The sequence below is a fragment of the Hemiscyllium ocellatum genome, chromosome 4 (assembly GCF_020745735.1).
Source record: "Hemiscyllium ocellatum isolate sHemOce1 chromosome 4, sHemOce1.pat.X.cur, whole genome shotgun sequence".
Taxonomy (NCBI): domain Eukaryota; kingdom Metazoa; phylum Chordata; class Chondrichthyes; order Orectolobiformes; family Hemiscylliidae; genus Hemiscyllium; species Hemiscyllium ocellatum.
The window spans coordinates 54,391,832-54,680,189 of record NC_083404.1 but is presented as its reverse complement, the minus strand read 5'-3'; the positions used below and the strand labels follow the sequence as shown (position 1 = coordinate 54,680,189).

The 288,358-nt window shown below is 43.0% G+C and overlaps 1 protein-coding gene and 1 long non-coding RNA gene across 3 annotated transcripts; both read right to left on the bottom strand.

The window, feature by feature from the left end:
• Window positions 1–98,265: 98,265 nt before the first annotated feature.
• On the bottom strand, window positions 98,266–279,017 carry LOC132815378 (uncharacterized). Of its 2 annotated transcripts, none has more exons than XR_009644640.1 (6): window positions 278,914–279,017; window positions 198,952–199,034; window positions 161,670–161,814; window positions 118,253–118,402; window positions 117,672–117,744; window positions 98,266–99,626 (listed from the first exon to the last, which is right to left on the bottom strand). It is a non-coding gene; the product is annotated as an uncharacterized LOC132815378 (long non-coding RNA). The 2 variants fall into 2 exon arrangements; XR_009644641.1 differs by lacking the exon at window positions 278,914–279,017 and adding an exon at window positions 264,619–265,105.
• A 2,108-nt stretch (window positions 279,018–281,125) lies between these two features.
• On the bottom strand, window positions 281,126–284,607 carry LOC132813597 (transcriptional regulator Myc-like). The gene is made up of 3 exons (XM_060823207.1): window positions 284,292–284,607; window positions 282,981–283,764; window positions 281,126–282,238 (listed from the first exon to the last, which is right to left on the bottom strand). Exons 2-3 carry the CDS (start codon window positions 283,735–283,737, stop codon window positions 281,637–281,639), a joined length of 1,359 nt encoding a protein of 452 aa, XP_060679190.1. The 5' UTR covers window positions 283,738–283,764; window positions 284,292–284,607; the 3' UTR covers window positions 281,126–281,636.
• Window positions 284,608–288,358: the final 3,751 nt, after the last annotated feature.

Here is a 288,358-nt window from a genome sequence, read left to right as displayed (position 1 = left end):
ATAGTTCTTGGGGACTCGATAGTGAGGGGGACAGACAGACGGTTTTGTGGGGGCGACAGGGACTCACGTTTGGTATGTTGCCTCCCAGGTGCAAGGGTACGTGATGTCGCTGATCGTGTTTTCCGGGTCCTTAAGGGGGAGGGGGAGCAGCCCCAGATCGTGGTCCACATTGGCACCAACGATATAGGTAGGAAGAAGGGTGAGGATGTCAGACAGGCTTTCAGGGAGCTAGGTTGGAAGCTCAGAGTTAGGACAAACAGAGTTGTAGTCTCTGGTTTGTTACCCGTGCCACGTGATAGAGAGTCGAGGAATAGGGAGAGAGAGCAGTTAAATGCGTGGCTACAGGGATGGTGCAGGAGGGAGGGATTCCGGTTTTTGGACAACTGGGGTCCTTTCTGGGGAAGGTGGGACCTCTATAAAAAGGATGGGCTACACCTGAACCTGAGGGGCACCAGTGTCCTTGGGGGGAGGTTTGCTAGTGCTCTTTGGGAGGGTTTAAACTAACTCCGCGGGGGCATGGGAACCAGGACTGTAGCTTTAGGGTACAGGACCTTGAGTGTAGGGAGGTTAGGAATAATGCAGCGATCTCTAAGGAGGGTGCCTGTAACCAGAAAGGTGGATTGAAGTGTGTATACTTCAATGCCAGAAGTATAAGGAATAAGGTAGGTGAACTTGCAGCGTGGGTTGGTACCTGGGACTTCGATGTTGTGGCCATTACAGAGACATGGGTAGAACAGGGACAAGAATGGCTGTTGCACGTTCCAGGGTTCAAATGTTTTAGTAGGATCAGACATGGGGGTAAAAAAGGGGGAGGCGTGGCATTACTTGTCAAAGACAGTATCACAGCAGTGGAATGGACGATGGAAGAGGACTTGCCATCTGAGGTAGTTTGGGCTGAGGTTAGAAATAGGAAAGGTGAGGTCACCCTGTTAGGCGTTTTCTACAGGCCTCCTAATAGTCCTAGAGAAGTAGAGGATAATATTGCAAGGATGATTCAGGAAAAGAGTGAAGGTAGCAGGGTGGTTGTTATGGGGGACTTTAACTTCCCAGATATTGACTGGGAAAGCTATAGCTCGAGTTCATTAGATGGGTCGGTGTTTGTACAATGTGTGCAGGAGGGTTTCCTGACACAATATGTCGACAGGCCAACAAGAGGGGAGGCTATATTGGATTTGGTTCTAGGTAATGAACCAGGCCAGGTGTTAGACTTGGAGGTAGGTGAGCACTTCGGGGACAGTGACCACAACTCGGTGACTTTTATTTTAGTGATGGAGAGGGATAATCGTGCGCCGCAGGGCAAGAGCTATAGCTGGGGGCAGGGAAATTATGATGCAGTGAGGCATGACTTAGGTTGTGTGGATTGGAAAAACAGGCTTCAAGAGAAGAACACTAGTGAGATGTGGGGATTGTTCAAGGAGCAGCTACTGCGTGTCCTCGATAGGTATGTACCAGTCAGGCATGGTGTAAAGGGCCTTGTGAGGCAGCCGTGGTTTAGTAAGGAATTGGAGTCCCTTGTGAAAGGGAAGAAGGCGGCATATGTAAAGATGAGGCGTGAAGGTTCAGTAGGGGCGATTGAGAGTTATAAGGTAGCCAGGAAGGAGCTAAAGAGGGAGCTAAGAGAAGCGAGAAGGGGACATGAAAAGTCTTTAGCTGGTAGGATTAGGGAAAACCCAAAGGCTTTCTATAGGTATGTCAAGAATAAAAGGATGACTAGGGTAGGTATCGGTCCAGTCAAGGATAGTAGTGGGAAGTTGTGTGTGGAGGCGGAGGAGATTGGAGAGACATTAAATCAGTACTTTTCATCAGTATTCACTCAGGAACAGGACACTGTTGCTGATGTGAATATGGAATCACAAATAATTAGAATGGATGCCCTGGAAATATGCAGGGAAGAGGTTTTGGGAATATTGGAAAGGATGAATATAGATAAGTCTCCTGGGCCTGATGGCATTTACCCCAGGATCCTATGGGAAGCTAGGGAGGAGATAGCAGAGCCATTGGCCTGGATTTTTATGTCGTCATTGTCAACGGGAATAGTACCAGAGGACTGGAGGATAGCGAATGTGGTCCCATTGTTCAAGAAAGGGAGTAGGGATAGCCCTAGTAACTATAGGCCAGTGAGTCTGACTTCAGTGGTGGGCAAAGTCTTAGAGAGAATGGTAAGGGATAAGATTTATGAACATCTGGGTAGGAATAACGTGATCAGGGATAGCCAGCATGGTTTTGTGAAGGGCAGGTCGTGCCTCACAAACCTTGTTGAGTTCTTTGAGAAGGTGACTAAGGAAGTGGATGAGGGTAAAGCAGTAGATGTTGTGTATATGGATTTTAGTAAGGCGTTCGATAAGGTTCCCCATGGTAGGCTAATGCTAAAACTTCGGAGGTATGGCATTGAGGATACATTAGAGGTTTGGATTAGGAATTGGCTGGCTGGAAGGAGACAGAGGGTAGTAGTTGATGGATTATGTTCATCTTGGAGCGCAGTTACTAGCGGTGTACCACAAGGATCTGTTTTGGGACCATTGCTTTTTGTTATCTTTATAAATGATCTAGAGGAAGGACTTGAAAGCTGGGTAAGCAAGTTTGCGGATGACACGAAAGTCGGTGGAGTTGTGGATAGTGAGGAAGGAAGTGGTAGGTTACAGCGGGATATAGATAAGTTGCAGAGCTGGGCGGAAATGTGGCAAATGGAATTCAATGTAGCTAAGTGCGAAGTCGTTCACTTTGGTAGGAATAACAAGATGATGGATTACTGGGCTAATGGTAGGCTACTTGGTAGTGTGGATGAGCAGAGGGATCTTGGTGTCTATGTACACAGATCTCTGAAAGTTGCCACCCAGGTAAATAGTGCTGTGAGGAAGGCATATGGTGTACTGGGCTTTATTGGCAGAGGAATTGAGTTCCGGAGTCCTGAGGTCATGTTGCAGTTGTATAAGACTCTGGTGAGGCCTCATCTGGAGTATTGTGTGCAGTTTTGGTCGCCATACTATAGGAAGGATGTGGAAGCTTTAGAACGAGTGCAGAGGAGGTTTACCAGGATGTTGCCTGGAATGGTAGAAAAATCTTATGAGGAAAGGCTGAGGCACTTGGGGCTGTTCTCATTGGAGAAGAGAAGGTTTAGGGGAGATCTGATAGAAGTGTATAAGATGATTAGGGGTTTAGATAGGGTAGATACTAAGAACCTTTTACCGATGATGGAGTCAGGTGTTACTAGGGGACATAGCTTTAAATTAAGGGGTGGTAGGTATAGGACAGATGTTAGGGGTAGATTCTTCACACAGCGGGTTGTGAGTTCATGGAATGCCCTGCCCGTATCAGTGGTGAACTCTCCTTCTTTATGTTCATTTAAGCGGGCATTGGATAGGCATTTGGAAGTTATTGGGCTAGTATAGGTTAGGTAGGACTCGGTCGGCGCAACATCGAGGGCCGAAGGGCCTGTACTGCGCTGTATCCTTCTATGTTCTATGTTCTATGTTCTATGTAAGTGGAGTTGAAATGCCTATCAGCCACGATTGAATGGCGGAGTGGACTCAATGGGCTGAATGGCCTTACTTCCACTCCTATATCTTATGGTCTTATGGTCTTATGGGAGTACCACCACCTATGAACTCCCCTCCAAGACACTCACCATCCTGACTTAGAAATATATCATCATTCCTTCAGCGTGGTCAAAATCCTGGAACTGTAGTGAGAGACAGTCCTTTTGTTGGGTTGTTTCCGTTTGACTGGCTGTTAGCTAGCTGACTGCTAGCACTCACACTCAGAGATGATTGCCTGAAACACAAGGGTGACTAGGCAATGGTTCTTCAATTGAATTCTCCTGATGTCTTCCAAATTCTCTTTTAAAGCTCTCTCATTTGAAATGTTGAGCCTTTTGCAAAGTGAACATTTAATGAGCAAGGCAAAACCTGGTGGATTCATCATTCAAGAGAAGAGAAGCAGAAAAAGTGTCTGCTCCCCACATCCCCCCCACCTCTGATTCTAATACACCCTTCCCTCAGTATACACTGTCATGGAGAATATGGCAGGTGCTGTCCAAACTTATTAAACCTATCTCCTTTCCTAATACTTACCACATCAAAGCCACCTTGCTCGTTACGGGACTGACTTGCATCATTAATTGACAATGAGTGGCAAATCTAACAGTTCCACCCTTCAGGCTCCCCCGATTGGCTGATCAATCCACGGTGTCCTAGTTTGCCATTGATCTGCCGTACACAAGTACTGTCTGTCACAAATGATCGACTGTTGTCCAACTGATCATTTTCAGGCAAGCTGTCTCATCAATAAAATTCATATAATGATTTGTGTTCTCAAAATAAGTTATAGCAGAAGGTTTTATAGCATAGTAGCCACATATCTCATGTAATTCATACAAACTATTAAGCACACAGGACATTTTTCGGAATATGCATTTACATTTCTATTCTCCTTATTTTATGCTCAATAGAAATGAAGGAGTGTCAGAGGAGAGGCAGGGCTCTTTGAATTTCACAGAGTTGAATTACTGAAAGCAAACAACAATTCGAACAAATGAGGGTGTGTGCAATACACACAATCCTGCCTAACCCTTTAATGTTAACAAATCACTCAAAGTTAACACACAGGATTGACTCAAACATTCATGAATACAGATATAGAAAATAGCAATCCAATTCCTAGCAGAACAGGACTTGTGATTATTTTACACTGCTCCCTATGGATAAAAAAATGCCCCCACATATAATGGACATTAAATGCACACATTATTTAATGATCAGAGAAGTCCCAGGAGAAAGGCAGAGAAATGAAATTTTACATTAAATTCCATTGGCTCTGTTAATTCATATATCATAAAAGACACACAAATGTCAAACTTAAATCTACCAGGCTCCAGTTCAGAGATAATTAGACTTGCGCATCACTTTTCCTCTTACTAATTTCACAATGTTCCAGAAGGTTTGAATTCAGCTGAAACTGCTCAATTGTACATGACTGGTGCTCTGACTAGGAGCAGGCTTTATCCTGCTTGCTAGTGGCAACCTATTTGAGAACACAAAGGACCCACTCAGCAGACTTTGTGCTTCTCTAATCATTCGCAGATCACCGTGTCTGATGTTAACAGAATTTCAATTAGATTTTGTCAGTAATTCTTCTGTTGCTGTGTGCAGACCTGCTTTAAAAGAAATAGACTTTGATTCATTCTTCTCACACATTGTCAAAAACCAGAGGAAAATCATAACGCCAGAGAGCATGAAAGAAGAAAAAGTCATTCAACCAATCAATCCCACATTTTCCACAGACCAGGTACAAATTACTCTATAATTGGTTTTGTCCTCCTATTTAATCTCCTGAGGGAAGGTTTTGTTTGAACACAAGATTAAAGTGAGTTGAATGGAAAGTAAATTTGCAAGGCTCAGACAATAGTTGACAAATTAAATCATTTTGTACCTGTTTTTTACTACGGACACAACAATTCAGCACAATAATTATTGGAAGACAATCAAGAAAATAATTGTGACATTTATCCATTTCCAAAATCTGGAATAGTCAAACAATGGTGATACTTCAAACAAATTGAATTTTTCATTATCAAATCAAAGAAGTAATGCTCACATTTATGGACCATCATTCACAACCTCAAGAACACTTTACAGTCAATAAAGTATGTTAGAAGCCTAGTTACTGTTATAATATTAGAAACGTGGCTGAAGATTTGCACACAAAAAGGCATCACCAAGATAATGAGTCCTTTTCTTTAGTGATATCAACCAGGGCAGCAGGGACAGCCTCTCAACTCTTCTTGGAATTGGGATCTTTTATACCAACTGCGAGGGCAAATAGATTTAGCCGATTTAGCTTTTTAACTGAAGCACAGCACCTCTGGCACTGCATCAAGCCCCTTATTTCACTGAAGTGTCACTTTAGATATTGTCCTTAAGTCTTTGGATTGAGACTTAAATCATAATTTCTGACTCACAGACAGATGTGCTACCACTTGCTCAAGGCTGACAGAACTGACAGCACATGATACATTAACCGCACTAAATATTATTCCTGATTATCACCTGAAACGTGTTAAACATTTACAAGTTTGGCAACTAGTTAGGCAATGTTAGGGACCTGACCAAATCCTCTCAAAATATATTAATAAGATAGCCTAGACCCCAATATTATCTTATTCGTAAAGGTAAGTGTAAGGCATTGTGTTCCGAATGTAATTCGATTGTTTCAACTACCAGGCTTGAAGCAAAACACACTTTATTCTTACACTATAGTTAAAATACAAACAAAAGAAAGAAGAATTGGAATAACTTAACTCTTTAGAAAACTTACTAGAAGAATAGATTATTTAACTACTAAACAGTAACATTCCAACATAGTAACATCCCATAAACACATTCTTGGCAAAGGCAAATACAGTTAAAAGGATTGTCTCATACATAACTCTAGCAGCAGGAAGAGAACTCAAGGTTTTATGTGTAACAAATAGAAGAATAAAAACTTCCATGTCCACCTTCAAGACCCCAGCAACTGCTGGAAGTTAAACTGAAACCCTGGTTCTGTGGGAGCTTGACCCCACTCTTTCAGGCTGCTTCTATTGTTCCAACTTTAAAATAAAACACCAACACCTCATAAGCTGTTTACTTTATTAGCATGAAACAAGTAGCTAAGCAACTATACCCCCCTCCACCCCATCTCAACCTCTCTTCGTACAGAAAAAGGGACAATATGTACCTCTTAAAGACATTGTATCATCACAGACTCATGTAAACCTAGGAATTTTCAGATTCACAATAGAATTCCTTTTCTTGACAGCTCTAAATTCAAAGCAACACAAACAAAACCCACTTCAACAGTCCAATGCCATTCAACAAAAACAAAGACAAAGAACTGCGCACATTAGGAATCAGAAACAAAAACAAATTGCAAAGAAATCTCAGCATCTGCGGAGAGAAAATAGAGTTAAGATTTCAAGTCCAGTGATCCTGCTTCAGAACTGATTGTAGCTGGGAAAAGGTTGTTATATATGATGAATGGGGTGGAGGGGAGGGCAGAGGCGTAAACAATAGATGGAGATGGAACCCAGGGAGAGAGAAAAGCAGTTGGGAAGATAAAGGAATAGATAAAGGTCATCCTGGGAGAATGAATAGCTGCTAATAGGGATCATTAGTGGATGACATTGGGCTGTTTGAGGTAACAGCCAATGTGATGACAACATCTGGTGTGTGGGGGCTGGGGTGCTCAGGCCCTAAAATTATTGAACTTGATGTTGAGTCCTGAAGGCTGTAGGGCCCCCTAAGCTGAAAATGAGATGCCATTCTTTGAGCTTGTGCTGAGCTTCGCTGCCCAAGGCAACCCCAAGGCAGAGATATTGGTCAGGGAACAGGGAGGTGTGTTGAAGTGGCAGGCAACTGGAAGCTCAGAATCATTGTTATGGATAGAACATAGGTGTTCTGCAAAACAGTCACCCAATCTATGCTTTGTTTCCCCAATGCAGAGGAGACCACATTGTGAGCAGAGAATGCAGTGGACTAGATTGTGTGAAGTATAGGTAAAGTGCTGCTTTACCAGGAAGGTATAATTAGGCTCTTGGATTTTGAAGAGGGAGGAAGTAAATGGGCAGCTCTTACACCTTCTGCAGTTGAAGAGGAAAGTATTATAGGAGTGTGGGGATATGCTGGAAGTGAAAGAGGAATGGACCATGATGTCCCTGGTGGAACAATCCCTGCAGAAGGCTGACAAGGGAGGGGAGGGGAATATGTGTCTGGTAGTGGAATCCCACTGACGATGGCAGAAATGGCAACTTATGGTCTTTTGGATGTGGATGGCAGTGGGGTGGTAAGTAGGTGGTTTGGGGAGGGGGGTGGTGGTCCCTATCCTGTTGTGGAAGGGAAGGGAGGGTGCAAGGGTGAAAATGCAGGAGATGGGTTAGACTTGGCTGAGGGCCCTGTCAACCATGGTGTGGAGGTATCCTTGGTTGAGGAAGAAGGTGAACATTTTGGAGTCTCCTTTGTAGAAATCAGCATCATCAGAACAAATATAATGGAAACAGAGGAACTGGAAGAATAGAATAGTCTTTCCAGGAAGCAGGATGTGAGGATGTAGATGTCAAGGTAACTGCAGGAGTCAGTGGGGTGTAATGGATATTGAATGCCAGACTATCCCCAGAAATGGAAACGGAGATGTTGAGGAAGGGAAGGGAGGAGTCTGAGACAGACCAGGTGAAGGTGAGAGCGGGGTGGAAATTGAAAGGGGAACTGATGAACTTTCCAGTTGCATTTGAGGGAGGGAAGTAGCACTGATGATGTCATCAAGAAACTGGAGAAAGAGTTGTGGGTGTGGGCCGAAATAGGACTGGAACAAGGAATGTTCCACGTTCCCCACAAAGAGACAGGAGTAAAGGCAAGTATCCATGGCCACCCCTCTGACCTGAAGAACATGAGAGGAGTTAAAAGAGAAGTTGTTCAGGATGAGGATGAGCTTGGTCAGATGGAGGAGGGAGGGTAATGGATGGGGCAGTTCAGGCTTTTTGTTCAGGAACAAGTGAAGAGCCCAGAGACCATTCTGGTGGAGATTGACCACGTAAAGAGATTGCACGTTCATGGTAAAGAGGAGGGGCGAGCACCCATAAACTGGTGGATATAAGGGGTAAGGGACTGGACAAGGGGAGAAAAAAATTGAGTTGAGGTGGGAAGAGATGCCATTGTTAGCTAATTGAGGCTAGTGAGAAAGTTGCAGATTACAAGTATTTGGGCCACATCTCATTGATTACATTTTCCAGAGCTTAAAAATGTGTTGCTGGAAAAGCGCAGCAGCTCAGGCAGCATCAAAGGAACAGGAGAATCGACGTTTCGGGCATAAGCCCTTCTTCAGGAATGAGGAGGGTGTGCCAAGCAGGCTAAGATAAAAGGTAGGGAGGAGGGACTTGGTGAGGGGCGTTGGGAATACGATAGGTGGAAGGAGGATATGGTGAGGGTGATAGGCCGGACAGGGGGTGGGGCTGGAGAGGTCGGTAAGAAGATTGCAGGTCAAGAAGGCGGTGCTGAGTCCGAGGGTTGGGACTGAGAAAAGGTGGGGGGAGGGGAAATGAGAAAGCTGGAGAAACCTGCAACCGCAAGAAATGCAAAACTTGCGCCCACACCTCCCCCCTCACTTCCCTCCAAGGCCCCAAGGGATCCTTCCATATCTGTCACAAATTCACCTGCACCTCCACACACATCATTTACTGCATCCGCTGCACCCGATGTGGCCTCCTATACACTGGGGAGTCAGGCTGCCTACTTGCAGAACATTTCAGAGAACACCTCTGGGACATCCGCACCAACCAACCCAACCGCCCCGTGGCTGAACACTTTAACTCCCCCTCCCACTCTGCCAAGGACATGCAGGTCCTTGGCCTCCTCCAACGCCAGACCATGGCAACACGATGCCTGGAGGAAGAGCGCCACATCTTCCGCCTATGAACCCTCCAACCACAAGAGATGAATGCAGATTTCTCCAGCTTTCTCATTCCCCCCACCTCCCCTCCCACCTTTTCTCAGTCCCAACCCTCAGACTCAGCACCGCCTTCTTGACCTGAAATCTTCTTCCCGACCTCTCCAGCCCCACCCCCTGTCCGGTATATCACCCTCACCTTAACCTCCTTCCACCTATCGTATTCCCAACGCCCCTCCTCCAAGTGCCTCCTCCCTACCTTTTATCTTAGCCTGCTTGGCACACCCTCCTCATTCCTGAAGAAGGGCTTATGCCCGAAACGTCGATTCTCCTGTTCCTTTGATGTTGCCTGACCTGCTGTGCCTTTCCAGCAACATATTTTTAAGCTCTGATCTGCAGTCCTCACTTTCTCCTACATTTTCCAGAGTCAGGCATGCAACAAATTAGCAAATCAGTCCACCTCAACACTGCTCATGGAGATGGCTAAATCCAGTCAGAACAATTTTAACTTGCATTGTCACTGTGGAGCTAGTCAAATTACAAATTGACACAAATACAATTAAACCTAAACACAGATTATAAGTAATTTACAGTCATGACAGAGTACATCACTTTTACACAATATGAAATAAATTAAAAGCAGAAATACTACGACCTGACAACTGAAATATTAATGTCCAAAATTAGTGAAGATGTGCCAAATTGATAGCACATTGAATGAGTCTCCTCAGCAATTACTTTTGGTTTGATATGATAATATAATTTAAGGAACTACCTAAAACTGAGTAGTAGTGACCTATCCATATTTTCTCAAGAAACATTTGTGCTAAACACAGAAGTTGAGAATAAACTTATTAGTTTTAACTTCAAGCACATCATAGGGTGCAGTCTACATTTGGAAGAGGCAGGGGTATTTTTTTAGCACAAACTGGTAAGTCAATGGCTATTGAAATGATTTCTGTACCAGGGATTATTTAACTTCAGTGTTGGAATCATGAGGAAAATGCCAAATGGGTGAACAGTGGGGATGATAAGGAAAACCAAGAAAAAAGTGTTTTATGGTCAAATGCTTCACAATTCTGAAATCAGATTCAGTGGAGCACACAAGAGTTACAGGATCAGAGAATCATTAATGCACAGAAAGAAACCTTTTGGAATTTTATCTCCAACTTTATTTTTAACTCCATCCTGTGCCCTGAAATTGGGCCACGTTAACTATCAAGCATTAAAGTACCTAACTATGGGCACTAGCCCCATACTATTCTTAAGGTGTCTAAGGTGTTTAAGGAGGAAATTATGAACAATTATTACACTAAATAAATTGAGATGCCGCTTCACAATGAATTCTCAGAACATGACTGTCTTGACAGTGGAAGGTTTGAGAAATATGTCTGCCCTGATATTAGGTAAGCATGACTATAGAGAGGACATATTCAGTCTCAGATGAAGATTCCATTACATTGATAACCATCTAAATAGTAAACAACCTGGAATGGGTTTTGTTTGCACAAGCCCAGATTCAAAATGCAGTGGAACAATTCAACTGCTCAGTCTTCAAGAGCTCAGGATACAGAGAAGGTCCCTTCTCTGAAATCCTCCACTTTTTCATTCATGGTCACAAATATGAATAAAAGGTTTGTTTAACAGAAAATCTCTGTTTGCACATGGTTACAATGACAACCTAAATTTGAACAGGCTAAGCCCTGAGTCAATTATGCCAAATCTGGAATTTGATATGGGTGTTGAACAAGATCTTAAAACCAATTTCCACATATTTTCAGGATTCAGACATCACAGGCTAATTTAAACTCTTTCTCGTTTGTAATCAACAGTTTCTACAATCTATTCTGAAAAGGGGGGAAAGAAAACACCTTCCAGCTCAGCATGATATAAGCTAGCCTCTTAGAACCCTGTCTCCACTGGCTGCCTCTCTCATTGTTCATCATTTACTTCTTAAATACCTTAAGAGAATGTCCTAGTTTCTCACGTTTCAACAGAGTTCTCAGTTACTTTGCACACCTCATGTTTCACATACCAGGAATCCTTCTCCTAACAGAAATTTCCATGTGATATTGTCCCACTGGCATTCTTCTTCCCATTGATCTATGATATGGGTGAACAGCTCAAGCTTCACATTCTACTGATACTTTCACACTAGTGAAACACCCAACCCACTTTGGGTTTGATAGCTCACCACTAATACTTTTCAAACAATTTCACTGGCTTCCAATCTACGTGATCTAAAACCTTTTCTTTGTTTCCCAGGGTGGGAACATCAGTTGTGGAGTCTGAATCGACTTAATGGAAACCCCCTGTTATTTTCCTCTCAGTACCAATACATGTTTTACTCAACTCTAATTTTCACAGAAATAAGTCACGAAAACAAGCAATTCAGCCCAATCAAACCTGAGGAGCCCCCCTTGAGATTTCCATCAGCATAACCCTCTATTACTTTCTCCTTCCTTGGTTCACTTAACTTCCCCTTAAATATCTATTTGTCTCAACGGCTACCTACAAAGCGATTTTGACTAGTCAATGGGCGAAAAGGTTTCTCCTGAATTCTCTAATTTAATTCTCGATGACTAACTTACAGAAACAATCCCTTGTTTTGCTCTTCCTCAGGAGAGGAGACACTGGGCCCATTTTTGAACAACTGAGTAGGTTTGGAATGAAATAAAATCATACTCATTCTCTCTATGACTTTTCTATCAAAACCCTTCATGACTTTGAAAGAGTCCTATTAGATCATGCCTTTTATGAAGGATATATCTGCACAATTTTGCTCTTTATCAATTGTATTGCTCAATCTCCAGAATCATGTATGAAGCTTAAAGTGTGGCCTAATCAGGGTTTGAGACAAATTTGTCATATTTGTCTGCTTCCGAACTCTATCTCTCAATAAATAAGCCACAGTGCTTTGTTTGCTGTTTTTATAACCCAATTAACTCATTTAAAAATCACACAACACCAGGTTATAGTCCAATAGGTTTAATTGGAAGCACACTAGCTTTCGGAGCGCTGCTCCTTCATCAGGTGATTGTGGAGGGCTCGATCATAACAGAGAATTTATAGCAAACATTTGCAGTATGATGTAACTGAAATTATACATTGAAAAATTGATTGTCTGTTAAGCCTTTCATCTGTTAGAATACAGTGATAGTTCCACTTCTTTCATACTATCGACAATTAACTCATGGTTTGCACACCAATATCTGCCTCATTTAGATACATACTTTCCATGCCATCTTTTTCAGTGTTGAATTCCAAAGGGAGCTGCAAATTTAGAAAGTATGGGTGGAATCTTGTGCTCTCACAGTTAGTGAAACTAAAGGTGAGAAGGACATTTATTCATATGAGATCATTGTGCAATCCTTGTCACTTTCTTATCTACATTGGAATTCAAGACAAGGTGACAGGGCCATGGTTGATATCCCTGGCTGATTAGACAAAAGTGAGGACTGCAGATGCTGGAGATCAGAGTCAAGATTAGAGTGGTGCTGGAAAAGCACAGCAGGTCAGGATGGCTGACTGCTGATTGATACTTACAAGTATTAACATGCAGATATACTCTGACCCCAGAAAGGGAAAAAAAACGTGTGGGGCTGTTTTTTCAGCAGATGGCCGAGGGAAGGCCCGATCAAAGTTACTCAGTGTCCAGTCCAGGGACTGAATGTCAGACAAGGGTAAGTGAGGACTGCAGATGCTGGAGATTAGAGTCAAGAGTGTGGTACTGGAAAAACACAACAGGTCAGGCAGCATCCGAAGAACAGGAGAATTGACATTTCAGGCACAAGCCCTTCATCAGGAATGAGACTGGGAAAATTGGGGGTGGAGAGATAAATGGGAATGGGGTGGGGCTGGGGGGAAGGTAGCTGAGAGTGCAAGAGGTGGATGGAGGTGGGTGTAATGGTGATAGGTCAGAGGGGAGTGTAGAGCGGATAGGTGGGAAGGAAGATGCACAGGTAGGACAGGTCATGAGGGCGGTGCAGAGCTGGAAGGTTGGAACTGGAGTAAGGTGGGGTGGGGAAATGAGGAAACTGGTGAAGTCCACATTGATGCCATGGGGTTAGAGGATCCCAAGGCGGAAGATGAGGCGTTCTTCCTCCAGGCATTGGGCGGTAAGGGAGTAGTGATGGAGGAGGCCCAGGACCTGCGTGTCCCTGGCAGAGTGGGAGGGGTGTTGACATGTTCAGCCACAGGGTGCTGGGGTTGGTTGGTGGAGGTGTCCCAGAGATATTCTCTGAAGCGTCTGCAAGTAGGCATCCCATCTCCCCAGTGCAGAGGAGATCACATCAGGAGCAACGGATACAGTAACTGACATGTGTGGATGCGCAGATGAAACTTTAATGGATGTGGAAGGTTCCTTTGTGGCCTTGGATAGAGGTGAGGGGGAAGGTCTGGGCACAGGTTTTGCAATTTCTACAGTGGCGGGGAAGGTGCCAGGACGAGACAGTGTGCTGCTGGGGGGTGTGGGCCTGATGAGGGTAGTCTTGGAGGGAACAGTCTTTTACAGAAAGTAGATGGAATGGGGAGTGAGGTCCATTTGTAGGTTGTGGAAATGGCGGAGGATGATGCAATGTGTCTGGAGGTTGGTGGTGTGGAAAGTGAAGACCAGGGGTTTCTGTCCCTTTTGCGGTTGGAGGGGTGAGGTTTGAGGGGCAAGGTGTGGGAAGTGGATTAGATGCGCTCGCTGGCATCATCAACCACTTGGGAGGGGAAATTGCTATCATTAAAGAAGGAAGCCATCTGGTATGTTCTGTGGTGGAACTGGTCCTCCTGGGAGCAGTTGCAATGGAGGCAGAGGAATTGGGAATAAGGGATAGCATTTTTGCAGGAGGCAAGGTGGGAGGAGGTATAATCCAGGTAGCTGTGGTTGTTGGTGGGATTGTAGAAAATGTCAGTGTTCAGTTGGTCACAGTCGATGGAAATGGAGAGGTCCAGGAAGGGGAGGACAAAGTCTGAGATGGTCCAGGTGAATTTAAGGTTGGGGTGGAATGTGTTGGTAAAGTTAATGAACTGTTCAACCTTCTGGTGGGAGCACGAGATGGTGCCGATGCAGTCATCAATGTAGCGGAGAAAAAGGTTGGGAGTGGTGCCAGTCTAACTATGGAAGGTAGGTTGTTCTACATGGCTGACAAACAGACAGGCGTAGACGGGACCCATGCGAGTGTCCATGGCTACCCCTTTCATCTGGAGGAGGTGGGAGGATTCAAAGGAGAAATTGTTGAGGGTGAGGACCCAGTTCAGCCAAATGAATTAGAGTGTCAGTGAAAGGGAACTCGTGGGGACTTGGGAGTGGACAAAACGGAGGCCTTGGAGGCCAAGGCAAAGGGTTTCCCTGCCTTAGTCTGTGATTCCCTGCCCAGCGCGATCCGTCTCCCAGTCACTCCCAGAGGAAGGCTTCCTAGGGTTTCAGAACAGTTTGATTGGAAAAAGGCATGCGGGTCTTTCCTTAAAAGGGGCAGCGTAGGTTTCTCATAGTCTCTCCAGCCAGCCAATCAGACTCTAATACCTCCACAAAATTCTCTCATTTGTAGACACCACATTCCCCTTTCCCCTTCTCTTACCTCTTCTGGCCAACTGACGTCAAAGTAGTTGAAAGCCATTATGATTATTATTCTATACTTGTTATTCATTTCTCAAATTTGTTGTATATTTGTTCCTTCTCTCTTCCACAGAAAAGATAGTGTAAGCTACCTCTATTAGTGTCATCTATCATTTATTAACTGTTAACTCTATTCTCATAGATTCTATTTCTGGCTCACTGATTAAAGAATTATGATCAAAACACACAGTAACTAGATGCAAGTTACTTCGTGCATAGTTTGATAGTGATTTAATTAGTCATTTTTAATGATAGTGCTTGAATAAAAGGTTTCTGTTATTAATTTGACAGATATTCTATTTGCATAAAGTCTTTGACAAATATAAATGGCATTGTACATCCCTCAGGATAATTCTTCACCTATCACAGCAAAATTAACAATTTTCTAAATTTTCTTTGTTTGTCAAAGCAAGTTGCTTTTCTGACAAATCAGAGGTAGAAAATGCATTTGTCCTTTTAAATGTTGCTAAAAGCTACGTTTATACATTTTGTCTGCAATGTCCTGTAAATGCCTTCATATTTCAGCATCAGTTTTGCATTAACTTAATGTTGAATGAAATATTAAAATGCATCAGATTATCGACTAAATGCTGGGAGACAGCTGACTGAGCAGTAAGGCCAGCAGCGAGCACGGTAGAATGGGGATTACTCACTGCTTCTACCTCACAAAATCAATGTTTACTCACTTCCAATGACATACATTAGAAGTGCTCACACGAGAGCACTCAATGGAAATGCTAATGTAAAATCAAAGGCTAGACACTCCACAGCAACTGCAGCATCAGTCTTTCATTTAAAGATGATACCAGCCTACTGTTAAAAGTTGGCTGAAACAATGTTACAAACACATGGGTTTTTTTTTATTTTGAACAAATATCACAGGTGCATTTTGCTTTAATGTGTGGTACGCCTTAAATGTGCAAACTATTTCTAAAAGACAGTATGATTTAGAAATTGTTCCAATTAAATCATTTTAGCTTACATATTGCTCATCTTTTGTGGCATTGCACCATATTATTAAATTCCAGAGTATAAGCCAAAATCAGTGAGCATTCAGAATAATCAAGGGTAACCGATAGGGATTTGATCCAAACAGATGATGCTTGACCATTTTAACAGTTTTAGGAAGAACAGTTTCAACAACATATGTGAGGTATTTATTAATCTTGAAGACTTTGGATGAGGACTGTTTTACAAAATCTTGGCCAATGATATAAAAGCAGAAGTGTAGATTGAAAGCCGACTGATGTAACTCTGAACAAAGAGTTACAATAAGTAAATAGAGATAGAAATAGAAGGTGTGAACATTGAGAGGTCAATTCTGGGCTCGTTGCCTAGAGTATCAATTATTTATAAATAGAAAACAGAATATTGAAATTATTTGATGACACTAACATTAATATTGGCAAACAGCCAATGCAGCTGTAAAAGGGAGGACAGAAATAGCCAACTGAACAATTTAATATGGATACATTTTGAAAGAAGAAACAATGGACTGGATTTTAATAAAGATCAGGAACCAGATATGGGGTCTCCAGGTCTTGACTCCAGCCTTAATACATCCTTTCAGTAACTATAATTGGTTTCAATTGAAGTCTTGCCTGTTCCCAGCAAGTAGCCCATCCAACTCCAAGGAATGGGAGTATAGACACAATAGGATGCTGCTAAAGAGTATGGATGAACAGGATAGTGGAATTTTGCTGCCAGTTCATATACTTCCTGCAATGTAACTGGACCAGCACTTGAACAGTGAATAAATAAATACTATCAGATACTATCCACATCCTTTCCGTTTATTTATAGATTCATTCACGCTACTTAAATAGAAACCTGTATTTAGATTGAGTAGACCAGTAGATGCTACACCTGTTACTCTCTGATTAACCACAGAAAAGTGTACATCTACTAACAAGGTTGCTGACACGCGCTAACTATCTATTTTATCATACCTCAGCATCAAAGCCCAATTAGTTTGAGGCTTCATGCATTTCCTTTGCAGATCATTAAACCTTTTTGCTATGGACGTTAAAAAATTTAGTTGATTTGCTACTAATAAATTAAGTATGTTTATAATTCTGAGACTCCCCACCCCCCCAGAATTAATTAGTGCACATTGTAAGATGAGGAGAATTATTTTTGTTCCAATGCTGTTTCAGTTGGTTTCTGCTCAGGCTAATCTTTGAGTTACTTTTCAGCAATATTCATTAGCAAATTGTCCATGATAATAAGCTGCAGATTAGCATGGTTTGGGCTGTACAAATTCCAACCTCCTAGTGATGTATTATCACTTGATTACTAGGGTCACAGTTACACTGCTGCTTATGTCAGATACTCATCTCCATATTCATTAAAGCCTATCTCTACAAACCTAATCCAGGAACAGAATGGTTGTGTTTGGTTTTGAATTTATTGTTAGCCCTCCCAACACTGTTTGGAAAATTGCAATTTTTGAAACACTTTCTTGGATAATATGGCTTCAGAGCACCTTCGAAGCAGCTGAGCAAAACATTCTCCAAGATAGTTGAGTGTCATGGAGCATATAGGCACCCAGTGGGCTCTTGTCATTGCCCTGCCTTGATGGTATCCAATGGAATCAGCCTGTTGATTGGTGAGATCATAAAGCCATTGTCCATTCAGCCTATGCATCTCGAAAGTGATTGTTGATTGTTTTGCTGAGTGGAGACAATCTAAGTTGAAATAAAATGGACTTGCTGCATTTGAAAATAAATTTGCAAAGGTAGCTTTAAGTTTTGATTTTCTTCACTGGATCTTCCCAAACCAGCCAACATTCTCTGCGGAAGGGGAATATTGGACAGGGGATCTTGTCTCACCGTGACCCCACCGCCATTTTCACCCACCAGAGAATCATCTTAAGGTGATTTTCTTCTGGCTCTCATCTCCCACTCACTTTTCTTAATACCATTCACCAGCCTCCACCTCCACATCCCACCCACTGCTGTCACCACACATATACCATATTTGTCCCATTCTTTTGTCAACAATACCATCTCCAAAACAAAGCTGACATTCTGAGGAGTTGGCATTTATTCCAGCTAACATTCCACTACCCAATCCAGGCCTTTCACTAGCTTTACTTTAACTATGTTTTTAGAACCTAGACACAATGCTTTGTCTCTTGTGCAATCCACTAATACTATTTAGTCTAGATGCATTTCTATAGGCATGACTCCTTCATTCTTCACCTCTCCAAAAATGTCTCTAGTCTCCATAAAGTGTACTTGGAGTTATATATGGAAGCTGACTGTTTGGTCAAAGTGCCAAGAAGAATAATGGGAGCAGGAAAAAAGAAACAACATCCACCTGTAGGGTTAATGCTGCTGAGGGAAAAGCACAGCAGGTCAGGCAGCATCCGAGGAGCAGGAGAATCAACATTTCAGGTATAAGCCCTTCATCAGGAATGAGGCTTATGGGCCCAGGGGACTGAGAGATAAATAGGAGGTGGGTGGGGCTGGGGGTACAGATAGCTGGGAAAGCGATAGGTAGATGAAGGTGGGGAAGGTGGGGGAAAAAGTGCTTGGTTGGAGAGGAGGATGCAACAGATAGGTGGGAAGGTAGATAGACAGGGAGAACCATTCAAGACTGCAGTGCCAAATTGGGAAGTTGGGACTGGAATAAAGTGGAGGAAGGAGAAATGGGGATACTGGTGAAATCCACATCGATCCCATGTGGTTGGAGGGTCTTAAGGCAGGAGATGAGGCATTCTTCCTCCAGGTGTTGGGTGGTTAGAGTGTGGCGACGGAGGAGGCCAAGGACCTGCATGTCCTTGGTGGAGTAGGGGTGGTGGAGTTAAAGTGTTCAACTACAGGACGATGGGGTTGGTTAGTGCGGGCGTCCCAGGGATGTTCTCTGAAACGCAAGTTGGTTTCCTGTCTCCCCAGTTTAGAGGAAACCACATCAGGTGCAGCAGAAACATGAAATGACATATGTGGACATACAAGTAAAACTCTGATGGACGTGGAAGGATCTTTTGGGGCCTTGGATAGAGGTGAGGGGGGAGGTGTGGGCACAGATTTTACACATCTTCAGGTGGCAGGGGAAGGTGCCTGGAGGGGAGGGTGGGTTGGTGGTGGGCATGGACCTGATGAGGGAATGGAGAGGGAATGGTCTCACTGAAGCACAGATAGGGGTGGGAAGGGAAATATATCTCTGGTGGTGGGGTCTGTTTGTAGGTGGCAGAAATGATGAACAGTGCTGCAATGTATATGAGGTTGGTGGGGTGTAAGGTGAGGACCAGGACAGTTCTGTTGTTGTTGTGATTGGAGGGGTGGGGTCAAGAGCAGAGGTGCGGGAAGTGGGGGAGATGCACTGGAGGGCATCGTTGACCACGTGGGAGGGGAAATCATGGTCTTTGAAGCAGGAGGCTATCTGGGATGTTCTATGGTTGAATTGGTCATCCTGGTATCAGATGTGGCAGAAGCGGAGGAATTGGGAATAAGGGATAACATTTTTACAGGAGACAGGGTGGGAGGAGGCATAGTCCAGGTAGTGGTGGGAGTTTGTGAGTTTGTTGTAGATGTTCGTACTGAGTTGCTCCCCGAAATGGAGATGGAGACATCCAGGAAGAGGAGGGAGGTGTCTGAGATGGTCCAGGTGAACTTAAGGTCAGGGTGGAAGGTGTTTGTGAAGTTGATGAACTGTTCAACCTCCTCATTTGAGCATGAGGTGACATCGATACAGTCATCGATGCAGCAGAGGAAAAGGTGGGGAATGGTGCTGGTGTAGCTGAGGAAGGTGGACTGTTCCGCGTACTTGAGCCATGTAACCTCCCCCCAGCCCCACCCCTCTCCCATTTATTTCTCAGTCCCCGGCCCACAAGCCTCACTCCTGATGAAGGGCTTATGCTCAAAACGTCGATTCTCCTGCTCCTCGGATGCTACCTGACTGGCTGTGCTTTTCCAGCACCACACTTTTTGACTCTGATCTCCAGCATCTATAGTCCTCCCTTTCACCTAATGCCGGTGAGGCCATTTGATAGCCAAACTGCACTCCTGAGACTCTGTCTTGGCCCAGGATCGTGACAGATGGGGATTCAGTGATGGTAATACCATTGAATGTCAAGAGGTGATGGGAAGACTCTCCCTTGTGGTTGTCCCTTCATGTGTTGTCTCACACATTCACTGAACTGCTATCTCGTGCCCACTAGTGAATGAACATCGGCAGAATATCGCCAATGTCACAGCAGTGGTCAGCGAATAGGAATCATGCACAGATATTTTGACCTCCTCCCTCTAAAGTAGGGAAATTGATGCAATATTTCAGTGAATTAACGTCAGAGATCTGATTACTCTGCATGGAGCAGGGACTGATACTGGATCATTCATGTTCCAGCACGACATGGAACTATCCAGTTATTTAATGAAACATCATAAAGTCTTGCACTGGTTTATTATTTTAAGAAAAGGCTGGTGCACCCCTTCACCATCTACACCAAGTTGACTTTTTGATGTTCTCACAGTTATTTTGCTATTTCATCAGGATTGCCTAGATCCATTACAACATATGACCTTCGACACATCACATTGTGCTGGTTGAAAACCCAGTTTTTTAAGAACTGCAAATACTAGTGTCTCTATTCTTTACTTGATGAACCCAGGTAATGCCAGATAGACTAACTGGTTGCATAAAATTTCAGCACCTTCAGAATTTGAGCAGCTTACACTGGGAATTGAACATCTGAAGCAAAGCATAGTGTTACCCTGCCTTTAAAACAGAGAGCTCGAAATGTGCACCACCACAAAGGTGAACCTGACAACCCAGTTTCCAGCTGACTCCCAGCTCAGCCTTGTTCCTTTAGCATCCATTCACTGAAATAACATTTTTCAGATTTCATACAACATAAAGTTCTTGCCCTGGTCCAATCCATGTCCCGCCCCCTCCCCTAGCTGCTCATCCTTTCACTCATCTGATCTGAAACATCCCCCTCAAAGTCCTGAGTGTTTGAGTTTACTGCTATTAACCTTGCCCAACCCTTCCTCTGAAATTCTTTAAACTCCTCTGGAATGTAAATTTAAGAGAACTTCACTCAACAATGTGAGCTCTACAGCTTCACTCTGTTGCATGTAATACCAAAACGAGTGTGTCACACATACCAGATAACATGAATCAAACTGATAGCACAAAATGATTTTTTTTTAAATAAAAGCAATGTTTTGATAATCTCATTTTCTGCATCAGTTTGGTAAAATGTTTCAATGTCTGGAATGGGTAAGACTGAAACATTTATTCTGCTAGTCACTGAGTTTTAACATTATATTTTGTATGGAGCTCACAGTTGGAATTAATTGAGCTTGTCAAAATTACCCATTCCAGACATTGCCAAAAAGATCTGTCAAGTCAGTCTGAGTTATAGATTACAATTTATGGAGAGTGAGTCATTTAGCACATTAATTACAGCAAAGTTGTTTCTGATGCTGGGTGAGAAGCCCATGAGCGGCAATGACCATATAAAATAAAAGAGCAAACCTAACCATCTTCCTCTAACATACAACAGCATGCAATCACTGATTCTTCTACACTGACTTGTTACCATTGACCAAAAAATGAATGACCAGCCATATAAATACTCTGTCTACAACAGCAGGTCAGGGGATAGGAATTCTGTAGCAAAACATCCACCTCCTGACTCCCCATTTCTTGAACATGGTCCACAACGTGCAAAGTCAGGAATGTGATGAAATATTCTCCAATTGCTTGAATCAGCGCAGCTCTAGCAACACTGAAAAGGTTTCATACCCTAGCGACAAACCTGCCTTTGGTTGGCGCCTATCCCACCACCTTCAACATTCAATCCTCCAGCATTGCTCCTCTGTGGCAGCAGTGTGCACCATCCACAAGCTGCACTGCAGCAACACACCAAAGCCCTGATGACAGCACATTTCAAACCTATGACTTCTACCATCTAGAAGGACAAGGAAAGAATATACTTCCACTAGTTCCCATTTAAACCACTCAACATCCTGACTTGGAGCGAATCGCCATTCCTTCACTGTTGCTGGTTCAAATTCCTCGAAATCCTTTCCCAACAGCCTTGTGGGTGCATCTGCACCCCTAGGGACTGCGGTGGTTCAAGAAGGCAGCTCACCATCACCTTAACAAGAGCAATTAATAATGTGCAACATAATGCCTGCATCCAATGAATGAATAAAAAAAAATTGTTAAGTCTTTGAGTACTGAATGGGCTCACAAACTGTTAACATTCACCTGTACAGGTATTATTTACTTATCTATGCTATTTAACTCTGTGATCTGCCTGTATTGCTCACAAGACAAAGCTTTTCACTGTGCCTCGGTACACATGACAATAAATCCAATCCAATTCAATTAATTTGTTAGATTGATAATGTTTAGCAAGGTTTTGTATCACAGTTTGGACTGTAATTGCACTGTATATGGTAAAATTTGCAACCGATTTTGCCAATCATATGCCAGCAGGCATAGGAATACAGGTATAACTGATGACGCAAAGCATTGTCTCACTTTCCAAACAGACTATCAGGGAGTTGCTCTTGTTAAGTGAAGGAATTGAGGGTGAAAGCCATGCTAAAACAAATAGCCAGTTAATGAATGAGAAAGCCTATCTCATCCCGTCTCAAAAATGATTGCTTCATTTGTTCTGGATATTTAACAGTGTCTTAAACCCAGCTAACAATCAGGGCAGAATCTTATCAAAGTCTGACTGAAATGGCCTATGGCGAAATTTATGGCAGAATCAGCTCAGATGTCTGGTGAGGTGCATCTTGAGAATGAGATCATCTCATTCCATCTTCTACTCTCTTCACAAGTAGCGTTGGAGATCCTCACTCTCGATAGCAATTTACTAATTGACAGCAATCAATGTTTATTCAGGTTCTTATTGATGGGCGTTCTTGCCGCGTTAATATTCTGGTTGCAGTCTTAACGACCTCACCCAATAAACGAGATATTGGGAAAACACGATCTGGAAACCAAACTGGGCACTTGGCAAATTTAGTTTATTCTTTGCTTCAACAATCTTTATGTTGGATCATAGACACCAACATCTCAGGGCATATTCCTTGGGCACCAGCCACATGCACCCCATTTTCCCAGACATAGGTATCTGACAGGTGCTAACCTCTAACCATCCTCATGACACATCTCCGGCTCACTTACAGGAACATTTTCACGCTTCAGTAGGGCTGTAGTATACATAATGAGATTCAGATTTTTGTTCCAATAATATGTGATGACAAGAAGTCTCAACCAAGTCTCACTGTAAGGTATGCATTCCAAATGTTTAATTTTAACATACAAGAAATTACCTGTTGGATTGTCTTTTCAAGGTGAAGTAGTCAGTCCCAGACATTAGACATCTTTTGGTATATTTCTAGCAGTTTGGCTACTTTCAGGTCAAATGACTGGGGTGACCATTTTAAAGTGCCCAGCTCATGTCCAACTGTTTTACACTCAACACCAAAGTTGAAGGCTTTTAAGGTCAAAAATCACATGATACTATGTTATAATCTAGTTCAGTCCTTATTCCATCAACATACCACTTGCAAGCCCAACCGATTCTTCCTGATTCTTGCACAGCAACTTAGCTGGGTTAGGCAGGTCATAGGCAGCAAATAACTTCATTCTCTTTTGGTATGCTAAGTAGTTATGTTGCCTTTGGAGGGAAGAATGAGGAAGTTACTGAATTACATTTATTGGCAAAATCCAGAAAATAAACACGAAAACAACTTGGTCAATTTGAACAGGTGGGAAATGAACAACCACAGGGAAAATATTGGGTTGGAATCTAATGCTTCGTATCTGTTACGTGGCTAAAGTGAATTGGCAATTTAGGTTAAAGGATAGGTCAATAGAGATGCATTGGCAGACATTGAAGGGAATATTGCCAAATACTCAAAATGGATACATACCAACATGTAAAAAAAAATCCAAAGGGTACACAGTGATTAACTAGAAGGGTTAAATATAGTATCAAACTAAAAAAAACGCGTATAACTGTGCAAAGATAGGTACCAAGTTAGAAGAATTTAAAGTAATGTTTTTAAAAAGTAAAGAATGACTGAAAAGTAAATAAAGAGAGAGAAAAAATACCATACTAGAGAAGACCAACCGGAAATATAAAAAAGTAAAATTTTCTATAAATACCCAAAAGAGAAAAAAGTTACCAAAGTAAGTGTTAGTCTGAGAAAAAAATTAATCTGGAGAATTTAAAATGGAAAATAAAGAGATGGCAGAGGAATAAACAGGTAATTTACATCAGTTTTTACTAATTATTTAATAGAGAGCAAATAACATCACAGAATCAGTGATAAATCAGGAAGTGGAAAGGAGGGAGAAACTTAGGATGTTCCACAGAGGTGGAGTACTGAATAAATTGTTGCAGTTATGGACTGACAAATGCTTGGGTCCTGAAAGACCTCACTGTAGTGTCCTAAAAAAAAGGCTAACAACACTCCCTTCAGCTTTCTTGCTGTTGTGCAGAGATCCAACGTTCATGCAAGATAGCAGCTTCTGAATGGAGAAACTATGAACCAAGTTGGTGATTGATAAGTGCAGAGCTTCCCTGTGGCTGTGCATCCAACTCACTTTAAGGGAACATTGATGGCTAGTGAGATAGTTGATGCATTGAGTTTTAATTTTTCAAAACTTCCTATGTTTGGAAAAGGTCCAAATAGTTTGAAAATAGCAAAAGTATCTCCTTTATTCAAAGGGGAGGGAAACAGAAAGCAGAAGATTGCACACCAGTTAACTCAACATCCACCATAGGGAAAATTATTAGAAGTTATTAAATAAGTTATCGCAGGACATTGATTTTTAAGTAAACAGGCAGAGTCAAAATAGTTGTGTGAAAGGGAGATCATGCTTAACCAATCTAATGGAGTTGTTTGAGGAAGTATCACATGCTGTGGAAAGAGTAGAACCTGTGGATACTTTATATTTCAATTTCCCAAGGCATTTGAGAAAGTGCCAAATGTGTTGTAAGGTTTTTGAGAAAATATTATTATTTATTTTGAAGTTTCAATTTTAAACTAATAGCATGTTGGTTTTGGTCTGTATTTGAGGGCTCTTGATGGTTAACTTGGCAGTCTTACAGGAGCCATTGTGTGTGTTTATGTGTGTATAAGAGAGGGAGAGAGAACTGCTGGAGTGATAATGGGAATTTGTATGTTCATTGTGAAATAAAAAGGATGGCACAGTGGCTCAGTGGTTAACACTGCTGCCTCACACCACCAGGGACCTGGGTTAGATTCTAACATTGGGCAACTGTCTGTGTGACATTTCCACATTCTCTCTGTGTCTGCATGGGTTTCTGCCACAGTCCTCCCACAGTCCAAAGATGTGCAGGTTAGGTAGACTGACCTTGCTAAATTGCCCATAGTGTTCAGAGATGTGTGGGTTAAATGTGTTAACCGTGGGAAATGCAGGGTCCCAGGGATGGGAATGGGTCCAGAATGGATGCTTTTCAGAGGGTTGGTGTGGACTTGTTGGACTGAATGGCCCATTTCCATGCTCTGGGCTTTCTATGGTTATGAGAGTTTTGCAATTGGAAGAAAGCAAACATTAAAAAAACACTAGATTATATTCAGTTTTGAAAATTCAGGGGGTTTTTTTGCATAGGGGAAACTTTTGGTGGAAGTTCACATAAGTCCTAGGTGAAGTTATATGTAGGATCAGTTTCTCCTGGAGAAAGTAATTAGTTCAGAATGTTAAGAAATAGATTACTTTGGAGTAAGGGCCTCAGTGTGAATTTCCAGTCCAGAAGTGTTTGATTACTGCATTGAAAGGAACTTTTGGAGCTGAGAAAATCTAAGCTTAGTTGTATGAATGTTCAAGGAAAAGGCTATCAAGCTTTAAAGACTGGGAATTGAAAGGAACGATCAAGTCAGATCTATAGATGTGTTAGAGAAAGGAACCCATGACTGTAAAATGGTGGTAATGGGAGAGATGAGATTTTGTTTGGATTTGTTCTGAAATCCTTTGAGTTGTGCTATATGTAAGTGGTTTCATTTATTCTGTTTTGTATTTACTTGTCTACCTAAAAACTTAGTTTAATTCTTAACCTAAATCTACAGCATTAAGTGCTATGTTTCAGTGGAAGACGACTTTGTTTGTTTTTTAAAAAATATGATTAAGTCAAATTTCATTCTGTAATCTGATTTTTCCAGAAATAACATAACACATGTTAAAGTTTATAGACAACATAAGAGCTCATAGTGTAGGGCGTAGGCCATTGCCATGTATAGAAGATTTGGGGGCGGTGTGCAAACAGGAATCTGAGATTAAGAACACAATGATCTTTTTTATGTGGGCATCATACAATGCATGATGTGCCACAGGGATGGGTGCTGCTCACAATTCATCCAAATTATTTGGATGAAGAGGCAAGTGGTTATGGCTGCCAGATTTTCTGATGAAACAAAGAAATGTAATCTGTGAATGGGATATGTGAAAGCTACAAATGGATATAGGTCAGTCAAGTGAGTGGGCAAAGATCTGGCAAATGTAGCATAATGTGGGAAAATATAAAATTGTGTATCTTGGCAGGAAGAATCTAAAAGAAATGTTATAAATAGTGAGAGACTGCAGAGTTCTGGAATGCAAAGAGATATGGGCATCCCAGTGCGTGAATTGCAAAAGAGTAGAATGCTTGGGAAGCTAATAGACTATTAACATATGTTATGAAAGAAAATGAGTATAAAAGTAGGGAGGTTATACTTCAGTCAGACAGTATATTGGTGAGATCACATCTGGAGCACTTTGTACAGGATTTGTCTCTTAGTTGAGAAAGGATGGAAATGCTTTAAAAGAAGGTTTATTTGACTAATATCTGAAATGGGTGGATCATCTTATGAAAAGAAGGTTTGTATCCACTATAGTTTAAAACAGCAAGAGGTGATTTGATTTCAATATATTCTTGTTTTCAATTGATTGGCGTAAGGGTGGGTGCAGAGCAGATGTTTCCTCTAGTGAGCAAAGTTTGTACCTAGGGTCACTGTTTAAAGATAAGGTATCACCCAGTTAAATCAGAGATGAGGCAAAGTTTCTTTTTCCCAAAGACAATTGTGAGTCTTTGGAACTCACTTCTTGAAAAGGCAGTGGAATACTTTCAAAGGAGAGATTGATAGATTTTTGTGAAGCAGAATTGTGAGAAGGGTGAAGAAGTGAAAATTTATCAGTGGCAAGCTGAGATACAGAGTTGATGTTACAAGCAGAACAGCCATGAACTTATTAAAGGGCAGAACAGGCTTGAAGCACTGAATGATCTACTCCTGCTCCTTATCCATAAGTAGTTTGAATCAATTCATTCCCTACCACCCAACCCCTGGCTTCTGACATTTGGAACACAGTGGTTACAATATAATTAGATATAATGTGGGACTAGAAAAGGTAACCAAAAATTCAAACACAAGGTAATTTGACTGGGAAAACTTCCAGCAAGATCAGTAAAACAGACCTTGCTCAGATTAAATGGATGGGGAAAGAAACAGCAAATAGACCTGTAGTTCAGCAACAAAAACTGTTTTAACAGGAGGTGGAAAGGATTCCACTGAGGAAAAACGTATGTTGTATCAAAAGCATAAGTTCCATGAATAATTAGAGAAATTGGATAAAATCTGTGCAAGGTAAATATGAAGATGAAAGTCAGGATGAATATAAATAAAGGAACACAACTAAAAAGATTTAAAAGGAAATAACAAAAATAAGAGTTGGAATCATGCAAAGGATATTCATGGTGCATTAATAGTTAGATGTAGCACTGTGTATGGACTAGCCTGCATGTCAATCAAGGGAAGGATAGAAATGTTACTTTACCTGTTTTCAGAAAAGGACATCTCTCTTCAGTTCAGAAAAAAATGGCAAACGTAAATAGTGTTTGATAATAAAGTGGTGTACAGTGTAATTGCATCTAACTGGTGAGTATTCTGAATACAGACATTGAACTAGAGCACTGCCTTGCATCAGAGGTGCTGATAAAATTATGCAACTTGCGGTTTCAATTGCGGGTGCTTATTTATGGTCTGCATATGGTTAACAATAAGTTCTGAAGCTGCACTAAAAGCAAAATTTGAAGTTATTCAATTTCCCTGTGGTGAAGTTAGATTTCAGAGATTGCTGCAAGGTGATCTATAGCCCAGCCAATGAGATTAGTACAGCAAGGTAGCCATATCCTTCAAACAGTGGTTGCAGTCATACTATTACTTGTGTGACCCGAATCATTTTGCATCTTTCTAGTCACTTTCAATTTTACTTTGCCTCCTTCCCTGAAAGGAGGCCATTTAAGACATCCCATTTTGTTGGCTTATAATCTAGAGAATAGAGATGAATTAGGAATTTGCAATTATTTACTTGCCCTCTTAGTTCCCATCCCCTCCTGCTGCCTGCAATTCATATTGGTGAACAGAGTCCATTAATGCTGGTCAACCTCCAGCAGGATACTACATAGAGAAATTAACTAAGCATTGGAAATTTTTTGGTCATGAACTGGGAATGCTACATTTCCTTTAGAATACAACATTTCCTGCAATGTGAACTTGCAAGCATTTTTGACTCTTGAGCCTATTTTAACCATCACTTGTGTGTAATACAGTGATGCTTTTTGTCTGAATGATACAAAGTCCATTTGTACATAATCCATGGTGAGTAGTGCATGTCCTCTTCTGTTCCTTGTGGTGTTGCATCACCACAGTCTCTGCTAGGTTTTCTGAGTTTCTGAGTTCTCCATTTCACTGTTGGTGTTTGCCAAAACTTGCTGAACTAGAAACATCTTTTCTTCAGTGGCACCCGACACCCACAACCCCAGCGCCCAGCACCTTCCCCCCCGTCCAAACTATAGCATAAAGGCTGTCCCCTCCACACTTTACTCCAGCTCTGATGATGAGCCATCTAGACTCAAAACATTAGCTTGCTCTCTCTCCATGTATGTTGCTTGGCCAATTAAAAGGCCCCACTGTGGTCAGCTGAGCTGTTGCCATTCCCACAATCTAGACTGCGATTGTCAGCAGATTGCTGTTTTACACAGCCGATACCCACACTGAAGGCCCTTTCTCACACATGTTACCCATTGATACCATCAATCCAATCTACCCAGCATCTGCCAATTCACCATAGATCAGAGATCAAACTAATCTATTTAGTTGGCACCACATGAGGGCAGTGCATTCATTACTGGGGCCATAGATGGCAACACCTAGTTTGCAAACACAGCGTGGTGTTTCAGTGGTTAGCACTGCTGCCTCACAGCCCCAGTTCTGAGGAGAAAGTGGAAAACAGGATACTGAGTTGGATGAACAGCTGTGATTGCATTGAATGGCAAATCAGACTTGAAGGGATGAATGGCCCATGGTTGTTCCTTAGTTTTAATGTTTCCAAGTGTATTTTATATGCAATACTTCAAGACTTTGGGCCAAGAGAAGAGATTAATTTATTTAAAGCGTTAACAAAGAAATAAAGTGTTTTAAAATTGGCTAGCAAGAGTCTCAGGTAAATCCCAAATCAAGCAGTGAGGATTGGGCTGAGATATTCACTGCAGAGAGTGAGGCAGGATAACAGCTGGGCCTGAGTCCTTATAGGCTGCCCATGGGGTCACAGCAGCAACAATTTACTGCAGATGTTGGGATCTGTACTAAAGACAACAAATGCTGGATATCACAGTGGATCAGACAGCATCTATGGAGAGAGAGCAAGCTAACATTTCCAGTCTAGATGACTCTTCATCAGAGCTGAAATAAAATATGGAGGGGATAGCACTTATGCTATAGTTTGGGGGTTTGTGGATGGTAAGGCTATTGGATGCACGGTGCAGGTGAAGAGAAGATGTCAATAGTTCAGCAGATTTCGGCAAACACCTTGTCGAACACCAGCAGTGAAATGGAGAGCAACAAAGATGTACATGCTGAAAGAGACAACCTGAATTCCTGTCGGAGGGAAGGGCAAAACTTCCCGAGGGTAGACATTCCTCGAAGAGAAGTGTCAGTCGATTAAACAAAACGTCTCTGTCACCATATACATTTTCATTGTTCTCCATTTCACTGTTGGTGTTTGCCAAAACTTGCTGAACTATCAACATCTTTTCTTCAGTGGCACCCGACACCCACAACCCCAGCGCCCACCTCCTTCCCCCCTGTCCAAACTATAGCATAAAAGCTGTCCCCTCCACACTTTACTCCAGCTCTGATGAAGAGTCATCTAGACTTGAAACATTAGCTTGCTGTCTCTCCATGGATGTTGCCTGGCCAATTAAAAGGCCCCACTGGGGCCAGCTGAGCTGTTGCCGTTCCCACAATTGGCAAAATGGCCATTAACTAGAAAATATCTGGAAGTCCTTCTGCTTGACTTGTCACCCATCATTTTATGGTGGGGGTGGATGGTGTGTGTGTGGAAGGTTGGGTCGTCAAAAGAGAGGTACTGAATATGGCAGTGAGTGTGTGAAAAAATGTTTGAAAGGGAGCTGGAACTAGGTTCAACAGTAATTGGAGTCATAGAGTCACAGAGATTAGATTAGACTAGATTAGACTTACAGTGTGGAAACAGGCCCTTCGGCCCAACAAGTCCACACCGACCCGCCGAAGCGCAACCCACCCTTACCCCTACATTTACCCCTTACCTAACACTACGGGCAATTTAGCTTGGCCAATTCACCTGACCCGCACATCTTTGGACTGTGGGAGGAAACCGGAGCACCGGGAGGAAACCCACGCAGACACGGGGAGAACGTGCAAACTCCACACAGTCAGTCGCCTGAGTCGGGAATTGAACCCAGGTCCCTGGCGCTGTGAGGCAGCAGTGCTAACCACTGTGCCACCGTGATGTACAACATGGAAACAGATCCTTTGGTCCAACCTGTCCATGCCGATCAGATATCCCAACCCAATCTAATCCCTCCTGCCAGCACCCAACCCATATCCCTCCAAACCCTTCCTATTCATATATCCATCCAAATGCCTCTCAAATGTTGCAATTGTACCAGCCTCCACCACACCCTCTGGCAGCTCATTCCATACATGTACCACCCTCTGCGTGAAAACGTTGCCTGTAGGTCTCTTTTATATCTTTTCCCTCTCACTCTAAACCTATGCCCTCTAGTTCTGCACTCCCTGACCCCAGGGAAAGACTTTGTCTATTTATCCTATTCACACCCTTCATAATTTTGTAACCCTCTATAAGGTCACCCCTCAGCCTCCAACGCTCTAGGGAAAACAGCCCCAGCCTGTTCAGTATCTCCTTATAGCTCAAATTGTCCAACCCTGGCAGCATCCTTGTAAATCTTTTCTGAACCGTTTCAAGTTTCACAACATCTTTCCGATAGGAAGGAGACCAGAATTGCACGCAATATTCCAACAGTGACCTAACCAATGTCCTGTACAGCCGCAACATGACCTCCCAATTCCTGTACTTAATACTCTGACCAATAATTCTCGAAACAGAATTGATTGAAAGATTTGCCAGGCTGTGGGCAAAGAGAAGAGGAGTGGGATTAATTTGGAATGGTTCTTTCAAGAAACTGTCACAGGTATGATTGGCCAAATGACCTCATTCTGAGCTATAAAATTCTTCAATTTAAGATTCAGCCTATTGTAGGCACAGGGGACCAGCTCACTGCATTTACTTTACATAAGTAGCAGCTTTAATTGATGACAAATCAATATTTTCATGGATCAATATTTTCATGGGTTTATAATTGCTTCCTTTTCCCATGATAAATAGAGAGTGCAACCATCAGATGGGACATTCGGAGGACTAGACTTTCCCTCATGAAGTGGAAAACAAAGGTTGGGCTTAATTCTGGGTTTTGAACTCACAGAAACATCCCATCCATGAAGGGGAGAAATAGCCACTCATTAGGATTGTCCCTCAGTTGGCCTCGGGACAGGCTAGATTTTCATTTAAGGATAGTGGGACAGGGCTTCAAGCTGGAAGGCCAATCAGGGTTCAGAAAGCAAGCTATAATTGGGAATAGGGATCCTGCCTGAAACATCGGTTTTCCTGTTCCTCGAATGCTGTCCGACATGCTGTGCATTTCCAGCACCACTCTAATCTTGACTCTAATCTCCAGCATCTGCAGTCCTCAGTTTCACCCTGTGTAATTGAGAGTGACCAAGAGAGAGCTACCTTCTTTCCAAGTTTTCTAAATTTTATGTTAAAAAATGGTCTTTGTAGCCAGATGACTGTCGTGAAGGATATGTTGAGGAATGGTGGGGAGGAGACTGTGCTTGTTCCTGCACCCAGATAGTATCTATACCTCCCCAGATCATAGGCCCCTGACACCAGGAGGATGCCAATCTGCCTCCTTGATTTACTCTCAATTTGGCTCTTACTGTGCCGGATTAGTCAGCCTCTGCTGCTGAGGAGATAACCCTGCCTGCCTCTGGTTCAAATTTGGCAAAAGAAAATGGCTTAGCACTGGATGCTCAGGGGTCCCTCTGATCTGGCCCTGATCGGTGCCAAAAGTCCAACCCTGGCTCCCCGCAGTGAGCCACCATTTAGCTTTGCATAAAGGTGCATTAAAACTCACTCTAGTGCAGCAGAGATGGATACCCCTGTCTTTTAAAGAAAGTGTTGAAATCATCTGCTGCCTCAAATTGATTTAAAAGGTCCAATGGCGGTTTCAAAGAAGATTGAGGAATTATGTCTAGTGTCTGGGTCCAAATCACTCACCGCCCTAGAAAACATTGTTTGCTCATCTCATTAGTGGCTTGTGGGAGCTTGTTTGTGTGCAACTCCTGTGCTGCATTTCCTGCATTAGAACACTGTACACTTCAAAGTCAGCTGTAAGGACCTTTGGGCCTTTACCTCTCAGACTATGAATGATGCTATATATATAGTCCTTCCGACTAACAGATAAGAGCTGATTTCTATCATTAAATCTTGATGTAAATCTTCTTGTTAAACATACCAGATAGTTTGAAACAATTTCATCTGATAACCAAAGGTGTCAGCCTGAGCCTTTTTGCCTGAACCAGAGGAGAGCAAGCTTGATGTGAAATAGTCAACTGTTTAAATGAAAAAGAGAGGTTTATTTTTATATGATGCTTTCAATTTCATGAAGTACTCTTGAGGTACAATTACTGTTACAGTATAAAGCACCCAGCAGCCAACTCTGCATACTTTGCAAGTAGCCAAGTGATATTGAGCAAATCACCTGTCTTTTTCGATCCTAGCTGATCCTAAGTAGTGGTCAGGGAACCAGACAGACGGCCCCTTCTCTTTTTCAAAGTAGTCACAAGGGAACTGTTACATCGATACAAGTCTGCCAAAGGGGCTTTACTTCAATGTTTCATCAGAAAGCTAGCTTCTCTGCCAATGCGGGACTCCTGCTGTACTGCACTTTGATGTCAACTTTGATCAGTTGTCTCAACCCCTTGAGTGAAACCTGAACCCAGAACTTTGTGACACAATGGTAAGAATGCTTCCATGTAAACCATGAGCTGAACTGATCAGTTATCTGATGTTCATGTCTTAATTTCCTTGCAAACACTCCCACAAGAGAGAAGCCTGAAAAGAAACCACCACCTTGAACCGGAACTCCCAAAATCCTCGAGACACTGGAAATGAAAGTCAAATCTCCCAAAAATTCATTTCTGCATTAAATGCACCAGTTCGCTTGGTGCTGACTCAATGGGCCAAATAGCATGTTTTGATGTTGTAGGGATTCTATGATCTAAGTGGAGATAAACTTCACAAAGTGTTTCAGTACACCTCGATATCCTCATGTATGAACCACGGAAAACTTGTATACAGGTGATAAGGAAGATAAATGGAATTTTCGCTTTTATTGCCACAGGAATAGAGCATAAAAGAAGGGAAGTACAAGGCATTCGTGAGATCGCACTATTGTGTATAATTCTGGTCTCCTTACCTGAAGAGGGATGTAGTTGTATTGGAGGTAGTTCAGAGGGGGTTGACCAAATTGATTCCAGAGAGGAAGGGTTTGTCTTACGAAGAAGGATTGAGCAATTTAGGCTTATACACTCTGGAGTTTAGAAAAATGTGAGGAGATCTAATTGAGGTATATAATATGCTCAAGCAGATTGACAAAATAGATGTAGAAAGGATGTTTCCTTGTGTTGGGCAATCTGGAACAAGACCTCATAATTTTAGGGTAAGGAGTAGCATATTCAGAACAGAGACCAGGAGAAATTACTTCTCTCAAAGGGCTGTAAATCTGTGGAATTCGTTACACCAGAGTGTGGATGCTGGAATATTGAGTAAATTTAAGGAGGCAATAGACAGATTTTAAATTAGTAATGTATTGAAGGCTTATGGAGAGTGGGCAGGAAAATGGAACTGGGGCCGAGGTGACATCATATTAAATGGCAGAACAGGCTGGAGGGGCTGACTTGCTTATTCCTGCTCGTAGCTCTTATGTAATGATGGAATGACCAAAGGTAGCTATTAGCCTGCTAACTCAGGTTTAAATAGAGTAGTCTATTATTTTTCTAATTCAACAGAAGCAGTTTGAAGTTAAGTATTGTATATATCTGTAAAATAAACCAGCTTATCAATTTGGATAGTCTTCATCACAATGAATTGTTATCTGAATACCAAATGAGAGGTTAACAAAGAATGTGGAGATGTCTGGAAAAGCGGAGACTATGACCTAGTGGTTTTATTGCTGGACTGTTAATCTAGAGACCCAGGCAATGTTCTGGGGACCTGGGTTCAAATCCCACTATGGCAGATGATGGAATTTGAATACAATAAAAATCTAGAATTAAGAGTCTAATGAAGACCATGAAATCATTGTCAATTGTTGGAAAGACCCATATGGTTCACTAATGTCCTTTAGGAAATAAAATTGTCATCTTAACTGCTCTGGACTACAAGAGACTTCACACACATAGAAATGTGGTTGAATCTTAACTGCCCTCTGGGAAGGGCAATAAATGTTGGCCCTCGTCCAGTGAATGCATTTTTAAAAAAGACACAAAATTCAGTTAAAATGAGATAAAGATCTGCTACCATTTTGAAGCCAAATTATCTTAAATCATAGTTGTACTTCACAAATGCAGGATAGAGGGATTGCCTCCTGGGATGTCCAATGTCACTGAGACTCAAAAAGCGCTGGGCTCAAGACTACAAACGACAGCCCATTTATTCTCTCACACACAGCTCTTTTAACATCTTATGTGTACCTTTACCTCGCAGTCAAGCTGCAGTTTACAATTGAATATTGTGTCACAAACATATCTTCCAAACATTTCATATGTCAAAACATTCAAAGTCACTGTAAATGAAATAGCTGGGTCAACATTCAGCTTGTAAAAACTATTCTTTACATTTATGTCTCAACTACCCTCACCAACTCCTGGCCTTTTCCTGGTTGTTCGGGGTCAATGAGTTAAGAACAAAATAGATCCCATTTCTTTGATAGGGATAAATTGAATGGTTGAATATGTGCATGAGCAATCTTGATGATGAATCTCTTTCGGATTTCCCTCTTCATGAGGCGTGGATAAGATTGAGGGCTTGAACATCCCATGACTACAATGTCACATACTGCCCTCCTTGATTTTTTTAAAGTTCAGCCATGGGATGTGAGAATCACTGACAAAATCAACATTTATTTCCCAATCCAAATTGAAAAAGAACTTGAAGTGTTGTGGTCCATGTGGTTAAAGCAGTCTGACAGTGCTGAAGGGAAGGGAGCGCCAGGATTTTGACCTTAAGACAGTGAAGTATTTCCAATTCAGAACAGAGTGCGACTTGGAGGTGAACTTGGTGCTGTTCCTATGGATCAGATCCCTTGTCCTTTTAATTATAGTGATGGGTTTGGAAGTACTGTCAAAGGAGCCTTGGTGAGTTGTATATGGTAGATGATACACACTTGTTGGGGGATTGAATAAATTTTTAAGATATTATATGGGATGCTGATAAAGGCAGTGTTCTGTTTTGCATGGTGTCAAGCTTCTAGAGTATTGTTGGAGCTGCGTTCATCCAGACAAGTGAAGAGCATTCACTCAGATGCCTGATTTGTGCCTTGAAGGTGGTGGGCAGGCTTTGGGGAGTCAGGAGGTCAATTAGTGCCTGCCAGATTCCTAGCATCTAACCTGCTCTTGAAGCCATGGTATGTATAAAGCTGGTCCATTTCAGCTTGTGGTCAACAGTGATCTCTAGCATGTTTGTATTGTTAATCCCTTGATTGATGTTGACATATAGATCCCGCCTGCAAATGACCAAATGAGGAATTCTCAACACATATGGATGATCTACAGTGATTCACCATTTATCCCCCATGCATATCAAAGTATATTCCTGAATTCTTCATTATACTGACCTGCTCTTGCACATTCCATGCTGGTCAAAGTAGTCCTACATTCCAGACATTGGAGAATGTTGTGATTGCCCATTCTAAAGCTTGCTAAAAATTGCATTCCAAGTAACTATTAAACATAGAGAAGAATCGAGAATGTCTAACTCCCTGTAGCAAATGCCAATGAGTGCCAAGTCTACCAAGTGCTGCCCAGATTTTGCAGATGGTAAATATGGCTCACCTTCTTAATGTGAGGGGTTGCTTCTCAGTCAAAGGAAGCAGAAAACATCATTGTTCCTGACCGCAATGCAGTAATCCTTGCAGGAACTTGTGGCTGTTTGTTTGTGTGAAGGTTGCATGAGGACAGAATCTTGAAGTGTTTAAATGTAATGCTGTAACATACCAGCCCTGTTTTAAAATTCTCCAGCTTCAGAAGTTCAGAAACAGCATCAAAGGAAATTCCTTCAGGCAAAGTCAGCCAGGGAAACCCTTACAATTATTAGCCAGTGCTTCCAAATAAACCTGTTGGGCTATAATCTGGTGTTGTGTGATTTTTAAATTTGTCCACCCCAGTCCAACACCAGCACCTCCACATTACAGAATAAAAAGCATACCTCTTTCTGCAACAAATGAGTAATCCGGGGCCAGGATACAAACTCAACAAAGTCCTGTCAGCACCTGGATACTTTCTTCTGATAGCTCCAGTGAGCAAAATATTAATGAAGCATAGAAACTAAAGCGGAAAATGCAGAATTACACACCAAATACAGAACAGATGTGATAACCTCACTTCAACGTTCCTACGTACTGACAGATTCTTTGTGTCTTACTCAACTGTGTCCAGTTGTGAACAGGAGGAAAATTGACTTGCCACTAAGACAAATGGAGCGAGTGACTCGCCTGGACCTGATTCAGCAGCATGCTTTATTTAAATGGAAGGATGATCTGTAAGCACCAAACGAGAGAGCTCAGGCCAGCAGTGGATCTACAGATTTACTGTGGGGGCAGGGATACTCACATTTTAGTCCTGGCTCATAAAAATATTTACTTTGAGTAAAATTTTGTGGCTGCTTTCTACGTAGCCCCCTCTTTAATAACTACTGGTTAGGCTGCTGAAGGTCAGATACAATTAGTTGAGCTTGCACCATGAAAACTCCACCTTTTTAGTGCATGAGTTTTGCATCAGGTTTTGCGTGGGTGTGCATGTGTGTTTGTCTGTGTTTGTTTGTGTGCGTGTGTATGTGTTTGTCTGTGTGTGTATATGTGTTTGTGTGTGTGTGTGTGTGTGTGTGTGTGCGTGTGTTTGTGTGTCTGTGTGTGTGTGTATACGCGCGTGCGATATGGACATCTGAAATAGAATAGACTACTATTTGGCCACTCAATCCTGCTTTGTCATTCATGAAGATCTTGGCTGACCTGTTTGGGTTCCAAATTCCATCAATTCTCATCAATCCCCGATAATCCTTAATTCTCCTACCTAACACGAATATTCAATCATCCTGACTCCATCGTTTTCTGAGACAGAGTTCCAAAGTTGCACACCCTCAGAGAAAATAATTCTTTGATCTCTGTCCTAGGGCAATAGTGTCCCTAGTTCTGGACTGACCTGCAACAACAGGAAATATCATTTCCATATCCACCTTATGAAGGCCATTCAGAAACTTATACACATCAATCAAGTCATTTTTCAATTTTTCTATATTCTAGTTGAACTAGCCAGTCTGTCTAAACTATCCCCATATTCATTCCAGGCATCAATCTTATAAACCTTCTCTGAACAACCTTCAAAGTACTTACATTCTTCCCTAAATAAAAAGACCAAACTGCACACAATATTCAAGATGTGATCCTCACCATTGTCCTGTATAACTGAAACAATATGCCTTTATTTTTACGCTCAATTCCTCTTGCATTAAGGTACAGCATCCATTAGTCTTCTTGATTATATGCTGTATCTGCATATTAACCTTTTGTATCTCATGCACCAAAGCACCTAAATCCCTCTGTATCTTGGAATTCTGCAGTCATTCTCTGACACTATGCTTTTCTATTTGTCTTGCCAAAGTTAAATTCTTCACATTTTCCCACATTAGAAAAACAGATTTTTGCTCCTAACTCGAATTATCTACATCTGTCTGTAGTTTCCTCATATCTTTTCACCTACACCATGAGTTTTTACTTTTCACAATAGCTTTCAATGAGGTAACCTATCAAATGCCTTCTGGAAATCTAGGTATATAGGGGTCCTTTTACTGACAATGTGTGTTGCTCCTTCAAAGAACGTCAATAAATTAGTTAAATGTACTTTCCTTTTGACACGACAATGTTGATTCTTCCCAATTACCTTGGTTTTACTAGGTGTTCAGCTCTATTTCCTTTAATTATCAAATCTGACACCTCTCCCATGACAAATATCAATCATTTTCTATTGTTTCCTGTCACCTTCCCTTCTTGAATAGAGGGGTCACATTTCTTACTTTTCAGTCTGATGGAACCTTTCCAAATGGAGGGAATTTAAAGAAGTGTGCACCAACTGCTTCATCTGAAATCTCTTTTAATGCCCAAAGGTGAAGTCCAACTGGACCCAAAGATTTGTCAGCCCTCGGCTCTATCGTTTTGCTGAGTTCGAATTGTCTGATTTTTGTAATTTCACTAAGTTCCTCTCTCCATTCCACCTCCTGATTTATAGTTATTACTGGAATTTTTGCGATCCTTTGTATTGAAAACAAGATATATGTTCATCTCAGCTACCATTTCCTTGGAACTCTAAATTCTTGGTCTTAGAGGGCTCACATTCACTGTATGTACTCTTTTCCTTTATATAGAAACCTGTAGAAACCCTTGCTCTCCATTTTTATGAGACCTAGCAAAGTCACATGCCTCAGGTAACTAAATCACTTCCTCATTTACATGGTTTACCTGAACCTGGTATCAAGTGAGCATTAGGCATCAATGTCTTCCAGCACTTTAGATTACTTACAGTGTGGAAACAGGCCCTTCGGCCCAACAAGTCCACACCGACCCGCTGAAGCGCAACCCACCCATACATATACCCCTTACCTAACACTAAGGGCAAATTAGCATGGCCAATTCACCTGACCCGCACATCTTTGTGACTGTGGGAGGAAACCGGAGCACCCAGAGGAAACCCACGCAGACACGGGAAGAACGTGCAAACACCACACAGTCAGTCGCCTGAGGCAGGAATTGAACCCAGGTCCCTGGTGCTGTGAGGCAGCAGTGCTAACCACTGTGCCACCGTGCCACACTTGTTATTCAAATCACAAGTTGTATTAGTTGAATTTCTCCTCTGATGTCATCTGGGTTGATTTAAGAAGCTGGAGATGTTCTCCTTAAATAAGATGGCCAATAGGAGATTTATTACAGGAGTTCAAACTGATGGGGAGCCCAGGCAGAGTAGACAGATGTTTCAATCGATATAAGGGTCAGCTCTAGAGGACACCAAAAGCAGGGAAGAGGGCCATTGGTGGCATGAATAAAAGTGATTTTACACAGCAAGTGGTCAGGATTTGGAACATGCAGTTTGAAAGTGTAGTGAAGGCAGTAATACATAGCTTAGCTCTCAGAAAGGACCTATGTAAGCGCCTGAAGTGAAAAAAATATAATGAGCTATGTGGGAAAACATGACAAACTGAATTGTTCTTGCATTGGTCTGGTACAGACACAATGGGGTGAATGGCTTCCTTCGGTCTGTAACCACTCTATGATTTTAACAGCCTTCTTAGCAGAACATATCAAAAGTATTGGGTATCCTGTATATTTGAATTGCAATTTCCAAAACGAATTGCATTCAAAGCATTGATACTTCAGTGTTATAACAAAGGTGCAGAGATATAGTGCAGGGTGAAAGCCACAAAATATAAAGCACACTGTGAGATAAATTACTGCTTGCCCATGTACACCTTAGCTATGCTCACCTATGGTGCAGTACATGTTGATAAAATACAGAATATAAGTGTGTGGGTGATTTTACAACTGAACCACATTCTGACCTGCTACCTGTGTCAGATGAAGCAAGCAGTTGATTCAACCCCCAGAATAAGATATATAATAACTTTTAAAAAGGAACGAAACAGCAATGGTTTCCCTAGCAACCAATTTGCTAACCAATCAAAAGTGAATGCCACTAATCTCAAAGACAAATTCAACATCACAAGACTAAATTAGCTGGAACACAAAATGCAGCCTCTTGCTACCCAATTGTTGAATTCCCAGGAAAGATGTTGATCAGAGTTCACACAATAAATTGTTGTTGCAGGTGTCAAAGGGGAATGCAATGCATGTACTCAGTTTGTTTGTGAAAAATAAAGTGTTATTAGTCCTGGGTTTTTGAGTAGCACACATTTTGGTGATGGACAATCTTTCTCTTTCTTTGTGAACCAGAGGTTGAATGAGAGAGAGGAACGTAAAGTAATTAACATTGGAATAGATAAAGTACTGAGGAAATTAAAAGAACTCAAAACTGAGAACTCCCCTAGACTTTTAGATTACTAAAAATTAGATTAGATTACTTACAGTGTGGAAACAGGCCCTTCGGCCCAACAAGTCCACACCGACCCGCCGAAACGCAACCCACCCATACCCCTACATTTACCCCTTTCCTAACACTACGGGCAATTTAGCATGGCCCATTCACCTGACCCGCACATCTTTGTGACTGTGGGAGGAAACCAGAGCACCTTGATGGCTTACATCCTTGAATTTTAGGAGGTGGCTGCTGAGGTAGTGGATGCATTGATATGCTAGAGTTGCCTAGATTCTAGAATGACCCCTTCAGTTTAGAAGCTAGCTAACAGTATGCTGCTGTTCATGAATGAATGGAGCGAGAAAGCAGGGAGCTAGAGTTATCAATAGTAGGGAAAATGCTGGACACTATTCAGACTTAGAAAATTACAACGTGGTAAGTAGAGTCAACATGGTTTTGTGAAAAGAAAAACATGTTTAGCTTATCAGAATTTTATTTCATGCAAGTGTAACTAGCAGAGTAGATGATCAAGAGACGGTGGATGCAGAATACCTCAATCTTCAAAAGACATTTCATGATATGCCATTCAAGAGATATTGCAGAAGATAAGAATTTATGGTGTTGAATGTAATATATGAATTCAGGATTAGATTAGATTACTTACAGTGTGCAAACAGGCCCTTCAGCCCACACCGACCCACAACCCACCCATACATTTACCCCTTACCTAACACTACGGGCAATTTAGCATGGCCAATTCACCTGACCCGCACATCTTTGTGACTGTGGGAGGAAACCGGAGCAAACCCACGCAGACACGGGGAGAACGTGCAAACTCCACACAGTCAGTCGCCTGAATCGGGAATTGAACCTGGGTCTCAGGCACTGTGAGGCAGCAGTGCTAAGCACTGTGCCACCGTGCCGCCCACAATTGGGTAATGGATGAAAAAAAAGCCATTTTCTAGCTGACAGGCTGTAAGTAGTGGTGCACTACAAGGATCAGTGTTTAGGTCTCACTTATTTAAAAGCAATTTCAATGAATTCGACAAGGGCACTGAGTATAATAATATGGACCAGTTGGAATATTGTGAAAAGAGAGACATCTTGTTGAAGCTTTTAGTTTTGCACTCATCAGGCTCAAGGCCAAACTTCAAAGGATCACAACAACTTAGACCAATACAGAAATGGATGCTGATTGTTGGCAAGTCAACTCTGATGGGCCAAAGTATTGCCATGGAGAATGCAACACTGATCTATAGGCTCTCCATGCTTCCAGTAATTTTAAAAAAGGTGCCAAGTCTGAATATATTTCATTTTCTTGAACGAGAAAAGGTGCTTGTGTGTGAATACATTTTCAGCAATTGCAAATGAGCCAAGGTACAAGCTGAACTGATGATCTTAAATTGGTTGTTCATATAGCTATCACTTCCGATTGTGCAACATTTGAAGAATAATCTTGGAATGACATCTAGCCACAGCATACACCTGCAGACCTCCAGTTCGCTGCCTGTTGTGAACCTACTGATTGGATACCTTCTTAGGTAAGTGAGTGGGTGTCAACTTTTGTTTGAGCATTCCCTGGGACGTATCATACAAGGTGCTACATAAATGCTTGCTGTTAAAGAAGACCATAAGGCCAACTGATATGAGCCTCCTGAAGCCATTCTAACTGCGTGGGGCTCAGTTAAATACTATTCCATCATCTGCCACTTGTAAAGGTCAGGAGGGAGAGGTGGAGGGGGGGAGTCATTGAGCCAGAGCAGAAGCCAGAAAGTTAAATTAGTGTGGTGGTTAAGGGAGTGTGGAACATGCAGCATTAAGGAACATCATCAAAGATGTGCATCTCCCAAGATTGCTGTACAGCTATAGTCTTTTATTGACTAAATAAGCCTGCTGCAGCCTGAAGTCAACATTAATCCAAAGCTGTCAAGATTTGCAAGTTGTGATATAACATACGCTGGTTGCATTGCGTAAAATGACTGCAATAAATTTTTAAATGTATAAGTAGCATGGATGAGTGATGAGGTCCTCTCGACAGCACTGCACTTGTCTTCTGAATTTTCCAAACGTTCGGAAGACACAACATTCGTTTACTGTACGTGTACACAAAAATGTGGCCCCAAGATACAGCCCCATTCCAGGCATATTCCAGGAACAGCTCATTCTGTTTGGAGGGCTCGATATTCCATTATAGCCTGCCAAGAATAAGACACTGTGCAAATACTGCAATGGAAAAGCAAATCCACCAGTGCCAAAGCACCATCAAATTAAATGTCAAATCAGATGACCTTTATTAACGTTTGCTGTAATCCACAGGGTGAGTAACTTCACAGCTGAGAATCTCAATAACACACAAACTCAGGTAGTTTAAGAAGTAGGATTAAAGAGTGGGAAAGTAACCTAGCCCATTAACCCTACTACATGATTTAATTTTCACCTAGTTTGTTGAAGCTTATTGGACCATGCTCATATGCTACAAAAAGTAGAAGTATATGTGATACTTTTATTTTTGAAAAAATTATTCAAACAGAACTTGAAATAAAATTAATCTCTTAGTTCCATGTAACCTTTGAGTTCTAATGCATATGGCAAAACTTATTTGCAACTGTCCTATGAGAACACACGTGGCTTCAGTTTTGGGGATCACACAAGTTTGTATTTCTGATCAAAATAAAGTAATGCGGATGGAGAAAATCTGAAATAAAAACAAAGTGCTGAAGAAACTCAGCAGGTCCGGCAGCACCTGTGGAGAGAGAAACAGAGTTAATATATCAAATCTGATATGACTGTTTGGTCATGTGATATCACCTGCATCTGAAGAAGCATGATATATAACACGTAATACATATGGATATGATTGGTCTTTGTATTTATAAAGAGATGATGGAAGACAGTTTGCAATCACCTTGGATACACAGCAGAGATTCAGCTGCAAATACTGATGGCTTTTCCCTTTTCATTGCAAGATTTGTAATTTCATAATGTGTCTGTGGTGAGATCAGTTGCTGCAGGACAGAAGATGCTGAGAGTGCTAGGAAATGTGTGGTCGGCACAGGCCAAGAGCACAGCTGAGAAGGAGAAGCACGCCAATAATGTAAAAGATCCTGTAAACCACACACGCACAGGCAAGTAGCCTGTGAACTTTCATCTGGAGCAGTGTCAAATCACTGTCCTGAACTTTCATCTTCATTCATGTGCGCATATTTTTATTTACATAATCCAGTAGTTTGCAGTTCTTTTGGAAACTGGAGAGAAAATGTGGGCCCAGCTTGTATTTTAACATTGATGGGCTTTCCTTTTACTTGAATGGTCTGACTGGTTACTTTTGAAAGGCATCTACAAAACAACAATTGTATTAAAATTGACTGGATATGAGTATTAAATGGTTTCATAACTACTGAAATAAAACTTTAAAACCCATATATTAAGTAGTTGACTGCGAGCGGGGCTATTTACTTAGAATGCCTTGTTTGGTGGAACCATGTCCTCAATCCCTCACTGTGGGGTTTTATTACTGAAACACATTTCACATGCAAACGTCACACAGTCATCACTTCAAAAAGTAAAGCTGGATTTAAACCTGGATGCACCAAATTGCCTCCCAATAAGATTCATTTCTAGAATTGGACATTAGGAGGGCAGTTTTACAAAATGGATAAAACAGTATAGGATTGTAGACATTATAAAGACAGAGTACAAAACTAAGGATGTCATAATGTACTTTTATAAAACACTGGTTTGGCCTCAAATGCAGTTCTGTGTCCAATTCTGGGCAGCAGATTTCAGGAAATATGTGGAGGCTTTAAAGCGGGTGCAGAAAACATTTACAGGGAGGAAGGGGCTTCAGTGACAGAACAGTTTGGCAAAGGTTGATCTGTTCTCCTTGAAGAAGATTTGAGGGAGATTTGATAAAGATGTTCAAATCATCAGGGGTCTAGAGTGGAAAAAAAGAAACTCATCCTATTGGTAGAAGGTTCAAGAACCAGAGTGCCCTGATTTAAACTGGTTGGCAAAAAACCCAAAATCCACACAAGGAAAAACATTTTTATTGCAGTGAGTGGTTCAGGTCTGGAATGCACTGCCTGAGGATGTGGTGGAGGCAGATTCAGTTGTGGCTTGCTAAAGGGGTACGGATGAGCAGCTAAAAAGAAAATTTCTTGCACAGGGAATGGGCCAGACTGTGCGAGTAGCTGAGCTATCTTTGCGGAGAGCTAGCACGAGCTCAACAAACAGAATGGCCTCCTTCTGTGTTGTAACCGCAACAGATTCTATGTTTCTGTAAAATATTTTAGTGCCCTGTTCATGAATTGCCACAGATGTTGAACTTTGAAGGAAACTTTAGATCAAGACAAAATCGGTCTGTCTGTTCAGACTCCACTGCATTAGTCAGACAGCAACAAATTCTCCCAGTATCTGAGCCAATATTTCTGTCTCAACCATCATCTTAATGAAAAATGAACTATTCTTTCATCTCAGTTAACCTTATGGAATTCTAACATTTACAAATTAGTTGCTGTAATTAAGCATCAATAATAATTGAATTCATTTAAAATATAATTCACTGGAAGACAATGCTTTGGGGTATCCTGAGGTGCTAAATAAATTAACACCTTCAGTCACCTATATTCAGATCAGTTAGAAGGCACAGTTTGATGGACTGGACTCACTCTTCACTGTTGATACCATTATATTAAATCTGTTGGATTATAACCTGGTGATGTGTGATCTTTAACTTTGTCCACCCCAGCCCAACATCGGTGCCTCCAAGTCATTATATTAAGCAGCAGAGGTATCTGTTTCTCCATAGAGTCAGTGAAGATTTCAAAATAGAACTCTTGGCTAAAAACTCCTCTTCTGGCAATGAAAAATCTACCCTATTGCAAACATAAATAAATAAGATAAATATATTAATCCCCAAAATGAATACAGACAAGTGAAAATACACTACAGAGGCCAATATCCTGACACCAAAGCCACCCTTTATTTACACGTGGAAAGTTTTTGACACTGATGCAGCTCCCTCAGAGCCTGCTGTCAGAGTGAACACCATGTCTTTTTTTCCCATTCATCCTGTAATTGAAGCCTCTCTTTCCCCACTCTCTTTAATGCTTTCACATATTTCCTAATGTCTGGTGCCCAGGATTGGACACATATCTGCAAGTGTAACCAAGCCAATGTTTTATAAAAGTGTATTATGGCATCCTTAGTTCTGTACTCAGTCTCAATAAAATTTACAATCCTGCATACTGTTTTAAAAGCTTTCCTAATCTGTTCTCCTGTCTTTATCTGTCAGCCAGGGCTCCCTGATTGGACCAGATTAACAGTCCCAATCAAGGAACTCATATTCTATGAGGTCATTGGCTGGGCTTGTTACAATCACTACAACAAGGAAGACTATTTGTTTCAACTAAGTTTCTCACTTACCATATTGGTTTGAAATTGATTCCAGGATTTTTGCTTCATTGCTTGGGAGTCAATTCAATATGTTAATCTTTTTGAAAGATTTCTTGATATTGGTGCTCAAGTAACCTTTTCCTAGTTTAAAGTTATGGCATCTGTGCACTACTTCTTGGATTTAATTTGAATTAATTTCTGAGTTAACTTTTCATTCCACATACCATTTAGAATCCTTTATTCCTCTATCAATGTATTACTCAGAAACCTCTTTTCGAGGCTGACAATCTCTGATTTGTCTGATCTTCACCCATCAGTCGAAGCCATTAAGATTAAAAACCAGCTGTATGATTCATTTCTGCAGTGTATGTACTGCATGGTTGAGTATGTGCTTAGTCTCCCCATAGTCAGAATAGGACACAGTACTGGAGTTACAGTTTGACCATAGAGTTTAATCATAGCTTCCTTTGACTTGTAAGCTGCTGTTTCAGCTATGAGATTATCTGGTCATTAACTCATGGTTGCCGTGCTTCTTAGATTACAATTCTGACTAAGATTTGAAAGTATTTCATTGCCGTAATGTGCTTTGGGTGGCCTGAGGTTATGAATGATGCCTCACATGCAAGGCCTTTCGTTACAGTGTCGTAGCCATGCGTTTGCTCAGTCGCACTTGGAATCACAAAAGTTCAGATCAAGCCACACTCCAGATGATGAGAACAAAAATCAAGGTTAACATTCCTTGACAGATCTGAGCGGATGCTGCACTGTTGGAAGTGCTAAGAGAACAGGCATTGAAGTGAGACCTCAGCTGCCTGCGTCAACGGATGGAAAAAAGTCCCACTGTGTTGTTTCAAAGTGAAGCAGTGGAGTTATCTCTAGTTTCCTGTCCAATATGAATGAACAGATGGCCTGGTTATTATCATATTATTGTTTGTGGGAGTTTGCTGTTTGCAAATTGGCTTCCAGGCTTTTACATTATAAAACTGACTATATGTTAAAAAGTACTTCACTGGAAAATACTTGAGATGGCCAGGGGTCATGAAAAATGTTATATGTATGTAAATCTTTCTTATAACCAGTTCTTGTGTTGTTAGTTAACTCTGGTATTTTCACTTCAGGTACTGCTCCCTTTTCTTACAAATCTGTTGTTATCATCCTTCTCTCCCAAAAAATACAACTCTGGACACCATGGTCCTTGCAAACTGCTGTCCCACCTTTCCCAGACCTCAATGTTTGAATCCCTCCAATCAGGTTTCCTCCCATGTTACAAAATAGGAACAGCTCTTACCAGTCACAAATGGCAGCCCATGTGGCTGTGTCTGATGCAAGTGATCTTTTCTTATCCTTCGTGAATTATCTACAGCCTTTGATATGATTAATTACACCATCAAGTGACATTGAGGGTCTGTCCACATCAATTAGACTGCAGCAGTTCAAGAATGCAGCTCACTGCCACCTTGTCAAGGGAAACTAGGTAAAAGGAATAAATGCTGGCCCACCTGATGGTACCCACATTCTGTGAGTGGGTAGAAAAAAATCCTCCACCAGTGGCTCTCCACTGTTGGGTTGGCTGATTGGTTGGGTCTGTAAACATCAGACTTATAATCTATCCAGTTAGAGCCTGAGAGCTACCTTTGGTTTCTTCTCTGACTATTACTATACCATTGCTCTGGTATCCTTCAAGGATCTATCATAGAGTCAGAGAGATGTACATCACAGAAACAGACCCTTTGGTCCAACTCGACCATGCCGACCAGATATCCCAACCCAATTTCGTCCCATTTGTTAGTAATTGGCCCATATCCTTCTAAACCCTTCTTGTTCATATACCCATTCAGATGCCATTTAAATGCTGTAACTGTACCAGCCTCCACCATGTCCTCTGGCAGCTCATTCCATACACGTACCACCTTCTGTATGAAAAAGTTTCCCCTTAGGTCCTTTTTGTATCTTTCCCCTCTCACCTAAACCTTTGCCCTCTATTTCTGGACTTCCCCACCCCAGGGAAAAGACCTTGTCTATTTATCCTACTTTTGCCCCTCATGATTTTATAAACCTCTATAAGGTCACCTCTCAGCCTCTGACACTCCTGGGAAAACAGTCCCAGCCTATTCAGCCTCTCCCTATAGTTCAAACCCTTCAATCCTGGCAACATGCATGTAAATCTTTTCTGAGCCCTTTCAAATTTCACAACATCCTTCTGATAGGAGGGAGACCAGAATTATTGGCAATTTTCCAAAAAGTTGCCTAACCAACAATGCTCTGACCAATAAAGGGAAGCAAAACAAACACCTTCTTCACTATCCCATCTACCTGCGACTCTACTTCAAGGAGCTACGAACCTATCCTTGGCTTCCCTCATTCCTCATCTGAATGCTTACCTTCTGTGACATCAGCTCCATCCACGGACAATCTCCAGTTCTGCCTCTTTGGACTCTTCCATTGTTAATAAATTGCACGATTCATCTGACATCCAGCCCTGGATGAACAGAAATGGTAGAAGTGTTGGGTGATGGCTCATTGTCTGTGCCCACCAATGAGAAGGCTTGCTGGATCGAGCTCCAATCAGGTGGCTGTTGAAACCCTTGTCCATGTTTCTAAACCTGAGTATTTCAATGCACTCCAGGCTAGAATTTCACATCCTATCCATTGTCAATTTGGGATCATCCAAAACTCAGTGCTCACTGATCTGTTAGTTCACCATTGTCTTAGTTTTAAAATTCTCATCCTTGTTTTTAAATCCTTCCTGGCTTCACCATTCCCTATTTTAGCTCCATCACCCTCCAAGATACCTGCACTTATCTAATTCCAATCTCTTGACCACCTGTCATTTTGATTCCTCCATCTTTGCCAAGGTCTTCAGCTTAGGAGTTTCCTCCTAAGTACCACTCATATTCAACATCTCTTTCCTCATTTCAAGTGCACCTTAAAACCTACGTCTTTGGCTGAGTTTTTGTTTAACCACCTGAATGCCTCTTCGCATGGCATGATGAAGCATGTTGGGATGGTTTTAACTTAAAAATGCTAAATAAATGCAAGCTCTTGTTGGTAAACCTTATGTTCATACTTTTCCCCTACCATCCCTGGTGCAGCGCTTGAAGAAACACCCTGGAAACTGCACCAAGACCTTTAGAAAAAGCGGGGGCACAATCTGAAGGGCACAGAGCAGGCTGTGAGTGAGCTTGGATTTCCATATGACAGATTGAACTGCTGTAAAAATTAATGACAGGTTCTAACTTATTCATGAACATGCACAGTCTATTTGCGAATGCAGCCGATTAGGTGAAAGATCAATGTCTTGCATTTTTCACAATCTATATTAGTAACCCCTCATTTAAGTATTTAATGTTTGATTTAACTTATAAGCACTAAAACTCTGTGTGCCTGTCAGGGGATTGGCTCATCTGTGCAGTGGCTATTCAGATAGAAGGTGATTCAGATATTACCCCAGACTAACCATGAGATTTAGCAAGAGATTTTAAAAAAGGAAAAGACAGTGTCTGCATGTTTTACTTCTGCTTTGCTGCAATTAAAAAAACAACCATATCCTCATCCGTTACCACAACTGACAAGAGTTTGCAGCTCCTTTTACTCACCGATTCATTCATAAGTCTGTCGGGTAAGAAGTCCAATGCAAATTGGAGTTTGAAGAAGCAAATGCTGGCTTACACAAGCAATATGGGACCAAACCTTTCTCAGTAAGATGTTGACCAGAGTGACTTGTGCAATAGAATGGTCTTAAATGTTGCTGATGTAGTGTCTGCAAATCAAATGGTGTTTCAAGTTTTTAGGATTTGGTCATATACAGTTTAACTATCAGAACACGGCAGTTTCAGAATGACAGCCTATAACTGTAAAAACTGACACAAAGATGTGTGGTAGAAAGGAAACTGCATGCCACTCTATCCTAAACATGGACATACCCACTGGGCAGTATGGATACATTATTGCACTTATGCCTCCTCACTGTAACAGTAGCCAATTGGTTAAGGTCTAATATAATTTGCAACAGCTAAACCCCAGGTTTTAACTTCAACTGCCCTTTGGAAAATTTATAAGATTGGGGACAATGCTGCTTTTACATTCCGTACTACTCTGATCTTTCCTGAAGGCAATGGATAGTAATGCCAGGTGAAGTGTAAAACTGATATTCCATTAGATCTTGTGGTGTCCAGTGAGTACCAGCTAAAATTGACCCTGCTACTCCCTGGAGAAACAAATGTCAGGTCATTTCATAGAATCCCTACTGTATGGACACAGGCTATTTGGCCCAATGGGTCCACACTGAACAGCATCCCACACAGACCTTGTACGTCCTATGGCTAACCCTCCTAGCCTTCACATTCCTGGACACAATGGGCAATTTAGCATAGCCAATCCACCTCACAAGCACACCTTTGGACTGTGGGACGAAACCAGACCACCCACACAGTAACCCAAACTGGAATCAAACCTGGGTCCTGAGCACTGTGAGGCAGCAATGCTAACCACTAAGCCACTGTGCCATCCAGTTCCAAAATGATCTCATTATAAATGCTTTGCTAAGTTTCAAAACTCACTGATGGATTAATTCTTTAGAGGTCTGTTTAGACAAGTGGAATGGTGTGTCTATGCTGTTTGACTGACCACTTTTTGTGGTTACAGTACGTTAGTCTTTGATCTGTTTCTTTCATCACCTGTCTGTCTAATTGGACAAGATTTAGATGTGTGAAGTGATGCAAGGTTTCTGTTAGCAATATTGCATCACTGTCTGATTGACACTTGTATAAAGTCATAAAAAGCAGCAATTTGTTTTAAGAAGCATTTCTGAATAGGTGTTTTTTTGAAATCAGGAGTATTTCAAGAATTGCTTCTGTCTTTGTCTGGTATGTTGCTTCTACACATGGATAGCTGGACATGGAGGGTACATGAGGGGAATGGAAAGGGCATGGAAGGAGAATGAATGGCACTGAGGAGACATGGGATGGAGGTGGAGCAGGGTGGAGATTGAGAACGCCTGAAGGCATGTAATATAACTGCGATAATGTCCCAAAGAGCCTATGATGCTCTTCTCACCAGACTACCTTGGAACTCACTTACCTCTGATGTCCTTCCAGGGCAGGTGGACCCTATCCCAACTGGACCCTATCCCAACACTCTGGTGCCAGAATCATTTGCTTGGCAAGGAGGTGGGTATTAGTGCTGGTCGCATTGAGGTCATTTCTATGGAGAATTTTCTGCCGACTCAAACTTTCCACCATGGCTCGGTGAAAGTCCAGCCTTTGAGAACTTGCAAACTCTCAACCATTTGGCAAGGACATATCCTGCACTGTCATGGCTATCAAATGGGCCCTACACCCAAACCTTCAACTGTGCTCAGTTTCTAAATGATGCTTCTATTTGGCACCATGAAATGCAGAGTTTCAGTAAAAGACCAGCCCATGCCTCAATTTTGCTGTACAGCAAAGGAAATAATTGTTCATTTTATAGAGTCAAAGAGTCATATAACAACGAAACAGATCCTTTGGTCGAACCAGTCTATGCCGACCATAATCCCAGACTAAACTAGTCCCACCTGTCTGTACTCGGCCCATATCCCTCCAAACATTTCTTATTCATGTACTTATCAAAATGTTTTAAACATTGTAACTGGACCCACATCCATCACTTCCTCTGGAAATTCATTCCACATACGAACCACTCTGTGTTAAAAAGTTGCCCCTCATGTCGTTTTTAAATCTTTCTCCTTTCACCTTAAAAATAGGCCCACCATTCTAGGGAAAAGACACCTGCCATTCACCTTATCAATGCCCCTCATGAATCTATGAACTTCTATAAGGTCACCCCTCAACCTCCTATGCTCCAGTGAAGAAAATCCCAGCCTGTCCAGTCTCTCCTTAGAACTCAAATCCTCTATTCTGGACAACATCCTGGTAAATCTTTTCTGAACCTTCTCTAGCTTAATAATATCCTTTTTATATTCTTAATGTTTACACTTATGCTATTGTTCTTTGACTTGTAAAATTTATGTTTTCTGCATTCTTCCCAAAAAAAGGCTGTTGTAGTACTATGAGGAAAAAGTGAGGTCTGCAGACGCTGGAGATCAGAGCTGAAAATGTGTTGCTGGAAAAGCGCAGCAGGTCAGGCAGCATCCAAGGAACAGGAGATTCGACGTTTCGGGCATAAGCCCTTCTCCAGCAACACATTTTCAGCTCTGTTGTAGTACTACCCCATGCATTTAGGAATATATCTCTCATGCAGTAGTTCACAAGGCAATAAAGCCTGAGGCTGCATTGCACAACCCCCGCGCCCCCCCCCCCCGGTTGGCTGGGCTTCAGAAGCTGCTAATCACACTGCTTTGAATAGATCAGCACATGGACAATAATTTGGAAGAAGCAAACTCCAATTGTAGTTGAAGTTACCTCACCAGGGTGTCAACTGTGGTTAAGTGGGAGTTGCCTCCGGAAGGGGGCATTTCACATCACTCCAGGAACCTCTGCACAAATCCGGGACTGACACCCCAATGCATGACTGAGAGAGTGCAGTGCTTCTGGAGATACTATCTTTTAGATGAAGTAGTTAACCGAGGCCAAACCCACCCTAAAGATCCCATAACGCTGTTTGGAAACCGGCAGTATTTTGAGCAGGTATTTTCCTTGGTGTTCTGACCGGGAGCTAATTTTTAACCGATGTCCCTGAGTGAGAGGGGATTAAAAACTGGTTATCTGGTCATGATACCATTGTTGCTTGTGGGAGTTTAGCTGACCACAAATGTGATTACACTTCAAAGTACATTGTGGGTTGATGTACATTGAGGTTGTGAAAGGCACTATTTGAATGTAGATCTTTCTTTAAACACTGTGCTTACTGTGTTTCTTACTGCACTGTTCTTCTGACTTTTGCATACTTTTTTTTATTCATGCATCTACAGAAGAAAGGCTTTGCTGACATTCAACATATATTGCCCATCCTTAATCGCCCAGAAGACAGTTCAGAATCAATTGCTCCAGAGATGGGCTCTGCAGTCACCAGCCTAAGTAAGGGTGACAGATGTAACACCCTAAAGAACATCAGTGAAGCAGATAGGTTATAGAATGGAATAGAATAGAATAGAATGACTGACTGTGGTCATAATTAGCATACAGTTTCCAATGTAACCATTGTGACTAAGATAGGTCCTTCAAAAATTTTTTTTTCATCTCACTCTGACTCAACACTGGTTTCTAGCGGCAGCAAAACTGATAATGACCCGGTTTGACAACTGACTCCACAGAAGTGACAGGTACTCAGATCAAGAACGATCTCCAATCCATAAAACTGCTGATAAGATGGCTCAGCTTGCACAAACAAGGTCTCGAAAGTTGGGGAGTGCATTTTCCACCCAAACCCATTTCAAACTGTGACTTAACCTAAATTCTTGAGTGACCACTCAATAGCTATAAAAAGCAGTTTTGGAGAAAATTGAGAATGTGGCGTTTTTTTTAAACTCAATAACAGTGCCGCTTGTGTGTTTTATTTGATGTTAGCTATGAGAACACACTCTGGCTTAATGCCATACATGGCTGTGCTGTGAGAAAATGAAAGTCAATCTTGGGCTTCAATGGAAATAAGGAAGGCAAGGGGTGTATACTGGGCTGCGACTCAGCGTCACCCACACTATATGGTCACAGTGTTAACACCTGCCCCGAAACCTGTTCCAAAAGAACGTGAGCAATTTTCCAAGTTTGACATTATGAATTTTTGTAAATGATAACAGTCACTTTTGATGTGGTGGTTTAGGTAGATTGGCAAGTGCGTATCAGATCCACTGAGTCACCAGCAGCTAACCAACAGCAAAAGGAAACAAAAACCCATTTTATTTTAAAATAGTGTTAATGCCCTTCATGGAGATTTAGATTAGACTTACAGTGTGGAAACAGGCCCTTCGGCCCAACAAGTCCACACCGACCCGCCGAAGCGCAACCCACCCATACCCCTACATTTACCCCTTACCTAACACTACGGGCAATTTAGCTTGGCCAATTCACCTGACCTGCACATCTTTGGACTGTGGGAGGAAACCGGAGCACCCGGAGGAAACCCACGCAGACACGGGGAGAACGTGCAAACTCCACACAGTCAGTCACCTGAGTCGGGAATTGAACCCGGGTCTACAGGTGCTGTGAGGCAGCAGTGCTAACCACTGTGCCACCGTGCCGCCCACAGATCCTTTGGACTGGCAGTTCACAGTGCACTGGCAATGCAGAAACAGGCCTCATGGCCATTGAGTCCACAGCGATCCTCTGAAGTGCTTCCTTACCAGACCCATCCCTGCCTATTCCCTATAATCCTGCATTTACCATGGCTAATCCTCTCAACCCTGGACAGTATGGGTAATTTAACATGACCAGACAACCTAACCTGCACATCTTTGGACTGTGGGAGGAAACCTAAGCACTCAGAGGAAAGTCACGCAAACAAGGGGAGAATGTGCAAACTCCAGACAGTCACCGAAGCATGGAAATGAACCCAGGTCCCTAGTGCTGTGAGCCAGCAGTGTTAACCAATGCAATCATACTGCCTAGTTCATGGATAACTTTGCCATTTGTAAACCTTGCTTGAGGAAAAGAGCCTTGTATTGTGTACTGTAATTAAAGCAATGCTCAACTTGCTTGGTGTCCAAAACAGAATTGAGAATGTTGCTCGTCTACCTGCCCCTTGAGAATTAGCTGCTACTACAGCATAGGCTTTCACTTTGTCGATACAGTGGTGGGAAAGCTGGAGAATGAAATGGCTTGGAATATCCAGCTATGTCTCAATTAAATGTACAACCACTGGACTATATTATGAGTGGAGACAGGTCTATAACGAAAACTAAAGCCCAATCCAATTAGTGCAAAGCAAAATTCAGAATGAGATACCCTTGGCAGGAAAATATAATGTTTTTAAAAACACAATGGGCATCTCTGCTATCTATTACAGCTCTGAGTTGTACAAGCAGAGTGGCTTGGGTTTGATCCCTTGTCTGTGTTAGGTAATTTTAGTGTAAATGTTGCTGAAAGTGTTACATTTGAGTGAAAAATAAAATCAATCCTAGTTTCCAATCCTGACCTCTGTCCAGTGTTCCCTGCTGCCATAACATCCATGTACATATCAGGTACAGAGAAGATTAAGCATGCCCCAGACAGCTAACAGCTAACTGAGATGCATTTGTGGATGCAAACATAAGAAATGAGTCTGTCATAAATGGTGTCGAGGAGCTGTTCAAACCTTTGGATTTGCAATGGAATGAACCGCCAGTATCTTCAGAGGAGGGAAGTTTGCTAATTGTGTCAGAAGTACCCAGTGGAATGTCTACACTTCTGTGACAGTAATGCTTTTAAAAAGCCGAACACAAGTGCCAATGACGATACTTCCAAGAGAGTCGATCAGCATTTCAGTTAGCATAGGGCAAAATGGAACGAAATGACTATGAATCAAACTCTCTGCTGATTTCTCTGTAAAGCATAACCTGAACAGTTCAGTGTTAGCTGCATCTTCACTTCATTTTTGTATAATGAGGGATAAGCAAAATCTCCCCTTTCAAACAAACTCACTCATTCAGCTATGTGCACGCATATAAGTATGTCAAATTAGAACAAGGTATCGTAGTTTTATGATTTGTAACTCATTGAAGAGAGAAAAACATGCAATTCCCCAATAACCATTTAAGTCAAATTTATTCATAGCATCTCACCAACTGCTGGTACCCATTTGACTGTACATTCAAAAGTGTGAACACCTTCAGGAAGCAGTGGGCTGGCTTTAGAGGAAAGGGTTCCAACCTGCAGGAAATTCAACCAATCTTGATATAATGTTTTACAGGATTGAAACAAACTCATGTTGCCATACATAGAATGGTTCTCAAATTTTATACTTCAGAGTTCATCCCTCTCCTGCAACAAATGCATTTATCCACCATTTAAAAAATAGAGCTAAAAACAAACTTTTATTAATTTGGATTCACTTAGTTAATGTAAAATCTTTTGCTGATGCTGAACAACTGTGCTTCCAAGACATAAGTGTGTTGTATTAAAAACATATCTGTTTCATGTATGTTTTCAATGACTTTTCCTCTTTGTCATTTATTCGTTCAAGTTTTACAATGGCGTTGGTAAAGTCTTTTTGCAATTAGTAAACTATTGCTGATGGGTCAGTTTCTGCTGAAATTGGTGGTGATTACTGAGATTGATAGTCTGGTAATGAGATTGCTGTACCTAACATCGGACTGTAGCTGAAGACCACCTCCAAGGATGGTAAGGCTCTAAATAAGTTAGTTGATTCTCACTGAGGTTGGTAGAGTTACACTGAAAGTTAGTCGAACCACATTGAATTTAGTAAGTTACAGTAAAAGTTTGCCGACTGTCACTGAGGTCAGTAAGTTTCACTGAAAGTTAGTCAGTTGTCATTGAGGTTAGTAAGTTACACTCAAAGTTAATGAACTGTCACTGAAGTTAGTAAGTTACACTGAAAGTTAGTCGAATGCCACTGAGGTTGGTAAGTTTCACTGAAAGTTAGTCAATTGTCATTGAGGTTAATAGGTTACACTGAAAGTTAATTGACTATCAATGAGATTAGTAAATTTCACTGAAAGTTAGCTGATTGTCATTGAGGTTAATAAGCTACACTGAAAGTGTACTGTCAGAGGGATTAGTAAACTGTCAATGACTGACAGAGTTATACTGAAGTCCATAGGATGTTTTGTGGCATGGAGGGCAGCATCCTGTTTCTGAATCAGAAGTTCCATTTACAAGTCCCAATTCAGGACTTGATGGCCAACAAAGATGTGCACAAAACATGGTTGTATATCAACCTGCAAGTCTCTCTCACACATCCCTGTGGCAGGAATAAGAACTGGTCAAGCACATGATGGAAAGAAAGGTGGTCCCTCTGCTATCACTTTGCATAGCTTCAGAGTACATCACACATGTTGCCATAGTAGCTCAGGCTCCTTGATTGCAGCACATCACATCCACACATAGGCAGAGTAGGCCTGTAAATTGGGTGACATTGTGTTTTTCAGGCACTGTGGGCCTCCTAAGTGTCCAAAGTGATAGGCATGAAATGAATACACTTGTAATGTGAACATAGTGTGTTAATTTTAAACATACAATTGCTACATATGTCTTAAAATATTAATGCGAGCAGTTACACTACAACTATATTGAGGCCAGAAGCAATTACATAGCTTTGTATTATATATTTAGCAGCTTTATAGAAAAAGTTCCATATCACAACATGCGATTTGCTAAAAACATTCTAACGTTATATTAATTCATCATTGTCTCAGTAGATTGAAAACACAAGTTGCAAAATTCTATGTTGTTGATTTTCTGAAGACCTATGTTTACAGAAATAAACAGTACTCAGAGATGATTATATTTCTTCCTAAATAAGAACATGGTTACGCATTGTAAAAAGCACAGTTAGGTTGTTGTTTATTGTAGTGACTGTAACAAGGTCAACCAGGTGAATGCCACATAATATGAGTTCTCTGACTGGGGCTGTTAATCGGGTCCAATCAGGGAGACCTGGCTGACAGATATAAACAGGAATGACAGAGGTTCTGTTCACTCTGAGAGCTGGCTCTAAGGGAGCTGGATCAGTGTCAAGGACTCTCTACATGTCAGGTCGGACACTCATTCACAGGGAAGATGGAAAGGTAATTTATGGCTGAGAGAACCAGGCTTTGTTTCAGATGACCTAGAGCAGCGGATGAAGAACAGCAAAAGTTTTGCAATTGCTTTGTCTCTCTCTTCCATCCTCCTGAGCAGTCTGCTGTGCAGAATAGATGGGGAAAGGATATAGAACAATACAGTTTCAAAACGATCCCAGCTAGGTTGGAAAACTGTGGACCTTGCATTTCCATCAAGATGAAGATTGTGAAATTGCAGCAGCAGTAGCTTTCCGATGTGATAGTAGTATTCCACAAGTCTCCTCCTTAGACCAAATGCATCAATATAGACAGGAATAACCTTTAAAAAAATGAAAGAGACAGTTACTACAAGCAGTGATGTACATTGTAGAAAGTCTGGAAATGTACTTTACCATTTTGTGGCTCTGTTTCTAAGCATTACCAAGCATTGGCATTTGGGCTTTTAGCAGCAAGTTAAAAAGATTTGTACTGACAGAACATAATAAGGTAAACCATACTGAGGAATGAATGATGCTGAAACTGGCCTGATTTCTCCCATTTCCAAAGCTATCACAATGCACTGCCCATAATTCAGCGGTGGCTCAGAGGCAGTACTCCCATCACCAAATCAGGCAGTCTTATTGCACTCAATCCAGACTGAAGCTGCAGTGCAGTGCCTGAGGGAGTGCAGCACTGCCAGATGCAGTCTTTCCCATGAGATGTTCATCTGCCCTCTCAGGTTAGTTGATCGTCACTGAGGTTGGTAGAGTTACACTGAAAGTTAGTCGAATCGCATTGAGTTTAGTAAGTTACAGTAAAAGTTTGCTGACTGTCACTGAAGTTAGTTAGTTACACTGAAAGTTAGTTGTTCATGTGATGTGTGTGTCATAGGTTGTAAAATGCTGGCCTGGGTGATCTTTAATTGCCCTGGAGAATCTTAGAATTATAGAATCTCTCCAGTGCTTATAAAGGCCATTTGGCCTATTGAGTTAGCATTGACTCTCCAAAGACCATCTGACCCAGAGCTATCCTAGGCCCACGTTAACCATGGTTAATGCATATCCCTGGACACTGGACAATTTAGCATGACCAATCCACCTAATCTGCATATCTTTGGACTGTGGGAGGAAACTGAAGCAGCTGGCAGAAACCTGCAAAGACGCAGGATGAACGAGCATACTCTGCACAGTCCCACAAGTGTGGAGACAAACCTGGCTCTCTGGGGCTGTGAGGCTGTAGTGCTAATCACTATATCACCACAGTGAGAGATGATGGTGAGCTGCCTCCTTGAACTCTTGCTGTCCTTGGGCTTTAGAAATTGCCACAATACTGTTAGGGGCAAGGTCCAGGATTTTGACACAGCAACACTGAAGGAACGGTGATATATTTCCAAGTCAGGATGGTGAGTGGCTTGGAGCAGAACCTGCAGGTGTGGTGTTCCAATGTATTTGCTGCCCATGTCCTTCTAAATGAATACAAAAGACTCTTTGACACTTGATGAATAGCAATGGAGTCCTCCCCAGTGTCTGAGCCAAAATTTAATTGCTCAACCATTTTAATGAAAACAATTATTATTACAATGATGTTCGTGAGAGCTTGCTGAGTGCAGGTTGGGTGCTGCCAATCTCACATTATAATCTCACATCAATCACACTTTAAAAGTAGTTAATGGGCTGGAAAACACTTTCTGAAGCTTTAACATCATGAAAGATGCTGTGTAAATTTCTTTCTCATCAATTAGCCCTACACACCGATGCAGCACTTTGAAAATTACAGATGCAAATTCATGGGACCAGTAGAATAAATGATGATACACTCTTTTAATTGGTGCATATACTTTGACTTGGTCATTTCAGTCACTCAGGATTGAATCATATGCATTTAACACAATTGTAAATGATATGTGATAAACAAGATAGAAATGGCTGAATGTAATTACGTGGATATAAAAGCAACTTTAAAATTATTAACGTAATTCAATAAGAAACTCATTTAAACAATCAAAGGAGTACATAATTCCCCTACATTTATATATCATCTAGAGAATAAATAGACTATTCGATCGAAACTACACTCTATAAAAAGCACGTCATCAGATCTCCATTTGCAGTACTCAATGTCCAAGGTCATCTGAGAAAAATTGCAAGTAATTGCCTTGCACAACCTCAAGGCAACCAAACCAACTGCGCAGTTACACTCCAGGTTAGTTGGCAAGGTCCTTTACTCCAGGCCAAAGATCAGGCCTATGAATTCAATTTAGGAAAGACAAGGTGCTATGCCACTCTGCTGGAGTGTTGAGTCTCCTGTGGTGCCTGTGAAACCCCATCTCAGTCTGGCTTCCCATGCTGCAGTTCCAGGTTAGAAGTTTCCTTAGGAAAACGGCTGAGCGTTTAAGCCCCTGAATGAGAATGTAAATTGGAAAAGCAATGGCCGCTCCTGTCTGCTCTGCCATTCGATATGGTTGTGGTCAATCTCCTGCCTCAGCTCGTTGTTCCCAGCTCTCTCAACTTAATGTCCAAAAATCTGTTGGTCTCTGTCATAGAGTTATAGTCATAGAGATGTACAGAACGGATCCTTCAGTCCAACTCATCCATGCCGACCAGATATCCCAACCTAATATAGCCCCACCTGCCAGCACCTGGCCCACATCCCTCCAAATCCTTCCTATTCATATACCCATCCAGATATCTTTTAAATGTTGCAATTGTACAATGCTCCACCAGTTCCTCTGGCAGCTCATTCCATACATGTACCACTACCTGTGTGGAAAAAGCTACCCCTTAGGTCCCTTTTATAACTTGCCCCTCTCACCCTAAACCTCTGCACTCTAGTTCTGGACTCGCCCACCGCAGCGAAAATACTTTGTCTATTTATCTTATCCAAGCCCCTCATAATTTTGTAAACGTTTATAAGGTCACCCCTCAGCGGCTGACGGTCCAGAGAAAATAGCCCAGCCTGTTCAGCCTCTCCCTATAGCTCAGATCCTCCAACCCTTGCAACATCCTTGTAAATGTTTTTTGAACCCTTTCAAGACCAGAATTGCACACAATATTCCAACAGTGGCCTAACCAATATCCTGTACAGCCACAACATGACCTCCCAACTCCTGTACTCAATACTCTGACCAATAAAGGAAAGCATACCAAACGCCTTCTTCACTATCCTATCTACCTGTGACTCCACTTTCAAGGAGCTATGAACCTGCACTTCAAGGTTTCTTTGTTTAGCAACACTCCCTAAGACCTTACCATTAAGTGTATAAGTCCAGCTAAGATTTGCTTTCCCAAAATGCAGCACCTTGCATTTATCTGAATTAAACTCCATCTGCCACTTCTCAGCCCATTGACCCATCTGGTCCAGATCCTGTTGTAATCTGAGGTAACCCTCTTCGCTGTCCACTACACCTCCAATTTTGGTGTCATCTGCAAACTTACTAACTGTACCTCTTATGCTCACAGCTAAATCATTTATGTGAATGACAAAAAGTAGAGGACCAAGAACTGATCCTGGTGACACTTCACTATTCACAGGCCTCCAGTCTGAAAAGCACCCTCCACCACCACCCTTTGTCTTCAATCTTCGAGCCAGTTTTGTACCTAAATGGCTAGTTCTCCTTGTATTTCGTGAGATCTAACCTTGCTAACCAGTTTTCCATGGGGAAACCTTGTCGAATGCCTTACTGAAGTCCATATAGATCATGTCTACTGCTCTGCCCTCATCAATCTTCTTTGTGGTTGCATATCGTGTTTGAGGCAATTCTTCTGCTATTGATGTTCTCTGTCTTGAAAATAACACCAGAGCATCCACAATCCCTCTGGGGGATGAATTCCAAGGATCTGCCACCTTTTTGAGTGAAGATCTTTCTCCGTATCTCAGTCTTAAATAATCAACCTTTTATACTGAGATCTTAACCCTTAGTTCTATACTCTCCAATCAAGGTGGGATGGAAATAACATCTCAGTATTGACTCTGTCACCATCTCTACCACTGCCACTGTGTTCACATGAGGCTATGGATTTTTTAAAAGAAAATAATAATTTGACTCATGGTTTTAAGAAACAAGTCCTGCCTAGAATTTTCCGATTGTATCTCTTTGGTTTTTCACTAACCAGCGGAGAATGTCAGGGGGCCAGGGAACAAGGTTGTAAAATGTGACTTACAAATGGACATGCCCAGACAGTCACAAGGAATTACACAATCACTCAGACAGGTCATTCTGCTCTAACATGACAACTGTGTTACACTGCAACCTCATGCTATAGAAAATCACGCGATGCAGGATTGCTAATAGAAAATCACTAAACCTGTTCAGTAGGAAGTTCGCATTATCCAAACAACGTCCACAATTCGTCAAACGCGTTTTAGCCAATTCGCGCTGATGGCATTTCAGTAAGGCATTTGATAAGGATCCACACAGTAGGCCATTGCACAAAATAATGAGTTTCAAGATTGAAGGTGTGGATAACAGTTTGGATCAGAAATTGGCTCGCTGAAACAAGCCAGAGGGTGCTGGTTGATGAGAAATGTTCATCCTGGAGCTCAGTTATCAGTGGTGTGCAGCAAGGATCTGTTTTGGGTCCACCGCTGTTTGTCATTTTTATAAATGATCTGGAGGTGGCCGCAGAAGGATGGATTAGTAAATTTGCAGATGACACTAAGGTAGGCAGAGTTGTGGATAGTGCTGATGGACGTTGTGGGTTACAGAGGGACATAGATAAGATGCAGAGCTGGGCTGAGAAGCCGCAAACAGAGTTTAATGTGGATAAGTGTGAGGTAGTTCACTTCGGAAGAAGTAACAGGAATGCAGAATACTGGGCTAATGGTAAAATTCTTGGCAGTGTAGATGAATTCGGTGTCCAGGTGCATTAATCCCTGAAAGCTGCCACCCAGGTTGATAGGGTTGTTAAGAAGGCAGATGGTGTGTTGGTGTTTATTGGTAGGGGGATTGAGTTTCGGTGCCATGAGGTCATGCTTCAGCTGCACAAGGCACTGCACCTAGAGTTCTGGCCACTGTATTATAGGAAGGATGTGGAAGCTGTGGAAAGGGTTCAGAGGAGATTTACTAGGATGTTGCCTGATATGGAAGAAAGGTCTTATGAGGAAAGGCTGAGGGAACTGAGGCTGTTTTCATTGGAGAGAAGATGGTTGAGAGGTGACTTAATCGAGACATATAAGATAATCAGAGGGTTAGACAGGGTGGACAGTGATACCTTTTTCCTCAGATGGTGAAGGACATAGCTTTAAATTGAGGGGTGATAGATTTAAGACAGATATCGGGGTAGTTTCTTTACTCAGAGAATAGTAGGGGCATGGAACGTTCTGCTTGCAACAGTAGTAGACTCACCGACGTTAAGCGCATTTAAATAGGACATACATATGGATAATAATGGGACGGTGTAGGTTAGATGGGCATCAGACTAATTTTGCAGGTCGGTGCAACATCGAGGGCTGAAGGGCCGATACTGTGCTGTAACATTCGATGTTCTATGTAACATGTGTTATAGCCAAACGACCTGTACTTCAAAAAGTCACAAAACATAAAGGATCATTCAAATGTGTGCCTCATGTATGATACATGATCCCCTTCCTAGGTCTTCTGTTTTATGTAATGTTGTTTCATGAGATAATTTACTGAATACATAAACACTTGGAAACAAGTTCTCCAAGAGTATTCGGCAAGTATTAACACGGAAAGGGATACTCAGTTTACAGACCCAGTCGACAAAAACACATTGGTTTTTCTTGCATTTTGTAGTAATTACAGGCTGAGTTCATGCTCATTTCGGGGAGACCCAGCAGTGGCCAGATCGCGTTGAGGTAATGCCAACTCAGCTGTTTGTGGGACACTTGACCACATTTTACAATTCCCAGGTAAATGACTGGCTGTCATCACTTTAAAGACATTTGGAAGGCTGTTTGCACAGTAGCACCACAAGACGCAGTGGCCATATCTGGGACAGCGCCTGGATGAACAGGATGTCATGGAAGGATGCTCTGCTCACAACCAATAAAAGTAGAATCTGGGGGTGACAGGCCAATCAGGGCGGCCCCAGCAAAGATGGGATGTTTGAAGCAGGGTGGAGGTGAGGGCAATGGATGGTGAGACCTGGTGGTGGCCCATCCTGCTCCTTTTCTTTTCTCACTCCCTACCCCCACCAACTTCTTGTAACTTACTTCAGAAGTCTGAAAAAATCCAGGCCTCTCAAAACTTTATAAAGACTCACATAAATATTAGAACCTTTTCCAGAAATATCATATTTCCGCCATCATCGGCAAATTGAGAATTCCCTTGCTTTTCAGTTGAGAAACATCAATCACAAATAAACATTCCATGTCTCAACTCACATGCCAAGCCTGGGTGACTTTCATAAGACTATCTCCCCCAGACAATGGAAACCCCACCACAACAAGGTGTGACTGTTTAGTGCAAAAAATGTCAAGTGATCAGATCATCCCCATTATGAATCAAAGAAAATAACCTGCAAGTTGTCATGGCAAAAGAGGCCGATAGCAAGTTTATAATGAGCCTTGTTCCAGTGCTCTCTGTTCAGATTCTTGTAGATGTTTTGCAGAATGATTATTACAACTTTATTATTGTCAGATTTTTAAAAAAATCAATGTGAGTCCATCAGTTCCTATCCAATATTCCCTCCTTATACCACTCCTCACATATGAAGTGACTAATATTAGGTGATGGTTTTCATTAGTTTAGCAGCTCTCTGCTATCTCTTTGAAGAGACCATTCTTTGGCAGCTCATATTCAAATGAGCCTTAAAGGGTCTTTCGGCTTGCTACCAAGCTTTCTAACCTGCATGATATGCGCTGCCCATGAAAGAACTTTGGTTGAGGGGATGATCAGTTGGGAATGGCTTACATTTGTGTCCTACATCAGAAGAGGCAGGAAGGACATGGGGGCATTTTTTTGGGCATGGGCATTGCCGTACAAGCAACAACTCTTCCTTCTACACCACCTACCCAACAGAATGCAGCCACCTCTTCCTATCTCCCACTCCCCTCTCTAGGGTCCCTTCCCACACTACTTATATCTTTCTGGAGCAGCCACGATTGTTCTTGGGCCTCTTGCGGTTCTGGCAGTCTTCACTGATGTGCTCTGGTGCTGTGGGGAGTGATGGAGTTGCAAACTTTTGGGTTTTGTGGAACTAGGTAGGCTTGCACTGAGCAAGGTGGCTTCTAGCTGGCTGTTCTTTCGAGAGGGTAACTAACGTAGTTCATTTCTTCAAAAACAGCAGCAGGAATAGGCCAAGTGATTACAGACCAGTTAGTCTGATGTCAGTGGCAGGGACATTATTGCAAAAACTTCTGAAGAATAGGGTTATTCAACACTTGGAATGGCAAGGACTGATCAGGGAAAGTCAGCATGGATTTGTTTGAGAAAGAGCCTGTCTAACTAATTTAAAAGGTTACTAAATACATTGATGAAGGTAGTGCAGTTGATGTGGTTTACATGGGCTTCAGTAAGGCTTTTGAGAAGATCATATAGGGATAAGAGCTCATGGAATCCAAGGCAAGTTGGGAAAATTGGCTTACAAATAGGAGGCAAAAGGATGATGAAGGAGGCTTGTTTTTATAATTGGAAGCATTGTATCCAATGGTGTACCATGGGTTTGGTGCTGGGACCCTTGCTATTTGCTACGCACATTAATGAACTGGATATGAATGTAGCAAGTTTAATTAGTAAGTTTGCAGATGACACAAAAATTGATGGTGTTTTTGATAGTGAGGAGGATGATCTCAGGCTCCAATCTGATATTGATCAACTGATAAATTGTGTAGACCAATGGCAGATGGAATTTAATCCTGTTAAGTGTGAGGTGATGCATTTGAGAGGTCTGATAAGGGAAGAATATACACAATAAATGGTAGGTCCCTAGGAGTACTGAGGAACAAATGAACCTTGGAGTGCAAGTCCATAGATCCTTGAAGGTGTCAGGGTAGAGAGGGTAGTGAACAAGGCACTTGTCTCCATTTTCTTCAGGACTGCAGAATGTCAGAGCAAGATAGTCTTGTTACAACTTTAGAAAACATTGGTTAGGCCACGAGATAGAATATTGTGTACAGCCCTGGTCATCATACTACGGAAAGGATATGATTACACTGGAGAGGGTGTGGAGGAGATGCGTCAGGATGTCTTCTGGGATGAAAGGTCTCAGTTATGGGAAAACAGTGGATTGGCTGGGTTTATTTTCCAGAGAAAGCTGGTGGGGATCTGATTGAGGCTTATGAGAAGCATAGACAGAGTAGATCATGAGAATATCTTCCCCATGGCAGACAGAATAAGCTTAAGGTGAGGTGTAAGTAGTTTAGAGGAGATCGAAGAAAAGAAATCACCCAGAGGATGGTAGCAATATGGAATGTGGTGCCTCAGAGGGCAGCAGAGGTAGGGCATAATAGGCTATTGACCAAGTGAAGGTAAATGGGATTAGGTTAGCTTGGTGCTTGTTGGTCAACATAGACATAATGAGCCAAAGGGCCTGTTCTGATGCTGTGTGCTGTTTCAGTGCTAAAACTGTATGGGTGTGAGCAGTCCACTGCCCCCACAAAATGCAGCATCTTCATTTTGTCCACAAATACACTAATTATAACTGCACTGAAGTAGAGTTGAATACTTAACAGATATGGTAAACGTGCATTAGGGATTTTCATAACCCTCCTAATAATAGATTAAAGGTGCTTCATACCTAGCCAGTTCTTCCTTATCACCTTCTATCCTGAAGCTTGGTTGTCACTGCAATTAGTACACATCCTCCCACCCTACCCCCTGCAAAAATGCTATCCCTTATTCGCAATTCGCCCATCTCTGCCGCATCTGGACTCAATTCCACCAGAGAATGTCCTAAATGGCCTCCTTCTTCAAGGATCGCAAGTTCCCCTCCCACGTGGTCAACAACACATTCTTGAGCATCTCCCCTACTTCCCGCATCTCCGCCCTTGAACCCCACCCCTCTAGTCGCCACAAGGACAGAACCCCTCCTGATCCTCACCTTCCATTCCACCAATCTCCAGATACAATGTATCATCCTCCACTATTTCTGCCACTTACAAACGGATCCAGCCACCAGAGGTATATTTACCTCCCAGCCCTTATCTGTATTCTGGAGACACATTCCCTCTGCGATTCCCTTGTCAGGTCCATGCCTCCCATCAAACCACTCTCCATTCTCAGCACCTTCCCTTGCCACTGCATAAACTGTAAAACCTGGGCCCACACCTCTCCCCTCACCTCTGTCCAAGGCCCCAAAGGATCCTTCCGCATCCAGCAGAGATTTTCCTGCACCTCCACACACATCGACTGTGCTCATTGCTCCTGATGTGGTCTTCTCTGTAGTGGGGAGACAGGTCACCAACTTGTGGAACATTTCAGAGAACATCTCTGGGACATGTGCACTAACCAACCCCACTGCCCTGTGGCCAAAAACTTCAATCCCCGCTCCCACTCCACCAAGGACATGCAGGTCCTGGGCCTCCTCCATCATCAGATCCTAACCACCCGATGTCTGGAGGAAGAACATCTCGTTTTCCACCTTGGGATGCTCCAACCACAAAGGATCAATGTTGATTTAATCAGTTTCCCAGCTTATCCAAGATCCAACCCTCCAACTCGGAATCGCCCTCATGACCTGTCCTATCTGTCCATCTTCTTTCCCAACTGTCCACTCCACCCTCCACTCAGATCTTTCACTACCACCCACCACCTCCATCTACCAATTGCATTCCCAGCTAGCTCCCCCCACTCCAGCCCCATTTATCTCTCAGCTCCCTTGGCCCCCACCACCCCACATCCTTCTTGAAGAGCTTATGTTGGAAACGTCAACTCTCCTCCTCCTTGGATGCTGCCTTTTCCAGCGCCACACTCTTTGACTCTGATCTCCAGAATCTTCATAGAGTTGTAGAGTCATAGAGATGTAAAATACGGAAATAGACCCTTCAGTCCAACCCGTCCATGCCGACCAGATATCCCAACCCAATCTAGTACCACCTGCCAGCACCCGGCCCATATCCCTCTAAACCCTTCCTATTCATATACCCATCCAAATGCCTTTTAATTGTTGCAATTGCACCAGCCTCCACCACTTCCTATGGCAATTCATTCCAGACATGTTCAATCCTCACTGTCTCCTCCTTTTTCCAACTCTTCACAGGTAGAGCCCAGACAATAAACATTGAGCATCAAATCATTCAATATAGAAAACAATGTAGGCCTTTCAGCCCTTTGAGCTTGCTCTCCTGCCTGTCCCATCCATAACCCTCAATTCCCTTGCCAATCAACACGAGAACATCAAAATGGCAGGGCACCCAATTAAAACCAAGCTGCAGGTCTTCCCAATGATATCCACCTCAAGATGTATAAACTTTACAACAGTATATTCAGCAGTCCAATTCTTTGCTTCCTAACCGAGAATGCTTGAGGCCAATTGTGGAGTTCTTTGATGTTGAAGAAGTAGAGGCCCAACAATAAACTTAATGGTCTCAATGGGTAAATAAACAGATAAGTGAGGCATCTTGATTGAGATAAGATTTTTTTTAAAGGACTTAAATCGTAAATAAAATATAATATAAAAAAATAGCTTTCACATACTCCTTTAATCATGCCCACAGAACTTGCAAAGCACAGTCTGTATCAAAAGCTGAAATTCTTTGATATGGAAATAGCGAGGAATGGTGAATGAAAAATCTGAGAGTAATGGAGCAGAGTGTGCAAATGTTTTGTAGAAAAAAAGCACAGTGTGCAGACCAATTTTCAAATGAATAATATGTGCAATTGGATGTATTACTTTTATGTTCTTTCCTGGCTGTAGCTGTCACAGTAAATTCACAGTTTTGCAGACAGTCTGAACTGTTGTCACAAAGCCTCTTGCCCTGTGCCCCATTCTTGCCTGTTTGAATTTTCACTGTCCCTGCTAACCATTACAATTTCCTACCCAACTTCTGTTGCATGAGGATCGGCTTTAATTTACTATAAATAGCACTTTTTTCTCCCCCAATGTAATAAAACTGAAGCTCGGAATTTGCACGACAGAAATTCATTTCTTAAATCTTTCCTGAACAAAAAAAGTTAGCACTCTGCTCATAACTTAGGAAACACAAAGTTCCCTCTGGCTTTCCTGGTGTATGACTTCATTTTTCTAGTGTCTTGTCACTCTTGTCTAGTGTCTTGTGTGGGATTTTTCACATTACCCCTCACTCTACTGGGTTTGACATATAACAATAGACTGGAAAGGCTGGGGTCTTTTTTTTAATGGAGTGTGGGAGATTGAGGGGTGACCTTATCAAGGTTTATAAGATCATTCAGAGTATAGACAAGGTGAATGGCAGGGATCTTTTCCCTCGGGTGGCAAAGTTAAAAAGTAGGGGGCATATTTTTGAGGTAAGAGGGGAAAGATTTAAAACGGAGATGAGGGGCAACTTCTTTTTAATGCAGAACATGGTACATGTGTGAAATGGACTGCCAGAGGAAATGGTCGACGCAGGGACAGTTACAATGTTTAAATGACATTTGGATAAGTACATGAACAGGAAAGGCTTGGAGGGATATGTGCCAGGTACAGGAAGGTGGGACTAGTTTAGTTTGGGAATGCAGTTCACCTGGATTGATTGGACCAAAGGGTCTGTTTCTGTCCTGCATGACTCAATGGCTTTGAGATATCCTTTGAGGTGCAGAATTGGTTGGAGTCACCTTCTGCTTTATATGAGACTGTTAGTTGCTGCAGGGCTGCAGTTTAACAGTTTTTAAACATTAAAAACAGGCAAAAGCTAAGTGAAATGGTCAGAGTATAACATATTAAAAGTCTAATTTCCCCAGTTCATGTTCCTCTACTGGGTCCTCTCCCCCAATAGTAGCACATACTGAAGATTTCGGAGTGTGCTGCCCATGAGCTTCCACCTATCTATTACTCCCTGCTGGAAAGGTGGTTGATGGGTCATGTTGGAGCTGGCCTCGTGCTCTGTGCTCCCTTGGCAGTGTCAGGAGAGCTGGCAGGAAGAGCAACCAATGCAGCCAATGTGCCCATCAGTTTCCGTCCGGCACAGTCGTCACTGGAGTCCCTCACAGCAGGACCAATGAATGACCTTACCCTGCAGTGAACTGGCACACAAACTGTCTCAACTCCCCAGCCTCTTGCACTCCTTCCCAAAAACGCAGTCTGACTGCAGTTCCCTTGAGATCTCAGAAAATGGGAACGCAGAGGCTCAGCTAATCTGTTGTTCTGTCCTTTGTGCAGCGTCACTGTGAGAAAGGGTTTGAATACACCTCAGGCTGCAGTTCAAAGATAAAAGACCCCTTCAGCCCCTCACAACAGAATGCTATCGGCGTTGAAACAGGATTATGTTCCTGAAAGATAAATGGAGGTTCCAGCCAGGAACAACTGTATTTACAATGGCGGAATTAAAAAAAAGTGGTTGTTCAGATATCAGCTTTACAGGAATTACAAACCCAACAAGAAAAGGCGATACTGTATCTCCCACAAAGAGAAGCTTTCTGTGAACAAGAAGTTAAGCTTCTCAATAATTTGTTCAAAACTTCAGGGGACATCCCAGGCTCCTGAAAGTGTTAGGTCAAGCCAGGGTTCATGGATATTGAACTTCTCACCAGAACTGGTGCAACTTTCCAATGGTGTCACATATTCCAACCCTGGATTATGTGAGGGTGGTGGGATGGGGATAGGGATTTGTTTATAATCTTTGTTGGATCGAGCAAGGGATGGGGCAATTCCAGGCTCTCACAAAACTACTGTGAAGATGCGGTGTTGGAGTGAGCAGATGAAACTGGGGATAGGGAAGAAAAGAACAATAACATCTATTTCTCTGAAAATGGCAGACTTTGCCAATCCAGCTACAGTCTGTCCCATACTGACAGGAGAGTGAATGCATGCATTTGGTGTATCGTTTCTCAGAAGGCAAGGAGTGCCGCAAAACTGAGGCCGGTAGCAGCTCTCCAGAAACGGCAAAGTTGGAGAATGTCCTTCTGGCCAGGGTGGTGGTCCTGTTGGGAAGGAGTCCAAATGGGGGACGCCGTGTGTATGGGTGGCAGATGTTGATCATTGTGTTAGCCAAGCTGGTTTGTTAGGCTGCCCTGTCCCTGTCTTCATTCATCCCGGCTAAACAAGGACCCCTCCCTCTCCAGCTTTCCATCTAACTTGCAAGTGAGGTACTCTTCACCCACTTCTGCTCTGTAAAGTTTGTGGAGTGATGAGGAGTTATTTCTAGAGGCATTGTGGCGAATGGTTCAATATGATGAGGGAATTGGGTCTCATACAGGGAGGGTGGAGGCGGTCTCTGAACTATCCACAGTTATGAGGAACTGTAGTCATGAAGAGGAAATGAAGCAGAGAGAAAGGTGAGACTGTATGAAGAGGGAAGGAGGAGGGTCTTTCCCTATCCAACACTGGTTTTCAGGGAGCAAGGCTTCATACTGCTGGCTCACAATGAGATGGCCTACTGGGAAAGTGAACACAGACCCATGCCACCTTTACATCAGCATGGGCAGCCTCATAAGAGGGCAAAATCAATACAGCCAAATACTGTCAAGATCGGTATTCTCTCAGCTTCCAGCAAACCCAATTTTCCAAGTGGGAGATGGTCGGATTGCAAGCATTTCCTATTGCATTGTCCATCTGGAGGTGACAGAGACTATATGCAGCATGAGAGAAGAGCTCACTGTCTTCTCTCTAGTGAGAGAGGGAGGTAGGATGACTGGGCATGTGGAGTAGTCTGGGATATGGGATGTACAATGCTGTGGGAAGCAATCTACTGCAGCACATGGCATGTCCTTACCTCTCAAAACCACAAAGGGCTCCAAGAAACCTGCAGTTGGTGTGTGACAGTGCACAGGGTGCCATCTTGGTGAATAGCTGCTACCCTGGCAGCTGCCATGACAGCCTGTTACTCCTGCCATCTATGACCCACCAAGAAGTACCAGAAGCTGGTGGCTCCGAGACCCAGAGGCTCTGTGACTACAGTTCCCCAGGAGCCTCTCTGTGGAAAGCCAGAGTACATCTCTATTTTTGCTGTATGAGGGCAGCAAGAACCCACTCCTATCAAAACCAACCACTCAGATAGAGTCAGATGTATTAAGGACATTTCAGTGACTCCCGGATAGGCACATGCAAATTAGTACAATGAAGGCTAGTCTGACCTTAGAGTAGGATAAAAGGCTGGCACAACATCAAGGACCGAAGGGCCTGTACTGTACTGTACTGTTCTATATTCACTCACCATAACACCTCCAGAAATAACTCAATACTTGCACAGACCTTGCAATAACTTATACCAGGCTGGAGAGGGCTGCTGTGCTGATTAGGATACAGTACCTGAAAACATGACTGACTAACACCCCCCCCCCCCCCCCCCCCGCCGCCACCACCCCCCCCCACACCCCCCGACCACTGACTCCACCATTGGCAAGGACCAGAGGTGGACAAATGGAGCCATGCTACCACCAGGAACATAGTGGCTCAAACTACTGACATTCTCAAGCATTGTGCCCAATGCTTGGATCCCTGAGGTGCAGGGTTGGGGGTGGGGGGAGCAGAGCGGTAGGCCTTGGCCAGGGTGGGCACAGTCTTGAGCAGCATGCTGAGGGCCAGTGGTGGGAGCATGGACAGTGTGAGAGAAGGTGGCAGGTTTGTCCCCACGCAGAGCCTCTGCCTATCCCACGGGGCAGCTCCTAATAATACCCTGTCAGAGGGTAAATTGCTGGGCTGCTGTGGGTAATAGGGTGCCCTGTTTCAGCAATGAGAACCACACCCATGAGGGCAGCAGTTGGAATGACCCAGCAGCAAACATGAAGCTTGGGACCTCAGTTTGTGCTGCAGCACTCCAATGTTGAGGGGCAAGTGTTTATGCTGCACTGCAAATGGAGACATTGTCTATTAGATGTGGCACTAATGGTGCATCTGCAGCTCTGTAATGGAGTTGACCATCACTTCAGTACTGGAGGTCATGCTGCATAGTGACACAGTGCCTTATGGTGCCAGGAACCCAGGTTTAATTCCAGCCTTGGGCGACTGTCTCTTTGGAGTTTGCACAATGTGCCTGTGGCTGCATAGATTTCCTCCGGGTGCTCCAGTTTCCTCTCACGGTCAAAGTGCAAGTTTGGTGGGTTGGCTGAACTAAACATTACCCTGTAGTATCCAGGGATGTCCAGGTTAGGTGTGATGTGGAGGTGTTGGTGTTGGACTGGGGTGAACACAGTTAAAAATCACACAACACCAGGTTATAGTTCAACAGGTTTATTTGGAAGCAGTAGCTTTCCGAGCGCTGCTCCTTTGTCAGGTAGCTAGTGAGCCATTATTTAAAAACCCTTGCCAGATTATAGAGATGGGGTGGGACTTGGTGGGATTCTCTTCACAGGATTGGTGTAGCCCTGATGGGCCCAATAGCCTATTTTGGCACGAGAGGGATTATACAATTTTATGAAAGCGTGTATGTGGGAATTCTTAAAAAAAGGAGCTACAGCTAATCTTATAGCATTATATGTTAGTGATTCAGATTTCTTTCTTGCCATGATTAAAAACACTTTGTTTACAATATGTAATTATTGTTACTGAAAACACACTGTGTACATTTTTAACCTGACTGAGACAATTCGGTAAAATTGGTGGTTTGAGTTAATTTGTTATTTGAGTTATTTGTGACAAGTTTAGGAGTAGTGAGCTTTATGTCCGACGCACTCCCCATGCCTCCAGACTTCACTGGGACCTCATCTTCACTTAGATTATTTACAATGTGGAAACAGGCCCTTCAGCCCAACAAGTCCACACCGACCCACCGAAGTGCAACCCACCCAGACCCGTTCCCCTTCATTTACCCCTTCACCTAACACTACGGGCAATTTGGCATGGCCATTTCACCTAACCTGCATATTTTTGGACTGTGGGAGGAAACCGGAGCACCCGGAGGAAACCCACACAGACATGGAGAGAATGTGCAAACTCCACACAGTCAGTCGCCTGAGGCGGGAATTGAACCCGGGTCTCTGGCGCTATGAGGCAGCAGTGCTAACTGCTGTGCCACCGTGCCACCCAGAAGTGACCGAAGGCTGGAACTGTCCCATTGACATCCTCATGCGAGGCCTTGTTGATGATGCCATGTCTGACCTCACCCACCTGTCACCTGGCACATGAACTGCCCTATCTCCAGGTCTGGCTGCAGCCCACCTTCTGTTTTGGTGACTTACCACATGCACACCTCAGGATCTGTACCGCCTAGTGAAGTTTTCCCAACGTTGGTTATCTCAGTTGGCAGCCGTGCGTGTGATCGGGTGACTGTGTATCTTCATCGGGATCGGGATCGTGCTGTCGTGCTCGAGTTTCCTTCCGAGGCTGTGTGGCTGTGCAGGCTGCAGTTCCTTGGTGTCTGAATTAAGGCAAAAAAGGGAAGCTGCTGATAGACACTGAGAGATCGATGTGGCAGGAAGCTGACAGGAAGCGGGGTGGGGTGGAAAGCAAAAATTCCATGGTCACACCATCTGAGTGTAGACTTCGTGCCAGGTAGCAGGATTAGGTTGATTGTCACATATGCTCTTGTATGTCTAGTGAGAAGTTTACAAAGTTGCCACTTACAGTGTCATCTTGGGGACAAAGGTATAGGATCTTAGGAATAAATCAGAAACATAAAGAAGTTAAAAAGTTCAGCATTACAGTTCTTCAAGCTGACCATGCCGGGGCTGAGCCTCCAGATCGTGCTGATCTCAACCTTAGACAACACAGGCGGGGTGGCACCTTTATGGGCGGCATGCTGGCTTAGTGGTTAGCACTGCTGCCTCACATTATCAGGGACCCAGGTTCAATTCCATCCACGGGTGACTGTCCGTGTGAAGTTCATTGAAAGCTTTGCAGCATGGCTCGCAGGTCGCACTCGGCTGAACACTGTAATAAGAGGCCAGCACAAATCTTGCTCACTGTCTACCTTGAGGATGTTTCCCGTGAGGATGAAGTCTTTACTGCAGGTAGCTTGAGCCAATGAGATCTGGACTTACTTATAGACATAATGAATTGATCTGAGATGTAGTAATTAAGCACATGACCCCTGAACCCATTTACAGGAGTGGCTGAACTTTCAGCTAATACTCTCGAAATCACTAATAACGGTTTGTGAATACATGCGAGCAACCTCTTAACATAGCATCCACTAAACAGTTGTGAACGCTCCCTTCACACCTCAACTGTGTAAATAGTAGGGGGAGGAAGACAAGACTCTTTGATCAGATAGCCGTACCTGGGCTTGTCAGTTTTTAGCGGGGCTCGAGATGTGGTGGTTTCCTTCCTGCGGTAGGAGGGAGATGCCTGTGTGCCAGCCGCCCACTTTCCAGTAACACCTATTCCCTAATCAGTGATAAAATGACAAAATAAAACCCATTGAATATATAATAATAAGCAAGGGATGACCAATGCTTTATTATTTGAGATTAGTCAGATTCAAGGTAATGAAATTTGGCAGGGTAAAAACAATGACTGCAAATGCTGGAAGGGCTTTTGCCCGAAAGGTCGATTTTACTGCTCCTTCAATGCTGCCTGAACTGCTGTGCTCTTCCAGCACCACTAATCCAGAAAATCAAACGCTTCCTCTCGTTGTCACTTTTACCTTGTACATTAATTTATGTTGACCTACTCTGACATCTCCCTGCAATGATCCCATTTGGGTGACCTGCTCCCAACCACCAATGCTACTCTGTAAGTGAGCACACTGAGCTATCCAATTTCCCACAACTGAACAGTCATTGCGTTACTCCCCATCTCAGTGTAAGAAGTCCAATAGTGTGATGAATCACAAACATGAATAGGTCACCAAAAACTCCACAGGCTATACATAATAACTGCAAAAATACACTAGAGGCAAAGTGCAAGCATTAAGAAACTGTCAAAGCAAAGACAAAAATGTAAAGAAGCTTTTACGTGAACAGAGACTAGATGTTTCCCTTGAGGATGAAGTCTTTATTGCAGGTAGCTTTAGCCAATGAGATCTGGACTTACTTATAGACATAATGAATTGATCTGAGATGTAGTAATATTGGGGCCACTTCAATTGTATCAGCACAGCAGGAGAAGTAGACAGCTTTACCCCTCAAATGTCTACCACTAATGAGATCAGGTCAGCTCCACCCCATACAACCTTTGTCACACCTCTTGACCTGTGTAAGAACAGACCCTTCAGGCCAAACAGTCCACACCGATCATGTTCTCAAACTAAACTAACCCCATCTGCCTGTTCCACTAAACCTTTCCCATTCATAAACTTATCCAAATGTCTTTTAAATGTTGTAACTGTACCCACATCCATTTTCTCTAGCAGTTCAGCCTACACACGAACAACAAAAAAAACTCGCCCTCATGTCCGTTTTAAATCTTTCTCCTCTCACTTTAAAAATATGCCATCTAGTTTTGAACTCCCTCACCCTAGGGAAAAGATCCTTGTCATTAACCTTATCTATATCCCACATGATTTTATAAATCTCAATAAAGTCATCCCTCAGCCTTCTACATTGCAGTGAAAAAAATTCCAGTCTTTCCAGTCTATTTTTGTATCTCAAACCCTCCATCCCTGGCAACATCCTGGTAAATCTTTCTGAACTCCCTCCAGTTTAAAAATATCTTTCTTATGGCAGGATGACCAGAACTGCACAAAGTCTATCAATTTCTGATATGAAGTTAACAATTCCAAATTGCTTCTAACAAGGGCACGTGGAAACATATCCTAATTTCATTCATAAAAAGCCTGACTACTCTTTTCGACTTTGTCACCATGTCCTCCATTCCCCATTCCCCAATCAGTGGAAATAGGCCCTCAATACCATGCTTTCATCCTGTTCTGGAGTGCTACCCAGTGAAATGTGTATGTGAGTGTCAAGAATAAGCTGGAGAAGTATGGATGATGATGCCTATGACACCACACGCTGTCAGGGTGAACACAAACAAGTTAACCTTCACAAGACGGAATGGCAGTCAACAGAGAACAGAAATGAGAAACCATGAGTATTAAGGAAATCCATCGCATAGCAACCTTTATATTACTGTGAATTAAGATACGCTTCAGAAAAATGAAGAGCAAACGAATTTTTAAAAATGTCGAAAAGTCCCCAACTGAAGGAAGTGAGCAACAGAAATTTAAATTATGCAAATGTATAACTTTTTTTTCCAAATTTCATGACTGGTGTCCAATTCATCAATTTACAATAAAAGACACTGGGGCATTTTAAAAAAAGTTCATTCAAGAAATGTGGGCGTCATTGGCTGGGCAGTATTTACTGAGCGTCCCTCGCTGCCTTTCTGAAGGTGGTGGTGAGTTGCCTTTTTGAACCGCTGCAGTGCACATGTTGTAGGTGGATGCACAATGCAGTTAGGAAGGAAAACCCAACAACACTGAAGGAACAGTGATACATTTCCAAGTCTTGATGGCGAGTGGCTTGGGGGAGCATTTGCAGATGGTGCTGTATCTGCCGTACATATCCATGTATCTGCTGCCTTTGTTCTTCGAGATGGAAGTGGTCTTGGTTTTGAAAGATGCTGTCTAGAAAGCCTTGGTGAATTTCTGCAGTGCACCACCACCTAATGAGAATACAGCTATCTTATAGCCCAGTATGCCCCAGTGTGATGCATAATAAAATGTCCTATGTTTACCTACAGCACATGGACTTCAGCGGTACAAGAAGGCAGCTCACCATCAACTTCTCAAGGGCAACTAAGGACAGGCTGTAAACACTGGCCTAGTGAGTGACACTCACATCCCATCAGTGAATAAACATTGTTTTAGAAAAACCGACAAAATCCTAGCACCGCTGCAGTAAAGATTTGAAGAACAAGGGAAGAGTCACAGAAACTTCTAGAAAGGAAATATATTGTTCAGTCAACCAAGCTAGAACTGGGTGGCCCTGCAGCGCCAATTTGGATTGCAACTGTCAAGTTTAGCTTGATGGGATGGTCAGTTGAAGTTTCACAAGGTGAACGAGGAAAGTTGCTGATAGATGTTCTGATTGTTCATCTCAGGATGTGGCTGGTGGTGGTGGTGGTGGCAAATTTGCTCATTATTTGACATCGTTTGCAGTCTTGAGAAGGTTGTGGGGGGGAGGGGGGGTGGATGTGGAATTGTTTGAAGTGTTACACTCCTTGCAGTGAAGCTGCACCCTCAGAAGTGCTGCACTGCAGAATGCATTATTATCCATTAAATGCTTTATATGGAGTTGCAATAATTCAACTTTGCAATGATGTGTTGTCACAGACATTATTGCATAGAGATGCAATGCTAATGGATTCCAATGAGTGAACTGTACATTTTTGTTTTTTTCCATTCGTCATCAGTAATGTGGGCACCAATAACATTATAACAAAACTTGCATTGATCCTTTCATCGTAAACAAATGCCCTAAATTACATTGTGGATAAGTTTAAAGAAAGCAAATACAACAGGAACAAAGAAGTTAAGAAAGGTGACTGAAATCTGAATTGAAGACAATGTTTTTGAGGAGATTTGTTTTTAAAGGAAGTGGAGGGAGAGATGTGGAGATGTTGAGTTATAGTTCCATAAATTAGGCTAAAGAACACTTGAATACTTTACTACAAATGGTGAGATCAGGGATAAGGGATGCACAGGAGGTTGAAGTCAGAAGAGCATTCTCTTGAAGAAATTAGGAGAAATACTGCAGTCAGTGCTATGGAGAATGAGATGCTGGGTTATTTCAACACTGACTTGGGTAATAGGCAAACCTAACTTCTTATGAGGGAAAGAGTTGAGAGTGTGTTGCTGGAAAAGCACAGCAGGTCAGGCAGCATCCAAGGAGCAGGAGAATCGACATTTCGGGCCGAAGCCCTCCATCAGGATTCCTGATGCAGGGCTCCAGCCCAAACCGTCAATTTTCCTGCTCCTCGGATGCTGCCTGACCTGCCGTGCTTTTCCAGCAACACACTCTCGACTCTGGTCTCCAGCATCTGCAGACCTCACTCTCTCCTTATGAGGGAAAGGTTTAATGCAACCATGTTTTGGACAAGTTGAGGGTTAGACTAATTGGCCTGGGAACCTAATGTCTTTTAGCTGTACCTAACATGGTGCCAAGCAGAAGACTATTCTACACATCATCATATTTAAAACAGAATCAAATACTTACAATAGAAGTGAATTGTCTGATCAAATTAACATTAGTGATCATTACACGCTGTAGAATTACTAGTGAACACTGTGACTGTGGTTCGAGATCTGTTAATGTCGGTAATTGCTAAAGCACATTTGCAATTATCATGAGTGTAGTCTCTGCACAAGACACATTTAATTGCCTCAGCAGTAAAACTGCAAGAAAGGACTTTTTTTTGGTTGGGTGTTGTGTGTTTTTGAGAAACTCAAATTGAATTTTATGCCCATGGTGGGTGCCATGTCACGGGCATCACTCCCTGCAGCTACCTGATGGCTCCTGCTACAGTTGTGCCAGTGAATTGGAAGGCCCATTGTATGAAAATTAATTTTACAGTGGCTGCTTGCAAGTTGGCTGACCCATGGTGGGGGGGGGGGAAAGGCTTGGCAGAAGCACATGCTTTGGTAAGGGACAGGGATTGTGGTAGGCTATTTGGTATGCACCAAACTACAAAAAAACAAACTGCTATTTGCTCCAAAAAAGTTTTAAAGTAGAAATCTACTTGCAAACTGATTTGAATGCTGCTGTCAAGTCAAAAATTATTTTGTAAATCCCTGGCAAGCTCTTCTGGAAAATTGTTCAGACTTTACACAAAGTGCATTCTGCAAAGATGCAAGACGAGTATATGTGCATATTGAAAGCTGGACAAACCATTACATGTCTTTGTTAAAAGAATGTTCTAATCCGTTTTAGGTGGCAGAGCAGGCTCAACTATTTTGTTGCTCCATTTTGATGCCTTATGATTTATGGGTGATTTTGTTTCCACTAACTTGCTTTCTGAGAAAGTTTAACCGTGGTAGGGGATGATTAACAGTTCTGCGGAATGAAAGTGACTGTCCATAAGACTTGGGTATCTGTACTTTCCAGATCAACAGAAATGTTTTATCAACTGTTTGGGAAGCTTCATTTGCAAATGCTTCCTGTCAGCATGCTTTACTGCAGTGAAACCTGACTGCATACCATGATGAATCATTTCAAAAACTCCATTTCATTTATCGTTCTCACAGGTGGCTTGGAAAGACACATGCTTATGGCCTTTCCCCACCCTTGCTTTTCACTTTATTTTATTTTCTATGAAAAAAATATTCAACAGTTAAATGACTCATTAAATTGAAACCTTTACTCAAGCTAAAACACAAGTAACAGTTCAAAACGTTTGCTTGAATCTTACTGTCTTATAGACTTTCTCAGGCTTGAGCGAAATGCTAAGTGTACAATGACAAATAAGCTGTGGGGTCCTAATTAATGTGGAAAAGTAACAAAGGTCAAAGGACAACAATCACAAAGAGCACGAGTGAGAAGGGGAACATGTGCTTAAAAATATCTAGAGACATTTGGCCTTGAGCTGGATTCTTGTTGAAAATTGTACAACAAATGGCAACTGGATAGCTGATCCATGATTACCCTACCTGGCCTAGACACCATCGCAAAGAATCGTATCCCTATCCTTAACGTAGTTCAAGTTAGCTAACTCAGTCGGATCAAAACGGTGTGCCCTCTTCGATGCTGCCTCTGCCATTCATCAAACTGCCACAAACCACCAAACCAATGTCAAACACATTCTCAGCCAAATTCAGTCTCCCTCCTCCAAGGACTGCAAATATGGTCAAACACATCTCTAAACTGGAGCTAAATACCCTTCAGTGGCAGCTGGGGTTACAGATGGCACCACATACTGATCACCTCTAGTTTCTAATTTACTCAAGCTTTTTTGTAAGACGATGCTTCTGGAACAAGACAAGTAAGATTCTTGTTATTACAGGAGAAAACTTCTCATTTCTCCTCCTCTTCTCTCATTAGGAATATTCTGGGGAGTGACCAAAGAATCAACAAGAACAGTTTGCGACTTTAATGCAGTAATATCTCACAAAGAGCTTCATTGCAGCAACTGTTGAACATATGGAAGTGGTAGAGGCAGACAGAAGTACAACATTTAAAAGACATTTAGACAGGTATGTGGATGGGAAAGGTTTAGAGGGATATGGGTCAAATGCAGGCAAATGCGACTAGCTTAGTTTGGGAAGTCTGGTTGGTCTGGAAGAGTTGGACCGAATGGCCTGCTTCCATGCTGTATGACTATAAAAATTTACATCAAACCATATAAGGACATACCAAGGTATTGACAAAGCCAAGGATTATCTTAAGGGAAGAGATAGAGGTAAAAGGACCTTTGGCAGTGAATTCCAACGTTAAGAGCTTAGGCACAGAGTGTGATGCTGGATAAGTACACCAAGTCAGGCAGCATCTGAGGAGCGAGAGAATTGATGTTTCGGGCATAAACCCTTCCATGAGGAACCAGGCCTGATGCTGCCTGACCTGCTGTGCTTTTCCCACACCACACTCTTGACTCTGATCTCCAGCATCGGCAGTCCTCACTTTCTCCTGAACAGCATAAGCAGCCAAAGGTGTGGTTGCCATTAGAGGAATTATTAAAATTGGAAATGTAAAGAAGCCAGAATTGGAGGAATGCAGAGATCTTAGAGGGCTATACATTTGTAGGGAAAAACAAGAGTTAGTGAAGGGCAATGTCATTGAAAGATTTGAAACAAGGATTTCTATTTTATTGCTGCACTAGGAATTAATATAACATCAGCATAGGAAGTACAGTCAACAGTATTTGGTTTGAGTTACAAAGTGAGCAGCTGGGATTTGGATGACCTCAAGTGTTTAGAGAGGGCAAGGTGGTTGTACATGCACTAAAATCTAAATGCAACAAGGGTTGATGACAGTAGTAGCAGCAGACGAGATGAAGAAGGAGTAGTCATGATTCGTCTTATGCAAGTGGAAGTAGGTTTAGGGAGGATATGGACCCTTAGCTCAGGGTCAAACAGCCAATTAAAGATGCAAGCAAAGGTCAAGTTCAGCCAAGGAAAAGAGTGGAATTGGTGAATCAGATAGACATTTGTGGACACAACTATAGACAGCAGCCAGTGAGAGCAGATTCTTTCCTGTTCACTGTTTCTATTAAAACCAGAAGTATGGTGTGCAAACACAAACATTGCAACAACAAATTGCAAAGGACTTAAACATTCTATATTGTTCTCCAAAGTAACAGCATACAGTGTGGCAACCTGTCAAGCAATTAAGAAATAAGGCATACGCTGTTATATACAACTCTAACTGTAGGAAGCCCTTCTCTGTTACTGGTCAACAAAACTGTTATTCTCCATGTTGTAGACAGTACACTTCATTGTATTAATTTCCCCTTCTTTAATGCTTCTGTTACTTCCATACAGAGAATTCCAAAATTGAAATGAAGCTGTTTTAAATTAAATAGACAAACATTTGTAAACATTAAAATTTCGCTACAAGACTGGCTTATGTACTGCTTTTTTCCTTTTAGAAATATTCAGGACGAGCCCAAACTAAAATTTTAGAAACCTCCAATACTGAGCAGGCTGTTCACTCATATCAATCTTTGTTTGCCGAATTTTCAAACAGTGAAATTTGAGAAAAACACAAAAGGCATGTTCTTGTCACTGCTGACCCAATTTGTACTCGCCATTATTTTGAATTGTCTGTCGACTAATCTCATTCAGATTGATCCAGTCATGCATTAAATAAACATAAATGAGTAAACGTCCTACTCTGGAAAGGTAGCCCAATTGCCGCATTTCTATCATAGCGCAGTCAATGCAGCCTCTTCACTTCAGTGGAATCGCTACACCATAAATCAATGCACATTCACCTTGCGTCCAAGTGACAGGGTTTCCTCAAATGGCAGAACATTGCACAAAAGACTTTTACTGGCCTCAGTGAGACTATTGTTCAATCATTCACAGGATGAGGATGTCACCGGATAGGCCAGCATTTATTGCCCATGCCTAATTGCTCAGAGGGCAGTTAAGAGTCAACCACATTGCTGTGGATCTGAAGTCACATGTAGATGAGACCAGGTAAGGATGGCAGTTTCCCTTCTTGACAGCCATTACATAGAACATAGAACATTACGGCGCAGTACTGGCCCTTCGGCCATCGATGGCTCCACAGGTCAGTGCAACAATCTGAAGCCCATCTATCCTACACTATTCCAATTACATCCATATGTTTATCCAATGACCATTTAAATGCCCTTAAAGTTGGCTAGTCTACTACCATTGCAGGCAGTGCGTTCCATACCCCTACTAATCTGAGTGAAGAAACTACCTCTGACATCTCTCCTACATCTATCACACCTCAGTTTAAAGCTATGTCCCCTCATGCTAGCCATCACCATCCAAGGAAATGACTCTCACTATCCACCTTATCGAACTCTCTGATTATCTTATATGTCTCAATTAAGTCACCTCTCAACCTTCTTCTCTCTAACGAAAACAGCCTCAAGTTCCTCAACCTTTCCTCATAAGACCTTCCCTCCATACCAGGCAACATCCAAATAAATCTCCTCTGAAACATGTCCAAAGCTTCCACATCCTTCCTATAATGTGGAGACCGAAACTGTACACAATACTTCAATACTTCAACCGCAGCCGCACCAGAGTTTTGTACAGCTGCAACATGATCTCATGGCTCTGCAACTGAATCGCTCTACCAATAAAAGCTAACAAACTACATGCCTTCTTTGGGCGGCACGGTGGCACAGTGGTTAGCACTGCTGCCTCACAGCGCCTGTAGACCTGGGTTCAATTCCCGACTCAGGTGACTGACTGTGTGGAGTTTGCATGTTCTCCCCGTGTCTGCGTGGGTTTGCTCCGGTTTCCTCCCACAGTCACAAAGATGTGCGGGTCAGGTGAATTGGCCAAGCTAAATTGCCCGTAGTGTTAGGTAAGGGGTAAATGTAGGGGTATGGGTCGGTGTGGACTTGTTGGGCCGAAGGGCCTGTTTCCACACTGTAAGTCTAATCTTAACCCTATCAGCCTGGGTGGCAACTTTTGGGAATCTAAACACCGATATCTCTCTGCACTACCAACGATCTTACCATTAGCCCATGGTAACTCTATTCCTGTTGCTCCTTCCAAAGTGAATCACCTCACTTTTCTGCATTAAACTCCATTTGCCACCTTTCTGCAGCTTATCCATGTCCCTCTATATCCTGCAACATCCTTTGACACTATTCATAACTCCACTGACCTTAGCGTCATCCGCAAATTTACCAACCCATCCTTCTGTGCCCTCATCCAGGTCATTTACAAAAATGACAAACAGCAGTGGCCCCAAAACAAATCCTTGCAATACACCACTAGTAACTGAACCCCAGGATGAACATTTTCCACCAAACACCACCCTCTGTCTTCTTTCGGCTAGCCAATTTTAGATCCAAACCACTAAATCAATCCCATGCCTCTATATTTTGTGCAATAGCCTACGTGGGGAACCTATCAAATGCCTTACTGAAATCTATATACACCACAACTACCACTTTACCTTCATCCACCTGTTTGGTCACCATCTGAAAGAACTCAATAAGGTTTCTGAGGCATGACCTACCCTTCACAAAACTGTTGACTATCCCTAATCAACTTATTCCTTTCTAGATTATTATAAATCCAATCTTTTATAACCTTTTCCAATACTTTACCCACAACAGAAGTAAGGCTCACTGATTTATTATTACTAGGGTTGTCTCTACTCCCCTTCTTGAATAAGGGGACAACATTAGCTATCCTCCAGTCTTCTGGCTCTATTCCTGTAGGCAAGGACAACATAAAGATCAAAGCCAAAGACCCTGTGATCTCCTCCCTCGCTTCGCAGAGAATCCTAGGATAAATCCCATCCGATCCAAGGGATTTATCTATTTTCACACTTTCTCCCTGTGAACCTCAATCCCATCTAATCCAGGAGCCTATATCTCACTGGGAGCAGCAGATTCAAACCACTACAAATGCTGGAGGAAAGATCGCAGAAGCGCTTCACAGGAGACTCCCAAGCACTGAGGATGTCACCTAGACAGGGGACGAAACGTCTGCAACACAAATTCCCAGCTCGGCGAACAGAATCACAACAATGAGCACCTGAGCTACAAATCTTCTCCCAAGCTAGAAGTTCATTTCTAAACCAAAACATAAAAGACTGTTCAGGCGAGGAATCTGAGAGGGTGAGATTGAATACTGTGACAGTTTTGGACAGGCAATTGGGTAAATGTTTGAAAATAGTTGCTTCAGCTGCATATTACTGTCTGTACTTCCCAAATTTTGGTATGGATGATGCTAGATAATCCAGACATGACTTGCTGAGATGGTCGTCTTGATAATAAAAACTTGTAAATGGTAATGATCTAAAGTTGAGTCTAAAAGATGGGGCTGTGACTATTTGCTTTGACAGCTTGTCCCATTGTGGGAAGTGAGTTTATTGATACACTGCCTCGGACAGAGATAATATTTGCAGTGTGTGTGGATGACTTTCGTCATTTTTCATTGCCAGAGGGCATGGGGCTCTTGTTCCCCATCAGTCCATTCCACATTTTAAACAACATGGGCGGTCATTTTCTCACCATTCTTTGCTGCATTGTTTCAGGTTCCAAACTCAACAAGATTCCTTTGACAGTACCTTCCAAACCTGAAACCTCTACTAACTAGAATAACAAGGATACACGGGAACATCAGCAGCTGGAAGTTCCCCCTCCAAGCCACTCACCATCCCGATTTGGAATCATATTGTTGTTCTTTTATTGTCATTGAGTCAAAATCATGGAATTTCCTTTATAACAGCACTGTTGGGACCACTACACACCAAGGAATGCAGTGTTTTAGGGGAGTATCTCACCAACATCTTCTCCAGGGTAATTAGAGATGGGCAATTAACCACAGACACACACATCACATCAATGAATAGAAAATGAATAAGAAAAATCTTTAGTCATAGATGTGATACTGGTATTTGTCCCATGCTATTTTATTGAGTAGGCAGAGGCAACCTTATTGAGACATTGACAGATTACTTGCTGAAAGGATGTCTCCCCTTGTGGAGCAGACTAGAACTAACAGCAACAATATAAATATATGGTCTTTCTGATAGGGATAAGAAGAATTTTATTTGACTTTCATGAGGTTGAGAGGTTTAGAAATTCACTTCCCCAGAGAGCAGTGGAGGCAAAGGAAGTGGGAGTCAAAGAGTATCAGTGGTGGGCAGGAATACAGATTTGAAGCCATAATCATATCAGTTATAATTTAATTGAAAGATGTGCCAGACTCAAGGACTTGAATGGCCTACTCCTAATTTGTACGCTCATATGAATCGCAGATTACACCTTTGGATTGCTTCAGTTTTATTGATATCCCTCACTGTAAAAGATCCTATGGATAACTTGAGTACTCCAAAAATTGGATAAAGAAATGGAGGGTAAGGTATAATTGGTTTTGTTGCAGTGCTAAGTATTTGGTATACGTACCTAAGAAACCTATTTGTTTTGGATGTAACTTTTATTAATAATTCTGTTTAATAGAAATGACATTCAACATAAAGAGGGTCTCGAACATTATTTTGGGAACCATTTTTGTATTAAAATTAAACATGCACATCTCGACAGGGTTGCCATTTTTCACATAAGGTTGCCCTAAAGCCCTGTCAAAAGCATTATTTACCCATCTAAGAAAGGTCTAGCAGCTTCACAACTTCAGAGAATGACGTATGACAATGATAGAGGTTCCTACAGTTATACAGACTGACAAGCTTAGTCCCCTCTCAGAGCTACTGTCAGCTACAGTGTAGGACTTCTTTATACTTTTTTTCCCAGTAAGTGGGAGACCACGGTGTTCCATAAACAAATTCCTGGGAGATTTTAAGTGCAGTAGCCTGAGGTGACCTGGTTTAAGGATAACTGGCACAGTTTGAATACAAATCTCTACAATTCCATACAATTACAACTAATTGCCAAAACCAAACAGCAAAAAATAATCAGTTCCCTAACATAACTGCTAATGCTCCCTTGTAAAAGAAGTTTTCTCTTTCATGTGCATACTGACATAGCATAGCTTGAAAACCCCAAAAGGCACCAATTAGAGGACAGTTTCACTTCCGTCCATTGCAATGTTTGAGTGTTCTTTCAGACCCATTTAACTCCATCATTGCAGAAATCACTGAATTTAACATCACTTTGATATTGCAACAGTCTCTTTACATTTCAATGCTCTTCACAGAAAAAAACTCCATTCTTTCTGCAAAGCCACACGCATATGGACTCATCTATCCTGCATCCACTTTGTTGAAATTAAAACTCCAGATACAATTCTGAATCTGGAACATCTTGGCTGGCAAATCAAATGGTATGGGCATCACTTTACAGTGAACCATTCCCACACGACCAGCCTAATTATGCCAGCAACTATCTTATGAGCGAAAGATAATATTGCAGGCAAGCAGAAAAAAACTCCCTGCACATCATTGGGATTGAGGTTGCTGTAATCTGAAAAGCGATGAGTGATATAGAGGATGCAATGACTTGGTCTTCCATTTCTTGCCACTGAGAATTTCCTTAAGGAAGTCAGAAGGACCTTCTGCCTTAGGTCATAAGAGTCATAGAGATGTACAACACCGTCCAACTCATCCATGCTGACCAGATATCCCAACCCAATCTAGTCCCACCTGCCAGTATATCCGGCCCACATTCCTTCAAACCCTTCCTATTCAAGTACCCATCCAGATGCCTTTTAAATGTTGCAATTGTACCAGCCTCCACCATTTCCTCTGGCAGCTCATTCCACCCTCTGATACCTGTACCATCCTCTGTGTGAAAATATTGCCCCTTAGGTCCCTTGCACCCTAAACCTATGCCGTCTAGTTCTGGACTCCCCCACCCTAGGGAAGAGACTTTGTCTATTTACCTTATCCATGCCCCTCATGATTTTATAGACCTCTATAAGGTCACCCCTCAGCCTCAGGGAAAACAGCCCTAGCCTCTCCCTGTAGCTCAAATATTGTTTGTAAATCTTTTCTGAACCCTTTCAACTTTCACAACATCCTTCCAATAAGGAGTCCAGAATTGCACGCAATATTACCAAAGTGGCCTAACCAATGTCCTGTTCAGCCGCAACTTGCTGGAGGACTCCCAATACAGGGAGAGTGGGATAGAGTTCCTACCTCAATCATGTGGGAATGGTGTAAGAAAATAATTCACTGGCCTTAGCAGCAATCAAAGTAGAAAAATCTTGCTATGAATTTTCATTAATAAAGTTTACAAAGCATGTGCTCCTTGTACTTTGTTTTCAATCCCAGTTTTATAAATAATTAGCACAAAGGAAAGCTCATTTAATTTGCCTGGCTGATGCATGCACACATGTTCTCCTCAAATCCGCTCTGGGCTATATGGTGACATTTGGGTATTGCTGTACATCACTCAAACAAATACATCTTCTAAGTTCTCAGCATAAAGTAGTTCGTAATAACCGTGAGAAATCAGTGACGTGGATGCTTGCCAAACATGAGAGTTCTGGCATATAGGCATTTTGATTTATATTAACAATCTGGACTTGGATCCACCAGGCATTATTTCAAAGTTTACAAAAGACACAAAAACATTTGAGAAGTTTAAGGGGTGAAGAGATGGCAGCAGATTACAGGAGACAGAGAGACAGACTGGTGAAGTGACTGATGATATCTAAGACAGGAAGGTGTATCTGCTGCATCTTCTAGGAAGGATGCGGAAAAGCAATGTAAATGAACTGAAACCATTTTGAAAGGGGTGAAGGAACAGAGAGACCTGGCAGTTTACATGGAAACCTTTGAAGGTGGCAAGTTTAGAAAAAAAAATACAGGATCTTTGGCTTCATAAATAGAGGCACAGAGTACACAAGCAAGCAAATAATGCTAAACCGAGATCAATCATGAGATAGTACTCCCTGTTGGGCCATTTTCCAATTCTGGGCATCATACATCAGGAAGGATGTCAAGACTTGAGTTTGTACAGAAGAAATTTACTGAAATGGTATTGAGGTGAAACTTTGGAGTACAGAAAAACATGGAAGATCCAGAGAACATTTAATAGAGGCATTCAAAAGCAAGGAAGGAAATAAAGAGAAATGGTCTCCTTTGGCTAAGAAATAATAATCAGGAGACACAGCTAATAGGTAATTTGCAAAATAACCTGAGATAACATTTGGAGGTTTTTAAAACAGCGAATTATAATTATAATGATCTGAAAAGGATCATCTGTATGGTAATAGAAGCAGATTTAATAATAAGTGTTAAGGACCAAGTCTTTTTTATTTTTAGACTCATAGAGATGTATAGCATGGAAATAGACCCTTCGGTCCAACCAGATATCCCAACCAATCCAGTCCCACCTGCCAGCACCCAGCCCATATCCCTCCAAACCCTTCCTATGCATATACCCATCCAAATGCCTCTTAAATGTTGCAATTGTACCAGCCTCCACTACTTACTCTGGTAATTTTTGTGTTTTAAAAATCTGGGGACTGCAATTAGAAAGAATGGTTTTAAAAACAATCAGTGTTTCAAAGAGTGGCTGCAGTTTTGAAAGTAGGCATCTGGGTATCCATGACAGGCAATGTAAAACAATGTTTAAATAAGCAGTAATTGACAATTAGATTAGAGATGATGTAGGGCCAAAGATGTGCCCTGATGCAGCTCCTTTTGGCAACAAGAAGTTGATTGGTTTGTGAACTAGTGACAGTTATCAATGATGGAGACCTGTTGCTTGCTAAAATTGCTGCGTAATTGATTCTCAGGTAGATGAGTAGCTTGGAGCTGTAAAGTTACAGAGATAGAGACAAAGAGATAAAAGTGTACAGACCTTCTCTTAGGCCAGAAGCTACATGTTCTTTGCAGTCAAAACCTCAATTTAAGTTTGAAGAAAACCAATTACCTTTTCTGCAGTAGTTGCTGAGCTGACATTGACAAATCAGAATCATTTTCCAAGTGAGTCAGCCACTGTGTACTTCTTACAAAGCAGTGGAAGCAGCTAGATAAAGGTTATTGAACGACAAAGGGTCTGGCCAACTGAAGGATCATCTCAACATTGGAACTGGGAAGCAAAGACCACTGAACTGGCTTCCCATTTTTCAATCTTTGTCAATAATCTAATGTCCTTGTTTGTCTGTGCGTGTATGTAAACAGGAGTTTACAAAAGGGATTAGAGTTTTCATTAGTGGTGTTATATGCTAATGGTTTATATCTGTTTACTTGTAGCTACGGTCAAATTACTTGTAATAAACAGTAATTCTTGCTTACAACAGAAATCTGATATGTGCTTTCTATCAGTCTTGGTCTGAACGTCAAATAAATTAGGGGACTGCGCACCCTTTTTAAAAAAAAAATTAATATTTGATATGACTCCAGGAATAACAGGGCTTGCGTTACCTGTGCGATCCTCATGGCTTCTAATAAAAGGTCAGAGCTCGAAAGCGGCAGATGTGGACCAGAGTCTGTATTGATTTTAGAACTTGCCAATAGTTTTCAGTAGTTGAGGCTTCAGTCACATGCAAATTATGATGCACCTGTTGTTGTGTGCTCAGCCTTCTCATTCAAATCCAGCTCAGCTTGAGATACTGGCTACCTCTCTATACCGTGCTGCTTCTTTTCATTCTAAAAATTGTGTAAGATATTGACCCAAAACATCTGAAGTGGAGCAATCGTCACTGATCCCCACTCCATTCCAATTTTTTAAAAGAATTTCAGAGTGAGCGCTGCATTTCTGGCGCAAGCCACTGAACAGCGACTTCTCAAAAATCCAGATTGTGTCTTAAAGCAGAATCTATCACTGGTGTGCAAGATCGGCCAAGGATTCCAAGCCCCGTCCTGTTTCTGGCACTAGCTGCTGTAATGCAGTAAGTGTCCCAAAGCCACTTTGTAAGGGGACAAAGAGAAGGCCACAGTATAAGTGGGTATGCTGGTTGAGGAAGTAGGGCAGGAGGTGCTGGAGAGGTGTTTGAGTAGTAAGTGCATTGGTGAGGTAGTATTTGAGGTTGGGAGATAGCTGGGTGGTTAGGAGGGTGATTCAATTGAATAGTGGAGGGAAGGTTGGAAGGTTGGTAGGGTGACATGTTACCCATGTCAAACATTTCTTGCATAAATGAACTCTAACTTGAAGTCAGTGTTGGAGATGTTTTCAGAAGCATCGAGACAAAGGGTAAATTGCCCATCGGAAGTTTAAATTTCCAGCCAATCCCTGCACTGGAACTTGCGAAAGATCCAGACGCACATCTTTGGGGGTATCAATCTGGTAAACAGAAAATCTGAGCCATAGCTTCTATGGGGGATGATAGATGCTGCTTACCTGAAGATAACAGAGGGAACTGCTCTCAAGCCCTACAGCAGTATCTCCACTGATGCATTAATAGTGAGACACACTGGCCCCAAGCTGTGACTTGAGGCTTTGATTGGGATGGACAAATCAGAGATTGGGGTCAGACAAACAAACAAATTAGGAAATCTAGGCTATCCAGCTCTTGTTTCTCAAAGGTTGTGGGCTGCTCTGACTGCTTGGAGTATGGGTAACAATAGACGTACAAAACACATACACATCTCGATAGGACACAGACACAGCATCTCCCTTGCTGTGAAGATGACAGGAAGCTGACTCATATTTAATAGCACAGCAACGCTTTCATTAACAGGCATTGGACCAGGATTGCGGCGGATAGATCAATTATTCTGGATAATCAAGAGGTCCACTTAATCAATGTAAAGAAACTCTGCTGTGGCAGAACTGTGGAGAAAGAAATAAGAGTTAGCTCCTTGAGCCCAATGTGACTCTTCTTCAAAATTTTAGATGTCTTGTGAGTTTTGCCATTAATCTGTTGTTTGTGAAAAGATCCCAACCTTCGTTGCTTACTTTGTAAGTTTCGGATGTAGGGTAACGTTCATTTGGACAGTGCCCTTGCAAAGACATTCAGCTGTTACTGTGCCATTCCCTACCTTATCGTAATACTGGAGGACCTTCACTACATGGACTGCAGGTGTTTAAGAAGGAAACTCTCCTTCTCAGGGCAACTACAGGCAAATAGATTTTTTTTTAAACGAAAAGGTTTGCCACTGGTCTCCTTGAAGCAGCTAGCAACGCCCGAATCTAGAGTCAGTAAATGCAGCACAACTCAGTCACTGCTGGATAGCTATGCTCACCATCATAGAGATAATAGCAAGTTTAGATGGTCCGTTTCCGGTCATATCTCATGCCCTCTTCCATGCCACTACTGTCAAAAACAATTAAAAGCAATCCACTGACAACGAAACAGTAGGTACAAACAGATTTGGTACTGGCACAAATGCCTTCAGATTTCAGCCTGGCTTCTTTGTGCCTTATTTCACCGAGATTAAGATCTCATGGATGACAACAGCAATTCTTGTATGCTTCTCCCAAAAGAACAATGCCTCCATTGGTTCAAGCAGCACATATACCTATAGATGCTATAACATATGGTCAGTTCAGCAAACTTCACAAGAGAGGTTCAGCAGTTAAGAACTGGACAAAGCCTTTGACTCAGACTTGGCTCAGTGCGTAGCACGCCCGCTTCCCAACTAATGGATTGTGAGTTCCAGTCCTGAGCCGAAATATCCACGCTGATGGTCCCTGTGCAATACTGATGCAGTGCTGCATTGTCAGAGATGCTGCCTTTCACATGAGGTGTTAAAATGAAGTGTTGTCTGTTCTCAGAGTTGGATGCAAAAGATCTAACTCATAAATGAGAGAGGGAGTTCTCTCTGGTCAGCTGGACAATATTTAAATCTCAACCAATACAACAAAAAGCTACTTATCAGTTTATTGTGATGTTGTTTGCGGGAATAGGCTGTCTGCAAATCGGCTGTTGTATTTTCTACAAAAGTGCACTTAAAAAACATATGTTATTGCTGGAAAGTTTTTGGGTACCCGAAATGCAAGTCATTCATTTTTCTTAAAACTGTTAGCCAGCATTGCAAAAATTTCACCAGTGAAATTTCACACTGCACAGAGTGGAGAGAAGAGAATTTCTGTTATAATACATTGGTTTCCAAATGAGATTGGTCACAAATGCGCTGCTGCATGGTATACTGCATTAATTCTTGGAACTACAGAAAGGCTGTGAGCACAGGGTAGCTCTTGTGCCTGGTTTCAAAATGCACAAGACATTGAGTTGCAAAGTCACAGACATTCAAAATCACACTGTACTCATTCTAAAAGGGCAAAAATAAAAGAAGATATTATTACCAGAAAGAAGAATGGATCTTTCTAGCCACTTCAAACCACTGTTTTCCGGGGCGGTTAAACCACATTCAACTTGATACTACACAAATTAATCAGACCTTTACTCCCAAAATGAAGGCAAAGCTTCAGATTTTATTTCATTGTATCCAGTAGACCATACATTTTGTTTTAGTACAACCACTTGAACATTTGGAGACAAGGAATATCCAATCATCTGGTCTAGATGAGCTACACTGCAGCTAACCATAAAGTGTAAATCAATGTTCCCCTTCATTTGCATATATTAAAGTTGCTGACACCAAGGGACAGATGCTTGTGTCCTGACTTGCAATTTAATCATTGATGACGCAACAGCACAACGAACAGCCATTTCCAAACTTCCAGGTCAAGTTCAAAACCGCAAATAACAAATACAGACAAATCAGAGCTCTCTGTTTCTCAGGCGAGATTACCCCTAAACAGACTTTTGTCTTGGTGATGAAATGCAGTCCATCCACAGACGCCGCACCTGGGCAATGGTAAACTGCCTGCAACCTTCAATCTGGTGACATCATCGACAATCGCGAAACCAAAAGGTGTGCCGTTTCTCAGTGCCTCGGGTCAGTGTGGTTTTACAGCAGCGCCATTAGTGGCATAGCTGCAGCCTGAGAATTGCAACTCGGTCACAACCTCAAGGAGGAGGAAGTCTTGCATTTCCGTGGCATCGCTCACCAACACTCAAAAACACCATACAGCCAACGATGCATTCCCTAAAACATGGTCACTATTGTAATGGCTGGGAACCATGATAGGCAAGTTGCATACCCAGTGAGGTTCTGCTGAAATAATTTCTCCACTGGAGGAACTATATGTCTTTACATCACCCAAAATAAGGAAATTAGAATCACACTTACATTTCGAAAACCAAACTACTCCCAAATTAGTCATCTTTCGTTTCTCTGTCCTAAAGGTTAGGGCAGTATTATCACACTCAAGTATACTTTCCAAACAATACTCGATTCCATCAGACAATCACACCTCCTGAATGAGCATTGGCTTTAGAAAACATAATTGCACTGGGGCAATGGTTCAGACACCACGCACCTCTCAAAATATCTCATTTCTTGCAATTTAACAAGCAGTCGTCTATTTTTGTCTGGGAGGAGAGGAACAATATTTTGCGGATACTGGAAAATGCGAGGCTTTCTTATATTTTGTCAAATGGCAAAACGTAAGAGAGCACTTCAATCAAATTTCACTTTCATTATCTGCAAAATTGTAACTGCTTGCTGCCAAACAAAATGGGGGAAAAAAACCCAGCTTTCATTGGCTACGAATAAGGAAGCAACTAGAGAACAAAAATCATCCAATGGTTACAATCCTAAGAAAGTGCTGCTTCCCTCAAATCAACTTCTGCCAAGCCAACAGTACAGGTCACTTCCTGTGCAGAGCTAATGTAGGTAATGATAGTAACGAATTCATTGCAGCTGGGATACAATCAGTTGCCAGACCAGAGGGTCTTCTCGCATCTTTAGAATTCTCCAGCTTGTACAGCAGCGGAGACACAATTGGTGGCTACATTCAAGACTGAAATTGAAATCTTTTGGCGCATCAGTAGAATCGAGGAATATGGAACTAGGGGGTCAAGTGGATGGACATTGATAGACATTAAACAGAGGAGCAGATTCTAGGAACTGTTTGGTTTACTCCTGCTTGTACTTCTTACGTCCAGTCTAATGCTGCAGTTAATGACAGTAATCTGAATACTAAAATATGCTGAACAGCCGGTCTCGAGGGCAGCACTGCAAAACAATCTACAATGAGTATCATAGGTACATAACGCATCCATTCACTGTTGTGACATCCAGCATATTCCCAAATACAAGCAGATTTTATGGTTAGCAGAGTCTACCATTAATGGACAGGACCCACCCAGCTTCTGTCACCAGTGGCTCAACCTTTCAGTCTCCAATATTTCCAAGAACTTGCATTTAACAGTGAAACTGTCCAAGATGGGAGTATTAGCAGCAAAAAACAAAGATTATCAGCTGAACGGAGGTCATGCCAGGGCAGCACAGGAATAGAACTGGAAGCAAAAAGGGCATGGTTGAGGGCCTTACCAGGTGAACTGTGACAGAGGTGGAATCAGCCACGGTCATGAGAATGGAATTGAGGGCTATTGTGGCACAGTGGTAGTGTCAGTACCTCTGAGCTAACAGGCCTGGATTCAAGTCCCACCTACTCCAGAGGTGTGTAATGCTATCTTCCAATCGATCTGTTCAGAGATATCTTTATTTATATAGCACATTGTCAAAAGTTCACTTGCATCTCAAACATTACACCAAGTCTGCAAAAATCCTGGCTTGGTTCGCAGTTGCCACAGCAACAAGGTGCGGCAGGTAGGGATGGGCTTCCTCCTCATCTTCCAACTCATAAATGACACTACTCACTTGTGCTGGGTGTGTATTCGGGACTCTTCCTCATTCTCTCCTTCCTCAGATCTGGATGTCTTTTAGGCTGCAGTCAGATCAGAAATTAAACATTGGCTTTTGTTCTGAAGCGCTAACACGGTACACCTGAACTGAGAGAAGGGTGCCATCGGTTGCTAAGGAACTGAGATGGTGTATTATTTTCAGCAGTAGCAGTATGAAGCCAGTGATAGACATAGGACAGATGTCAGAGGTAGGTTCTTTACTCAGAGAGTAGTAGGGACATGGAACACCCTCCCTGCAACAGCAAAAGACTCACCAACTTTAAGCGCACTTAAATGGTCATTGGATATGTGTATGGCTGAAAATGGAATAGTGTAGGTTAGATGGGCTTTAGATCGGTTCCACAGGTTGGCACAATATCGAGGGCCGAAGGGTCTGTACTATGTTGTAATGTTCTGAGTTCTTTCATGATTCAATCCCCTGACCTGAGTCACTTAACTTCCTATCTCTGTCTCCGACCTCCTCTGGAGATCACAAAATGCTTTTATGGTAGTGGGGGTGGGGGGGGCGCAAAAGTATTGACAATTGAGAGTTGATCATCTGTATTAAACTTCCCTCTGCAGCCACTGTGTTTCTTCTCGAAGATAATTGAAAATGAGCTTGCCAGATGCAATAAATGCAGTTAACTCTACACATCAGTCTGCAGGCAACAATGCAGGAGCCAGGTAACGATGCTGATCTCTTTTTGTCAGCTACATGGAACAGTCTATCTTGCACAGTTAGACTGGCACCACTCCCCACCTTTTCCTCCGCTACACTGATGACTGGACTGGCGCCACTTCGTGCTCCCACGAGAGGGCTGAACAGTTCAACTTCACCAACACATTCCACCCCGGACTTAATTCCCCTGGACCATCTCTGACACCTCTCTCCCTTTCCTGGACCTTTCCATCTCCATCAATGGTGACCAACTCAACACTGTCATTTTCTACAATCCCACCAACAACCACAGCTACCTGGATTACACCTCCTGTCACCCCGCCTCCTGCAAAAATGCTATTCCTTATTCCCAATTCCTCTGCCGTTGCCGCATCTGCTCCCAGAAGGATCAGTTCCACCACAGAACACACCAAATGGCCTCCATCTTTAAAGACTAAAATTTCCCCTCCCACATGGTTCATGATGCCTTCCAGCGCATCTCGTCCACATCCCGTACCTCCGCCCTCGAACCCCACCCCTCCAACCGCGTCAAGGGCAGAAGTTCCCTGGTCCTCACCTTCCACCCCACCAACCTTCGTATACATCACATCATCCTCCGCCATGTCCGCCACCAACAAACGGACCCCACCACCAGAGATATATTTCCCTCCCTGCCCCGATCCACTTTCCATAAAGGCCCATTCCCTCCGCAACTACCCAGTCAGGTCCACACCCCTCAGCAACCCATTCTCCCCTCCCGGAACCTTCTCCTGCCACCACAGGAATTGCAAAACCTGCGCCCACACCTCCCCACTCACGTCTATCCAAGGCCCCAAAGGAGCCTTTGGGCCACTTCCATCAAAGTTTCACCTGTACATCCACACATGTCATTTACTGTATCCGTTGCTCCTGATGTGGTCCCCCCACACTGGGGAGACAGGATGCCTACTCGCAGAGCACTTCAGAAAACATCTCCGGGACACCCGCACCAATCAATTCCACCGCGTCATGGCTGAACACTTTAACTTCCCCCTCCCACTCTGCTGAGGACATGCAGGCCCTGGGCCTCCTCCATCGCCACTCCCTTACCACCCAACACCTGGAGGAAGAACGACTCCTCTTCTGCCTCGGACCCTCCAACCCCATGGCATCAATGTGGATTTCACCAGTTTCCTCATTTCCCCTTCCCCCACCCTACCCTAGTTCCAGCCTTCCAGCTCAGCGCTGTCCTCATGACCTGACCCACCTGTCCATCTTCCTTCCCACCTATCCTCTCCACCCTCCCCTCTGACCTATCACCTTTACCCCACCAATATCCACCAACTGCACTCTCAGCACCTTCCCCACATCCCCACCCCACTTCCATTTATCTCTCCACCCCAAAGGCTCACAGCTTCATTCCTGATGAAGGGCTTTTGCCCGAAACATCAATTTTTCTGCTCCTCGGATGCCGCCTGACCTGCTGTGCTTTTTCAGCACCCCACTCTCGACACTAATCTCCAGCATCTGCAGTACTCACTTTCGCCTAATGACATACTAGATGAAACTTTCAGTTGTGTGCAGACATGCAAGGAAATGAGCAAAAGGATATTATAGTCAAACAACTGGGGTGCAAAAGGATTGTGCATCTCGCATGCATGGACAGTTCAAAAGTTCAACATTGTGTTGAGCCTGCTGCGCTTTTCCAGCACCACACTTTTCAACTCGTGTCTTCCTAGAAGGCTACTTTTAAAGCATGCCTTTGCTAACATCATAAATGAAATTAGAAGGTTCCAGTAAAATTTGGGATTTAGTTGCTTTATTAGTGAAATTATTGGTCCTGTAATTTTGTTTTCCTACTTTACATAAAGAAGTTGGCTGTTTTCCACAATGACACAAATTCTTGATATGAGTAAAATGAAAAGTGGATGTGTTGGCACATCCTATTACTCAGCAGGAAAATATGTTGACTATTCCTGGGAATAATTTAAAAGGAAGTCATCGTTGGGATTGTAATATTTGGCAAAACCTTAGTGAGCTTTAACAGTCCCTGTCACAATTACAATGAAATGCACTCATTTTAATTAAAATTAAAATCACAAAACACGTTAGCTAATTAGTTCCGATACAACTGGAAACATCCATGATAAATATAAAAAAAGAATAAAATCACAAATATATTTAGGCATTTTATTGAGGATAATATTCAGGTCTTTTCTAATATGTTCCCTTCAGCATGTTCAACATGAATTCACAAACTTTGCAGCACAATTGTTTGATGCCACAGTCATTGTTCTGAAGACAATTCAGTAAATACACTGCAACATGGGATAAAAATACGGAAACTATTGTTGCAGATGACAGTCACCACCACAAGAAGTTAGGAGCTGCACAGAAAAACCCAGATTAAAGATAAAAGCGAACACAAAGAGAGGGTTCCAGGCCTGTTGCATTTGTGTGACCTAAGGTTACTGGAATATAGCTTTATATACCACTGAAGTTAGAAGTACTTTCTGTTTTGTAGGTCTCTAATTCTTTAGAAAATGTCTCAGGAAATAAAACACTTATTAACACATAGTCAATAAAAAAAGTCTTTGGCTCCAATTATAGTGCAGAGTGTGTCAATTTGTACAGGTCCAGTTTGATTGTTTGGGATGTGGACTTCACTGGCAGGGCTGACCATTTTGTTTTCCTATCCTGAGGCCTTCCTGTTGAACCACAGCAGTCCAGCTGGTGATGCTTCAAGCAGTGAGTTCTAGATGTGAAAAAAAACAGATTACATGCTCAAGTCTGGATAAACATTTGACTTCAAAGGAGATGGACGATGCACTGATCGAGGAGATGACTGCGTTCTTATTTGAGCCCTGTGACAGCTGCACACATTCTGACCTGTGCAGAGTATCGACTCCTGGCATATTTCCTCCGGTGCTAGAAAGGCAGTGTGCACTCAGGAAGTCAGCCACTCACTGTACAATACTCAGCTCCAAACCTGTTCCTGCAGCCATTCAAGTGGTCAGTCAATGGGGAACAGCCATGATGATGGATGGTAATACCATTTCAATGGGGCTGATCAGATTGAATCTTCTTGGTGACAGTCACAGCTTGGGTTCTCTTTGGTATTTTAAGGCCCAGCCTGCATGTTGTCCATGTCTTGTAGCAAACTTCAGTTCCAAAGGAATTGTGATCACTGTGCATTCATCAGTGGACAGCTCCAAGACCAAGTACTGTCCCTGTTCATAGATCAGATACTTGCACTCTGTTTGGATCTAGCTACCATGAAGGAACCCTTCTACATATGGGGATGGTTAATGTGTAGGAGTCTAATCCAATTAACAATTTACATCAACACATGCCACCTTTGGACCAACCATCTTTTGCCTCCTGGCAACAGATTCTGAAAAGTGGTAACCATTTTTGTTTTAAAATCGACACCAAATCCAGAGGAAAATACATAGAAATGTCTGTGCAGTCCTTCAATGAAGCACACCTCAATGGAAGACCATGTCCACGCTCTCCTCTTCACAGCCTTTAATCGTCGCCAAGTGTTTTAACCTACAATGAGAGACGATATCCACTTAATATGGAATCGAGTGCAAAGTTATGTTTTTTTCTTCAATCAGTCCAAATTAGAGAAGCGTTATGAGCAGTGCAGTCTAGTCTCTCTGAAAGCTTTTATTAACATCTCCATTTGATTTGGTGACCCCTGGTTTTAAAAGGTCATTGTGACATTTACCAATAGGCTTAACCATTAAGGCTCAGACTAAGAGACAAAGCATTTCCCAAGAACTAATATCACTTTCTTTGGTTCTGTTCAGGTACCTTTTACTAAAAGATGAGAGTATTTCTACGGAAGAAAATTTAGGATTATATGAATAATATATGAGACTTGGACGGGGCGTGGTGTGGTGGAAGGAACGTAGTGCAACAGTTTAATGGTAATAGACCACATCGACTAGAAAGTACTGGGAGATACTCTACGTAGAATCATTGTTTCTCTGTACTAAACAAAAAAGATGCCAACCAGTGTGGTCAAGACAAAAGGGAGCACTCTCCTGGTGTGGCGGCTGGTTAGCTCAGGTGGCTAAGGCATGGTATTAATGGTGCCAAAGTCATGGGTTCAAGCCATGGCCAGTATTGTCACCACACATGCCACTAAACTGAACACTGATGCCTTTGACAGGACTGGAGAATTGGTCTAGCTGGCTAGCTCACCAGTAAATGGTACAGGCACAATAGACTCCTACTGTACTGTAAAATTCTAAACTGGTCATCATGAAATCCCCATTAGCATCAAATGTACAGTGGTGTGAGGTAAAGGTTAAAGCTGTACTGCTATGGGAAGGTCATTTGACTCCGTGAACTACATGTCCTGACCACCAAAATGCTACTACAATCATTTGACCATTTCTGGTTTTACAGAAAGACTAGGCTTTATAAGGAACTGAAAAACACAATGTCAGTGAGGAACTGGGAGTTCTAATTTTACATCACTGATGAGGAAGATCTTTGCTGCTCATTCATGAAAATATCACTGAGCTTCCTAGTTTGTGGAGTCAACCATATTGAAATACAATCAGTCCTGCATACTATATCTGTATGACTATAACGTGATACTGCCGCAACCTCTATAGAGCTCTACATAGAGTTAACGTTCCAGCAGTACTCTGCTCAGCATAATGTACATATTATAATGATGGGACTTAAATGTTTGACTTAATTTAACAGAAGTTTGAACTTAATGTTTTGAATTCAGAAAAAAAAAATCAATTCTTCAGCCACAAATACAATTATGTTATTTTTATCACAAAGTAAACATCACACCTATGGAGTCATTGAGCAAGTAAGAAATTACTTTTTTAATTTATTCACTCATAGGATGCAGGGGTTGCTGGCTGACCAGCATTTATTGTCTGTCACTAGTTGCCCTTGAGAAGGTGGTGGTGATTTGCTTCCTTGAACCACTGCAGTTCACACATTGCACATCTTGATTTTCTATTCTTTGTGAAGCACCACATCTGGATATTGGGCCTCTTAGCCTCACTGCACAAAGAATGCTGCTATTAAAGGGGTCAGGCAGACTTTCCTTTGGATGCTTGCAGGACTTTGGAGAGCATTCTTGCTCCTGTAGGTCATGTTCACTCATCCTCACGTGCGGTAGCTGGGGATAAGGGCAGTTTCTGTGGAACGAGCCTGCAAGAACGCCTTAGTTTGTTTGTCTTTCACCCAGCTCCGATCAGAAAGACTTAGAAAGGACTGCACCACTACTAGATATCTCTTAATGCATCACAGCTAGTGGAGTACTTTTGAAGCATAATCACTGCAGGCAAATGCTATGAACCAATTTGTGGGCAGCAAGCTTTCTCAAATAACACTGGGATAATAACTAGATTGTCTGCCTTCTGTGATGTGAAAATCAGAAATAAACATTGGCTGAGTTCTTCTTCGATCTACTGATCTTTTACAGCTGCCTGAGCAGGCAAACTCTGTTTAACACAGGCTTGTCTAACAGATGGTTCACAGGCCACAGCGAGGTCTTATCTGCGCAGTCACCCAAGCTCCATTTACAGGGCAGAAAACTGAAGGATGCTGTAATGATATACGTTTCCAATTACAGGCTGGTTTCCTCAGGCATTTGTTGTTGATAGCTGAGCTTAACGCAGGGGACAAGTGGACTTTGCTTGGAAGAGCAGTGAGCTGTGCAAACACTCTGGAGCCTGAGGCCTGTGCGCAGGAAAAAGCCCAGTAGCTTTCCCAAGAAAGGCAGGAAGGGCCAGAAGAGGCCTAAACAGCTGGGTTATTTTATTTAAAGACTTTTATTATTAGGGTGGGTGGAGTGGAAAATACATCTGGAGGCCACATATCCTGGCTCCACCAGGGAGACCCAGTCTTGCTTCCCTTCACTTTTATTGCCAATAGGAAACAGGGCGCAAAAATGATCCCAGAGTGCAACAGCAGCTTTTGGCGTCAAAATAGCCAGCAGGCCATTCTTTTTTAAGAATTGATATACGGCATTGAAAGTAGCTCAACCAGTCCATACTGACATTAATGCAAAGTTCAAGGCTCCTGCCATCTTTGCCCATCTAAGTCTACCTTTGTAATCCTCTACTCCCTTCTCCCTTATATTTGCCCAGCTTCAACTTAACTGTGGCTGTGCTTTTTACTTCACTCACTCCCTGTGATAGCAAGTTCATTTATCTCTGGGTGAAAATGTTTCTTTTGAATTCACTTTTGGATTTCTTGGGTGACTATTTTATAAGGAGGGCCTCTAGATATGCTTTCTCTCTCTTCCAGCAGGGGTCACTGAATGACCATTAGCAGCACCAATCCTTATTGCTTCCCCCCCCAAATGTCCACTCATTAATCAGAGGTCACTGGCCCCCTCCCCAATCTTGAAGTTCCTCCTTGGGTGAGATCGACAGGCTCGGCACAGACTGAGGACTGAATCAGGGCTTGTGTGTTTCAGCAAAATACCAGGAGATGCATTTATCAATTATACGTCAGTCCATGAAGATTGCAACAGAACAATACTCCATCACAATCCAGTAGTGGGTGGAAGCTCTAATATCTAATCATACAGATCTGGTTTCTCCCATCCCTTCCAACTTCTCCTCGTACTGTGGCTGGTTGAACCATATCTGTCATGGTGCCTTGCCCATGTTCACTGTAAATGAACATTGATAACGAGCTGGCACAGCCACTGAACACACGTTTGGAAATCACAGCCAGTATAGCCAAATGGAGAAACAGCAGGAAGCACTTGACAAGACTCAAGAGTGGGAAATGAGGCCGGTCTCCCAATCGGAAGCACAGAGAGAATGTGGCAGTCAGCTAGAGGTGCTTAGCTCACTCTTTGTGGCGAAGGGACTGAACCAGGGATCTAGCCACTCTGGGTAGCTCAGGAGTGTCCTACTACTATTCTCTTCCTGCTGGAGCACTTCCTGAGATTTTTTAAAAACAGTTCTACATCATTAAACCTTAGTGTTTATGACTTTAATTCGTCACACAACACAAAGCAGCAGTGTTCCCAGATGGAGATTGAAAACTTCTCTCATAATTGTGAGGCTTGCACTAATCCAGTGGAACAGAAGGATTTTGCAAAACCTCTGAACAGCAAAGCATCTCATTCAATTGAAGGCTGCTTAAACCAGGCACACATCACTAATCAGTTTACTGATATGCTCTTATGAAAGAGGTCAGCCACAATAAAGTTAGCAGCTTGAACTGTGGTACCTGGTCAAAAGCATTCGGGCCCATTCTGTCCGCTGCTCAATTTTCACTGGCTGGTCAAATAACCGAGAATGAACACTGCTCTGCCTCCGAATTGACCCTTCTGTTCTTCCGGGTCAGAGCTACCAGACAAATAGGAGGAGCAGAGCTAAGGACAATGCTATGTATAGCGACAACATAAAGCCCAGACAGAATGACGACGACTGGGTGCTTCCCTTGTCAATCACTTCTCTTAAATGATCGAGATTGGCCTCACCATTTCCATTACGTAATGGTCCTGCACTCACTGTATTAATCTGCAGACATAATCCTGCTATAATCTGGAGACTGTCTGCCCTACTTTTCGCAATGAGATTGGAGCTCCTGCAAATTAAAACCACAATCCTGCCCTGCCTCCAACTCTCGGACTAATAAAATGGTGTCAATAATAATGCAATGAACAACTGTCAGTCAGTTGACAGGGTGGATCTGTTGATCACTGGTCAAAGGAAGTGTTCACTGTAAATGATAATGACTTGTCTGTCTCACAGTGTCAATCTCAAACATCCCCAAGTTCAGGTGCAATAGAGCTGGCTGCTGGCTACTCCATGCAATTGTCTCAGAGGCCTTTATTAAATCTAACCCTCAATGAATGCCCTCCACTTTCCTTCACAAAACGACTGCTGACATCTGAGCAACACTAGGCTGGTCTTACTGAAGAATTTATCAACAGTTCCTGCAATACACCTTTGTTCCAGATAATGCAGGTGAAACATCTTACTTCCATGTACCTGGTCTGTAGTTAAAAACTCCGGCCCCTCTGCATTCCCTTTGGCCATTACAGAGGAACCTCGATTATCCGAACATCAATTATCCGAATTTTCAGATTATCCAAAGGAGATCTCAAGGTCCCGATAGAAACATTACATCAAAGAGGTGTTTCTAATACTGATTGCGTCTTTTATTTACAATGATAAAAATAAACCCGGCTTACTGAAATGCTGCTGAGAACAGTCCTGGACATTGATGGGACTCCAGGCACCGTCTCCAAATGACTGGCCGCCTGGCCTCTCTCTCTCCCCATTCTTTCCCTGGAATTCGACATGGGGGTGTACCCTAAATCCCCCTTCCCAAGATAATCTCTCCAACATTGTCGTGTACAGGGCAAAGGTGGAACTTGTCAAAACGCTGCAGCTAAAAGTTGTGTGTGTGGCTACGTTGTGTGTGTGCATGGCTATGTTGTTTGTGTGTGCACGTGAGCGCTATTTTCAGATTTACCCCCCAAAAGCAGCGGCAGTCTTACTGTTGGTGTGCAGTTCAGCTGACGGGGCGGGGGCTTAGTGTGGTGGTGGTGGTGGGGGTGTGTGTGTGTGTGTGTGTGTGTGTTGGGTGGACAGGCGGTGGGTGGGGGCTCACATGTGGTGTGCTGCTGCCTAGTCTCCTGAATGGGGCGCAGACTGAGCAAGTGCTCGCTGTGTCAATACCATTGATGGGGTGGGGGGGCTTCAGCAATTCTGCCGGTCCCTTATACATAAATATGTGTCTCTGCTCAGAAACAAACCCTGAGACAGAGAGAGGGAGCAAGGCAGGCAGAGCGAGCAAAAAGCAAACTTCAAAAAACTCTAAGCCCCAGAGGAGAGGCATTGGATCGATTAACCAAATAATCAATTATCCGAACAAAACAGCGCCCGCTCATCTCATTTGGAAATTCAAGGTTCCACTGTGTTTACCTACTTGAACAATGGCCAGTAGTGTTTTCTCACTGCCAAGGTATTTTGAAGGTTATTGCCTCTGTCAATGGTTATAGCACTGTCCAACTCTCACGACCCACCCTCCACATTGTCACACTCTGGACTTTGTAATGTGAAAGTGCAACTTTCTAAACAGGGAACTGGATGGCCCTTTGTTCCATCCAATTCCTCCTGTAAAATTGTGGCCCAAGAATGTGGACATATAAGAACATACCTGCATGGAAACAGTATTCAAATTCTGCACAATTTTACTATGGTTTTAAAAGCCGGCTAGCTCAAGGTCAGATTTCTTTTTTTTACTGTCGACAGCCTTCAACTAAACCTTGTATCAACACACGCAGAAAATTCTTGAAACAATTTACTAATAAATGGACTGGTTAAAGTTCTCAAGCTCCTTATAAAGAACTGACTTGTGCACTGAAGCTGCTTCTGATCTGATTCTGACTCCATCCCAGCCTCCAATTACACAGCATTAAAAGAACCCAGAAGAACTTGCATTTATATAGCATCTTTCTTTGACCTGAAGCCATCCTGAAGAGTTTCACAGCCAATTAAGTACCCTTTAAAGTGCAGCCACTGTTATAATGTAGGAAGTGCTACAGTCAATTTGTTAACCAGCAAGCTTCCAAAGGTAGCAATTTGATAATTACCAGATAATCTGCTGGTTGAACAGCTGCGGCTGTTTGGTTTTGCAATGAACCAGAGGACCCCCCCTCTGGAGCAGCACTGGGATTTTACATTAAACACTCAACTGTTTTATGCATCCCCTGAAACCTGTCAATTAGAGTGCTTTTTAACCATTTAAAAATTGGAATGAGAAATGTAATATTTGTGACATTCAGCACTTATTGTGATTCAGGAAGATATAAAGGTTACCAGTTGTTCAGTAGAAAGTTTGCATATTTCTTGAAGGAAGGTGTCTCTGTTCAGATTTTCCTGTGTGGAACTGGAATGGAAGTGGGGGGGGGGGGGGGGGAGGTTTGGAAGGCAAGCTGGAAGCAACTGGGGACTTTAGTTGTTTCCAAATGTCAAATGACAGACAACTTTCCTGGGTTACTATAACAGCCACGGGGCAACCTGCATGAAATAAGCCTTCCTTTCCGAATGAGAGTACAAAATCCAAAAAAAAAGGATGTTCTCCTTATTTAGCAACTTGCCAGCAGACGATCAATCAAATGTCAGGGCATCTGCTAAAAGTTTACAGAAGATCTCTATCTGTATTGCACTTAGCATCCCAGTGTGAAACGCAGGGCTCATTACCCCACTATCATTTTACACACGAGGAGATGAAGCATTAGTTTCTGTCCTTCTCATTGGCAGATATTGACAATCAGTAAGAGCAGCTTTGGATGTTTAGCAACTCATGGAAGGTGCTAGAAAGACCTTGACTGACAATTGTTCAGCACACTCAATTTACTGAACAAAACAAAACCAGGTACTTTGGAGGGGTCCATTTTTGACTCAACCACTGCTGTTGCTTGAACTCCAATGGGAAACCATTAGAGATAGCACTAATGTGCGCCCCATTAGAAATCTAGGCCTTGTCCATGAGGGTGAGATGGTCAGAGAGGGATGAAAGCTTTCAGGAAGGGGGAAGGAGTACATTCATGCAGTAGTTATTGTCCTATCTGGGATTTGCAACAATATCCTGGGCAGTGACCCTGTAATACTAACAGAATCAGGGAGTGAAGTCAATAAAGGATCTTTTAGTCTCTGTGGAGACAGAGCCCCAGGCGTGCAGCTACAACCCCTTGTGTTGATTTATGATGCAGAGACTTCATTCACATTATAATGACTATTCATCCTCCATTTGTGTGTTCAATTCTAGTCTCCCTGCTATAGGAAACGTGTTGTTACACTTGAGAAGGTGCAGAAACAATTTACAATGATGTTGCCAGGGTTGGAGGGTTTGAACTAGAGGGAGATGCTGAACACACTGAGGTTATTTTCTCTGGGGATTCAGAGGCTGAGGGGTAACCTTACAGAGGTTTATAAAATCATGAGGGGCATGGATAGGATAAATAGACAAGGTCTTTTTTCGAAGGTGGGGGATCCAAAACTAGAAGGCAAATGTTTAAGGTGAGAGGAGAAAGATTTAAAAGGAGAACTGGGGGGACAACTTCTTCACACATTGGCTGCCAGAGAAAGGTGTGGAGGCTGGTACATTTATAACATTTAAAAGGTCTCTGGATGAATAGGAAAGGTTTAGAGGGATATGAGCCAAATGCTGGCAAATGGGTCTGGATTAACTTCGGATATCTGGTTGGCAGGATGAGTTGGAATGAAGGCTTTGTTTCCAAGATGTACATCTCTATGACTCTTATTAACAAATTGACCTACATTTTAAAAGCACCTTTCATAACCTCAGGACATCCCCAAGTGCATTACAGTGAAATAAGCATTTTTGAGCAAGATAGTCACTGTCGTCATATAGGAAGGATAGCAGCCAATGAGCCCACAGCAAGGTCCCACACAGCAATGTCAGTCATGACCAGATCACCTGTTTTTGCAATGCTGGATAAAGGACAGATATTGGCCAGGAGCTGGCCGGGGACAGCTCTTCCTACAGCCCGTGCAGCACGAGCTCTGCACTGAACTGGAATGTCAACCGAGGTGATGTGTTCAAGTCTTTGGAATGGGATTTGAATTCTCAGCCTCCTGACTCAGAGGTGAAAATCCAACCCACTTGACCACGAAGATGACAGAAAAAGCCAACAGCCCTCCCACCATTACTGAATGAAGAGGGGGCCACTGGGAAACAGTTTGAAACTGACAGAACAACCACACAACTAAAAATCCCCTTAGGTTGGATTCTTGACCCAAAATATCTCAGCGTCACCATACCTCCCTTTAACCACACAAGTCTGAAATCATCTGGTGAGACCAGGGGAAAGCTGAACCAGGAAGAAAAATCATGTCAAATCACTGGTCTTGGGAAATGAGTGGAAGAGTGCAGCATCGGGAGAATAAAACACTCACCTTAACCATGATCAACTGAGAAAGAGATGAGACAATAATATTTATGGAATAAAATTAGAATGAGGAATATGGTGCAGAGGAATTAAACCAGCTGTACATCTCAGTTAAGCTAAGTATGGGAGCATTCAATTCTCTCAGCTATGGCTCAATTGGATGTTAGCTTATGTCTCACAGGCATGCAGCATGGAAATGGACCCTTTTAGACCAACTAGTCCATACCAAACATAATCACAAACTAAAATAGTCCCACCTACCTGCTCCTGGCACATATCCCTCCAAACCTTTCCTATTCCTGTATTTAACTCAGTGCCTTTTAGACGTTGCAACTGTGCCCACATCCACCACTTCCTCTCGAAGTTCATTCCACAAACAAACCACTCTGTATAAAAAAGTTGCCCCATATGTCTTTTTTAAAAATCTCTCTCAGATGTGCTCACGATATCATCATTATCAGGAATGTGATCAGAGACTATGAAAGTCTCACACTCCATCACTTCAAGCATGGCACATTAATGAAATCACACCCTTCTGCTGAAATCAAATAACTTCACATCAGCTTGGTCACAATGTGCCTCTGAAAGTAGTATCTGCATTTATCAGTGAGCTTTAACACGCGTTTGTTGGGTCATTCAGGACCACCCTATTATTGCACTTGATTTCTTAAGTTATGAGGGCTGACAGACATTGTTGCATCAGGGTAAGATTCCCCTGCTGGAGGTCAAACCCAGATACTGTGAGTCACACAGTTCTGGGTTCAAACCCAAGTCTAGGACTCAAACATAAAATGAAGGCTTGGATGGCTCCTGAAGCTCGGGGTAGTGTCCCTAGCCTTAGAGCCAGGAAGCCTGGCTTCCACCTGCTGCATGGCTGTGTAATAATATCCCTGATCAGGTTGATTAATAAAAACTTAAATCAAGACTGACATTCCTGCACAGTGCTGAGTGGCAGAGACATTAAACTGAGGTCTCATATCTTTAAAAAAAAATCTCACGGCACCATTTTGAAGAAGAGCAGGATTATGGCATCTCAGTGGTTAGCACTGCTACTTTACCGCGCCCAGAACCCGGGTTCGATTCCAACTTTGGGTGGCTGTCTGTGTGGAGATTGCATGTTCTCCCAGTGTCTGCATGGATTTCCTCCCCCAGTCCAAAGATATGCAGGTTATGTGGACTGGCCAGGATAAATTGCCCGTTGTGAATTAGCCATGAGAGATGCCGGGTTACAGGGACAGGGTCGGGGTGGGGGTTTCAGTGGTTTGGTGTGGATTGGATGGGCTGAAATGCTTGCTTTGTAGGGATTCTATGAACTATCCCCAGCGTCCATGCCAACATTTATCCCTCAATCATCCAAAGTAAACTGGTCACCATCACATTACTGTTTGCAAGAATCGGCAGGGTAGAAAGTAGGTGGTAGGGTAGAAAGTAGGTGTTGCGTTTTCTACATTTCAATAGTGACTGTGCTTTAAACTTAGTCCAGTGGAACATCTGCTGGTCACAGGAAGTGCAAGATAACTGCATTATCTTTTCTTTCAATTACAGAGGAACCTCGATTATCCAAAGGAGAGGGCAGGGGAGTATTTTGGTCGGTTAATCGAATTCCAGATAACTGAATGCTAGATAACATAGTTCAGCAAGCATCGAAACCTTACAATCTTGCTGGATAATCTAAAATTCGGATATTCGAGGTTCCTCTGTATTTGGCTCCGAATTGCAGCTCGATGGTGCAAAGGGGGCTGGGCAAGAAATCAGGCACAGCTTCGGATCACAATCTATTGGTCCTTCCGGAGGCAGGCAAAGTGAAAATGGGGAAGACACACAACTCAGTCACAGCCTGAGCTGAGCTTGCTCGACAGGAGCAAACACTCAGGCCACAGCAGGCTTTACATGCAGTTCCCATCAGCACACTAAGGACTGGACCTCACACAAAAAAATAAAAACGGTGGACGCCAGTGCTGAAGGATCACCCTGACCTCACCACGCCTGGCTCCGAATCCAGTGACACAATTTAGTTCCCACTTGATAAGATCTCGTAGACAGGGCCCATATATCTTGCTGAAGTTAGGGCCTTGCTACAGGAGGTGGAAGAGGTCAGATTGCCTCGAAGCTTGATGCTATCTCAGCTCGACCTACCCAAGTCACGGCTCCAAAGTGAACCAGCCACGCCTTATGAGCGAGCTAAGAAAGCAACTAAATTATTTCTGTTTTACTTGGTTAACTTGCACAGAGGAATGGGTGAGCGAATTCCCTACACTTCTAAACCCACACGTGACCTCATTAGTCGCATTAGAATGCTTTCCTTGCGAGAAACAAATTGTTGTGCATCCATTCAGCTGTCACGCCCTTGTGCACACGTGAATAGGTCCCATCTGAGAATGCCACGTCAGTACAATTCTCAGGCTGAATTTTCCCAGCTCAATGGTGACAGGCTGGCAGCTGGGAGAGTGTGCTTTGTGGTGGGACAATTATTGGGCAATTGTTTTCTGTTTATGCAGCAGCCTCACTGATTGCTGTCAACCCAGTCAGAGCTCACGCGGGCGGGGGGGTGGGGGGAGGGTGGGTGGGAGAAGAACCAGGATTGGTCTCTTAACTGGAAGTCCCCGGAACAATTAGCCCGTTGGATCCCATAGTCCACTGCACTGGGGTGAGGCTGCTTTTCACTCCTAGGGGGTGGACTCTGTCATTGCTAGAAAATTTCAACCCTTCAGCTTTGTTTTCAGGCTTCTTCATTCCTGCACCCATGTCTAAGCTCCTCTCGCTAGACAGTCCTTCAAGTTATCCACATTGGTATAATTCTGGTATCTTGGGATTCCCTGCTGTTAAATCAGTGCAACATTGGGAGCTGTATTTTCAGATGCCTAGACTTTGTAAATGTGACCCTAAACTTTAGGTTTTCTAACTCTCTTGCTCCCCCCTCCATCAATGAAATTTCCCCTGAAAGATCATATTCTGTTTTTCAGTGGAACATCAGCATGCAATGTTGCAGATTTGGCTTTAATAATAAAACACATCTTTTGCTCACTCATGAAATAAAAGTAAAATAAGCTATTTAAATATAACAGCTCCAAAGATTTCAAAATACACAAAAAAATCAAAATCCCGTCTATTCCCCAACACCATCACTTTATAGTTAATTAAAATCCAAATAATCCTTCCCTGTTCAATCTGTCTGGTTGATTTAAAAGCGTCTCTCAGTTCTGGTCCTGTAAGGCCTCTTTCCTTCATTATTGTCAGACCCGCAAGCTTAGACTTTCTCAGATCTTTCAATGATCTGCAGAGTTCTACCCAGACATTCCTGGTTCACAAACTAAAATCTTTGATTGAGCTGATGTGTTTCCCTAACCACTTGAACAATCTCGTTTTTTTCTCGGAAAACTATATTTGCACCTGACTCCTGTCAGGCATTTTTCAAACTAGCCAAAAGAATTTGAGCTAATTTTAAAAAAACACTTGCTTATCCAAGCTTCTACTAAGCTAATGGCTTAACAATTTCTCTCTGGTCATGATCTCTCACAGTATACACAAACTCTCATTAATACTCCAGCAGGTAATACACTGGTTTTAAGGTGCTAGACAGAAACTGCAGAAAGCTGCAACACGAACTTGGGGATACGTGTGCACAAAGCACACAGGTACAGCAGGTAGTCAGGAATGCAATGTTGGCCCTTATTTCAAAGGGGTTGAGGTATAAGAGTAGGGAAAACTTACAACAACTGTACAAAGTGCTGGTGAGACCACATTTAAAGGACTGTGAGCTACTTTGGTCCTCTTATTTAAGAAAAGATATGATTTCATTGGGAGCTGATCACAGAAAGTTCACAAGGATGAAGGGAGGGATTGTTTCCTGAGCAAAGGCTAAACAGACTGGAACTCTACTCACTGAAATGTAGAACAGTGAGGGGTGATCTCACTGAAGCTTCATGGATTCTTCAAGGGCTTCACAGGGTAAATAATGAGGGAATGTTTCCCCTCATGCGAGAGTCCAGGGTGAGAAGACTCAGTTGCAGAATTAAGGGGTGCCAATTTAAATGAGATGAGGAGGCATTTCCTCTGTCACAGGAATGACAGTCGTTGGAACTCCATGCCAAGAGAGCTATGGGGGACAGAGTCCACGTGCATATTTAAGGTTGAGATTGATTCCCCTACTCATGAAGAATCTGAGGTTATAGGGAAAGGACAGGCAAGTGGATAGGTGGTGTGTCGGATCATCTGTGTTGTATTGAATAGTGAGCAGGCTTGAGGGGCTGAATAGCATATACCTATTTCTTATAGTCTCAGAGACATGGTTAATTTTTAAATTCCTTCTCAAAATACTACAATGTCCGTGCGCCACTAGTTTTAAATCCAAATGTTTTATTAAAAAAATTATATTTGTATAAATCACACCTTTCACCACAGTTTGACAACTTTCCCCTGAAGTCCTTTGGGATGTTTTACAACATTAAAGGTGCTATATAAATGTGAGTTGTCACTGTTGGTGATAATGTTGTCAATAAGAAAAGGAATAACAGCTATTCATTCTAACATTATTTCTAGAGCACTGTCATGTCTTCACTAACTGAAAGACATTCTAAGAACAATGCAGAAGAACCATCAACGTTTCTTCACTGACCGTCACCCAACAAGAAACAAGCCTGTATAGGGTGACTTTTTAAGTGTGAAACAAACTCTGATCAAGAGTAACCTTGATCTTGAATGATCATGAAAAATAGATGACATCAGGCAGCTTCCCATTAAACACCTTTCTTCAGTGAGTTAAAAGAAACTGGGGAGAAGAGTTTATTAGGAACTGAACTGCTATCACAAGTTTTGCATTATCACCTCAAGATAAAATGACCCCTATTCAATCAATTAAAAGTTACCTATATGACAAGCTGCAGGGAAGCTTTCACACTCCTCAGGGAAGATTTCACGGCTGTGTGAAGTTAAAATAATCCTCACTCCTGGGTTTAATGGCTCGATGTTCACATCAGGCAGCACTGTCATCACACCCTCTTGCACTAACTTGTTAACATAAACAAGACAAGAATGTAGCCTTGCCAGTGTTATTTTGGAGTTTACTCGATCTATTATAAACTAATGCCTGACAATGAGATTAAGTCTGGCTTCCACAGGTATAAAGCAGGCTTGTTTATATACCCTGTTTGAACAGAATGTGCTAAAAGTAAACTAATTTAGCTGCAAACGCATAACAGCATCATCTGGTGTGCTATTAAAGTTCCACACATCAGGAAGGTGCCCTCAAGTGTGGGAGTAGTGGTCTTGGCACTTTGGTCAGCCTGACTGAGCCTGGGCTAAAGTGAAAACAGATTCTCGGCGCTGTGTACTCAACGTCAACAGATGGTGGCAGGTTCACTGTGGACATATCTGCAGAATGGAATGTACTGAGGGAGAGTTTTACAGCACCCAGGCCACTCAACCCAACAGTTCCCCATGTCCCGAGCTTCCTTCCAACTAATCAAAACTAACTCAAGCAGCACATCGATGGCTGTGATGCCGGCTTTGACCAAACTGCCTGACAATCTTCAACGTCAAGTGTGGGCAACCTGGATGGATTAGATTAGATTCCCTACAATGTGGAAACAGGCCCTTCGGCCCAACAAGTCCACACCGACCCTCCGAAGTGCAACCCACCCAGACCCATTCCCCTACATTTACCACTTGACCAGCGCTGAACAGTACGGGCAAGTTAACATGGCTAATTCACCTAACCTGCACATCTTTGGACTGTGGGAGGAAACCCGAGCACCCAGAGGAAACCCACGCAGACACGGGGAGAATGTGGAAACTCCATACAGACAGTTACCCGAGGCGGGAATTGAACCCCGGTCTCTGGCGCTGTGAGGCAGCAGTGCTAACCACTGAGACACTGTGCTGGAATGCTCTCAACACAGGGATGGAACCAGAGCCAGGTGGGCATTAGCACCCGAGGTTGGGATGGGGGATGTGGGTAAAACTGTAGGGAGCCTCATCTGAAGCTCCAAACTCAACGTAGATGCTTGTGAAGTGTATATTCTATTCTAATTGGATCCTTTGTAAAATCTACATCTTAATGTTAGCACTGCACCTTGTTGCTATAGTAACTCTGATTTCCAAGATTCAGTAACTGACAGAAGCCCCACTGGTTCCCACTTTATACAGTCACAGAGTCATAGAGACGTACAGCATGGAAACAGACCCTTCGGTCCAACTTGTCCAAACTGATCAGATATCCCAACCTAATGTAGTCTTTTTTACCAGAACTTGGCCCATATCCCTCTAAACCCTTCCTATTCATAGGCCCATCCAGATGCCTTTTAAATATTGTAAGTGTACCAGCCTCCACCACTTCCTCTGGCAGTTCGTTCCATACAGGCACCACCCTCTGTGTGAAAAGGTTGTCCCTTAGATCCCTTTCAAATCTTTCCCCTCTCACCCTGAACATATGCCCTCTAGTTCTCCCCCACCCCAGGGAAAAGACTTTGTTTATTTACCCATCCATGCCCCTCGTGATTTTATAAACCTCTATGAGGTCAGTCCTCAGCCTCGGCCACTCCAGGGAAAACAGCCCCAGCCTATTCAGCCTCTCCCTGTAGCTCACTTTCTTTATGCTCAAGTGCAAAATGGACTTGAATGTTCTGGATTCTGGCTATTGGACATCCAGAACCAAGTATACAAAAGTTCAACCTTCAACCACTGAAGATTATCACCCCCATCCCAGCTGTCCTAACCCTGAAAGGAAATATCATGTCAAATGGAGTAAGAAACAGCAGTGCAGAAAACGGGGAAGACTAACAAAGAGCACTGCAGCTGAGGAGAAAGAAGGGGAAAAGGATAGAGAGAGAAAGAAAGAACAAGAAACCAAGACAGGGACAAGGAGGAAATAAAGAGCAATAGGAAAGAAAGAAGAGAAAAGAGATGGGGAAAGAGAAGAGGGGGAACCAGAAAAGTGTTGAGAAAGAATGGAAATGTGGGAGGATGGCTCATGATTTGGAGAAGTTTTTGTTGCCGTATATTAGGGCTTGCAATGTTGCAGAATCATTTGCATTCTTCCTGTGTGTCAAACCGAGGGGCAAGCTGTACTCAGTGAGGTATACAAGCCAGTCCAACAGGCATCTAGGGGAGAACCACCTGAACCATAACCATTATTCAATGACAAAGACGGGTGGAGGGTGTGTTTGGTGACACATGCACACTACTGATAATGGCAAGTACATCGGCAGTTGAATTATCATGTCATTGCTGGTTTCCTTAGAACAAACACTGTGAGAAAGATACCAAGGCTCCCCTGATTGTTTAGCAAGTTCAGCCAGTGAATAGCTACGCCAAGTTCAGTCTGTTTTTATCCCAAATTAGCCAATCACACCTGGCAGGCTATAGTAGTATGGATTACAGGGGAGACCATATTGACCAACCCTGTTAGAAGCATGCGCATGGCATCCGGTGGCAAATGAACTGGCATCATCGACGATGCACTCAAAGTCGAATAGCCTATTACTCATTGTCTCACTCAAGAGCAAACTATAGTTGGTTAAATTCTCATCTTTGAATTAGAAGATTGTGCATGTCAGGCTCAGCTCAAAGTAAAAGGGTACAATTCAAACTAACCTTCCAGTAATACTTCATAATCCAGTGAAGCACTGAGGTAATGCTGCATTGCCACCAGTGCTCGCTCCCTCGACACTGATCCTCTGAAAATGCAACACTCCCTCAGCACTGACCTTCTGACAATACAACACCCCCTCAGCACTGATCCTCTGACAAAGCCACACCCCCTCAGCACTGACCCTCTGACAATACAACACCCCCTCAGCACTGATCCTCTGACAAAGCCACACCTCCTCAGCACTAACCCTCTGACAATGCAACATCCCCTCAGCACTGACATTTTGACAATGCAACACTCCCTCAGCACTGACCCACCGACAATGCAACAGCCCCTCAGCACTGATCCTCTGGCAATGCCACACTCTCTCAGCACTGATCCTCTGACAATGCAACACTCCCTCAGCACTGATCCTCCGACAATGCAACACCCCCTTAGCACTGAGCCTCCGACAATGCAACACCCCCTCAGCACTAACTGACAATGCCGCACTCTCTCAGAACTGATCCTCCGACAATGCAACACCCCCTCAGCACTGTCCCTCTGACAATGCCAGACACTCTCAGCACTGATCCTCTGGCAATGCCACACTCTCTTAGCACTGATCCTCTGACAATGCAACACTCCCTCAGCACTCACCCTCTGACAGTGCCACACTCCCTCAGCACTGACCTTCTGACAATGCAACATCTCCTCAGCACCGACCCTCCTACAGTGCCACACTCCCTCAGCACTAACCCCCTGACAGTGCCACACCCCCTCAGCACTGACATTCTGACAATGCAACACTTCCTCAGCACTGACCCACCGACAATGCAACAGCCCCTCAGCACTGATCCTCTGGCAATGCCACACTGTCTCAGCACTGATCCTCTGACAATGCCACACTGTCTCAGCACTGATCCTCTGACAATGCAACACTCCCTCAGCACTGACCCTCTGACAGTGCCACACTCTCTCAGCACTGACCCTCTGACAGTACCACACTCCCTCAGCACTGACCTTCTGACAATGCAACACCCCCTCAGCACTGATCCTCCGACAATGCAACACCCCCTCAGCACTGACCCTCTGACAATGCCGCACTCTCTCAGAACTGATCCTCTGACAATGTAACACCCCCTCAGCACTGACCTTCTGACAATGCAACACTCCCTCAGCACTGACCCTCTGACAGTGCCACACTCCCTCAGCACTGACCCTCTGACAGTGCCACACTCCCTCAGCACTAACCCTCTGACAATGCAACACTCCCTCAGCACTAACCCTCTGACAATGCAACATTTCCTCAGCACTGACCCACTGACAATGCAACACTTCCTCAGCACTGATCCTCTGACAATGCAACATCCCCTCAGCACTGATCCTCTGACAATGCAACATCCCCTCAGCACTGATCTTCTGACAATGCAACACTCCTTCAGCACTGACCCACTGACAATGCAACATCCCCTCAGCACTGACCCTCTGACAATGCAACTCTCTCAGCACATATCCGCTAACAATTCCCACACTCTCTCAGCACATATCCTCTAACAATTCCCACACTCTCTCAGCACTGATCCTCTGACAATGCAACACCCCCTCAGCACTGACTCTCTGACAATGCAACACTGCCTCAGCACTGACCCTCAGCATTGATTAAGACTCCTGTTACAGTGAAGACTGAACACCTTCTGATACAGTTCAAGGAAGAACTGGCATGCCATCTGATAAACCTGTCAAATGTGACAGCAAAGCCTGATTTCCCAGCTATATATCTCGTGGCTGTATGTGGCAGCAAACACTATTGATTATTCTTCAAGGTAGCTCACACAGCCTGATACTACATCGACAAAGGTGATTTTCCTTTGAACAGCTGATATATGGGGTGGCAGAAAATCAGACAGAAATGAAGTAATTGAAGGAGGCATTAACCAGAATAAACATCAAGGAATTGGAGCATTAACACTCGAAGGCTCATCAAGGAAAAAATATTTTTCATATTAAAAACAGCAAATTACAACAAGGTGTTAAGTCTCTCTCTGGTTTACTCCCTTTAATAAACTTTAGTTAATCACTAACAGGGACTAATGCTCACCAATAAAAGCTGAGGAGCGGTATACCCTTTCACCTTTCCCTTAGCCAGGGCAGCATGGGTCACAAGTACACAGCTGGAACAGAAGATAGAAATGGTCAGAAGCAGAAACAGAAACTACATGTCGTCCAAAACAGCTCATAATCCAACACTCACTATTTACAAAACTTTGTTGAACGCTGGAAAATATCGACACATTTTGGAAGCACTTTATTTGCTATTTTTTTCCGCAAATAGTAAGACTTCTTTTTCTCAAAGGCATGCACTACATTTCCGAAGACAAATAGCTCTGAAGGTTTGGATTACATTCCACATTTTCCAAATTTAAATGAGACCTGACTTCTCTCGGTGAATGCACTATTGTATTCGAAGTCAAACTGACAGCTTAATCATTCGGAGCACAAGACCACAGTCACTTGGATTGATTCTGCGTAATTGTTTAAATCGGATAATCTACTTACCCAGCAATAATATCCTATTAATCATGATACAAATTTCTTCACCCTGCTTGCACTGTTTGGAAGAACTCAGCTTACATATCGTCTTTCTGGCTATGAAAGCAACTTGGTGTTGCCTCAACTTACCTGCAAATGGGGGCGAAAGTAGTGGACCCCATACCTAAGTCCTCTCAGTAGTGGGTCTTTACCCCCAGTGACAGTGACACTGTGTGTTTAGTTGGTCAGTGAAATTATTCCTTTCAGCTGGAGCTTGATCAGTCCTCTTCAGCGATACCACTGGAATATAATTGGAAAACATTATTAAAATTGAGGTAGAGGTTCAATGTTTTCAGCTCAGGACTTTACCTGACCTAAATTAAATTTACTGCAAAAGAACAAAGAATTTGCATTTATTCGACTTCTTTAGGACACCCCACTTTTGCAGACACTGAAGATTCAGTGCCAAACCTCAAAACCGAGAGAACTCTTTGGCTCAGTGGTTAGCACTGCTGCCTCACGGCACAGGCACCCGGGTTTGATTCCAGCCTCAGGCGACTGTCTGTGTGGAGTTTGAACATTCTCCCAGAGACTGTGTGAGTTTCCTCCTAGTGCTCCAGTTTCCTCACACAATCCAAAGATGTGCAGGTTGGATGAACTGCTATGCTAAATTGCTCATAGCGTTCAGGGATGTGTTAGTTAGGAGTAAATGTAGAGTAATAGGGTTGGGGAACAGGTTTGGGTGGGATACCTTTTAGAGGGTTGGCGTGGACTTGTTGGGCCAAAGAGCCTGTTTCAATGCTGATGGGATTCTATGTCTATTCTATTCTTTCATTCTATGAACTCTCTGCTGTTTTTACAGATCGTAAGGACATAGGAAACAGCAGGCGGCCATTAAGCCCACTGATCCTTTGCAGCCAATCAGTGGAACATGGCAAATCCTACACTTCAACTCTATTTTCCTACACTGACCCATGTCCCTCAATTCCCAAAATTCTGTCCATATTTGCCTAAAATATATTCAATTATGGAGTTTCTGCAAATCTTCATGAGTGAAACATTCCAAAGATCTGTAATCCTCTGAGAGATGAAGTGATCCTCATTTCAATCCTAAACGATTAACTCCTCACCTGGAGATGCTGCTCTTCTTCTAGATTCTCAGGCAAGAGGAACAATCCCTCAGCGTTGACCCTGCCAAGCCCCTTCTGAATCTTACAAGCTTCACCTCTGACCCCACTAAACTCCAGGCAGTACAGACCCAATTCACTCAGCCTCACATCTCATTTGGGCTCAGTCTCAGTAGGCAAACAGGACCATGGCTGACTCCCTTGTCGGAAAGATGGCACTTCTGACAGTGTAGCACTCCACCCACTCAGCACTCCTGAGGTGTCAGCTCCGAAACTCCGCAGTGAGCCTTAGAGCCTTTGACTCGGAGATAACAATACAACAGCTAAACGGGTTATGTCACATCTCAACTCTTACGTGTTTCTCCAATCAGTGAGCCCTTCTAAGGTTATTCATTGCGGTCTCTCTCTCTCTGTGCCCCTTTACTTCTGCTTTAGCCTCTACTCGTTGCCACAAGCTTGGTGGCTGTAACATTTGTTAATTTGCCATGGGGCACCAACAACTGTTTTCTTCAGCATCGCACCAGTTGGCATCTTTTTGACAGTCCTCAGAAATAAAGCTCCTTAATGTCCAAACAATGGTCACACTGAGAATTGGTAACCTCACCAAAGACAGCCAGTATGATTAAATGACAGTGGAGGTTGCAGTTTACAACACAGCTACAGATGGCAGCCAGGCACTCTCGATAGCTTTACTGGCAAAAAACAGCAACTCTGCTGGGTCCAAAGATCCAAGCTCTAGTCAGCTACTGGTGGCAGTAAATATTTCTTTCATTTATAACTTGGCCTGTTGCATGCTGAGATAATATCCAATTGTGCCACCTCAATACATCTCATATAACAGTGTGTGTAAATAGGGTTTGCTGTGCTGTTCCAAATTAATCTATGAGTGACTTGCATCCCCTAGTAGTGTCACTCTCATTTGTCACAAAGACATACTTCAGGGAAGGTCTATGATCAGAAATAAACTAACTATGAAATCGCCACATATGGGCAAAATTAAACACGTGTACTACAATCTGTGTTGTGGACAGCCCATACAGTACAAACCCACTTCACTAGGAACTCCAAAATACAGAAATATGTCAACAATAATAATTGTAATATTCTCCAGGACTGAAGCATAGCATTTCTTTGTTCCAACTTGAGTAATGGCTTTTTGTGCCTCCAAATGCCCTCTTCCACACCAATGGCAAGATCTCCCGCAGTCCTGATGCTCAGCTCCACTGCACCTTACTGTGCACCCAGTGCTGGCCGCAGCTCAGTTGGTAGCATTCTTTGTTCTGAATCGCAAGCTGACTCCAGGGTAATACCACAAGGCTGGCACTCCAGTGCAGAGTGGCACGATCAGAGATGATGCAGTTTGAAAGAAATGTTAAACTTGTCAGTTCCATTCCATGGCATCAGCACAAAAGTCAAAACAGGCACAGTCCAATTCCACACTGATGGAGCATCACAATGTTGGCACGTTGCCTTCTGGATGAGAGGTAACACCAAAGCCCCTGCTGTCTGCTTAGGTGAATGATAAAGATCTCATGGCACTATTTCAGAGAAGAGCAAATAAGTTATCCCTGGAATCCTAACCAATATGTATTGCTCAATCACAAAAAAAAGTCTGCTTATTAAAGCATTGCAGTTTGTAGGAGCTTGCTATGTGCACATTGACTGCCCACGTTTCCCATGTCCCCACAGTGACTGCACTTCCAAAAGTGCTTCATTGACAGTAAAACACTTTCAGACTCTTTGTGGCTGTAGAAGGAGCCATATAAATGCAATATCATTCCTTGTTCAAAAGGAAATATTCTTTTGGGGAAGAGCAGGTGAGTGGGGCTAATTCAGTGGTTTCTGGGGCTGACTGGCAACCTTCTGTGCTGAGATTTTGCCACAGGATTAAGGTGTTGTTCTGCCACTTAGTCGAGCAGTGTTATGGCCAGCATTGACTAACCTCATAGCTCACATACACAAGGAACCTGAAGGTTGTCATTCTTCTAAACCGGCATATAAGTTGACCCAGTCTGCCTGTCATAGGATGGTCTTGATCTCTACATACTCAGCAAGTCATTCTCGCTTTACAGCCATGATGTGCTACTCTTGCATTAGTAGTCAGCCTCCAGTTTCTGCTGCAAAACTGTATGGTCTATTTAATGATACCTTACAGCATGAACAGCCAGGCGACATGAACAGCGTTAGAAGGTGCACGGGAGTTTAAAACACAACCAAACATTGGATTGGATTCCAAATACATTTCAAAATGGCAACCAGAGGTTAATGTCTACACTTGCCATATACGTTGACTCCTACCTTTGGAATGATGTTTCAAGGCTTATATGCTGACATCATGAATAAGTTACACTCTTTGGGAAAGCTGGGTTGAGATAAAATGGGAGAGCCAAGTAGGTAGCACTGGTTACTGGGTGCACTTTGAGCACATGGTCCCCCCTTATCAGTTTCTGTAATGTCTCTCAAACAGAGCTGAAGTGCAAAGCCATATCCCCATAGCAAACACTTAAAATTCCAGTGAGTCATGGGGCCAGATGTTTGAATATGTTCCATGGAAAACGATTACAAGCAATATTTGTAGAGCAGTGGTAGATTTTGGGTGTCTACTTTGAGAAATCACCAAGAAAATATGAGAAAATTGATGCAAATCAGAGTTGATAGTTTAGCACATTGTCCCACAAGTTACATGTATAACCCACTTTCAATAAAAACATTTAAACTTGCTAAGATTGAGTCATGCTCACCTAAATTTGCAAAAAAACCAGGGCTACTCAGATGCTTTGATATCTCTGACTGGCTGGTATTAACACAAATAAATTGATTGCGTTTCTATGGTGAGGTTGGGTATAACTGCCATTACATTAATGGATTAAATTCTTTGTGATTAGTTGAATTGTATTGGGTTAGTTCTAACTATCGATGACCAACAACTTAGTGTTTTGTGTCTAAGTGCTCCACCTGCTCCTGTGTAATATTTCTAAACACTTTTTTAAGCTTGGCAAGCAGTTAGGTTTGCCTTGTGTGTGTATTCACGCTTACCTGACCTATTTGTGTTGGTACCATTGACATTGTGACCTTACACATTCAAGGTTTAAGGCTAGCTGTGATTTCGAAGTGTACTGTTATTGACACTAAGCTCTGTCTGATTAACCCGACTCTTATATTCATTCACTCAAGAAAACCAAGTGAAATTAGCGTCTTTTAAAGCACAAATTTGGCTTGGATAAAGGATTATTTTTGAAATGAACATTGTTACGACCAGCTAAGAAGGAGGGGAACCAGTTCACTCAGGTGAAAATAATTTGGGGTATCCCATATGGAATCATGATGAATCGAGCAAGCTCACTGGGGGACTAGTTATAACAATCCAACACTTCTCATGACCACTAGCTATCCCTGAAGTGCTTTATTTAGGAAATGCTGGCTCCTATAGTGACGTAAGAATCCAACAGCCAGTTTGCCCACAGCAAGCTCCTACAAACAGCGATGTGGTAATGGGCATATGATCCATTTAGTGAAGAAAAAGGAGTTGGGTGGAATACTGGACCATCAAAAATACAGTGGATTTAGGAGAATGACTGAGTGTTGGCAACTTTCAGGTTCCTTGTGTATGTGAGTTGTGAGGTTAGTCAAATGATATTGCATTTATATGGCTCCTTCTATAGCCACGAAGAGTCTTTAAGTGTTTTACAGTCAATGAAGCACTTTTTCAAATGCAGTCACTGTGGTAACATGGGAAATGGGGCAGCCAATTTGCGCACAGTAAGCTTCCACAAACTGCAATGCTTTAATAAGCAGTCTATCTTTTTTGGTAATTGAGCAATACATATTGCTTAGACCTCAGGGATAACTCATTTGCTCTTCTCTGAAATAGTGCCATGGGATCTTTAAGATCCCCCCAAGCAGGTAGATGGGGCCTTGGTTTTACCCTTCATCCAGAAGGCAATCTGCCAGCATCATGGTGCTCCGTCAGTACTGAATTGTACTATGCCTATCTGAACTTTTGTGCTGATACCATGGAGTGGAACTGGCAAATATATACCCGACTCTTCATTCAGACTGGGATCAACATTGGGAACTTGGGATAGCTGCGACCAATACTGCAGATGTGTTTAAGGGGGAAGCCTGGATCACTGGATGAGGCAGAAAGTTACATTGATGTGGAGGGATTAAATTGGGTCAAGAGAGATTAATGTCGAATAGAGACACCAGCACAGGCCAGCTGTGTCCAGTGACTATTCAATTCAATGCAATGCTCTTTTGTAGGCTATTATGGTATCTGCTTCCAACACTCTTTCCAAGTGGCCAAATCCTGTTCTCACCCAAAAACCCTACAGAGGTCACTGGACAGTGATCGGGCACTTTGCCGAGCCACTTTCCCTCAGCAACACATTTTACCAGAGAGTGCGGGCCCTTGGTGTTCAAGTACAATCTGTTCTAGTCAGAAGTCACATGACAGCAGGTTGCAGTCCAATTGGTTTATTTGAAATCACACGCTTTTGGAGCACTGCTCCTTCATCAGGTGATTTCATCGGAGGAAGGAGCAGTGCTCCGGAAGCTTGAAATTTCAAATAAATCTGCAGGATTATAATCCGGTGTCGTGTGACTTCCGACTTGTCCGCCCTAGCCCGACACCAGCACCAAATCTATTATAGAACCTCTGTGCAGTGATTCAGTTGAGAGAAACCACTGTCTCTGCGGGAGGCCTACACAAAGGTGAAGGTTGCATGTTTCTCCTGGACAGCTGTGCAAATTTATGACTGGTATAAATCACCAGCAGCTCTGTAGCCTGTTGGTCTTGTGGACTATAGGTGGGCTGAGTATTCTACCTCGATAGTGGGGAGTATAGAAGCTAAGCTTTAATGCAAGTGCCAGAAGTGGATGCATAAACACTCTCACTGCTGTAAGGAACATCTATTTATCTCTCTACCCTTCAACTAGAACTACCCTTTATCTGCAGTCTGCAAGCCAAGTGTGAAACAAAGAAATCTGCTGCAGACTGCTGCATGTTCACCAGAATCATCACTGGGAGTAAATGTGTGAAAGTAAGAGACACATGCTACCACTCGAAGTTGTTAAATTAGTTCAAAATGAATAACGACAAACTTGCAATGAAGTTGCATCACTTAGAAAGAGGTGCTTGAGAAAGTTACATTGTTGGCAGCAAGGCTCGGACCTATCTACATGGCAGTGGTGTTTTCTGCTAGCTGAATGGATCTTGTGCTACTGTCAAAAGTAAGTTCAGAACCCATCCCCAACATTGATACTGCTGTCAAGATGCAATTGAAGCCAGCCTTGCATTTTACTTGACAGCAACCATTATTTAAACCTTCAAAACTGGTCACAATATTTGAGCAAGGATCCTACTTAAAATATAGAATACGATTGTTGCTGTCTTCTTTCCTGCCTTCGCCAATTCCTACTGCACTGTAGAAACAAGTGAATTGGTCAGCAAAAACGTTTCTTTTAAGGCTTTATCTTTCCATTTCTAGCTCTTTCACTTTCAAGAGAAAGAAATCTTGTAACAGCAAAGCAACTGTGTTTCACTTTCATTCCATGTTTTCACTTGCTTCCAATTTTTCTCTCAAATTGCCTTGCTATGTATAAGATGAGAAATTCTTGTTTGTAGGTGGTGATGGTAGAAGGTCCACAGCTCACAGGAACAGAATGGGCTGAAGGGACTTGCATCCCGAGGCAGAGATGTGACTGACTTCTATCTCATCACTGAATCCTGCTCATCACTGAATCCTGCTCACTTGGCCAACTGATCCTTCACCTGAGAACTCGCAAGGCAGCTAACTCAGCATTGCTGAGTTACACTGAGGCCTTTCTTTACACCCATGAACAACTCATCTTCTCCAGCCTTCCTAAAACTTTGAAACCTTTTATTACCCAAGCCCTAAGCTAATTTCTGCACCTAAATGTTGAGCCTCCTAACATATACTGCTCCGTGTTTCCTTCTTTATTCAATCTGATCATGTCAGAACTCACCTGCTCCTAACTCACTGATGTGTCCTCAGAATTGCCCATCTCACTTGATGCTATTAATCCCTAGATTTCAATTGCTAACACAGACATGTCTCACTACTCCCTCATTACCATCTCAATCCACATGTCCTTCCTCCTCCAAACGTCTCACCCTCACTGACACCACTGAAACCAAACGCTTTGTCGACTTTCATATTTCCTGTCAATTACTCCAACTTCAATAATCCCTCCTATTCCCCAATGATTTCAAACCAAGTTCCCCAGTCACCATGAAATCTTATTCGCATCTGTCCTTCCCCACATTTTTAAAGTGTGTCTTCTCCAGAAACAAACTTCCTGCTTCCTTCTCTATCTCTGAATGCTCAGCAATCCCTTTCAGCACCCAAGCTAACATGGCCAATGGCTCTTGTTCCACAGGCATATCCTTTTTCTATTAAAACTGCTTGTTACCATCTTTAACTGAAAAAACCTGAAGTGGCGTGCTGATACTCAACAGTTATGGTAGCTCTTGGACCTCTCCTCAGCTTCACACCATAATCCCTCCCCAACTGAAAAGCCACCCCTCTTAAACTTTCATACCTACACTCATTGCTGGATTTTCCACATCTTCCATTATCAAGGCCACTTTGGCCAGGTTACTAATATCTGTCGTGATGATGCACTCTCGCTGCTTGTCCTCCTCAATCACTCTGCAGTGACTATGACAATAAGCCACTATTGTTCCTCTCTTAGTCAGTCCAATGATTCCATTGCAAAGGTCCAAATAGGCCCCAATAATGGCTCTCTGTCCCAACAAAGCACAGTTGTCTCTGGGAAGACTAGCGAATGTGTGCTCCTAAAGTCAGGATACTAATGCCAACTTCAACATCCCAAACCCAATAGTCAAGCATGGGACTTTCTGGTCTACACAGCTCAATTCTTCATCTTCGGACTGCATTTATCTACAAACCACTGAAGACTTCAAATCCATTTAAGTAAAGCAGGACAAAGCTATGGGTGCAGATCTCAATGAAACAGAGAAGCACAATGTTAATTCGGGTCATTCTAAGCTGTCTACATCGGGAGTAATATTCACAGGTGTTTAAAGATTTGGATTCAAATCATTTTCTACAATCTCAACTCTGTGCTTGACCTGATTTCATTTATCTTCAGTAGGAGGCTAACCCCCAAGGTCCAGCAGTGTGGCTCCAGTTGCTGAACTACGAATTAACATTTTCTTCAGATGGTCATAAATTAGTTCATGTAGGTGTTTCACACCTAGAGGCACAGTTTTCCATTGATGCATGCCTCACTGCTGCTTATGGACTAAACAGTGGGTTAATGATCTTCACTATAAAGGATGGTTGTAATTTTCTCTAACAGGTGGGTTGAACCACTAAGGGATTTTGCTCTTATAAATAGTTTCAGTCTAATCAGTACTTACTATAAACTTGTTTTGTTGCATTGTTTTGCTCCTAAGCCCCTGTCAACAGGTTTTCCATAAATCGCTGAATTACACACAGTTGAAGCCAAGCATTATATCTTGCATGCAAAGTTCACTTCTAAATCATAGCAAAGGCAGTTGCCGCTTTGAATTTACCCAAAACACTTTACTCATTTTGCAGTCTTGTGGTAAAGGTTCACTATATCCAATGGAAAATGTATGTAACAGGCAGCTATTCGTTAGTAGTATGATCCTAAGTGCAGTAGGATTGCTGTTTTGCATGACCTACTTTATTAAATCAAATAAGTAGTATATTACTGATCTTTCATTGCAGATTTCAATAAAACCCTTCCTTAGGAGATCTTGGCTTTACCAAAGCAACTAAACCTTCAATCAGCTTGCATGCTGTTTAATCAGATACGCTCAAATAACCCACAGAGGTTCCACTTATTATCAGGTCTGAAGATTCGCAAAGTTGGTGATTATGATGCAGTATGTGCAATACTCTTTTCAGAAAAATACTAAAAAAAAAGTGAACAAAACGTTATTGAGATTAGACAGTTCAGTTAGGGAGATGTTCCGATTCATCCAGACAGTTAAGAGTCAGAACCATTGGGACTGGCACAAGAACTTAACTCCTTTCAGTCATGTAACAGAGGCAGTGTGACAACTGAAGCCCAGCTGTGTTACCACTGGAAATTGGCATGTACCCTGAAACCTGGGCTGATTTACTGACGCTGAAAGCTGAAAGGCTGAGCTTATTTACTCTTGAACACAATTCAAAAGGAAACACCTCCAGCTTGGGGAGGAGTGCCAGCTGTGCTAGGACAGGTGTTGGTAACTGGTAGGTTCATTTGGGGAAAGTACCCACCCTCTTTTCTATTGAAACGGTGCACAGGACAACAATGGAAAAAGGCAGCTGGTACAAATGCACATCTTCTATTATAGGCAGTTATTGTAAAGTCTTCCCCCTCCACCAAGGTGGGAGGCCAGGAGAGCCAGGGTCATTAACACTGAGTTTCACCATGGGTTAACAACAGCTGGGAATTTCCCTTAGCGCTCTGCTGGATTGTGGAGGAAACTCTGCTCCACAATTTGACTCATGTTGCTGGGGCAGACCGAGCACAGGTCTAAGGAAATTCCTGGCTTATACATCGTTGGTGGCAGATAACAGTTAAAACTCTGTCTGGTGCCTTTGACAGGTTACTATGTTCACAGGCTTGGAAGAAAAGGGAAGAGGCCAAAAAATAATAGTCCATTTCCCATTTGTCAGATGCTTGCCCAATATCATGAGAAACTGGAATTTAGACGGCAGCATTGCATGCATATACGGCACTGTAGACTTTGAGGAGACATGCAGCCTGACCCAGCAACACCAGATTTGATCATCCAAACAAAGAGGTTATTTAGTCACTTAAGAGGTTATAGAACCAATAAGAATGGCAGACCAATGGAAATACGCAATGCTGCCGAGAAATGGACATATCTACCACTGCTGATGCTTCTTACCTCATGGTTTAAGGAAAAAGATTAAATGTGAGGGCAAACGCCCTCCTCAAGGGCCCAACTCCCCTCTAATTTGGGCCACTGCCTCATAAAAGGAGGAATCTCCTCTTTGCTCTGACCAACTGTTTCCCTTCAGAGTTGAATGTATCCGATTACACAGTGGGCACATGTCTTTCTAGCTGCCTGCTAACCCCAAGCAGCAATGGAATGGGGCCCTTACATGGGCTATAAGTGCCTGCTCGATGGCCTTAAATTCAGCTCCAGGTGGCAGGCTTACCAACCCCCCCCTGCAATCACAATGGAGTGGGGGGCAGGGGGGAGGTGGTGGATGTACCATCAATGGAATAGTAGCCTATTCACATTTCTTGAAGCCTGCTCTGCCACCCACGGGCAGCCGGACATGCAACCCACATGTATGATGAGGAAACCCCAACAAACATCGCATGCCAACTGTGAGATCTCATTACCTGTCGGCAATGGCACCTAGTCATTCTGTCACCCCTATAATCACTTTAACCAAAATTCTAAAGAGAGAGCATTGTACACACGGCAGATAAAGCACTTTGTAGAACTAATATGTGATGGAGATCTCCAACAGGACCTTTTGCTTAAGTTCCTTTAAAAGCACATGCTATCACCTCTTCTCTGACTAAGTATTGGGGACTTTTTCTTTGACTCCAAAAACATGACTGCTGTGTTTCCAAGAGACAGCAAGCATGGCCCATTTGCATGTTGATGTTTTCCACTCATCTTGCCTCCCTTCTAGAAAGAAGTTGGCCTGCTTAGTTTTGAAGCTTCTGCCTATCAATTAGCTGGCTAAGATCGATATCAAGCTGTGAAAATCCACTGGCACGGTTCACATGTTGTCACCCTTTAGTACAGCAGAGACTGATGCTCTGTGCCATCATGCTCTAACACTAAACCTAGATTTCCATGCACTTCAGCTGCATGGTCATATGGCAGTGTGCCAATTTCAGCTTTTCTTCCACAATGACCCCATCACAGTCCACCATGATGTAGAGGTATTGGATTTCACCTGACAAAGGAGCAGCACTCCGAAAGCTTGTGATTTCAAATAACTCTACTGGATCAAAACCTGGTGTCTTCTGACTTTGGACCGTCCACCATCCTGTTGTGAATACACCAAAACCTTGTTGGCAATAGAAATGTGACCTCCAGATGTGGACTCCTCCCTTCTTACCGCAGGCCTTGGGGCCCAGTCATAGTGCCTGCACCTCTGGGCCAGTACTGTGTGTTCAAATACTGTGACCAGATTTGCATCGACAAAGGGGTGTAACGTAGTTTCAATGGGGGTGGCATCCAACCTAGGAATCCTTCCCTCTTTTCTCCATCCCAAAGGGAAAAAACAAATGCCTGCCTGGAAGCTATACCATGAAGAAAACCACATCCCTCTCGTATGTCCACACACTTGCTTTTAAAACCCTTGTAGCTATGCTGTTGTTCGACTCACCAAGTCCCACCTCAACTTTGCTCACTATTCCTCTCTCATTCCCCATGCTCTATCCTTGCAACCCAAAACTTAAAATTATTCAATTATTTATTGATGAGATGTCAGCATCTCTTGTTGAGCCAGCATTTATTGCCCATACCGAGTTTCCCCTGAGAAACTGGTGAGTTGCATTCTGGAACCACCACTTGTACTCTAGGTAGACGCACAATATGAACAGTTCCAGCATTTTGACCCAAAGGCAATGAAGGACTGGTGTCAGAATGGTGTGCAGTTAGAAGGGAATTCGCAGTTTGTGGTATTTCTATAACTGTTATCCTTGTCCTTCGAGATTGTAGAGGTTGTGACTTTAGAAGATGCTATTGAAGAAACCTTAGTGAGTTGCTGCAGTAAGTCTTGTAGACGTTACACACTGCTTCTGGGCATCTTTGACGGAGGGGATGAATGTTTGTGGAAGTGATACCAATCAAGTGGGTTGCCTTGTGTCCCAAACTATCATGGCATCAACACTTCCCTTGGTCACTGCACTGAGCAAATCCACATTCTTAGTGGTTGTAACAACTCTCGGGGGCCACTTGTTTCCTGTTCTCCTATTCTGACCACTTGTTACATCCACAGCCCAGACCTGGCATTTCTTAAGGCTAATGCAATTCACTGACAAACCTTCGTCATTTGCATCTTAAACACTTTCACCTATTGTGCTGTGTCAGAAAACCTATCCTTCAGATGAGGTGTTAGAAGATCTGGTGGAGCCTCAGTTTAAGTGAAAAACAACCAATTTCATTCTCTGAAACCCATGGCCTAGCTCAGGAAAAAAAATGCCAAAGATGTGCAGGCTAGGTGGCCTCGCCATCCTGAATAGCCCTGTTGTGTGCAGGCTGGCCATCCTGAATAGTCTGTCGTGTGTAGGTTAGGCTGCCTGGCCATCCTGAACAGCCACGTCATGTGTAGGCTAGGCGGCCTGGCCATCCTGAACAGCCCTGTTGTGTGAAGGCTAGGTGACCTAGCCATAGTTAATGCTGGGTTAGGTAGATAAGAGGCTTTTTTTAAAAAACGCAGCGCACGCGAAATGAACTTCCCGAGCAAGTGATGAATGTAGGTGTAATTACAACATTTAAAAGTCATTTGGATAAATACATGAATAGGAAAGGTTTGGAGGGATTTGGGCCAACTGCAGGTTGGTGGGATTTGTTTAGTTTGGGATTATGTTCTGCATAAACAGGTTGGACTGAAGGGTCTGTTGCCATGCTGCATGACTTTTTGGAGAATCGGTGCAAATTCTATGGGCTGAGTGGCTTCTTCTGCACTGTAGGGAATCCTGTGAACAGTCGTAAACTCACTTCAGATTTCTCAACACATTTCCAACTCCAGCTTGCCCAGCCCTTCAAAAAGCTCCTGTCATACCTTGGACAGTTCACTTTTACGTTCACCAATGTATTTGATGAAACAGTTCCATTTCCCTCTAAATCCTTTCCCTCAATCACTATTCTGGCGATGAGACTGGCTAGAGACAAGAGGTCTGAAAAGATTTTGTGACAATAAACTGTGTCATTAAAGCACTCTTTATGATCTGTGTTGAATGCAAATGCTTCCAGAGCACTTCACACGGGTTGAATTATTAGACTTCAAGTGGGTAGAAATATTTGCGTTCTCTTTGTTTGCCTACTATAGCCATCAAGACTGCAGGTCATTGAGTTTGCATCAAACTACCAAAGGCATTTCAACACATATACATTACAGTGCTTTGGGCAGTAATTTATCAACAACTTCAGGTCAAAAGAAAAATCACAGCACACATTCCACACATACAAGGATAAATGGGTAGTTAATACTGGAAAGAAGCTATCATTTAATGACTCTGCACTTGCTAGTAATTTAATTACTGAATTTGTTCACCCATTAACTACTGCAGACTGGAATCTCTGGGCTGACAAACCTTTGAACATCATCTGATACACCAGGAATTGCAAAAGCTACCATGACATGAATGCAATTGGACTCATGTCTGTATTCTAAACGTGGGGAAAGGGCACTGACTGGACTGGTCTACAGAGAACTGTCATGGGTTCAATGGGCAGAGTGACCTCCTTCACTGCCATAATGACTGTTATCTACTAGATCACACTGCTTTCATCGCCTTTCTCCACCTCCTTGTTAAACAAACTACTCCTTCCTCTCTCTGTACGGTCACCCTGGAAGACCTTTGACGGTTATTCTTGGCCACCCACTTTCTGTTCCTTGATAAGCTGTCAGATTTATTTCATCGATCTGAGTGGGAACTTGTTTGGCAGAAATTGGCTTTCTCTATTACAACACTTACTCCATTTCAAAACCACTTCATTGGCTGTAAACAGCTTTGAGACATCCCAAAAGCATAAAAAGTGCTACACATATGCAAGTCTTTATTTTCTTTTTGTTTGAAAGTAGTCCATCATTTTGCCAAGTCTCTCTCACTGTGGGAGTTACCAGACTGCAGAGTAAGGAAATCTTGCAGCAATTACATAGGGATTTGGTGTGACCCTTTATGTACAGTTTACCAAAGGGGTAGTATATACTTGTTTTTGAGATGGCAGCAGAATTGGTTCACCAGATCAATTCCTGTGCAGATGCCATTGACCTACAAAGAACAATGGAGTGGGATAGATCTCCACTCTGGAGTTTTGATGTTGGGAAGGTGGTCTCATTGAAATCTGTACCATTCTTCGAGGGCGTGACAGGCTAGGTCCTGAGTAGCTGTTGCTCTTGGCTGGAGAATCCAGAACCAGGGATCATGGACATAGGACGTGCAGTCGGCCATCTTCTTACTTCAAGGGTATATCTTTGGAACTCTCAGCTGCTGACTGTATTCACAAATAAGTCTGATTAATCTCTGGACACTAGAGAATACAAGGGAAGGGCAGGAAAATTGAGTTAAAGCAATAAACCGGCTGCAATCGTGGTGATTGCGCAGAGAAGGCTAGAGAGGCCAGTATGGTCTGTCCCTGCTCCTGTATTGCCTAATCTTATTACAGGGCTGAAATGCAGAGATCCAAGTTGTTCACACCATATACATTCTAAGACTTAGCTCCAGAAGGCAGCAGAAGTGGACTTTGAGAGAAGTGAAAACAGCTTCAGCCGATGTGTACCTAGATTAGATTCCCTACAGTGTGGAAACAGGCCCTTTGGCCCAGTAAGTCCACACAAACCCTCCAAAGAGCAACCCACCCAGACCCATTCCCCTACGTTTACCCCTGACTAATGCACCTAACACTAAGGGCAATTTAGCTTAGACAATTCACCTAAGCTGCACATCTTTGGACTGTGGGAAGAAACCCATGCAGACACGGGGAGAATGTGCAAACTCCACACAGACAGCTACCAGAGGCAGGAATTGAACGCAGGTCCCTGGCGCTGTGAAACAGCAGTGCTAGCCACTGAGCCACCATGCCGCCCCCCTGCTTCTCCAGAGATTACAGAGCAGCTGTAGCCAAATGGGAACCAGTGTTATCGGCCTGGCAGGATGTCATCTCTTCTCAGGTATGCGGGCAGACTTCCATATGTAATGTTACCTTGGTTCATACGGATCTCTCACAGAGAGTACCTAGAAGAGGGATTATACTCGTGCTATTCTCCACAAAGATCCCTCCTCCACCCCCACAGAAAAGAGTTTTGTTAAACAGATCATTCCAAAATGAAATAAATGTTGACAGTGCAGTCAAACACACAGTAGCCATTTTTGACTGAAGATCCCATAAATGGCAAAGGGGTTCATTCGCTGGTGTTGCTAGCCAAGGAGTTAGCCTGATGGAATCTTTAACACTCATCTACACATTAAGATAAGGAATTCACTTAAAATTGCATCCAGTTTAAGGGCCTAAATAATAAGCACACCAACAAAGTGAAGTAAGGCTGGTCTGCAGCAGTGGTGCTGAAAGCGCATCTACAGACAGAGACAGCTTCTGCGTGGTTCGGAAGTTGGTTCAAAACATTCATCTCTCCAATATGTGAGAGAACAGGCCAGAATGCTCACCATCACCACTGGGGTGATGTTACACAACAAAAGTGAACTACGAGGTGTCATACGCATAGAAGTGCAAGTTTTAAAAGTAAGATTGATGCAATGTTGCTACAACACACAACAGGGTGTTTGAATTTTCAACACTCAAGCGGCTGAAAACAAAGAGGTGGGACCAGTTCAACGTAGCTCCTAACAGGAGACCAAACCCCTCTCCAGTTTGGATCCAGACACCATTCAAGTCTTATTCAATGTTGCATCATTCTTCCCATAAATTCTCATAAGTGTTCGCTCTCACAGGCAAATGCAGGATGGTTAGGAACTGGAAGTGATCCACAAACAAACAGTTTCAGGAACCTCTGGCTTATGGGGTCTTCTGGGGAAAGGGAGGTCTGGGGGAAACTGCAACTGTAAGTTCTCTCAAGTGGGCCAGAATGACACTGACCTCTCAGGGTAGGAGGAGCACAAAGGGCAGAGAGTGTATGGTTTAAATTTGATGTGCCTTTGGCCTGTAAAAGGGTATTGTATCTGATGTGGCACTGCTTACACAATCTGTTGAACATTTCTCAGACTTCTTGTGTCTGGCTAATATTAAGTTAATAGAATACAGCAGACTGTAGTATGCGCTCATGAGTGAGTCATGCTTCAAGAGATCAGAGGCAGGTTGGACTTTGCAATTTTTATATAGTCAGGTGACATGCTGTAGTAATGCTGATATCACAAGCATTTCCCTTAAAGGTATACTGACATAATGACCGTGAGACACAATACAAGACTCACCAACGAAGAAAGATGGCTTGAAGTTGCATGAGAATTGACCGCGTTTGACATTATCATCAAAAAACAGGTCAGTGATTCAGCAGAGAAGGTAGAAAATTTGAAACATAACTATGGCTTAAACCAAAATTAAAATAGATATGCAATCTGAATTTCTCAATTAACGACAGTGAACAATGGCATTTGATTGCTGGATTTTATAGAATGGAATGATTTAGATGAAATGAAGGCCAAAGCCTTCTAAAACAATGGTTCTAAAGTGGATAACCATTATGCAGTGCAACAGTTATATTCAGGCCTGGTAGTGAGTTTGCAGACGACACCAAAATTGGAGGTGTACTGGACAGTGAAGGTGGCTACCTCAGGAAACAAAGGGATCTTGATCAGATGGACCGAGGAGTGGCCCATGGGACTTTAATTTAGATGAATGTGAGGTGCTGCATTTTGGAAAGGCAAATCAGGGCAGGACTGATACACTTAATGGTAAGGTCCTGTGGAGTGTTGCTGAACAAAGAGACCTTGGAGTGCAGGTTCATGGTTCCTTGCAAGTGGAGTCCCACGTAGATAGGATAGGATAACTGGGAGAAAGTGGGGACTGCAGATGCTGGAGATCAGACTTGAGACTTTGATTGTCCTGGTCCTCAGATGTTGCCTGACTGGTTGTGCTTTTTCAGCAACACACTCTTGACTGGAATAGTTGGGAAGCCATGTTGTGGCTGTGTAGGGCTTGGGTTAGGCCAATTTTGGAATACTGCATTCAGTTCTGGTCTCCCTGTTATAGGGAAGATGTTGTGCAACTTGAAAGGGTGCAGAAAAGATTTACAAGGATGTTGCCAGAGTTGGAGAGTTTGAGCTTTTGGGAGAGGCTGAATAGGCTGGAGTTGATTTTCCCTGTAGCGTCAGAGATTGAGAGATGACCTAAACAAAGTTTATAAAATCATGAGGGACCTGGATAGGGTGAATAGCCAAGATGATCTCCCTAGGGTAGGGGGGAGTCCAGAACTCAAGGGCATAGGTTTAAGGTGAGAGGGAAATGACATAAAAGGGACCAAAGGGGCAACTTTTTCATGCAGAGGGTGGTGCGTGTATGAAATGAGCAGCCAGAGGAAGTGGTGGAAATCGGTACAATTACAACATTTAAAAGGTAGCTGTATGGGTACATGACTGGGAAGGGTTTAGAGGGTTGTGGGCCAAGTGCTGGCAAATGGGACTAGATTAATTTAGGATATGTGGTTGGACTGGATAAATTGGACTGAAGGGTCTGTTTCATGTTGTACAGCTCCATGACTCTAAGTTGGATCAAAATCACCTTCCTTTGTTCAATCTGAGTTTTAGAATGATTTTAAGACACAGAATCAACACTTGTCAATCTATGCCAGATAAGCTCCAAGATCAAAATATTGCCAATTGGTAAAAACATGGCCTCTATTCAAATAGAGAATTGCCCACCGGCTGCGACATCCGCCGGCTGCGACACTGCTGGATACAATCTAAACAAAAACCTGATGCGAAACAACAGAATGATCCAATAAAACCACTAAACACAAATGAGCAAGACTGAGAAAAATATTTTGAAGTTGTCTCATTTCATTTTATTTCCCATTTCCTTCCTCGTCATAAACAAAATGTTCTTAATCCTGTGGGTGATAAATGTAATTTTGATTCTGTATGATTTGTTATAATTCCTGGAAGTGTTGACCCAGCTCCCTTACTGTCACAGGGGCAATCCGGATCCTGGGAATGATGGGACCACAATGCACTACGTCAAAATAATTGAACAGGGCCCAAGCAACGCGAGTGCCAAGCTGAAGTGCTTCAGCAAAATGCTCAGACTTGGCAAAATGCAACACAGCAGCAGCTGAAACAGCAGAATAGGCTGGGGCAAGCCAGGCTGCACTATGACTACAATCATATGCATACAATAGACTGGAAATATCCAACCATATCCTGGAAATGATTGCTAACCCAACACATGCAGCCATTCCATGAGGATTGCATTTCTTTTCAGAAAAAGAAGATAACTGCATCTTTTGACCTTCTCTGTGTTGCACTGTTGAGAAGTCGCCTTCAATTATATAAAGAATAAAAGACACACAAACAGGCTATTTGGCCCAATATCCTCAGCCATGTTTCACTTGAGCCTCCTCTGATCTTGCCTCAAGGGAAGCTACCACCGTAACCTCTACTCCTTTCTTTCCCAAACACTTGCTCAGTTTCCCCTTAAATGTATCGATACTATTCGCTTCAGTCCTCTCTGTAATAGTGAGTTCCATTTTCTCACCACCCTTTGTATAAAGAAGTTCCTTCTGAATTCCCTCTTGGTGACTACCTTATGCAGACTGCCTCTAACTATTCGCTTCCCCATAAAGGGGAGCATTTCCCTCTGCACTCACTTGATCAAAACCTTTTTATTTTAGAATTGTGCCTCCAACAGATGTGACGATTTCCCACACCCTTGTGTGATTCCCCTGTAGATACGGAGCGGAGGCTATTTTTACGTCGCTACTCCCGACAAAGCCAGCACACACACCCTGTGCCTGATGTCTTGTTAACCCAGGTAAGTCATAGCACAAGTGAGGGATGAAATCAGACAAGTGTGTTCAGTTAGCTTGCTTCTTGCAAAACTAGTATGAAGGTGCTATTATTAGTAACTTTCATTTACTATGGAGAAGTATCCAAGAACAATCAATCAGTGGGTTCCTAACTTCTTTCAGAAAAATACATTTCTGGATTATATTCATTTTGGATGGCTTCACCCAATCATTTTCCCTCATTGCTCCCCTCATAGAGTAGACAGAGGTTCACGAGTGTTATTGTTCTTTCGTATCTTATCCTTGTGCCTGTGATTAAAACTTGTCTTGACATTGAACAATGAAGGCAGGCTGATTGCTCAGTTGACGCAAGGGAACAATCGTCCATTTGAGACAGTCGAGGTTCTGGCAGCAGCCACTGTGTTGATGGCAAGGTTTCACATTTCAGCAGAGTCTCCAAATCAAGGTGAACGCACACAACAGAAATGGGGAACCATGTGGTTTGAAGGATGCAATTGTGGAAGATTTCAGACTGTAGACACGCAATTAATGGGCCACAGAATGGGCGGAGGGTGGCAGTGGGAGTACAGGGCGTTTCATACATCTCTACTGTGCTCATTTCGCAAGAGTTGAACTAGGAACCATCACTGGCTCAGTTCCCACGTATGCTTTCTGTGCTGCTGTGTGTCATTAAAAGGCTCTGAAACCACAAAACTCAAAACGGGGTAGAGAAGGTCAGAAGACTGGTCCTTACTAAGACTGCATTGAAGTAGCGCTCCCTCCAAAAGCTGTCAATTTTTAAATGCATTCACAGTTCCCTGTCACACCCTACACACAGGCAGGGGGCCAAGATGAATCTGTGGTTTAACTAAGCTCCCTGCGACTCATTTCCTTCTTGGAAGCATCATTAACTGGATCATCACTTTTCCAACTCTTTCATCACACATTATATAGACTATTTCTCCAGGGGGTGGGGATGGGGAGGGCACAAAGTGATTTTTGCAGAGAGGACATTCTGGGAAAGAAGGTCACTAATTTCTTAGCCCCCTATGTATGGAACGCAATCGGAAAAATTAATATCCACAATCAGAAACAGGAAGGGATTTTGTAAAATAACGAGTGTCAACTGCAAACATTTTTCACCAAGTTATGAGTTTAAAAAAAGTCACAGGTCATGGCTTGTAAAATAAACATTTCCATCATCAACAGTAAGTATCTTATTAGGTGCCTGAGGAGTTGCTGGATGTATGTATAAACCTCCTTTAATCTATTAACACATCTAAACGGTCAGCTATTGGACAATGTGACAGTGATTCCCACATGGAGATGATAGAGAACAGTTGATCTAACTATTGGTTAACGAGGTCGTTTTTAGGGACTGTAATGAAGGGAAGAGGTAGTGATACAGATTTAGGGAAACAATTGCAGATCTGAGGGACTTGCTAGTTGAAGACATAACCACCACTGGTAGAGTGAACAAAAATACTTGAGATCAGAATTGGAGGAGCATGGAGGCCTGAGGAAGTTGTCGAACAGGAGCAGATTAGAAGGTGCAAGCTCATTGAGACATCTTTAAACAACAGGAAAGCACAGGAGGCAGGTCAAACAGCTCCCTGCCCGGAAGGCGATCCACCCAGCTAAGAAGCAATAGAAGCTTAAGTTTATTCAAAATGGGGTTTGTACTTTTGCCCAATACCTCCTTTCTATGTTAAAGGTGATCGCGATGCTGAGACAATTTGAAGCCAATGTGTTTTCATTTATGCTCCAAACTAAACCATCTACGCTTTGCTTGATGTTGCAAAAGCAGGAGTCAGTGTGTGATTCAACTGTGGGTTTTGGGACAAGGTGACTCAGCACTTTCACCCAGATTGTGACCACAAGTTTTCTCTCCCTCCCTGCCACGAGTTTGGAGGAGAGCCTGCATCCCGCAAAGTCACCGTTCTCACAAAAAACAACAAAAGGGCCATGGCAGTCAGGCTCACTCAGATGTGGGTCAAGAGTATGGCGCTGGGAAAGCACAGCAGGTCAGGCAGCATCTGAGGAACAGGAGAACATCGACTTTTCAGGCATAAGCCCTTCACCAAAACAATGAAAGGCTTATGCCCGAAACTTTGATTCTCTTGCTCCTTGGATGCTGCCTGACCTGCTGTGCTTTTTCAGCACCACTCTCTCAACTCTGAACTCCAGCATCTGTAGTTCTCACTCGGATGTGGATGAAGGTTTTGAAACTGGACTGGAGACGACAGAATATTCAGTACAGAAAGCCATTCAGCCTGTTGTGTCCATGTCAGCTGTTCAACTGGAGCCATCTATTGTAGTCAGTTACTGGAGCTAACTGTCTTAAAATTTTCAATCTGGATCCCCTTCCAAGATGTGAAAAGGGAATCTGAAACCATTGTGTTTGACACTTTGTCAATGAATGCTGTCAGATTGTTGAGATCTCTACAATTCTCCAGAAGAGGAAAAGCTGCCATCTTTACCTTGTGCGGCCTACACGGCATTCAAATCTCATACTCAGGGTAGATTCTTGGCTCCCTTTAAGTGGCACAATTTCTAGAAACAGTTTTTAACAGTTTGATAAGGTAAAAGCATCACTTTCTGAGGAATGTGGCCTTCATAAATGTAAAAACATCTCAACCCTTCTTTCATTTCAATGTGTGATGTAGAATGTCATTTCTTGGATGCAGTCAACAGTTGAATTTAAGGTTCATCCTCAGCCCTGTGAGGAAACAGTGGTGAGCCTTCCTGAGTCCTTGTGTTAGCTGCATTCTCAAAGAAAGGCAATCCAGGAATTGGATTCCATCACAATGAGGAGATGGCCAAGACACAATGGAGACTAATGATGTTTTTATAAGGTTTGGTATGCTAGTTCACTAGTTAGCAGAGCCCTCAGTACTGGGAAGTGCACTGCAGTAAATAACTATTTTTGAGATGGATTTTTATATCAGTAAGACGATCGAGGGTTATGGGGAAAAAGGTATGCAAGTTGTGGATTATCAGATCAGCCATCATCATCATATTGAATGGTAGAGCAGACTCGATGGGCTGAATGGCCTGTATGTCCTATGGTCACCATGGTCACAGGGTGTGATAATAAACTTAGGGCAGAGGTCATGACTGCTTTGACCGGATAGTGCTCAAACCATGATTAAAATGGGATGTTGATGGGTTGTGTTTGTATTTACTGCTGGATTGCAAGTTATCATTCTTCACTGGACGTGACAACGCCCAGAAGAATCCTCTGAACCTTTTGTTGTGGAATACGTAACCCCGAGCAGGAACCTAACGTTTTAGTTGTCATTTAATGATGTAGCTGCTCAAGGTTAGTGTCAAGGTCATAACATTCCCACATTCTAAAGGAAGAAATGTGTGGAATGTCAAAAAGGGAGATTAGGTGGTGACCAAATAGATTTGTGATAGATACAGTTAAAAAGGCTTCTCGAGGAAGAGAACTAGGTGGATTGGTACAAGGCTGGAGGTCCCAAACAAGAGGTGAAGCTATTGATGTTACTGCTGTGGTAAAGGCAAGATGGGAGAAGAAACTGGAAGGAGAAAGCAGAATGCAGGTGCTGGAGAGAGACTTTGCAGGACAAAAAGAGGTTACGGTAATAAAGAAGGGCTAGGCCAAAGGATTTAAACTATCAGAATTTTTAAACCACATTACATCAAGTTTGCTTCACAAAAACAGGTCAATTGGATCACTCAGTCCGTTCCAGTGTTTATAAGCACATAAACATCCGTGATCCCCACTTTTGAACATGAGTCTTATCCAATTCCCATGGATGTGCATGGATGCAACTCACCACAAATGCTCCATGTGAGGCATGCCACATATTGTACATATTGTCACAACCTGACAGGATGCAGGAGTCGGGAATCAGTGAGTATGTGAAAAGAGTGATGGTTGAGCAAGACCAATTGCTGAAGAGAATTACAGGCAGAGTTCTCTATGAACAAGCAGAGAGATGGAAACCTGGAGTAAATGCAAGTGACATGCATTTCCTCTGGTAGGGTGCGCCTCATGGTGAACTACGATGGCCACAGGTCTTCAGTATTTGATACTGAATGCAGAACTGTGCTCCACATTTTCTACCCAATATTTGCACTTGGATAAACCCACTGATTTCAAATCTGCTGCTAAGATATCATCAAGTGACAGTGAAGCAGATACCATCCCTATAGCTTCCAACAGCAGGTCCTCAGACAGTTCATGAGCCCTGCCTGATGCATCCCTTTCTGGAATGCTGGAAATAATCAGATCAATTACAATAGTCCCATTGCAACAGCCACAATCATATGAGCTGCACAGAATTCACCATGTTGCCTATTTATCTGTTGTGACTCAGGGGATTTTTTTTATTGACTTATTTCAGCTCAGTCATGCATGAATTGTAGGGGGAGCATATTCCCGGCTGCTATTTATAGTAAGCTTGTCAACAGCTGCTTCAAACACATTTACAAATCCCCTTTCAGTTCTGAAGTAGAGATATAACAGACTCGAAACATTAATGGTTTCTCTCTTCACAGAAGCTGTCAGACCTGCTGAGTTTCTCCAGCATTCTGTGTTTGTTTCAAACTTCTAACATCCACAGTATTTGGCCATTTGGTTTTTATTTCTCATTTTATAAATTCTTTTCCAGTTGCAAACATCTGGAAGACTCTCCAATGAAAGACAGCGTGGGACAAGATGGCGTCAGGTAATCTCCCTTACTAACTACCATAGAATTCCTACAGTGTGGAAGCAGTCCATTTGGTCCATCAAATCCGCACTGACTCTCCGAAGAGTGTCGCACCCAGATTCAACCCCTACCCTATCCCTGTAAGACTGCATTTCCCATGGCTAATCCACCTAGCCTGTACATTCCTGAACACTGTGGACATGTTGGCAGTGCCAATCCACCTAATCTCTTTGGACTGTAGGAGGAAACTGGAGCACCCAGACGAAACTCACACAGCAATGTGGCAATGCAACTTGGTGCAGTGTTGTGGTCTCCATTTGGTAACGTCTAGCCTGGGTTGAGAGCTTCTAGGAGACTGGTAGCCCTCCCTTGCAGTGCGACTGGACGGTTTTGCTTCTTTTAAAAGGAACGATGGCTAAGTCAGATCACCAATGCACTGTAAACAATTTGCAATGCCAGACTATGACTGCTGTGGCTCCATCTGGGGAGAAAGAGCTTCTCCCTCCAGAACTCAGCACAGCGAAAGAGGCACGAGTACAGAGTGCTGTTAAAAACAGCACAGGATGGAGCAGGAGTCCTGTGATGCAGGGCGAAAAATATCCAAGTAACAAGCCTCCCTTGTGAACCCTTCCCTTGATGTTGCAGCTGCTTCACTCGTACATGTGCAGGATAAAGAAATGCAACTAGCCAGTGGCGTTATATTTCACTTTAACAGTTCCAGTCTGACGGCAGATGATACAATTCTTCCCAGAATAAAACACCAGGCAGGTTTAATCAACCAGTGACAGAAAGCTCCATCCAAAATGACTGCAGTACTCTAATAAACAGAAGGCTGAAACTGAGAAACCACAACTGAGAAAGCATCCATGTTGAAAGATGGGACGGTAGCAAAAGCTAGAATACCAAGGGATTAGCTTGACCAACAACTTACAGCTCATCTTAGGATTGAAATCCAACTTAAAAGTATTTTCAAGATGCTCTACTCCGCCAGTTCCCATCAATTGCGGGGGGGAAGTGTGTGTGTGTGCACCAAGTATTTTTTCCATTGCTGAAGGGGAAAGAGTGTGGCAGAAGTAAGATAATTCTCTTTGCCCCATGGATTCAAAATGACAATTCTAAGATGATGATCAAATCCACACCATCGGTTTCATGTCACCAGCCAGATTGTCTCCCAGTGTCCAACACTCCTCTGAATTGCACCAATTCAAATTTTGGTTAGATAATCAAAGAAAGCTTTTTTACAAAATGCATGCATTGCAAACATTGAGATTTATAGTATTTTCTTTCTGGAGATGTAGACATGTTAAACCAGATTTCACCCACTCATATACCGCTAGTATACACCAGCGATCTGTTTGAGCCTTCTTTTCCCTGCTTTGGAAATAGAAACTGAGAGACTGTGAACCCAGCATTGTCCATTTTATTTTCTAGCTCGAGGTTCAAGTCTATACTTCCATCCTCACTCTCAAAACCATGTATGGAAGTGTTGGACTGAGGTGGACAAGGTCAGAAGTCACATGACAGCAGGTTATCATCCAACAGGTTTATTTTGGAGCATAGCTCCTTCTTCAGATGCAGTGGCTCTTAGAACACTGTCAACCGGGGAAAAGACAAGGGAAGATGGATCTACTTCAAACTGTAATAACTGAGATATACACATACACAATATGATGGGGCAGCACAGTGGCTCAGTGGTCAGCACTGCTGCCTCACTGCACCAGGGTCCCAGGTTCAATTCCAGCCTTGGGCAACTGTCTGTGTGGAGTTTGCACATTCTCCCTGTGTCTGCGTGGATTTCCCTTCGGGTGCTCCAGTTTCCGACCACAGTCCAAAGAGGCCAGGTGAATTGGTCATACTAAATTGCCCATAGTCTTTGGTGCATTAGTCAGAGGGAAATGCGTCTGGGTGGGTTGCGCTTCGGCGGGTCGGTGTGGACTTGTTGGGCCGAAGGGCCTGTTTCCACACTGTAGGGAATCTAATCTAAGTGTGTAAAACACAATCTCACTGGATCAATGGAATACTGCAAGGAAACAAAAAGTCACTGTCATTTAGAGGTCAGCATTGAGCAACAATCTTCAAAAAACAAAACAGAAACAAATATTTCCAATTATTATCTAACACAATGGATGAGCAAATGTAAGCGCAAAGGAATGACAATTATCAACTGTGTCTGGATCCTGGATATTTTCTCGAGCGGTGGGGAGAAAGGAGAAGTCACCAATCTTTAATGTTTTCACAAAGATGACTCTTTTAATGGCATGAAGACAGGATCTATCTCCCAGACTGATGGATCCTCAGAGCTGGAGGACTCACAAAGTCACGCTACATGCAGACTTTGGGTGAAGGAGGGAAACGAAAGAGAAACAGTGAGAGAAAGAGAGAGAGAGACACAGAAAGCGAATGCCCAATTCTCAGACCAGGTAGGTAGATGCACGGTGACTCGGTGGTTAGCACTGCTGCCTCACAGCTCCAGGGTCCCCAGGTTCAATTCCAGCCCCGAGCGACTGTCTGTGTGGAATTTGCACATTCTCCCTGTGTCTGACCAGGTTCCCTCCAGGTGTTCCAGTTTCCTCTCGCAGATTAGGCCATGCTAAAATTGCCCAGGGGTATGGTTAGTTGGATTAGCCGTGTGAAATGCAGGGAATAAGGGGTAGAAAGGGTTTGGATGGGATGCTCTTAGGACAGTCAGTATGGGCCGAATGGCCTGCTTCCGCACTGTAGGAAGTTGGGAAGCTGATTGGAAAATCACGGTTGGTCTCCTTTAGACACCCTCGCCATGGCCCTGAAGATGCCCACTTGTTTCGATGTCCCCTGGTGGTGGGCAGTCCTGCTGAGCTGTGAACCGACCCCAGGAGCAATCGCTCGAGTAAGGAACGGGGCTGGGAGACTCACTGGAAACTGCTTTCTCTGCCCACTTCCAATCTGGGCCCCCACTGTCTCCAAAAAAATATAACCCACACTATCAGTTGTGATTCCAGTTCATGTTTATATTGGCTTTTGGCCTCAGTGGTTGCTTGCCTTTAAAAACTTCCTGTGATTCAATCGGGCATTACTCATGCATACATAATTCAGGGATGTACAAATTTCCAGCAATCCAAGAGAAGCACTGAATTCCTGGAAGCTGCGATCATCTATTAAATATAGATACAACAATTTACTTTCTACATTTTCTTCACTTATCAGAAGTACTCAGCAAATCATTAGTAAGGACTTTCCTCTTGAAGGCTTGTCCCAAGCCCTGACCATTATGGAGCAACGGGAGGCCATTCTATCCAGACAGCCTGTTCCACCAGTCTATTAGATCACTGGCTGACTGTAAATCCTTTGTTCCATTCCTTTACTAACTTATCCCACAAAGAAAAAATGCGTTTGATACTCATTCCTTCATCCTCAACGAGGAGATTTCTCCTTTTGTCTCTCATCAGCTGTACCTCTCAAGTATTCTTTTACTTTGTTGACAATATTCTTTTGTGTTCCTTTTTGTAGAATTTGGGTTCTTTTTTAAAAAAATGCCGTACAGTTCAGAAACAGACCCTTCATTCCAACTAGTCCACGCCGATCCAAATCCCACCTGCCTGCACTTGGTCGATAGCCCTCCAAATTTTTCCTATTCATGAACTTTATGCCTTTTAAATGTTATAACTGTTGAAAACGTGTTGCTGGAAAAGCAGAGCAGGTCAGGCAGCATCCAAAGAGCAGGAGATTTGACATTTCGGGCATGAGCCCTTCTTCAGGCTCATGCCCAAAACGTCGATTCTCCTGCTCTTTGGATGCTGCCTGACCTGCTGCACTTTTCCAGCAACACATTTTCAGCTCTGATCTCCAGCACCTGCAGTCCTCACTTTCTCCTCGAATGTTATAACTGTGCCCACATCACCACTTTCTCTGGAAACTCGCGCTACACATGAACCAGTCTCTGTAAAAAAAACTGGCCCGATGTTTTAAATCTTTCTCTTCTCACCTTAAACAAAATGCCCCCTAATCTTGAAATAACTCACCCCAGGGAAAAGCCACCTGCTGTTCACCTTATCTATACCCCTCATGATATTCTAAAACTGCCAAGTTCGTCCATCAATTTCCTATGCACTGGAGGAAAAACATCTCTATCCAGCCTCGCCATTCCCAGGAACATCCTGATAAATCTTTTCTGAACCTTCTCCAGCTTAATAGTATCCTTCCTATAACAGGATGGCCAGAACTGGACATAATACTCTAGAACAGGGCTCACCAATGTCTTGTAAATTTCAACATGAACTCCTAACTCCTACAATCCAAGCTCCAAACAGTGAAGGTAAGCATGCTAAACACCCTTTTAGTCACTCTGTCTACACGTGATGCAAACTTCAAAGAATTATGTACCTGAACCCCTAGGTCTCTCTGTTCTACAACACTATCCAAGACTCTACCTTTAATTGTAGGAGTCCTGCTAATATATTTTAAAACCAAAATGCAACACTTCGCATTTATCCAAATTAAACTCCACCTGCCACTCCTCAGCCCATTGACCCAACTGATCAAATCACTTTGTAATCTTAGAAACCACCTTCACTGCTTACTCTATCACCAATTTTGGGGTCATCGCAAACTTACCAACTATCCCTCCTGTATTCACATCTAAATCATTTATATAAATGACGAACAAAAGTGGACCTGGCACCAATCTTCCTCACCAGTTATTTCTTCACACAAGACCTTTTAGCTTTTCTGATTCTCTTCGTTTCATGTTGTCACTATTGCATAGGAGACACCTGACAATATGCCATATGCCTCTTTTGTAAGTCTCATGTTAAATTGAGAGGGCTGTAGGAAAAGGACATCAGTGCCGGTAGCTTCAAGATAATCATTGGGGTCACTTATTAGTATACGAAGAATAACAAGAGGCAAGGAAATGTGTGGCTGGACAGTTGTTGCAGGAGAGAGAGAAAAAAAGAGAGAGAGAGAGAGGCTAAATATCTGGGTCAGCCGCAGTCTGTACACCCCACTTGACTTCTGGAACAACAGCAAGTCACTCATTCCTAAAATATTATTACTTCCCGCAGTCCATTTTGCCATATCTACTTCTTTCGCTGTCTCATTTAATTTATTTTGGCAATCCATAAACTTCCCTTCTCTTCCATCAATGTCACCCAAATGGGCTCTGTTTTTGTACCATGTCTAATGTCAGCAATAGGAGTGTTGCGCATGCCCTTAGCTATATTTATTCTTCAACCTGCACCACGATCACCAGATTAACTAGGCTTTATCCTGTTACTGAGGGATAAACTGGCTGCCATGTTGGTCGACATAGCAGCAACAACCACAAAATTAACTCTGCGATTGTAAGAAATGCCCTGAGAAAGTCAACACAGAAGTAAAGTTGTTCTTTGTTTTACTCATCATTCTTTGGTTGCAATGGAATCACTGACTAACAAGAGACCATCCTACATAGTGCTGGTTATTTTATCCTCCAAAATGCTTACATTAAATTTCTGTCTTTGAGAAGTAATGTCTATAAGTACACTATACTGCCTAACTCCTCATAACAACTGTCAAGTTGAACACTGTTAGACAAAAGTGCATACTATTGAAGCTATTCAGTTTGCACACGTCAGGATCAAAGTCGCAAGAATGCCAAATCTAAAGGGTAAAACAATTTACACCAGACATGAAAAGGGTGCTTAGTGAAGGATGAAAAACTTTTGACAACATGAATCTTTTTTTCACCAATATTGTACTACCAAGAGACTACATGTTAAAATAGTTAATCTGCTTAAATCCATTGTATACTGAGTGCCCTTGCATGTACGTTAACTCAAATCTGTCCATGCCTGTTTGGCAAAATTACTCTTTTTAATATCTTCTCTTGCTAATCTGTTCTTAACTACTTTCCTGTTTTGCTCTCATCTGCCTTCCACTCCTGGCTTCCTGCTGTTATTCAGCATCCTGCTATGAAGGAAATAATGCCATAAAATCACTAACTACTCTCATTGCAAAGTCACTGATGATGTCCCCCTGTACAGAGTACTCCTGCCCCAGAACCGCTTGCAATGCCCCAGAAATTTAACCTCTCCCTCTCCTGCACCAACTCCCAAGCCACACAATTTCTTGCCTCTTCCTATTCTGTTTACACTAATCAGTGACACTAAGGGTTAGCTTGAAGTTACTGGCACTGATGTGCTGTTCCAAGAGCATTCTGTAAATCTCTCAAATGCCCTTGAGAGATTTCAGCTTTATTCCCAACTGCCCGAGTCATCACCTCCTCACTCTTCTCAAATATCCATCAGCAGCCACTTCAATAAAGCTTTTACCCAGCAGACATTACATTAATTATGAATCATTGTCACATCTAAAAGAGCGGGCCAACACCACTGACAGTGCTGTGTTCCCTCACCATTGCACTGTCCGCGTAGATACATAAAGTCTGACTACAGCTACTTTGTACTTTGAGTACATTTTTAGGGTCATGCCACTCAAGGTTAATCTGTTGCTGAGGCCAACCTCCACTCTGTTGGATTCCTCACTCCACTTAATTTTGGGCAGCACGGTGGCACAGTGGTTAGCACTGCTGCCTCACAGCGCCAGGGACCTGGGTTCAATTCCCACCTCAGGCGACTGACTGTGTGGAGTTTGCACGTTCTCCCCGTGTCTGCGTGGGTTTCCTCCGGGTGCTCCGGTTTCCTCCCACAGTCCAAAGATGTGCGGGTCAGGTGAATTGGCCACGCTAAATTGCCCGTAGTGTTAGGTAAGGGGTACATGTATGGGTGGGTGGCGGGTCGGTGTGGACTTGTTGGGCCGAAGGGCCTGTTTCCACACTGTAAGTAATCTAATCTAATCTCTTGTTGCTCAAGGATACTCTCTTACTTCAGATTGAATCCATATCTTCCCAACTTTCATAACAACCCAAAGAGTGAAGGATACGCTCAATTACGTATCTCGAATGCCCTCAGTCCATCTACAACGCAAAAGAAAAAAAGGTGCACAAAACAAGCCCAAGGGAAAATACGTTTTTCTCAGATGCAGTGATAGAGTCACCCTTGTATACAGCAGATTCATATTTTAGTCAATTCTCCTGCATAAAACTATGCATTCTTGTTAGTTTTAGGAGATTTAAGTCAGATGCATTCCTATTTCATATTTCCAGACTCTCTTCTTCTAAGGGAAAAAAAAAGATAAGCATTTCCATACTGTCACCACAAAGTGCTTTAAAATGCCCTGGCACATGAAGTAAAATGTAAACAATACAAGCCACGATATATGAAAAATATGGCTGTAAACTTCTTGCCTGGTGAAAGAGTCAGGGATGCACGTGCAGAAAATTCTAAGCTGTCAGACTGGGGGTGGGGATACAATGTATTAGTCCAGTCTTATCATTTGTCCAACCTTCCAGTCTGCCCCTCCACACCTAGCTCTGTTTAAACATGCAAAAGCCTCTCCTCCAGGTTATAATAAAACAGAGGCCATTGCATGCGGTCAAATGTGTTCCAGGATTCTTAACAAAGTGCCATACTAAATGTTCTCATGTCTCGCTTTCCTGTCAAGTTGCTGAAGATACAGCAAACTCTTTATTACTGGCACTTATGGGGTGAGGAGTGTAATGATTGATCAAGAGATCCACATAATCACACAATGAGAGATAAAAGCATAATGCGGGGCCATACGCACTACCGTTATACTTTATTTACAGCATTAAGTCACTTAAATAATAACATAAATAAAACATACCGGCTGAGAGCCTTCTGACTCACACCCTCAACTGACTACTCGGATATTGTAGACATTGCATTAATATAGTAAACTTCCAGTATTTGAGGTGTGTAATATTTGCCAGTTTACCAAGATTGCTGCTTCATAAGAAGCCAGTTAAAACAAAGTTTGCTGCAGATGGGTATTGCTCCCTCATCTGAAGCAATATACCAACAGATTCCCCACAGGGAATGGACCCTGGAGCATTCAACACAGTAGAGATGAATTGTTTAGCTCAGAGTCCTCACAGGACTAAGTTAAACGTGGCAAGCTACTGTGATGATGTGGATACAATTTCGGGAGAGATGAAAACTGATAAAGACAAGAAGTCACTTGTGGGAGTGTCATACAGACTCCCTAACTGTAACCACATGGTAAAGTGGAAAATAAAGGAAGATCTAAGGAAAGCTTCTCAGAAAGGCACAGCAATAAATTAGCAAATATTTGAATCTACATTTTGACAGGAAAGCTCAAAATCCTAAATGGACAGAGAGCCTGAATAAAGAGTTCATAGAAAACTTGTGACATAGTTCCTTAAAAGTTTATACTCGTCCTGGTATTGTGCAATCCAATAGAACTAATGGTCTCAGAATGAAGCCCTAGACATCAGTGACCATAAAATAACTAAATTTTGCATTCAGTTTTAGATGGGGGGGGGGAACTGGGTTCCCAGACTAGCACATAAATTTTAAATAAGGGCGACTATTAGAGCAGGAAAGAGTTGGCGAAAGCAAGTTGTAAAATTTGGTTGGGGAAATATCAACAGAGATGCTGTGGCAGACATTTATGGGGATATTTCAGAATAAAGAATAGATGCATTCTAAACAGGAAAGGAAATCTGAGGGCCACCCCGCTATCCAAAATTATAACTAAAAATGTTCAACATAATGTCTAACTTAAAGTACTTTAAAGGTGACAGGCCAATCAAAATGAATAAAGAGGGAAAAGTTAGACCATGAAAAAAGGCTAGCCAAATGTACAAAATGAGATAGTACAAGTTCCAATAAATATTTCACAAAGTGAATACAATTTTGTAGACAGTGAGTCTGGAGAATTAACAACTGTAAGAAAATGGCAGATGAATTGAATAGGAATGTTGCATCAGTCTTCACTATAGATGATATAGTAACATCATAGAATCAACTATAAATCAGGAAGTGGAAGGGAGGAAGGAACTCAGGTAAATTACAATCACCAGAGAAGTGGCACCGAGAAAATTACAGGAGCTGACAAGTACATGGGTCCTGATGGACTTCATGCTGGGTCTTAATGAAATGGCTAGTGACACAGTTTATGTATTGATTTGATTTTCCAAAAGTTCATTGCTTTCAGGGAAATTCCACTAGATACTCCATTATTCGGCAAAGGAAAGAGACAGACAGGCCAGTTCCTCCTCTGGCATAGGCAGAATGCTAGAAACTGTAACTGAATAAATTAAAGCAGGGCACTTGGATAATTAGTCAAGAGCCAACATGACTTTGGGAAAGGGAAATCATGTTTCACTAATTTATTGGTTTTCTTTGAGGAAGTAACATGCTGTGGATAAAGGAAACCAGTGTTGAGATTTCCAGAAATATTAATGGTTACTGTGGAAAGTAAAAGTTAACAATCAGGTATAACATTTTGACATGGATAGATGACTGGCAGGCTAACACGAATAAATGGGTCTTTTTCAGGTTGGCAAAATGTAATGAGCAGTGTGCAAAGTGCTGGGATCTCAAATGGTTATATATATAACTTGACAGAGGGGCAGAAATCATGCTTTCTAGATTTGCTGATGATTAGTATAGTAAGTAGTGAAGGGAGCAAAAGGATGATGCAGAGGGACATAGATAGGCCGAGTGGGCAAAGATCTGACCAATGGAACAGAATGTGAATTTGTCCATTTTTCACAGCAAGAAATAAACAGCATATGCAAACAGTGAGGTTGTAGAGCTCCAAGATACAGAAAGATCTGGGTATCTCTAAGTGATTCAAAGTTAATATGCGAGTACAGAAAGTGCATGACAGCGCTCATCGAAGCACATTGTTTATCATCAGGAGAACTGAATACAAAAGTAGGAAATTATGCTTCGTTCATACAAGAAACAACTGAGACCACATCTGAAATACATTGTGCCAGTTTGATCACATTATTTAAGGAAGGGTGGAAATGCATTTGGAAGCAGTTCAGGGAAGTTAAGCAGATTAATACCCTGGAATAGGTAGGCTGTCTTATGAGGCAAGTTTGGACAGGCTAGTGTGGAGTTCATCAGAGTAAGAGAAGACTTGATTGAAACATACAAGATTCTAAGAAGTCTTGAAAGGGTCAAAGTGGAATTGATGGTTTCTCTTGTGGGAGAAGTCACAACTAGAGATCATTGCTTAAAAATATGAGGTCACCCATTTAAAATAGTGATGAGGCAAATTAGTTATTTTTCTCAGAGGGCCCTAAGTCTTTGGAACTGTCTTCCTGAGAGGTGCTGGAAGCAGCAACCTAGAATATCTTCAAGGCAGAGATGGAGAGATTCTTATTAAGCGAAGGGGTTGTGGGATTATCAGCTGGTGGAGAAGGTGGATTTGAAGTCCTAATCAGATCAGATGAGATCTGAATAAATGACGAGTAAGGGCCTGAATGATCTATTCCTCTTCCTTCTTTCAATGTTCATATATTGTATGTCAAAAAAACTACAGATGCTGGAATCCAAAAGTAGACAAACAGGAGGATGGAAGAATACAGTCAACGTTTCAGGTATTAACCCTTCCTCAGGACTGAAGGGATGGCTTCTCCACCTTCTGATGCTGCCTGGTTTGCTGTGTCATTCCAGCCTGCTGTTTGACAATTTCATATGTCATGACTATGTTTGGGGAGAGGGAGTCACAAGACCGACAGGATTCCTCAGCTGCAATGAAAGGACATCGACCAGAAATATTAGCTCTGCTTCTCTCTCTCTCTCTGCAGACACTCTCCAACCTGATAGGTATTTTCTGCTTTTATTTCTGATTTCCAGCATCTGCAGTATTCTGCTTTTGTGCTGCTGTTGCTCAAGGCTCAGGCATTGTTTGAGGAGCAGAGATGCTGTGAATAGCAAGGGCCCCATTCCATTTGGCCCGACAGCTCAGCCTTCTTGGCCGTTCGATAAGATCATGTCTGACGTTTGGCTCAATTCCACATTCCCGCCCATTCTTCATCCAATGACTCAGAGACATCCATGTAGTTTTATCTGTCAATTGCCTCACCATAGACTGGCTCTAAGCCCTTCTAATTATTACTGTTAGTCTTCTAGCAGCATGCAGGGTGATGAGCTAAGATTTTTTTTTAATAATGTCAGCTGAGCTCCATCACTTCATTACGACTTTTCATTTAGCTAAAGAAAAGTGGAGCCAATTCAAGGATTAATTCCTGCACTACCCACCCTCTGTCGAACACCTCTTCCCATCCTCTTGAGCAAATGACACCCATCCATCGGCATCTCTACTGGTTAATCATATTTATGGAGACAGGAATGACACTACATTCCTGCAGATAAAGGGGATAACCAGCTCAAAGAGCCAGTTCTGGCTATGACTAAATCGATCTCAAGCAGCTAGTACTCATGTCCGAAACCTACCCACAATCAGTGATGCTGCTGCACAGCAATAATAGTAAAATGGACGTCTAAGTACACAGAGCTGGGCACAGCAATAATGTAAGATTGAAGGAAATAAAAGAGGCACATTAGTACCTGTCAGATTGAAAACTAATTCTCATGTCGTAACTTCAAAAGCATTGCACCCATGTCCTTTTTATAGAACACTTATTGGGGTTCTCCCACCTAGCTTGGCTGTTTAAGGCAGGGCACAGCAGAGGTATATTAAGCCACGAAGTCCCCAGATTTGAGCGATGATCTGTACTGACATTGGCTCCACCCGACTGCAGGTCCCCTCTATTCTTCTCTACCAGCCCCCACCATAAAGGCATATGCATGCAAGTGCCAGGCAAGGCCAAGATCAGTTTTTACTTGACTTGCCTCTGCACAATTAAATGCAGCAGCAACACTACTGCCAAGGTCAAGTGGACAAGGCTAGTTGCAAAATTAGACTGCTGTCTGAGTTAACATTTCAAGAAAGGATGAGGAAAAATAAACTGGCAAAAGAAAAGAGCAAATGCAGTGCAAAATGGCTTCCTCCCTTCAAATGAAGGCCAGTAGAATAAGCCTAATGTTTGTCAAAGTTGCTGAGGTTACTGACACTCATAGGATTTAGGCACTACTTGGCGAGCATCTTTGGATGAGTGATAGTGATTAGTTCATGTCAGACACAGACTCCTCCATAAACCGTATGAAAATAATCATTGCTACAACCAGTTCTCCACACAAATACAATAATCAGCATGAAGTCCCTATATCTGTATTCTAGGTATGGGGCTAAACTCAACACAGGAAGTGAGGGCTAAGTCATTTCAGCATCACTGTCCCCTTGAATGGTCTAACAGATGCTAATTATAATCAAACAACCTCTGGCACTCAAAATGAACTTAAAATATGTTCCTTCAGATTTTAATAATTAAACTTTTAAAATTTCCATGATTCTATTTCTGTCCCTCAAAATAGGATGATTCTTCAGTTCTCTCTCTCAATGGTTTGGCATTAATTTATTACTCAAATTGAAAGTTTCTCATTCAGAGTCTAAAGGGTCGTAATAAGCATGGCAATCAATGGATGAGGGACCAACAGGGATTCATTTTGCCTCCAGTGTGTTTATCCCACTGTCTACATATGTAACTCATGGATCCCTGATCTCCTCTTATGCTGGAGGTTGCTGCCACATGGTTCTTGTGGAAGGGTCACTAGACGGGAAATGTTAACTCTGCTTTCTCTCCACAGGTGTTGCCAGACCTGCTGGCTTTCTCCAGCAATTTGTTTTTGTCAGGTTTCCATCATCCACAGTTCATTGTTTCGTATCACCTCAACAGGATAAGCTGGGACGTTTTGACTCAAATCCTAGTGGAAATAAGCAAAGCAAATACACCAGTCCGCCCTTCTCAAAACCTCTCTAACTCAGTCAGAGACACGAGGATGGTACTGCGAGGGTGATGGCACACTGTTAGAAATGGAAGAAGGAACATTATTATCCACCCAACTGGTGCATAACTGAACTCAAGTGGTGGGGTGGTGTTTCTATTTGTTGTTGATGCCTGAGGAATAATTGTACAAACACTTGCCCTTACATAGAGTAATGTCTGCCGGAAGGGTAGATCAGAAATACAGACAAGCACACCCTGCAAATCTCTGTCCCGTGTTTTTTCCAAAGCTGAATCTCTGCAGAGAATATCTGAAATTTCCACATGAAGTTAAGGAGGAGTGAAAATTTGTAAAGTTTCTCAGCTGCAAAGAGTGTGGAAGTTGTCCCATTCCTTGACTGTAAAATCTCAGCAACAGAAACAGGACAAAGGCAGAGGGCCAATAACCAGTGATCTCCCCACTGTCTCTTTGCTGTTTGCAGCCAGTTTGTTAATGTGCACGATGACTTTAATATTACCGCTATGTTGGTCACAAGCACCTCTTAAAGGGACCACAGAGGGTGGTACGTATATGGAACAAGCTGCCAGAAGTAGTGGTGGAGGTGAGTACAATCACAATATTTTAAAAAAACATTTAGAGAGGTATGTGGATAGGAAAGGTTTAGAAGGATATGGGCCAAACACAGGCAAATAGATCTAGTTCAGCTCAGGAAACTTGGTCGGCATGGATGAGTCGGGCCGAAGAACCTGGTTCCGTGCTGCTCACCTCTTAATAGACAGGTGATGCCTGTCCCCTGTAATGGCATATCTACTCATGCTGTGTGACTGTGCAACTTATGAGGGTGTGGTGTCAGTAGTTTATGCAGGTGGTTACACATATTTCTAAACTTGTCCAAACACTGATTCAACTGACCTGGGTTAAAAGTGTAGCTTGGACAAAGGCAAAGGAACTCTCCACTTTAATCAGTTTTGAGTGAAACTACCTCAGTCCAACACGGCATCTCTCTCCTTGCCTGCAGCACAATTCATTGCCTTGCCAAAGAAGGATTCCAGATACACAAACAAAGCACTGGCCCCATCCTCTGAGTGCCAAATTATCTGCAGATTAAGTTCTCTTTTCCAAAATAACAGCTTCGGTATTGAAAGGTCATAATACTTTCTGATCAGTTACTTCAGCATCAATACTGGTATTTCACTTGTAGAACAAACCTGCTAAGCAATTCATTCTCCCTGGCTCTGATCCACTGGGAGCTGAGGGAGAATTCACTGTCGCTTCCAGCTTATGTATCTCTCCTGAATGTTGATATTCAAAATCCAGGACCAGACAGAAACATTTCGACTGGCTGCTCAAAGAATTGGCCTGTGGCTTTTCTGCTCCCGACCTCTGCCATCTTCACTGACGTCGGCCTGTCGTGCTCACTTTTGACCCCACTGCTTCCCTTTTGGCTTCCTCGCTCCAACACTACTCCCACCATCTCCCAGGCTTCAGCGTACTCTCCCAGATTTACCCTTTTGTGCATATTCTCGCATCTGCAGCTCACCTTTTCTCTTCATTCCCTGTCCCCAACTCCGCCAACCACTCACTGATATTTAATTACTGCTGCCCTCTGGATTATTGTTTCTATTTACCTCCGAGAGATGCGTGCTTTCCTTTCAGTGAGCTGCTATTTCCTCCACTGATCTGTGACAAAAGGACCGCAGGCAGGGCAATGAGGGCAGGGAGGAACAGTCTTGGTTAAGTGTGCACTGTCACTGTCTTGTACATGCGCTACTCAGATCTGACCAATTTGCCTTCGATCCTTGAAGGGGCTGGGGGTGGGTCTTTGGTTTTTGCGGGGAGGATCTATCACTGATCTAGACTGATTTTAATCTTGTGGGAAAGAAAAAATTGTACACTCTACATGGATATTTGTTAACACTTCAATTTACTATTAATGTACAGTCACTTAAAAAAAAATATCGGGTAATTGTAGATTGCAGTATGTTGTAGGATACATGAACAACTTTCAAGGTCCCATCGATTTACTGCAGTTTTTTTTTTATTTTAAAAAAAGTGATTAGGCAGACATCTATTGTGGTGAAAAAGATGAGCAAATAACAGAAGTTTTTTTTAAAAAACCGTTCAGAAAGCTAGAAAACAAAGCTGCAGAGACATGAAAAACAGATCAACGTTCACAACACAGCTACTGCATGAATGACATGCAACTGAGATAGAAAACCTCTCATAGTCGGACAGTCTGAGGTATCTGTTCATCAATGTGCTATCTTAACTTAGAATCCAGAAAGCTATTTCAGGTTCAGATTAGTAATACTGCACCAATCTGATGGAAGTCCCCTTCTCCTGTGAAAAATAATACATATGAAAAAGATTTAGGTTCCGTACAGAACCATGATAAACAAAGTTACATTTTTCCAGTTGCACAGCAATTGTGGGGAAATAGCAAATTTGAAACAAATCCTTTTGGTGATTTTTATTAATTGAACAGCTGCTGTTAATTCTATTACTGTTTAAAATGAAATTTTTTACTATGATCAAAATAAACCATGTCCGAGTGATTGCGATATAGTGGGTGTCATGACTGGAAGGAGCGTGTTGCATCCTGGGACGGCACGTTCAATAGAAACCGTCCAATGCTCCCACCACCTTATTGCACTCGGGCGGACGTCCTTCCCCCATTGGGCCTGGTGGGGGTTAACTTGGTGCCTGCTGACAAAACCTCTAAGCGGCATACACAAACGGCCGAACAGAAATGCATAACCACATGGTGTGCTCCCGATTCTGTTGTGGACGTGTTATGCTTCAGCGGCCGTAAGGTTCTCTCCAAACTGACCAACTGATTCAAGTAGAAAAGAGTAAGAGCTCGCCATCTCTCTGCAAATCACAATGTGAGCCAATGAGTCAGCTCAGGTTTCTTAGTGAACCACCTGTAAGAGGCAGGCAACAAAGGAACAGAAAATTGTTGCTGCACGCTATCAGTTTGACAGAGGCCTAAGAAGTTACAATGAGAAGCTCCTTGAACAGGTATGGAAACCTGGTCGCAGTGTCTGACAATTCAACAAAGGTAAAGTGCTCTTGGAATTATTCATGCGGCTATTACTTGCTTTCAAAATCAGGAAACAGGTACGGGGGACACCTAGTCTGGAATAGGTCCGTTAATCAACTCCTTTCCTTCTAGCAGTCTAGGATATCCGAGTGACAAAGTAGTTGTTGCTGACTGGGTCTGGTTCAAAGACCAACCATGGAATGGGAATGGGATTGAGTGGATTCGCATGATTAGGGTGGCACAGACTCAATGGACATAATGGCCTTCATCTACACTGTAATAATAACATAAGAATAGTAATAATAATAATAATAATAATACAATCGGGGGGGGGGGTCAGATCGCTCAGTTGGCTGGACAGCCAGTTTGTGATTCCAACAGTGTGGGTTCAACTCCTGTACTAGCCCAGGGTCTCTCTATCTCATCCTCTCCGTTTGCCTGAGGTGATGTGACCCTCAGGTTAAATCATCTCTCTCTCTAATGAGAGATAGCAGCCTTCTGGTGATTTTACCTTTATACAGAATCTGTATGTGAATAAGTAATCCAGAGCCCAAGGCGAATGTTCTGCCCGACATGGGTTCAAATCCCACCACGACAGATGGTGAAATCTAAATTCAATTAAAATCAGAATTTTAAAAAAGGCTGCACTTGCTATCATCCAGGAGCATATGCAGCAGCAGAGAAATATTTCAGATCAGTTTTTATTTCTCCATATTTAAAACCTAACACACAAAACTGGAAAAAAACTAATAAATGTGTATATCAGTGAAAAGTGTTAAACAAAATAGGTTTTTAAAAGTCGGCTTTGTATTGCCAAAACAAAACTTGCAGTTTTCAGTCTTCAGGAGACACTATTGTAAATAAAATAGCCTAAAAGCGATTGTGTACCCTACACCAATTGTTCTCAAAACACATCTTGTTCACTAAGGAAGGGCCTTTAGCGAAGGAAATCTGCCAACCTTACCTGGTCTGGCCTACATGTGACTTCATACTTACAGTAATACGTCTGATTCTTAATTGCCCTCTGACAAGGCAGGCTGGCCTAGCTAGGATACTCACATCCCATATACGAATAAAGATATAAACGTATAAACAAAAGTTACCTCCACAGCAAACACTGTAATTTGCTTATTAGTTCTACAAATGTTAGGTTATGAACAGGTTTTATTTGAGAAGATGCCATACAAATAGAATATGATTGTATTTTGATATCACTCCACTGAATCCAGTCACTGCAGCAGTAATTGTCGTCTGTGTGTTCCTTTCTCAAACTCAGCACCTAGCAAGCTTGGACAAGGCGCGATGAGAAGTCACAATTTATACTTGGCAGCTTACTCTGTTCTCATGAAAGATTCCAAAATAGTCCTTGTGAACAAAACTACAGTTTTGGCTGCTCTAAAACCTTTCAAATAAAAAGTCAGGCTCATCGTTAGCAAGGGTTTCAGCCTTCATGGTAGACCTTTGGTGCATGCAGTGTAACACCGCTCTCCTCTTGTTGGTTTATGGCCAGTTCCCAGTGTAGTTTGAGTAAACAGCAAGTGTTAAAGTGAATATGAAACAATACTATAGAGCCTATGGGGGAAACAGAATAGCAGTACTCTATAATTATCCATGCTAGTGAATTGGCTCAGAGCCCAGACATAACTTTCAAATGTTTGCCATCTCTCAAGGTCTTTTTCTGGCAGATAGAATCTCCCAGCTGAGAAGATGGGTCATCAGCTTCAAGCATCGGTCACTCATCTGGGCCAATATTTTCTCCCTTCCGGAAAGAGACACGCATTCCGCTGCTGAAACATGATCCTCTGGTCCATGTGACAGTCATTCGTGCACGAGCCTCAACCTGTGAACGGATGTAGGCTACTCAACTGCAAAAGGCATCACTATCAACACTCACTCTGCTCTCAGTCAACATTCACACTCAAATTTTCAGTTGAGGTTTTTTTTGGGGTGGGATTGGCCGCGCGCACACACACACACACACACACACACACACAATCTTTCTCATTCTTCCAGAATCCATTAAGTGATGCACAGGATTTATAGTCAGGAGTTATTTACCCACAATTCCAGTGTGTCATCTTCCAATGTCTTTGCTGTTGGTGAAACATTGCAGCGTGTGGGGTGGGGTGAGGTATCACCGTCTTCAATCCACCTTTTCATTGCACTCAACTACAGCCAGACACCAGCTTTCAGCAACTACAAAGAAATTGATGCACGATCGAATACAGACTGTAGATCATACCCCAATTTTAAAAATACTAAAAAGACAGCAAGTTAGTTGTCAGAGGAACCTAGTGAAAAAGTTCTCTTACTTTTCTTATAATTTCTCTTTGTCTCCATTGATGTATATCTACACATCAATACAGAGGAACCTCAATTATCCGAACAAGATGGGCGGAGACTATTTCGTTCGGATAATTGATTATTCGACCAATTGATCCAATGCCTCTCCTCTGGGGCTCGGAGTTTTCTGAAGTTTCCTTTTTCCTTGCTCTGTCTGCCTTGCTCCCCCTCTCTGTCTCAGGATTTGTTTCTGAGCTGAGACACACTTGTGTTTAAGGGACCTGCAGCAGTGCTCAAACGCCCCCCGCCCCCCTGTTGAGTTCAATGGGATTGGCACAGGAAGTACTTGCTAAGTCCACTCCCAGTTCAGAGACTAGACAGCAGCACACCGTGCACGAGCCCCCAAAATCACCCCCCTCCCAGTCTGTACCCCCCTAAATCCACCCTGCCCCTGTATGCACTCCCCCACCCACCATTTGCCTCCCCCCTCCACAACCCTGCTCCCACCCCCCCCAAACCCGTCCAACCCTGCTCCCTGTTTGGGTGCATGTTTGTACCATCGCCCAAATGTCAAAATATACTTCACACAGAGAGACTGAGCCCACTCAGTTCAATCCCAAACACAGAACACAAATTGATGGTTCAAACATCATAGTATATAACTCTTTATTGCCACTGGCTAAAAGATAGCCATAAAGCAGCTAACTGACAGCACTACTAACTATGAAGATCCCACACAGAGGCTGCCTCAATAAACTCCTGGTAAGTGCTATTAAACAGTGCCTTGGTTTAACAGTGGACAATTCAATTTTTCCAACAACTGAACTGAAGCTTTTTAAAAAGAAAGTTAATACTCTTGCTCACTGATCTTCCTTCTCTCGATATTCACACCATCTTCTCGATCAACAGTGAGGCTGCTTGAACAATATCTAGAGATATGCCTAAGCTATGGTTCCAGTAGGTTAGGCTAAACACGATGGCAAGAATTCCATAGCTAGTTCTCCCACAGCTCTAAACAGCATGCACTTGGTTGTTGCTAACGGGATTTATCCTCTGGCTAGCAGAACAATGCTCCACTAATATCAATATCCAGCCTGTTAACATGCTAATTGTAAAGGAGACAGACACCGGCTCCAGCCATTCACACAAACTAGAGATTAGCAACAGCAAACAGTATGTACAGCAGCCCTGTAGCCCACTTTTACTATCTATTTACAAATCAGACATTCACCACCCTTCAACTAACAGAGCCATTCATATGTTTCATCCTGTGAATGAAAGAGGAAGCCCAGATATTTAGCATAGTACATCCTGTGGCTAATACTTTAAAGAAGTACATACATTGGAATTAAATACTTTGAATAGTAATTAACTACCTGCAACTTCATTATTCCTTCCCTTTGGCTAAACTATTTGATGGATGAAAATACTCTCCATTCACAACCAACCAGTCTATCGGCCTGACTGAATACTCAGTGCATGTCAATTTGCAGTGGAGAAAATGGTCATTTTCGCTTCCTTTTATAAACTACTGAAAAAGGACAACGCAGAACTGGTTGGGAAAATACATCAAGAGCAAACACGAGGAACAGTGAGGTGCTCTTTAAAGAATCAAGTGGATGTGAACACAGAGACGACATGCTGCTTTCAAATGAGCTTTCGAGGGCGCATCAGATATTTTGGAAACACAGGAGTTTGCTCTGCTAAGTCTAAAAGAACACAAACATCACGAGGGAGAAAAGATGGGAAATACAAATGGGACACAGCCCAAGAACTCCATTCTCTTCAGAGCTGGAAAGCGTAGAGCAAATGTTCCGAAACCTGTAACAGTCATCCCAACAATGAACGCTGTCATGAGTCAACTGCCCTTCCTTAGATACTAACTAGATAGAATTTCCTGTTGCTGTCACATCGAAGTGTAATTTCAGCTCAGTAGCTCATCGGTAGTAACAGCCAGAGTGCCCACAATGAAATACGGCTACAGGAAACACATTACAGATCTTTTAAAAAAAACAGAAAAAATTATTTTAAGAGAACCACATTTTACCTTGTGATCTTCACTGTCTGGTTTGACAAAGGGGAACTCCTCGTGTTTCCTCTCGAATTGAGTCATGGTGGAACTGTCCCAACGTGGTCTCTTGGGGCTGGGGAGGACAGCGCCTGCACTCGAATCCACCATCCACATCAGATTCCTGTTAGAACAAAAGAGGATCCAGAGTGCAACCCCAAATCACACAATAATTAAAAATATCTTGAGAAGTCTACATATTTCCTCATTAGGCCAAAAGTGGCTGATCTCACAGATTTACAAAATCCACAAAAGACACTGGGGAAACGTTAACACGCATACATAGATGGCTTCTCTCATTTCAACGTTGGAAGTGGTTACTAAAAAAATTAAATGAATGTTGCACTACTGGGGAAGCAGTCCTTCACTTGCTATATGGTAAGTGACTGAAAATGAGGACCAGCATGAAGGGACAGGCTCTCTCTCTGCTTTGGTAATTTATATCTTTTCAAAGAAGTGCAAAGCCAGAATGGTCAGGGACCATGTACGGCAGGTGAACTGAATGCCTGAAAGATTAAAATCCTTCAGTCCATGCTGCAGCCTTTTGCAGGAAGGCTGTGGGGCACATATCCAAGTCCAAGGGGTTACACACAACGTAAGGGCTAACATTTCCATTGCAGGATTGAGTGAGTGCTGTACTATTGGGAGAAAATATTAAACCATGATCACATCTACTCACTTAACTGAATTTAACCTCAAAACAACAGAGAAACACATCTGTCCATTACTCTATTGCATACCCTGTGCAAATTGTCTACGTTGAACAATAACTTTGCTTTTACAGATGAACAAGACAGACCTGGAGGAGGGGACACATACAACCTATTAGATGTGAAAACTGCTGGATTTCCAGGTGGGTGGTTGGTTGTGCAATAAACTAGTTAAAAATGAGGTCTGCAGATGCTGGAGATCACAGTTGAAAATGTGTTGCTGGTTAAAGCACAGCAGGTCAGGCAGCATCCAAGGATTAGGAAATTCGACGTTTCGGGCATAAGCCCTTCATCAGGACTCCAGTATTGCAGTATCAGAAGAATGCAAGTAAACATAGAGAGGAGGAGGACAAATGGACCCACTATCCCTAGTTTTGGCAGCTTGGTGGCTCAGTGGTCAGCACTGCTGTCTCACTGCACCAGGGACCCAGATTCGATTCCAGCCTCGAGCGATTGTCTGTGTGGAGTTTGTACATTCTCCCTGTGCCTGTGTGGATTTCCTCCCACAGTCCAAAGATTTGCAGGTTAGGTGAAATTGGCCACGCTAAACTGCCCATAGTGTTATGTGCATTAGTCAGAGGGAGATGGGTCTGGGCAGGGGAGGGGGGAATCTTCGGAGGGTCAGTGTGGACTTGTTGGGCTGAAGGGCCTATTTCCACACTGGAGAGAATCAAATCTAATCTAAAGACCCTCGTGCATAGGACACATCTGTTTTCTCTCTTTGGGCCATTTAGGTGTGTGTAATGGATTCTTAGGATGCAGGTATAGAAATGTTTAATTCTCCTTCACCATCCATTAATAGTACGCCAAGCTGATCATACTAAAATACCTCTGTATTCTGGTTTAGCCAAAAAGGAAGTAGCATTAACATGCCTTTCCAAAGCCACAACATTCAAACAAGGAAAAGAAGTGGTAAAGACATGTTCACACAAATAGTCCACAACTCATGTGGGCTGGCACCATAATGACTCTCAGGCCACAGCCGAGGTAGCACCCTGCAGACTATGACCATAAAACATTGGAGCAGAAGCTGGCCATTCAGCCCATCAAATCTGCTCCAAGCAGTGAGATCATGGCTAATCCAATAATCCTCAACTCCACTTTCCTGCTTTTTTCCCCATGGTCCTCGATTCCCTTACTGATTGCAAATCAGTGTCTCAGCCTTGAATATACAGAACAAGCCAGCCTCATCAGCTCTTTGCAGTAAAGCATTCCACACATCCACTACCCTCAGAAGAAATTCCTCCTCAACTCTGTCCAAACTAGGAAAACCCTTATTATGAGATTACGCCCCTGGATCCCAGATTCTCCCACAAGGGGAAGCAACTTTTCCACACCTAACTTCTCAAGTTTCCCCAAGAACTTTGTATGTTTCAATAAGGCCATTTCTCATTCTTCCACGTTCCAGTGAATACAAGACCAATCTACTCAATCTCTCCTCTTGAGGTAATCCCTCCATGAATCCATACTGGTATCAATCAAATGAACCTTCTCTGGACTGCCCCCAATGCCAGTATATCTTTCCTTACATTAGGGAAACAAACTACCCACAGTATTCCATCTGTGATCTGACGAGTGCCTTGTACAATTTTAGCAACACACCCTACTTCTATACTCCATTCCATTTGAAATGAAAGCCAATAATCCACTTGCTGAACTGGGATGCGGGTTTCTGTAACGCTGAGAATACCCCTCTGCTCAGGTAGTTTTGAAAAGTCAATGATCTGAGGCATTTACTGCTTCTCTTTCCACAGATTCTGCCTCACCTACTGGGTATTTCCAGTACTGCCCACTACTGGCTCTATCATTTTTGTTTCTTCAGTCACAAAGAAGTCCTTCTGTTTTTGGAAAGCTAAGTTATTTTCAACATTTAACAATCTGGAACGTGGGAGAGGATTTTCTTCAATTTAAGAAAAATCTTAAATTGAAGAAAATCATTTCCATTTCTGTCCTCAAGTCCAGTGCCTTTATCTTGCTCAATGGAAGATAGAACATGAGGTTACCACATTAAAAAATCAGTTTATTCTTTCAATTCAAAACCTCAACAGAACGATCACAATTATTTCTCTTTCCGCACACCCCACTCTGCGCCTTCATACCCTCAAATAAATTTATTACTTTTTACCCGAAAAATATTAAAATTAAACCAAAATATCATTTCCACTGTGATAATGCATCCTCCTAAGTATCCTTTTTATATTGGATTTAACAACTATTTGGTTTCCATTCGTAAAGGATGAACCACCAGTGAGTATTAACAAGAGACTCTTGTCTTAACAAAATGCAGTTTTATCACAAGATAGCAACTGGTATCTAAGTTACACTGGCTAGTTAGACATAATAATTACGATTATCAGAAAATGCTAATGACACACGTCTCCACCAGTATCACAAGCTAGATTCCTCTTTGCCTGACCATCATCAAGAGGCTGGAAGGAGCTGAATGCATTAACTCTTTCAGAATCAGATCTCGCCCTTTCCAAGGTAAAATTGCAGACTGGTTGAGGCAGGCGAGAGGGTGTTGAGTAAGCAATCACCAGCAGAGAGAGCTGTAAAACTGCCCACATGTTAATATTTTCGGCAGGCCTGCACTGTGATACGAAACGATGAAACTTAATGCACGTTTCCGACTTTTCTGTTTTTACTTCAAAATTCCGAAATTTGTAAATTTGCCCCAAGTCAAAAGCAAATGCAATTTTCCTATGACGCGGATGCAAATCAAATTTCTGGGATTCACTGGATGTTATCAAAGCTGACAGATGAAAACCGGGAATCATAGTCATCAAGTCATATGACATAGAAATAGGCCCTTCAGTCCAAATTGCCCGCACCAACCAAACATCCCAATCTGACCTCATCTTATTTGTCAGCACATGGCCCACATCCCTCTAAACCCCTCCTATTCATATACCCATCCGGATGCCTTTTATAAAGTTGTAATTGTACCAGCCTCCACCACTTCCTCTGGCAGTGCATTCCATACACACACCACCCTCTGCGTGAAAAAGGTACCCTTCAGATCCTTTTTAAATTTTCTCCTTCTCACTTTAAACTTATGCCCTCGAGTTTTGGACTCTGTTGACCCTCATGATTTTATAAACCTCTATGGTCATATCTCAGCCTCAGAGGCTCCAGAGAAAATATCCCCAGTATATTCAGCCTCTCCCTATAGCTCAAATCCTAAGGAATGTTAAATACATGAGGGCTCTGAAATTGGTTATCACAGTCATGTTCACTCCCCTTAGTATCTGGAAGGCTGACTCAACAAAATCAAAGGCAAGTACAGTCTGTTCGGATGTAATGCAATTGTTCCATTCCCAGGCGATCCCGCGTTATAAGAAAATAACAGCACCATTTAAACCAATGGGACCAGAACCGCGTGAGTGCCAATACAGGTAAGGAAAGTGTGTTTTCTACAAATGATGGTCTAAATTCTTCAATCGTGTTATAGCCAATTCGCATTGAAGAAACACACGTTACAGCAGAAGCGATCATAGGGAGTTTACAGTCTCTTCTGAGTAATCATTGGAAGCTTTAGAATAGAATGTTGCCACTTTCCACAGTTATCAAGCACTGTGTCACATAACATGACATCAGGTTCAGATGACAGGCAGATTTAAACCAGCAATTAAAAAGGAAGCAGTAGGAGTGGAGAAATTCAAGGAAGCAATTCCAGTGCTCTGGGCATAGGCACAAGTCACCAGTGGTGTCATGGTGAAAACGCAGATGCACCAAAGTCCAGAACTGGTGGAACAGAAACCTTACACAAGAGCCATGGTGCTGGAGCAGATTACGGATATAAAACCATGTTAAGGAGTTTTAAAAGAATGAGAATTTTGAAACGGAGGCTCTAATGGATTGGAAACAAGCATATTGCAACACGCATGAGGGCTTAAGTGAAATCAGAAGCATGGACCTAGGCCTTTTCATATTTTCAAGGCTAATTCTGCCACAATGCAACACAGAGGAAGGGACGTGTACATTAGAAAGCACTCCAGTACTGCGTCTTAGATCCATTCACCAGGCATGGCAGATGGCATTTTACGATACCAATTACTTCACTGTGACGTCTGTTGCTAAGTGTTGGTAGGAAGCGTTTGCTAATGGCTCTCCGGTAGCAACCTTTCAAGCACTTGTATCCGTCTGCACGTATTTCTAAGCAGTGGATTACTATGTTGACGCCAGCATTAAGAGTATAAACAGAAGTGGCACAGCTCCACTGCTAACGCCCTTGTCTATTCAACACATCGGATTTATACATCACTCAGGGAAGCAAACAGAAGCCAAGCGAACACATAATCCGACTCTGTTCAGCTGCTTATATACATAATGGCACAAGAATTCAAGTTGATTTTTTTGGGCTGATTTCCAAAATTTACTGGCACAATGCATACCCTTTTTCAAAACTGCATCCCATTCCTTAGCCCTCCCTGGTAGGTGCTAGCCTGAGCTGAGATACAGTTCCACAGGACTGGCTGCCATTCCACCTCAGCTCAAATGACTGCTCCTGACCGAGGTCCGGACGGGGATTTATCAACATTTCAGGCGCACACTGTGGGAGGGAGTGAGGGAAATAAAAATCAAAGCCCCCCAGCCAGCCACACCTCCCCACCCTGGCTCAGATGGTGGTCTTGGTTTGGAGATGGATACGATAGTAATAGTGGAAGGAGGAATATTAGTTCCAAAATATGTCACACAGAAACACTTTGGTTGTTTTCAATTCTACTGGCACATCATCCATGCACTTCTAAAGTAGAACCTGGGCCCTGAGCAACTTGCCTTTACATTGTATCCTCAACATAGCAAAGCACTCCCAGATGCTGACTTCACAACAGCTCGCATATTGAGCTATGCAGAAATTCAGTTAGATCACATAAGTTTAGAGTGTAAGACATTCAAGGAGGAGCAGGCCATTTGGCCCACTAAGTCTCCTCTGCCATTCAAAGAAATGTGACTGATCTGATAACCCTCAGTTTCCTGCCCTTTCCTCATAACCTTCTCATTCCCTTACTGACTATAAATTAGTCTCTTTCAGTCTTGAATATACGTAACGACCCATCTCCAAATCCCTCTGAGGTAAAGCATCGCACTGGTTGACTCCACTGAGGAGAAATGCCTAGTCAGCTTGCATCCAATGGTTATAGGAGATGGTTGTAATGAGCAACATAAAGGAGGCGAGTGGCAGAGTGGTTTCACACAATATCCCAGAGCCTAGGGCCTAGGAAACTGGAAGTTCTAATTAATAGTAACCAATGAAAATCAGGAATGCTCTTGAGGTTAGGAAGAGAGGAATGCCAATATCTTGTAGGATCATGGGGAAGGGGAAGGACATGGAAGGAATTTAAAACAAGGATGCAACCTGTAATTGACAGGAATCCATGGAGGTCAGTGAGCAAAGGAGCGTTGGGTGGATGCAGAATTGTTGAGAGTTAGGAGATGGCGAGAAGGGTATAGATGAGATTATGATTATGATGTATGATTATGATCTACAAGCCCCTTTGTGTGGAGCCACAGAAAATAGGGGAGATACTAAATGAATATTTTGCATCAGTATTTACTGTGGAAAAGGATATGGAAATTATACACTGTAGGGAAATAGATAATGACATCTTTCAAAATGTCCAGATTACAGAGGAGGAAGTGCTGGATGTCTTGAAACGGTTAAAGGTGGATAAATCCCCAGGAACTGATCAGGTGTACCCGAGAACTCTATGGGAAGCTGAAGAAGTGATTGCTGGGCCTCTTGCTGAGATGTTTGTATCATCGATAATCACAGGTGAGGTGCCAGAAGACTGGAGGTTGGCAAACGTGGTGCCACTGTTTAAGAAGGGCAATAAAGACAAGCCAGGGAACTATAGACCAGTGAGCCTGACCTCAGTGGTGGGCAAGTTGTTGGAGGGAATCCTGAGGGACAGGATGTACATGCATTTGGAAAGGCAAGGACTGATTTGGCATAGTCAACATGGCTTTGTGTGTGGGGAATCATGTCTCACAAACTTGATTGAATTTTTTGAAGAAGTAACAAAGAAGATTGATGAGGGCAGAGCAGTAGATGTGATATTAAGGGACTTCAGTAAGGCGTTTGACAAGGTTCCCCATGGGAGACTGATTAGCAAGGTTAGATCTCATGGAGTACAGGGAGAACTAGCCATTTGGATACAGAATTGGCTCAAAGGTAGAAGACAGAGGGTGGAGATAGAGGGCTGTTTTTCAGACTGGAGGCCTGTGCCACAAGGATCAGTGCTGGACCCTCTACTTTTTGTCATTTACATAAATGATTTGGATGCAAGCATAAGAGGTACAGTTAGTACGTTTGCAGATGACACCAAAATTGGAGGTGTAGTGGACAGCGAAGACACTTACCTCCGATTACAACAGGATCTGGACCAGATGGGCCAATGAGCTGAGAAATGGCAGATGGAGTTTAATTCAGATAAATGCAAGGTGCTGCATTTTGGGAAAACAAATCTTAGCAGGACTTATACACTTAATGGTAAGGTCCAAGGGAGTGTTGCTGAACAAAGAGAACTTGGAGTGCAGGTTCATAGCTCCTTGAAAGTGGAGTCGCAGGTAGATAGGATAGTGAAGAAGGCGTTTGGAATGCTTTCCTTTATTGGTCAGAGTACTGAGTACTGGAGTTGGGAGGTCAGGTTGCGGCTGTACAGGACATTGGTTAGGCCACTGTTGGAATATTGCGTGCAATTCTGGTCTCCTTCCTATCGGAAAGATGTTGTGAAACTTGAAAGGGTTCAGAAAAGATTTACAAAGATGTTGACAAGGTTGGAGGAATTGAGTTTTCCCTGGAGCGTCGGAGGCTGAGGGGTGACCTTATAGAGGTTTACAAAATTGAGGGGCATGGATAGGATAAATAGACATAGTCTTTTCCCTGGGGTCAGGGAGTCCAGAACTAGACGGCATAGGTTTAGGGTGAGAGGGGAAAGATATAAAAGAGACCTACAGGGCAACGTTTTCACGCAGAGGGTGGTACGTGTATGGAATGAGCTGCCAAAGGATGTGGTGGAGGCTGGTACAATTGCAACATTTAAGAGGCATTTGGATGGGCATATGAATAGGAAGGGTTTGGAGGGATATGGGCCGGCTGCTGGCAGATGGGACTAGATTGGGTTAGGATATCTGGTCGGTATGGACGGGTTGGACTGAAGGGTCTGTTTCCATGCTGTACATCTCTATGACTCTAAGTCCCACAATGTGTACTGTTTGATTGATCCCAAGCATCTCCTCCACTTCCCGCTCCTCCGCCCTTGAGCCCCGCTCCTCCAACCGCCACCAAGACAGAACCCCACTGGTTCTCACCTACCACCCCACCAACCTCCGCATACAACGTATCATCCGCCGTCATTTCCGCCACCTCCAAACGGACCCCACCACCAAGGATATATTTCCCTCCCCTCCCCTATCAGCGTTCCGCAAGGACCACTCCCTTCGTGACTCCCTCGTCAGATCCACACCCCCCCACCAACCCAACCTCCACCCCCGGCACTTTCCCTGCGACCGCAGGAAATGTAAAACTTGCGCCCACACCTCCACACTCACTTCCCTCCAAGTCCCCAAGGGATCCTTCCATATCCGCCTCAAGTTCACCTGTACCTCCACACACATCATCTATTGCATCCGCTGCACCCGATGTGGCCTCCTCTATATTGGGGAGACAGGCCGCTTACTTGCGGAACGCTTCAGAGAACACCTCCGGGCCGCCCGGACCAACCAACCCAACCACCCCGTGGCTCAACACTTTAACTCTCCCTCCCACTCCACCGAGGACATGCAGGTCCTTGGACTCCTCCACCGGCAGAACATAACAACACGACGGCTGGAGGAGGAGCGCCTCATCTTCCGCCTGGGAACCCTCCAACCACAAGGTATGAATTCAGATTTCTCCAGTTTCCTCATTTCCCCTCCCCCCACCTTGTCTCAGTCGGTTCCCTCAACTCAGCACCGCCCTCCTAACCTGCAATCTCCTTCCTGACCTCTCCGCCCCCACCCCACTCCGGCCTATCACCCTCACCTTGACCTCCTTCCGCCTATCCCACCTCCATCGCCCCTCCCCCAAGTCCCTCCTCCCTACCTTTTATCTTAGCCTGCTTGGCTACTCTCTCTCATTCCTGATGAAGGGCTTATGCTCGAAACGTCGAATTCCCTATTCCTGAGATGCTGCCTGGCCTGCTGTGCTTTGACCAGCAACACATTTTCAGCTGATCCCTTTAAAGCCATTCGTCCCTATGCACGAGTGGGTTAAGGAGGAAAAATTGCGTTGCAGCTGCTAGTATTTTCCACACACCAGATCACAGCACCCAGTGTGATGTAAGAGACTTTCGTTCTCTATCTGTAAGGCTTACCCCTTGTCTACAAAGTGAGACACTTCCAAGCATGATATTACACTCAATGCTTGGAAGAGCCTGCTCAAACGACCTGTACAGACTGATCAGAGCACCCAGACACCACCATTCTCTTAGCCCTTAGGCAGCTGTGATCTTCCATCAAGCTCCACTGACCAGACTGATGAAGTCAAACCCAAACGGCCATGCCCATAGCCATCATGTTCTTCTCCCACACACACAGAGGCCAAGAAAAACCCAGAGGTTTGCATCAACCATTTGAGCAGAAAGCAGTGGGCAAGTTTTCAGCTCTGAACCAAGTAATTGGTTTTGTTGGCAATAAGAGTTATTCTTCTGCGTATTCACCACCCCAGCAAATGTCAAACTCCCCTCAGGTTGAAAGCGGAGGCATGCAAATGTACCCAGATGGTGGATTTGCCCATGCTGGATTTCACTAGGCTTCTTATTGTAAGATTGAGTCAGCCCAGAGGAACTGTCCCTGGTCCTGTACATCTGCCCCACAATCTCTCTCAGTCCCAATATCATTGCTTGTATTATAAGAAGAAGAGTTGGTCACACATAGACCTCATCACGTGAGCATGGCAGATTTGTCCCAGGAAGCACTTGTGAACTAGATAAGCTTTCATGACATTCGATGATAATTTCAGGGAAGCCATTACTGAATCCAGCTTTTGAGTGCAGATATTCATCAAATGAATTTCAATTCCCCCAGCTGCCATGGTAGGATTTGAACCCATATCCCCAGAGCATTAACCTGGGCTTCTGGATTACTAATGTTTAAATTGTGAATGGTTTTGGTGACTAAATATGGAACAGCTGTTTTTGATGTTAGTAGGGTGACTAACCAGAGAACAGGGACTCTAGCAATTGACTGTTAGTGAGTTACTGTGATCTGGAAGGCACTGTGCGAAAGATGGTCAAAGCAGATTCAGTGCTCGTTTTTCAAATCTTGTATAAAGATTTGAACAAGCATTTTGCAAACTTTGTGAGGAAAGGGCAAGAGAATGCGACAACTGGACAGCCCTTTATGGGGCCGAATGGAGTTAGTCTGTGCTGCGCTTTAAGGAGCATGTTGAGGGAGAGTGAATGAACTGGAGAAATGGAGAGCTTTAAGGAGGGGATTCCAGAGTTTGTGGCTCAGGAGCTCAAGATTGGGAACTGGCAATGGACAGATTAAAATCAGAGGGGATGTGTCAGAAGATGGAGCTTCAGGCCCAAAGATCGGAGGGTATCGAACATGGGAGAGGTTGTAAATTTTATTTGCCGTCTGCACTGAGGTCACGGAGTTTGGAGGGGGCGGGGGGCGGAATTTAAGTATCAACATCATTCTGTCTGCAAGTGGTGCACACGTCTGCTTGTGTGCACGCATAGGCAAATGTGTCAAGGTAAGACAATCAGGTCAGATCTGACAAATTCACTGTAAGCACAATTCCATAATACTGAACCCCAGCCTTGTACACAGCCAGTGAACATCTGCAAAGCGTGGCCCGTATACCTCTGAAGTTTCATGGTTGTTTGCAAGCTTCCAGCCAGTCATGAAGGCTCACTTCAAGTTCACCCTTCGTTGTACAGATCATCACACAGGAAGAAAGAGCTTGAAAAGTAAAGGCAACTGTGGTAACTTGAACAATGGCATTGTTTCCTGAAAGCTTCCCATTATTTGTAGACAAGACTGTCAGTGCCTCAAGAGCATGGAGAACAGTGGAGGTGGGAACAAAGGACAAACATCCAAATCTCTCTGGGTCCTTTCTAGTATTCTGGCTATCACAGAATAAACAAATTTTAAAAAGACCTTGCTTTTTAAAAAGGCACTTTTAATATACTGCAGTGCCAAACAAAAACATGACACCGACACACAGATGATGGCATTTGGACCCAAGGAAGAATAGGAAAGACAGAAGGAAAGATAACAGCTAGAAAGAAAAACAAAGAAATGAGCGTAGTTTTCAGACCATGCCTTCGTGGACAGGTCAAATGGCTGTGGTGGTATAGAGCAAATGGATCAAAAGTGCAATCCTGATCTGTTGTGGACTTCGTCAACTCAACTTTCAGTGATTTATACTGGCCTCAGCACTGCTAAGTTCAGAAGACAAAATATTAGCCAGGAATGTTTGCTCTCCTGATCCATGCCTCCTCATGGATATAAGAAAACCCTCTGAGGAGGTCTGCTGTAGGGCTCGTTGATGAGTCAATGATGTAAAGGGAATCTTTATTCCCAATATAAATGCACAGCTCCTGTGAAAGGAGCTGTCATTGTAACAGCAGATCGTGCAGAACTAGAGCCTGGGTTTTTGTCACTCCAAAAACAATGCATCATCTTACCATCCCTTAATGTTCATGGGAAGTCCAGTTTGCTGTTCACTCACAAGAGCAGACCTCACAGTATTATTGACAGACCACTGCTGTGTCTGTGTGTGTGTGTGTGTGTGTGTGTGTGTGTGTGTGTGTGTGTGTGTGTGTGAGAGAGAGAGAAAATCCTGCAAACAGTTTACGCCAAGACAGGGGCTTGGCGGAATAACTAACTGCTGCAAATTCTTTTGGCGTATTAATGAGCTCATAACAGGCCGGACATAACCAATCACAGACCTTTGACAAGCCCTGTTTTGACTATGCAAAGTCAAAATGCTCTGAAGTGTGAGCTTCGCTGTTTCGTTTCTATCAACCTAATACTTTGCTGAATTTTATTCTGTCAGGAGAAACAACACAGCTGGGAACTGCATCTCAGTTGACATGAGCTTATCCTTTACCATTGCCAGAGCAGTCTGCACAGGCAGAGGCCTGTAGCTTTATGATTGCACTGTCAACCAGAGCTGACAGCTGCCTGATGAAGGGCTTATGCTCGAAACGTCGAATTCTCTATTCCTGAGATGCTGCCTGGCCTGCTGTGCTTTGACCAGCAACACATTTGCAGCTGTAACACTGGCTGGGTCAGGCATGCACTTCAGGAAATTCAGGTTAACAGATATTGGCAACAACAGCATACATTGATATAGTGCTTTTAACATCGTAAAATGTCTCAAAGTGGCTCATAAGAGAATTATCGAACAAAATCTGATATAGAGCCATGTAAGGAAATGAAATCAGATGACCAAAATCTTGATGAGGAACGCACAGAAGGGCAGAATGAGAGGGGTGCAGAGATCTCAGAAGGTTAAGGAATTGGAAGAGATTACATCGACATAAGTGCAAGACAATGGAGGGATTTGAAAACAGAAATGAGACTGAAGGAGAACTGAGGACCCATTCCATACTTGAAGCCGCACAAAGGGAACATGGTATCAATTTTCTGTGCAATGACCGACAGACAGACAATGAGGAAGCCCAACTGCTGTGATTTCCTACTAATTTAGCCCAGTGACATGCTTCCCCACTACAAGAAAAAAAATCGGACTATCAATAGTGATTTAAAGAATGTCATGGTTACGCTGTTTCTGAAAAAGAGCAAAAGTTTGTGAAATCTTGCTTTTGGCAATAGGGTTAGAGAGAGGTTTGAAGTTCAGAACCTGTGCTCACAAATTACTGAAAGGCTCTCTTAAGACATATGCAGATGCTTCACATAACTGCCCCCAACCCAAAATCTCACCCCCCAAAAAATCAAAGTAATCCCTTGCAGAAAAGACAATAGAACATGGTGCAGTTTGGAAAGCAGCCATCTGCTATGACTCAGCCTTGACTTCGCCTCAGTGATAAGCTGAGAAACATGCTACGGTTGTAATTGCTGCCACTGAAAACAACAGGGACCAGTTGTTTGATAAGTGATACCATGAAATTCCTTGTTAATATGATACAGGCTGGCTCTGTTGGAAGTAGTTGCCTGGTTGGTCTAACCAAATCATGTAAATACGTGTGACAAAACATGGTACAACTGTTAGCTTCATAGAAGTGATATGATGTCACTCATCACTGATTGATGTTCATCTGGGCTTCTTCACCTTGACTGCCGTGGGGAACAGAGAGGGGGCGCGCACCCGCACACACTGACATGAGTTAGCCGTTGCAAAATCCTTGGCTCAATTGACCTCAATGGATGATCAAAGATTAGTGTTCCAATCTGCAGGCCAGGAAACCGACTGCTTACCAAAACGCTTGGTCACAATAGAGACTGGAGTTTCCCCCAAAAGGATCAGAAATAAACAGTCAAATCACATTATTTTTGGAAAATACATCACTAAAATTCTGAAGGGATAATTCCATATTGTAAGAAAAGTAACACAGAAGCATCACCTCTGCAAAACAAAAGTCGTAGTCACAGCAGCAGCTTACAAGTGCTTATCCGGTAATCTGTTGTGCTTTATGACAATAAACATTATTGTGGAGTCTGGACACTTATAAGTGATTTAAGTTGCATCAATTACTCAGATTAGTCAAACAATGGAACATAAAACTTGCAAAGGCACTTTTATCTCTCACCCCACAAACTCAAGTTTTGATCCATCTGTACAAATACACCAGCAACTCCACCTCAGGGCAGAGAGGTGCTGCCAAGCAAAATAAAAGTGGACAAAACTCCAGCAGGGGGTTTTCTGTTTGTTTTGACAAGGTTGGGAGAGGGCAGCAATCTTGCACTTGCTTCACAATCCTGGGAGTCTCAGGAGGTTCCCTCAGGCATTTTGCCCATCATGCCCTTATTAGCCTCATCCTCAGTGGCTGAGGGTTGCCGTGGCGCTGCTCCAGTTTGTTCGCTGCCTCCTGGGGTCTCTAATGGATCTTTATAGGAGTGACAGGGTTGCAGTCAGTTGGGTCACATGTCACAAGAGAGATGGTGTTTCAACTCAACCTATTACTATCAGGAGTTCCCCAAGGCCTACACGGCGACTGCTGGAGCAAGCAGCATCCATGGAGAGGGGAGCAGAGTTAACATTTTGCGTCGGGATGAGTCATGTCTTTTTCTCTCTCCACAGATGCTGCTGGACCTCTTAGGTTCCTCCAGAATTCTAACATCTGCAGTATTTTGCTGTGAGCCAGAATTCCACAAGGACTGAGCTTTGGTGGCCTGCCTGTTCCACCAGAGTCGGCAGCACGAAAGGTGGAAATCCAGGATAAACATGGTGGGAATGCCACATTTGATTCAGTGCCCAGTGACCAAGATGGTGGCGTTTGTGGGCCTTTGCTTTGAACCACAGGTTTGTGTGCATCCTGTAACATAAAACCCAGAATCAATGCATGTCCAGTGATACACATGCAGTTCCAGACAGGGGAAGAGTGGGAAGCAAGCTTGGAAAGGACTGTGCTCCTGTCCCTTGCGCTGAAGCAAACCAGACCTGATCCATTGGGATTATGATAAAAGAACACAGGCCTGAAATATTAACTTTCTTTTCTTTCAACACATAATACCTGATCTGCTGAATATCTCCAGTCATTTGCTGTTTCTATCCTCAGCACCCACAATACTATTCAGTGCACATGATGGGTAGAGATAAAAGTTGTATTTGCAATGGCCTGGTGCTACAGTGTAGTACATTCTGTGCTATTACAGAACTGTCGTCCAGCTGACGCAGGGGCAGCACAGTGGCTCGATGGTTAGCACTGCAGACTCATAGCGCCAGGGACCCGGGTTCGATTCCAGCCTTGGGCGACTGTCTGTGCAGAGTTTGCACATTCTCCCCATGTCTGTGGGTTTTCTCCAGGTGCTCTGGTTTCCTCCCATAGTCCAAAGATTTACAGGTTGATTGGAAGAGCTGTGTTAAATTGTCCATTGTATCACAGGGATGTGTAGGCCAGGATTAGTCACGGGAAATGCAGGGTTGCAGGGATAGGGAGGGAGTGTGGATCAGTGTAGGATTTCCTTTGAAGGATTGGTGTGGACTCAATAGGCCGACGGGATTCTGCACATCTTTGGACTGGGGGAGAAAACTGGAGCACCTGCAGGAAACCCACGCAGACTCAGGGAGAATATGCAGCAGTAGTGTTAATCACTGAGCCACCGTGAAGATGGTTATCCAATCATAGTCTCAACCTTGTCCTTCCGCGTGACTATCCTTCCCTCCCCATGCCTTTTGACATCTTTGTTCATCAAGGAGCTGTTTACTTCTGCCTTAAAAATTCTGAATACCTGCACCACTCTTGCAGACAAGAATTCAATGAATGTTCAACTCTCAGAGAGAAAAGAAACGATCCTTATCCCAGGCTTTAATGAGAGACCCCTTAGTTTTAAATTACTGTTGCCTATTTCTGGTCGCATTCACCTCCCCACCACTTGTTACATGCCAACCTACTTCACAGCATGGAGGCCACCGCTGGCAATACTGTCCCATGGGTGCCAGCTGATCTCCAAACATTTCAACCATTTGCTGTTCAAATTCAAACTGTGGTCAATATTCAAGAGTTCTGTTAACAGAGGCAGCGAGTAGGATAGCAAATAGGATCCATAATCCCCAGTGACTCCACACAGAGAAACAGCAAACCGCTTGGTCACATTAAAGCCAATGTTAGGGCGGCACGGTGGCTCAATGGTTAGCACTGCTGCCTCATAGCACCAGGGTCCCAGGTTCGATTCCAGCCTCGGGTGACTGTCTGTGTGGAGTTTGCACATTCTCCCCGTGTCTGTATGGGTTTCCTCCCACAGTCCAAAGATGTGCAGGGCCGTTGAATTGGCCATGCTAAATTGCCCATAGTGTTAGGTGCATTAGTCAGAGGAGAATGGGTCTGAGTGGATTGCTTTTCGGAGGGTCTGTGGGGGCTGGTCGGGCCGAAGGGCCTGTTTCCACACTGTAGAGTATCTAATCTAAACATGTTAAATATATCAGTAAAAACATTCGACACCACATCAATCCATGACGTAGTCAAGATACTTTCAACCATTACAGCTGAGAGACCAACTTCATCATGCTTCACTGACAATCTTGCATGAAATTAGGGAGAAAAGATTTTTTGTCAGACAAGCAGAGTGCACGTATGGAGACAGAACAGATCTTTTAGATTATGTATCTTTAAAATAATAACCTGCCTTTCCATCCTGGCTTCATTATTGTGGCTTGATATCAGGGAGCTACAATGCTCTCTATGCCATGCTGATACCTCAGGTAGGAATCAGCGTTCCTCCTTGTTTCATTGTACTCTTTTACTGACTCTCGCCACCTTGACCTTAAACAATTAGCGGAGCTGTTCTGCTGTATATCAGACCTTGCATGATCAATCCGAGCTGTGACCACATCCTCCTGGCAGGACATCCATTGTATACAGACGAACCTCAATGATTCGGCATTCAATTGATCGAACATCGGATTATCTGGTAAGGTCGCAATCCCCTGAGGCTTGGCTAAACTATGTTATCCGGCATTCGATTAACCGAACAAAATACTCGCTGGCCGTGTCCTTCGGATAACTGAGGTTTTTCTGTATGCAACACCTGCTATTAATGTGGTGCATTTAACACCATTAAATACCAAGAGGTGTAGGAAAGAAATTCCAGAGTTTGGGGCGGAGGGAACTGAAGGTGCAGCTCCCAAGCTTGTCACAGAGTCATAGAAATCTACAGCACAGAAAAAAGGCTCTTCAGCCCATTGAATCTGCACCTAACACCAACCACCCTCACCTAATTATTCTGAACCATCTTCCAGCACTTGGTCTGTAGCCTTGCATGCACTGGTATAGAAAGTGCACATCTACAAACTTATTAACTGCTATGGGGGTTTCTGTTTCTATCACCCTCACAGATAGCGAATTCCATATTCCTACCATCCTCAGAGTGAAAACTATTTTCTCACATCCCCTGCTCTTTACATCCATGCTCCCTGGTCATTGATCCTTCGTCAAAGGGAAAAGTCCCTTGCCATTTACACTGTCTATGTCCCTTCAAATTTATTCATCTCAATTACATCCCACGCAGTCTCCTGTGCTCCAAGGAAAACCCCAGATGATCTAAACTCTCTGCATTATTAAAACTCTCCAGCTCAGGCAGCATCCTTGTAGACCTCCTCTGTACCTCCTCCAGTGTTTTCACTCCCCTCCGAGAACTGCACACAATACGCTGATGAGGCCACAGCTAGAGCATGATTCAATTCCAGCATAACCTCTCTCTGCTCTTACAATGCTGTGAAGCAATTAAAATCCAAGTGTGCTCGGTCAGTAAGGGATTGAGCAGTTCAGATATCCCAGGAGATTGTGGACTTGAGGGAGATTACAAAGATGCGGAGGGACACGGTCCTGGAGGGACAAGAAAGCAAGTATCAGAAAAAAAAGTAAATCAAAATATTGCTTCAGTTAAAAGAACAGGGAAACAGGCATGTGCAGCAGTATTTTATCACTGCAAACCTCTCCCCATTTGCACTCCAGTTACTAGTTCGAGCGGGACAGGGATTCAGGGATGAGTATAGGGATACTATTGGCTGGAAAATTCCTCGACTCTGACTTGCTTTCATGGGCAGCATTTTGACATGGCCAGTTCAGTTCAGTTTCTGGTTTACGGCAACTCTCAGGATGTTGGAAGTGGGGGATTTCAGCGATATTAATGCCTTCAAGGGAAAACGATTAGGTTTTCCCTTGTTAGAGGGGAGGTGGTCGCTTAAGCCCACTCTGTCATTAATTCGGCTTGGCCAAACACTGTTCTCTTATGCAAACTAAAAAGGTTAGACCATCTCAACCTTCAAAATTTTAATTAATTTATTTAGAAACGTTCAGATCTGTGTCACTCCTCAACAGAGGAAAACTTTGGAAGGGGAGGTGGGGTTGGGGTACAATAGTCTAGATTAGAGTGGTGCTGGAAAAGCACAGCAGTTCAGACAGCATCCGAGCAGCAATAATATCAATGTTTTGGGCAAAAGGCTTTTGCCCGAAACGTCGATTTTACTGCTCCTCGGATACTGTCTGAACTGCTGTGCTTTTCCAGCACCACTCTAATCTAGACTCTCGTTTCCAGCATCTGTAGTCATTGTTTTTACCTTGGGGTACAATAGCCCAGAATGAGGGGAACTGACAAAGGACGGCAGGACTGGTTGCAGTTAAAGGAGAAGAAAGGCCACTGACGGATCTAAACATGGGGCAAGAGACAGAAATCCTTTGAATGCTGCTGCATTCTTGACTGTGAGCTATCACATTTCACGCATTAAAACAATGGGCACCACAACTCCCACTGTTTCTTCCAGTTACTGCTGGACAGGATTGCAAAATGAAAACAAGGAAGAGATTTTCCTCTGCTCCATTTCCCAATGACTGCACTAATGAGAAAAACATTGAGAAACATTTCACAGTCATTGTCAAACCTGTGGGTAGTGCAGATTCCAGAGGGGAAAGATGGCATGACCCTTTAACATTTAACTGTTAGATAAACACACTGATGAAAAGCCCTAAATTGCTATACCAGCTGACTGTAATTGTTTATCAGTGATCCTCATCACAAAGAGCTTCTCTTTCAATATGAGAAGAGAGGCGTGAATGGATGTGAGGACACCCAACTTGCCTTCAGCCGTTAAGGATTTAATGACTGTGGGAATGTTTGTGCCAAGTCGAAAGGAGCCAAAGACAATAAACACAGGGCTACAATTTGCTCCAACTTTAATGGAAAGGGACAGTTATCTCAGAGTTTGTAAAACAATTCAAGGTGGCTTTTAAAGGGTGCTAATTCAAACTTTTTAAACATTTTTAGACATTCACTGAAACCCCTCAGAATTTCCTGCAAATTTAAAAGTTTATCTCCCATTTGTCTCTGTTCTGTTTGAACAATTTCATCTGCAGATTCCTGAACAGCCAGGTAGGTAGAATATAACAAGGGACCAGATCAATGTGGGGAGAAGCTGAGGCAACAGCTCGTGGGTGAGGGGTGTGTGTGTGTGTGTGTGTGTTTTGTGTTTATATGTGTGTGTGTTTTCTGTGTGTGTTTTGTGTGTGTGTGTTGTGTGCGTGTTGTGTGTGCATGTTGTGTGTGTATGTTGTGTGTGTGTGTGTTGTGTGTGTTTTTTTTGTGTGTGTTGTGTGTGTGTTTTTGTGTATGTTTGTTTTGTGTGTGTGCATATGTTGTGTGTGCATGTGTGTGTGTTGTGTGTCTGACCTTACACCTGAACAGTGGACCTGGACACCTATTCAAGATGTAGGATGCCCTAACTGGACAGAAGCAAGCTGGCAACTCAAGCAGGCAGGAGTTATCTGCGGGACATGCAAGGCAAAGGCAAGTGTCAGCCATGATGGAGCCTGCTGTAACCGTGCTGAAGACAGCAGTGGGCAGTATTATAAACATGTTAGTGAAATACCAGAGAGAAGACAAACGATCCTCAGCATGTCTCAGAAACATACAGAAGAGGCCGTTTGGCCCATTGTGTCTGTACTGCCAAAAACAAGATTAAACCTACTCTGTCTCACTTACCAGCACTTAAAGGCCCAGAGCCTTTTATATTACTACCCTTCAAGGTATCATCCAAGCACCTTTTAACAAGTCGTGAGATTTCCCACCCCAACTTTCACTTAGAGGGTGGTGGATGTGTACAATACATTCATGGGTTGGTGGGGTATGCGAGAGAAAGGGTAAACTTTTTCCTCAAGTCCCGCCTAAACCTCCTCCCTTGTTACTGACTCTTCACCCAAGAGCTGTGTTCTATCCACCCTGTAGGAGTCTCTCAACCTTGTACATCTCTGTCAGGTGCCTCCCCTCAACGTTTCTGCTCTGACGAAAACAAGCAGAGCTTATCCAATCCCTCTTCACAGCTGAAACACTCCATTCCCCTCAATATTCCGGTGATCTCCTCCTCATGTCCTTCCGATGGTGCAGAGACCAGAAGTGCGCACACTACTCTAACTGCAGGTTCACTATACAGTTCCAACATAACCTCCCTGCTCTTATAAATCTGTGCTACAACTCTTGAACCACCCATTAATCTATTCTGCCACTGACAGGAATCTGAGGAGAAGGACTCAAAGATCCCTCTTTTCCTCTGAGCTTCCTACTGTCAAGCCATTCATTGAATGCCCTTCTTCAAAAGACTTGGAACATTGGAGGACACCCCTCAGTTGATGAAAAATTTCTATCGTGTCTGCCATTTGTTCTCAAATGCCCCAGCAATCGAAAAGCTCTCTTAGAATAGCAGGAAATTGTGGGGCCTCAAAATAGCAACGTTAAATGTGGGTGCAACAGCCAGGGCAGAGCTTTAGGCCAGAAATGGGCGTTCCTTGGTGTAAGGGTGAGGAAACTAACTGCTGTGGGATGGCTACCCAGGGAGAAGATGGGGAGGAAAGGAATCCAGTCTGCAAACCACCATTGCTCATTATCAACAGAAAAAGGACCAGGTCTGACAAATAATGGGACAAATGCATTTATTGGCATTTTTCAATAACATTATAGCATGAATAACTCAGTGCTACTGAAGTAATATCTTCACTGAGCTAGTGACCACATAACAGGAAGCAGGGAACATGTTTTGATGTTTTCACTAAAACAGGAGGGCGGAGACATTTTGCAGAACTACCCGGTGACTCTGTATTTATTGTTATTTGAAACAAAGGTAAGCAATGTGTTGCATTATTCCTAAGATATTACAGTAAAATTGGCCCTATGAGAACCACAATTCACCAGGTACAGTGGGAACTTCTAAATATCATGTGAGAGGCGGCACAGTGGCTCAGTGATTAGCACTGTTGCCTCACAGTGCCAGGGACCTGGGTTAAATTCCAGCCTCAGGAACGGTCTGTGTGGAGTTTGCACATTCTCCCCGTATCTGCGTGGGTTACCTCCAGGTGCTCTGGTTTCCTCCCATAATCAAAAGATGTGCAGGCTAGGTGAATTGGCCATGCTAAATTGCCTGTAGTGTTCAGGGATGTGTAGGTTAGGTGCAGAAGTCAGGGGCAAATGTATAGTAAAAGAGTAGGGGAATGGGTCTGGATGTGATGCTCTTCGGAGGGTTGGTGTGGACTTGTTGGGCCGAAGGGCCTGTTTCCACACTGTAGGGATTCTTTGATTCTAAGATCTCTATGATCCCTCCCCATTATTTCACAGAGCAACCTTTCAAACAAAATCTCATAGCATTGTTAAATAGTTTGTATTACTTTCTCCCTACCTGGAACTCAAGATCTATTCACATTGGTACAAAAATAATTTCACAGGATTTGAGGGTTTAATTTTACAGATGCTCACTTTCGGTTGGATGAAGCCACTCAGAGTATCCTATTACACTCCCAAACTTCAGTGAGGTGTAGTAGTATTATCACCGGACTTGTCATCCAGGACCCGCAGCTTCAAATCCCATAACTGCTAGAACTTAGATTTGACCAATAAAAATCTAGAATTAAAACCCAGTCTGTAAATCCAAGATCAATTGTCGTTTAAAAAAAAAATAAATGGTTCACCATCATTCTTACGGGACTCCTTTACTTGGCCTGGCCTGCATGTGACTTCAAACTTCACAGCAATGTGGACAACACTTAGCTGTTCCAATACAGCAGTCAGTTCAAGGGAAATTAGGGATTACAGAAATGCCTTGCTGCAAGTGATGCCCATATCCCCTGAAGGAGTAAATAAGGAAACATTACTTTTCTGCCTACATGCTGAAGAAAACCCGGGTTGGGACAATGAAAGAGAATGCTCTCCTCAGCAGTGAGAATGTACGGAGAGTGCAGAGGGTTTGATCAAGTACCACAACATCACAAAACGTTCAACCCCACCCTTTTGCTAAAATGGTGTCTAGTCTTGGTGAAAGAAAGAGGAAGATCTCCCTCCATCAAACAGCAAGAAGGCCTGACAGCTATTCTTGCACTCCTCTTACACACCACCCCCCCCACCACAACCACCCATCCCCCACGTCAATCTTCCTCCTTCAGTTCTTCTCCTCTGTCATCCCTTTCTACACTCCCCAACCCCACTAGTTGATCTGATCTATCCTCTAATCCTATCTAACCCAAACATGGTGCTCAGTTCTCCCACCCCAGATATGAAAAAACAACACTGTCATATGTCAATTCCATATCATACCAAGGAATCACAGAAGAGTAGGGAAATTCCATGAAAGAACAAACTTCCAGGCTTTGTATCTTAATGCACAAGGCATTTGAAAGAAGGTATCTCGGACTGATGGTGCAATCGATGTAAATATGATCTCAAAGCCATTGCAGAAAGATGGTTACAAGAAGATTGAAACTGGGAACTTAACATTCAGGGATATTTGACCTTTTAAAGAGAGAGGAGAATGGAAAAGGTGATGGGGTAGCACCGCTAATAAGAAATGAAACTGGGAGAGTTGACAGAAATGATCTAGGCTCTGATAATGTAGAGTCCATTTGGAAGGTGTAAAAGAAACAGCAAGAGAAAGATGACATTGGTCGGAGTGATGCACAGACTCCCAAACAGGAGCCACTCTGTGGGAAAAGCTGTAAATCAACAAACCTAAAAAGAATGGAGCAATATCTATGGGTAACTTTAATCTTCACATTGATTGGGTTAATCAAATTGGAAGGGGTTGCTGTGACAACAAATTTATATGAACGCATTAGGGATCATTCCCTGGAGCAATGTATTATGGAGTCAATCAAGAAACAAGCTATCTTGGAATACCTTGGATCTGGTAATGAGACAAATTTAACAAGTAACAGCAGAGTAAAAGATGCCGTAGGAACTAGCGGTCATAAAATGATTAGATTAGATTCCCTACAGTGTGAAAACAGGCCTTTTGGCCCAACCAGTCCACACCAACCCTCGAAGAGCAACCCCCCCCCCCCCAACCCATTTCCCTCTGACTGATGCACCTAACACTAGGGGCAATTTAGCATGGCCAATTCACCTGACCTGCACATCTTTGGACTGTGGGAGGAAACCGGAGCACTCGGAAGAAACCCATGCTGACACGGGGAGAATGTGCAAACTCCACACAGCCAGTTGCCCAAGGCTAGAATTGAACATGATGGAATCTATGATGCAGTTAGAAAGTGAGAATCTTGGGTTGAAACAACTGCGTTTAACTTAAATAAAGGGAATTACAATTAAATGAGGATAGAGAACTGGGCAGATAGATTGACATGAATGACAGTAAGCAAGCAGTGACAGACATTTAAGAAGGTAATTCATGACTCTGAATGAAAATACACCCAGTAAGGAGGAAAGATTCTAAGAAAGGGATAAACTGACTACAGGAAGGTAGAGACAGTAATTTATTAATTACTGACTTATTTATTAGAGATTTTCAAGGAAGTCTCACCCAGAGTGGATAGAAGGGAACCAGTAGATGTGTTGTACTTAATCTTCCAGAAGACATTCAACAAGGTACCTCATAAAAGGATAAGTCATAAGAGTTGGAAGTAGTACATTGGCATCGATAGTGAACTGGCTAGTGGGCAGGAAATAGCAAGTGGAGATAAGGGTTTCTTTTTCAGGTTGGTGACCTGTGACCAGTAGGTTTCACAGAGATCAGTACTGGGAGCGTGACTGGTTACAATATATGTTATTGATTTAGAAGGAAAGAAACTAATGTACTGTAGCCAAATCTACTGGTGACAAAAATAGGCAGGCTATGAGAGGATAACAAACAGAGAGATACTGATAGGTTAAGTAAGTGGGCAAGAAGTTGGCAATAGAGTATAATGTGGGAAAAATGTGCAGCTGTTCATTTTGGAAGGGAGAACAAAAACACACAGTATTATTTAAATGGAAAAGAACTGCAGACATTTGGGCATGAAACACAGAAAGATATCACACAGGAGCAGCAGGTAATCGGGAAGGCTAAAATGTTGACCCTTATTTCCAGAGGGTTGGAGAATAACAGTAGTGAAGCCTTACTGCAACTATGCAAGGTGCTGGGGAGACCACATTTGGAGTACTGAGAGTGGTTTCGGTCCCCTTATTTAAGAGGATGCAGTTTAGAGAAGGTTCACTCGGATAATGCCTAGTGTGGAGGGATTGTCTTATGGGCAATGACTAAAAAGGAAAAGGAGCAAAGGCTAAACTTTTCTGACCAAGTTTAGAAGGATTTCACTTTAGAGAGATGATCTCATTGAAGCATATAGGATTCTTAAGGGGCTTGAGAGATTGTTTTCCCTCATGGGAGAGTCGCAGAATAAAGTGGTATTGATTTAAGGCTGAGATGAGAAGGAATTTCTTCTCTTGGAAGGTTGAGTGCCTTTGGAACTCCTTGCCACAGATTGGTTTGAATACAGAGTCCTTGTGTACATTTAGGGCTGAGATAGATTCCTGGTCAGTAATGGAATCAAGGGTCATGGGAAAATGCAGGAAAGGAGACGTGAGGAATGTTTGATTGACCACGATCCTACTGAATGGTGTAACAGGCTCGAGAGGCCTACTCCTGCTCCTATTTCTTATAGCCTTATGGTCACATATTAAAGTTTCAGTATGCAGTGTTTAGTCTTTTAAACAAAAGACTTGTGATCATCTGAACCTGCAGTACTTGTTCTTCCTGCAGATGGCACTGTTTTATACTGGGTACATGATTGCATCATTTGACCTCTTAATCACTTCAAAGGCTTTGATTCTATCTCACTGCACCCCTCCAAAGCCCCACTTGTATAATTTTTATTGTCCTAGTAAACTCAATTTCTTAATCATCAAAATAAGATCTTTAAGTAAACTAATTCAAGCATACACAACATCGTTAAGCTTATCTTTCAAGTTTTTTTGTTGTCTTCATTTGAATATAAACTGGGTTTGGCCACAAACCAATTGCCAAGAACTATGATTGAGAGTTGAACTGGGATTGTGCAGCCCGCTGCCTAATCTCTCAAGATGCATCAAATATAAAAGTATGGGACTGTTTTTTGGAGAAATTAGAGGAATTCTTTTGATTATACATACTCCGTGCGTTATCTACGAACGTCAAAAAAGCGCACTAACCTGATAGTTAGGAAAGGAAGAAATCAGGGGGAAAAAAAAGGAAAGACAGGCAGACAGACCGACTGCACATTAATGTCATGATGTGGAGATGCTGGTGTTGGACTGGGGTGGACAAAGTTAAAAATCACACATCATCAGGTTTGTTCATGTCAGTCAGTTGTGAAGGTGGCAGAAAGGGGAGGCTTTTCTGAGAAGGGAAAAGGGTGGGGAGAGTGATAGATGTGAGAGGATTGAGGGAAGCTTACATATTTAAAAGGTCATAACAGGGAGAAAGCCAGTGGAGGCCCGGTATTCCTCACAATCCCTCAGTATACCTTTTAGTGGTCCCTTTCACTATAAAAGGGGGAGAAGCAAGTTAAAGGAAGAGAAGCAGGAAAGGATTAAAGCAGCACACAAGCAGAAGACAGGCAGAGTGCAGCAGTAACACAAAGATGTCAGAAACAGGAGTGTGCCGATGGTGTCTGACACACCATACGCAATACTCCAAGAGAGCAGCTAGTAATATTCACCAGTCGGGATAAAAACAACACACCCTGAGATACATGCAGGAGTTGTGGTGTGTATCTCAGTGTGATGTGCTGTCATACCCTCTAACTTGCTCAACACAATGCTCCTGCATCAAATGCAGCATTTACCTTCAAGAAAGTATTTGAAGGGATATGGGGCGGGTGCTGGCAGGTGGGACTAGATTAGGTTGGAATATCTGGCTGGCATGGACGGGTTGGACCGAAGGGTCTGTTTCCATGCTGTACATCTCTATGACTCTATAAAGACACAGGAAAACAGTATGGCCACAGGGTGCTAGAAGCCACTGGAAAAGACGGCTAGAGACAGAAAGTCACAAACACTGGTGAAGCATTGAGCCCATGTTAGGGTGGGATCGAGGGTTCATCAACAAAACAAAAAATGCAGTGACCGAAATATCAAAACATTGTAAACGTCCTTACATAGAAAATATTGGTTAGCACCACAGTAGTATTCAACTGTTTATTAGTTCTCTCTGATTTACAATTGAGCAACATGGACCAATGAGATCACAATATGCTTTACAAATAAGAGCCTGTGTGGAACCCATGTGACAAATCAAAGACATTTCGATATTTAGGACACACAGAAAGGCATTAGGGTATACTCTCCTTCCGAAGGAGCATGAGAAAGGGAGATAGTCTTTTTATTGAGCTCATAGAAATGCCAGTATTTACCTCCCTTTGATTTCTGATATCCTTCAGAGAAACACTCCTGAAATGCTGCAGTTACAACAGATCATTACTGAAGGCAAAATGAAAAGTGGAAGTATGCTGCTTTAAATTGGAAGTGGAAAAGTGCTAGAATGGGAGATTCAAAACTCTGCAAACGAAGTCTGCCCATTTGGTTTCAATAATATTCGCTGCTTGAATTTGCAGCAATTTACCTGGTTTCACCTCTCCCACAGCTCTTCCCTGCAGACATAGAAAACATTTGGTTGCATTCGAGTTACTTACCTTTGAAGGTAGCCCCAGCCACGTTTGGATCGCAATCACCAACAAAGACCATTTCCGCCTCACATATGTGACCAATTATTTTGCTTTGCGCATTCCCTCAGCTTGTAAGCATATGTGGCTCCTTTTCAACACCCAGAACGAATATTTTTCTGGATTATCATAAGTTGCTTGACTCTCCCAACAGAAATGGAATTTCCTGAAGACACTGCGAGTGTCAAAAAGCAGAATCAAATTATTACAGCTATGAAAGAAATTCTACTCAACCAAAGTCGGGGTCAAGGGACAAACTATAGCAGGAAAAGGGTCACACCAGCTTATTCCCTGCCCAACTATTGTTCTATGCGACAGAAATCCTTTATGTTTTACTCACCAGGTCTCCTCCTGATAGTCATTAGGAGAACTCCTGTTGTATAAAGCACTTAGACACCCTTCACCATTCAACAACTTAACTCTTCTCAAATTTCTTCTCTTGGAGGGCAATCATGATGCACAGCTCCTCCGAGCAATGTCTGGCAGGATGTCTGCTGTTCTGGATACGGTTGGTTCTTAAGCCATGTCTAAATGCCAGGCAGTCAAGCACCCCCATTAATACTGGCATCTATAGACCTTTCCTGACCTCCTGAGAGAAGGTGTCTGTGATTTGGTCTTACACAATGACTTCACAACTTCAAATGCACCTTGCCACATCAATCTGAGAGGGCACAACAACTAGCTGCATAACGTAATGGCCTCCATTAGAGCAAAGGGATAATAAGCTGTGATTCAGAATGAATAGGACAGGATGCACTTCAACTGCAGCCCTCTTCTTCTCAATTACACAATTGCTATCAGTGTTTGAGTTTGCGATCCCCTCTGAACAGGTAGCAACACTAAGGGTAGTGTCTGTGACACTTCCTGTCCCTCCACACTCAGTAAGAAGCAGGACGGGTATATATGTATGTGTGAGCATGCAATTCCTCCTGGTGGTAATTTTCTATGCCTAGTCAGACTGTCTGGCCAACAGGCCTCCCAATAATAAGCTTTGAAAGAAGTTTTGAAACAAAACAAGGAGGCAGCAGATTCAGCCACTTTTATGTGGCTTCCAGCAGCCAACTATGAACCAGCACTGGCAGAGAGACCCATGAGTAAGGATCGGGAAGTTCTGAGCTAAAAATAATCACTCCTGCACTGCGGTCAGTCCAAATGCTACACAGCAATCTTCAGAAATTCATCGTTTCCCCTTACTAAAAGGCCCTGTGCATTCAAACCTTTAAAGAGAAGCATTGTAAAGGTGAAGTGACACAATGGCTGATAGATTTCCACTTTGTGATTTTCTGCAATTCAGGCCAGCATCTGTCCTTACATATGCAAGTCAATCACTCCAGAAGGCATAAGAAGCCAGAGCAATGCTGATCACCCATTACTGGTAACTGTTTTGCATGGGAACATTTATAATTGAAACACAAATATCCAAGAGCCCCTCAAGCCACAGATTACCACTTGCAAGGCAACCATAGCAGCAATTTGGACATTACGCCAATGCTATAACATTTAATTTAAAAGCATCAACAGTGCTCACACAGGGATGAAGTCCTCTGGTAGTGTGCTGCCGGCTAAATGATAAAAACCTCATCCTCCACAACCAAAATCCTGGCATTGATCATTCACCTTCGGTTGCACCCTCTGAAGTTGGCGTTGGTTTCTGGTTTCTCAGCCCCAGTGTGCTCCTGGTTTCAATGCCTGCCTGAGTATGCACATGGATCACAAACGCCATAATGGAGTTGATTGGCCAGTGGAGTGAAAGGACTTAAAATGGCCGAGTGAAGTGATCTAACAATTTTGAACCTGTGGTTCTTCAAAAAATAAGAAAGTGCTCCACTCCTGACCTCATTAAAGCCTTTATCCAAGCATGGACAAAAGAGCTGAACTCTAGAGATGAGGGGAGAGACACTACCCTCACGTCAGACAACATTTGACTAGGAATGGGCCACCTGTAATGAATGGAGTTTCTCTTGCAGCTATACAGGACATTGATTAGGCCACGATTGGAATACCACATGCAATTCTGGTTTCCCTGCTACAGGAAGGATATGGTAAACTTGAAAGGGTTCAAAAAAGATTTACAAGGATGCTGTCAGGGTTGGAAGGTTTGAGTTAGATAGTGAGTCTGAACAGACTGGGGTTATCTTCCCTGGTTCGTCGAAGGCTGAGAGATTACCGTAGAGGTTTATAAAATCATGAGGGGCATGGATAGGATAAATAGACATGGTCTTTTCCCTGGGGTGAAAGTGCGCAAAACTACAGGGCATAGGTTTAAGTGACAGTGGAAAGATTTAAAAGGGACTGGAGGGGCAATTTTTTTCATGCAAAGAATGGTGAATGTATGTAATGGGTTGCCGGGGAAGTGGTGGAGGTTGGTACAACTACAACAGTTACAGGGCATCTGGATGGATATATGAATAGGAAGGGTTTAAAGCAATATGGGCCAAATGCTGGCAAATGGGACTAGATTAATTTAGGATATCTGGTCAACATGGACAAGTTGGACCGAAGGGTCTGTTTCTGTGTTGTATCTCTCTATGAGTGGAGTGTCATAGGAATCAGTGTTGGGATCCCCATTATTTACAATATATACTGCAATAACATGTCAATCTGTGAATGACAAAAACATGTGGGAAGGCAACTGGAGTGAATGACAGAGTCTGCAGAGGGATAAAGGACAGGTTAAGCAAGTGGGCAAAAACTCGGCAGATGTGGGAAAACGTGAAGTTATGGACTTTGGCAGAAATGATAGAGGAGCTAATTATTCTTTAAAAGGAGAATGATTGGAGAAAGTTAAAGCACAGGTGGATTTGGGAGTCCTCATTCATGAATCACAAAAAGCTAGCAGCCAAGTTCAGTGGGTACTAGGGAAAGCAAATGGAATGTTGGCATTTATTTCAAAGGGAAGAGAATGTAAAAGTAGGGAGGTTCTGCTAAAACTATACAAGGCATTAGTCAGACCAGAGCTGGAATACTGTGAACGACTTTGAGTCCCTTATCCACGGAAAGCCTGACTGCCATTGGATGCAGTCCAGAGAAGGTTCACTCGGTTGATCGCGGGTGTGGAGAGACCATGAGACCATGAGGAAAGGTTGAGAAGGTTGGGCCTGTATTAATTGGAATCTAGAAGAGCGAGAGGCAATTTTATTTGAAACATCTCAAAATTCTTAGGGAACTTGACAAGTAGGATCAGAAAGATCATTGCCCCTTGTAGGAGAGTCTAGGACCGGAGGGTGTCATCTCAAAGTAAGGGCCCAAACACTTAAGCGAGAGACGAGGAGGAATGTCTTCTCTCAGAGGATTGTAAATCTGTGGAATTCTTTACCACAGATGCCTGGATCATTAAGTCTACCCAAGGCTGAGGATGAATTTTAATACTAGTAAAAGTAATCAAGACTCATGAGGAAACGGCAGGAAAGTGGAGATTGGGATTATTAGATTAGCCATTCTTGAATGGCACTGTGGACTCGATGGGCTGAATGGCCTATTCTTATTGAGGACCTCTCACAAAACTGAGCAACATGTGGAAAACTCTCCACCAGTTAAAATCTTACTTAGCACAATATTGTTCTTGTTGGTGTCCAATCCTCTCAGTTCCTGGACATCTTTGGAGCTCCTCAGGGTCATGCCCTCAGCCCAACCACCTTGCTTCATCAAGGGCCTTCCCTCATATAAGGAATAGAGTGAGGACATTTGCTGGTGATTGCTCTCAAGTAGCGAGTACTGCTTGCAACTCCTCAAACATTGAAGCGATTTGTGTCTGATTCAGCAAGATCCGAACAACAGAGGCTTGGTTGTGTTGATAGGCAGCAATTAACGTCTGCGGCACACTAGTGTAAAGCAATGGCCACCTCCCTCCTGCATTGGTGTCCACATCAGTAGTTTATACCATCTACCAACAGCACCGCTCAGGCTTGTAACCTCTACCAACAAGCGAGGCAAGGAAATAGCTGTATGGGAACATCACCTGCAAGTTCTGCCCTATCCTCACACCATCAAAATCCTGGAACTCCTTCCTTACCAACAATATGGGTGTCCCTATAAGAGATGGACAGCATTGCTTGAAGACGGCAGCTCACCACAACCATGTCCAAGGCAATTCGGGATAAGCAAGGAATGCTGGCCTCGCCAGTGACATCTCACAGGTCAATGACAAAGTCTCTTCAAGACATTTTTGGGTCAGTGGAAGCAGTTAATGAACGTAAACCAGGTAGGGTCATACACATTGCATTTTGAATTTCTACTGGTTGGCCAGTGTAAGAAGGCCGGACCAATTTTGCACCATTCTAGAGCCCATCTGCTAAAAGATGTTTGAGAACCTAGTGTGCCTGGGAGAGTTAACCTTGCTTTGGTTCATCACAGCTGCCAAAAGGCTTGTTGCATGTCACTCAATTGGACTAACAAAAGAGTGTATACACCAATGAGCCTGTTCTGTACAATCCTTGATCTAATTTGCCAGTAAAAGGATAATTCTGAAGATGGGGAACAGCTGGGAGACAGACCAGGAAGTGATGATAAACTCATCATATTCAATGCCCCGACAATATGGTGAAGGAAACATGGAAGCTAAATTAGAGAGAGAGAGAGAGAGAGAGTCAGAACAGTAATCTAGGAGGCTCCAGAGGTTATACCAAGGATTTTTAATGCCACTGTCTGACCATGCTTGGAGCAAATTATTCAAGCCTGACCACTCATTGTGCCATACAAGGAGTAAATACAAAAGTTGGAGAGAATGATGATAAAAGCCACAAGACCATTTCCAAACATAAAGGGAAGTTAAGACGCAATAATAAGTGTTGTTAAGGAGGTACCGTATGAAAACAGGCAGCAAAGTTAGAAAGCATCCTTAATATAATAAATGCTTTGAGGTACTTCACAGGAAAAAGAAAGGAGATAGGTGAGGAGTGACTAGAAGCTTAAGCAAAGAGATTGGTTTGAAGTTTCAACTGAAAGGCCAAAGAGGTCACTAAGTCATTCGAGGGAAATCCAGAATGCAGGATCCAGGCCACTGGCATTGGTGAGACAATATCTAGAGCAGGGTGTGCAATTTGATCACATTAGTTAAGAAGAGATAGCTTTGTCTTGGAAGCAGTTTAGTGAAGGTTCGTGGCGTTTGGAAGGATGGCTAATAAGAGTGTAGAATTTAGGAGCTGCTTTCAAATAAAAACAAACCACTACAGATACTGGACATCTGAAATGAAGGCAGAAGGAAGTGCTGGAGAAACTCAGCAGGTCTGGCAGCATTTGTGGAGAGAGAAAAACAGAGTTGGAGTTGACTCCAAGTTAGGAAGAAAAGTCACACTGGACCTGCAAACTTAACTTAGTTTTCTTTTCTACAGATGCTGCCAGACCTGCTGAGTTTCTCCAGTACATTCCTTCATCATTTCAAGGTTGCATCACTTGGTGCTTTCGAGGAAGAGCCACAAGGAAAGCAGTGAAAGTAATTGCAGAGATGACAAAAGATTCCAGTGACAAACAGCTGGGTTGGGTCAAGGGCAGGCCATGTGATGCAGTTGGACATGTGGCTGTGAGGAGATAGACCAAAATGAAAAAAAGCATTCAGCCCTTCGCCACACGCTCCCACCTGAGATGGTGGCCCAGCGAGGGACAAGGAATCTTAGGTGAGGGTGTCGCAGGCGCTGAAGTTAACAATTGGCTTTGGCCTTCCTCATGGTAGGCTAGAGGTAGATGCAAATTGTCTTAGTTCGGGCATCAGAGAAACAATCTGATGGCAGAGAAGCTAGGCAGGGAGGTGGTGGACAGGAACAACTGGCTTAATTACAGTACATTTATAAAATATTAACAGGTATAGCTAAGATAAATTTCCATAGCTCTTTGAAAAGTTATAAAACATTGCCTGCTTCACAGGGGTTACCGTCTCCCTGATGGTTAATATTGTTCTGACAGACGAGAAACACAACCTTCCTACCAAGTTGGCGACTATAAAGGTGACCGCCACCACTTTGGAACTAAGCTCATCCTACATGATGGCACATCCTACATCCTACAATGTGCCAGAGGTACAGACCATCCTGCAGAGAGCTAACACTGTAACTTGGCCAAGGTCAAGAAATTACCAAGGTGCCAGGAGTGACTGGCAGGTATAAAAATCTAGCTTCTTATCACTTGTTATTTAAGATGAGTGCACCCTTAACTAATCAGCCTCATATCTGTGCTCCTGGCTGCAACAAGATATAATTACTGAAATAATTTCTGACTACAAATCACTAAACGGAGCAGTTTCAACTCCTGAAGTTTTCCATCATCAAACAGCATATAACAGCAGTCTCGACTTACAATGGAGTCAATGAGAAACAATTATCCAGATTTGTGTCAATGAGTATATGAGTGTCCATGTTAATTTATTTGCAAACAAGATAACAGTGTCTAAATGATGTCCTTCGATAGGGTTATTCCAATCAAAGACATCAACCACTGAGTACCTGCCCAATCAACTGCAATTAAGCTTGTTTGAAAATGTCAACAGTGAGATACAACATTTTTCTTCATGACGCAAACATAAGCTATGCATCCCATAAAATGCATTTAGTGAGAATTCAGAGTTCACGGTCTCATTTTGCAGAAGGATTTTGTGTTTTAATGACATACAGTACTTGAAATAGACAGAATCTAAAAGTACTTCTGCCTGGGCTGCCTGTATCCCTTCTCCTCATTTAACCTTCCATCCTTCCGACCAGCGCTGCTATTCTGCTGAAACCATTCACATAGCCTCCTGTGCGTACTGTTGTTTCTTCATTCAGCTGATTACCATCTCCTTTGATTTGTATCATCATCCCTATGTTGTTTAAAGCACTTCATCACAGAACACTGTCTTTTATCCTTTCCCTACCCCCATCTTTCCTTGGTCCAGTACCTGTTCAAAACCTGTCCCGACTCAAACATCAACCAGCTCCAACTAAAGATCACTAAGCTAAAAGGCTATCTCTGCTTCTCTTTCCACATAAGAAATATGGTCCGCAGAAAATGGCCAGCATTTTTCGCTTATCGACTTCTGATAGAGTGCCGCCCAATTGAAACAGGATCTGGTAACAGAGCATTAAACTGGGCTACAATTACAATGTCTACAAGATATTTAGATCAGTACATGAATAAGTAGTGTTTGAGGGGATATGGTTTGAGAGTGTGTTGCCTCTCAATTCTGATCTCCAGCATCTGCCTTCCTCACTGTCTCCTTTGAGGGAATAGGGGTCAAACATAGGCAGGTGGATCTAGTTTAGTTTGGGATTATGGTCTGCGTGGACTGTTGGGCTGAAGGGTCTGTTTCCATGTTGTAAGACTCTACTAGCCACCCACCTGCAGTGCTGAAAGCTTTTCATGCCTGGATATTGGGAAATGCGGCAGTAAAGCTGCCAGAGATTAAATACCTCCCACACACACTCTTCGCTGGGCTCATCAGTCAACCTACTTATTCCAAGAATCTATCCTGTCTTCCCCTCCCTCCTATATCTCATCTCCATCATTCAAAGGCAGAGGCTGAGTATTTAGCATCAATAGTCACAAGCCCCAGATCAAGTTCAAGGGAAATGGCTCTTGCTGTAAAGAGCATCACCACCTCTCTCTCTCTCTCTGTTGCTAAATCAGACTGCTCATTGGAACAAGCAGACATTTCCTCCAATTAAATACTGCGAAGGCTGAAGTCAATGCCTTTGGTTTCTATTCCAAACTTTGCTCCCTAGCAACCAGCTAGAGATTAAGCTGCACTAGTCACAAACTTGGTGTCATCGTTGATCCTGAAATAAGCAGCTAAACTTGTAGTCATGCCATTATTAAGATACATATTGCCATCATTGCAACAATGTCCAATTTCATCCACTCACCTGCTGTTGGAAACCCTGATTTATGCCTTTGTTATCTCACGGCAAGACTATCCCAGCACATTCCTGGCTGGTCTCCCACATTCTGTCCTTTGGAAACTTGAGCTCTTCCAACACCCTGTTGCCCATGCTGTAACTCACAGCCAGACCCATTCCTCTGTCATGCCTACATTGGCTGCTGGTCAAACAACATCCTGACTTTGCACTTCTCAAATTCCTCTATCACTCCCGACCTCTAATCTCCTCCAGCCCCAAAACCCTCCAAACAAACTGTACTCCTCTCATTCCCACATTTTGTGGAATTAAACCTCATGCAGCCTGGACTTCAGCTGCCTTGGCCCAAAGCTCGAGAATTCCTTCCAGAGAGCTCTCCATCTCTACCTCACTCCACTTCCCCCCCAATTCAGATACTCTTTGACAGGTTAGTTATTTGACAGAATCTCTCCCTATGTGGCTTGGTTTTTCCTTTTGATTTGTAATACTTCTGTAAAAAGCCAGGACACACTATTATATTAAAGGCATTATATAAATGTTAGTTGTTATTGCCATTGTCTCTGGGGTTTGAAAGGGTGGGAGGCTAACTCGGTGGAAGATCATTGGGCCTTCATCTTGCACCCATCAGATTAATACATTTTGGTCACAGGCACGAAACGTACTTTTCTGATAAATGAGTTTGGTTAAAACTAGCCCGGATTTAATGTGTAACCTGAATGGCACCTGATGAATGATTATTTCTTTTGGGGGTCTGATCTTCAAACGCTAGCATCAATGGGTCATTAAATCGGTGACTGGTTAATAGGAATGAATTCAGGCTACTACAACTGCCTGACTAATGGTTAACAAGGATGGAATAGAAATATGGCCACTAGAATGAATAGGAGCTTTGGCCGGGGAAATAAGCTCAATTCCTTTATATAAAACATGGAAAGCTTCTGTGCAAGATTTGCCACTGGATAACAGGGCATCTAACTGTCAGCCATGACCAGAGAGAAATTTTACCACTGGGCCCGGAAACTGAGGATTCAAGTCACATTGCAGAGCACTCTAGATTAGCATATTAACCAACACAACTTATGTTAAATTGCTGCACAAACCACGTTAACAGACTCTGAACAATTTGTTGAAGTGACATGAGCACATTAACCAGTTTTCTCTGGTCTTTTTCTGTCCCTCTCCTGCATCTGGGTTGGGAAAGCTCCAGCGCAACTCTCCTTGGATTTCAAGATGATCTAGGTCTTTCAGCCAAGATGAGAAACCAAGGTCCTGACTGCACCCTTTGGTGCATGTAAACTACTCCCAGACACTATTTCAAAAGGACAGCAGGGGGGTTCTTGGGTGTTGAACAACATTTAACTCTCCACCAGATATTAATTCCTGATGTTTACAGGTTAGTGTAGAGATGAGGAACCTTTTCATGTTGGATGACTGCATTATGTTAGTTGTAATAAGACCGCATCCAAGAAACTTCAATTATATATTCTTCAGTCTGTGAGGATTATTTCGTTGAATTTTCTTTTACTCTCTGGTATTTTAAATACATTCATTTTAAGATTAAAATAAAAATAATAAAGAATGAAAAAACATATTAATAAAAAATAAAAGATTTGTTCTACAAAATTTGGATTCATTCAAAAGACGACAACAATGGCCTAGAAGGTCGCAGGTTGCCCACCCTGGGCTAGTGTATGCAGGAGCTTGCTGGGTGTAAACTGGTTGCATGTTTCCAGTAACTACAACTCAAACATACTTCTTCTGCCAGCTGTCAAATGCCTAGGGCACCCTGAAGTCATGAAGATACTGTTTAGACACAAGCCTTTTTCTTTCATGTCAGCTTCCAGTTGCTGTGGGATTTACAGTAAAGCTCCATTTTAGTCGGAATCTAATTATTGTTTGTACACTTGTTCCAACAACTTCCTTCAGAAACGCTTATAATAGCATTTTTGGAACAGAAATCCTTGTGAACGAAGATTTAATTTAAAATAGCTTTTAAACCTGAGAACTGCATTAACACCTCTAAGTGTGTGATGCCGCAGTCAAAAGCAATTGGTTATAATACAATTTCCACCCTCAGTCTGTGCAAAGTTATAGAGTTAGACAGGAAACAGACCCTTCAGTCCAACTCGTCCATGCCAACCAGATATTCTATATAAATCTAATCCCATTTGCCAACATTTGGCTCTTATCCCTCCTATTCAGGATTTTAGTGTAAAAAGTGAGGTCTGCAGATGCTGGAGATCAGAGCTGAAAATGTGTTGCTGGTCAAAGCACAGCAGGTCAGGCAGCATCCTAGGAACAGGAAATTCGACGTTTCGGGCCAGAGCCCTTCATCAGGATTTTATCCCATATCCCTTCCTATTCAAATAGTGTAAGGCCAGAGACTATTAGGCCACCACAGCTGATGAAAAGGCTGGGAAGGAGAAAATAACTCAGCCAACTCTCCTGGCGATACAGACACTATTTAAAACATGGGTCTGTAATGGGCTGCTCAGTATTTTAAAAAATGTCCCTGAGCTCGCCCTTTGATTTTTTTTAGATCATTTCAAAGCTATAATCTCCAGTCACCAATTCACTGGCCAGTAGAAATGAGTGTTTCCTTTATACATCAAAATCTCTCTGAAATTGTGAAAATCCTAACCAATTCTCCTCTTAACATGTCCCATTACGAGTGAGAAGAACTCAGTTTTCCCTCACTGCTCCTCATACCAATAATGGCATACACAGTCACTAAAATAATTCGATGCACCATGCCTATACAGGCTCTGTGAAAGGGCTGTCCAAATGATCTGATTCCTGCAACCTTTCCTCATAGCTTAGCAAAACTTTCCTTTAAATATTTACTCTGTTCCCTTTGAATGTCAGCATTGAATCCACTTCAAGCGCCTTTCACAGTGGCATTTCAAATTGCAGCAACTCACTGTGTAAAATATTACCTGCCCCATCTCAACTCATTTTGTTTTTTGCTAATGACTATTGTCACTGGAAACAAATTCTTCTTTTCTATGTACAGTATTAAATACCTCTACAAATCAACCATTAACTTTCTCAATATACATATCTATATATACACACTATCACAGTTAAGTCGCTTGCTGATACTCACTGTCAAGATTCATACACTAAGAATGGCCATTGTTGAGATGTCAGTGTGATTCCGGTGCCCATGGAAATACAGGGAATCAATGCCTTTAAAGGAAACAAAAAAAGGAGAACAATTATTGATTGAAAGAAAGAAGATGTGATAGATTAAATGCCTGACCTTGCTGCACAGCAGCAGTGCTTTAATTAACACGCAGAGGCACAGTATTAGACACTCCATCTTTGGTTCCATTCTCTACAAGACTCATCTTAGGCTGGTGCAAGAACAGAAAAAGAAAAGCTGACTGAACTATTATGTGTAGGTCGACCATGCACAATGCTGGAGGCAAGCTACCAGGTCCATCCTATTGGTCAATACAGGTTTGCAAAAAAAGGGTAAAAAGACAATTGAGAATTTAAAGAAAAGGTCTGAAGAATTAAAGCCACGTTTGTCAATTGTTATGCCTTGGATATGTCATTTGTGTCAGCTTTCTGTCAGAAATACTCAACATCCAACAAAATCTACAATTATGTACTGTCAACTAGGGAACATTCCAGTCAAACAGAGAGACCAAAGGATTCAGGTATATAATTCTTTCAAGTTTGTGGTTGAGGTTGTGCAGGATGCTGGTGAGGCCTATTCGGGAGTACTGTTTCCAGTTCTGGTTTCCCTGTTAGAGAAAGGATTTTATTAAGCTGGAATGGGTTCAGAAGCGATTTACCAGAATGTTGCCAGGAATGGAGGGTTTGAGAGGCTAGATAGGCTGGGACATTTTTCACTGGAGGGTGGGAGGTTGAGAGTGACTTTACAGGTTTATAAAATCATGGCAGGTATGGATAAAGTAAATGGCAAGTGTCTTTTCTCTAGGATTTCAAGACTAGATGGCACAGTTTTAGGAGGAGAGAGATTTCGAAAAGACATAAAAGGCAAATGTTTTTACACAGAGGATGGTTTGCATGTGGAATGAACTTTGAGGAAGTGGTGGATGTGTGTACAATTACAACACTTTAAAAGACATTTGGATGGATACATGAATAGGAAATGTTTGGAGAGATATAGGCCAGGAGAAGGCAGGTAGGACTAATTTAGCTTGGGATTATGTTTGGCATAGACTGGTTGGACCAAAAAGAGTCTGTTTCTGTGCTGTATGACTCTAAGTAATTAAGAGAATCGACGTTCCTGAAGAAGGGCTTATGCCCAAAACGTCGATTCTCCTGCTCCTTGGATCCTGCCTGACCTGCTGCGCTTTTCCAGCAACACATTTTTCAGCTCTGATCTCCAACATCTGCAGTCCTCATTTTCTCTAAGTAATTAAGGGAGACTTGAAAGGGTTCAGAAAAGATTTATAATGATTTAGCCAGGATTGGAGGGTTTGAGCTACGGGGAGAGGCTGAACAGGCTGGGGCCTTTTTCCCCTGGAGCATCAGAGGCTGAGAGGTGACCTTATACAGGTTTATAAAATTATGAGGGGCATGGATAGGGTAAATAAACAAGGTCTTTTTCCCAGGGTGGGGGAGTCCAAAATTAGATAGCATAGATTTAGGGTGAAGAAGGGAAAGATATAAAAATGGACCTGAGGGGCAACCATTTCATGCAGAGAGTGGCACGTGTGGAATAATCTACCAGAGGAAATGGTTGGAAGGTGGTACAAATATAACATTTAAAAAGCATCTGGATAGGCATATGAATAGGATGGGTTTAGAGGGATTTGGGCCAAATGCTGGCAAATGGGACTAGATTAATTTAGGATATCTGATTGGCATGGATGAGTTCGAAGAGTCCGTTTCCATGTTGTATAACTCTATGACGCTATGAATATAATTGTCACTAATTGTTATAAATACTTTTTTTAATAATTCTGTAGCCATTTTGAAATTATGGATTCATTTTTGAAAAGTTCTTTACAAAAGTATAAATTCCAAATATAGCAAGTAGAAAATTGCTGCAAAAGTGGTTAGTCGTCCAAAGAATGGAAATAATCATTTACATCATGTTGATATATAGATGGACAGGAACAAAATAAACTGAGCACAAGGACTCAATTCAGTAAAATCATGCCTGAATACGACAGGAGGCTGGAGGAGGTATCCTGCCATAGAAAATATTCCTTGTCTCACCAAATGGAAGTAGTAGTTTTGTTCACAGAAATCTCAAGATACGTCTCCAGACCTAACTTTGCTGGTAGCAGACCAAACACCAAGTTTGAATAATCAGAAAAAAACTCTTGTCGTCTCTTCACCAATCTGCTTTTGATTCTTGTACGATGTTCGCTATCCACTAGATTCAGCCACATCAGTGATTAGATGTACAGATATGAATGGTCTATGCTAAAATAAAGAAAGAAAATACTGGAAATACTCAGCAGGTCAGATAGACCCTGCATTTTTTTTCTACTGTTTTCTGTTTCTAGTTCAAATTTTGAGCATCTGCTGCATTTTGCTTTTTGCACTGAGTTGAATATTGGTCTCCAAATTTGAGATGATATAATCACCATCATTCTATAGAACATCATTACAGACCTATTAAAGACTTGACCATGCTCAGAAACATCAGTATTGAATAAGATTTTCTAAATGGCGGGCAAAGTCAAGTCTATCGAATTAATCACAAATAACATGCAACTTCACCAAGTGATAAAATATGCTTGAGAGACTAAATGGCCAAAACTAATGTTCCTATGTTCAGATACAATAACAAAAAAAGAGATGTACTTGCTAACACAAAGACAAACAAACACACACTGCTGATTAGGCTGACTACGCATGCATACAATGTTAAATCAATGATTAGAAATTAAAAAGAGGGGTTATACTTTGTTTAGTAGTTTGTGACTCAATATATTGGTTCATTAAAATAGTGCCACTTAATGGTCTTAACAACTATATTTATGATAATTACTGCTAACACGCATGCTCCACAGTCTCAGCAAGTGCAGCCTGAAATAGCAGCAATGTGAAGTAAGTTTGATGGTGAACACTAGTTACAAAGACCAAATTCTTGCCCTTTGAATAAAGACAACAACTGCAGAACAGCAGATGTAGTGCAAATAGGCTTTCTTCCAGAACCTAGGAGACAGTGAGGTCGACAGATGCTGGAAATCAGAGTTGAGAGTGTATTGCTGGAAAAACACAGCAGGTCAGGCAGCATCCGAGGAGCAGGAAAATCGATGCTTCGGGCCGGAGCCCTTCGTCAACTGTTAATCCTAGTACGGGCGAAACAGAGACACTCCAGAGAACTCCAACCGGAACTCAATCAATAGACACATTGAACAGATACAGAACCAGAAGTACCAGGAAACAGAGACACATCGATACCAGACCGGACAGACCACCAGCTCGGTGAACAACTCTTACAACTTCATCCGCAACTTGAGCTGCAAACCTTTTCATAAAACTCTCATCATTGGTACTCAATTTAGGAATGCCATATCTTCAATATTGGAGTTGATTTCAGTGTTAATTCGTCTCCACCCAGGCAACAAGAAATGGATTAAATACTCATCTGAACATAACCTCCAAATAGTCAAACCTACTGCCATGCAGCCATCACAGGAAGAAGTGCATTTAATATGGCACCTTCCTTGATCCCCATCCCAAAGGACTTTACAGGCAATAAAGCACTTCTGAGGTCGCATCACTTGTGTCTGCAATGCTTTCTATTATATGACAATCTGTGCACAGGGACCTCTCAAGGACAGCAATACAATGCTGGATCAGGTAATCTGTTTTAACAATTTTGATCGAGGAATCACCTTCTCAGGAGAACTAGGGATAGCAACATATACTGGTCCAGCCAGCACCAAATAAAACAAAAATATCAATAATATTAAAAAGTGTTTTTCTTAAAAGGTACCACTCTTTAGCATTCATACTCACCCACCCAGCCTTGGTTTGTGTCATTAGCTGCTGTAAAAAGGCTCCAGTACCTGAGTCAAGCCAATTAGTAGGCAGGTTAATCCATGAGAAACATGCCCATGGAGTTTCAGACACATATTTACTTAATTCCTGACTGAGGTGTTAGGAGAAACTCTATCCTGTAAACTGTTCCAAGGAGAACATTCCAAAGTCACATCTCAAAAGGATCAAAGAGTTACTCCACAAGCGGATGTTGTTCTTACATCAGTGCTTAATGAGCAGTTGGATCCCATCTGATGCATTGCTATTGTATTCTCTACAACAAACTCTCTCTGTACCTGAAGAAAAATTCTAACTTTGCAGTTAATACCTGGTGGGTAAAGGTTCCTGAAGGAGCTAACTACTGTCCATCTTGACATGAAAGTTATATTGGAGATTAATCAACCTTAAAGATGGTGCAGCAACTGAGGTGGTCCAATTAGCCTAGTAGGTTGCAGGAAGATAATGAGTTGGGGTTTCTACTAAATCCGAGTGCGAATGTAAAGTACAGATCAAATGAAAATGAACTAGATTTATACAGCAATATTTTTTAAATGAGTAATTAAATACTAAGTGCATCACATGCAATATATTCATTTCAAAGTGGTTAGTAAATATACAGATAAATTCAGCAATTGGAATACAAAACCTCTCAAAATAACAAATAGATCAGTTAGGACTTTAGTAACTGCCTAGCTTTTCTTTGAGTTCATCAATAATCAGCCAAACAACATTGTGTTGGGTTTAAACTCTCATTCAAAGAAGGGCATCAGTGACAATGCTATTCCTCCTCAGTACTGCAGTGCCAGTCTGGTTCATATTCCCAACTCCTGGAATGAAGTACCATTTACAGATGTGCCTACAGATACTCTGTGGAGATCCAGTCAGATTCTCATTGGGCATGAACCGGACACAGTGAAGCAGTTACAATTAATCCATTGTTGAGAATGAATGCCCATCTTGCAGCCAATGCAACAACCTCAGATTGGAGTGCTGCTTTATTCCAGGGCACCAAAGAAAATTGATGAGACTAGCTAATGCAACTTGTAGAAACTTACCCTTTGCTAGGTCTGATCTTTCAGACCACATTATGCTCACTGTAGCTTGTAGGATTTAACTTGTGCGTAAATTAGTTGCTGCACCGTCAAACTTACATCAGCAATTTCACTTCAAAAGGTAGTTTATTGAAGGTTATGAGTTAGAGTCTGACACCTTGTTCAGGTGCATTTATTATTTGCAGTGACAAATCCTAACAGGATTTATAGCTGCAAAGCTCTTGCAGTCATGATAACTGGAAACACAGACATGTATAGCAGACTCTGACTTAACACTGTAAAAAATGAATAACTTTAAAATGAAGTGCTGAAGCACGTCATTGCCATGATGGCTTTGTTGGTACCTTACCATGCAAAGTAAGGGAACAACTTGCATTTATTGTATTTATCTCTGCTTTTAATCAAATTTCCTCCCATTCCCTTCTGAAGGCTATTGCATTATGTATCTCAGTTCAGATGCTGCAAAAAAAACTAGTCATTTGAATATAGAACTGGCTCAAAGGTAGAAGACAGAGGGTGGTGATAGAGGTTTTGTTTTTAAAAAATGTGCGGCATGGTGGCACAGTGGTTAGCACTGCTGCCTCACAGCGCCAGAGACCAGGGTTCAATTCCCGCTTCAGGCGACTCCTCTGTGTGGAGTTTGCACACTCTCCCCATGTCTGTGTGGGTTTCCTCCGAGTGCTCCAGTTTCCTCCCACAATCCAAAAAAGTGCAGATTAGGTGAATTGGCCATGCTAAATTATCCGTAGTGTTAGGTGTAGGGGAATGGGTCTGGGAGGGTTGCACTTTGGCGGGTCGGTGTGGACTTGTTGGGCCGAAGGGCCTGTTTCCACACTTTAAGTAATCTTAAAAAAGACCTTTCAGAGACATGCTCATGACATCATCACTGCATCATTGTTTGTGCGCCAATGGTATAAAAAGTCTCAGGCTCCATCCTAACTGGGGCCACTTGGAGCATAACGCACTGATGAAATTGTACCATTGTTTGTAGCCGAATAATATCAGTCCGACACTGAAATGCTTGTGACTGTCACGTGTGTACATACCAGGAGGTTTAAAACAAGTCTGCTGAGTCTTTCAGCATTGTGTTAGCCATGCCAAGCTCTTCGGTTACAGGAGCTAACACAAGTGTTACCGCACTGGGTACAAATATCCTTCTGGATGCAAGAGTCCAAAGACAGATCAAATGGTGCAGATGCTGGTTTGCAATCTCTGGGACTAGAAGTCAGGTGCGCCATGGATGATTTTAAGCAGCAGCCTAGGCATTTACAGACAGTCAAAGGCATGACTGAGAATTTTCACCAGGAAGATATGTTGAATGGCGTTCTTTCCCCCAGCTTTCACTGAACTCACAGATCTTAACTGCACAGGGACTAGCATGTTTTGAAAATGGAGCAGAGCTTATTAAATCAAGAAGGGTCAATGTTTTGGTATGGAAAATTACCCTTTTATATTCTGGATTATTTCATTTGAACATAAATTAAAATCAACCATAAAACAATAGTACAGAAAGAATAAAACATTTCATTTGTTTCTTTTTATTGTTAACCATGCATGGAGTTATGCTATGTCATAGCAGCAGCTCTGTTGATTGCTGCAAATTGCATCAGGTAACTGTTGTAATGTATAAATAACAAAGAGAGTGGGAACTGATCCAAAGGCCTGGTCTTATGACAGATGCAGTCAGTGTGCCACAGTTAATTCCAAAGGTTAACATGCCTGTTTGCTCCAGAGATACCCCCGAAGCCTGCTTTGTCCCAAGCACGGTCCATTTCAAATTTTCAAGCATCTGCACTATTTACACAGGGAGGCAAAGGGACTTCAGCTCCTGGTGTATTTAAACAGTTTACACAATTCGACACCACGTCATTGAATAAGCTGCAGTTAATTCAGAATAACTCTGTCCATCCTGTAGGAGTGTTCTGTTGCAATGGAAAAAAATTAGCAACTCAGACGTGCACTGGCTCTCATAGCTATATCAGGCTATTACCATGGAAACTTCAAATTTCCCACATCGTATCTGTTCATACCACTCCCTCGAGAGCTTCACCTTTCCAAACTAGCCACCACTTCACATGAGCTTAAACTGGATGGGCATGAGGGGAGACTGGAGATGGGAATACGAGGGGTCTCAAACTAGCTAAAGCTGGGGTCCGTGGGCCATGCATTCACAAGCCCAGCTGATCTTGCTGGAGATAAGGTAATCCCAGTCTGGAAATCCACCTGCCAGGGCAGGTGAGGTATCCTCTCACTGCCAGGTTGAATCTCTATTAGAGCTGGATGTCTGCACGACCAGTGACATGGTCATGGGAAGGAAAGCCAGCTCATATAGCTCCACTACCCACGCCACTCCAAAAATCCCACTTCCCAGCCTCTTCCCACACCATTACTAAACTCAGTCCAATCTCAGAGACTGTCGAGACCTCACTTTCCTCCTCTTGGCCTGGTCAGTGCCCCCTTCTCTGTACAGGATTGTTGACCCTCCAAGATTACATCACGTTGGATTTACTGCCTCAGTACCCTGCCCTCCATTACCTGCCAAACCCCACTCCTAAGTGTGGAGGGCTCCCAGGAGCAGCCTCTTCACTGGCAGAAAGGTTGTGCCATTGGCCAAGGATCGGAGCCTGCATTTATCACCAATGGATGGTCAATTTCTAAAGATGGCAGCTATTCTGCCAGTGAGAGGTAATGACGATACACGCAACCTGTCCAGTTTTCTCATGAGTTACTAGCTGCACAGCCCTACCATACGCCCTACTGTGCTGCAAGACAGAGTCATAGAGTCACAGAGAGTCATAGAGATGTACAGCATGGAAACAGACCCTTTGGTCCAACTCGTCCATGCCGACCAGATATCCCAACCCAATCTAGTCCCACCTGCCAGCACCCGGCCCATATCCCTCTCAACCCATTCTATTCACATACCCATCCAGATGCCTTTTAAATGTTGCAATTGTACCAACCTCCGGCACCTCCTCTGGCAGCTCATTCCGTACACGTACCACCCTCTGTGTGAAAATGTCACCCCTTACGGCTCTTTTATATCTTTCCTCTCTCACCCTCAACTTATGTCCTGTAGTTCTGGACTCCCCCCACCCCAGGGGGAAGACTTTGTCTATTTATCCTATCCATGCCCCTCATGGTTTTATAAACCTCTATGAGGTCACCCCTCAGCCTTTAACACTTCAGGGAAAACAACCCTAGCCTATTCAATAGGAAGACCAGAACTGTACACAATATACCAAAAGTGGCCTAACCAACATCCTGTACAGCTGCAACATGACCTCCCAACTCCTGAACTCAATGCTCTGACCAATAAAAGAAAGCATACCAAACGCATTCTTCACTATCCTATCTACCTGCGACTCTACTTTCAAGGAACTATGAACCTGCACTCCAAGGACACTTTGTTCAGCAACACTCCCTAGGACCTTACCAATAAGTGTACAAGTCCTGCAAAGATTTGCTTTCCCAAAATGCAACACCTCACATTTAGCTAAATTAAACTCCATCTGCCATTCTTCAGCCCATTGAACCATCTGATCATGATCCTGGTGTAATCTGAGGTATCCCTTCTTCACTGTCCATTACACCTCCAATTTTTGTGTCATCTGCAAACTTACTAACTATACCCATGCTCACATCCAGAACATTTATATAAATGACGAAAAGTAGTGGACCAAACACCGATCCTTGTGGCACTCCACTAGTCACAGGCCATAGATTCAGATAGGTGATAAATTCGGGGGTTAGCGATTTAGTCAGCTCATTTCACAGTGAACTGCAAGACGATTGACTTGCATTGAAACTGACTGGAGTTTGTCTCAACAACAGAAAACAGGCCAGACATTCACTTTCCAAACCCCAAAAGAAACAAATTTCTCTTAGCTACCTTGAAATGTTGTGCGAGGGTCTGAAAAGGTCAATGGCAAGGAGTGCCTCAGGTACCACCCACCATGATTCAGTCCTCTCGGTGGGAGTACAGGGACGGGTGGACATTTCTCATGATCTTGGAGGAGAGTTACTTATCTCTCATGCAATTTTTGCATCATCATTATCACATTGATGTAACTCGTAATGAGTGAAGGAAAGCAACAGGATATGTCTTGTTCAAGGTATTTCTCTTTTCATCAAACTACCAAGTTGTTGTCCTCTAACACACTGGGCCAAACAGACCCTGTAAACCCTGGGTGGGCTGCTCTTTGAAGGGCCAGTGTTGACTTGATAGACCAAATGGCCTGCTCCCACGCCGTAGGGATTCCAGGATTCTATGATCCTCTCAGGTCCTAATAAGGCCTGCTGTCAAATTTTCTCTGACGATGCTTCACCAACACTCTTTGGGATACTACACTAATTTAGAAATCTATATAACTGCCAAGCTGCTCTTATCCAAAATACTTTGTGAACAGATTTCGATAACAGTTCTCCTAACAGGAAGACACAGCCTTTAAAAGCAAGCACCGGTTTCATACAAGGTACTTATTTACCAAATCTAAACGGAGCCAAAATTTTAACATAATAATGAACAGTACAGTGTAGGAGAGGCCACGTTCCTGAAAGATACATTCCAGTGATCATATCCACAATTCTTTGAGCTGAAACTACATTCATTTTTTTCAGGAACACTGTTAGATTACTGTACTGCACTCCAAGTTCACACATGCAATTTAGCACACACACTGGCACGCGAATTTGAGAGGGATGGGATCGAATGTTAGGATACAGAGATTGTGTAATGCAACTCCTTTCTGAAGAAAAACAGAAAATGTTCCAATCAAAATTTCTTAGAAGTTGCAAAGTGGAAGCGGACTTTGTCATTTCAGACTTCAACTGCGATACTCCAAGGTAAAACAGACTTATTACTTGTTGTTAAAACCTACCTGGAGAGGTCACTTAAATAAGTGCTTGGCCTGCTCACTACTCATGGTTATGCGACCCCCAGTAATTTTCACTTTTAGAACACCCAACGTATTTCACAGGGTCATATGAGAACAAACAGGGAAATTCCGGAGGGTGGTGACGGTGTGTGTGGGTCAGTCAAACAATTACCTTTATGTCTTAGGGTTATAGAGTCTGCAGAAGTGGAACATTTGAGGAGAGCTGGAGAAAATTATAACAGTGGGGAACATGATACTTGGGAGGGATGAAAACTGCAATAAGTGCCTTGGAAAAAATGGCGGCTAATGCAGGTCAGTGCTAACAGGGTTATAAGCAAGCTGAATTTGGGGAAGGTTGGAGCGAATGTAGTTGTCTTTTTAATAGAAATAGATCTTTAAGGCCAAATGGTGAGCAGTAGAGGAAAAAAATCATCTGATGGTACATAAGTGCAAGTAAACAGGCTTTGAAGTGGAGGGAAACTGGGATCGGGAGCATCAATCAGGGAGACTGAGGTGAAGAACAGCCTGGTTCAACTGAAGAGCTGTGCAGAAATTGTAAACGGAAGACAGATATTTGTCATGGGGCCAAAGGAGATGACTCTGGTTTTCCGTGTATTTTAGCTGGAGGAAGTTCTGGCACATCCAAGATTGTATATCAACGGGGACAGGAGGCAAAGATCCAACCAGGTGGTGCGGGGTGCAGCAAGGCATCATGCACAGGGAGGTTAACTCTGTATCAATGGCGTCCAGAGGCAGCATGGGAGCTGGGCAGAAGTGAGGTCAGAGCAAGGAGGCAAGTGATTGCTATTTAAGTGTTCTGAGCTTCAAACTCTGTGACACATCCAGGAGGAAGGGGGGGGGGGGGGGGGGGGAGTTACCCGGACACTTTGTTTCAGGAGGCAGTCACACCTGGTAGATTTTGTAATTCAAATTCAGTTAGTGATCAGGGAAACAGGGTGTGACTGTAAGTGAGGCAGGTAGGGGGATTTTGAGTTCAGGAGTGGAGGAGCCTTAGCCCTTGGCCTTGTCCAACAGGTATGAGATTCTTGCTCCCTGTACAGATTAGGTAAAGGGCTGTAGACAGGATGAGCCAGCTGAAAGAGAGAGGGAGTGAGTGGAGAAGAGTAGGGGGAAGAGGGGCACCAGGAGAACGGGGAGGGAATGTGGGAGTGAGGGGTCAGGAGAAGGGGGTAGAAAAAGAAAGGAGAGGTGAGAGAGAGAGAGAGAGAGAGAGAGAAAGGTGTGTGTGTGTGAGAGAGGCGTATGTATGTGTGTTTGTGTGTGTGAGAGAGTGAGAGAGAGAGAGCGAGGAGGAAAGGGCAAGGGCAGGTCATGGGGGGTGGTGGGGGGTTAGCGAGCCAGATTGAAGACCGATGGGAGAGAGAATGAACTTGGATGGTTTTGAGTGGAGTGTGATGAAAAAGAGGACACTAACTGGGAAGAGAGTAGCATTTACAAATGGCAGCTAGTGTGGGAGCCAGGAACAAGTCCAGCTGCTGGAAATGTTGTGGGAATTCAGGAAGAAGGAGGTGGGCCTCATGGACGATGAGATAAGCTGAGAGTTTATTTTGTGTAGAGGAGGATGGGTAGTGCTGGAATGTAGGGAAGAGAAGCAGGAGCCAGACAGTAAAAGCTGAAAATCCAAGTCTCATAGGAAGCAGCAAATGTGTGACACCTTGAGCTGCAGGATAAACAGATGAACAAAAAGTAATCAAAAAGGTTTACCCAACCGGAATAACTGAGCCTGATTTGTTAATGTGCAGGAATAAAATACAGTGTTTTGATTAGATTGAGAGACCGCAGTTCCAAGATATTACACAATGCGGCCTTTTGTGGGACTATAGCATTATCTTCACAATATCCTCCCATTGTTAACTTGCATTTGCTGAAAATGGCTAAAGGCATCTTTAACAGGAGTCCCACACGGAATACGAGGAAGCAATTGATATTCTTTTCTCAATCGGCCTTGGGATGTCAATGGATTTCACAGGAATCTACACTGACCAAGGGACAGTCCACATTTACCAAGGAAAACCAAACACCCAGTGTATTTTCCAATGCATGTCAAATCCCTGTGAATTAGAACCCAACAGCCAAGCTGTCTGACTATTCCTGCTTAAACACTTCAACACTTCAAGTAATTTTCATTAAAAATGATATATCAACTCAATAAATACTTGCACTGCAAATAAAACAGTGATAAACCAAGATTGATTTACAATGACTAAAATGTCATCCAAATTTCATCCTTCACAAGCAAGTTAAATCTGATCACCCGGTTATCCATGAGAATAAATTTTATTTCTTAAGCTACTTCCGGTGCTTGGGTTGGATGCAACCTGAAAAGACGAGGTGAAACATCACGGCCTGACTCCTATCTTTAAACCTGGAGTTTCTCTGTCTAGACAGCAAGCTGTCAACTCAAAGATTCTGCAAGGAAAGATCAGCCTTGTTTTTCAACAGAATTTCACACTCAAGACTGATAAGGCAATTTGTCTAGTTGTCCCAGTAATTTCAAATCATTTGTTTGCATTATAGACACACACACAAACAAATTTAGACTGGGCACTACGCCAAGGTAGACTGATAACACAAAGTGGACTGATTCACACACAGACTCACAATAGCCTGGCACTGTAATCTAATCAGAAGCGGAGACTGGCACAAGCAACAAAGCAACAGTCAAAGAAATGATCTCGAAGGATCTCAGTCAGCAGGAACTGAGATGTGTCATGTGTTTATAGCCCTAACCTCACATCCTCTGAGTAATGACTTTTAAATTTCAACCTCGGCTGTATTAAGGAACACAGAAAGACAGAGAGAGAGAGAGAGAGAGGAAATAAACACATTTCTTTTAATGAGATTAGTCTAAACTACATTTTGAGATTTAAAAAGGGCATTGTTTGTTTTCTCGCAGCCTGTAATCAGGAAGGAGGGACATTTACAAACACAGATTCTCTAGAGTGATAGGGACATATACTGACAAGAGCTGTAACAAGTCAAACAGCACAATAAACAGCCCCGGAAAATGAATCATTTCTGCAGTGTCAATAAACCAGATTGGGGTAGAGATGCATTCTCTAACAAAAGTTGTTAATTCAGTTAAAAAAACACACCAGGTTGGACTATAACCTGGTGTTGTGTGATTTTTAACTTTGTCCACCCCAGTCCAACACCAGCACCTCCACATCACAGTTAATTCAGGTGTTCTTCCGATAGGATCAGGGTGAAGAAACTTGCCACTCTGGCCTATCACCCTCGCCTTGACCTCCTTCCACCTATCACATCTCCATCGCCCCTCCCCCAAGTCCCTCCTCCCTACCTTTTATCTTAGCCTGCTGGACACGCTTTCCTCATTCCTGAAGAAGGGCTTATGCCCGAAACATCAAATCTCCTGTTCCTTTGATGCTGCCTGACCTGCTGCGCTTTTCCAGCAATACAGTTTCAGCTGTGCATTTTATAGGTCAATTTTTCGAAAAACACTTTCAAATCCTGAGCTAGACTGGCGAATGCCTTAACAGAATCCATACAAGAGTTAATAAACTGACTGTGCTTCAGCTGGCTGGGTCAGCTTCATTTACATAACATGGATCCACTCCAGGCCTGTATTGGGCCTAAAGCACGTATAATCAAATTTGGCACATTAGAGCACTACGAAGTGCATTTTTTAAGACAAAACATTAAACAGAGTTTCCATCTGTCCTCTCAGGTAGATGTGGAACAATTTTGTGTTGTTATTCAAAGAACTGGGAAGTTCACCCCAGCGCTATAGTGAATATCTATCTTTCAACCAACATCACTAAAACTCTGAAACACTAAAATCCTGGTTATTTCCATCGCAGTTTGAGAGAGTTTGCTGTGCATGACTGGCCACCACATTTTCTACAACTCAGAAGTACCTGACTGCTTACAAAACACTTGAGGAGAACCCATTTTTACAATCAGCTTTCATCGCTTCAATCATTCCACAGTTTAACATTCTCTTTAATCTCCAACAGTGAGGGACATTGGTTAGGCCACTTTTGGAATATTGCATGCAATTCTGGTCTCCTCCCTATAAGAAAGATGTTGTGAAACTTGAATGGGTTCAGAAAAGATTTACAAGGATGTTGCCAGGGTTGTAGGATCTGAGCTATAGGGAGAGGCTGAGTAGGCTGGGGCTGTTTTCCCTGGAGCGGCTGAGGCTGAGGGGTGACCTTATAGAGGTTCATAAAATCATGAGGGACATGGATAGGATAAATAGATAAAGTCTTTCCCCTGGGATAGGGGGAGTCCAGAACTAGAGTGCATAGGTTTAGTGTGAGAGTGGAAAGATATAAAAGGGACCTAAGAGGCAATGTTTTCATGCAGAGGGAGTAGTGCGTGTATGGAACGAGCTGTCAGAGGAAGTGGAGGAGGCTGGTACAGTTGCAGCATTTAAAAGGATTCTGGATATGTATATGAATAGGGAGGGCTTAGAGGGATATGGGCCCAGTTCTGGTAAATGGGACTAGATTATGGGCGGCACGGTGGCACAGTGGTTAGCACTGCTGCCTCACAGCGCCTGTAGACCCGGGTTCAATTCCCAACTCAGGCGACTGACTGTGTGGAGTTTGCACGTTCTCCCCGTGTCTGCGTAGGTTTCCTCCGGGTGCTCCGGTTTCCTCCCACAGTCACAAAGATGTGCGGGTCAAGTGAATTGGCCAAGCTAAATTGCCCATAGTGTTAGGTAAGGGGTAAATGTAGGGGTATGGGTGGGTTGCGCTTCGGCGGGTCGGTGTGGACTTGTTGGGACGAAGGGCCTGTTTCCACACTGTAAGTCTAACCTAAAAATATGAAATTAGGTTAGGATATCTGGTCCGCATTGATGAGTTGGACTGAAAGCTCTGTTTCCGTGCTGAACATCTCTATGACTCTATGACAATCTTTGGCAAACAAACATTCTATTTGTTGCATTTAACAGTGATTGGAAAGGAAGTTTCCCATCACTGCAGCCCAATTATCTCTGCCATTTTCGAGAAGGCACAGAGTCTGAGATAAACTTAGCAATTCACTTAGCACTGGGGATTTATGTTCAACCTCCCAAGTGAACCAAAGTATATTCCTAAGAGCTGGTCTGGCTCTATTTTTAACCAATAATGTTGTATTGAACTCCATTTCAACCTCACATACACAAGTGAACTTTTTCCAACGTAACTCCTCACTCTGTAGTGCACTACAAATCATGCCCCGTTATTCCTGAAGCCATCACTGAAGTTAAACATGCTACAAAGGCAAAAGTTATCTATTCTTTTAGACCTAAGTTGACAGAAAGCACAGATGAGGTTTCTGTACTTAACAAGAATCAATCACACACACATGCACACACAGACAGTACGGGAGGGCAGTCCAGTAGCCTCAATGGACAGGGATTGCTGAGATGGTCCTTTCTCCTTTAGGCCTGTTGGGTCATGCTACTCCTTTATCATCTTTCTCCAGGTATTCTCAATTGATTGCAGAACCTCATAACAACTGGCTCACACCGACAAAGTATCTGACGTTTTTGGGTCAGAGTTGCGGTTTACTATTACTGATGAGAGAAAATAGACCAGTTTTCTTCAGGTTTGAGGACTGTCTTTTAATACTGCAGAGAGAAGGACAACTCTTTCCTTTCCTGATGTTCAAAGATTTCTGATCCAAACATTCACACTGACAAGCTATTACCTGGGAGCCAATCACATTGCTGTTGGCAGGTAGAAGCCTTTGTCACCAACAACACATCACCATTCCATGAACCAATCAGCTATTTGTTGCTGGCCAAATTTCCATTCGTACACACACCCTTGGTTTTAGTCTGTAACTAGACCTTCTTCACTGCTTGAACAAACAGCAGTGTAAACATCATCTCCAATGAGTGTCAGGAAGCTGCTTTTAAAAGGTGCAACTTTTTTCATAATCCCTGCTGTTTTAAAATTGCCCATTTCTCGTTTCAGTCTGCAATAAAAATATAGAATAGAAAATACTGTCTTTACACCCTGATGAATTGGCTATGCTAAATTGCCCATAGTGTTAGGTGCATTAGTAAGTATAGGGTAGGGGAATGGGTCTGGTAGATTACTCTTCGGAGAGTTGGTGTGGACTTGTTGGGCTGAAGGACATGTTTCCATACTGCAGGTAGTCTAATCTAATCTAAACCTTATAATTAAACACAATTAATAAATATTCAAATACTTGTGTGTAATAACACTTTAAGGGCATTCAATAATGTGTTTACAATTTTGCTGCATATAACAACAAAGCAAAGTTTTACTTCCTATCCCCACCCACAGCAGTTCTTATAGATTTCTCATTTCCTCTTCTTGACTTTTCTGGGGTGCAAGTCAGCAGGAGTTAAAGGCCGTCTGTATTACTGATGATTCAACTTCTTAATGACAGGATCACTTTGTTAGAGAGCAGGAAGGGAGCATTTGTTTCGTGCAGAAGCAGTGTGGAGGCTATTGAGAAGAAACTCAAAGCTGGATACTGACCACAGCTGTAGACAACACCATCAAAAAAAAAAGACCGAGTGAGGAAAGAGACAGGACTGTCAAAAAGGAGAGGAAACAGCACCAGAGGTTGAGGCGAAAATAGAAGATGTGATATGAGCTACAGCAACCCACTGAAGCAGTTCAAGTAAGCCCCTGTGGTGTGGAACACATAGCTCTGTGGTCCTCACTGGCAGGAGCAAGATTCCCCAGATTCCTTACAGTGTGGAAACAGGCCCTTCGGCCCAACAGCTCCACACCGACCATCCAAATAGCAACGCACCCAGACCCATTCCCCTACATTTATCCATGACTAATGCATCTAACACTATGGGCAATTTAGCATGGTCACCTCACCTCACCTGCATATCTTTGGACTGTGGGAGGAAATCCACGGAGACACAAGGAGAATGTGCAAATTCCACACAGACAGTTGCCCAAGGTGGGTATTGAACCCGGGTCCCTGGCCCCAAGTTTCTGCTGAAGCTACTGCAATCATCTAAGTGGAGATGGATGAAAAGGCCAAATTCCGAAGAAAAGCGGACATTTTGATTGGTCAACCTTTGCTCAATGAGAGCACCTCCCAAATCTGAAGGCTGTTGGTTCAAACTGCTTCAGATTGCAGGTACAAAATTTCGCAGAATGCAGGGGCAGAGCTGCAAGCATTAACGGTGCCTCTCTCATATGACAGTGGAGCCCTGTTTGCCTGGATGAGTGTTTACACTGCATTATGTGAAGAGGAACATATTACCCTGGTGAGTTGGACCATATTCTGCCCACAACAGCCTCTGCCAGGAGGAGGTTAAACTGGCTGCCACAGTTCCTCACATTACAGCTTTAATAGCAACTTATTGGTTAGAAGACACTTTGACACATCTTAGGGACGTGAAACGTACTGTACGAATACATTATTTTTCTATTTGCATGCTCGCTTTTGTGAATCGGGGTTAATCACGGTTGCCCCCATCCACAGTTTATAACTTCCTGCATGGTTTCCTGGACAGGACAGCGAAGTCCGCTCATCTCTTATACTTATCGATAGCTCAGGTACCTGGAGGACATTTCGAGCCTTTCCCTTGCTAAATGTCACAAACAGTAGGGGACCAAACCGTAAACCCCCCCCCCCACGCACAGAAGTGGTTCAAACCCCAACACCGGGCCAATCAGGAACCAGAGCTATTTTATAATTCTAGTAACACTCCAGTAACAGCTGCCAATGGCTGCACATTAACAGAATCACTCACAAACAAATCAAGTAAACAGACTAAAAACACACAGCTACCGACTTCCTGGACATCTGAGTTGCAATCGCATTTGACATTTGGGAAAAGAGTCGGACCTTGTTAGGAATGTTTTTGACGTATTCCAGAGATTGATCAGCTGTTGGAAACACATACTTTGCTGTGAGCACAATCATCACCAAACACAATGGCCATCTGCTGTGCGGCTCTGACTAACAGGAAATGACGAGGCTGACACTTGAGACCACTGAGCAGCTCTGATTTTGAACTTGTCCGCATTCTAACAAGCACGGTTATAGCATTCACAAGTCTGTGTGGAGGCGAAGTCACAGCAGCCTACAACCGATAAACCTCCCGGTTGGAGAGCTGAATAACAGCACCATTCCGCCCACGTTCAGCGCTATAGTTCACAGATTTGCATTGCAACAGGAACTGTGTACAGACTCCTTCAAAGTGAGACAGCCGCATGAATGCAATAGTTTAGACCAGTGACGCTCCAATTGGTCATACTAAAAGGCTGCAGATGAACTCTATACAGACAGGCAGACAAAGAGAGAGAAAACACGAGAGTAAGAGAGATAAGAGAGAAAAAGAAAGGCAGTGCGTGAGTGTGACAGAGAGAAATAAAGTAAAAGAGAGAACTCCAAAAAGGTTTGTGAAAAACGTGCTCCATAATTTTCTTCCCATTTTTGCTTTTTTTTTGAAAAAAGGAACAATATGCACAGTGTCCCTTTAAAAGCAGAGTGTACACAATTACACTGTGTTGGGACATCGAGACAATCGGGCCTGCTTGCTGGGAATCAGCAGCAGTATCATTTGCAGCAGATGGCACACACTAACACATGACTCTTCCGAGGCAAAAGGCAACCCAATTCCCTGCTGGGGAGGTCAATGTTAGCCACTGCAGCTCACCAGCAAACTCCATTCCTCATCTCGACAAGCGCCTGGAGGTGGGCGGAGAAAGTGTAAGCAGATGATAAATCCAACTAGCCTCTCTCAGCTGTTTAGCCGGTAAGTTCTTGTTCACCCTAAGAGACTATGTTCATCATTTGAGGTGTTTGACAGGGTTCTGGTAGCTACGTGTGAGAGATTACGAAGACTGATCTGAACCCCAGAGGGCTGCAAATGAGGAAGAACGCCACAGAGAATTGGGTTTTGGGCAATTTGCTGGCCACAAATTTCCTCTCCTTGTGTATGTTTCTCGCTCTGTTTCTAATACGTGCTTATTTTCAGAAAGGGCTGAACCATTTCTCTTTATTTGTACCAGATTCTGTCAACATGGATGATCCTCTGGTCCTTGAGCTCTTCAGAAACTAGCCAAACAGCCCATTCTGACTGCCTTCCAATATCGGGATTTTTGACATTCATAGAATGTGGGAGTCAATGCTGAGGCCAACATTTATTGCTTGTCCCTAGGTGCCCTTGAGAAGGTGGTGGTGAGCTCCCTTCTTGAACGCTACAGTCTATATGCTGCAGACAGACACACAATGCCCTCAGAAAGGCAATTCCCAGGACTGTGCCCCAGTGACCAGGAATGGTGATGTATTTCCAAGTCAGCAGAGTGAATGGCTTGGAGGGGAACTCGCAGGTAGTGATGCTTTCATGTACCTGCTGCCACTGTCATTCTGGATGAAAGTGATCGGTAGTTTGGATGGTACTCTCTAAGGAGTGTGTGTGTGTGTGTGTGTGTGTGTGTGTGTTTGCAGCTCCAGGAAGTAATGAAACAACAGCTTACATTCATGTAGCACTCTTAACTGCTTCAGAGGAGCGTCAGTTGAGAGTGTCAGTTGGCTGGACGTGATGTTGTTGGCATCACTCTACATGGGTTCAATTCTGCATTGTTGTGGTTCTGCTCGCCGAGCTGGAAGTTTTTGCTGCAAACGTTTCGTTCCCTGGCTAGGGAACATCATCAGTGCTGTTGGAGCCTCGTGTGAAGCGCTGCTTTGATGTTTCTTCCGGTACTTATATTGGTTTGTTCTTGCCGCTTCCGGGTGTCAGTTTCAGCTGCAATGATTTGTATATGGGGTCCAGGTCGATGTGTCTGTTGATGGATGTTCTTGCCGTTTCCGGGTGTCAGTTTCAGCTGTAGTGGTTTGTATATGGTGTCCAGGTCAATGTGTCTGTTGATGGAGTTTGGGGATGAATGCCATGCTTCTAGGAATTCCCTGGCTGTTCTCTGTCTGGCTTGTCCTATGATAGTGGTGTTTTCCCAGTCAAATTCATGTTGCTGGTTGTCGGAGTGTATGGCTACCAGAGATAGCTGGTCGTGTTGTTTTGTGGCTAGCTGATGTTCATGGATGCGGATTGTTAGCTGTCTTCCTGTTTGTCCTATATAGTGTTTTGTGCAGTCCTTGCATGGTATTTTGTAAACTACGTTAGTTTGGCTCTAGAACAAAGGACCCAATACCCAGCATGAGCCAAACTAACGTAGTTTACAAAATACCATGCAAGGACTGCACAAAACACTATACAGGACAAACAGGAAGACAGCTAACAATCCGCATCCATGAACATCAGCTAGCCACAAAACGACACGACCAGCTATCTCTAGTAGCCATACACTCAGACAACCAGCAACATGAATTTGACTGGGAAAACACCACTATCATAGGACAAGCCAGACAGAGAACAGCCAGAGAATTCCTAGAAGCATGGCATTCATCCCCAAACTCCATCAACAGACACATTGACCTGGACACCATATACAAACCACTACAGCTGAAACTGACACCCGGAAACGGCAAGAACATCCATCAACAGACACATCGACCTGGACCCCACATACAAATCACTGCAGCTGAAACTGACACCCGGAAGCGGCAAGAACAAACCAATATAAATACCGGAAGAAACATCAAAGCAGCGCTTCACACGAGGCTCCAACAGCACTGATGATGTTCCCCAGCCAGGGAACGAAATGTTTGCAGCAAAAACTTCCAGCTCGGCGAGCAGAACCACAACAACGGATACCCGAGCTACAAATCTTCAATCAGATTTTAATTCTGCACTGGCTGAAATTACCATGAAAAAAAAGGGCATCCCTTCAGAATTTCTCCCCATGCCTGAGGTATGGTACCCACAGGTTAATGCAGCTGTCGTATCCCTCTATCGGGTGGCATGGTGGCTCAGTGGTGAGCACTGCTACCTCAGTGCCAGAGACCAGAGTTCGAATCCAGCCTCATGTGTGAAGGTTGCACATTCTCCCTATGTCTGCATGGGTTTCCTCCCACAATCCAATGATGTGCACTTAGCTTAATGGGCCATGCTAAATTGCCCATAGTATTCAGGGATGTGTAGGGTGGGTGCATTAATCAAGGTTAAATGTAGAGTAATAGGGTAGCTGAATGGGTCTTGGTGGGATATTCTTCAGAGGGTCTGTGCGGACTGGTTGAGCTAAATGGCCTGTTCTCACACTGTATTACGATTCTAAGGAGAAAGCAACCCTACAGACCTCTGGGACTCCCTCACTCAGTGTGCTGTATAGCATTAAGGAAATAAGCACTTCCTTTCTACAGATGGCATTTTCTTCTCCCTTCTATATTCGTCATTTTTTTTCTTCTTAAATGATAGTCAAGAAAAAAGTCCGGAATTTCACATTTAGCATTCTGTGTAATGGGAAGTACTATAGTTAATGGGGACATTTTATTTCTTACAAGATAATCCCTCGGCCCATGAGTTACAACTAAAAATTACTTTCATGGTGTTAAATGTGGCTCAATAGTAACACTCCTATTTTCAAGTTATGTTGAGTCCCATTCCATTTTCATCACATTCTAGTACAATACTGTGGGAGAGCTGAGGGAGTGCTACACTGTCAGAGATGCTGTCTTTTGGAAGAGATGTTAAACTCTTCTGTCTACTCTGATGTAAAACAAAAGACCATTGGCAATATTTTGATGAAGAGTTGGGATCTTATTCCCAGTATCCCAGGCAATGTTTATTTTTCAATAAATGCCACACAACAATAAAAATAACAGATCATCTGGTTGTCTTCACATTGCTGTTTGTGGGAGTTGATTTCAAATCAACATCCCAGTTTTCTCCAAAATAACACACTGGCTACACTTCAAAAGGCTTGAAGCACCTTGAGCCCACCAATGGTCATGAAAAATACCATACAAATGCAAGTCCTCCTTTCTGTCCTTCACTAACATCTAAAGAAGTGCTGCAAACACTTTGGGAAGTCGTGAAAGGTGTGACATAAATCTAAATTCTCTTTTTTTTCCCCAGAGTGTGACAAAGTGGATGGATTTACAGGCCAACCAGTGGTGATATGAACTCAGCTTCCATGGCCGTTAGGGTGGACAGACATATAGGGGAGAGGGGGAGGTCGGGAGGTAGGCGGCGGTGTGTGTGTGTGTGTGTGTGTGTGTGTGTGCGCGCGCGCGCTAGTCGGATGGAAAGGAGTAAGTACCAAGGATTCAGAGCCACATTCACAGTTTCCACAATCAGGCCAGTTACTGCCTCGGACATAGGCATGTTCTGCCCTAAACTAAATGCTCATTCTGCTATTGAATAGTGTATGGTACAGCGAGGTATAAAAAGGTAAGCATTTCCTGTTCAATTCAAGCTTATTCCTTTTTTACAAAGCGGACGTTTACAGCGTCTTTCTCAAAACAATCTTAGTCATGCACGTGTCTGCGCACGTCACTAGGATTTATAACGGTCCAGGTGGTTAACTCACTGCAATGACTGATGGTTAGAATACTGATCTCGCAAATGGTTACAATTGTTTTTTTGTACAGTGGCTGTATCTGTGGCACTGAAGAAAGGACTTATCTTTCAGCAAGAGTGTAATTTGGCGTCAGCTATTGGTTTCGGAAGGAAAGGAAATGTAAATTAAAACAAAATGAAAGGAAGCCTGTCACCCACTGATCGGAGGGGTCTTTGCTCATTGTTGCTGCAGCATTGCTGAAACGTGCCTCAATGTCTCATTATCGAGCTGTGGTCACAGCTTCCATTGTACCAACTGGAAGCCATCCAATGCCTCACCCCCAGCCAAAATTCTTGATTGCATTTATGAAGAGAAACAGCCCGGAAAGTTTATGTTAGCTTCCGCAGACACCAGGGAATACTTTTTGAGTATTTTACATGATATTGCAAACACACCAAATCTGCTTACAGGAGGTCACTGAGGACAGGAAAGCTTGCTACTCAATGGGCTACTTGTTCCAGTGGCTAATTGTTTGGCGGCTGGGACAAACGTTTATTAGCAATTTGAAATCAGCGTGGCTGGAGAAATTTGTCAACATTTTTATCATCAGTTAATCGCAACTGTGAGATTATGTTAATGGGATGCTGACAAAAATCATGTGAAGGAGTTACTATTCCTTCAGCTTGCTTGCTTCAAGTTTGACATGGAAAAATGCAAGATTTTACATCAAAACTTCAGAGTCTTTGACAGCACTGAATCATGACAAATATATGTCCATAAATATGGACCTGAATATTGACTATTCAAGTTTAAATTGGAAAAGTTGCATCTAGATCATAAGCCAAAATCATCAAATCCAAGTCGCCCTAGGCCACAGCTCGAAGTATTAAAGGACTGTTTTGGAAATGGCAAAAAAAAACTTTCTGGAGCCAACAGTAAACTAACGGTACTCTGACAGTTTCTGTACAACCAATATCTCCCTTTGTTTTTCATGGCACATCCTTACAGAATCGAAAAAGGTCATCCTGAGGACACACCGCTGCAGTTTCAGGACGTTGCATGTTCAACATAGTTCAGCAGTGGCTGTTAATGGATGAAAAAAAAATCATCACAAAAACCACAGAATGTGTCTCTTTTAATGGCAGTATTGCACAAAGGGGGAAAAAAAACCAGGTCTCCCCAGCCAATTTTCAGAACAGTCATAGCATGAAAAATGCCTGAAACTGCAAGTGGTTTAGGAAAGGGCAGCGGCAGTTTCTGAATGGCTGCTAAGTGACAAGATCACAAGTATTAAAACGGATGTATCATTTAGTGCAAGTGAAAAGAATATGATGCAGAGCTTCCCCGCAGGGGCAAGCTACATTGTTAAGCATCAAATAGAAGAGGATGCAGACAGATGGGTGTCATTTGGAAATAGACATCTTTTACCTTGCCAAGTACAAGCGCATCAGAATCGAAGCGGAGAAAAAAATCTAGTACGCAGAGAAACAGGGATAGACCATAGAGTCTGTTCTGCCATTCTTTGAGATCTTAGCTTATCTGTGACCTTAACTCCGAATACTTGCCTGTACTCCATATCCCTTAATATGTTCAGTTAACAACCGCGATTCTCAAATTAACAATTGATCCAGCATCACTCAGTGGGCACGCTGTACCACTGCCACAGTCGGGTTGCTCTAGATATGGAAATTCTAATTCCCTCTCATATTTGGAGCTAACCCATACTTGCACCAATACAAGAGTGCGGAATGTTAAGGACACATGTGGTAGGACAAAAGGCAGGCTCTCAGACAATGCAATGAAATTTTCATTACAGTGTCGAATCCAGATTACGATTACTGATCCACAGGACATCCATCTCAGAGAGATTAAAATGAAGTTTTGCCACAAAGTGTCAACGCTGTGATCTCTACTCTGACTGGAGCATCCAAATGGCTCACATCATGCTAAAAAGTGCCACGCTAATTCACAGCAAAACCATAACAAGTTATTTATGGAACTGATGTTGGGAGCAGTCTGTTACAAGTGGCACAGCATAGGAATTGTTTCCTGCAGCAGCAAAGCTCGGAACAAGACCAGCACTTTCCAGACGGAGGAATTTCACTTATTTACATCCTGACCCATCCTTGGAGGCGAGGTTAGGTTTCTCACATTCTAAAGATTCCTCAAGGGAATGTCACTGGAAGGCCTTTGCTCCTGGCCATAGCTGGCCACCTGTTTGGCACAGGATTTTTCATTGACCATCACGGTTCAAGAGACCTTATAAAGAATGGAGATGGGAAAGGCCATTGGCCCCTCAAACCTGTTTTATCATTCAATAAAATCATGGCTGATCTGTTACCTCAGCTACACTTCCTCACACTATCCCCATATCTCTTAAAGCTTGGACAACTGAGCAACGATATATTACAAGGAGACACCATTAAAATTTCCACAGTATGGATCTCATTACTTCTCAGTAGTTGAGGCAAGAATCATGGGTGGGTCTAAGGGGAAGCTAGATAAATGACTAGATAAAGCTAGAAAAGGGAGAAAGGGACAGCAGGAAATGCCAAAAGGAGTAGGTGAAGCATGGGGGAACAGCAGATATGTGCATAGTATTGAACAGAATGGTCCATTTCTAAGCTGTAGTTCTGTATAATTCCTTTTCAATTTACAACCAAAGTACAAGGTTTGCATAAGAAAGCAAAATACACTGGGGAGTGAAGAGGAAAGTGAACTAAACGAAAAAAGATCTTCAATGACTTAGATAAATCGGAGATCAGATAGCATAAAGATAACTTTTTTTAAAAAGCGACTTAAAAGAGCCACAAATATCACTTCTAAGTGTAAATGGTTAGCAGGTTCAGTGCATTAACTTCAATGTGCTTTTGGAAATCCTTTGGCATGTCAGTACAACATATACTATTATTGAGGCAATTCCAAACAAAGGATTAATGACAGCCACCCACCAACAAACAAGGTTTATGGGATGAATTCTCAAGATTCTTCCTCGAATAGATCAAATTACGCTGGTAAAAACATTTTAAAACTGACACAGGGCTGTAAACTGAGGCTGATGACTGATTTATCACACAGCTGTCAGAAAGACCACATTCCACCATTTTAAAGAGTTGAAATAGCATGGGAACAGAGACTGGCCATTTGTACAGCAGTGTAAAAAGGGCAAGTCATTGGTCTTTGGGACTTGCCATTGGCTAGAAAAGCGAATGAAGACAATCGAAACAAGAAGCTTTAGATGACAGTGGGGGTCATTTGCCTTTAGCTGGCCTATAATGAGACATGGCATTTGCCAGCTAACAAAGCATGGCTCTGTGCCCACTTGCCACTTTGACCCTGACAATGTGGCCTCCCAGCCATATGCTAGAACAGTCACTTTCTTCTGTCCATGAAATCTTAGATGGGATAACTTTCGTCAAGACACCCAATGTTAGGAACTAGTTTCCAGAGGCACATGAAGAATACATTCTGGTTTGGGTTAAGATACCCATTTATGGCTTTGAACCTAGTCTGAAATGAAAATCTGCACCTCTCTACACTGTGGGAACCAGATGAGAGGTTACAACATTATGTTATTCATGATGCGAAAATGACTGACACTAAGCCAGTAGTCCAACAGTCATCATATGGAGGCTAGGATGCAGGAAGAACAACACTCGAGCAGAAACTCTCAATCTACAAACATCACTCGCCCTTTTGTTTCCTCTCCAATAGGGCTCATATGACAACCAGTCTGCTAGCTAGTTGCACTTGGGAAAGGTCAGTCCCTGATCACTGGACCAACAGGGATTCTCTCCACTGATGCTTTGATGACAAGGGTACTATAAAACATTACACCATTGGCAGTAGGTCCATCAGCACAAGAAAAATCTCAGAAGCCCCACAGGAAGATTGGGAAGGGAATTGCAAATTTAAACTCCAAGGTGAAAACAGAGCTACAAAGATTTATACCATAGGCCAAAGTGAACAAAAATAGGCTTAACAAAATAGCAGGCATGTGAACGGTAAAGAACTGAAGTGTGAACAGTAAGTTTTAGCAATCTACTCCAATTGGAGTGTTTGAAATGTTCAGCTTTAGGTTGAGTTAATTAATGGATATACTAAATATTCTAAAGGTGTGCATAAATACAGCACATCCTTTTCACAAACATCTTTGGAAATAGTTGGGCATATTTGCACCTAGTCTTTGTTTTTGTGTTATTTGTGCTCTGTGCACTGGCCTTTATTTGGTATGAACAAACTTCCCTGAAGACATTATAACAGCAGTAGTCATCAGCTCGAAATCCCATTTGTCTTCAAGTAAACAGCAACAAAAAAACACAGTAACGACAACACTGCAGCAATCCCCAACTGGATCACCTTGACACTGTTCACGACAAACATACAAAAGACCAAACTGAAAACGACTTGCTTCATTTGTTTCTGCAGCTGTGTTTCATAGGTCTCTGTTTAACCACAATACACTAAATGCCCATCAGAATGTTATTCTTTAAAAAAATAATGAACCATTCTAGCTTTTCCCTTTAATACTGGAGGCTGTTGACATGTTACACATGATGTTAGCACTTACTAGAATATTAACAGACACAGGAAGAGAGGCCAGCAAGCATTAGGTTTTCCAACCAACTAATCTATATTATAATTTGAACATGCAAATACAATATGCACGGAAGAGCTTACCTGGCTACAGGGTCCAATAACAATCTGTCCAGGCTAAAAGTGAAGACAAAAAAAATACAGCACATCTGGATTAAAGAATTTGTTGGCATTGTTGAAGTTGAGTATATCGTTCACAGAAACATAGGACTGTCTCTTCCATACTTGTACTTTGTTGTTCTTTAGCAGAAGCACAAAGAAAACTTGGGTTGTGAAACAGGTCTTAGCATCCGCCTGTGATCACACTAAATCGCTGGAAGGGATGAGCAAATCCTTTTCTTTGTTCTCTCCAGCACTGAGCGTAAACCTCTGCAGCTCTGTTTCTCCGTTTGGAGTTTGATGCGGCTTCTGCTGGATCAATGCACGACCCTGGGCCTCTTAGGACTAAGTTGCTTCCCTACACACCCAGCACCTTGTTGTGTGGTTGTGAAATATGAATGAACTACAGCTCTGAGGAAAGGAAGCACAGCAACTTTTACTCTCATTATTTGCTGTTCATTCTGGGAGTCTCTTGGAAGGACAAAAATCAGATAAGGGGCAGCTCTCTCAAAAGCAAACCACCTAAGCATACTGGCACTTGTTAAACAGAGGTGACTCCACAAACACATTCACAGAACAGAACAGAATAGCTTCAGAGTTATACTTACCCAAGGAATTTCTGCATGACCAGGCATAAGCAAGGCCAATTGAATACTCAAAGTCAGTTTCAACGATGCTTACACGTGCAACATCATGATCCCAAATATTGATTTTCACACCAAAGAGACACAAGCCTACAATGCAGGTAAATAATAAAATGGTCTTAAGTGGAGACAAAGAGAACTCTTTTTACCATAAGTCCATGGAATTCTAACCCTCAGAGAGCAGTGAAAGCTGGGTCATTGAATAGATTCAAGGCTAAGTTAGATAAGAGTTTTACTTGACTGGGAGTTAAAGGGTTAGGAGGCGAAACAGGACAGTGGATTTAAGGCCACATTCAGATTGCATATGTATGGTCTTCTGGCATGTTAGAGGCGGCTTGAAGGGCTGAATGTCCTACTCGTAAGTTCTAGTGATCTCCTAGGGACCAGTGCGCGTCAACATGACAATTAGTGGTTTGACAACAGGCGTCATAATAAACTTGATGACCCCTTCATGGTCAGCAGCTATGGCTATCAGCAAAACTTCCAAATGGATCGTCCCCATCTTTAATGGATTTGCAGCACGCAGATGGAAGAATACCAACAAGCAACATACAAAGCCATTTAATCTATGCTGCAATTTTGATGGGATTACCCCCTCAGCATCTCTCTATCTCAGGAGGGACGAGACAGAAACAATAATGAAAACTGTTACACTTACTCGCTTCATAGAAAACAATGAGGAGGAGAATAACAACAGGTGGAAAATAAATCACACTGCATTTGTATATTGCACATTTCCAGTTGGGGGTAAATACTCCAGCCTACTTCCTTCAATGAAAGGTCAAACAACAGACAAACATTTAAAAGTCATTTCAGTGAGATGCCAGTTTCTATAGAGGTTCACTATCTCTCACAACTGACTTAGTATAAAGCAGTGTATTCCTTGCCTAACACTTCCATAAGCTGGAGAGCAACGCCCAAATTCTGCTCACTCTCCTCCCCGTGCAGTTCCCCAATGTAATGTATCATGGAGGTTGTTTGTAATTTCCTTGTCACTCATGCACACAGCTAACACGGCAGAGCCTAACATATTAAGCAGCACATTCACCATCAATATCATTGACTCCAAGTACTGCAAGGGAAATTTGCAACAGAGACTGAACCTGAATGCACATTTCTTGCTCTCTGAATGAATCACAGAATCCTTACAATGCACATAGGGGGTCATTTAGGCCCATCACATCAGCACCAACCCTCCGAAGAGCATCCTATCCAGACCCACTCTATCCCCGCAACCTTTCTAGACAATTTAGCATGGCCAATACATCTAACCTGCACATCTAACCTTTGAACTGTGGGAGGACACAGGGCACCCAGAGAAAACCCACACATGCAGTCGCTCAAGGGCCCCTGGCACTGTGAGAGAGAGCAGTAGTCACCATTGGGTTGTCCCGCCACTCTGCAAGCTGCTCTTAGAGTCATATTGTACAGAAACAGGCCCCTCGGCCCACAAGTCCATGCCGGCCAGGTTTCCCAAATTGAGCTAGTCCCATTTGCCTGTGTTTGGCCGTTCCCTGTCAGTTACCTATCCAAATGTCTTTTAGATATTGTAACTGTCCCAACTCTACCACTTCCTCTAGCAACTCATTCCACACATGCACCACCCTGTGTGTGAAAAAGTTGTCCTTTAGGTCCCTTTTAAGTCTTTCCCCTCTCACCTTAAACCTACCATGAAGAAAAACCCTTGGCTATTCACCTTATCTATGCCTCTCATGATTGCATAAACCTCTATAAGATCACCCCTCAGCCTCAGACTCTTCAGACGGAAAAAAATAACTAGCCGATCCAGCCTCTCCTTATAACAAAAACCTTGGTATCATCCTTTTCAATCTTTCTTGCAACCTTTCCAGTTTAATAACTATTAAAATACTTCATTTTTGCTCTCAATTCCAGGCAACTAGAAACACAGACAGTCTGAAAATAATTTCATTTCAGAGCATGGATATAGTTTTAATCTCAAGGTTTACACATTCAGTCCAGGAGACTTTGCCAAGGAACAAATATCAATGGGGTGCTGTGAAGTCATAGCTTGGGAAGTTCAGTTGCAAACTGGAATAGTTCTGATCTCAGATTCCAACTGAACATGGGGCAGTTGCCTCATCTTAAACCCATAAAAGTCTTCATTTGAACGAACCAACAAGATCCAGTTTTTCCCGATATTATATTCTGAGGCATCATTCTAATAATCTGGGTCAAAAGACAATGTAGGTTTGTCAATCAAAGCTTCAGTTTTTTCCAACCCCATCTCCAACCTACAGAGGGATGTGGCAATATCAATGAACGAGTAATCAAAACTCTTAAGCTATTGTCCTGGGGACAAAGGTTCAAATCCTACCTTCAGAGATGGTGACATGTGAATTCAATTTAAAATAAACTCTAAGCTAAACGTTTCAACTTGTCTACTGTGGACGGCTGTACACAAAACTGACTGATTCCACCCATTAGTGAGAGAAATCTGTCATCCCTCCTCCAAATGTGACTTCAGACCCACCTCAATGTGATTGACTCTTCAGTGCCCTAGTTTGTCTAGCAAACATATAGCTCAAGGGCAGTTAGGGATGGGCAAATATAGGTCTTGCCAGCAATGTCCACATGCCACACAAGAACCTGAGATCTAAAACAGCTAAATCTCATCCGGGCGCATGAAATTATTGAAGTTATTTTTGCGTTTCCTCATTAGAGTGAAGTTATTATAGATTAAATGGTCGGTTATCTGAACCACAACACACACAATGTGTTTTCTGCTTGCTAAGAAATATTTAGCAATGGCTCAGACGATGAGAAAAGGTGCTACTTAAATGCAAGCTCTTTCTACAACAGATGAAAAGAAAAATAATCTTAAGCAAACTATCCAGGGAAAACAGCCCCAGTCTGTTCAGCCTCTCCCTGCAGCCCAAATCCTCCAACCCTGGCAACATCCTTGTAAATCTTTTCTGAACCCTTTCAAGTTTCACAACGTCTTTCCGATAGGAAGAACACAATTGCACGCAATATTCCAACAGTAGCCTAACCAATGTCCTGTACAGCCGCAACATGACCTCCCAACTCCTGTACTCAATACTCTGACTAATAAAGGAAAGCATACCAAACGGCGCCTTCATTATCCTATCTACCTGCGACTCCACTTTCAAGGAGCTATGAACCTACACTCCAAGGTCTCTTTGTTCAGCAACGCTTCCTAGGACCTTCCCATTAAGTGTACAAGTCCTGCTAAGATTTGCTTTCCCAAAATGCAGCACCTCGCATTTATCTGAATTAAACTCCATCTGCCACTTCTCAGCCCATTGGCCCATCTGGTCCAGATGCTGTTGGAATCTAAGGTAACCCTCTTTGCTGTCCACTACACCTCCAATTTTTGTGTCATCCGCAAATTTACTAACTGTACCTCCTATGCTCACATCCACAAATCATTTATGTAAATGACAAAAAGAAGAGGACCCAGCATCGATCCTTGTGGCACTCAACTGGTTACAGGCCTCCAGTCTGAAAAACAACCCTCCACGACCATCCTCTGTCTTCTACCTTTGAGCCAGTTCTGAATCCAAATGGCTAGTTCTCCCTGTACTCCATGAGATCTAACCTTCCTAATCAGTCTCCCATGGGGAACCTTGTCGAACGTCTTACTGAAGTCCATATAGATCACATCTAAGCTGAGGGGTGACCTTGTAGAGGTTTGTAGAATTATGAGGGGCATGGATAGGATAAATAGACAAAGCCTTTTCCCTTGGGTTGGGGAGTTCAGAACTAGAGGGCACAGGTTTGGGGTGAGAGGGGAATCATATATAAGAGACCTAAAGGGCAATTTTTTCACGCAGAGGGTGGTGCGTGTATGGAATGAGCTGCCAGAGGATGTGGTGGAGGCTGGTTCAATTGCAACATTTAAGAGGCATTTGGATGGGTATATGAATAGGAAGGGTTTGGAGGGATATGGGCCAGGTGCTGGCAGGTGGGACTAGATTGGGTTGGGATATCTGGTTGGCATGGACGGGTTGGACCGAAGGGTCTGTTTCCATGCTGTACATCTCTATGACTCTATGACTATTTTGGAGCCTCAGTTAGCCAGACAGTCAAGTAAAATTCAATATGGGCTGCACTAGTACAGTCACTAAACTTCCATCTCAGAAAAACATACAATGATGTAGATTGAAACGTGCACTCAACAGGTGGTTCCCAGGTTACGAACAGGTTCAGTTCTTGAATCCATTTGCAAGTCACTTTATGCAGAAGTCAAAACACAATGCAGAACAATATAAAATAATAAGCACAGGAAATATTCATATGTCAGATCTTTAAAACTACACTTCAAGGGATTGTGCTTGTAAGTGTAAATGTTCGTAGTGAGATTTTTGCAAATCAGGGATCCCTTGTACAAGTTCACTATTTACTGATCATATTAAAAGATATACCTAATTCAAAGATAAGGGAGGATATGAAGGTAAATGAAATGCTTACACAATTGCTTTATTGTTCTCAGAGGAACTAAAACATAAACAAGTGTTCTTAGATCTTATTTATCAGTCATCTACCAACGAATACTGTATAGTATCAAATAAAGTTATTAGGTAATACACAAGTTTGTCAGCTGCAATTGCTCTGCCTTTTCTTTTAAATTTCAAAGTGTTCAAATAATAAAATATATTATAAAATCAGTTCAAACTATGTTAACACAGAACAACATGAATATAACAGTGCAAAACAGCTTAAAGTGCTATGCTGTATGAGCTAGTGCAAAACTGACAATCCAGAATTTTCAGAATGTATAAATTCAAACCTAAGGTTCCTTTTGTGGTGAGGAAAGGCCCTAAGATCCCACCATTCAAGGTTAGGATCCCTCATTCCTACAAGGGAAGGCCCAGGACTTTGTAAAACTCAGCATTTTAAGTTTAAACAAAATAGCATGTCCAGACAGCAGTTCCTCAAAATGGGGAAGGGCTACTATTCATTTTCCCAATATTTAAATGAATAGAAAGCCTGTCCCAACAGAGAGGCCATTCTGTTGAAAACTACACAGTTTCCTGTGTGAAGATCGTATGAGGAAAGGTTGAGGCACTTGGGGCTGTTTTCATTGGAGAAAAGAAGGTTTAGGGGTGACTTGATAGAGGTGTACAAGATGATTAGGGGTTTAGATAGGGTTGACCATGAGAACCTTTTTCCACATATGGAGTCAGATATTACGAGGGGGCATAGCTTTAAATTAAAGGGTGGTAGGTATAGGACAGATGTTAGGGGTAGATTCTTTAGTCAGCAAGTCGTGAGTTCATGGAATGCCCTGCCAGTGGCAGTGGTGGACTCTCCCTCTTTATGGGCATTTAAATGGGCATTGGATAGGCATATGGAGGATAGTGGGCTAGTGTAGGTTAGGAGGGCTTGGATCGGCGCAACATCAAGGGCCGAAGGGCCTGTATTGCGCTGTATTTTTCTATGTTCTATGTTCTATGTACACAGGTAGGTGCCCTAATGCACTGAAATCCAAAACAGGATCAGGCTCCTGGTCAATATCTACTTCATCCAGGTGTAAAAAAGAGAGAGAGAGAAAGAGAGAATAGCCGGTAAGAGTGGACTCAGGCTGGACTGGGTACTGTACTGTATGCAAACCTGGGGAAGGCAACAGACGGACTATGTGTCAGCAGAAGTTAGTGTCTTCAAGAAAGCAGGAAAGAGAACGAGAGAAAAACTGGAGAGAAGTTTTGAAGGGAAAATGTCTCCATACACATCCATACACAGGTCAGGCAGCAACTTTAATGAAAGAGAGAAGTTCTAAAGATTAGCAATCAGAAACCGTAACTTGATTTCCTTCTTTGATTAGGTAAATTGGCTGTGCTAAATCGCCCATAGCGTCCAAAGATGTGCAGGTGAGGTGGATTAGCCATGGAAAATACAGGTTTACAGGGAGGTGATGGTGGTGGGGTGAGGGTTGTTGTGGATGTCATGGGCTGAATGGCCTGCTTCCACACTGTAGTGATTCTATTTTATTCTAGTCTATTCCATTCACAGACATTTTTTGACCTGCTGAGTATTCAGCATTTTATGCTTTAATTTCAGTATTGAGTAAGTACAGTCCTTAACGTTGGTATTAAATCCTCTTGTCATTTGATAATGCCCAGGTTGATCTCAAAAACTGGCAGTAGCCTTGGAGCACTAATGTCGTTGTCTGATGAACTGCTTAACCAGTAAAACATATAAATCCTCTTCCACAGTACTCTCCAAAAACAAACACCTTTATACAAGATGCAGTGTCTTTTGCACCTCAGCACTCAAAACACAAAGTGCTGCTGAGGTGCCGTTACACTGCAAGTACAGCAGTCAATTTATGGACAGCAAGCCCTCACAAACAGAAACTAGGTCATAACCAGTTAGCTTTAGTAATATTGGTTCAGAGATAAATACTGGCCATGAGGTCTTTAAAGTCAAGATTAGAGTGGTGCTGGAAAAACACAGCAGGTCGGGCAGCATCCTAGGAGCAGGAAAATCGACGTTTCGGGCAAAAGCCCATTATCAGGATTGAGGCAGGGAGCCCAGGGGGTAGACAGGTTTTATTCTATTCCATTTACAGACATTTCTTGACCTACTGAGTATTAACCATTTTATGTTTTTATTTCAGTATTGGGTGAGTACTGTCCTGTCATTTGGTAACGCCCAGGTTGATATTTTATCTCTCCATCCCGCAGGCTTCCAACCTCATTCCTGATGAAGGGCTTTTGCCCGAAACATCAGATGCTGCTTGACCTGCTGTGCTTTTCCAGCACCACTCTAATCTTGATTCTAATCTCCAGCATCTGCAGTACCCACTTCCGCCTATGGGGTCTTTAAAGTCAACTTTAAGAGAGTAGACAAGGCCTTCATGCCTGACTTTAAATGTTTGATTGCAAACTCCAGATTGGACTGGATTTTGCACTCTGCACTTGAGTGAGACCTGAACTTTCAACTTTCTCCCTTTAAATGTTAGTTATGCACTCCAACTCTCTGCTGCAAGGAAGGACATGAAGTTATATTCCATGGGACTATAACTATGTGATTATTTTAAGTTATGCCTTTTTTAATATACTGAAAAGAAATTTGAAATGTACCAGCCAGAAATGTACCAATGATGATCTTCACTGGAATTAATATTGTACGTAAAGCTTTTAACAGGTTGGCCTCTCAATCTATTTTGGCTCTATATTGTCCTCTCCCCAGGTGCATCATTCAGCTGGTCATGACCAGTTTGCACCAAACTTATGCCCTTGAGGGTGATTATTACCATCGGGCCTTTGACTCAGGCTGTTATTGATCAGTGGGGTTTACTTGATTAACTATGCAGCACTCGTCTATAAATAGACCGTCGCTTGGTCACAGGAAAGACTTCCACAGCTCTCGAGGAACAGTAACGCTAAACCTAAAGATAATCTAAACAAAAGTTGGCATGTGCCCTGGCACTAAGGCAATCACATAAATTAGAAACAGCAGGCCATCTAGGCCCTTGAGCCTGCATTAGGATTTGATACAATGTGGCTGATCCCAACTGTAGCCTAAACACAACTTTCCTCTATAACCCATGACTCATTTCAGCCTGCAAATCCCGAACAACTTCTAACCATTTTACAATTATACCGATTTCCTCCTTGATGTGGTTTTCAGTTTTAACGGCACTAAGGGCCTGGTCCTATTTGAACTAGATATTTTCCTAATTAGAAATCACACATCAGTTACAGTCCAACAGGTGTTGTGAGATTTATAACTTTGTCGACCCCAGTCCAGCACCAGTTCCTCCACATATAGATATTTTCTAACCAACCTGTTCAGAGATGACATTATACATCTGTGGAGAATGTGGAACTTGAGTCCAGGTCTCCTGGCTCAGAGGTATGGGCACTATCACTGTACCACAAGAGCCCCTTTTCCCTATGTGGATTATGGTTAATGATTAAATTGGATTTTGACACTGAGAAAAGTCTGTAAGTAGTACTGGGACATCTTAAAGATGGAGAAAGCTTTTGAGGGGTTGTCATGTAGGTTTCACAACATGTACTCACTCCTCACTGGCATTCACAACATTCCCAGATTGTGGACCTACCTATAATCGGTGTTTTCTTCATTCTACCAGCAGGAGTGCTCTGCACACTTCAGAGGTGCTTTTCTCTTGGCTCCCAGCCAACATTTGCTGCAAAAATTAAAGCTGTGTCGATCTGAACCAAGATGTAACTATAAAGCCAGGCATATTGTGTCTGCCCACAGTTATATTTTGACCTTCCTTCTCATAATTCGGAATCAGCCTTGGCTCAGTTGGCTGCACATTTGAACCTTGATCCTTGTGGGGCTCAGAAACAAATCCCCATTGAGGGATTGGTCACACATTTCAAGGCTGACCCTCTATTTCACTACAGAGGGAGTGCTGAGCTGTCACAGGTGCATTAATTTGGATGAGACCTTAAATTAAGGCTCCAACTGGATGTTCGGGCAGATGTTAGCGAACAACATGACACTTTATTGGAACAAGCGCAAACGAGCTAGCTCCTGTTTTTGGCCGATATTTATCTCTCAGTCAATATCACAAAAACAGATTCTCCTGGTCAGGTCTTTATTGCTATTTGATGGATTTGCTGAGTGCTTGTCGATTGTCACTTTGCCAACATTATATCAGCAACTACACCTCAAAATAATAGCACTTCTGACTCGTCAGTGGTCATGACAAGAGCTATATATTTATCAGTCTTTGATCTGCTATACTGTGGGCTTTGCTTCCAGCTGGGTATGTGTACTTGATGGTGCAATGCTTAAGTTAGCTCCAATGACAATAAGAACCAGGCACAGGTAACATAGTATTGAAAGATTCAGCAGACCTTTGTTATAGATCCTGACATAAACATTTAAAATGATCACAGGCACTTCAGTGTCTGGGCTAATATTAAACTGTTTGACTCCAAACAGCAGCACGATTCCATCAGTGACTGCAAACAGTTGTGAACACGGCCCAGTCCATCATGCAAACCAGCGTTCCACCCATTAACTCCATCTATACTTCCCGCTGCCTCAGGAAAGCAACTAAAGTAATCAAACATCCCTCTCATTCCACTTATACTCTCTTTCATTCTCTTCCACTGGGCAGAAGATATAAAAGTTTCTTTGTACATACAAATAGATTCAAGAACAGCTTCTTTCCTGCCAGAATTAGACTTCAAAATGGATCTCCCAAATTTTAAATTTAGTGGTAAACTCACTCCGTGCACCATCTCTGCAACTGCAACCTTGAATGCTGCACTCTGTTCTGTTACCCTAATGCACTTCCTAAGGTATGATCTGCCATAATGCATGCAAAACCAAACCTATCAACGTAGGTGACAATAATAAATCAAATCCATGTGTAATGCTTCAGGCTGGAGTTTGAGACTTTTATGCCTTCGGGTCACATGTTTAATAATGATGACATCATGCACATATTGCTTAAAGATATACAACACATGAGCTGTGAAACAAAACAGTCATGCTGTCTCCCTTTCATTTTAGCTCATCTCCTCTTCACAGGAGACTCTTCACTTGTGCTCGGACTGGTGCAGATGGAAGGGATGAATGAGGTATATTTCTAATTGAGAACAAAAAAAGAGGGCTTTCCAAAGCATGTAACTAGCTCTTGGATAATAAGCAAAACTCCCAAGGAGAGAGTCATTGCACTCAAAATGTTAACTGTTTCCCTTTTCAAAGCTTCTGACAAACCCACTGAGTTGCTCCAGCATTTTCCATTCCGTCCTTCAAATGTTCCTGGCTACACTGGATGTTCAACACCTTCTCCACCCACCAGCATTTTCAGCTCCAGTAGCAAACTGAAGTACAACACAATTCAGGAACTATTCACGCAGTTCTAAGTGCACTCAGTTCCAGAAGCCTCTCATAAATCCATGCCATTTGCAGATTAGCCCAGTTTACTGACTAAAATCCCGTTGCGGCAAGACATTTGCCTTATTCTCCTCCCAATGCCAAAGACGAAAATAACCTGCCACACTCGAGCCTAAAATGGTGAGGATCACTTGGTTAGATTAATTTGCCAAAGTTAAAAAAAGTATGGTAATAAAAATATATAATGCGAATCATTCGTTTTGAGGAACTTGACTTTTTTTTTGCAGTTCTTTGCAACAAGATCCTGAAAATGCAATGACTGGTGGTAAATTCCTCATGGAGCGCCTATTGACACACATTACAGCAAGACAAATAGGGAACTGAGAAACATCTGTGGGCTATAAGGCATCGCTTCCTTTGAAGATCAAATTTCTCCTCAACAACCAAACAAAATGTTAACAATTATTAACACTTAGTTGGACAAGGCGAGATCCAAAACCGCCAGGCTGCAGAATAGCTGACTTGTTTCTGATACCTGACATCAGGCAGAAAGCATTGATTCTGACACAGGGCAGGCAGCACAGAATCAATACAATTCAGTGGGGACCAGGTAGACCTCAAGTATTTTAAATGCCAGTACAAGGATTGGGGGAATTTGGTTCGCAGATGTCCAAAGCATTTGCACAAGTCAGTAACATCCTTGGTCTTGAACCTAGAGAATGCAAAAGCCAAGTAATAATGAATTTCTACAAGATCTTTGTTAGGCTGCAGTTGGAACATTGCCTTGAGCAACCTATTAAACAAAAGAGATGCAAAGGAATGAAGGGTGTTCAGCCTAGGTTAAACACATTATTTCTAAAGCACTTGCGAATTACTATGATTTTCAACATAATGGATAAGAATAGGTGCAACTTGAGTGTAAAGAATGTCGCTTCCACTTGTGATTAAATGTAAAACTAATCACAAAAGGACTTTAAAGGAAAAGAGGCTTTAAATTCCTCACACAGAGGGCATTAAAGAAAACATTACAAATTCCTTAATAAAACGTTTATGGTTATTTGACCAAAAATGAAACAACAAAAAGCTTTTGGAAGCAATCAGCAAAGTGGAATTAGATTAAAGAGTCTGTATAATCAAAATTAACAGGCAAGACCTGACAGGCCACATGACCCATTTCTTCGCTATACAATTCCACACCTCTAGCAATATGAAATACTGCATTTACTATAAAGAATCCGTACTTTGGTAATCTGGACAAAATTATTCCTGGTGCAGCCATCTCATGCTTCCAAGGAAATAATTGAACATGTGGCTACATATCTTCAAATGAAGTACATGGGCATACTTCCATGAAAACCTGTATGTGAAGCTTGCCCCCCAAGGGAGTCTATTATAATCCCTGCAGTGCCTCACAAACTGGCACTCACTATTACCTTCTCAAGGACAACTACGTATGGTTAACAAATGCTGGCCCAACCAATGATGCCTATGGCCCAGTAAAGAATGAAAATCAAACACTAACTCTTTTAGATGCTCTGCAGCTCAGCAAGCCGTCAGCCTAGAGAATGACAATTGAGAATACGTGAGTGAGCTCTGGTGCAAGTAGCTCGGCTCATTTTGTTATCCTGCTCCTGAAGCCTGCAGCGCTCTTTATAGTCAGTTTGAGAAAGAAAGGAAAACGGAGCCAGACTAGTTTTGAAATAGATTTGATCGCAGAGTGAGACCTTGCATTATGTTTGTATGTGCCTACTGGCTCCAATCAACATATATGTAAGTGTTTCTTTTATGTATAAAAGCAAAATGATGCGGATGCTGGAAATAGGAAATAAAAATGAAACAAAATTTAGCGGGTCTATCAGCATCTGTGAAGTTAGAAAAGAGTTACATGTTTGTGCTTGTTGTGACTCTATAATTGCTGAATGTTAACTCTTCTCTCTTTATACATGCTCAAGCAATACTCTAATCAAAGTGTAAAATCACACAACACCAGGTTATAGTCCAACAGGTTTAAGTGGAAGCACTAGCTTTCGGAGCGCTGCTCCTTCATCAGGTGACTGTCAACAAACCACCTGATGAAGGAGCAGAGTTCTGAAAGCTAGTGCTTCGAATTAAACCTGTTGGACTCTAATCTGGTGTTCTGAATAAGTGATGCTGGAAAAGCACAGCAGTTCAGGCAGTATTCAAGGAGCAGGAAAATCGACTTTTCGGGCAAAAGCCCTTCATCAGGAATACAGGCAGAGTGCCTGAAGGGTGGAAAGATAAATGGGGGTGGAGGGGGGGTGAGTGGGGAGAAAGTAGCATAGGTGAGTGGGGGTGGGGATGGAGGTGATAGGTCAGGGAGGAAGGTGGGGGAAGGTAACAAAGAGTACAATAGGTGGATGGGGGTGGGATGAAGGTGATAGGTCAGAGACGAGGGTGGAGTGGATAGGTGGAAAAGAAGATAGGCAGGTAGGACAAGTCAAGGGGGCAGTGCTGAGCTGGAAGTTTGGAACTGGGGTGAGATGGGGGAAGGGAAAATGAGGAAACTATTGAAGTCCACATTGATGCCCTGAGGTTAAAAAGTGTTCTGAAGCAGATAATGAGGCGTTCTTCCTCCAGGCATCAAATGGTGAGGGACTGGCGGTGAAGGAGGCCTAGGACCTCCGTGTCCTCGGCAGAGTGGGAGGGAGTTGAAATGTTGGGTCACAGGGCGGTATGGTTGATTGGTGCGGGTGTCCCAGAGATGTTCCCTAAAGCGCTCTGCTAGGAGGCGCCCAGTCTCCCCAATGTAGAGGAGATCACATCGGGAGCAATGGATACAATAAATGATATTGGTAGATGTGCAGGTAAAACTTTGATGGATGTGGAAGGCTCCTTTGGGGCCTTGGATGGAGGTGAGGGAGGAGGTGTGGGCACGGGTTTTGCAGTTCCTGTGGTGGCAGGGGAAGGTGCCAGGAAGGGAGGGTGGGTTGTTGGGGGGCATGGACCTGACCAGGTAGCCACGGAGGGAATGGTCTTTGCGGAAGGCGGAAAGGGGTGGGGAGGGAAATAAATCCCTGGTGGTGGGGTCCATTTGGAGGTGGCAGAAATGTCGGCGGATGATTTGGTTTATGCGAAGGTTGGTAGGGTGGAAGGTGAGCACCCGGGGGGGTGGGGGGGGTGGGAGGTCTGTTCTTGTTATGGTTGGAGGGGTGGAGTCCGAGGGCGGAGGTGCGGGATGTGGATGAGATGCATTGGAGGGCATCTTTAACCATGTGGGAAGGGAAATTGCAGTCTCTAAAGAAGGAGGCCATCTGGTGTGTTCTGTGGTGGAACTGGTCCTCCTGGGAACAGATACAGCAGAGGCGGAGGAATTGGGAATACGGGATGGCATTTTTGCAGGAGGTAGGGTGGGAAGAGGTGTAATCCTGGTAGCTGTGGGAGTCGGTGGGTTTGTAAAAAAAATGTCGGTGTCAAGTCAGTTGTCATTAATGGAGATGCAGAGGTCCAGGAAGTAGAGGGAGGTGTCAGAGACAGTCCATGTAAATTTAAGGTCAGGGTAGCACCAAGGGGGTTCTGTCAGAACAAATCATCAAAATAAACCAACTCATCCGCCAACATTTCTGCCATCTTCAAACGGACCCCACCACCAGGGATATATTTCCCTCCGCACCCCTTTCTGCTTTCTGCAAAGACAGTTCCCTCTGTGACTACCTGGTCAGGTCCATGCCCCCCAACAACCCTCCCATCCTGGCACACTCCCCTGCCACCGCAGGAATTGCAAAACCTGTGCCCACACCTCCTCCCTCACCTCCATACAAGGCCCTAAAGGAGCCTTCCACATCCAAAGTTTTACCTGCACATCCACCAATATCATTTATTGTATCCATTGCTCCCGATGCGGTCTCCTCTACATTGGGGAGACTGGGCGCCTCCTAGCAGAGCGCTTCAGGGAACATCGCTGGGACACCCGCACCAATCAACCCCAACGCCCTGTGGCCGAACATTTCTCCTACCCTTCCCACTCTGCCGTGGACATGGAGGTCCCGGGCCTCCTTCACCGCCGCTCCCTCACCACCCGACGTCTGGAGGAAGAATGCCTCATCTTCCACCTCGGAACACTTCAACCTCAGGGCATCAATATGGACTTCAACAGTTTCCTAATTTCCCCTTCCCCCACCTCATCCTGGTTCCAAACTTCCGACTCAGCACTGTCCCCATGACTTGTCCTACCTGCCTATCTTCTTTTCCACCTATCCACTCCACCCTCCTCTCTGACCTATCACCTCCATTCCCACCCCCACTCACCTATTGTACTCTATGCTACTTTCTCCCCACCCCCATCCTCCTCTCATTTATTTCTCCACCCTTCAGGCTCACTGCCTTATTCCTGATGAAGGGCTTTTGCCCGAAACGTCAATTTCCCTGCTCCTCGAATGCTGCCTGAACTGCTGTGCTCTTCCAGCACCACTCTACTCCAGAATCTGGGTTCCAGCATCTGCAGTCATTGTTTTTACCTAAAACCTGGTGTTGGGTGATTTTTAATTTTGTACACCCCAGTTCAACACCGGCATCTCCAAATCACAAATCTAATCAAAGTCCTTCAGATATGTGCACTTAGGCTCCATTAGTACAGTGTTCTCTCCCTCCTGCTCACCTCTAACTCCCATTCACTCTGTGCTCAGCTCTCTCTATGTTCTCTTCTCCTTGGGTTCTTGTTCAGGACAAAAACTGCAGTGTGATGCATACTCACCCCACTGATCTCTGTGCATAAATCTCATTTATCTTAAAATCATTATTAAAACAGTTTTGGCTTGCAAATCTTTTAAATTATCAAAGTGTTGTAAAATTTGGAGAGGGGGGGTGTGTGTGCACGTGCGGGCATATGAAGCCATTTAATAATTACTCCTTCAAGCAAAGACGCTGACGAACACTGGACCAGATTATCCCTACAGTAGGGGTCTTCAACCTTGTTGCACTGACTACAAACTTGTTGTGGAGAAAGTAGGGACTGCAGATGCTGGAGATCAGACTCGAGAGTGTGGTGCTGGGAAAGCACATCAGGTCAGGCAGATTCCAAGGACAGGAGAATGACATTTCAGGCACAAGCCTTTCCTGATGAAGGATTTAATGCCCGAAACATCGATTCTCCTGCTCCCCGGGTGCTGCCTGACTGGCTGTGCTTTTCCAGCATCACACTCTCAACTACAAGCTTGTTGTGCACAGGTTTGTGTCAAACTTGGTGGTTCACCTCACCCGGTAATGCTAGTACAGGAAATTAACTAGATGTCACTGTATTGAAGAATCCAACAGACACAGATTACAAGCAATTATGTTCAAACAAGACATTTCTCAGGCACAGAAGCCCAGTAAGAGTGCCAAATGATCCAAGGTAGCATGGAGTACGAGATCTTTATCCCTCCGGTCACATGCTATGACACAGTGATGATATCCTGAGCAAGTCTCTTATAGATACCATTGGCTGTCTGAAAGACAGGACACAACTCAGGTCAACCAAAAGCTTTTAAAATGAGCTGTTTCTATTGGAAATCGAGGCCAGAAGGTTGGGACTGTCCCTCTCCAAACTCATACCATACAAATACTAATGCTGACTCTCATGCGGCAGAGTGTTAGGGTTACGTTTGGGAATTTGTGTGCCCAAAAGAGCAAACAAGTGGAAAGCAAAGAAGAAACAAACCTCAATCCCTCCCATGCACCAGTTTAGACTTTGGCAAAGAATGATGGGTCTCTCCAGCAAGTTGCATTGCCAACACCCAATAAATCTCCTGCTGTCAGTTCAGTCAGTGGTGTGAAAAACTTATACCGCACACCACAGGAGCAAAAGACTCCAAAGCACTGACAGTGAACCCGCCACTCATGTTTGCTCACTGTGTGTTTGTACAATGTTACCCCAAAACATGGCATTGGGAAAATGGACCAAGATGCAAAAGAAATAACAAACACACTAGGGCTGTGGCGAATGGGAAAGTTTTAACTTTCTGTGGGTAGTCGAAGTGAGCAGGATGAAGGGAGTGAGTCAGGTATTGTATCCAGACGAGGTTAGAATAAACCAAGGACGTAACATGAAATTCATCCCCTTTTGTCCAGCTTCTTTCAGCAAATTCACTATCAAAGCACATTTCGAACATCTTCAGAACAGAAATATGGAAAACAGGGTGAAGCGACTCCAGCTAATCCCACTGGACATGTCTTTTGAACTGGTAACCAGCTGACAGTATTGCTGAAGCACAGTGGTACAGTCAAAAGGAGGAATTTCCCATCTCTTGTGTCTGTATTAGAAAGACACAGTAGCATCGAAACCAGTGATGTAATCCAACCACGACAGCCAGTATATGTGAACAATAAGTGAATTTACAATCACAGCAACAGTTAGGGAGAGGAAGAAGACCTACATAGTCCGAGCCAGGTTCCCAACATGCCTGGTCACCAAGTCATTACTGAATAGATAACAAATGCTCACCATATTGACCTGTGAGAAGAATGGATTGGACATCAGGATCACCAGGCATCCCCCATTTTCAAAAACAAAGGATGGCTGATGAATAATAACAAATGAGGCATATTTGCAAGAAAGCATAAATAAAACCATGTATATTCATTGAGAGTGTGCAACACACCCACACAGACACTACAATGCAACACTGAAGTACAGTATAATCCCCAAAGATGCAACTTGTTACAACGTGGGCCGAAGTCTAGGGCTGACTTGAGATGAGGGGTCTATTTAAAACTCAAATTACAATGAATTAAGTGCAAAAATATTTTAAGTATTGAAACTCTTGAGTGTATAACCAAAAGCTGGGGATACAGTTACCCAGCCAGTCATACAGGAGATGGAGACCCTTTCACAGAACTGTATCTGTAATTCGTTTATAAAAAAGTTTCAATAAAAGCAAATTCTACAGATGCTGGAAATGTGAAATAAATGCAAATTACTAGAAAACTGCTCCAGTAAGGAGCATTGGAATTGAAACTGTTTCCATGCCGTACATCTCTATGACTCTTCACAGACGCTGACAGAGCTGTTGAAGTTTCCACATATTTTCTGTATTTATCAATTGGAGTTTTCCCCTTTTGCATTAACAATATTGCAGATCCAACTCAAGAGTAATATTGTATTCCTCAACTATGACTGTGCTGGGTTTAGCGACACTTGCAACATGAGTCACATTTTTCCAAAAGCAGCGAAATTTCAACAAGTGAAGAACTGTGGTAAAAAGATGTCAAGCCCTTTAAATTTTCTATCAATTCCTCATTAATATTAAAACAGGCTTTCTGAAGTTACTGGCATGGAACAATTAAACAATGCTCAATGTCTCCCATTAGCTCCTATTTCAGGATTAATCCTCCCTCCAATGACATTGTGTGCTAATTATTATACCATTAACATTCATTTGCCACACTGTTCAACTGCAATGTTGCTTTCACACCCTCTCAAGTATCCTATTAATCCTTAATGTTATTAATGTCACTCATCAGTACCTTTTGCAAATGACACTTAAATAGCTGAAATTCCCTCAGCAATATTTGAATTCTGAACTGTTTTTTCAGCAGCGCACATTTAACTTCAGAGCAACAGATATTAACACCACCAACTGTAATATATCAACTCCAATGGACATTGTTGTTTAAATATTTATTCATATCAGAATGTAGTTCACATTGTTGCGTACCACACAGACAGCTTCCCCAGAATTAAGACACAGGAAACAGGGCATTGGGTTCATTTAGCTCTCTCTCTAACTTTCCAGCCATGGCAGATTTTCATCCTCTCTCTCGACAACAGGATACTGTGATCACTGACAGCTATTAACCTGCAGGGTATATGTAGTACCAACAGCAACCATGCAAGGATGGAACCTGCCTTCATGGGTGCATTTAACAAAATGCTAGACATGAGGGAGAAGGCAACAGAACAATATTCTGTCTGGCAATTTAATCCTAAAAGGACTATAGGCATCTATTGGAGAAAGCCATCTAACTCAGCATCATGGAAGGTGCAAGGTAAGGAGGGAGGCCTCTATGAACTAGCACAACGCAGTACAAGGATTGAGTGTTTTTGCTGTTGGCACCATTTCCCACCACATTGCAGTCATCTAACCCACTGAGCCAAGAGTTTTAAGCTGCATTGATGCCAAGTCTATAAAGGCAGCGCTGTCTGTAAACACTTAGAGGCAGCAAGTCACAACACAAGGTGGACTTCCAGAGACCAATATAAACATCAGAAAGCTGCCAGATTGTTTTTCACAGTTTTGAGTCCACCCAGACATGCCATCAAGGCAGACTGTTACACTACGCATCCTCCTGATTTCACAGAAGTGCACAGACAGAAGCTTGAAATCTACAAACAAACCCGTTTGTACCAGCAAAGGCATAATATTGTGTACTACTCAGTGCTGCCTCACGGGCTGTAAGTCTACCCTGACAATAAAACAGGTGGCCTTCATCCAATTACAGGCCTGGTTCAAGGAAAAGATACCCTGTGAGCTCTGCGAAGCTCTCGAACATAAGGGCGAGAGTGAACACTGGTGCCAGTTGTGCCTGGATATGAGGTAGAAGTAGAAAGATCATCATGTCCATCTTTCTCCTGCAACTCCAGCAGCAGCTGCCATGCACTCATGGCATAACCACAGTAGGGAGTGCTGCAGCAACAGCCTGATCCCCAGCTTATACAGACCATCCCAGCTACTGGGAAAGTCTGACAGTCAGGAATAGCACATTGGACTTCACTTTGCAGCAGCTGCACATTTTTTCCCAATGAGTTGTGCATGTGTCTGTGTGCGTGAAACAGACTCAGTAGGCATGCCTGTGCTCCTCAGGGTCAGATGGATACAGCTAAGAAATCCCACTCTAAAGATGTGACCATATAAATCGTAGCTTTAGAGCAAAAGAGGAAGTGCTGCAATGTTGGAGATGTCCTCTTTAAATCAAGGCCTCGTTCAGCCTCTGGGGACATAAAAGGATCTCATGACACTGTGTCAAAGTAGAACAAAGTTAAAAATCACAAAACATCAGGTTATAATCCAGCAGGTTTAATTGGAAACATTAGCTTTCAGAGCCCAAATGACTGCATGGGCCCCCTGTTCTTCTTAGGTAGGCAGATGTTACACGGTGGTCTTTCCCTACCGCACCTTGGGGGCAGTTGCCCCAAGCTTCAGCGCGTCCCTCAACACGTAGTCCTGCACCTTGGAATGTGCCAGTCTGCTACACTCAGTCGGGGTCAACTCCTTCAGCTGGAAGATCAACAAGTTTCGGACTGCCCAGAGAGCGTCCATCACCGAGTTGATGATCCTCCAGGCACAGTTGATGTTCGTCTCGGTGTGCATCCCGGGGAACAGACCGTAGAGCACGGAGTCCCGCGTTGCAGCGCTGCTCGGGACAAACCCCGACAAACACCACTGCATTCCTATCCAGACTTCTTCTGCACAGGCACATTCCAGAAGGAGATGTGTGACAGTCTCATCCCCCCACCCCCCCCAACCCCCGCAGCCGCTTCGAGGGTAGCGTGCGGTGCGGCCGAGAGTCCGGGCATGCATAAAGGATCTCACAGGCAGAGCCCTTCTCACCGCCAGCCAAGCCATGTCTTGGTGCTTGTTGGAAAGTTCTGGCGATGAGCCATTTTGCTAAATGACACTGACAGTCTACTCAGGGGACCACTCAATAGGATCCGCCCTCTCCTTACACTACGTGTTGACCACATCCTGATGGACATGTGGTCAAAGATGTCTTTCTTCATAAATTTCTCCATGAAGGACAGGTGATACAGAACGGTCCAATCACTTGGAGCGTTCCACGGTAGCGAGGCCAGGCCCATCCTGTGCAACACCGGGGTCAGGTAGAACCTCAGTACGTACTGACACTTGGTATTTGCGAGACGAACATCAACTGTGCCTGGAGGATCATCAACCCAGTGATGGACGCTCTCTGGGCGGTCCAAAACCTGTTGATCTTCCAGCTGAAGGAGTTGACCCCAACTGAGTGTTGCAGACTGGCACATTCCAAAGTCCAGGACTACGTGTTGAGGGACATGCTGAAGCTTGGGGCAGCTGCCGCCAAGGCACGGCTTGATGCAGCCACACACAAAGGTGGCCATCAGGGTGAGGGTGTTTTTTCCCACATTGCCCAGCTCTTTATACATCGAGTCCCTTTGGAACTGGTCCATCTTTGATCTCCATATAAACTGGCAGATCGCCCATGCCGACCAGATATCCCAACCCAATCTAGTCCCACCTGCCAACACCTGGCCCATATCCCTCCAAACCCTTCTTATGCATATACCCATCCAGATGCCTTTTAAATGTTGCAATTGTACTAGCCTCCACCACTTCCTCCGGCTGTGGTGGGATTTGATCTCCTATCTCTGGATCATTAATTTGCATGTTCAGTCAAGTTAATGCTTGACAATCTACTCACATCACTTCACAGGAGAATAGTTCTTCCAGCTAATCAACTTTGGTCATATTTTACAGCTTCAGAGGTATCAACATATACTCTCTCAGCACATTAGGGCAGTGCACGGAAATTACAAAAATACAATCTGGCCATTCAGCCAAGCTAATTCGTAGGACATTTCACTCTCCCCCTCCCCCCCCCCCCACCCCCACCACAAGAGCAAACAGTCCCAGTTGCGCCTATCTATCAAATTTAACATCCCTTATCCCACCATCCACTTATCCAAGTTAATCTCAAAAATTGACATGGTTGCTACTTCAGTTACTAGTCTTGGAAATCAATTATGCAGCTTCACAACTGCCTGAGTGAAGAGATTTACCTTGCTCTTTGTCCTAAATCTCTTACATTTCATCTTGTAACCATGGCCCCTTCATTATTGACTTCCCAACTAATGGGAACGGTCTGCTCTAACTACATCATCTCATGTTCTCACAAACTTTAAACAATTCCACCATACTCCGCCCACAGTTTGGACATTCTAATGAAAATAGCCACAATTTATTTCAGACTTTCCTTGGGACTTTCTATTCCTTACACCCAGAGCATCCTCACCTATTCTCATTGTACTCTGCAATAGTAAACAGTGGAGACTAAATTCCTCAAACAAACACAGCTCTGTAAGTATAAATTTACTGCTCATTTCCTTGTTGTGCAAGGCAAGGAGAAAGCATTTGAAATGTGCTCATTTAGCTCCCCAGGGAGCATTCATAGTTAATCGCAAACGTGGATAGCTTGACTCATTGACTCATCATTCCAACCCCCCCAGGAAACATTAACTTAAGAGACTAATGTTGGGAACCACACCTCAAGGAAAGAAAAGGCTTGTTTTTAAATTACAAATCCTTCCAATGGAACAATTGCAGCAAATTCAGCAAAGGGTGACTCACACAATAATCCATATTGAGTAGATATCAGCAAGATGGAAAGAGCTAGCCTTATTCTGAACTCTTTAACCAATTCGCCTGATGGACGTGTGGAAGGGCCACTCAGCACTGAGCAGACCTCTGATACTGCCTGTCGAACCACTATCCCAGCTTCTCAGAGATGGCACCACAAATAATCCTGTCACTGCATTCTCACCCTCTCATAATGCACTTTGTTGCTCAGGGTATGTATTACGTAATGCGCTGGGCATTCTAATGTTGAGCAGCTCCAAACTGCTTTGTGCCAAATTGCCAAGATAACAAGGTCAAAATGCAAAATATTTCACTTAATTATGACTTTCAAAACACTAATAATTTCTGTAAAGAATTGTGCTTCTGGGATTTCACAATGTGGACATGTGCCAGATGAGGTCAAAATATTACTGCAACAAACAAAATGCATCCCCAGAAAAAATACATACATACTCTGTACAAATCATTTAGTCCACGATAAAAACCCAACTAAATCACAAATTTCAAGGAGGGCTTGTAATGGAGTAAGTAGCACTCTTGACAGTGAGCTACAAGTGGGTTCAAGCCCCACTCTAGGACTTTATGGGCAAGGACACATAAACCTTTGTAAAACTTTGATGGGAGGTGATAAGAACAGGACAGTCTCCTGGTCAGTCATGCTTGACGTACACCTCAAGTGATCAAAGAGTTCCAGGAAAACCCCAGTTATTATTAGCGTGCTCTTTCCTCATACACTACCTGGTGTGAGAAGGAAGACAATATACAAAGCTACCATTTTTTTCCTTTAAACCCTTCTCTAATTATTAAATTCTAATGCTTCACCACTTATTTCTGGCATCCACTGTGGCTCACTTGATAATATTCTTGCCTCTGAATCAAAAGACTTGAGTTCAAATCCTGTGCTGGGACTTCAGCCCAAAAATGATGGCTGACCTTTCAGCAACTACATCTCAAAATTGACCAGTCATTGACAGTAAAACACTTCAAGACATCCAGAGTTTGTGGAAAAATGCTACATAAATAAATGCCTTTGTTTGTATATTCTAAAACTAAAATGGTTGTTTAAGTGAGGGTAGCTTAATAAGCCACAGAGAACCCACAGGACCCTAGCCTCAGTCCCCACTCTGTGTTGAGTACAAGAATCTGCAGCATTTACCTTCCGGTTATAACATAGCTGGGGACTCTACTACTGGCCTGCTTCTGAGACACATTGTGGAAATCCAAGAGCTGATTGCAAGCTCAAGGATTCTGGTCTCACCTGTGCCACTGTAAGTGCCTTGAAGAGGATTTACCATTAGAACTTAGCTTCTGGTATGCTGCTCTCCAAGATTAAACAGTATGAAGCAGCAGTTTAAAACCCCCGAGCAGGATTAGATGTCAGTAAAGGCAGCAAGGCAGCTCATTTTGACTCCAGCCTTAGCTTTGAAAACAGAGCTACACAAGAAGATCAAATGAATACAGCTACAGAGCACCTCGAACGTAGAGAGAATGACATTTACTTAAGCAGTGCTTTTTGAGCACTCACCTTAGATTTAACCATAGAGCTTTTGTTAAGTATTAAGGTGAATACGTATACTTTAACATTTAAAAATAAATGGTCACTTTGATCAGTAAAAAGCAGTCAAGGGCTTAAGATCCTTTAAAACCTGCAATTATAGAGAAACAGTCCATTTGAAAATCCAATAAGTGCTAATATATAGGCACAAATTATGACTTTTTAGTTTATAATTGCCATAATCGCAGGAACAATAATTTTCCTAAGTACGGTCGGCAATCACTCACAATGAGTGAGGAGGGTATGACTATCTGACTACAAAATTCCATGTCACTGGTTATGAGCCTGTGGATCCTTGTGTAGCTGATGAACCTGATCCTGAGAACAGCTTTCTGAACATGGAAGGAGAGCAAGCACTGTTACCATTTCATCATCAGAAAAGCAATTTGCAATCCTATTACTGCCCAACAATTGTACTATGTCAGGGCAAAATTAGCCTGTCAAATGATCCCCATTCTCCCCCTATTTTTATTAATGACTTTTGACTTTCACTAGAAGATAAGATAATTTTTCACATGTTACACGTTGGACAGTCTGTTTGTTTGCTTCTTTCTGCAGAAGTCAACCGTGTAAATGCTTTGAAGGGAGGACTTGCATGGTTCAACACTAGGTAACCAAAGCCAAACTGCTCTGTGTTGTCAAGAGTAGCAACACTGAAAACAACTTGGCCTCACCAAGGACTCTGATGTAAACAACAATCTGCAAAACCTCATGAGTTACCTACACTCAACATAGCAAACAGATACTTTCCTGGTTAAAATATATTTTAAAAAACTGTAGATGCTGAAGTCAGAATCAAAACACAAATTGCTTGAAAAGCTCAGCAGGTCTAGCAGCACCTGTGGAAATAAAGCAGCGTTAACACTTCAGTTCTGAAAAAGGGTCACTGGACCTGAAACTCTGCTGTCTCTCCAGAGATGCTGCCAGACCTGCTGAGTTTTCCCAACAATTTCTGTTCTTGTTTGTGGTTAAAATAACATGCCTTCTTTGACAACGTCCATTTCATAGTGTAGTTCGTTAAATCATACTGCTACCTCTGGATTGTCAGAGGTAGCTGCAGAAGTGCCAGAAGACAAGAATACAGTGCCACCACTTCATCAGTGATGGGTGGAGCGTGTTTCCAAAATGGCTGCTCATGACTGGAGGTCGTTGATCAGTAAATAACAGGACAGGAGAAAGAACTACAATATAATGGCAGTGGCTGAAGATGATGAAAGAAAAGTGCCCTCTGAAACATGCGGTGAAATATTAAACCTATTTCTTTGCCAAAAAACAATCATTTTGATGAAGACCATGCCCAAAAAACTCCAGGTGAGTGTATAGAGCATCTCCATTGCCCATGGAGCCTCTCAAAGACATATCACTTCCTCCACCAGCCAACCAAGTAGCCACCTCCATGCAGTTGGTACACCGTCACAAGACAGAAGGCACCAGGAAAATGCCAGCAACCCAGAAAAATGGAGTGAATCATGACATGTCTCCATTCCACAGAACATCGGCTGAGCTGTTCCTAGGAAGAGACACCAGTGGCCGGATGATTTCAGGAATTCCCTCATCACAGCTCTCCCATGGGACCACTCATTGCAGGTATTTCAGCACTTCACAAGACCCTCCGCACATACCAATCTGCTATCCAGCAAGTTGTCACAACCCAGTCCAAAAGGTATACAGTGAAGCCATGGTGGAATAGGTCATCAGCTCAATAATTCAACATTCAAGCTCAGGTGCAAAGGACACACTCAGCTGCTGAACTAAATAATAACATCACGCATGTGACACATTATTGTCAGTGCCAGGATGTACAGGGGAAACCACCTTGGCTAGTTTCATTGACATAAACTATTTTAAAAGGGTTATCTCACTCACCACTTGCACAAGAGGTAGACCTGCTGAAACTACACAGCCCTATCAGGCTACCTTCACGTGAACTAAGAATAATCAAAAAGTTCCACGAATGGCAAACAAACCAAGAGTTGAACTATCACCTCAAAAAGCAAAAGTTTTAGGAAAGTTAATGGAGGCCTCCAACTACCTTAGAATGGTGTAAATAAATTGTATAGCTGTTTATTAAGTTTAACAGTGCCTATGAATCCACTCCTCCAGTCCTTGAGCAGAAAGGCAAACCAACTCAAGCTCAGGCTCTCCCCCACTTCACTTTCTGTCAAGCCACAATTTTCACTTTCTTCCGATTAGTGAGTGGACACGTGGAAGGGTGAAACTGACCCTGCTGACCACCAGGTAATAACAACATTAGATACAGGAGTGGAATTAGATTATTCAGCCCATTGAGTCTGCTCCACCATTCAATGGGAGCGTTGCTGATCTGGTAATCCTCAAATCCACTTTCGTGTCATTTCCTCATAACCCTTATTGGGTTAAAAATCTCTCAGCTTTGAACACACTTAACGACCCAGACTCAACAGCTCTTTGCAGTACATAATTCAATGGAAATAATTCTATGGTGCACCTATAAAAGTTGGCAACGGTATTCACCATCATGCCAAATTTCCTCAGTTGCCTCAGGAAGAAGAGACATTGTTGGGCCTTTGTAACCAGTGTGTCCACGTGAGGAGTCCAAGAAAGCTTGTTGTTGATGACCACTCCCAGGAGCTTGACACCGCCCCACCCCCACACCATATTGTGAGATTATGTTCTCTGGTTATAGAGTCTCCCACAAAGTAAAACAATCTTTCACACCTACCCAGTCAAGACCCCTATGTCTCAACATGGCGCCTCTAATTTTTCAAAATTCCAATGAGTTACTAGCCCAATCTATTCAACCTCTCCTCATTAGACAATCCCTCCCTACTCAGTATCATCTAGTAAGTCGTACCTGGATTGCCTCCAATTCCAGTAAATCTTTCCTGAGATAAAGGAAGCCAGAAAAACTCTTCGGGAAGCAAGCAAAACCTTTCTCTTAAAAAGGGGTGCAATTTCATTCAGACTCACCACTGCTACTATGAATTGGGCTACTTCACAACTTCCATAGCAGGAAACCAAATTTTTAAAAAAAATTACATTCAGCAACACTCCAACATTGTTATCTGTGCACCCCCCCCACCCCCCTCGAGACTGATTACTAAACTTAATGATCCTGGACTAAGCTCCACTCTCTGCTACTGGATCCTCAGTTTTCTGACTCACTGGCCACAATCAGTGAAGACTGGGGACAATATTTCATCCTCACTAACACTCAACACTGAAGCCCCCCAAGTGGTGCATACTCAGCCCCTCACTGTATGCTCATGAATGCCTCGCCAAATACCGGACTAATGACATTTATAAGTTCGCTGATGACACCACCGTAGTTGTTTGAATCTCAGATGGCAACGAAACAGACTACAGATGGGAGGTGGGAGACCTGGAAAAATGAACTGAGAACAACCTAGCGCTTAATGCCAGCAAAACCAAGGACAGAGGTGGAATGAGTGGAAAGTGTCAAGCTCCTGGGAGTGGTCATCAACAACAAGCTTAGACTCCTCACATGGACACACTGGTTACAAACGCCCAACAATGTCTCTTCTTCCTGAGGCAACTGAGGAAATTTGGCATGATGGTGAATACCGCTGCCACCTTTTATAGGTGCACCATCGAGAGCATTCTGTCTCGATGTATGGTATGGCAACTGTACCATTCAAGATTGGAGATGGTTACAGGGAGTGGTGAACTCTGCCTGGACAATCACAAAGGCCGACCTCCAATCTGCAGAATCCATCTACCAGGCCCAATGTCAAGGAAATGTCGCCAGCATTCTGAAAGATCTATCCCACCCTGGCAATGTTTTTCTATAACCTCTACAATCAGGGAGAAGGTACAAAAACCTGAACACATGCACCAGCCGGTTTCGCAACAGTTTCTACCCAACTGTTAGAATACTGAATGGACTCAAATTAACATTTGCCTGTATCTGTGTTTTTGTTTTTGCCGCTATTTACCTATTGTTTACTATCTATGCTACTTAACTCTGTAATCTGCCTGTATTGCTTGCAAGACAACAAATTCAATTCAATTCAATTCAATTCAATTCAATTCTCCGTCACCACCGCTGCCCTCACTGGTGTGCCCACACCAGCTTGCCTCGTGTTTAAAATCCAAGGGGTGAACAGGAAGCAATGGGAAAAACTCCACAAGTCTGGAAGTAACTGCCAACACAGGGACCTAATTAACACCGAGTCAGAGTCACAGAGATGAACAGCACAGAAACAGACCTTCAATCCAACTTGTCCATGCCTACCAGATATCCGAAACCAATCTAGTCCCACCTGCCAGCACCCGGCCCATATCCCTCCAAACCCTTCCTATTCATATACCCATCCAGACAACTTTCAAATGTTGCAATTGTACCAGCCTCCAGCACTTCCACTGACAGCTCATTCCATACAAGCACTGCCCTCTGTGTGAAAAAATTACCCCTTAGTCTCTTTTATATCTTTCCCCTCTCACCCTAAACCTATGCCCTCTAGTTCTGGACTCTTCAACCCAAGGAAAAGACTTTGTCTATTTATCCTATCCATGCCCTTCATGATTGTATAAACCTCTAAACGGTCACCCCTCAGTCTCTGAAGCTCCAGGGAAAACAGCCCTTCCAACCTCTCTCTATAGCTCAATCCTCCAAATCTGGCATTATCCTTGTAAATCTTTTCAGAATCCTTTCAAGTTTCACAACATCCTTCCAATAGGAAGGAGACCAGATTGCACGCAATATTCCAATAGTGGCCTAATCAATGTCCTGTACAGCCGCAACATGACCTCCCAACTCCTGTACTCAATACTCTGACCAATAAAAGAAAGCATACCAAATGCCTTCTTCACTATCCTATCTACCTGCGACAGCACTTTCAAGGAGCTATGAACCTGCACTCCAAGGACTCTTTGTTTAGCAACACTCCCCAGGACCTTACCATTAAGTGTATAAGTCCTGCTAAGATTTGCTTTCCCAAAATGCAACACCTCACATTTACCTGAATTAAATTCCATCTGCCACTCCTCAGCCCATTGGCTCATCTGATCAAGATCCCGTTGTAATCTGAGGTAACCTTCTTCACTGTCCACTACACCTCCAATTTTGGCACCATCTGTAAACTTACCAACTATACCTCCTAGGTTCACATCCAAATCATTTATATAAAAAAAACAAAAAGTAGTGGACCAAGCACCAACCCTTATGGCACTCCAGTCTGAAAAATAACCCTCCACCATCACCTCTGTCTTTTCCCTTCGAGCCACATCTGTATCCAAATGGCTAGTTCTCCCTGTATTCCATGAGACCTAACCTTGCTAACCAGTCTCCCATGGGGAACCTTGTCAAACGCCTTACTGAAGTATGTATCATACATGTCAGAATAAGCTGATTCAAATAATTAAGGCAAGACCAAGAGAAACCAGTTTTAGTCTGACAAATATAGTTTATTATCTAAAAGAAAGAACAAAGTTTAAAGAGATTGGAAAATAATAATTGTACAGCATTGAAATTTATTGAATTGGATACCAGGCAGAATAGATCAAGAGTCACTTTGCATCAGCAATCATATTTGGAAAATGTTTGCTCCACTCTTACTTGTCAAAGTCAGGATTCAAGAAAAAGATGCAGCAGCTATCAAAAGACTGAAATGGAGAAACTCGGAAATTTCATTGTACAGCTGAATGAGCTGGGCATTCAAACCAGGCCAGATGCCTGAAGTCCCAGAGTTGGGTACAACGATGCAATATCCCAAGGTAAAAGATGCTATTTGAATATACAATTGCTCGGTTTTATTTTTTTCAATTCAAAAAATCTTCCATCTGGGAGATGCCAGGAACATGACACTTTTTTTTAGAAATGATGCTTCTCATGCAAATCATTGTGATGGTTTTGTCTGTGTTAAGAAGGTGTAAGTTTGTACTGTATCATGACTCCCTTGTTAACTTTACACAACCCACCATTTGCTCCACCACACCAGATATTTTTCCCTACAACCCCAAGAGGTGCAACACTAGCCTCCACAGCTCCCCTCTCATCTCTATCCAAGGTGTTCAACAACCGTTCCAAATCTGAGAGATTCACCCAACCGTTGCTCCCAATGTTGTCTCCTCTGTATCAGGCAGTTCAAATACAGACTCGGAGACTGGTTTGTGGAGTACCTGCGTTCTGTACGCATCAACTAACCTGACCTTCTGGTGGCCATCCATTTTAATTCCCGCTCCCACTCCCCCAGTGACATGTCCATCCATGGCCTCCTCCACTGTCAGAATGAGGCCAGTTGAAAACTGAAGGATCAACACCTGATATTTCACTTGGGAAGCTTTCAGCCCAATGGCCTCACATTGACTTCTTCAGCTTCAAAATCACACCTCCCCCAGCCTTATCCCCTAGCCCCACCCCTCCTCCTCACCTTCCTGACCTAACTTGTCTATCTTCCTATTTACCTCCTATTCCCACTGACCAATCACTATTATCCCTTCCCTGCACCGACCTAATGCCCCACCCCCTGCCAGTCCTTACAAAGGATTTTAGCCTGTAATGCTGGCCTTCCTGCTCCTTGGATGTTGTCTGACTTGCTGCACTTTCAGACCACCAAAAGAACATATCAATACCAAAGAAGGATCATTCAAGTTGAAGCCTCAATTGCAACTCTCTTTCTTTTGAGAGTTTTTTCCCAGTATTTTTTGTTTTTATTTCAGGTTTCCAACATCCATAGAATTTTCTGTTATGCATGGGTTCAAAAAAGTAAAACACCCAACAAATCTTTCAAATCTGCAATAAAAACAAAATTGTTTTAATTATGCGATTTTATTTTACCGGGAGCAGTGTAAGTGAGATTACTGCCTTTGTGAAACATTCAGAATAGAGTTTTGTACTGTTTACATTTCTGCTTGCAATTCTGAAGTGGAGAAAGCTTTGTCTTGCCCTTGAGGAGTTAATAATAGGATATAATCATGACACACTCCTGCTGACTGTGCTTGGGTGGTGTGGTCAGAATCCTGCTTTCACTTGTTTGGTACCATTTGTGCAATATCTCTGATGTGGACTCCCAAAATAACCTGGGGCTGGCAGGAAAAGGATAAGGCTTTGGGTGCGGTCTCCAGAAATGGACAAAAACAATACAACTAGAACTGTCCCCCTCAACCCTACAAAGCTCTCCTGACTAACATGTGGGAACACATGCCAAAATTGGGAGAGAAGCCCCACAATCTAGCTTGAGCAACAGCTTCACATAATCACATTTATGGAAGCACGCTGTACAAAGTTCCAGGCACTAGCCCTACCAGCCTGGGGGGTATGCCCTCATCCTTGGGCAAGATAGACCCAACAGTCTGGTAGACAGGGAAGGGCATTTTCCTGGAAATCCTCAACACTGACTCCAGAAACCTCAGGGCAGCAGGTCAAACATGGGGCATGGAAGCATCCTGCTGACTGCCATGTAACCACCCCTCCTCAGCCAATGGGGTCAAGGAGAAAGTGAGGACTGCAGATGCTGGAGATCAACGACAAAAAAATGTGGCCCTGGAAAAGCACAGGTCAGGCAGCATCCAAGGAGCAAGTGAATTGATGGGGTGGGGGTTCACCGAATCCTGACAGTGTGGAAACAGGCCATTCAGACCAACAAAGAGTAAACCACTCAAACCCATACCCCTACCCTAGTACTCTACATTTATCCTTAACTAATGCACCTAACCTGTACATCCTTGAAAACTATGGGCAATTTAGCATGGCCAATTCACCTAACCTGCACATCTTTGAACAGTGGGAGGAAACACCTGATAGAAACCCACGCAGGCACGAGGAAAGTGTGCAAACTCCACACAGACTGAGGCCCTGATGCTGTAAGGCAGCAGTGCTAACCGCTGAGCCATGGTGCTGCCCCAGAGAGATAAATAGGAGAGTGGAGGTGGGAAAAAGTAGCTGGGAAGGTGATAGGTAGATGCAGTTGGAAGGTAATAGTGAGTGATAAATTGGATTGAGTGGAGAGTGGAGCGGATAGGTGGGAAGATGGACAGGTAAGACAGTTCAAGAGGGCAGAGCCAAGTTGGAGGGTTGGATCTGAGATGAGGTCAGGGTGGGAAGGGGAGGACAGAAGGAAACTGGGTGAAGTCAATGTTGATGCATGTGGTTGGAGGGTCCCAATGCAGAAGATGAGTTGTTCTTCCTTCAGGCATGGAGTGGCTTGGTTTTGCTGGTGGAGGCAGCCCTGGACTTGCACGTCTTTGGGGGAGTGGAAAGGTGAGTTAAAGTGGTCAAACACAGGGTGGTGGGGTTGTTTGGTGTGTGTGTCCCAGAGATGTTCCCTGAAACATTCTACAAACTGGCGTCCTGTCTCACCAATGTAGGGGAAACCACATTGACAGCAACGGACACAGTAGAAGAGATGTTTAGATGTGCAGGAAAATCTCTGCTGAATGTGGAAATCTCCTCTGGGGCCTTGGACTGAGGTGATGGGGGAAGTGTGGGCGCAGGTTTTACACCTTTTGCGGCAGCAAGAGAAGGGGCCGGGTGTGGAGGGTGGGTTGCTTGGGGGCATGGACTGAATGAGGGTGTCGCAGAGGGGATGGTCTCTGCGGAATGCTGATGGGGTGGGGAGGGAAATGTCTCTGGTGGTGGCGTCTGATTGTCGGTGGCAGAAAAGACGTAGGACAACGCACAGTAGCCAGAGACTAATGGGGTGGAAAGTGAGGATCATGGTAGGGTTCTATTCTTGTTGCAGTTGGAGGGGTGGGTTCATGGGCAGAGGTGCAGGATGTGGAGCAGACATGCTGGAGGGCATTAGTGAGCACGTGGGAAGGTAAATTGTGGTCCTTGAAATAGGAGGTCATCTGAGATGTCCTGGAATGGAACTGCTCCTCCTGGATATGGTAGGGGTGGAGGAATTAGGAGTAAGGGATAGCATTTTTACAGAACGGGGGAGTAGGAGGTTGTGTAGTCCAGATAGCTGTGGGAGTTCATGAGTTTGAAGTAAATGTCAGTGTTGAGTCAGTTGTCGGAAATTGAGACGGAGAGGTCCTGGAAGGGGAGGGAGGTGTCCATTATGGTCCAGGTGAACTTGAGGTCAGGGTGGAAGGTGTTAGTAAAACTGATTATGTTCGACCTCCTCGTGAGACTACGGGGTGACACCGATACAGTCATTAAATGTAGCAGAGGAAAAGGTGGGGAATGGGGCCAGTGTAGCTGTGACAGATGGTCTGTTCCACGTATCCCACCTAAAAGTCAGGCATAGCTAGGGTCGACACCGGTTCTCATGACTACCCCTTTGATCTGAAGGAAGTGGGAGGATTCAAAGGAGAAATTGTGGAGGGTGAGGATCAGTTTCACCAATCGAACGTGTGTGTCGGTAGAAGGATAGTGCTTGGGTTGGTGGGAGAGAAAGGGCTTGGAGGCCTTCACCATGGTGGATGGACATATATAGGGACTGGAGGTCTATGGTAAAAATGAGGCTTTGGGGGCTGGGGAAAAAAAATAGTCATGGAGGTGTTTGAGGGTGTGGATGGTGTCCCGAACGTATGTGGGGAGTTCCTGGACCAAGGGGGACAGGAGAGTGTTGCAATATGAGGAGATAGGTTCTATGCAACAGGAAAAGGCGGAGACATTAGGTTGACCGGGGCAGTCAGGGTTTGAGAATTTTGGGTAAGAGGTAGAACCAGGTGGTGCCGGGTTCCAGGACTATGAGGTTAGAGCCTGTAGATCCCCAAAGGTGATGAGGCTGTGGATGGTTTGGGAGATGATGATTTGGTGATGGGAGGTGTGGTCGTGGTCAAGGGACAGTAGGAGGAGGTGTCTGTGAGTTGGCACCGGGCTTCAGCAGTGAAGAGATCTGTGCACCAAACTACCACTGCACCCCTCCCTTGTCCACTGGTTTAACGGTGAGGTTGGGGTTGGAGCAGAGGGAGTGGAGGGCTGAGCTTTGTGAGAGTGAGCGGTTTGAGTGGATGAGAGGAGTGGACAGGTTGAGACAGATTATGTCTTAGCAGCAGTTGCAGATAAAGATGTCAAGGACAGGTAACAGACCAGGACGGGGTGTCCAAGTGGATGGAGTATGGGGAGGGGAAGAAGGGGTCCTCAGAGGGTGGGTGAGAGTCCCAGTGGAAAAAGCAAGCACAGAGACAGAAGAAGAAAAGCTTGGTGTAGCAACGCATATGGAATTCATAGACCCAGTAGCATAACGGGATGAAGGTGAGACATTTACTGAGGACTGATGGTTTATCCTCAGTGAGGGGAAGTCTGGAGGGTGGAGGATGGTAAAAACTCAGCAGGTTGCGGGCTTGAACCTGGTGTAGAGTTGGATTTGGGATGGGGGCGGAAACTGTCTCTGAGTGGGTGTGGTCATGGTATCATCGATTACATCATGGGTGACATCACCAGAGGAAGTGACACAAACTGCAGCAGTCTGGGAGGCAGAAGCAGCACATTCAGTGGCATCAGCAGGAGTGGAAGTGACATTCCGTGTGTCGTTCACAAAAGCAGTGTTGGTGGCATCCTCAGGTAATGGGGTTATACTTTTGTCCATGTTGGAGGAAGCATTAGGAGGACAGTGTGTACTCTGTTTGGGGGACTTCAACATCTGTTAGCTAGAAGGGCTTGGCAGCACCAGTACTGAGGGTTCCACAGGATGAAGCTGCTAAACTGGATCTGCAGCAGGGAGTGAGGGAACAAACAAGAATAGAGAAAAGGCCTGCATTACATCATCCTCATCAATCGATCTGTCGCAGATGTATCTATCCATAACAGGAAGAGTGAGAGTGACCACTGCTCAGTTATGTGGAGACCAAGTCACATCTTCAAATTGAAGACACCCCCCCTCCCCCACTGTGTAGCACTAGCACGGTGCTAAATTAGATAGATTTTGAACAAAGCTAGCAACTCAAGGCTAAGGATCCATGAGCTATTATGGGCCACCAACAGCAGCAGAATTGACTCAAACACAATCTGCAATCTCATGGCCCCCACTCCATCATTACAATCAAGCCAAGGGATCAACCCTGGTTCGGTGAAGAGTGCAGGAGGGCGTACAAGGAGCAACACCAGTCATATATATATAAAAAAAATCAATGTGATGAAGCTACAACACTAACATGACAAACAGTGGAAGCAGCAAGTGATAGGACGGAGTTAAGAAATTCCACAAACAATGGATCAGATCTAAGTGCTGTAACTCTGTCACATCTAGTTGTGAAAGGTGATGGGCAATTAAACAACTTACTACAGAAAGTAGCTCTCCATATACCCTGACTCTCAGTGGTAAAGGAGCTGTGCAAAACAGGCAAGGCTGATGCATTTGCATCCATCAACAACTAGAAGTGCCAAGTGGATAACCAAACTCTACCTCTTCCTGTGGTCCAGCAACGCAGGTATCAGTCTTCAATCAACTCATAACAACAGGAGTAAGCCCTCTAACCTCTCAGGCTGTTCTGTCATTCAATGAGATCATGGTTCATCTGTGGCCAAACTCCATACACCGGTCTGTGGCCAATATCCCTTAATATCTTTATTTAACAAAAAGTTTATCTATCCCAGATTTAAAATTAACAACTGCATCCACTGTCATTGTGGAAAGTGTGTGTGTGTGTGTGTGTGTCTGTGTGTGTATAGAAATGCTTCCTAAAATCTCCCTTGAACGGTCTGTTCTCGGGCTACGCCCCCTAGTTCCTGAATGCCCAAGCAGTGGAAATCGTCTGGCTTTATTTACACTGTCTTTTCTTGCTAATGTCTTGAAGACTTCAAGCAGGTCACCTCTTAACCCTTTAAACACTAGGAATTCAATTTGAAGATGTGACTTGGTCTCCACATAACTGAGTGGCAGTCACTCTCACTGCTCCTGTTATGGACAGATACATCTGCGACAGATCGATTGATGAGGATGATGTAAAGCAGGCTTTATCTCTATTCTTGTTTGTTCCCTCACTCCCTGCTGCCTAGTTTGTATAATCTCTCTTCATAGTTAAGCCCTGAAGTCCAGGTATCATTCTTGTAACCCTACATTGTACTCCTCCAAGGCCGGTATTTCCTTCCTAAGGGATGGTGCCTAGGTTTGTTCGCTAAGTACTCTAAGTCAGGTCTAACCAGAGTTTTGTTCAGTTTGAGCATAAACTCTGCATCCTCGCCCTCCAATCCTAGAGATAAACGCCAGCATTCCATTAACTTTGGTTACTTTCAACAGCAGCAGTGTGTGACCAGCAATGGATAAGGGCTGGGGCTGGGGCTGCGCCAGCACCAACCTCAACCCAAGAATGCATTAAAAACCACTGACAAGTGGCATGATCAAACCAGTCTGCAAAGCACTCGGCTAGACTTACAAACAGTGGTAAATATAGCCATGGCATTCTGTGCACAGCACCCTACTTAATGACAGCAAAGCCCCAAAATAGGTCCTTTCACGCTGTAGAGCAATTCTGTGACTACACACTCCCAAAGAGTAAAAGTTCTGCACTAGCAGTAGATCAAAGACCACGTCCTCCATGTGGAGCTGGCCACATGGGCAAGGGGTTGACCGGAATAGCATCTGGTGCATATTGGAGAAAGGAGACATTCTAAAGGGACAAGCAGCGCTCTAGTACACTTCCCAGCAGAGGAATTGCTTTTTTAGCCTAGTCGTTGTTACAATGTCAGATACATGGCAGTCAACACCGTCACAGCAAATTCCCACAAACAGCACTAAGGTAATGGGTTACAATCTGTCTTTCATGATGCCGGTGAAGGAATAGATATTGCTCATGACACCTTCCTCCTGCTCTTCCTCAAACTGAGTCATGGGATCTTTCTGAGGATGCAGATTAGGTCTCAATTTTAACACCAGTTTTGAAAGATGGCACTGGATCGTCTCGCTAGATTCCATACTCAGGGCCTGGATTGGGATTTCAAACCAGAAATGTCTCTCACACAGTCGAGAGTGCCAGTAAGAAAGCCATAATGGACATCTTGTGTTATGGATGGATCTGTAACTCTTGTCAGCTTTTCATGAATTCCATCAGCTCAAAATTCTTTGTTAAAACTAATAAAATTATATTGTGCACCTTGGACTGACATTGCAGAGTGAACAGAAAAGCTTCTGAAGTTAACATTACCACATCCCATTACTGATTAATGGGCTGCTGTGTTAGTTGCTGTTGCTTGGAGAAACAGGATAATTATGGGTTTGAGAGAGTCCGATGGATACTGTAACAATAACCATACTGACAGTCCTATATGATGAAATCATATCACTTCATTGAGATGTGAGATAATTACAATGCTATCAAATGACTTATTCGCATCTATTGTTTTGGTACTAAACTTCTACAGCATTAATCATACTTAAGCCTTGCTTTCATGTTGTGCAACATCTTTATGTTCAAACAAATTGCTCCCAACAGAAAGTGTGCTATAAGAGGTGAAATAACACCAAGACTAAACAGTAGGCACACAGTTCCATCATAACCATTCATTTCCTCCTCACATGTTGAGCCGCCTGCTGCAGGAACAGTGTTATCAGGGGTTAAATTAAAAGATTCACTTTAGCACTTGGTTGTCAGAGCTGCCATTCTAGTCAAATTCAAGTCACTCTCCCCCAGACCACACAGAGAAACGGAGTGGGAGGACAGCTATTATAAGCAAAGGATAGAGGTTACTTTCATTTTCATGTTCATTTCGAAATGAACTAGATTGGAAGAGCAGAGGTATATTGTTGAGGCTCTACCAGGCTCTGGACAGACTGCATTTGGAATATTGTGAGCAGTTTCGAGCCTAGTTTCTAAATATGGATGCATTAGTGTTGGAGGGGATCCAAAAGAGGTTCACAAAAATGATCCTGGATAAAGGGCTCGCCATATAAGGAGGGTAGAGTTTAGAAGGATGAGGAACACCTTATTGAAACTTGCAGAATACAGAGAGGCGTGGATAGACTGAGTGTGGAGAAGATGTTTCTGCTAGTCGGAAAGACTAGGACCCGAGGGCACAGTCTCAGAGTTGAAGGGATAATCCTTTAGAACTGACAGAGGAGGAATTTCTTCAGCAAAACGTTGGAGTGTCTGTGGAGACCAAGCCATTGAGTATCATTCAGACCGAGATAGATAGGTTCTTGATTGGCAAGGGGATCAAGGGATACAGAGTGAAAGTGAGAGAATAGGGTCGTGAAAGATCAGCCATGATCAAACGGCAGGGCAGACCTGATGGGCCAAATGGCCCAATTCTGCTCTTATTATCTTATGCTCTAAATTAAGGGGCCGTGGTTAGTCCAGACATGTAGTTACATACAGCATTCCTTTTTAAGTCAGGATTCCCAATATTACAGCCTGCATCTCTGATTCTAATTGCACTTCCATTGGTAGTTTCACCCTCAGTTGCCAAGGCTCTGGAATTCCCTCCCTAAATACCTTCAACATATACTCCTCCTTTAATATACTCCTTGATACCCCAATACAACAGAAAAGGGAGGTTAAGACTTAGTGTGAAACTGCATTAGATTCTACTCAATCTAAGAATATCACACAATCCTGGATGGAGAACAAACAACCTAACACAAGGTCCCAACGGAGACAACGTGGTACCTCTGGCTTCTAATATGCTAATTTACAAAGACTAATTAGTCAATGTAACTTGTACATATGCAATACACCACATGTTCTTGTTAAAAACAAGCATTCTTCTCATCATGACTCAAAAACTGTCTCTGCTCTGTCATTCCGTCCACCACCTCTGCTCACAGTGTATACCTTCTACCAGATTGACTGCAGCAACTTGACAAGCTCCTTGCAAGGTACCTTGTAAACATACAACTCCACCACTTCAATCAAGGGAGCACCACTAGCTGCTGGTTCTCCTCCAGAGCCCTACACCATCCCAATTTGTAACTGCATTACTGTCCCTTCACTTTGGCTGGGTCAACATCCTGGAGCTCTGTCCTCAACAGCCCTGTGTGCGCACTCACACCACACGGACTATTGTGATTCCATCAACACAATAAAAACAATAAAGAATGGAAAGCAAAGGCCTGCCAAATGTGGTTCACATCCCACAATCAAACAAAAACACACTGAATGTAGCAGCTTGGAGCTGGATTAAGATGGTTACCATAATAAGAGCCCTGACTAAAAGATGCAGCCTTCTCTATAATTCACATTGGACGGTCACACCAACTTATCACTTCAGCCTAAGTAATCTAATTCTAATTTTCACTCACCACCAAAAAAGGTATGAATTGCTCACATTAAATCATTTACAGGATGGGGATTTTAGATTTCAAATGACAAGATTAAAGATCACAAAAGCAATATATTGTGCAGCTATCGTGCTGTATTAATATATCTTGTGAACAGAAGGTGGACTCCAATGGAAGCTAAAAACAAGATGGAAACTTTGATCCACTTCACTCTGTCCCAGGTACCAGGCAGGGGGAAAAATTTACAAGCTGACCTCATTGGGGTTGTCATATCATGTACCAGGTAAAAGCCCAAAACACTACATCGGAGCCAAAAGCAAGAGCTTTCCATTCATGAGAAAAATATTAGCTTACCTTTCTTGTAGCCTTCTAAAAAAATCCATTCCTGGGATGTGGGCATTGATGGCTGGGCCAGTATTTATTGCGCACCCCTAGTTTCCCTCAAGAAATTGGTGATGAGGTGCCTTCTTGAACCACCTCATTATATGTGCTGCAGGTTGATTGACAATGCCATTCGGCAGTTCCAGGATTCTGACCCAGCCACACTGAAGGAATGACAATATATTTCCAAGTCAGGTGGTGTGGTGGGAAACTTGCAGCTGGTGGTATCCCCATGTCTCTGTTGCCCTTATCCTTAGAGATGGTACCGTTTGTGGTTTGAGAAAGTGGTGGTGCATCTTGTATATAGCACATCCTGCTGCTACTGAGCATAGAGAGATTAAACAACTTGGCACCAAACCCGCAAGCATGCAGGCTGCGTTGTCCTCGATGCTGGCAAACTTCTTGGGTGTTAGACTTCTGTACTTCTAGACAGGATAGGCCAATCGTGACCTCATGGCTCACAGCACTAAGTAAATAAGAAAAACATGTTGCTGATTTAAGTTTACATTTCTGACTGCCATTGGCAGTTTAAGTTGTTATCCATAAAGCTTCACCATAAAGTCGACTGCCCTTCTGAAAAAGTACAAATTGTATCAAAGGATGTAGGGAATCTAAAAAAAAATGTGGCTGGTTCAGTTTGGGAAACTTGGTTGGCATGGCATGAAGGGTCTGTATCCACGCGGTATGACTCTATAACTATTAATTATTCAACCTATTCTTATACTGACTGACAACCTGGTTGTTGTCAGGTAACAACTGATCTCCAATGCGGTGAGTAATATACCAGTGTGCATTTCAAATGCCACATTAAAGCTGTCCTTGAAATGCAGCAGGAGTGACATTAATGTCTTGAGGAGGAACTTGGTTCCAATCATTCAAAATGGAGACAACTCTCACATCTCAACGTACGTCACGCTTTGAGCCACAACATCTTAATTATGAGGCAGTGTAACCAAGGCAGAGAATGGCAACTTTGTACACTTTTCACCACATATCCATGTTCCTTTACTGAGTACTCGTGACAATAGAATCTAAAATCTAAAGAAGCTGTACTCCAAATCCCATGCACTACCTTGTGAGGGTCTCATCACTTTAAGGAGACATCATGCTCAAATCAAGGGACAGCCAGCCACAGGAGTGCAAACAAGTTCAGATCCACTCTCTGAAACAGCAGCCTAATTGGGCTCATTTCCCAGCGACTTTGTTTTGCCAGTCTTGCAGATTTGTTGTCTTCGCGTGCACATCAAATTCCTTTCGGAAAGCCACAGATGAGCTTACCTACACCACACACTCAGGCAGTGCAGTCCACTCACTGCGTGAAACATTTTTCAAGTTGCCTTTGCTTCTTTTTCCAATCAATCAATCTAAATCTGTGCCCTCTTGGTCTTGATTTTCCTTTCAAAGGGAACAGTTTCCCCCAATTATCTCGAACCCAATGATACCAATATCACTATGAGACCTCTAGCAAGTCTTTCAACCTTCTCTGCTGTACTCAAAAAGAACAGTCCCAGCCTCTCCAACCTACCCATGCAACCAAACTCTCTCTCATTCTTAAGTCATTCTCATAAATATTTTCTGCCTTCTCTAACATATTCACCACCATCCCAAAGTGTGCGGCTCAGAATTAAGCATGTCTGTTAAGACCAAATCGAAAGTTGTATAAAAGCTAATAATAGTCTCCTTGCTTTTCTACTCTTTGTCTCTGCAACTGCTTTTGCTTTCTATCCTTTAATTTTATCTCTCCTTGTTCATCCTATCACAATGAATCACTTCACACTTATCTGTATGCAACATCACCATCCATCTAAACAGCCTCTTGAAACTATCATTCCCCCCTTCTCAGTTCACAATACTAAAGTTTACATTCAGATTTTGAAACCTTGTATACCCAGGTCTAGGGCATTAATTCATGCTTTAGGAAAAGTGGCCCAGTTCTGACCCCTGCGAAACCTCACCGTTTATTTAGATCCAATCCAAAAAAACCACTATTTATGCCCGTCATGGAGACAGGCAAGACTGCATTTTTCTTCTCTGATGCCAAACTTGGATTTGAATCAAGCCCTGGCCATGTACAGGAGGTCTGCTGTGGAGAAAAGCTTCTATCCCTCAAATACTCACATTTCTAGATGGTTTCCCTGCTGCACGCCAGACACTTTTGAGGATGCCTCGCCAAGACTGTCAATGAAGGGCTTTATTAGGTGCTCTGTCGGGGCTGGCCAAATCATAAAATTTATAAAAGATCTACAGCGAGGGGACATTCAGCCAAGCCATCTCCACTGTATTCATCCTCAGAACCACAAGGAAAAGAGGTCAATAGGAGGTAGATGAACAAACTGCAACAAAAGTGGGAGAGTGGTGAACAAATGTGACAAGGGCTATTGGCAACAGAGGGTGGCGAACTACACAAAACATTTGGTACAAGTAGTTTACCTCTGCAGTGCAATGTCTTTCTAGCTATGTCAGAAGAATCATCTTTAACTGTGGAACTGCTTACCTTTTAAGTTACTAGCTTCAAAGTCTCAATGTCAAAGCCTGAGCCATAACACATGACACTTTTACATTCAAAGCCTAACATTTTAAACTCATAAATGTCGTGGAAGATTCAGACCCCTACTTGAACCATAATATGTCTCACTGCAGAGTACATTTGAATTTAAAAAAAAAGGTCTAGTTTGAATGACCTGTTATAAACAATGTCATGTTTAATGAACTTCAAAACTAAGGGAGAAGAAATAACTGACTGGCAGAGGGTCAGTGATGAACAACACATGGCTTTTCGTTTGCTGTTATGCAGAGTTTTTGGCCACCCAGTTCTGTAGCGTGGACAAAATCCAGCTACTAGCCAGGTCAAAATAAGACTACTGCATTTTAATGACAGCATTCATGGCAATGGCATTTCAGGTTTGTGTTTTAAAAACATTGTGCTTCCTTTATACTGTATTACAGTCATCCCAACAGGTCAGCAACAGTTTATGCTCACACTAGTCTCTTTTTATCTAGCTTCATCTAAACCTATGTTTTGATTCCTTTCTCCCTCACATGCTTACCTCTCTTCCCCTTAAATGCATCTTGGCTATTCTCCCCAACAAATCATGTTGCACTAAGTTCCACATTTTAACTGGTCTGGGTGAATATGCTTCCCCTAAATTCCCTACCAGCTTTATTCATAACTCTCTCATTCCTCCGGAGGTCAAGGCAAATGACAGCCATTTTGCAATTTGATGTGCCCTTGCCAACTGGAGCAGGCAGATCCGGAGACTACCTTGGAGGTGTACAGGACCTTGCAGGACAAGGTGAAGAGTGTGCTCTGGCACTAGTTGTCCCCTCAGGTTTCTTACCAAGACAGCCACACAGTGATTCATCTGGGCATTGCTGTAAAACTGATAATGATGCACTTACATTCACTCGACTATACAGGCTCGATACAGGCTAAAGTGGCATGCAGAAAAAGACAGAAACTTGGACAATGAGGAGCTCAAGGGATTGTTAAGTAGCTTGGTGTCATAACATTGTTTTGTAATACACTTTAGAGCACCTCTTATATTTATGTAATGTCTTTAACGTAGCAAAATACGTTGTTGTTGTCAGTGACAGCGGTGCTGCTGTTGAGTCAGATTTGACATTTAGCAATGGGCCAGTAAAAGGGAAAATGCAACTAATCCAATGGAAAAGAAAACAATTGCCTTCAGCACTTACACCAACTTGACACCACATTCAAGGAGCTTGCTAGTGCTTTCATCACTCCTCCCACCCTACTTCACTCAAAACAATTTCAAGCAGCCTCTGGATAAAATACGTCACACATTTCAATCACAACTGATCATTATGAAGTGGTGGCTATGACTACTAAACCAAGACTTGAACAATGTGCATAGCTGCACTAAAAGACATGGTCAACAATAACTCAAATGAGCTATTCAATGAGTTATGGCTTACTTTCAATCCACTCTAATCAAGTTAGTGTTGAAACACATTATAGTCATTTCCTCAAATGTTATGCTGGGCAGTGGATCAGATGTTTGCTGTTGACCTTTGGTAGGTAGGATTAAATGAACCCAAATTAAGGGATTGAGCCTTCCCTAGATGCACTCTTTCTTATCAGCAGGCAAACTAATCTGGGGCAGTGTCAATCCAGATCCTAATGGCCATGGAATAGCCACTTTTGAACAATTGAATGTCAGAAAGACTCTTATGGGAAATGGGATACCATCATACTAACAGAGCAGGAGGGTGTGATCAGGGAACATAGAAGGTTACATACAAACACACGAAAACGGCCATTCAGCCCGTTGAGTCTGTTCTGCCATTCAGTAAGTTAATGGTTGATCAAATTACTCTGCACCTGCACCTACCCTCAATAACCTTTCAAGTATTTATCTACCTTTACTTTAAAAATATTCAAGGATTCTGCTTCAAAACCATTCCTAAGACCCTCAACAATCCAAGAGGAAATAAAATTCTCCTAGTTTCTGTTATGAATTGGCAACCCTTTATGTTCGAACAGTGATCCCTCCTTCTGGTTTAACCCGCAAGAAGAAACAACCTTTTCACATGCATTGTGTCATGACCCTTCAGAATGTTGTATGCTTCAATCACCCCACTACTTGCTCTTCCAAACTCCAGTGGTCTAAAGCCCACTTTTTCATAAGACACCTGCTCATTTCTAGGTATTAATCTAGTGTTGTTAAGCCCAAAGACAGAAATCACTAAGCTTGCCACACCTAAGTTGACCAAAGAGCACTCGATGCTAACATTCAATACAGGTACCCCCCCATTTCGAACCTTCATTTTACACCAATTCGCTTTTACAAAACACCAACGTTAGTACCTGTTTTCGCTAACCGAAAGAGGACTTTTGCTTTTACGAAAAAGTGCACGCAGTGAGAGTGGCACCACCAAACGCCTTCCCAGGGAAGTACACTCAGCATTAGGCCGCCATAACTTTGAATTGTGCCTGTGAGCATGTGTTTCATCTCAATTTATTTTGTGCACCCATTAGCAAGATGTGTCTTAGGGTATCTCTCTCTTCTACACCCCAGTTTCCTGTACCTCTCACCATCCCAATGTCTGACGGCCATAACTATTTGTTAGAGTTAGATTAGGTTTTGTGTGTTATTTGGTCGGTTTTTTTGGGTCTGGGAAAGCTCAAAATTTTTTTCTATATAAATTAATGGCAATTGCTTCTTTGCTTTACGCCATTTTGGCTTACGAATGGTTTCATAGGAACGCTCCACTTTCGGATGGTGGGGGCCACCTGTACTTGATTGGAAATCAACCACTGAACACCCATAACAGAATGAGCATTTATTTTTGAGAGACACTGCTAGCTTTGCCAAATGAAACAGGGACTTTCTAATATGGTAAAACACGCCATATGACCATCGCTGAGCTCATACACAACTACCCGAAACAAGGACCCTGTGCACTCCACAAATCCAGTAATCATTTACAATATTCCTGAAGTGCTTTTAACTTTCTGTAGCACAACTTAAACATTAAGCATTCAAGGGGGCTATGAAAGCACAACTTACCTCTGGGCAAGAAGACTTTTATTCACTTTTATAATAGAAGTGTTAAATGTAAACTCTTTTTCCTATTCTTTGACTTGACCTGTCCACCTAATGTTTTACTTCCAGATTTAAAGGTCGTTGTGTAAGGAGCTAAAAAAGGAATAAGTATTGCTCAGTCTTCATTTGTCAATCTGTTATATCTTTCTCCTGACAAAAATTCTGATACAAAATGAACTGAATGATACAAGATCTAGAAATACAAACAAGGTAATAAATTCAAGAAACTGAAGGGACAATGGATGTCAAAGACAGAGATGATGGTGAGACAAGACATAGAAATGATCGGTAAGTACCACGTCAAGACCAAGCCATTGCTGAAACAACCCCACTATTTTGTGATGCTCGTGTGTTCGAGCAGGTTGCATTTGTACGAAAGGTCATCAGTTCAATGCCAGTTGGAAAAAGCCGTAATTCTGGAACAGTGTCACATTTCGTTCGATCACACTAATTTCCATGTGGAAGTGGTTAGCCTTCGGATACCTTGGCCCATGTTGACAGACCATATATTGCTTGATTTAGTGCAATACACACATGAAACCCAGCTACCAATTCGGGTGACCACGAAGTCACAAAATTGTCTGAAGGAGGGTGACTGGACCCAAACCGTTAACTCTGTTTCCACTCCACGATGCTGCCAGACCTGCTGAGCTTTTCCAGCAATTTCTGATTTTGTTGTGTTAAATGTGGTCTGAGTAACAACAGGTTGACTCAAACTTTTGAGGCCTGGCGTTCTCAGCACCAGGTCATGGTGTTGTGAATATTTGTCGAATTAAAGCGGTCAAGAAAGGAAACTCAACAATTTCCATCTTCACTGTCCACAGTTCATTCTGGGCGTGTTTTGGTTGGACAAATTCAGAGAAGTGACAGCTCTGTCAAAGGCAACTCTCTCACATTTACTTAGCAATTGTCAAGCAGGAGTGACTTCACTGGCACAAGCTCATGTGCAGGTTGGAAAATGGACACGCAACTGAGGAATTCCTGTATAACAAGAAAGCCAGGACCAGATGACTAGTAGAACACTCAAAATTCCACTCTGAGGTGATGGGAGTTGATAGTTTTGAACATCCATTTTCATATTTGGAATGTGGGGGAAGAAGGCAACATCACTAGTAGGCCAGGCTGCAGTGCCATGGCAAACAGCAGCATGGCAACAACCCCCTAGACTGAAAACCACCACCCACATACTAACTCACTGCCATCTCGCACACAGGACTTCTGGCAGAAGTTGCTTCTCACCGACTCTTTACCCATTAGTAAACATTCACCATATGAGGATACTGCCTCCTTGATGGATGTACTGCCTGCCCATCACCTTACAATCAATACACAGAATCCTGAAAGTGATGGCTGGATACAGTGAGAAAGTGGAATTGCTTAAAATGTTCATCCACAATCCATTACGGTAGAGCAGGCTCAGTGGCTCTTCGTTCCTTGCTGAACGACAATGCAATAAAGAGCTAAATGCATTCTGTTTTTGTTGGATCCTGTGTTTACTAATTGAGAAACACTCATGTCAGGGGATACAGCAGCTTACAACCTTAAACATTCAGTTAAGCAATTCGCTAAATTTAATCATACCAGAACTGATCTGAAGAAAATTCTTCCACTTTAAGAGACGAATAGGGACATTTAAAAAAATGGATGGAATAATCAAAACAACACATTAAAGTAATTCAACCACAGAGTGCACCCAAGGATGTCTGGAATGGGTCCAAGAAAACAGCAAATTGTTTTCAATAATATAACGAATCACTGACCTTTTAACATATTTCAAAGATAACAAAACAAGTGCAATTTCTTCAGTGCAACAGTTAAATATGGACCCTTCCTTCAAATGATCATGTGAGATTTTGAAATCTATTGATAGGAACCAGCAGTACAAAGTTGTAAGTCACAAGAACGCACCTTCTCACCATGCTCTGTAAATAATGAGCACACAGCATTTGAAATTCCTAAGGCTGCTGAGATATTTCACCACCCATATATGACTGCAGGCTACCACAAAATTATCAACATTTCCCTTAATGGCAATAGAAAAGTGAAATAGCTTAACCCAGTCACACATAAAGTATTTGAGTTGGTGAAAAGCAAAGTGAACACCTAACACTTCAAGTACTCAAGTCGAAGGTGGAAAATAGACTCACAAAAGCTCCTAACTACTAATTTACAGAGACCACAATGAGCAAAAGAGGGGAGAAAGTAAAGGTGCAACTCAAGCAGTTCTAGGAATCCACAGTGTGTGATCCATCTCAGAAAAAGGAAACATGGTGAGTCAGTCCTGGTTGTCTGCCAAGATCTGCAGAGGCAGGGAGAACACTGTGTAACACTGCAGCTTCTCACAGTAGCAAGGACAAAGTTACAAGACAGACAGTTATCCAGTTGATGTAACAGTCTACACCAATCTCCTCTATGATCATCGTTCAAAGTGAATCGCTTTCAACCTGCATCAAAACAAAAAAACAAAATGTCCTTCCTTCCAGATCTCCAAGGGTGCACGGTCGCATTCCCAGCTATGTGGACTCCAATACACAACAGCTGATTCAAGTGGCACGGCTGGTCTGAACAGCACTAATTATAAAAAGTCAGGCCCCTCCTGAAATGTAAGACATAGGAACCCTAAGTGAGTCGACAATACCATAATGCCCTCCCACCACATGTACACTAATCACAGCTGGCTCTAGCTCACCATTGCTTCTTGGCCTCTCCATTGCCTCTACATTGTCAAACTGATGGTGTTCAACTTTCAGTTCTGAATGAACCAATTTCCATCAATTAAACATTGAGAAGACGGAGGTTGAACCAGATTGTGCAGGGCTGAATTTCATCCTCAAGCATTAGATTCTCTACCCTCCATCTGAAAAGATCATCAATTTCTATTTATGTAATATTCTGCTCTTGTCTCAGCATGTCTGCTGCTGAAACCTTCACTCATGCTGATGTTGCCTCCAAACTCAAATGTCTGCAACCTCTCCTAACTAGAAATTCCAACTTTCAACTTGTACTAACTGACCCACAGCCCTGCTGGCAGCAGCAAATCCCAGTGACTAAACGCCCTGGTACGCACCGTCATTTTTCCTTTATCTCTCCATCTCCGTAACAAATTTCCACTGAGAACTCCACTCCTTTTTAATTCTGGCCTCTCATGCCTTCCCCAATCCCACTACCCAAACAATCCAAGAAAACCCTAAAGGTGAACATTGGTTCCCTTGACCTCACTCACCCCTTCGTGCTTTAATATCCTCCTAAACATTAACCAAGCTTGACATACCCATTTCAATAGGCGTACCATTTAGCTCCTGTTAAGTACCCTTGTATATCTGTTTCCATGAAGGGAGCTTTAGAATTACAATTAGTTGATTTTAAAGACATTGGAATGTATAAGTAGTAATGTCTCAGCATTAACTCTCCCTCATTTACAGAAGCAAAATTATCATTACCATCCCAAGGCAATGAAGCACAACATTGATCGATTAAAATTCAAGAACAAAATGTTATACCTTCCTGGGTAAACAAATCTCTGCCCATTTTCAAACCACCTAGCCACAGCATAAATAAAAAGTTTGCCTTTTAAGGAGACCTTAACAGGCTTTTGTGTCCCACCCCATCTGTCTATTTAGGGGGATTCTAACTGCCCTGTCCCTCAAAGTAAACCTAGATTTACCTCATAATTTCAGAGATTTTTGTGCATAAAAGAGTCCTAGTATCTGCCTTAAAAGTAATTCCTTTCAGAGAACATGATTGTAGCGCAACACTTTCCAGATGAAACACTGCCGCTGACTGGATATATAAATCAAAATTAACATTTGTAACTGCCATAGGGAGCAGGTGCAAAGGGTACATTTTACATGCAAGGATGATAAATATATACCATATTTATAACAGATTTCAGGGATTAGAGCAAGGGTGCTAGATTTGTGTGGTTATGTTTATTGGCAGAGTGTAAAACTTCCATTTTTAATAAGTGGTCAATCTCCAAGCCTGTTGGGTTCAGAGATTACTTGTCCCAACTGGTAAGTGCAGACCCAGGTTCATTGTCTGACCTCTTTGGAATTAGCTGCAGTCAGGTGGAGTGTGATACATCATAGGACCCTAGTCTGGCAAGAAGGATAACTTCAGATGTTGCTCTTGAATAGAACAGAGCAATTCCTTCCAACAAGTACACACAGAATGGCAAGTTCATTCAAGGTGAACATTGAGTATAGGAGTTGGGAGATCAGGTTGCAGCCGTGTAGGATATTAGTTAGGCTACTATTGGAATACAGCTGTAAATGTGTTGCTGGTCAAAGCACAGCAGGCCAGGCAGCATCTCAGGAATAGAGAATTCGACGTTTCGAGCATAAGCCCTTCATCAGGAATGGCTTATGATGAAGGGCTCCTGATGAAGGGCTTATGCTCGAAACATCGAATTCTCTATTCCTGAGATGCTGCCTGGCCTGCTGTGCTTTGACCAGCAACACATTTACAGCTGTGATCTCCAGCATCTGCAGACCTCATTTTTTACTATTGGAATACTGCATGCAATTCTGGTCTCCCTGATTTAGGAATGATGTTTTGAAACTTGAAAACGGTTCAGAAAAGATTTACAAGGATGTTGCCAGGTTTACAGAGTTTGAACTCTAGGGAGAGGCTGAATAGACTGGAGCTGTTTTACCTGGAGCAGAGGCTGAGTAGTGACCTGAAAGGGTTTATAAAATCATGAGGGGCGTGGATAGGGTAAATAGATAAGGTCTGTGTGCATATGTTTAAGATGAGAGGAGAAAGATTTAAAAGGGAATGAAGGGGCAACTCTTTCACACAGAAGGTGATGTGTGTAGGGAATAAGCTGCAAGAGGAAGTGGTGGATGCTGGTCCAATTACAACATTTGACAGCCATCTGGACGGGTACATAAATAGGAAGGGTTTAAGAGGCAAATGGGCCAAATGTTGGCAAATGGGACTTGATTAATTTGGGACGTCTGGTCAGCGTGGAGGAGTTAGACTGAAGGGTCTGTTTCAGTGCTGTATAACTCAATGTCTTCACTGTGATGCCCTCAGCCCGATAACTTGTAGTCAAAAATGTACACAAGTCATCTTGCAGACTGATTTAAGTCTGATGAATTACACTGAACCAACCACCACCTTCATAAACAAAAGGCAGGTGGAGGTGGAGGTGAAAATTGGACTTCAAGACAGACAATTTCTGTATTCTCAAAAGCAACTGTAACACAGTTGGCAGCATTTGCCTCCAAAGCAGAAGACTCTTGGTTCAAGCAATACTGCAAGCCAGAGTGTGACGATCTAGACTGGAAACTCAGCACAGCATTACGAGACTGTTGAACTGTTTGAGAAGTTGGTTATCAGACAGAGATTAGTCCCAAACCAAGTCTATCTTCACAGACAAAGTGAAAGACCCCCAGCTCGGCTTTTGGAAAGTAGGTGGGTTGTCGCTGGTATAACAGCCAGCATTCATTACAGCATCACACACAAAACATGACAGATGTCTACAGAGGAACCTCGAATATCCGAATGACATGGGTGGGGAGTTTATTTGTTCAGATAATCAAATGTTTGGATAATCGAACGCAGGACAACACATTTTAGCCAAGCATTGTGACCTTGCGATCTTGTTAGATAATCGAATGCCGAATAATTTAAGTTCCTCTGTATTCATTTTCACATTGTTATTTTGGAATTTGCTGTCTGCAGATTGGGCTTTGGGGCTCTATACTTTAGGAGGCAGGGGCACTGAATAGTTTTGACAAAAGGTGGACAGATTCTTGTTAAGACAGCGGAATCAAGGGCTCTCAGAAGACCGGGGAACGTGGAATTCGGAACTTAACTATGGTTTTACTGAATGGCAGAGGAGTCTTGAGCTGGCTTAATGGTATACTTGTGCTCTTATTTCATATCTTTCCAATATTTGCTGTTGCTTTCCTTACTGTACAACAGTGACTTCTCTTTAACAATCCTTTATGCACCATAAAGTGTTTCAAGACTTAGAGTGATCATGAAGGGGTGACGCAAACCTGTTTATTCTACCTTTAAAAACTACTATTTTACATTGATGGAATGCAAATTTTCACTGGTGGAAGCAATGAATCTCATGGGATTCAGAAAATTAAGCTAAAAGCATGACATTACTCCAAGAAGCTGCAAATAGTACGCCTTCTGTCCCCATCTGTAAAATGCTGTGATTATTATTCCAGAAAAACACATTTAAACATGAGAGTTCTTAGCATATTCATTTAAGTATGCCTAAGGATGAGAAGGGAAGCCAATTTTGTAGAATAAAATGTGAGGACAAATCAAAATCCCAGCCTGGACCCAGCTTCACAATTCTCTACTTCCTTCAAGCTTCTTCCTGCAGCTGCGTGATGCTGAAACTTAAAAGTTTCCTGCTTGTGTCTTAATTTTCAGCTTTATCGAAAGGTACAGAGATTACTTCTCACATTTAACTGCTCTGAAATGCAGCGACAAAATAAAACCCAAGGATGTTTTACAGATGTGTTTTCTCCCCCACATGAAAGGAAATATTTGAAAGTGACCAAAGCTTGGACAAAGTGATACGTTTCAAGGATCAGCTTGAAGTAGGGAGTCGGGAAGGACAGACGGTCAAAGAGACTCAGGCCTAGACAGCTGAAGGCAGGGCCAACAGGCGGTAGGAAGGAGAAATGCACAGAATTAAACTCATGCATTTACAGCACAGAAAGAGGCCTTCTGCCCACCATGTCAGAACAGATCTGACTTCACCAATCCCATTTTCCAGCTTTTGGCCTATAGACCTGGAGGCAATGGCAATGCAAGTGAAAATCTAAATGCTGCTTAAAATGTTATGCGTGCTTCTGACTTAGCTATTCTCTCAGACAGTGAGTTCCAGATCCCCTTGACTTGTAATAAGTCTATTCTCAACTCTCCCCTTGGTCTTCTCATCTTATTTTAAATCTAACCTCACTGGTATTGATCCCACTAGTAATGGAACAGTGTCTTCCTATCCATCTTATCTATGGCTCTCAAGCGTCGTGGACCTCGACCTTCGCTGGTACATGGATAAACAGCTCCAACATATTCAAACTTTCCTGATGGTGCATACCCTCCAGCTCAGGCAGCATCCTGGTAAATTTCCTCTCCATTCTAATCACATCCTTCCTATAGTACAGTACCCAGAACTACATGTAGTACACCAGTTGTGGCTTAACCAGTTCCAGAATAACTGCTTTGTTCTAGTGTTTTGTGTCTCGACAACAAAGGCAATTAAATAATTACAGAAGAGTGCAGGGTTGCAAGAGATCAGGGACCTTCAACATAAATGCAAACCCTCTTCCCAAAAAAAACCAAAAACCAAACAAATAGTCAAAACACTCTTGGTTGCACAATGTACAACTGTGACATAAATTATATTAAAACGAAGTGAACACTGAGAGCATCTTCAAGCAAGTGAACAATAAACCCGTTTCCCCGGTTACCTTTTCAAACAGGTAAACGCCAGGGCTGTATAAGCATCTGCCTCCGTGCTAAGGACAATGGGTTTTGGTTTTGTTCCACTACAAACAGAATTTCATCGAAGTCTATTTCACAAATCTTTAACGCTGCTTTAATGTCACTTGCTGTAGAAAATGCAACATATTTTGAAGGGTCGTATTCTTTCCCGGGGGTTTGGTGCAACAGCATCGAAAGTCATTCTCCTGCAAAGTACAACAGTGGGAGGTTCTCTCAGACTGCGCTGCCAATCTCAGACAGGGACTGGATAACGGATTAGGTAATGCAGGAAATACCGATTCCGAATCACCGCCTCCTGCATAGATCATCTCCTGTGCAGTTCTCTGCCCTGAGCAGGGGGGAGAAAAATAAACTCCAAGATCATCAATTGCACAGTGCCTTGCGCAGAATTGTTTTTTTTTGCATTTGACAATTCAACTCGATGGTTAAATCCTACAATATAACTTCCATCTTCAAACGGCGGTAGCACGGTGAAATCTTACTTCGCTGTGCAGACTTTGATTGGAGCCCGCTACTTCAATAAATACCTCCCAAGCGATGCATAAAGTATTCCAAGCTTGCTCACTTTCACCATTTAATGAAGGTAATGGGTGAAGATAAAACGTTCATTTTCTGCTTTGCATTTGGTTCGAAACAAATTTCCCGTGGATAAAAACAAATCTGGCCCTCAAAAGTTCAGCATGTGCGTTTGAAAACAACAATCCAATAAAGTACAAATCGCATTCAACTTAAAATTTGAAATGTGTACAGAGCCCTGGGTGATGGAAACTGCAAACTTGGATGGTGCTGGGCGCTACGATTTACAAAGATTCCTAGATAAAAGCTAAATAAAATCAATCCTAAGCTATCATCGACAAGAGGTGGAACGTTTTAAACATGACCCATAGTCAGCTTCCTATGAATTTAACGCAGCTTTCCCGTCTCTTAAGCAAATTACTGGAAATCACTGCAATTTTTTTGTTGAAACAAAAGGACGCAGCACCCATGCGATTCCCATCCAAGGCAATAAATTGATAAACACTCACAACACCCCACTCCAAGGTCCACATTTTCCGGTGCATATAGTGCATGGCCGTGTTGCAATTTATATACATATACACATACATAAAAGCAATATGCAAACACAGATGTTTGCGAATAGGATCCTCTCTACGAACAATCTCATACCTCCCCCTTCCAACGCAAATGGACACAAAGCAGAAAGAACAAAGAGATAGCTTACAGGTATTGAGAAGTTTTCTGCTGCTCTGCGAGTTCTTTCCATTACACGGTGCTGTGTAAAGTAATCCATTAAGTGCAGGTTGCTTTGGTTCTTGCTGCTGCTCCTCCATCACTATTCCATGTGCTCGCACGCTTTCGCGACGTCAGTGGAACGTTGCCCGGCGCCGCCAGCGACTGACGTCATGGCACCCGACGGGGAAACACCCACCCTCGCGACGGAATCCCGCCCGAGGACCTGGAAGATACAGTGTCTGGTCCTTAGCATTAAGTCTTATAACAAACTGTGGATGGGTGGTCAAGGTATATGAAGTGACGGCAGGGACGTGCAGATTTTCTTACTTCTCTGCATGTAGTGCATAGTGCACTTTCTGCCCCCTCCATTTCCAAAAGATTCATACAATTTTGCCCAGTGCATAAAGCTATACTTATGGATTCCACTATTTTTTAACGTTTGCCCAATCTACAGTGGCCAAGAATTTGTACTTGTTCGTGCATTTGTTGCTGACACCCCCGCCCCCACTTTGCAAATGAGTGAATACAGTGCACTTTATGCTTCTTCAACATCCTTTCATGGGATGTCAGCATTGCTGTCCCAGCAGCATTTATTGTCCACTCCTTATAGTCCATGAAGTGGCAATGAGCTCCTTAAGTGCATAAATGTAGACATGTTTGTCTCTAATAGACATTAGATTCTTTAGTGTGGAAACAGGCCCAACAAGTCCACACCAACCCTCCGAAGAGTAACCCACACCAGTCCCATTTTCCTCTGACTAATGCACCTTAACACTACGAGCAATTTAGCATGGCCAATTCACCTGATCTGCACATGTTTGGACTGTGGGAGGAAACCAGAGCACCCAGAGGAAACCCACACAGACACAGGGAGAACATGCAAACTCCACACAGACAGTCACCTGCAGCTAGAATTCAACCTGGGACCCTGGTGCTGTGAGGCAGCAGTGCTAGCCACTGTGCTCAAATGAACACACCCGAGATGGGACACAAACCCACAGACATGTAGTCAATCTGAAGTCATCTTCTGCACAGAATGTGCCAACATATTGCAAATGAATATAGCTACATTGAAATGAAAATAACCATAGTGTTAAAGCAGCTTACGAAATGTAGAGTAATGTATATGAAATGTTTTTTAAAAAGTGAATGGCACTAGGAGTTTGAGAATTTTAGATGGGAATGTTACTAATTTATGACTGAAGAACCAATACAAATAACTAAAGCTGTAATATCTGCACATTCATTATGATCATTTCATTTTTATACAAGTGCTTGAATTATTACCTATTCAACTGCTGTATATCATTCAGAAATTCATTGATTTGTGTCATTTAAATGTAGAGGTCATGTCTGGCTCCAACTGTCTATACATGAGAGTGGCTATGTAATGAATTACAGAAAAATGAAGTGACATTGCTTTTCCCAACAATAAAGGAGATTGAGATGAGGCAAATGTGCAATTCATAATAATCGGTGGTGTTAAGGTCCACTGAGGCAAGTGCTCCAATCATGAGGGTGTAAGTATGTAGTCACACCCAATGATTTCTATATCCACAATGGGCCAACTATGTAATGAAACTGTTTTCCTTGAAAAAGAGATGCTAATGTTCAGAATTATAATGGGTTAACTGACAAAGGTGCAGTTATCATTGAAACCGTCTTGAAGACGTCAGTCCATTAGTTGGCTGGGACTTCTAGTGAAAGATTGACTATAGCTACAGTTCGTTAGCTTTTCATCTGACCAGACCAACTAATTCCTTTCAACTCGATTCTCAGAAACTATCAACCCCACCCATACCCCGTTCTGTAGGCTTTGTGTGGACCAGCACTTCGTTAGTTTGAAGAATGAAGGAAGTTAATTTCATAAAATGGGAGAACTTAACCATCAAAGAAAGTAATTGGACTTGCCTAATTAATTGGCACATTTCCCATATTGGTACAATTGAGGAGCATTTTGCATCTTTTAATCAATTTCCTGAAATCAACAACAATTGAGACCAAATATATACTTTCCATTATAGAACTCACATAACACCCCCCCCCCCCATCTTCTGCCCAAATATTTCTTGGTGCAAATAATATTAGTCTGTCAACTCTCCCCTTCAACTCACACACTTCCATGAAGTGAAAGGATAGTATATCATCAATTGCAGTATGTTGAACAAAACAGATGTAGTAAAAGAAATTACAGCCAAGGATTAAATGAAATTTTTTATGGCACAATTCACATGCTGAGAAACTTTGCAACAAAATATCAGCTCATCACAAAACTGCTTAGCAAGTGACTTTACATAAACTGCTAATTTTCTACAAGAATTTTTAATAACTATACAAATATCTTTACAAAATGGGAATTAAAACAAAAAAAGATTTTCTTTTTTTTTAAGAAAAATAAATGCATTAAATACAAATATATCTGTAAATTAAAACTTGGCGAGACTAATACATGGTAAATCCACCCCGCCAGAAAAAATGTGGTAAAGAGTCTTAACGTATAATGAGGCAGTATCACATATTTCTGGCCAAAATCAAAGTGTCACCACAAAGAATAGCCTGGCCATGGTTGTGTAGTTTCAGTCTATGATGCATTAGCATGCAGGAAGAAAGTTCAGCAAATTTGCATGAATATGTCCTGGAATTTTCTTGTACAGAATTTGAAAGCAGAAATGCCTTCAGGCAGTTCAGAAAAACAAGAAAAATGCCCAATGATTAATATTTCTGCCTGCTAGAGTTCCTCAGCTGCTCAAGCCTGTGTTTCAGTTGTTCCTGCTTCCTCCTCAACTGTTCTTTCTCCAATATCAGTCTCTGTTCATTTGACTGGATTGACAATATGTGTTCCGTTGCCTTTTTGAGGATGACGACTTTGGCTGCTTTGTCATTCATTGCCACCTCTGGGATTTGATCCCTTAATGCAAAAAAGCTCAGTTTCAGCTCATTCCTCCGCTGGCGCTCCAGGACGTTGTGCGTCCTCCTCTTGTCGTTCTCCTCAGAGTCCGATGTCCTCGGGCTTGGGCACTTCCCCTTGCTGTTGGTGCTGATCTGCTTGAGCACTCGACTACTCTCCACCTTGAGACGCTTGGTGGGAGGCTGGGGGGAGGGAGCAGCATAATTATGCTGATGAGTGGAGACATGGCACCTCTTGAGAACCAGGGGACTGTGCTGAGGCCGGGAGACCCGGACCGTGTTTGTGTTTAGCTCAGCTTTCCTGGTGGAGGGCTGCCTCTTCTCCACAGTGACCACGTCAATTTCTTCTTCATCCTCTTCTTCCTCCTCATAATCATCCTCGTCCTCGTCCTCCTCCTGCTCTTCTTCTATAAAAGTAATGAAAAAGAGATGAGAAATGACATACAATTCAACAACGAGGTCATGACAAGCTTAAAAGCAGCCTGAACCAAGCATTTTCTATGCAATAGGGCCCCAGTCAGCTGATGTTTGCATTATTAAATTCAACCTAAGCCTCTTCAGTCAAGGATATTGCGTAAGGACGTCTTATATATCCTCATCCAGTTCCTTACCTAGCCCTTTCCTCTCCCTGCCAAGCCAGCCTCTTGCTGGAGTGCCTCAGGGAGTTGATGAAATCCCGCCCTGTTTGGTTGGAGGGGGTGGTGAAAAGCCTCTTTCATAAAGGCTGACGCCCTCACTTCAAACTCGTCGGCCCGGAATGCCCAACCCCCTAATTACACTTTCACCCAGTTTGTCCCGGAATGACCGATCGAGAGAGAGAGGGGAAAAAAATCTGCGCAAAATCCCTTCTCTCTGTGCATTGTAGCCTGTAGCCGACGCAACCTCTGAAAAAATGTTAAATTCAACACCCAATTTAATAAAAAGTCACCGCAAAACCTGAAAAGGCACCAGAAGTTGCATTTTTTTAAGAAAATGAAATAAATGCTTTAATAGCATTGAGGAATGCAAGCCGAAGTGTTAAAACAAAATGGGTGGGAATTGCAATGCACCCCAATCTTTCCTCTCCTCCCCCCAAAGTAAAGGTTCGAAGTATTTAACACAAGCAGCGCCCCAGTAGATGGGCTAAGAGAGGCGATTTTCCTTACTTACCGGAGTCACTCGGCGTATCTGTGGCGGGGGGGCTGCCGGCTCCCGGAGGGAGGGGCAGGGACACTTTGTGCTCGGCGAACGGGTAAGGGAACACCACTGAGGGGTCGATGCAGTCGGTGGCCGAAGTGTTGAGGTCGTGCAGGTAGGTGCTGGAAGCAGCGCCCAGCCCCATGCCGAGGTGGCCGGGGGCTGCTCCAGCAGCCGAGGCGGCGGAAGAGCTGGGAGCAGCGGGAGAGGTCAAGGCGGCAGCCCCGGCCGACGCGGGGGCGTTGCAAGACGGGCTCCGCAGGGGAGTTGGGGAGGAAGAGGAGGAAAGGGTGGAGGAGATGCAGAGGGCTCCCGGTTCCTTCCTGGCCGCTTGCAGCGAGGCGAGCCGCTCGCTCACCACCTTCTCCAGTTTGGCCGCCGCCGAGAAGCCGCTCCACATACAGTCCTGGAGGACGATGGACTTGAGCACCGTCTCGCTGTCCGCGTCGCAGATGAAGCTCTGGTTGACCAGGTCGTCGCCCAGGAACTCGGTGACCATCTCCAACTGGTCGGCATTGGAAGGGAAGAGGCTGAAGCTGGGTCTGCGGCTCGGCGACAGCGGCGGGGTCGGCAGCAACTCGAATTTCTTCCAGATGTCCTCACTCGGAGCCGGCAGCTGCTGCTGGTAGAAATTCTCCTCTTCATCGTAGAAAACCGGCTGGAAGGAGTCGTAGTCGTAATCGTAGTTGTAGCTCTTGCCCAAAAAAGTGGCAGAAGCCGTTAGGGGCATCTTGGTATCTGGGGTGGGGGGTGGGGTCTGGATAAGAAACAGAAAAGACTTGTCACTTTCCCCCCTCGAAAAGAAGTTAAATCGAAAAGACACAACCCTTAGAACAAATGCAATAAATGAAAATTTGTGCATTGGGTTTTAATTCTCTGACACACACATACAAGCCCCTTTATAATTGCCAGCTCAAACGCTGGGCTTTAAATATCTAGCGTTGACGCAGCTCTGTAAAAAAAACCGAGACACCGCTCATGCAAAGTCTGAATAACTTATAATGAACCAAAGGGAAAACACCCCCAATCGTTCTGTGTGGTGAAATTACACATTTCATGTCTTTTTTGAAAAAAAAGCACTGTCTTACAACAGCCTTTTTGTCTGCGTTATCTAAGATAGCTCTCTGGAATTATACAAATTAAAACTGCAACACTGGAAGGAGCAACGCCGGCCGGTCTCCGGCAGCTGAAACGCTGGCTTTCGTGGGGCTGGGCGCTTTGTTCAGTTTTTTCTTCCCCTCTGTATATTTATTTACCAGGACAAGCGAGAACAGCAACACTTACCGGAGAAATGTAGCAGCGTTTGGGACACGGACTCCAGAAACTGGCAGAGCCCCCTCCCCTCTCCTCTCCGACACCAACTCAAAACACCCGCAAGCAGCAACGGAGTAAAATCCCCTTCCCCCTTCAACAATAACACCCAACGCAGCAGCCTTTTTCTTCTTCTAGTGAGGCTCCTAGTGTTGCTGTCTGTAGGAGACAAGACACAATGATGGCCTTAAATGAGTTTGCTGGCTTCTGTCTGCACTAGTTGTCTTTCTCTATTATCAAAGCCTCACTGCCCTGCTTACACTAAAGTGCTTTAACCTATCTGGGATGCGTGTAACCGGTTTAATGCATTCATAGAGTCCCGCCCCCTCCCCCCTTTCCCCACCCCCACCTACTTTTGGCGCCAAAAAATTACGCATTCCTTATAACAATTTCTTATCCAACATACATTTCACAATATGCGAAACAGCAACTCCCTTTCTTTCCTTTCTCCCCCACCACCAACCCCTCCACATTACCCGCACTCCCAAACTCTATTCAGGGAATGGGAGGAGAACAGTGTAGGATTTTTTTCGGTCTGGATATAAATATACTGTAAGAGACCATTGACTGTTTTCTCTGTGGGATTTTAATCTTTTGAGTAAGAAATAGGGAGGGCGCTGCTGTAGTCAAGTGATTGACTTGTTCGTTGCCAAATTAACAATTAATTCGATCAATATTGAACGTTCCTTTTATTTTTTTCACCCATCCAATTTGGATGTTTTCTTGACTTTTTTTCTTAGTAATCGCATTTTTTGACTTGGTTAAAGCAAGATAATTACTTAAAGGCTGGACTAAATTATTCACTCAATGTCTTTCTGTCCATTGTCCGTTGTATTTTCCTTTATTTTTTTTAAAAAAGTTTCAGGGTTTTTTTAACGAGGTTGTCCAAACATCCTAGATAGTGTTTATTCTGACCCATGCGGTTGTTATTATTGCTGTTGTGTCAGGACACAGATATCCCACTGCTAATCCAGTGCACGGTGATACATTTATTAAATATGATGTAACTATTAAGTGATGTAATGAATACAAACTATTGCAAAAAAAAGCCTGAATTGATGACTCCCTTCACAGATGACTTTTTTTCTTTTGTGGGGGTGGGGGGGGGGGGTGGGGATGGAATAGGTAATTATAAAATAAAACTAAAATACTGCAGACGCTGAAAATTTGAAATAAAATCTGAAGGTACTGGAAGAAATTCAACAGGTCCGGCAGCGTCTGTGGAGAGAGAACAGAGTTAACACTTCGAAGTGCAGGACTTTGGTTCTAACACGACAATTGTTAAATAACTGTTATGTAATAATAGAAGTAAGAGCCACGTCAGTGACACAAATGTGTGGAAATGTGTGACAGTATGAAGAACAAAAAAACCCAATATTTTCAAAAAAAAACAAAATCTGAGGTAAAGGTATCAGTTGAATTTCCCGCGATTTTGCCTACTCAATGAACTCAAATAAACGAATATTTGAACCAAGTACAAATCCATTTATTTCTGCTATTAAGCGGGTGATATGACAAAACAAAAGCATGTGTATTTGTTTATCATATCTATTCAATTATAATATAGTTATGAAAATAAACATTTTCAAAGTGCAATTATGTGATTGGTATATTGTCCAAGTTTATTTAAATTTCTAATTTTTTTGAACGAACTGTGTCACGACATAATCTTTCTGTTCATGATCGATAATTTAACCATTTTCCAGTTCATTTTTTATTATTTCATTTTTTAATTATCTTACTCTTTTATTAATTAGAGTTGAATTTGCTTTTTTTTAACATGGAATATTTCTTTGTTCTTCAAGTAACTTTTTTTGTTAACATAATGCTGACACTGTCCGGAATATCAGGTCACAGTGAAACATCTTCAAATATGGTTCAGCGCATGAAACCAAATTGCAGGGGGAAAATCCCGGTAATTGTATAGATTGTAAAACTAACTTTCGTCATATAATTGATTGAACTGGATGAGCTGCTGGATTGCCCATGTGGAACCTGTGTAATGAATACCGTGTTTTCACTCTGGCTTTTCGCATTTGATAGGGTTCAAGAAACAAATGGATATTGTTGAATGTGAATCCCAGTAGCAAGATCTGGTCAATAGACGGTCTAAAAATCTGCTCGGCTAAAATGGTTTAAACGCGCCCTCTGCTGCTGAAACCTGACTTCAACTTACAATGGGGCTATTCATTGCCTTGTCTGAAATAAGTGCCATAAAGGTTGAATTGTGGGAACAGTGCCTAGTTACCTATCAATACATCTCTTGGATCCTGATGACTGCTCGCTTTTTGATTTGCAGTACCAGGCAAATGCCATTTGCTAATCTCTTCATTGAATGTAGGTGTGCAGTAACTTTACAAAATTCTTTCTGCCATCCTTTACCAAACATTGACACAGCCAAAATCCTAACTGCATGACTAAACCTTTAACAAATGTTTATAGGATGACTTTTACCGCCAATATTATGTCTGGTCCCGCATTTTTTTTTCATCCAGCTAAGCGTTTACATTCTGATTAAATGATGCTGGGTACAGCTTTTGACTTTAAACTTCTGAGTTTAGATGACCTTTCCCTAACTGCCCCTTCAACTGCATGGTTTTTTTTGGGCCATTTCAGAGGGACACTTAGGAGTCAATTACATTGCTATGAATCTGGAGTCATATGCAGAGCAGTCTAAGTAAGATTACTTTTCCTAAAGGACATTCAGGGCCCAGATAGGATTTTTTTCAGCAAACATTTTAATTCTGGATTTTTATGGAATTCAAATTTCAATATCTGGCATTCAAACCCATGTTCCCAGAGCAATAGCTTAGGTCTCAGATTTACTAGTGTCAAGAGTGTGGTGCTGGAAAAGCATAGCAGGTCAGGTAGCATCCAATAAGCAGGAAAATCGACGTTTCGGGTCTGATGAAGGGCTTTTGCTCGAAACGTCCATTCTCCTGCTCCTTGGATGCTGCCTGAACTACTGTGCTTTTCCAGCACCATACTCTTGACTCAAATCTCCATCATCTACAGTCCTCGCATTTGCCTCTCAGGTTTGGTAGCCCAGCAATATTACCACTACACCACCGTGTTCTACATTCTTGGATATTAGTTTTCTCTATGACTAAAAAGACAGTTACAGTCAATCATCTGACCCTCCCCGTTTTGCCTTCCCAGCACACTTTGGGATAACCTTTGTAAATTTGCAACTCGATGAAGACATACTCTTATCCTTTCACATGAAGCATAGCTCTCAAACCATAATCAGGCACAGAACATTGCAAATGGTGGAAAGGTGAAGTGAAAGAAAAGAATGCTAGAACTACTCAACAGGGCCAGGCAGTATGTATGGATAGGAAAGCAAGCTAATGTCACCCTGGCATGGATCCAGTGTATCCATAGACTGGAAACTAAGCCTAAATCAGCCAATTACTTGTTGGAGCAACCCACTACAAATTGATTTCTTTTTCAAACTCATCATTTATTGTACAATTCACTCCAAGAACCTGGGCCAGTCAGCCCCTCAAAACTCATCCAAGACTGTTGTTCATTAAATTAATTCAGGAAACTGTGCTTTTTAGCATGCTGCCTCTCAACACTGCACAGTTGAAAAGCATTAAAGCCCTCTAAACCCAATACTTAAAGTCAAAGATTGCACCCAGCATCATTTAGTCAGAATGTAGTAGAACAACCTTATAAACACTATGCAAGTGATAGATATTTACATAAAGATTAACTTGAGTTTTTTTTCACTCTGTGGTGCATTTCCACCATTATGTTGTTCTTACAGCATAAAGAAATTGGGAAAATTTCTAAGAATTTTATGTTATGTTTCTAATAAGCACATAATATTGTTCAAATACTCACAGAAGGCATAAAATATGGAACGTTTATATTCATATTTGTGTGGAATAGGGTGACAAACGTTTTCACTGCACTTAGTCACATGTGACAATAAATCAAATCAATTAGTTGCCAAAAAATAAACCAGAACTCTACTGTTTCTGGAGACAAGTCATAGTATGCTTTCTCACAGTATCTGAAGTGAAGTTTAATTT

Coding starts and splice junctions, on each gene's coding strand:
- LOC132813597 (XM_060823207.1), bottom strand. CDS start 283,737: ATGCCCCTAACGGCTTCTGCCACTTTTTTGGGCAAGAGCTACAACTAC. Junction 282,239..282,980: donor AGATACGCCGAGTGACTCCG/GTAAGTAAGGAA, acceptor TTACTTTTATAG/AAGAAGAGCAGGAGGAGGAC.